Genomic DNA, 286335 nt, shown 5'->3' with positions numbered 1-286335 from the left:
GATGGGTTTGGCTTGCATAGTATGATATGTATTCTTATATAGAAATTAGGCCAAATCCATCTTCAAGTCCTATTATTTCATCGTTTTGTTTATTTGGTCTTTTTTCAAAGTTTTGTATATATAAGGTCATTATACCTCACGAATTTGGTTTAATAGGTCCTTTTGTGGACGAAATTTGTACGCGTGTTTTTAGTTGTTGTTACCATTATCACGTGGAGAACATTAAAGTGGTTTTGAGTTAATATGTTAAGTTTTTTTTATTCAACAAGTACATACATGTATTTTTTTTAATATGGTCCCTCGTCAAGTTCAGTCTCATGCGTGTTTTATGATGAGTATAGTGCACGCTCCTTTTCCATCCAAAAAGTAAAATTTAGAAATAAATAATTATAAAGACTTAATAAAGACATAACTTTACAAAAGGACCAGATAAATAAAATAGTGAAAAAACATGAGTTTCAAAATGGGTTTGGCCTAAAAATTATTGCATGCTATATATATATAGCCAAGAACACCATAAAAGATAATGTTGCTTATATAAATAAGGCTAATCATCCAAAAATATTTTATCTTTTCGATTTTTTTCATTTATGTCTTGAATTTTGCAAAATTGTTACTTTTATCTCATTTTTTAATTTGTAAGTTTCAAAATTGAAGCCTTTTTACTCTGAAAAAGGTTCAAAGTTTTTCTACATATTTGGCATATTTAAATAAGATCTTAATATTTTAAAAAGTAGTAAAATTTGAGAGTGTATGGCAAATATGAGGACAACATTTGAATTCATGTGGAGAAATTCCAATTTAAAAAAAATGAGTAACACTGAAACTAATAGTTAAAAAATGGACTGATAATTGTATAATTTTAAGATATAAATTAAAACAAAAATCAAAAAAGCGATTAGATGGTTAGGCCTATAAATAAAGCTATATGTATATATTAGATACAAATAAAAATGAAAATGTTAGGCTTAATTAATTGATGCATATGTAATGTTTGGCATGGAGAAACAAAAACATAACATAAAATAGTAACATATATCAACAACTCGCTCTTTCTTTTTAGTGAAAGACTCTTAAGGCAATAATAGCAAAAAGGAGTGTTTAGGCACCACAAAACTTGCAAGATTTTAATGTTAGAACTTTTAATGATTTGGTTGGTCATGTATCAAATTATATAAATTTTGAAAATCATATAGAATTTTTAAAAATTTAAAAATATGACCCGCTAGATATTGTGTATTTTGTTTTTGCATCGCCTTTTTTTTTCTTTTAAAAAAGGAGTTTTGTCTGTTGAATTAAATGACATAACTATAGTACATTTGGATTCAACAAAAACCTAACATTGAAATCTTGTAAGTTTTGTGGTTTAGGCAGACTACACTATTTCTAAAAATCTAACTAAATTTCATATAATTAATATCTCTAAAATTAATCTATGATGCATTCATGTTTTTAACATGACCAAAAAAACCTAATTTCACAATTTTATAAGTTGATCAAGAACACAAGCCTTGATCTCATTTGATGCAAGAAATTAATGTATGTGGAGCAAAAGGCTACATCAATATAATGCAACCATTTTGCAAATAATAATCCTAAACACGTCTTTATAACCTTGAGATTCTTCTATAAAAGGAAAGAATTGAGTTCTTGAAATTAATAAAATTATAGAAATTTCATATCTTAACAATGCCTGATACCAGTTTTTTTAAAAGCAAGGCGAAACCGATTTACTGTTCAACTGGTTCAATTACTGAATTTAAATTTTTACGGGTCATTGCAATTTTATTTATTTTTTATAATAATAGCGTAATTTCAACATTTCGTTATAATTTTAACCAATTCTTTCAATCAATTTTTTTTTAATTTTCACCGATACAATACCTATTAGTTTTATTTAACTTTTCCAATTATTTTTATCTTCAAATTCGTTGTTTGTTGCTTCAATCATCGAAAAAGTTAGACAATTTATAATTAGATTTTAACGTGATTTTTGATCTTTTTAATAATAGAAACTAAATTTTAAAATTCTGAAAAATGGATTTTGCTAATTACGGAGTTAATTTATGAAAATCAACCAAAAATTGGAACAATTAAATTGATTGGAAAAAAATTGGCTAAAACTACAACGAAATGTTGAAATTAGGCTATTATTATAAAAAAATTAATTTTTTTGGATAAAATTACAACCACCCGTAAAATTTTAGATTGATTTTGCTATAGCCTAAAAACGGGTAATTTTCACTAAATGTCCTTGAACTTTCGTCTCTCTCTCCCAACCGTTCATAAACTTTAATTTGTACCCCAACCGTCCCTAAACTTTAATTTTATATCCCAAAGGTCTCTAACATCATTTTTATGGTAATTTCGTCCAATTTGTTGACTTGATAACGTGACTAGGCGCCTAGTTGGTGCAAATTAAAAGTAATGAGATGATGTTTATGTGGAGAAATAAAAAAAATAAACTGGGCGGAGTTACTATAAAAATAATGTTAAGGACTTTTGGGATATGAAATTAAAGTTCAGGGACGATTGATGTACAAATTAAAGTTCAAAGACGGCTGGGGGAGAGAGACTAAAATTCAGGGACTGTTGGTGCAAATTACCCCCTAAAAACAATAAGAAAAATATAAAATTAGATTTTATATATGTGCAATTCTAGCTTTGGAAAAGGAAATTAATGAATTATATAATTCAATTGTGCAAAAAAGGGTTGTTTTTAAGTACGGTTTCCCGATCCAAAGCCGTTGAACCAAAAATTTAGTTGTGGGGAAAGAATCGAACCAGACAAACCTCCGATTGGCAGTATAACCGGCAATCTGGTTCGACTCTTAAAACCTTACATGATACAATAACTCACAGCTATTCATCTGCCAATTTTCGATTAATTAAGCCAATCTCCTTCCACCTAATAATTAATGGCCTAACTCTTATTTTCCAAACTATAAATTGAAGTTATTAAATGGGTTTAATCAAGTTCTTCATCTCTAGCTGGTCCCTTTGTGAAGAGTTCAGATTAGCTTCTTGTGAAGTCCTCACTAATTAAAATTAGATGGGTCTCTTGACACATAATCAGCTTGCATTCATTTTTGGTCTCTTAGGTAAAATTACATGTACACATCAATTACATTACTTTTTTTTTTATCATCCAAGGAGGAGGATCTTTTGCGCTTGTAAAATGTCATTTGAGCTATAATTCATTGGTATTATTACATTTTTGTATTAGAAGAATAACGTTTAAAATCGAACTTGATATCCGGAGTAACAACAGTCTAATCTATATTTATATATATTATAAGATACATTATTTAATTTATATTTGTTTCTCATTATGCAAAAATTGCATTTTCGTATATGTCAATTCTAATAATAGTTAAATTCTTTTGTGTGTAGGCAACATTATATCGTTTATGGTATTTTTGGCGCCGGTGTAAGTGTTTTTGCAATTTAAACTTATTGTTTGTTTTTTGAAGATTGACAATATTTTGTGATTTTCCATTGCATTTGTTGATAAATAAATTTGGTTATTAGGCCAACATTTTATACAATTTACAAGAAGAAAACATCAGAGGGTTTCCATTCAATACCATACATAGTTGCACTAATGAGTGCAATGTTGCTTTTATATTATGGTCTTCTCAAGCCAAATGGAATCTTGATTGTTAGCATCAACGCCATTGGATGTTTCATTGAACTTTCTTACATTTTCTTCTACCTATTTTATGCACCTCACAAAGAGAAGGTAACACTTAATTAATTCCTCGCACTATGTAGATGATTTTTCTTTCGAATCTCGGATCTCAACTCGCAACAAATCTATATTTTTTTAGGCTTAATTATTCATAAATTTCTCTCTTTTTCGATTTTTTTAATTATATTCCAAACTTTTAAAATCGTCAGTTTACCCCAGTTTTCAACTTTTAATTTTAATTACACTCATTTTTTGAATTGGATTGTTGTTTCGCTCGTAAAAGATTCAAATATGTTCATTATTTGGCATGTACACTGAAATAAGCTCTTAATGTTTTAAAAAGTTACGGAAAATTATAATAATTTTAAGTCTTATTATTCAAATTTATTTCAAATTCACAAATTTTCAATCTCTTTTCGAATAAAAATATTGAAAATTTGAAATATAGTATTTTAATTTTAAATAATAATTCATTTAAATTTTATATTTAAATTTAAATTTTATTAATGTTTAAAAAAATGAAATAAATGAATATAACATAGTAAATATTTTTTTTATCTTTTTCAAACTCGAATGACAATATTAAAGTTATTTTTTTAGTAGGGGTCTATTTAGACTATATGGAAATATGAATGACATATTTGAAACTTTTTTTAATTTAAAAATTACAATTTGAAAAAATTGGATGTAACTGAAAATAAAAATTGAAAATTGTGATAAAATTGACGATTTTAAAAATTTAGGATATAATCGAAAAAAGTCAAAAACAATTGAGGTATATTGTGAGGGTTAGACTTTTTTTAATAAAAGCGATAAGATTTTCTTCGAAGAAATGAAAAAAAAAACAAAAGTGATTTATTGTGCGCGTGCAGATACTCACGATCAAGATACTTGTGTTGAACATTGCAATCTACGGGTTGATGATGTTAATCACAATGTTTGTAGTAAAGGGTGACAGTCGAATCACTACCGTTGGATGGATATGTGCTGCTTTCAGTGTTGCTGTATTCGCTGCACCATTAAGCATTATGGTATGTAACTCTAGTATTATTCTAAAAATTACTACTATCATTCATTTGTTAAAATTGAATATTCTAATCGGTTATAAAAGAAATTGATAATTTTTAAAAAATTAAGCTTACAAATATGAATTTTGCAGAGAAGGGTGATAAAGACTAGAAGTGTAGAATATATGCCATTCACATTATCATTTTTCCTCACACTATGTGCTACCATGTGGTTCTTTTATGGACTCCTAGTAGAAGATATGTTCATCGCAGTAAGTATTACAGTACAATTATTTTGTTTTGTTGACTTCTCTTTAATTTATTAAAAGGTAAAATTAATTCATATATCATATATAATTATGACGAAATTGAAAAATATATCATGAATAAAAAAAATTAACAGTTTGGTCGAGGGATTTTATGTTTTGAGTCAATTATATCCAAAATGAAAATAAAAAAGATGTAGAGTTAATTAATAAAAATAAAATTAAATTCAATATCTTAAGTTATTTTATGATAAATTAGTGTTTAGTCAGAGGAAAAATAAAATATTTTTGATGATAACGGACAAATTCATAAAAAAATTGCTAACAATATAAAAAAAATGCCAGATAGTTTCTCAAATTTTTATGGATTTATTTATCATAAAAATAAGTTAAAGGACTAAAAGCTATTTTATTTTATCAATTGGATCATTAATGTTGTTATTTGCTATAATTGACATAAATAACAAAATTGTTGGAGTAGACTGATAAAATAATTATGATATTCTTGAGAATTTCATTATAATGTTGGATATCTTATAATTCATTTCGCCTTTTTTCTAAATTATTAAAATAATTTATTTCAAGTAATACTAATTCATTTTTTCCTTTTCTGGATAACTGATTAATCAGCTACCAAATGTATTGGGATTTCTATTTGGAATTGTTCAAATGGTGCTATATAATCTATACAAGAATGCAAAGAAAGATAATGGTAATGAATTTAAGCCACAGAAAGATGAAGGAACTATAGAAGTGAAACTCATAAAGATGGGTACTGATCATGAAAATGATAAGTATAATAAAGAGATAAAGAAGGCTGCTGTATATGATATTAAGCCTTCCGATCATTCAAATGAAAAAAATGTTTGAGATGTCAAGATTTTCTACATGAAGAAGATGAAGGATATAATGCTTTCTATTGAAGATCAAGAAATCAAAAGTGGTTCAAGTATATTGATTATGTTTAGTTGCTTTTTTTTATCTATTTTCTATTTGAGTTTGGGAACAACTTATTACTTACTTATGCAATGGAATGGAATAAATAACTAAATTAAAGCCAATATATGAAAAACTTTAGTACTTGTGTTACTTGTTACTTGTCACTTGTCAGTAATATTGAATTTTGTCCTATGGAAGTTGAGATTAATTTTGTCAATAGGTTTATTTTTCCTTAATTTTTGATTAAATTATCTTCATTTAATCCAAACTAAATCAAGTCTGGTTTTCACATCGTTCCAAATTCAAAACAGTGATAGCATTGGGGGAAAAAATCATGGTATTGTCAACTTTTAAAAATCGTGATGGATTTATAGTTCAGTATAATGTTGAAACTTCACTTACAAATATCCAGGCCATTACTAAAGGGTCATTCTGATTTGTGGAATTCCATAACCCAGCAATTAAAAACACAGCATATGACTGCAGAAGATGAAAAGCCAGATTTGATTGCTAAGGCCTCATATTCTTGTTGGCTTCTTTCTTTACCTCCAGGGAGTTGAGTTAACATAAACACATCTTGCTCAAACACAGTGTGTGAAGACACTACATTTTCTGGCACCACGGGAAGAATAGACTCCACAATGATCACCTTACCTCCAGTGCTAGGGAGTGCTTCCCAGCAGTTCTTGAGAAGTTTCAAGCAATGCTCGTCACTCCAACCGCGGAGTATCCACTGCAAAGTGGGGTCAAAAAGTCTGATTAGGGGTGATCCTAATTAGTCCTTTTCTTTATTCGATATATTGCTAGAGCTAGAACTCGAACGTAAGATATAGGGAAACTTAACAAGTATGGCGTTTCTAAATATCGTTTCCGTTTTTAGAAACGGATGTGATACTCTGAAACTTTATATTTATAACATATTCATATAAAAAATCATTTTACTGTTTTCTATTTCAGCATCTCTCTTTTTAGCATTTTCCATTTCAGTATCACTCTCCTACTTAGATTAAAGCCTAATGAACATACCTAGGTTGGTATTTAGAAGTTCAAATTTGAAAATGAAACCTTCTGAACTGAATCCTTCAATGCAAATAATTTACAAGGTAGAAATGGATCTCACCTTCATGAAAATTGCATCTCCCTTTGGAACACTCACAAACATGTCTCCCACCACATGCGCAACTCCTATGAATGATACAACAAGCAATTAGGAGGATGTTTTTAAGAGATAAGGTAAAGACACAAAAAATTCTTATATAAACCAAGTTCGCTAAGTGTGATTATAAATCCTTGGGCGTATCAAATATCATGAACCCGGTTCACCATGCCACACAGGATGAACCCAGTTCAACTCAGAAAAACACTGAATATCATGCATATATGATATACCGGAGGATTCATAATTCACAATTTCTTGGGAAACACACACATGAATGCAATAATAGGTAATTACCTGAATAAGAAGGTGCATTAGCTAACACATGAGGCAAATCAAAATTTATGCCCTTCATGTGAGGATACTTTGAAGTGATAAGGTTGAGAGTTACTCCAACACCACCACCCACATCAACTAACACTTTGAGACCATCAAATCCTTTGTAAACATCAAGTATTTTTTTGGTGATTAAAGTAGTGTGGTTTAACATAGCTTCACTAAACACTCCATAAAATCTTTGATTAGTCTTTGGGTAATCAAAAGCTGTCATTCCATAGGCTCTGGTAAATGAATTTCCACCTTCAAGAATTGTATCATTAAGATGGTACCTATTGAATTCAACTCTAATCATATCTCCTAATAAAAAAGAAGAAAATTTTACAAAACTAAATAACTTCAAAGAAAAGTTACCAGCTTTTCATGAAAACCTCATCATGATGCAGCAAGAAGAGAGGAGCAACAGAACCTTGTTGATCTTGCGTTCTTGTAAGAAATTTGCAAATGGGCTTTGCACTGTACAATCGCTCAGCACCACCATTCTCTTTAGTGACCAAAGAACACTCTAATATATCATAGCTAGCTAAAAGGCGTAACATTCGGTCCAGAAGTACCGGTGCATCTGGATTCTTTGATGGAATTTTTGCAGCAATCTCGGAGGGTGAAAGAGACGCGCCGCTTTTTGTGGCGGTGAAAATTATGTCAATGATGCTAAGCTCTAAAGCTGATTTTAGTACCATTGGAACTACGACTGCATTTGCTAAGCGGATAGCTAGCTTTCCTGTTTCTTGTTCATGTTCATGTTCATGTTCATGTTCTTGGTTTGAATTTGCAGACATGACTGAGATTGAAAATGATTCCACCTTTTTGGCTAAATTTATGACTCGGGATGGCTTGTTTTGTTGCACCGTCCTACTGCACACAAGTAATGTTACAAGATATCCTAAACTTATTACACTAACAGTTGTTTGTGGGGTAAGGAGGTGATGGGTTCAGCAGGAAATTTATCATTCTCTTATCTTTCTGTTTCTTTTTATGTTTATTATATTTTTTTTTTTTTCAATAAGTTGTGGAGATTTATTGATGTTGAGGACATATATATATACTAGTTTCGCATTACGTGCTATGCACGTGGCTCGTAACGTAACTCCTCAATGAACATATTAGTAAATTTATTATAATTATATCAATTTTTTATTTATAATTAATATTAAATTAGTTAAGAATTTTTGTAAAAGTAAATATAATATATTCAGTTATTAAATTTTTTCCATACTGAATTTACTCTTCTTTTGATTTTATAATAACCATAATTAAATAATTAATTTAATTTTATTAATAATATTTTTAAAAATAATAAGATAGAAATTTGAATAATAATATATTGACCAAATACAGTATTTTAATTTTGTAGTTCAATCAAACTAAAAGATAGGTATTTCTACTAATTTGGAGACAATTTAGTTAATTTTTACATACTAAAAGCTAAATTGGAGATAATTTAGTTACCTATTCTAATTAGGACTTTAATTACAATAGTGATTAATTAAATAACTAATTAGTTAATGACGATAAAACCTTTATTTAGTAGTAAACTGAAAAGGATTATTCAGTAAATTTGTCTGTCCCCCCCCCCATCCGTGCTTTTATATATAGTACTAGTTTTTCGCCACGTGCTACGCACGTGAGCGATATTTATATGACCCGTTATATATATAAAATTATTAAATATAGTAAAAAATAATAATTACTTTTTAAATATCAATTTTGATTTAAGGAGATTAAAGCACGTAAGTGATAATTCAATGACCCGTTATTTGATTTAAATATTAATTAAATTATTTAATATATTATTTTAGCTATACAGTCGACCCTCTGATAATTAATACATATGGTGGATCAAAAATTTATTAATTATTAGAATTATTAATTTATTGAATTTATATAAAAAAAATTATAAAAGATATTTTAAAGCATCTACATTAATAGACTTAATATTAATATTATATTATAAAAAAAAACTAACTAAATACACTTTACAATCACTCAAAAGAATAAAAAAATTATAATTTGATGGTATTTTAACTTCCACTTTATAAATTAAGGTTAGTATTGCCTCAAATAAATCATCAATTGTTATATATATCTTTAAAAAAATATCTCTAATAATTAATATTCATGTAGAATATATTTTAAATTTTATTAATTATTAAATAATAGAATTATTAATTATCCGACGTGGAACGAAGTTGGTTCTCTCAATTTTATATTAATTATTAGAATTATTAAGTTATAGAATATTAACTATTAGAGGATCGACTGTAAATACATTAATAAAAATATTTTTATTTAAATTAAAATTGTAGAACGCAAGTGATATTTATATGGCCTATTACATATATACATATACTATAATCATTTTTAAAATATATATTAACCACTTTATTTTTTTATTTTATATATGAAACTATATCTAACAGAGATTTAATTTATGCATAGAATAAATTAATAATTTCCATTGTATAAGTGTAATAATAATTTTAATAAGAAAATGATTATTTTGCTTCTACCGGGATAATTTACTGCATTAGTTATTTTTTACTCAAATCAAACTTCTTTAACCAAATCAAAGGAAAAAACTATAATTGTTATATTCAAGTTCATACGGTTTCAATACAAATCAAGTACATTTATCATTATGTCTATTCTAAAACTAAATAGTGAGTAATATTAATATCACAAACTGAGACAACCGACATGCAAATAAAACCTACCATTTCAAAGAAGCTCTAAAGAAGCAACATCTTCCTTCTAAAGTTTATCCATCAACACCATTGCGGCAGGGATCCTAAAGACAACTCATATATTGGACTGCAATACTCAACATGCACAAGAAAATTACTAATGAATAATATTTTACCTGTTAGATTTGCAACACCAACGAAGATATTTGCCAGGTCTACTCCAGCACTTTTGCACACAGTTGAAGAGAAATAAAAAAACAGATAGATGTTGTAAAGCAAATAGCCCAATAAAAATAACTGCAAAAGTGAATAACAAAGCTTACATAAAATAATGCAAGAAGAGAGAAAAGATGCAGAAAAAGAGGACGTGATGGCATCAGAAGCTAAATCAGATGCACAACAAGAAGACAACATACCCACAATGCCATAGGGAAAAATAAAAAATCTTTCACTCTACTGCAAATCTAACATTACTCATACACAACTAAAAATAATAATAATTGTTTTTCAATGAGTTGATATGGTAGTTTTATAGATAAATTATTAGTAGTAGACGAATTTGAATGCAATATTAAACTTTTATTAAAACTCTACTACTTCAATATTAGGATAATATTGAAATTTTATTATGTTGTAAAACAGATTTAAATGTAATATTAAACTTTTGCAAAAACATTACTACTTTAATATTTGGATAATATTTTATTTTGTTATGCTGTAGTTATTTTTAATATATTAAACTAAGTAGTTTACTTGAATTTGAGGTCTTATAGTTTTGAATATAAACTGATTACCGGAATAGTTGTTGATTTCTGTAGCTTTTGGAATTTGCTCCTAATCTCATGGTGGTTAATTGTTATCTCATGCGATAATAAATGTTTATTAATAAGTACTAATTACTGTTTAAGCTTAAAATCAAATTCTTATACATGTATTTTTAACTTTTACGGAAAAAGAAAAAGCAATCCTAACATTTAATTATTTTTAATTTTACAGGAAAAAAAATCAATTTCAACTCAATTAAAATTCCATTAGGAACAAATTTCTATTTCTATATTAGATTTTAATTGTTCCCAGCAAAGAATTCAAACCCAAATACAATTCCATCAAGCAAACAATTGTAATTCAATTCTTACTATTAACATATGATCTACGGCATTTAATGTCTAATTTTTATAATAATTATTAATTATTACCCTTAATGAAACCTATTATCGTAATTTTGCCTGTCCCCCCCCGATAGATAGATAGATAGATATAGATATATATATATATATATATATATATATATATATATGAGCAAATTATTATGAGACTCCTCATATTTAGTATAATTAACACTTTAGTTCCTCCTAATTAAAAACTAAACCATATAGCCCCTCACTTTTGTTTCAGTCAACAGTTTAGTCCCTCTGTCTACTTTTAGTGTTAGTCAGCGAAGTTAAACGATTTAGGGGTAAATTAATTTTCAAAGTTGAGGGACGGAATCGTTGACAAAAACAAAAATGAGGGATGAAATCGTTGAAAAAAACAAAGTGGGAGACCATATAGTTTCGTTAATTTCGTTGACTAACATTCAAAATGGACAAAATGACTAAATCGTTGACAAAAATAAAAGTGAGGGGCTAGATCGTTCAATTTTCAAACAAAAGAGATTAAATTGTAAATTACGTCAAATGTGAGGGGTGTCATAGTAATTTTTTCTATATATTATTGATGTTTAAAATCTACATATATTATTAATATTGACGAATGTATTATCAATGGTTAAGACGTTATATCTATCAATATATATTTATGTATTGCTATTGTTATATAATGCAATTTAGGTGCTATTTTTAATTAATAGTCTATAAAAAATTTATATATGTGAACATAAATTTATATTTTCAATTTAAAATGATTACCTAAATATCAATTAGCTATATTTATTATTTTTATTTGTTAATTTTATAGTATATTTCCATTATAGAAAAATATTTTATTTTTTTTAATAATTAATTTTGCTAGAAAGAAGTTTTAATTGTTAAAAGTTGTTCTTAAATTTATAATAAACAAAAAAAAAAGTTATTTTTGTTAGTAGAGCGTTTAACTTTTCTTTACCGTAAACATTCCTTTATAATTCTCATCACAAACAAAAGAAAGGTAAATACATATACCTTTTCCTTCCTTTTCTACATTTACCCTTCCTTATACAATCAACCCTCTAATAATTAATACACATGGTGGATTAAAAATTTATTAATTATTAGAATTATTGATTTATTGAATATTTTGTAAGATATAATATTGAAATTGGTTTCTTGAAATTTGATTAATTATTAGAATTATTAATTTATTGAGTATTAATTATTAGAGGGTCGACTGTACAGTCATCTCTCCAATAATTAATATACATGGTAATTATTAGAATTATTAATTTGTTGAATTTATATAAAAAATTATAAAAAGTATAAAATATATTTTAAAACATCTATATTCATAGACCTAGTATTTATATTATATTATAAAACAATCAACTAAATACACTTCACAATCACTCAATTTAAAAGAAATAACTTAATATTAAGTTCAAAAAATATTAATTTGATACTGAACTAAAAAGTAATTATCAAAAAGCTGTATTCATAAAATAAAACAATTTTTAATATTTTTGTGTGCTAGAGATGATTTACTTTCTTTTATTTGTTTATATAAATACTTCCCATAAAATTTTCTCAAACAAAAAAGAATGGTATTTCAGCTTATACCTTATGTATCAAGGTTAGTGTTGTTCTAAATAAATCATCAATTGTTATATAATTCATTAGAAAAATCACTCTAATAAATAATATTTCTATAGTATATATTTTAAATTTTATTAATTATTAAATAATAGAATTATTAATTATCCGACATGGAACGAAGTTGATTCCCTCAATTTCTATTAATTATTAAAATTATTAATTTATTAATTTATTAAATATTAACTAGAGGGTCTGATGTACTTTCATTACTTACACTTCACCTCATCCTATCCAAACAAAGTGTAGTAATTAATTTTATGTTTAAATTGTTGGAGAGTTTATCCTTATTTGATCAAGACTATTTAGAGTTTGTTCGTACTTTAAATTCAAAAAAAATTATGAATTAAAGTTGTAGTCGGTCCATTGAAATATATTGAAACCGAGCACAGTGATAATAATAGTTTTAAGGATGAAAATAGCACTCGAAAATTCTCACTACTTGAATTCATTAGAATATCGGCGCTTCAAAATTTCATTGTTAGGTTTTTATTAGGTCGATTGTAAGGTTTAATTTGAGCAAATAGTTATAATTTCTTCTCAAAGTAATATGGTTATTCTTTTTTAATTCTAATATTTATTCTTTCCATAATAAAATATTAAATGTTAAAAAAATATTAAAAAATGTTAAAAAAATATTAAAAAATATTAAAAAATCATTTAAAATCTTTAATTAATATAGTTGTTATTTAAAATTTACTTTTTTTATTTAAATTAGATAAAATTGTAATTTTATTTATTTATTTTATTACTACTCTGTATGATTCAACACTATATTATTTTAGACAAATATAAGTATTAATAGATTTAGTTTATTTAGATAATATAAATTAATTTATCTTAAAATATATTTATTTCAGTAGTAATTTTGTGTACCTGGTAGTTATTATTTTTGAATTTCAATGCGTTCTATAGTAATTACTGATGGTATATATGATATTTAATCATCTAACTAATAATTGAGTGCGCATAATTTGAGGCGAAAAATTTAAAGTAGTGCATATTAATTTGATACGGAAAGAGTATATGATAAAAAAAGTTAAATTTTGAATTTAAAAGTTAAGCAAGTAATCCTTGTTCATTATCTTATATTTAAATTATTTTATTTACTTTTTTTTTATAATTGGGGAGGGGGGAGCGCTTGTGGGAGGAATTGAACCCAAGATGCTAGCGCTTATATCATTTATAAAGTTATTTTAAGATGTTAATCTATTGAACTAGTAAGTAAATTAATGACTTTTCTCAAATTTCTTTTTTTATATATCGAATGTGCTTAGTGTATTTATATATTTCTATTTTTTAGTATATTAATAACTAAAAATTAATCTTACTGTTGTAAATTAATATATCTCATTACATGTTATTAATTGTATTGTCATAAAAATAATTATTGTATCATACTATCATAAATTAAAATTTATAAAAAAAGATAATAATAATCTAGAACATATAACAATATGTACAAAGATAATAATTTATTAAGTAAAAACTATAATAATTTAACATTATAAATAATTTTATAATTATGTTTATTTTATTTTTAAATTTCTAAACATAATAAATAATATTTTTAATTTTCATTAAACTGGTTTTTAGAAATCAAGTTTTAGAAATTAATTTTTTTTCAATAAATTTGATTTTTTTTTTATTTTATGAAAATTATGGACCAAGTTGTTAAAATAATTTAATTTTAATTAATTTGACCCTTTATTATAATTTTAGGGAGCAAATGTAATTTTTTTCTGATATAAAAGTTGAGTGGGTATCATCTTTGAAAGGGTTTGATTTACTAACCCGTAAATATTGGGGTTATTTTCGTAATTTCCCAAAAAAATGTGCCTTAAGGAAGAATTTAATTATTTTTTGGACTGACGGGTCTAATCCAATTGATAAGGCTCTCACCTTCATGTTCATGAATTATTTAAATAAAGTCCAGTTTTCAATTTCCTTGCCCAAATCTGTTCTTTCTGATAATATTTACAGCAGCCAAAATCTAACATTATATTACATATGAACATTGAACTATATGTCTAAATCCAACTTGAATGTATGTTTCAAGAGCTCTCAGCCTTGTCAGCAACGGCAAAACGACTTCCATTAGTATTTAAGCCTGATGAATGAAGCTGCTTTCGTCTCTTAACAAGATGCAATGCAGAACGTCTGTCATCTTGAGCCTCCTTCGCATCAGGCTGATTACGGAAGACTAAATTCAGCACATAATACCAATACACAACACTTAACAGCCCAAGTATAGAAATACAAAACGAGATCATCCAAAACTTAAAAGTTTAAAAGATTCTCTGGTTGTCTTTGTTTAGAGGTCAGGCGATAAGCGACCAATTTAGGAATTATGTCTGAGAAGTTAGAAGATATATATACCTTTAAAGCTAATGCTCTGTCAAAGCTTTCAATAGCACCATCAGGCTCCCCAAAGTTCAACTGTGTTCTACCAAGAGTGATCCATGCCTGTGCAAAAAGAACAAGACTTTTTACATTCATTAGGATTACTGTAAAAGCTGAACAAAGTAAATCTATGAGATGAATATTTGGATTTTCAGCGGCTGAGATTACCAATTATATGGAAACCAGTTGGGATTCCAGGTCAACTTAATATGCAATGAAGAAAATGGTGGAATCATTTAGCAATGGACGTCCATCAACCACCACATTGGAGAACAAAAGACAGCGAAAAGCCCACAAAACAATTTATGAATGGTTCTTGACTTCAATAGCTAGTGTACGGACTACGGAGGGTTTAATCAGTCAGAATTAGCAAAGGAGAATAGTAGCAGTTTAAAACAAAGGAGGTGGAGTGTAGAATTTGATATGCATGTGGATGTAAAGCAACCAAAATTAAAAAAAACATATAGGTAGCGTCTATACCTCAGCCCAAGAGGGTTGCAGCTCAGTGGCACCTACCAACATAATAAGTACATCAAAGAAGAGCAATCTATTTATAAGAAAAGCATTGGTGGAATGAAGAATTAGACATACGAGTTGCAGACTTGAGTGCACTCCATGGATCCCCAATTTCAAGTAAGACTTGAGCCTTTTGTTCATGTAAAACAGCATTTGCAGGCACTAAATTAAGAGCAGCCTCCCACTTTCCAAGTGCTTCACGGTATTTTCCATCCTTCAATATATTAGATTATAGAATATAATAAGTAGAAGAAACCCAATTGAATTGAATAGAAAAGAGAAATACCTGGGCTAGGTTGTTCCCTTGAGACAGAAAGGAGTCGGCAAGTTGCTTATTATCGTTATCATTCTTAGTGGTGTCAAAACATACAGCTTCTTCTTCTTCATCAAACGGAAGATTTGGGAATTTCGTAATCAGAGGCCGTTTCTTGGTGTTGCTGTCCTTCTTCTTCCACGTCAATTTCATCTTTCTTCTTCGCTGAAGACACCAACATTCACGCCCACTTTATTTCTTCTAAACTTCCTTGCGTTTTGGCCCCATTAGAGGTCCACTCATTTAACAATCTTAATGGGCTTTACTATGCCCCATTCATTTGTCTTTGAATAATACCAAATCAATTTATCTCTCCTTATTGTTTCCATTGAGTATCTGTCCCATTTAAGAAGGTACAATATTCTTTTTGCACATAAATTAAAAATAATTTTTTATTATTTTATTCTTGTTATAAGAAATAGTTATTATGTGAAGGAAGACCAAATTTCGGAATCTTAATACTTGTTTTCCGATAAATTGAAATCGTAATCATCCATTACAATTTTGGGATTGAAATAAGGTTGAGAGGAGAAAAATGATTATGTTTTAATTAAATGACATGTATCTAATAAATAGGGACGGTATGACATGTATTCTCTCTAGATTTTTTAACAATTAAATAATCTTTTATATTTTTAGAAATAATAAAAAATTACATCAATTTGTTAATCAAACAAACTATTAATATTAACTACTAATATCGTATTATAAATAGAGAGTTCACATTTTTACATGGTTGATATAAGAATTGCGAGGCGATCTAATTTTGTTGCTTTGTTTTGGGATATTAGTTTTTTAATTTCAATGTCGACTTCGCCTCTAACCACATACCAAAGTGGAGCTAAGCCTAGTCAACATAAATTTAATCTATAGTTAATTAACCTAAAAATATTCCTAATGATTTAGTTTTCTAGATTCTTTGACCACCAATCTGGTGCACAACTGGCTTCCAATACTATCACTTGCCAGCAACAGGAAAATGACCCATTGTATTTGTTGTTTGTCACAAATCAAAATGCAGTAGTAGATAATTAATCAAGCATCTCATTTCTAGCTGGTTGACCACCCATGAAAGTTTAATAGTTACTCTCCGTTCATTTTTAATAGTCGCTTTAAATAAATATATTTGTCCATCAATAACTATCATTTTAAAATTTCTATGCAATTTTTATAATAGTATACCAAATTTGACCTTTTTATTAAATTATTTTATTAAATAGTAGTTCAAATTTCAAAATTAAATCATCCAATAGTGGATTAATGACTCTATTTTCAAAATTAAATTTTTTAATAGTGGATTTTATAAATAGAGTTATATTAGTATTTATGTTTATAATTTAAGACAAAAAAAATATTTTCTTAATCTTAGCAATATAGCCTAAAGCAACAACTAAAAATAGACGGAGGGAGTAGTCAAAAGGTTATATAATAATTAATTGAAAATCAAATTTAGCTCCATAAGGTAAGATCAAGTAAACTTGTTAATTTATAAATTAATGTACCTTAAGTTTATATTTTAATTATAAAAAAAGGAGTATAAAGTTCAAATTCAAATTTTGTAAATTTTAATAATATATTCCTATTCCTAAATTATTAATTAATTTTTATTTTTTTATTTATTTTAAATAATCATTATATTAATAAAGATTTATAATTATAATTTATAGTAACCGATAAATATCATACTATAAATATGAGTGCCTGTATTGACCTTCATTGATCGTGTTGATGCAACATATTAGCTGCAATTAGCATATTCATTAGAAAATCATTCATCGGTTAATAGTTAAAGTTATATATATATATATATATATATATATATATATATATATATATATATATATTATTGTCATTTAACGGATCTCTAAATCAGCTCGATTTTCTATATATTGAAATCAATATTAACTTTGTGAAGGAAGATCACTTTTATAAAGAAAAATAACTAACCTTTTTTTTATCAAAAATGTATAAAAAATATATAATATTTATAAATTAAATATATCTCTTTTATTTTTATTGTTGAAGCATCTAGATATATTTTTTAGAATTTAAACTCTTATAACTATGTATGATGAATATTCAAAATTTAATTATATTATGATTAAATAAAAAAAATTATAAGAATTAAAATTAAGATAGAAATTGGCTACAATTAATGGTAAGGAAATTAATAATATAATTTTTAGTTTTACTAGCTAAAAATATAATATTAAAGAAAAAATATAGTTGTAATTTCCGCTGTTCCATTAATGGCGATGAACATAAAACAAAACCTAAAGAACCTTCTATTAGATTATTTCTCTTTTTGGAGATTAAAAAAAGGACAAACACAATTCTTTTAGCTATCTACAGAAATTCCAAAGAAGCATCTAAATATGGCTTAATAGAAAATTCTTAAAGCACCAAAAAGTTTTGTGGGTATATTATCTAATCAGGGTGATTAATTAATTAATTAATCAAGGAAGATTGTCAAATTAAGTGGAGTTGTCAACCATTCTAACCTAAGAAAAGAATTGATAATCATTCGTAATATGTCTGTCTCTATAATGGCCATCAGCTAAAGACTTTGGTCATACTATGATTTTAATCTTTTATTATAAAATGAATATATCTTCTTTAAAGAAAAATGAAAAATTCGAACTTACGACCTTTATGTTGAAATAAAGAGAAATTTGCAGAAAATACTCCGTTTTTCAAAATATTTGTAAAAATACTCCGTTTTTTGAAAAATTATTTGTCTACCTTTTTTTTCGAAAAATTTATTTTTTTACTCCGAAATTTATTTTTTTACTCTGAAAAAATTTGTAAAAATACTCCGTTTTTTTTAAACTGTTTGAAACTGTATTATAAACGGTTTCAAAGATGTCAAAGTTTTTTAAAAATACTCTGTTATAAACCATTTGAAATTCTATTAGAAACTGTATTTGAAACCGTTTGAAACTCTATTTTTATGAAACCGTTATAAACTGTTTGAAACTCTATTAGAAACTCTATTTGAAACCGTTTGAAACTCTATTAGAAACTCTATTTGAAACGTTTTTATAAAACAGTTTCAAATTGTGTTTTTTGAAACTGTATTTGAAACCGTTTGAAACTCTATTTTTATGAAACCGTTATAAACCGTTTGAAACTCTATTATAAACTGTATTTGAAACCGTTTGAAACTGCGGAGTAAAAAAATAAATTGCGGAGTAAAAAAATAAATATTTTTTTTTAGGTACGCTTATAAACTTTCAGTTTTTGAGGTAAATTTACAAATATTTTAGTTTTTTAGGTATTCTCCTAATTAGCCCTGAAATAAATTATATTATCCGTATCCTAAGCCTATGGAACCTTTGAATTTCCTCCATTATAGCTCTCACCTTTATGTAAGTTTTTAATTAGTTACTAATATGATATGAAGAGATTGTTTTTAGTTAATTTACTAGCTTTAGGTTAGACTTGAATTTTGAAAATAGTTTTAGAGATAGTTTTGTCATCAATTAAACTACAACTAATTAATCAATTAAAGCAAATAATTTAATTAATAATCACTTATTTCAATTTATTTGACTAATTCTTAAAAATGTTACTACGATTGATAATTTTTATTTATAAACAGTTTACAATACATATATATTAAAAAAATTAGTTTATCTAAATAAAATGAATTAATTTATTTTATCTAATATGAGGTATATACAAATAATTTTTTTTGTTTATTGATAATTTTTGAAATATATAAAAAAAATCATCTTTTTGATTACAGAAAAAGAATAGTAACACTGCATTTGATGATCATTTGCAGTTATTGATTGACGACTGTTTAGTCGAGAGTGAGGGAATGAAGGTTCGATTTCAGTTTGTTAAACGTGATTGTAACCATGTGGCTCATAATTTAGCCAAATGGGGTATTTTTTTGGTAGAGATTGTGTTTCTGACGGAAATATTCTTTTTCCGGTTAATGAGCTTGTAACTCCTTTAGTACATTAATAAAGTGCAATTTTGATCCTTAAAAAGAAATATTGAAATTTGTAATACATAAATTATTACATACATGCAGCTAGTATAAGATTTAATTAGAAATGATGATCTGGTAATTTTTCTTTACCAACCCCATGTCCTTATTTGTGTATTTAATAGTACTAGTTTATATTCTTTTGACCAGATAGATATACTGATGAAAATCACATATATTCAAACTAGCATTTTCTACTTTGTCTTTCTTGTAACTTTTTGTTCAATCAATCACATATAAATTTATGTAAAACAAAACAAATAAATCATAAATGAAAAGAAAAAAAGAAATTTCTCACCTATATTAAAAAAAATGAAGAATTATTTCTTTATAATATTGAAAGCCGCAATATATAATTTTATGCTGAAATAAACTGCGTCAAGAGGAGGTTGAACAATATAATATTATTACAAAAAAAATGATTATGATCTGTGTAATAGAGACAGCCGTAATAGCTTATAATCCAAAGTAGTAATAAGTAAATAATCAATAACCTAAGATCATCAGTTCAATTTGGAAAAACAAAGTAATTATAATTTTGTTTCAATGTGCTTTAAGTTATATTATTTTACTGTAATAATAACATTAGCTTATCACTAGATTAGTTAATATATGCTATTTATGATTATATTTATAATAATTTATATGTGTGATATGATAAAATATAATCATTTTCTAAAAACAAACAAACTTATATCCAGATTAATAGTAAGAATGGCCACAATTCATGAAGAAAATAGTGTGTGTTTTCATCATTCAGAGAAAAATAAGAAGGCAATCGGCTTATTCAAAAATTACTTTACACGACTTCGAGTCGATAAAAGCAGCTACAAAAGATATGTAACATATGTTTGTCAGCCCTATAAGTCACCGAGACGACGGAAGGAGAGTTCTTTAGAATCCGACATCATGATAAAATACTACTTTCATGATTAGACCATATTTTTGGAATTTAATAAACTAACGGTTTTGATTTATTAACCCGCGTTCATGATGAATGGAACCGATATGTTCCGGTTAACAAATTCATTTTAGTTAGTTCAAAATATTAAAATAATTAAACTTAAAATTCTTAAAATCAAATCAAATAAAAAAGGGGTAATGTCATAAAAATTCACGAACTTTACACGTTTTCTCATTTTAATCATGCACTTTAAATTTTTTCATTTTCATGCACGAACTATCACTTTTTCTCAAATTCATGCACGGTGCTGAGGTGTCACGTCTCCATTGGTGTAATTTGCTGAGGTGGAGGTCATTTTACACCAATGAATGAGTGCCAACTCAGCACAGTGTATGAATTTGGGAAAAAGTGATAGTTCGTGTATGAAAATGAGAAAATTTAAACTTCGTGATTAAAATGAGAAAACGTGTAAAGTTCGTGATTTTTTTTTGACATTAACTCAATAAAAAAAGCTACACTACTCTTACTTTTGTAATTTTAATTTAAAAAAAAAAACAATAAAAAGAAAGAATTAAACTTAACTCTTTTTGATAAAATTAAATTGTCTACGTATTTTATTGAAGTTTTTTTAAAAATCAAATTATATATGGTTCTCAAACAGTAGATATATTATTATTTTCAGTTTGAACTAGGAACGATGGTGACAAATCAAAAAAAATTTGTTGAATAATAAGTATATTAGTCACAAGAAATATCAAGAAAACTCAAAGTAAAACTTTCGCATAAAAAGAGACTCACTCTTGGTGACACATTAAACGTTACGACTTTAAAAAGGAATTAAAAGGTCACAAACCATTGTACAATATATAGTTGGAATTTCTAAAAGAATCCGATCATGAATAAGAAAAGCTACTATGGCAACACTTGTAGAAAAAAAACTGCTTGTGGGAAACAGTTAAAAATCAGATTCTTCTTACTTGAACTTTATCTTGAAAAACACTGTCGTTTCTACATTTTCAAATCTCTCACATAATCAGAAACTAAAAAATCTGTCAGAGTTTCAAATGATGTCCTCTCAGAATAATCTCTTGTGACTAGGGGTGTAAATGAACCGAGCCGTTTGCGAGCAGCTCGGTGTTCGGCTCGACAAGAGCTCGGTTCATGTTCGTTCGTATTCTAAACGAACCGAACTCGAACTTGATTTTATGTTCGATAATATAAACGAGCCGAACATGAACATAGTGGTGTTCGGCTCGTTTATGTTCGCGAACAGCTCGAATAAGAGTTCATGAACAAGCTCGTGAACGAGCTCGACTAAGAGTTCGTAAACAAGTTCGTGAACGAGCTCGTATATAGTTCACGAACAAGCTCGTTTAGAAACTCGATTAGGTGTTCGTGAACTAATTCAAATCTAGATTAATTTGTATAATTATGTTTCTAATTTATTCAGCTCATATTCGTGAACGAGTTCGATTAGATTGTTTTTAATTTATTCAGCTCATATTCGTGTTTGTTCGTTTAAAAGTTCGTGTTCGTTTGTTTATCCACTAAACGAGCGGGCTCACGAACGAGCTCGTTTAGTACTTATCGAGTTCGTTCGCTAGCTTGTTCGTGAACGAGCTCGTTTAGTACTTATCGAGCTCGTTCGTGAGCTCGTTCGTGAACTTGTTCGTTTAGCGGCTAAACGAACGAACACGAGCTGAATATGAACCGAACATGAACACTATAAAATTTAAACGAACCGAACATGAACACTCTGTTCAAAGCTCGACTGAACATGAACCGAACATGAACACCTTGTTCGCTAAACGAGCCGAACATGAACACTCCAAAGCTCGGCTCAGCTCATTTACACCCCTACTTGTGACTGAACAAAGAAATCAACAAAAGTGCTCGGCAAAATCCAAGTTACATCCAACTTTTGAACGGATTTAAACTTTATTTATGTGATTTTAATATTTATAATCCAATTAGTTTGTATATATATATAAAAGTACCGGCGCCAATAATATTTTAATTGTATTTATAGATTTTTATCAGATATTTTTATCCATTTTTCTCTGATTAGTCCATATAATTTTACAATTAGAAAATGAATTTCCCAGCAAGAGATCTCAATTTTCCTTACATTTTCTTGCTTTGATCGCTATTTAACTTGCTTTATGGTTTCGACAAGCGACAAATATCGTCATTAATAAGCCGCGTATAAAATATACTTCCCTGATTGATCCACGTGTCAAAACATTGTAAAGCATTTCCAATTTTCCATTGACTTTCCAGTTTCTTGTCTTTTTGTTTTTATTTTTATTTCCCTTTATAAAAAAAGGAAAAATGAGGTAGATAAACACTACAATTAAAATAAAATTAATTACATATAAAATCACCACTTTTACACGGATTTTCAAAAATAACATAACCTTTAAAACGTATCAATGTAGGGCATTGCCTTTTATTTCTTTTCAAAAACAACATAAACACATTTTTAAATAAATTTTTGCTGACTTGGACACCCAATGGCAGTGCCACGTGTCATGTCACGTCACCAAAAATGCCACTAAAAATGTGCCCATATTATTTTAAAAAGAAACGAAAAATGGTACCCTGAATTGACACATTTAAAAATCGTGTTATTTTTACAATTTCATGTAAAGGCGATGATTTTATATATAATTAATCCATTAAAATATAAAATATTAGATAAAAGCATATATTTATATTTTTACTATTATGAAAATACAGAACCTTCATATGCACAAATTCAAGTTAATAAAGTTTTTTTTTTGTTAATTTTATGAGAACTGAGTTTCAATTATAAAATGACATTTTTTAATTTTTCACATTCAAACTAATCTCCATTAGAGCTGGGTAGTTTTTTTACAGGAGGATAAATTCCGACTCTAAATTTTAAACGGCTCGAATCCACGTCACTACTAAGTCATGATATATGCACAAATTCAAGTTAACAAAGTTAATAAAGTTGGTTGTCACGTTATTGATGAGTCAGGTGTTGTACCTGTAATTTTTGATGGCAGAAATGAGATTGCAGGTGATAAAAATGTTTGATCAAAGAATGCATTAATAAAATAGTTTGATATTTAACGCGAAATAGTCTTTCCATATCTGGTCATTACATTTATATTTTGATTTTTTTTGAATTTTTTATAAATATAATTATTTTAAATTCAGTTTAATAAAATTTGATAAATTTAGAAAAAATTAATAAAAATAAGGATTACTATCATATAAATTATAAATTTTTGCATATATACAATAATAATATGAAGTCCAAATCTTAGCAACATTAGATGTGGACAATTAATAACGAACTTGATAATTACGAACAAAATCTTGATCAATTTTAATATTAATTAATAAAAGTGTAATTAAGGGGGCAAATTTGATATTTAATTTAGGGGTGAAGTGCAGAATTTTTTCACCTTCTTTCGAGTATATAATAACTTGGTGGTAGCTTGCAAAAACCCACCAAATTTTACATTCTCAAACATCAAATCTACACAAGAAAGAAGCACAGATTCTTGTATGTTTGAAGAAGTAAAAACAGAGCAAAAGTAATAAAGAAACAGAAGAAATGGATAAGGATCAGACACAGCAATGCTTTAAAACAAAACCAGGAAGTTTATTCCCAAAAGAAAGGAGGTTAGTTAAGAGCTTGATTCTTGATTATGTCGTCTCCGTCTTTCGCTCTTCTTCTTCTTCTTGCTCTAAAGATTCCCAAGAAAACAAGATCGATACTACTAACTGTATGTTCAAGAATCCAAAAACTGTATAACACCAGTTAAATCTTTTTCTTTCTTGTCTTCATTACTTATATGTATTTAATGTTGTAATACTGTTTTAGATAGGGTTAATTACATATAAAATTATCACCTTTACACGAATAATAATATGAAAAATGGAATAGTACAGATTTGGTTTAGTGGTCTAAGACTCAACCATTTGGGCGTCAAGATCGCGGGTTTAAACCCGGCTACGGCCTTTCTAAAAATTAAACGGTTGATTTTGGACTACTGGACATTACATTTTAGATTTACTAGATATTTGGACGTGCATGCAATCCACATTTCGAAAATTGGCAATAATTTTAAACTTCAGCTCACGAGAGTGAGTCCTCATTACAAAAAAAAATGGTGAAATCAATCGGCAATTTAAAATTAGATGGAAGTGGAAAAATAAAGTGATTAATGTTTAGGTTTTAAATCAAATGATTCTATACCATTCATTTTATAATGAATGGTGTGGATCATGAATATGATCCCTCAACTTCATTTGAATTTGAGAGAATCTCAACCTTTTTTATTTAGTTTCTTTTAAATTAAAGATTTGAGCGGAGAAATCAAGATATTTCACCGTCAAATATTATTAAGAGGAAAAATAAAAAAATTGAGTACAAAATTGAAACAATTGGTATTTACTGTTTTAATTAAAAACTTAATTGTCACAATGTGTGTACATTTGATTTATTAGTTTTAATCGGTATAAGTGATCTGATTTTGTCCTTCCACAAAAGTCGGCTTGGTGCCCCTCTTCTTCCTGTTTAACCTTTTTAACTTATTGTAACTATGTAATTTTTGGGTACCCATTTTCGCACTCCTTGATGTTTGCCCTCCATAACTTCTTAAAATGGACCATAAAAACCATTAATTTCCTTTTTTCTTTCTTAATGTACCCTACCTATTTAATTAGAATAAATTAGCACAATATATATTGTACCTCTTGTACTATAATTACTCTTAATTATAAAACCTGTTTTTTAAGTTTTCTTTGCTACACTATTATTTTAGAAAAAGTAAATCTTTCCACAAGAAAGATATCAATTAGGTTGAACAATATATAAAATGAATCATTTTAATTTTAATCTATATGTATTTAAATCCTTAAATTTATTTTTTAATCAATGAGATTTCATCTCAAAGAAATTTAAATATCCCACCTAAAATTATAAAAAAAGGTTAAAATTTTAGAATTAGCATAATATTTCGCAATCATAATTTTCGACACAAACTCTAAAAAAAATTAAATACTTATTCCGCTCCTAACTTAGGTGTTTACAAAGTCTCACATAAATATTAAAGTTTGTGATGTAAAAATTTCCTCATTATAAATCAGACTGTCAAGTGTATATGAGACTGAAAAATACTAAAGATTGTAGCACAGTAAATTAATGAGAAATATAATTGGGTGATGCATGAAATATTTCGTTGGAAGGAGTCTTTAAAAAAATATTTCCCTTTTAGATTTCTCAACAAGTCAGATTGTTAGACAAAAAAAAACATTAGGAAATTTTAACAATTACTCATTTTTGCACAATTAGGTGTTTACAATTACTCATTTTTGCACAATTTTCTTGTACATTTATGCCCACGGTCAACTTAAAATACAATCTGATTCTTGTTTTCATTCATAAAAATGCCACTACCATTAAAGTTTATGTAAATGTTCTATGAATGTGCAATTTAACTATTTTTGAGCCTAATTCCATTATAATTTTTAAGTCCAGTTATCCTTATATGCAAGGACAAAGTTAGGATTTATTTTTAGAGGGGTAAGAAAAAAAAAGCTTAAATAGTTGAAGGGGTATAAAAGTTTAAAAAAAAATTAAAACTTTAAAAAAGCTATAAAAAAATTCAAAAGTAAGGGAAGGGGGGGGGGGGGGGGGCAATGCCACCGCTAACCCCCCCCCCCCCCCGTCCATGCTTACATGCTTGAAGAGGAGACCAAAAAATTATCAAATAGTCTAACATTATGATTCTTTGACTTGAGTTTTGATTTTTTTTTTCCAAGTCGAGATTCAGTTCTTCAATCGCCTAAAGGAGTAAATCATCAAAATTAGAATAACTTTCACTGCCATTAAGATAAATTGAAAAGTAGTATTTAGTATCATAAAAAGTACCCATATTAAATAAATTACGATGCTTTCAAATTTTAATATTGTGAATTTGTAAAGTTCTATCCAAAAAAATTGAATAATAACTGTCAAAAATCCTGATAATTTAAACACGGGATGATATTTATTTAAACTTTCATTTAACCCTTTTATATTTTTTGGATACAATTAAGATCTTCATGTTTCAACTGAAGTGCAAAGATGACATTAATATCTCAAAAACTAAAATTTAGACTATTCTCTTAGACGGGGTTATGTTTCATTGTTAAACGGAAGGTCATTTTTTTTACCTTTCAAAGTGTTAGGGTCATTTTTGCACCTTTCAAAGTGTTAGGGTTATTTTTGCACCTTTCAAATTATTAGGGTCATTTTACGCCTTGCTGCCGACATTATGGTCATTTATGTATATTAAAAATAGAAAATAATAATACTATAAAAGTTAATTTCATGTAGGATTGAGTAAGGTTCTGTTCGGTTCATTTGTAAATAACAAAAACTGAACCAACCACCCTTATAAAAATCAAAATCAAACTTTACTAATTTCGTTTAAAGTATATTCTGTTCGGTGAACCGATATTTTTTTTCTGTTTATATATATATATATAAAGTTAGTTAAAAGGCTTAAAAGTGTAGTCTATAGGAGCTAAGGGTTGATCAATTGGATCGTTTCTTTGTAGACTCCGATACGAAACTTTTGTACACGTGTTACCGGATATTCCTTTATCATTACTAAGTTAGTTTATGGACGGATAAAGATATCACCATTCCGTGATGGATACTCTAGACAAATTTAAAAAATATATAAATATATTTTTGCACTCTCCTTAATGATGGCTTTGGCTTGTTATTTGCTCTCCCCTCTCTCTCGTGAAATCTAGCCGTGCTTTCCTTAGAGAAGTTCCTTTGACCATTATTCGGCCAAAATCACCTTCCTAAATTCTAAACTTTTCCAATTTTTATATTTTTTAACATCTAGTGGTGCCTCTTACACAAATTAAAAAATTTGCTAGTTTTTTTTAGTTGTTGTTTCTATATTTTATACCCTAAAATCGTTACCCTTTATGGGTCCTATTTTCTTCTTTCTTCGATTATTCAGGTGTCTCTGGCCTTTTCCGACGTTTTTCTCAGCGTCTTCGGCAACCTCTCATGTATCCTCCTCGACATTTTCGGTATATTTTTGGTGTGTTAGAAAATTACTTTTATAAATTTAAATGCTTGCAATTTATTATAGGTTTTAAATTATTATAGATCTATATCTTTTAAGTTATAATTTAGATTTGTAATTTTTATATTATGAATGTTTTCCTTATTCCCAATGATTTGTGGCGAGTTAGATAGAATGATAAATTCTTTCTGGTGGGGGAAAAATTATGAGGAGATGTATTTGTTTTGCCAGTTGGGATAGACTATGTAAGTCGAAGAAGCTCAGAAGTATGGATTTTTAAAAAAAAATCATGACTTCAATTTAGTGATGTTGGCACTACTGGAAAACAAGTGATTAGTGACGGAAATTTTCAATTAATTGACAAATTACGATTAATTTCTATGTCTTTTTATGTTTCTGTATTTTTATGTTTCTTTATTATTAATTTCATAGCCTCTGGATCTTTCATTTCTTATTATCACTATAAAGATCCTTCCTTTTTTAATTTCTTGATATAGTATGACGCTTGATGGCAAATGCATTTAGTTTCTTTAGTGCTTCATCCTTATAATGTCTCTGTCATTTGTATATTTCTAGATGTTCGTCGTTCGTCTCCAGTGAACCGTCTTTGATCTCTAGAAAATCCTTCTCTCGTTGTGTTAGAGACGGCAATAAGGACACGTTGGGTGGACGGTGGAGCAACGGTTGGGGTTGTGTGGGCGGCGACTGCAACTATTACTTAAATTAGCAGTAATTAGATTTAATTTAGGTTTAATTATAATTAGAAAGAAACTAGAGTTAATTAAAACTAATTATGTTTTATTAAAAATTCCACTTTTTTTTTTCGTCAGGGATGTTTATGATACAAAAATGTCAACTTCTGATTTGAAATGATCAATTTTATTCAAAAATAATTTTTTTAATATTTTGTACAAAATTAAGAAGGTGAATTGATCGTTTGTTCATTTTAAAAAGTGCCCGAATATACTCTTAATACTTCACAAAAACACATTTTGTTATTTAATAGTTGAATCAAATATAAATATGGGGTCCCAGATAAAAGAATTCCAATAAAGAGGAATCTTGGTTTTGGCTGTATAAATCTTCACTTAACAAACCAAAACACCTACTACTGCTTTATCCTGGAGACCAAAATGAAGAAACCAGATGGCAGAATCAAGAATCGGAGTGTGTTTCCGAAGAAGCGAAAATCAGTAAAGCGAATCATATTTGATTCTTCTCTTCAATTTCTTGCTTCTTTCCTCGGTACTGCAAATTACCAACAGAACGAGAACAACAACCACCACGGCCTCCGCTACGTTAAAAGGCTCATCTTCTCTTCCGCTAAAGTATCAAATGCCGACTTCAACTGAAATTTTCTTGTTTTCTTGTATTTCCTCATTACTTTCATTTTTCTTTGGACGTTTTTCTCTATCTTTTTTTTTCATTTCTTGATGGTTTCAGTTTTCTTGTATGTTGATGTGATTTCTATGTAACTTCCACATTATTTGTCTTTTTCTTTTTCTTTTGTCAATGATGATGTGAGTCTCTTTTTGCTTCTCCGGCGAGAAATCGCCGGCGGTGACTGGATTTCTCCATCAGTTATGTGCACGTCCTAGTGTAAAACAGAGAACTAAAAGAAAACAGAGTTCAACCTTCTTCCCTGTATGTTGTTAATTTTTTCTATTTCTATATAGACAGATGTCTGGTTGTTCTTTCGATTGAGTTTGGGCTGGAGCGAAAAAAAATGGCAAAAATAGTACTCCCTCCATTTTTTTTAGTTGTCCATTTAGAAAAAATTACACATACCTAGACAATGCTCATTTTGTCTTAAATTACAAAGAAAAATACTACTACTAACTCCACTAATTAATAAATGCTTTCTAAAATAAAATATAGAGTCGTTTATTAGGCATGGTTAAATTTAAAAGATAAAAATTAAAATTATCTTAAATCTCTAAATGTACAACTATTGATGGAAAAATACATTTTCTTAAAGTGATAACTAAAAAAAATAGAGGGAGTAATAATTGCTGATATTTAATTAATGCAAGATTGGGAAATTAAAAATATAGTCAATTGATTATTGATCATCTACATATATTGACGATAATCCATAACTTGGGTAGAAAGTAGAAACAATCAAATAATGGATTGTATCAGTGACATACTTTATTTATTGAGAGATTTAGGAATTTACCTAAAATATAAAAATAATAGGACTTTATACCTCAATAAGAAAAAGTTAATAAAAATACATCATAATTTTTGCTCTCTTAAAATTATACTCTCAGTGTCTTAATATTTATGATTTTACTCTGACAAATAACATGTGCTCACTCTCTCTTATTTTCTCTCTCCCCGATAAATTGCACATGGTATATCTCTCTTTTGTGCAGACAACATTTCCTTTCTTCCTTTTTTATTAATCTTTTGTTTTTTTGAAAATCACCTGTTGACATTTTTTTTATTCTTTTCTAAACTATCGTTGGAATTTATTTGTTCTTTTTGATTTATCTATTAATATTTTTTTATTTGTTCAAATATCTTTTGTTTTTTAAATTAATTCTAAATAATTTTTTTTTATTAAAATATCAAATTTCTATTAATTTTAAATTATGTGCTACTATTCAAAAATTAAAATAAAATTCTTTTGTGATTCTTTTTCTTGTAAGAGGGGAAATTGGGCAACGCCCGATAGTGAGACGACGCCGTTTTAGTGTTGTTGATATTATTCATCGAGCAAATAGCCATTGTAGTCCCTTAACTTATATATTGACTAAATTAGATCATAAATATTATCATATATAAACTTATCATACATATTATCACATTATCGTAATATTATCATTACGTTATCATGTCATTATCAGTATCTTATGTAACATATTATTATATGATAATGTGATGATAATGCTGGATAATATTAGACAAAATCACCGTATTATCTTATCATATGATTATATCACCTTATCATATGATTATCACAGTTTCACCTTAACATGTAATTATCAGTGTATCATATTGCATGCTATCTTATTATCATGCCACTATCATTATCGTAGGCAAATTATTATCATCTCGTTATCATAATTTTTTTGTAAATTTTTTTCCATGCCATATTATCATTTTATTATCGATAAGAACATTATCATACAATTTTCTTCACATTATCATCCCGTTATCATAATCTTTATGTAATTTTTTTCCATATAGGTATCATATTATTTAGCATACTGTTATCATAATTTTATTATTTAATTATCATCAGGTTATCACCAGTATCATGAATCTTTTTGTTAAAATATTTTCACATACATTATCATCCAATTATCATAACCTCATTATACTTCATATCATCTAGTTATCATACTGCAGTGTTATGATAACGATATAATAATATAGTGATACTTACATGATAATCAGACACTGCATAACATTATCATTCTGTTATCATAGTGATACTAACATGACAAATCAGAAACTGCATAACATTATCATTCTGTTATCATAGTGATACTAACATGACAAATCAAAAACTGCATAACATTATCATTCTGTTATCATGAAATCCTTCTATAATTTTTTTTTTATGTATGTTATCATAATCTTATCATACTTTATTGTCATATAGTTATCATAACATTATCACACTAGAGTGTTATGATAACGACATGATAACACAGTGATACTGACATGATAATCAAAAATTGTTTTATCATAATATTATCATAGATATTATCATGTCGTTGTCATAACATTATCATTTAGGTACAATAATATATTATTATTTCGGTATTATATGATTATACTATGATAACGAGATGATTATAACTCTGTGCAAATTCAGCTAATATACGCATTTACACTAATATAAAAAATGAACAAAGAAGAGATAAAAAATAAACAAATGATCAAACAAATAGTTTTACAGGGTAGCATAAAGTATTAGCATGTGTTTGTTCAATAATCTCAATAATAAGCATTAGATTAAAGAACCTTCTCTGGTTCTTATTTTCCTCCATTTTCAATCATATGAAATGCGTAGCTAGCATTAAATCAAAAATTCAGTAAAATCTTAAAGAAACATATTCATGTACAGTGTAGACAGTAGCAATATTAATTAGCATTTAGCCATCTTAGCCCACTATAATGAAATTCATAGAACAAAGTGCATAGTTATACCCAAAATGTATGCACATATTTACCCTCTGATTTGCAATGTTTACACACAAATCATTATTCTCAGGCAAAATAAAAAACTAGGAAAACTTTCACTTGTTTAATATTAAGAATTTCTCATCAAACCCAGAAAAAGAAAATGTTCTGCTAGGTAAATCACAAATGCAGCCGCATCTTCATTGCACTGCTTGTCACTTGAGGAATAAGTTTAAAATTACAATTGGTATCATGAAATTATTACTATTTTCTAAATAATACTTATGAAATTAACTATGACATCTCCATATATGAAATTAACCAATTCAATTCACTCTAAACAATATGAAATCAAAAAGAAACCCTAAAAATCGATTAAAAAATTGCTTCTTGATCGTTGTTGACACCGACTAGGAAAACCATCTCTGCAACCGTCAAAGCACAAGTTTGGCAAATAAAAACCAAAAGCGACGCTGTTAGTGTAAGCTCAACTACAAAAAGCAATAATGAGCAGCGGTAGTAGATAACGGTAAAAAAAAGGCACAAATTGGGTTTCTCCGGCAAAGGACTGGAGAAGCAAGCAGCAAATGTGGAGTCTGCTTATGTGGATCTAAAACGGGTCACAAAGTCGAGCGGGTAAGGGTTGTAGAACGGATGATGGCGATGGTGTTCTGTGAAATAACCATGAGAAGATGGGAAAAGGGAGAAATAGGAAGAAGAGTAAAAAATAAAGACAAAATAATTATAGAGTATTATAAGACAAAATTCAGAGTAAATAATTAAATTATAATCTCATTAGAGTAAAAATATAAAGATGAAAAAACGGAGAGTAATTCTACTAACTTTTTAGAGGTGAGGTATATTTTACAGATATGTTGAAATTTGGAGTAGTTTTCCTAAATTTCTCTTATTTATTAACAGAATTTTTTTTATAGTTTTATATGTAAAAGAAAAACATACATCTAACAACAAATTTACAATATATTTTACATTCATTTTTCATATATATTTTTAGTATTTATTGCTTAGAATCAGTTTATGAAAAATTTATTATAATATCAAACTAAATATTACGAAAATCTTACACTAACTTTTTAGATAAAATTATAATATTTTAATCGGTTGGTTTCATAAATGTTTATCAATCCGAGTTAAATTACAAAAAATTAATTATATATACCGGTCTAAATATTAAGATTTAATAAGAATATGTCAAATTCAGTCGGATCTCGTATTTCCTTCTCCTCTCTTTACTTATTTTTATTATTCAATCACTAAATTTTTAATCTATTTCCATAAAATTCATTGGATGTGCGCCGTGTTTCAAAGCGAAATGATTTTTTTGCATATATTAGTTAGAGTCCGGTATTAGATAAATAAACCCGTTCAATCCGTATCAGGAAAATATATTCAACTTACTACATAACTAATTTTATTTATACTTAATTGACAAAACTCTTATAATTGTCTGAGGTTGGGGGTTTAACCTAACAATTAACTCCCGTTAATTCTTACTAATAATTAAAGTAGGTTTATTTTTGATTAAAAAAATTATTTTCATATTTTTCGAGTCAGCATGATGAAATAGACGAAATCAAACATTGCATCAGCACCTAGGCAACAACCAATATCCACATGCATACCTAGCGCGTGGAGAGATTATATTGTCTTTTTGTTTTATAAAGATTAAACTTCATTTAATAAAATATAAAAAGTAAAGGATGTAATGATTCGTTAACAATAGTGAATGAGTCATTATTAGAATAAACAAAACCTGCAAACACTTATCCATAGGGACATTTTTCTGCTAAATGGATCATCTCATTATATCTACAAAATTTAATAATTAGACAAGAAATATCTATTAAAAATAAAAAATACTAGTAGTAGATTAAATCATTTTATGTAAGAACTTGATAATCTTTTTCAAATTCAGACAGTAATTGTTTGTAATCGACTTTATTTTATTGTTGTTATAAGTTTAAAAATTAACGGCAAAAAAATTATAACTTTCATTTTATTTTACAGTTATCACACAAATTTGATATAATCAGTTATCAATTTTTATTTTTTGACAAATTAAATGTCGTGCAAATTATGTTAAAACATATTTATGTAGCTACCGAAATAATATATATTTTGAATCAACAATGATGTTCTTTAATATAATAACTCGGTGTTCGGAATTGTCAGAATATAAAAACTAATAATCGATTTTATCAAATTTTAAATATGATTTACAAATCACGCTAAAATTTATAATTTAATTTATATATTTACTCTAATTTAAATGCATCTATCACTTTTAGTTTCACTTTACAAAAAACATGTGAGATCTTAGCCAAAACAATAAGTGAATTCACCAACTATTGCAATATATTTTTCCTTTTATTAATAATGAATTTTTTTTTTTTGCCAAAATGAAAAATATTGATATCTATATTTTTTATTTACTTATTAAAAAAAAAACATGTTAAGAGGGGTGAGCTCCTAGTTTAAGAAACTGAAAATAAAACAATTATAATTAGATAGCTTAAATTAAAAAAAGAAGTTGATATTTTATCTGAAAATTTGTAATAAATTACTCCCTCTGTTTCAATCTGTTTCAAATTGATAGACACTATTTCAATTTTTTTTTCTAAATTATAGGCACTATATATTTATCTTACTAATTAATTGTCAAATATACCCTCATTAATTATAAGAAATATCTTGAAAAGACAATAAAATTACTAAAAGATAAAAATTACCAATATATTAATTATTAAATGAGAGCAAATATAATATATTTTTTTATATATTACTCCCTCCGTCTATAAAAGATAGGGTTGTTTCATTAACACACAAAAAATTTAGTTTATTTAGTTAGAATAATACTAACTTCGTATAATAACCTTATTAGATAGTTAATACATTTTTCTTTTCGATGCATTTTTATTGATTAACAATTCAAAATCACTCATAAAATATATATAAAATTATTTTTAATATTGAAATTATCAAAAAGCATTAGTTATTATTATTATTATTAAAGTCATTATCATTTTAATTTAGTTGACTAAAACTAATTTACTTAAGGGCATATTTTAGACATTTATCTATTTAACTACTTTATAAAAATAGAAATCAAGCCTATAATTTGAAACGCCTAAAATAGAAATAAGTCTATTTTTTTTAGACGGAAAAAGTAACTCATTTTATTTAGTTACAAAAAACTTACTATTATTATTATTATGTAGTATTTTGTAAAACAACATAGAAGAAAGTTTATATATATACACTCATGTTTTCTTCATTTTTTTCATTCCTTTCCACAACAATGATATATTTTAAATATTTTGAAAAACATTTCTCAACATCTTCTATAACTTTTCAAACGAAGGGTTAATGACAATGTCCTGATACAAGTAAAACATTCGCATGTCTAGAAGCCCATGTGTGATGCAGGAGGATAATTACATTTATAAATTGTCAATTAACAAAAATGGTTTCCCTGTGAAAAGAAAAAGAAGTTAAAGTGTTTGGTTTTCCCCTTTTTTAGTAGCTGGTGTTGGATGTCTTTAAAACAAATGATGGTGTTTAATGATAAAGGCTAAACACAAAGTAGGGGTAGAAACAGACCGAACCGAGTCTAAGTTAGGCCAAATTTAAGCTCGAATTTGAGTGTGTTATAAATTCAAACTTGAGCTCAACTTCAGATGGACCTAAATTTTAAAGCTCGAGTTTGAGTGTGTTATAAATTCGAACTTGAACTCGACTTTAGATGGACCTAAATTTTAAAGTTCAAGCTCAAATTTGACCAATAGCCGAGCTATTCGAACTCAAACTCGAATCAAATTCAATAAAAATACAATTAATAATTATATATAATTTATAACATTTGGTGTATTTTAATTCTTTTTTACTATAAAATATGATACTCCATCCGTCTCATTTTATTTGTTATATTTTCTATTTTTTCATGTTCCAAAATGATTGTCATAATTTGATTATAGACGCTTATTTTTCTCTTTTAACCTTAATATAAATGGATAGAGTTTATCAATTAATGCATATAATAATAAATGTGTTTGATTATTTTATAGTTTCAATGCAAGAATTAGATTACTACTATTTCATGGAGTATAAAAATGATCTTTCGAAGCAATTAATGTTATTTTTAGTATATAGAGTGCACTTGTCTTTTTTAATAATATAATTATAAATTATAATTTAATAACCAAAAAACATAATGAAAGGTATAAAAGAAAAAATGTGTTAATATTTTTTTTTTTTTAATATGTTTGACAATAGGAATTTGAAAAACAAAATGGAATGGAGGAAGTATTTAATCAATTAAGAGAATATAAACTTAAATTTAAAGTTATAAGAAACCATTATAATTACAAAATTATTTTTATTATATTGTATGTATATGAGGCTCGTTTAGGTTCATTTAGACTCGCGCGCCTCACATGCCCTCTTATTTGATACTCAAAATCGGCTCGAGATGAAGTTCGAGTAGCTCGAGCCGGAGCTCATCTTGAATTTAATCTCGAATAATTCAAGATAGCCCAACTCACTTACATCCCTAATACAAAGTGATCGACCATCAATACACCAATATTAAGAAATGGGTTGTTTATAAAAACACCTAGAAATATAAATTGGAGCAAGTTACTATAAGACCTTTCACATTGTCAGAAATGTACTTTTAATTATGCGCTTTGATTTGTCTTTTTAACTCAAATTCCTTTTCATCATATTTTTTATAAAACGGTTTCAAACATTCTTTTAAAATATAATGTGCAATCATTGCTGAAAAAAGTTTTTAACAATACAATTCGTAACCATTTCTAAAAGAATTTTAAATGATTTTTAAATCAAAATCTGCAACTGTTTCTACAATCAGTTTAAATAAACAGTTTTTAAAATAATTTCAAACCACAATTTACACCAATGTTTGTAAAACACAATTTGCAATTGTTTTTAGAACATAATCTCTAAATTAATTTTTGAAATAGTTTAAAATAGTTCATAAACATATAATTTGCAAGTGTTTCTAAATCTAATTGAAAGGGTTTCTAAAAATAAAGTTAAAACAATTTTTTTTTAATTCTTTTAAACATCAGAGGGAGTCGAATATAAACACTGGAGAGTATAAATAAGATTTGGAAATCGAAATAATTTTATAAAAAAATTAAAAAAACAGTATATTTTTACGAGATCTCTTAAGAAATTGCAGCAAAAATTCATCTCTTATTATTAATAAGGATATTTACTTTATTCGTAGTAGTCCATTCCTAAAAAAAATTAACGTTATGAAGTAAAGCATATATATTAAGAATATAATTAATAAATAATATTTCTAAACTATTTTTAATAATGAGCTTAATTAAATTTTTATAAAACCATTTTATCTTTACTACACATAAAGATAAAGCTCATGTGTTTCACTGCAATTCAATTTTCTTTCTCACGCCATTTTAGTATGTTTTTGCACCAAATTGTTTTAGATCATCTAAACAATGTTTACACCTTCTTTATCTACATATTTTAAGTCATAAAACAAATAGTGCAATAGAAAAAATAAATTATTAGATACCTCTTAAAGAAATTAATTTGAATTTTGGGATTTGACTTTATAGTTGTATCGAGTAACAAGATGTTAATTTCAAATAAAATTGTCGAGATTATTTATCCGACTTTAATTTACTTCTTCCAAATCATCTTTTATTTGATTTTAATTATCACTACAAAAATGTTGGCTTTTAGCGACGGATTTTTCCATCACTAAAAGCATGAAATCCGTCGGGAAAACGTTTCCCGACGGATTTGCCAACGGATTCAATCCGTCGGCAAAATTCTCGTCGCTAATTTTTTGGCGACGGACCAAAAAATTTGGCGACGGATTTTTCAAAAAGTAGGGACGGATTTTAGCGACGGATTTAAATCCGTCGCTAATTGAAAAAAATAAAAAAATTTAATTCACAAAAATAAATTATTATTATTTAATCGGTCACACACCCGTCACCCTCCGTCACCCACCCGTCGCCCGACGTCCTCTGTTACCCATCCGTTGCCTCCATCACCCACTCACAATTTTTACAAACTTTCTAGTAGGTCACCCATCTTTCCCATTGCTCCCACTCATTACTCTTTAACTTTGAAGTTCTCCCGCGCAAAGTTGCACCTGAACCAGCTCAACTTCTTGTTATATATATGTATATTTATATTTAAATGTAACTAAAAAATAACAAATACTTCCTCCCACATTTTAAGATAATTATTTTTTATAATTAATAGTTATTTTAAATAATTATCAATGAATAAATAAATAACAATGCTTTTAATATATTTTATAAATAATTATGTTATATTTAAATAATATTATATTTAATTAAAAATAATAATTATTATTTTTTCTTTAATAATTATTTTCCTAAATAATTTTTTGATAATTTTTTTTACGATTTATTTTTTTTATAAAATCCGTCGGTAATTAGCGACGGATTTAAATCCGTCGCTAAAATCCGTCGGTAATTAGCGACGGATTTAAATCCGTCGCTAAAATCCGTCGGTAATTAGCGACGGATTTAAATCCGTCGCTAAAACGGATTCAAATCCGTCGCTAAAACGGATTCAAATCCGTCGCTAAAACGGATTCAAATCCGTCGCTAAAACGGATTCAAATCCGTCGCTAAAACGGATTTAGCGACAGATATGAAATCCGTCGCTAAATCCATCAAAAATAATTGGCGGGAGTGTTTCCGCCAATTTAAATGACAACTTAGCGACGGATTTCATATCCGTCGCTAAATCCGTCTGTAAAAAAAATTAGAATTCGTCGCTAAAATCCGTCTGTAAAAAAAAATTAGAATCCGTCGGTAAAAAAACAGTTTTTTAGTAGTTATGACCTGTATGATGCATGTTCTTATCTTCGTCAACGGCTAAATTCTTTTTCCATTTTCAATTTAATTTGCAAAGTCTCCACCAAATTATTGTTATGTAGAGGTATTGTGAATGTTCGCCAAATTATGCATTTTGTGGTGTAATATAAGTTTCTTGATCAATTGGATTTCAAACTCTTAAAAACATGATCTTTTAAAAGGAGAAAATATTGTTTTAAATTTATTTATATTTGCATTATATTTTAATAAAATAAATTTTAATTACAAAATTATTGATACTATATTTCAAAATTTTAAATTAATTTTTATTAATTTTCAATTTATATATAATGTGCTCCATGTTATCAATCATTCCATCTAATTAATTATACATATTCAATTGCTCCATATTCAATTGTCCAATATTAGAACTAAGATTTTTCCTTTAATTATTTATTTTATAATTTACTAAAAAAAAAAGAGCATGTGACTGTATAAATCTTCTTTTATTGCTTTTTATGTGGATCGGACAACATCTCCCAATTTACATACAAACACATAGTATAATCTAAGTGATCTCTCAATATCTACGTACTGTATATATTAATATCTTTTATATCACTTAATATCTACAGAATGTGCGTTAACCTGTTTTTATATGCAGCACACTCGTATTTTGTTAGCGGCGATTTAGTGTGTTTGTTGCCTTTTTTTTTTATAGACCGATCGAGTAACATCTCTTAATTTACCTACAAACATATATACTAAGGAGTCAGATTTTTATTTTTTAGATCACAGACTATCCGTTATCATTTTATCTCATCTCTGCTAATTTAGTATTTTATTGATTTTATTACAAAGTCCCTATCAAACACACTTGTTATAGTAAAATAATGGAGGAGGAGAAAGAGAGGAGATCGAGCCGTCTATTACTAGTAAAAAACCTCACCAACTTCAGTTTTTGAGTAGGACCCTCAAAAGAAATTTCCACATGTGAACATGGAATTTGCAGCTTCTATTACTAATTTCGGTTTGCATATGGCTTTTACATTTTAAAGAAATTAAGAACCCCTTATCAATTACCTCATCCTGATGTAACGAAATTCTATTGTCATTTACAAGTAAATGACATGTAATAATGTAAAGAATGTTTGTGCCACAGGTTATCATCTCCCTCTATATATATAAGATAACACACACAAAGTGAAGAGCAGAATAAGCAAAAGAGTGAGGGAGAGAAAAAAATGGATAAGAAGAAGGCAAGTGATGATGCAACAGAGTCATGCAACTTCAGACAAAAAAATGGAAGTGTGTTTCCACCAAAGAAGAAACTGGTGAAGAAGATGGTTTTTGATTACTTTGCTCGGTCCGCCGGACCAAAGGATGGTAATGGTTGCTCCGGCAGTACCACCAGCAAGACTAACTAGATAATCTTCATATTCTATCTGAAAATTACGCTTTATATTGTCCAAAGGTATATGTATTGTCGCTATTATTGTATATTTTGAAAAAAAAAGTCAGAGGAATCAGATTGTCGTCATGAAGTTGTACTGTTGTAGATCGATCTTGATTCTCGCTGGTTATGATGATGATTCATGGCTAGGGTTTCACCTATTATATGATCTTTTATGTAAAATGTTGTTGATTGGAAAAATTATTCTCGTATATTTGTTATTTGTAGTAGAAAGAATGATGGTTATTAATTTATTTATAAACTACTGCTACAAAGTTTACTAATTCTTTTGAGAAAGATGCAGCAAACAGGTAGTTTTAGTTGTTTCGCATGCATTTGCAATTGCAGGTTAACATTGCAAAGAGAGAACATATTTAGGAGATAGAAAGCAAATGTAGAAAAATTAATTTGTTTACGAGAGAGTATTTTCAGGGCGACGTTATTGTTAGAACAACAATTGATAATGATAAAACTATTTTGAAAAACTATTTCTACTATTGAAATGGCATATCCAGGGGGAGCAGGTTTTATTAACAAAATTAAGAGACAACGGATCGGATGAACTTTCAAAATGAATGCATAAACTTAATCTCATTAGTATACGTACAAAGTGTATCGTCCAAAAATTTACATATTGAATTAGATTAAAGGGAATGATAAAACAAGTTCTAATGTTTCATATTTTTAGCGATTTTAGACAAACGTTTAAAAAATAATAAAACAAATCCCAATCTTTTCACATTTTGTATTTTGTAGTTTTATTTCGAATTCCGGTCATTTTCTCATCTTTCTAAAAATGCGAAAGGTTAGAATTTTATTTGCAAAATTTTAAAACGTTGGAATTTAATATACCAATAGTATGACTGTCATGCAAATTATTGCTGGAAAATGTTTTGAGCTATACAATGTAAAAATTGGAAAAAATAGAATTTGTTTCGCAATATTTTAAACGATCGCTAAAAAAATGAAACGTTAAAATTTGTTTTGTCAATATCTTTTAAATTAATTAGCTGAAATTATAATTTAGTGTTAAATTTAAATTTTAAAATCTTTTTTTACAGTGATGTATGCAATAAACGCCAGAATAAGAAGTTTCTGATTCTTTGATAATTTTTTTTGAGATTGTTTGACCAAATCTGGTTAAAGGCATTCATTCAACTCAAGAATTCAATAAGGTCACTGTCAAAAGATTTGTCACTTGCTACCAGTTGGCATCACCTAACAAATTTATTACTAATAGTGTGGTGAAATCGGTTTAGTCCAAGAAAATACATCAAAAAACATGAATTTGGATATAATTATATTTATTTTCTAGATGGAATTTACAATTTTCTTTATTGACGGGTTTAATTGAATTTATTTAGAATTATATCTAAAATTAAGTTTTCTCTTATTAAAATCCGCAATGCCCAACCAAATTCGGTAAAAATCACAATATTTCGCGGAAATAAGTGAAATATCAACACACACCCAAATATCAAACCTCATTAAAAAGGTGTGAAATTATCTTGTGCAGAATAACGTCGATTTTCTTGTGTTCTTATAGCAGACAAGATTTTCTTCATTGGGAGAAATTGAAATGGTTGAGAAAATTAATGAGATAATAGCAGCATGGAATTGAAAATTTTCAACGTTATGTGAGCACTTTTCTTAACTTAAAGATATTGTTGAGGATATGTTCCCTCAACATATATATTGAACAGTAGTATATTTGAAAGTTGAAAACTTCAACTAAGTTGCACGGACACGGAAACAGAAACTGAAACGAAAACGGCGAAACGAACTTTCAGAATATAGAAAACAGATTCGTATGTGGGGGAAAACGTGTAAATAATAAGAATATATAGGTATATTTATAAATATATAAAGTTGTAATATCTATATATCTATATATATATGTTTTATTTATAAAAAATTATTTTCATATAAATAAAATAACAATTAATAAGATAAATTATTTAAATATATAACAAATATAACATATCAATTAATTCCAAAACTATAAAATCTGTGAATTAATAATTGATTTGGTCCTTTTATTTATAGTAATCATTTTAATGATTGTTTAACTATTTAAAAAAAATTATATAGAAAATGAGTTTCCAACTTTTAATATTTACAGAAACGGGCCCGAAACGTTTGTGAAGCGTTTCTGAGAATTTTCGAAACAGAATCGTTTCTGAAACAGAAAAACTCTCCCAACATAAGATTTCCGGGCATCCTAGACCTTCAAATTAAATTCTTTTTAATTTACAATCAAATTTCTTTTTATTCAATTTTTGTTAAAGTTTACGACTATTTTGTTTCAGTTTTTTTTTTTTTTAAGTTATGTTTTCATATCATACTTGCAGTTTTTCTAGATATTGAGGTTTATTATTTTAATTTTGTTGATGGAAACACCTGTATTGTCTGGTCTTTTTCTCTTGTTCCAGTGTGCAATTGTAAAAGCTGTACATAGTGATGGATTCATCTAGCTACACGTATTTTTAGATTATTAATCAGATAATGTAGTAGGGGCGATATAATCTCCAGAAATACATAAATAACTAATTAAAGCAAAATAAAAACAATTGTATCATCAACAGAGGTTGGTCTAAGTGACAAACCACTTAATATCGCTTAAATCAGATTTTGAATTTGAATTTTGTAAATATAAAAAATTTCCGCTGGCAGATTCATCCACTATATTAGGTGTACGCGTCGGATCTAAATTAGTCAGGGCAAAATTCTAAAAACTGAATGGCAACAAAAAAAAACCAGTCCCATAAGTTCACAAATCATCCAATCCCAGAAATATGAAATATAATTTTTTTAAAGAGATGATAAAAAACCAAATAATGCAGCAAATATTAATATTAATATTTCCTACAAAAAAGACGCACTGTAAATTAAGAGACAAAAGTAAAGGTCCGGCCCAACAGAGTGTCGGTATGTTAAAGTGATGTATGATAGGCATGCGAGTGGAGATTGCAAATACAGCCTTATCCTTTTCTCTTACGTCACTAGAGTGAGTGACGTCACACTGTTTTTCAAGAGAGAGCAGGCTCACACACTTTTATTTGAAATCCTTACCCAATACCACCTGATACCATCAAATCATTGAACATCATAATGTTTATACAGTACCATCACTCTACACGTGTACGTGAGAAACACTCAATCCTAGCCCTTTCTTCCATTAATTTTAGCTACATTATTGACCCATACCCTTTAAAACTACCACTACCCGCTTAGTTGTCTTTTATTTGCTGCTGAGTGAGATATTTGTCTGAGTTTTTACGAAAATGAGCAGTCAAGCAAACACCGGCGCTAGCTACGGCGGCGCAACTGGAACAGCTAATAATGGAAATACTGGTGGGAGCGGATCTGGTCGTCAGGGCGGTCGTCCTGGGATAGAGACGCCATTTGAACCACCCAAGCGAGGACGAGTGGGTAAGCAGATATTCACCGACGTTGCTACCGGTTGTGCTAAACTTTTTTCTTCCGGATAATTTTCCTTTTCTTCAATAACCGCTCACCATTTGTTTTCTTTGGTTCTGTACTGCCTGCATATAATTGGGTACCTACCCTCGCTTGTTTTAGAAATGCATACTATTCGGAAAATTAATTGTTGAGGAGGTTAGCGTGAATGGAATGGATATTTTATTTGTTTAGTTTACTTGATAACTTTCCGAACAATTATATTCCGATTTTAGTTAATTAAAACTTAAAGACAATATTATTCTTAATAATTAACAAGACTAATTAAATATAAAAAGATAATTGTAGTTTTCATCAAATTAACTAGGAAAATTCTATTTATCTATATTTAATTAGAAAAGTCACTTTCCTAATTAAAATAGAAGTTAAAATGCTAATTTTTTGGAAAATAAAATCCATAAGTTGAACTGAATAAGAATTTCTTATTATTTTTTGAAAAGGAAATCTTTGTTTGGTACTCTTCAACTTTTTCTGCCCATTATAGTAAATATATATAAATAAAATAGATCAGCCACCAGTACATATTATGACAATGGCAACACTACGAGTGTTATTTTTTTGAATTTTCACCAGATGAATACAGTTCTACGATCTTGTATGATACATTACAGAGAATGGCTACTCTTTTTTGTTTCCTTTAATGACTATGTATTGTATTGGCTTCTAAGATAATTTATGTTAGTTAATAATTTTCTTGTTATTTTAAATCTTAAATTTTGATTTGACTAAATTAATTAAAGCAACAAAGATTAATCAAATTAAAATAATATAATTACGGATTAAACTCCTCTCAAATTGATACACTTATAGATGACGTATTTAATGCAAATAATTCTTGCTTGAAATTAGCATGACATATACCCAATTCTTTCTTGACTAAAATATAAAATGATATTATATGATAGTAGATGATTATTACATATCCGTGGACTAAAGCTATCACAAAATGACATGTCATTAAAACAATGACAATTTTATAAATTTGTTTATTACTTATTTATATATTTAAATAGTAATATTACAAGATTACCATCATTTGAAAATTTGTCATATCGAAATAGTTGCATCCTTCTAATGGCGGAAAAATATTGTTCAATCATGGCGAACAACTGTTGAACATTGCTACAAACTGATTTTTTTTTTTTATAAAAATTGTAAATTAGTTCTTTAATTCTTACTAAAATGAATATTTAATTTTTTCAAAAGGTAATTAGAACTGTTAATTTTTTAAAACATAACACTTGAACACTTGGCTAGTGGTCAAACTCTTGTTGTTGTGTATGGGGATGGGGTTCGACCCCAACTCTTTCGGACTGTAATTATCTGTTTTAAAAAATATTTAATACTGACAATTAACTCTCGCTAACCCCACTAACAACTAGAATAGGTATATTTCCATTAAAAAAAGCTTAAAGCATACGAAAATAAACCATAAAATTTATTGACCAACGAGTCCAAAAATATGATTAACTTAATAAAAGAGAACAAAAAAAAATCACTGTACATTTAAAAGTATTTGATTGATATATTATTGATATAAAATTTATATATATAATAGATACATAGTTTATAATACATAATAAATGATAGACATGTTTTTAATATATAATGCTTATAATTTTAAAGAATGTGCTATGTAAATTTTAATTTGAAATATTTGATACCAGTGGCGGATTCAGGAATTCTATATGGTGGGGTCCATATATATAAAAATTGCTTTTTAGCGAAGTAAAAAATGGTCGCTAAAACCGGTCGCAATTAATCAATATGAAAGGGAAATTTCCATCGTCAGCGGTCGCAATTGGCTCCGCCATAAAAGACTTTTAGGACCGGAAAAAAATATAAATTTTAAACTAAAAAAAATATAACATTTAAATTAAATAACATCCAAATAATTATGTCTTTAATATTATTCTCAATGACTTTTCATATTTTAATTTAAATCATTATTCATCTATCAAATACATCTTTTTAATTTTATGCTACTAAATAATTATTCAACCACATATTATTAATTATATATTTTTTAATAGTTTATTAACATGATTTATTAAAAAATATTTATAAATAGATTAAATTTAAATAATTAATTGAAGAAATTTTTTTAATTTAATATTTATTAATAAAAAATACATACCTCAATAATTGTTTTAATTAGTTCTTTTTTTGAATTAATTAGATTGTTTCGAATTTTAATTTTAAAGTTTAATAGCGGTCAATTCATACCACAATAGTCTATTGTCCATAATCCATTCATTTTTATTATCACATTTAATTTTTAGGCTATAAAGTGATAGCATGTTAGGATTAGAGTAAAAAATGCTTTTCACCTAATTATCTCCGTAAGTCTAGGTAATTTTTTTCCCCAAAAAAAGGATGGGTCCATGGACCCCACCCTAATATACATGGATCCGCCCCTGTTTGATACATGCTCTTTAATGCGACATGTATATAAAAAAAATATATAAATAATACTCTCTCCGTCCTAATAGAGTTGTTCACTTTGAGAAATTTTTTTGTCCCAAAACTCTTGTCCATTTTTAAAAAATAACCAACTTTTACATTCAATTTTCTCATATTACCCCTATTTAAAATCCACTAATAAATAAAGTAAAAATAAATTGCTAGTGGTCTCTATATTAAATAGAGGTATGATAAAAAAAGTAAAGAAAAATTTACAAAACCTATAAACAATAATTGCTTTTTTAAACTATATGATAAAGGTAAAATGGACAATTCTATCCGGACCCAGGGAGCACATAAAATATATTGGCGGAACTAACGCCTGCTGACCTAGGTCTGATGTGAGCGTCAGCACACTTTTTTTAGGTCTGACATGTTTTTATGACAAAGGTGATATGTCAATTGTTTAACTCGTAGTGTATAAAATGTTTTTTTCTTTTCTATATTTTGGTAAGAGTGTAATAAATGAGCCTATTTAATATTTTTATAAACTTCTTTGATTTTTAGGGCAATTTTGCGAGAAGCCCTAAAATTATTGTCGAGCTAGGCCTTGGAGGCTTGGACTGTCTCTGGTTCACTTCCATATTAGGCAGTGGGCTTTGGTTCACCCATTTCACAAGGCTTAATTTTGTAAGGTCAAATATAAAATTATCTAAAAATATTACTTAATTTTTTTAAAAATATTCTAAATTATTTTTAAAAAATGTTTAAATTCCAAATTTTTTACTTTCATATAACAAAATTAAAATTCTTTTACATTTTATCCTTATTTTATCTATAAAAAATACATCATCGATATATATTTGATACTTCAAAAAACATTAACGATACATGCATATTCAATATCTTTGATACGTGATGGATAAAGAAAAAGATTTATATATTGAGTGAAATTGTTTTAGGTGTTGAATAAATCTTTTTTAAGAAAATGTATTTTCAAAAATTTAAGTTGTTTTAGGTGTTATTTTTTGTTATTGTCCCAAAATTTTTACACTTACTTTGTCTTATTTGTTTTGATAATATTAATTAGTAGCATTTTATCCGTACAATTGTATGTTTCTGTTTATTTTTTTTTAAATTTTGTATTTTATAATTTTTTTATTAAATCATTTTTAAATTTCTACTAAAAAGATAATGTTATTAAAAATTAAAAAAAATTAAAAAAATTAAAAAAAAATTTATAATTCTTTAATTCTATAAATCTTTCAATTTTTTATGCTTTAAATACTTATGTTAAGTTTTAGACTATGTCTATATACTTAATTTAAATTCCTTTATATGAAAATTTAATTCTATAGATAATTAAAAGGGTTAATATCACCATATATCACACCTTTCGAGTTTTTTCATTTTGAACATTAACTCCAATTTGTCTCATCTTTTAGCATAACCATTTCATTCTTTATCTCGGTTAGAATTTTATGCTTTATTTTTTTATAAAAATAATGTCGATTTTTTGCCGTGTGGATGACTAAAATAACGTCATTGTAGTTTGTACTTAAGTAGAAAAACACGAAAAGTTGTGCTATAATTAAAACAATCTTTGATTTTTTTAGCCCATTATTGATTATCCTTAATATTTTATTGTTTTTTCATCGCAGGAATATAAGTGGAGAAAAGGTCCTACAATTGGTGGCGGCAGGCTTACCCATTTTATTATAAGCATTATCATTACCTTCCTTTCAACCGTTACACAACGGATCATTCAATATTACTTTACCCGGCAAATCAAATTCAAAATACCTGCAAAAGAAGCACAGAAAGAAAAGGCCAAAGCAAAATCTTTACTTTTCCCTCAAATTTTCAAGATTCAATTACCTACACTTATATAAAAATCCCATTCCATTTTCTTTAAAACCATTTCAAAATCTTTTCAAGAAATGGGTTGCTGCATTAGCAAATGCAAACCCAAGAAACACTACAATCTTCCACACTATTCCAATCATAATAATATTCTTGAAGACAAGCTTGTAATCTCTCAACAATCTTTAAAAACTCCTAAAATTATCTCAATTATTAATCCCGAATCTTGTTCGTCTAATAAAATTTCCCCTTCCCCTTCTTCTCCTTCACCTACTACTAGTACTAGTACTAGCACAATTAGTTCATGTTCGTTGCTATCTACGGGATCATCGTCGATCTTGATCCCGAAAGACCGGTCATTCTCCAACGAGTTTTTATGGTCTTGTGTTAAAGAAAATCCACACATAGTTCGTATCAATTCAATCAAAGAATATTCTCAACTTGTTCCACCAAATGCTGTACATGTCCGAAAATCGGACTATGAAGCTGTGGCACACGGGACACACTCAATCCCGCAAAAGAAACTTCAAAAACGAGTTCGCTCTAACTCACCTACTCCAATTATAAATCGACAGAAAAGCTTTCGAAGAGAATCGGAAAGGGTAGTTTATCCTCCATATCATTCTCCGCAGTATAGATCATTGAGGTCACCACCTCTCAGTAGACGGTTTAGCACCGGAGAAAATTGTTCCAAACGAATGGTTAACAATTTGAAGGTAAATGCAACAAACAATTACAATTCTTTCTCTTCGTCTTACAGAAAGGAGAATTATTCGATGATCAAGCCGGTTAGCCCATGCTTCAATTCGAGTCATCGTAGACAGGTTCAGTCTTGTCTGAAGATTAACAGAGAGACTTGTGTTCATCGTATAAGATCGAAAATTGATGAAGTTGCAGTGGAAGAAGCAGTAGGTCAATATGATAGTGAAGTAACTCCTATGGAAGAAGATATTGATAATCCCCTTATTTCTTTGGATTGTTTTATATTTGTGTGAGATACTTTATGGTGTGTGCATGCATATTCAAATAATGTCGTTTTGTGCATGATTACAATTTTGTTTTTGTTTCTGATGGTTTTTCATATATTTGTTTTGTTGGTTTGACAATAAAGTTTCTTGAAAATATTTCAACTATGAAACGGCAGTTTTCATCCTTCTACGGGCAGGCTGATCCCCACTCAAGCCGGATAGATTCCTTACGGAAAGTAAAGCTCTAACCTCAAATTTTAAACGGCTACATACATGAGCATAGTAAACCTATGACCTCATTCAAGTCAGGAGAACACTCTACCAACACCTGCGTCTTGGGGTTTTCTCATATAGTGATTATTCATTGATTAATTATTATACATAATTATTGTGCCACCTCTCTGTGCAACAAATTAATGGTGCGTTAGTCATGTGGAAAAATTAATGATAAAAAAGTTAAATAACAATTAAAAGATTCTCTGTTGCAGATGCTCATACGCTTGTAGAGGATTCATAAATTAGAATATTGTTATCATAAATAAACATAAAAATAAATTAAAAACCGTTGACTATCAAATAATTTCGGCAATTAAATTATAAATTCTATTGATTAAAAGTAGAATACTAGAATATAAGCATTAAAAATATCAATAATTATATACTGATATTTGCGGAAAATAGTAAAATTGTTTCATAAACATAAAAAACGGTCATCCTGCAACTCATCAAATTGTTTAAATATTAAAATAAAACAAAAATCCTAAATCGGTATAAAAAGAAATTAAACAAAAAGTCTAAGGTTTAATTACTTAAAAACCACTCAACTTGAACTTTTTTTTCGTTTATACCACGACCTAGGAAAAAATTCATTTATACCCTGATGTATGTATTTATTTTTCACCTCTACCCGAAGGCACTAAATTAACCTCTTTTCATTAAGAAAAAAGTTTAAAACAGTTTTTCATTTTTAACCTAAACTAATTAGAGATTAATTAGAAATGAATTTTTCTCTAAATAAAGGACTATTTTAAACTTTTTTTAAATGAAAAGAGGTTAATTTAGTGCCTCGGGGTAGAGGTGAAACATAAACACATACGCCAGGGTATAGATGAACTTTTTCCTAAGTCAGGGTATAAACGAAAAAAAAGTTCAAGATGGGTGGTTTTTAAATAATTAAGCCAAAGTCTAAAAATATGTTGAAATTACAAAAACGCCATTTTAAAAACTCTGAATGAAGGAATTTGACCCAAAAGCTATGTAGGTCAATGATCAAAACTGATGTGTATCAATCGTTGTCCCTTCCAATAAATTTAGGCTTTGCAACCGCTCAAATCGCACACCTCCAACTTTGGCAGAATTACAAAACTGCATTTTGGGCTCTTTTTTTTCATAAACTTAAACTCCGTCTCCGTAACCGCATCATTTCCGTTAGGGTAGAAAAAATTCAACCTCAAATTAGCAGCAACCTCACCATAAAAAGAATCACCATGAAAAAAAAACAAATGCTTGATGTTAATTATAGGTGGATATAACACTCATTCATTGGTGTAAAGTGACATACACCTCGGAAAATTACACAAATGAATGGGAGCCACATCAGTATCGTGTATGGATCTGGAAAAAAAAACGGAAGTTGATGTTTTTTCATGATAAGTTTAAAAAAGCGTGATTAAATTGAAAAAATATGTAAAGTTGATGAACTCTTATGATATTAATCCTTTTAAAATTTATTGATATTTATAGTTATATTCATTCATTATTGAGTCAATCAAGGACAAACATATATAAAAAAAATATCATCTTAATATTGTAAAATAATATAATTTATGGACCGATTGTTCTTTTTCTAAAACGATAAATATTGTAAATCGAATAAAATATATGGAATCAGCGGAAGAGATGTACAGTGCAAAGAACTTAAAATGAGTTTTGTGAATGAAAATGTTCTGTCCGAGAAATTTGTAAGTATTAGTCTATCACGTCATCCGTAGATTAAACCAATCACATTGTAACACATTATTAAAATCATTATTATAACTAATGTATAATAACTGTGTAAAGATTTTAATAATAATATTACATTATTATTTTAAGGGTTAACGTCAAAAGAAATCACGAACTTTACACGTTTTCTCATTTTAATGACGCAATTTAAATTTTCTCATTTTCATGCACAAACTACCACTTTTTCTCAAATTCATGCACGGTGCTGAGATAACACTCATTCATTGATATAAAATAACATCCGCCTTAGCGAATTACGCCAATGCAGCCGTGATACCTCAGCATCGTGTATGAATTTGAGAAAAAGTGATAGTTCGTGCATGAAAATTAGAAAATTTAAACTGTGTGATTAAAATGAAAAAACATATCAAGTTAGTGAATTTTTATGACATTAACTCTTATTTTAATAATGTATAATAATATAATTGGTCATCTGACGAATAACGTGATCTATCAAAAAAATTATATGTTACTTATTAGTAATTTAGGATCCATAATTTTATTTAAAGGATACGGTGAATATTTTCGTATCTGTTGGTATCAATTGGAATGACACATATGGTTCCCCAACTGGATTCATATCGATTCCCATACCACATGTGCTTCCCCCCAATAGTTTTAAAATTGAAAACATGTATGCTTTAGTGTGATGATGAAAGATACCATTAATATAATCACAATCATTCAAAATAATACTTAATTTTTTAATTTTTTCATTTATCTCTCAACTTTTTAAAGATTCCAAATTTAATTTGAGTATAATTTAATTATAGCTAACAACTATTGTTTTGACCATTAGCCTTAAATATTTAAATTCGTTATGAGTCGAACAACTTTTGTTCAAATTCAAACCATGGCCAAACACCCGCTTAACTAGTCCCCAATTCCAACAAAATTATCAATGCAACATCCAAAATACATCTGAAGCGGGTCTAAAACATTAAAAATATTCAACTCAATATTTTAGGTTATTGATTTAGAAATATATAGAAAAAATGATATGCAAAAAACATTATTCGCATATAGCGTGGCCCTTGGAATAAAAAGAAAACTATAAGTTTTCACACTCTTATCATCAATTTTGACATGGCAGATAATCACAAACATTTGTTTTTAATTTTCTTATCACAACAACTATTTTTAACAATACAATCCTTCTAAATCACCTCAGATAGTAAGAAATCTTAATAAGTCATATTAACTTTCAGAATAATGCTATATATATCACATCTTTTATAATCCATTTTTTATACCGTCTGACATGACAATCATAGAATGCATGTATTATTTTTTAGTTTTTGAGATGTACACTTTTGGATGGTAATTGGATGAATGCAATTTTAACATGTACGGAAAGTTATAAAATTAAATAGGTAAGTTATAAATTATTACTCTAACTTTCATTCAGAAGATAAAGAAAATTATAAAATGAATTTAAATTGATTTACAATTATATATAGAAAATTTGTTCTTATCTTATATGTTATTAAAAGAGCTAATTATTAATTAATGGAGGTTGATCCAAATGGTAAGCGGCTTGATATCGGTTAAGTAAGGTATCAGGTTCGAGTTTTTGTGAATGCAGAAAATTCCCACTGGCAGACTCACCCACCATGTCAAGTGCACGACGCGGGTCGGATCCGAATTAGTCAGGACGAAACCTTAAAAAACGGGTGGACTTACCAAAAAAGAAGAGCTAATTATTATAACATCTGTCACATATGACATAATTTACAATTTTATATTTCATAATTATTATAACATCTCTATTTTTTTAATAATTATCCCTACCAGTTGATATGAACATGTGTTCTACTTGACGGCATGTTTGATTTTGAAAACTCTAACCTATACCATATAAGGTAACTTTACAATTTAAAAGTAGTAAACTCTTATAAAAGATGTTTTATAAAGACCCGGACGATGAGAGATTTTTATATATATCAAGTTTATCACATTATCTATAAATTAAATTAATTAAATTATAATAATTTACTCTCTCCGTATTGTTTAAAATGGCCGAGTTTTGCATTAAGTTTAATAAAATAAAACAATATTTTATCATGTATATCCCTATTAATTAGTACAACCTCAATTACTAATAGAATATATGTCTTGTTAATTGAATGATGTTTGATGTATTTTAAAATAACTAAAAAGATAAAAACGAAAATTTACTATAAATTGACAGAGAAAACCAGTAGCGGAACCAGGACTCCAACTTAGAAGGATCGAAATTTTACATCCGTCTATTTAGAAAAATAGAACGGCAGTAAATACATGCAAATCTATTAATTTATAGTTCTAGGGGCGGTTTTAACCGCTCTTGCAAGCTAAAACCGCCCCTAACACATGTAGGGCAGTTTCTAGGGGCGGTTATAACCGCCCCTACAAGAAAAAAACCGATTTTTTTTTATTTTTTTTTTAATTTTTTTCCCGGCGAGGTGGGTCAGCCGACCCTCTTCGACCCTCCCTAATTCCGCCCCTGGAGAAAACATAATATAGCCTTTTTAGATGAGACATATAAAAATGGGATATGTTTTTTTTAAATGGGACAGAAGAAGTATTAAAATGATGGTAAAATTATAATATAGTTATTAAAATCTAAAAATATTTATTATATATTTATTATAATTTTACACATCGTCAATAGAAATAAGAATATTTTGTAAAATGTGAAATCTAGTGATATTAGGGTAATTATTTTAAAATTTTATTTTTGCGTATTTTATTAATTCTGATTGATCTTTTAATATTTTTAATTTTATTTTATTTTGAAAATTTTATTGTAATTGTATATAAAATTTAGAGTTTTATTTTTCTTAAAATCTAAACTTTTACATTCTTTATCTATTGGGGCTGAATTTTGAAAATGTTTTACATCCTTCAATTTTGATTTTTTAAAGTTTTATGAAATAAAAATAAATTTAAGAGTTAAAATATTTTAAAAAGGATTACTATAAAAATTTGGTCACAATTAATAAAAAACACAAAATATTTAATATAAGCAATAAAATTCAAAATTTTGGACATAAATAAAAAGGTCTTTCAAATTTGGACATTATTATAAAAATTAAAATGTTTGATCTTATTTGAAAAGAATATAATTATTTGAATTTGAAAATAATTTGGTTTATACCATAAGATAGACTTTTTATGTCCCTGTCTTATATTTTTTTCTTTTTTTTAATAAATTAAATCACTCCTTCCGTTTTTTTGACATTACAAAGATTTAATGTACAAATAAATAATTGAGTGAAGTTAATGAACAATAACTAATAAGGATAGTTTAACAATTTTAGTATATATTAATCACTAAATAATATCCTTTTAAGTATAAAATTAATTTAATATCTATAATTTTTTTAGACAATTTCTTACTATAACTTTTTATGAAATTATTAATCAAAATTTCTTATGTCACATTAATATACTTAAAAGTTAATTATTATTTTATTTGATTTTTTCTAAAACTGTATTACATTACATCTATATATTTTGTAACCAAAAACTGGATTGATATTTGATTTTTGTGATTAATCAATTTTAATTTTATTTAAATTAGCAATAAAATCAATTTACAATCTAGCAACCAAATTTTGTACTTAAATTATTATAATGATACTAATTATTCAAACTAAATCTTTATTGAAACAAAAATCTCGACAATTATAATTTATTTTTGCTGTTTAATAAGATTTTGAATAAGGTTTAATCATATCAGATTTTTTTTATGAAATGTTATATAAGGTGTATTGTATTTATTCATAAAAAAAAAGGTGTATTGTATTTTGAATATTTTTTATGAAAAAATTTAAATTAATAAATTTATATAATGATATAAAAAAAAATTTAAAAACAATAATATAAAACAAATTTAAATAACTAATAAGGTGTAAAAATTAATTCGTATTTGTCAAGCAGCAATAAAAAGCAAGGGTCCATTTTTAGAAAAACATAACAGTACGAATATTTTGCATAGATTATCTAGAGTTTTATATTTATTTAGATTATTAGATGAAGGTTATATTAGTCTAATCACATGAATTATGGAGTTTTTTAAATGTGATAATATCCTAGAATATATGTTTCAGTAACTTAATTATTTATACTTTTACATATCAATTTTTAACTTTTCTTCTGATTTTTTTTATTTATAATTTTTTTTATTTTTTAAATTTCACAAATACTTTTTTCAGTTTTAGATTTTTCACCCAATTTTAATTTTTGATTTTTAGGTTCGGTCGACCGAACCGACCAATTGCACAGCCTTTCAGTTTTTAATAATTTATTCTCTTTTTCTTATAGATTTTTTTCTGAATTTTTTTTTATTGTTTTATCTTGTTTTTATAGTTTAACAATAGTGTTATAGTATTTTATGGTATTTTTATAGTGTAAGAATAATGTATATAAAGTATATATAGTATATTTATGGCTTTTTTGTGGTCTGTATCATAAAATCCTGCAAATATACAATAAAAACTGCAAATGCACCATAAATATACTAAAAAACGGCAGAAATACACCAAAAATATAGATATCCCGAAAAACACCTGGAGTACACTATAAATATACAAAAAAAATACACTATAACGTAAATATATTATAAAATCACTACAAATACACAATAAATCAATTTGTTTTTTATAAAATCAGTAGCAATAAACAAATTTATGAATAAGAGAAAGACAAAATAATTATATGAATAATAGAACAATTTTATAAACAAAAAAATTATAGATCTATAATAATTTAGATCCAAAATGCTTAAATCATCACAAAAAACATAAAAAAATTACACAAATCTATAAACGATGTTGAGAAATCCATAGCGCGAACAGAAGAGACGGACATACTAGCGCGAATGGAAGAGACGAACGGAAAAACGACCGGAAACGACGAGAAATCCATCGAAAATAGACGAACGGAAGCGCGAACGGAAAAGCGACCGGAAGAGACAAATTCAAAAAAAAAAGAAAAAAAAAGAAGAGAGAACTTTGAGAGAGAAGAGAGATAAAAGAGTGGTTATATAAAAATTTAATCTAAAATGAGATAAGGCTACTATATAGGGGTATTTTTATAAATAAGTTACAAAAATGGATAGCGTAGAAAATAAGGGAAATATGGCTAAAAATGGTGTAAATACTTTGAAAAAATAGGTATTTAATTTCGCAAGTAATTCCTTTTTAAGTTGTGTGTTTTATTCAAAAACAACGAAAAAATTCTTAGATATACTCAGTCCAGCACGTCATCTGTGCACTAAACCAATCATATCATAACACCTCATTAAAATAAGAGTATTCTTTTAATATCATTATTCAAAATTGTATGCAAATAATAAACAAAATTACAAAAATATCCTTATTTTAATGAGGTCTTATGATATGATTGGCTTACTGACGTGGTAGATCACATAAGAATTTCTCCAAAAACAACATATAATTAAAAATAAAAAAAGTTATTAAATAAAAGTACGTTTTATAGGTCCACTCAGTATCTGATAAGATATTGTAATTACATTCTATATTTGGATGATGAGAGCAGACAAGGCACCACCAACCCCCAAAAATGAGCTATAAAAATGTCAATTCCAAGTCCAACCAAATTTCATTTCTGTATCTTCTTCAATGGATCCAATTCTTGTTTTATCTTCTGCACTTGATTCTCAAAGGCAGAACGACACTTCGTTCCTGCAAAACAAAACAATACCCAAAGAATTTCAGTGGCCAAAAGATGAGTTAGTGAGAGCCCAAAAAGAGCTGATGGTGCCCATAGTGGATCTCCAAGGTTTTCTGAAAGGTGATGAAATGGAGACGCTGAAGGCTGTGAATATGATCAAACCGGCTTGCCTGGAGCACGGGTTTTTCCAGGTGATCAATCACGGGGTTGATTCGAATGTCATCAAAATGGCGAATGATCATATGGATCATTTCTTTAAGCTTCCGGATTCTGAAAAGCTGAAGGCCAGGAAGATGCCGGGCAGAACGTGGGGATATTCGAGTGCCCATTCTGATCGGTTTTCCACCAAATTGCCATGGAAAGAGATGTTATCCTTCGGGTATCATCAAAATAGTTCGGATCCTGTTGTGTTCGATTTCTTCAAATCTACCTTGGGCAAGGATTTTGAAGAGACTGGGTAAGAATTATAAGACATGTATATATATGAGTTAAACGAAAATAAAATTATGAATTTTAACGTGTTTCGTATTTGTTGTCATATACGAACTATCATTTTTTTTAGATTCAAAAATCAATCAATTTTAGATTAAAAAATGCTGAGGTGGACACACAGAAATATATACATTTAGGCATTTATATCATTGTTTCCTATCTGAAAATTGTTTGGGTTCCGTATTATAAAAACTTAATAGTTCATGTCTAGAATTATAAAAAATTAAATGATTTTTAGCAGATTTGAGTTTTACTATTTAGATTGGACAATTTTGAGTCATTAAAAACTTTAAAAAATGAATTTTTATATTTAATTTGGTTTTTAGTTTGATTTTACAAGAAAATTTATGATTATGTTCAGTTTTGAAAATAATAATAATTAAGTTCTAATATAAACAAAAAAATGATATAATTAAAAATCCAAACGAATCAAACCAACATGAAATTTTTTGGTTTGGTTCAATTCAATTAAAAAAAAATAAAAAATCGGGTTTTAAGTTTGGTTTGGGTTGTTTCACTTTTGTTCGGTTTTGAAGAAAATATAAATTTTTGTTTAGTTCGGTTCGGTTTGGTTCAATTTGAAATTATTAAAAATAATTTATTTTGTGTGGTTTTGCTTAAAATTAAAAAGATTTGGTTTAGTTCGGTTCAAATTATAAAAAATTATTTTTTCTGTGTGGTTCTGTTTACAAATAAAAAGCTTTAATTGGTTTAGTTCTATTCAATTTGAAATTATAATAAATTAATTTTTTTGGTTCAGTTCAGTTTTAAGAAAAAATAAAAATTTAGTTCGGATCGGTTCAATTAAAAATATATAAAAAAATTATTTTTCAGTTCGGTTTGTTTGGTAAAAAAAATATAAAATTTTGTTTGATTTGGTTGGGTGCGGTTGATTTTGAAATTATATAGTATATTAGTTTTTCGGTTTGGTTTGGTTCAATTATAACAAATTGATTTTTACGGACTATTAGGCCTTAAATGATAGAAAAGTTGTATTTCTAACGTTTTGAATACATCACAATAATGACAGCCTCCTTGTTTAGTAATGTTAACTTAAAATTGAAAAATGGATGATTTTGCAGAATGGTGTATCAGAAATATTGTGAAGCTATGAACGAGTTATCTCTGTCCCTGTTGGAGCTATTGGCAATAAGTTTGGGAGTTGATAGATTCCAGTATAGGAATTTCTATGAAGATAATTGTTCCTTAATGAGGTGCAATTTTTACCCCATTTGCCAAGAACCAAATCTTGCTCTCGGCACCGGTCCGCACTGTGATCCCACAACGTTAACCATTCTTCATCAAGATCAGGTGGGAGGACTTGAGGTTTTCACTAACAATCAGTGGCATACCGTTCCCCCTCGTCCTGGTGCCTTGGTTATCAATATTGGTGACACCTTTACGGTACATGTTTTTTTTTTTTTTTTCAATTCCTTGGCTTAAAATATTTTTATTTATCATTGATTTATTGCGGACCACTCTATTTGCTATCTGAAAAATAGTAAAATTATTATGGGAGGAATACATAAAGGATTCGATTAAGTAAGTGATTTCTGTCGTGGCTATATTATGATGGTTGCATGACTAAATTGTACAAGAAATCTTGCTGAAAGGTGCATGCATATATAAGATCTGCATACAAAGAAATATATTTCTCGAATTGACACATCAATGCGCAAATTAGCTTTCTGTAACCCCAAATTTGTCTACTAGTACGGGAAAACATATCATTCTTGGGAAGAATATTAACATATTGAGTGCGTTCAATCTTGAATATATCCTAAGTTTTAATTTCTTTATAAGCTGCTACTGTTTCATTGCATGCCACGTAACTCCCTTATTGTTTTATATTTAGAGAATAAAAATTTAATACACATTTTTCCGTATTAACTCTCTCATACTTATCAATGTTATCATTAATTTAATAATGGAAGAAGCATTTTAACATTAGAGGGTCAAATCACAATATATATTATACAGAGGAGTCAAGTTTTACAAATAGGAACAGCTAAATCTTAAAATATTAAAAAAATTCTGAATATATTATATCCAAAATGAGTAGTATTTTCCTCATTACGTGTAAGTTAGCAACTTCATGCATGCATATATCAATAGATTGAAAGTAATTGATTGGTTTGAAAATTGTTGGATATGAAGGCATTATCAAATGGGATATACAAGAGTTGTCTGCATAGGGCAGTGGTGAACCAGCACGAGAATCGGAAATCTATGGCGTTCTTTCTTTGTCCTAAAGAAGACAAGGTGGTGACACCTCCGGCGAATCTTATTACCGGAACCGGAGAAGGGAAGAGGAAGTATCCTGATTTTACTTGGTCTCAATTGCTTCACTTCACTCAGAAGCACTATAGAGCCGACTCAGACACCCTTCAAAATTTCAGCAGTTGGCTCATCTCTTCTGAATCTTCTAATGTTTAGATCATTTTCATGAATTTCGCTTAATCGCAGTTGAATAATTTAAACACAGGTAATTCATAAAGCGAGAAAAATGAAAATATTATCTTGGTTGCGATCATCATGCTGTCTTTTCATTAATTATATAATGTTTTTTTTATGAATTAATTATATAATGTTACTAATTGCCCTTTTATTACTATTATTTAGTTTATTTTCTGTTTAATTTGACATAAATAAAATCATATGACCAGACGTGATGTTATAATTAATCTAAGAAATATGAAGGCTTAATACATAGTTTGACTCCTGAACTTGTACCCATTAACCTATCTAACCTCTAAACTTAACGTCTCACCTATCGAACCTCTGAACTTATTAAATAACCCGATTTAACCCCTAAACTTGATAAATATGTAAATATTGAACCCCTCCGTGCCACCTGTCACTTGAAACATTCTAGAAGAAATTGTGTACGGAGGGGTTCAATGTTTATGTTTTTATCAAGTTCAGGGGTCAAATAGGATTATTTGACAAATTCAGAGGTTCGATAGGGGAGACGTTATGTTTAGGGGTTAGATGGGTAAAAGGGTACAAGTTCAGGGGTCAAACTATGTATTCAGCCAAATATGAATTTATATATTCTTGCTGAATATATTCTTAATAAAAAAAATTGACAGTATGGTATAATAATTTTATCAATTATATTTATACAACAAATTAAAAAGATAAAAAAACAAATTGATAAAAATAATATATAACTTAGTTTTTTAATTTATTTTTATGATAAATTACTTCATAATTATAGAAAAACTCATATAATTCTAAAAGTTATCTACTTTATTTTAAAAATATAATTTTTTTTTCTAAAGATAGATAAAATTAGAGAAGTTAAAAGAATACAAGCCTAAAGATTTAAGGAACAAAGAAACATAGCGTTTGCATATTAAAGCCTCACTTGGTTTAAAAGAGTATAATTCGCATAATATACTTAAAAATGCTAAAATGAAGGAGAGATTTGAGCCACCAACTGTCTAGACAAATACCCCAGCAAACAGCCTTTTGGCAAAAATTAGAGTTGATTGACTGGGATATTTGGATGGCATCTCCTCTAAAAATTACTCCTGTTCAATTCATTTGCAATTCCATTTGATAATTTATGCAAAGCCAAAAAAACTCCAAAATACCTAATAATTTATTTGTCCTTATGAGTTCCCGCATCATATCATATTTGATAAAAATTGAATTTTCACTCGGAGAATTAAAACTTGAAAATCACAATTTTATCATAAAAATTTATGGATCATATGTTCTTTTTATTTATTTCTTGGTGTCATTACACAATCATTAGATGAAACAGAAATTTTATTTAGGATATATATGTTTGTTTTGTCATAATTTGGAAAATATTAATTTATTTAACTTTTTAATATACAAATTGGAAACTTTAAATCACTTGAAAAAATAAATTTTATATCTAAATTTGCAGTGCACTTATCACATAAAAGAATTTGGTTTAATCTAGTAATTTTATTATTGATACAATTATACTCACACACCAAATAGAAATCAAAAAATCTGATTCATAAAAATAACTTATTATTTTATTTCTGAACATGTTTTTATGACATTTTAGTCTATAATTAAGAAAAATCCACAAAAATTTAAGGAATTATCTATCCAATGTTATCAAAAGATTACCTTTTGTTATTGAAAAGTTTTTGTTATTTTAAAAAATTGTATAATTATTTCTTCAAATATGGACTATGATAAAAACAATTTTAAAAATTAATTAAATATCTAATGGTTTTATTTATTAATTCAATCCTTGATTTTTTATTTTTTTTATTCATGATATATTTGTCAACTTCATCTTAGTTGTTGATGTATTAATTATTTTTGCCTAAATTCAAACAGTTTACAAGACAAACGTAACCTTCAAGAGTTTACAGATTTTATGTAGGGGGGATTAGTAAGAATATCAAAATGTAATGTTTAATAAACAAACAAATTTAAATTTAAATTTACTTAATTATCATTTATAGTTGATCTTAACCTTAAATACATTAAAGTGGAACTAGTTGGAAATAGATCTTAAAATAAATTAAAACTCGCATCCATTGCCTTTAGAGAGCAAATAGGGGGAAACCGAGAAATAAAAAATTGAAACTTGATAAGAAAGTAAAAAGTAATGCTATCAATAAGCCACTGATAAATTTTATCTTCAAGTTATAGAAGATATATTACATGAATAATCCTATGAAAGTTAAATTTTACAAAATATGTAACGCAGTTATATAATCATCTCCACTGCCATTTGTTGATCCAATTGGTGATAAATCATCTTTACAACATTATCCGCAGAGAGAAAATTTACAAGAAACTGTATGCTTCCCTCTTTTTAATAAGCATATACAAAAAAACTCATTTACAAAATTTCAAGATTCCATATATTTATATATATATGTTCTATATAGTTAGAGAGATGAAGAATAAGAAGAAGAGTAGTCAGCTTTTCTTGAAAAAAATAAAATGCAAATCACACTAACTAGACCTAATTTCCGACCGGTGAAGAATGAGTTGTATCAGCTTCGACGTTCATCGTAGAAGATGACGATATATTAACAGAATTAGTACCTTTAGAAGGAGCAGATGAAGGAGTAGGTAATTTCTTGGGTAACATTTGATCCCAATTATACGCCATAGGCAATCTTGAAGCTTCCGATGAAGAAGATAAAGAAGAAAGAATAATAATCAAAGAAAGAATTGTAAGGACCAAAGAGTAGTTTTGCCTCCAAGAAACTGGCATGATGATGATGATGATGATGGAGAGAAATTCAAGAAATGAATGGGTTGAACTGAGTCATAGCTATAAATTGTATGTGCTTTATTAAGATTGAACAGAAATGGCAGCTTTAGGGCAGCAGACATGTTGAGTAATGTATGGAGAGTGCCAACTTGTTTGTTTGAGAAAAGATGCGGTAATGGCAGACAATGCTTGTTTTTATAATTACTAAACTCTTAAGCAACTCATGTGGCTGCTCTCATTGTCTAATTTTAGAATTTGATATATGAGAAAAGAGAGGAATTTCAGGGAATTTAATTATACTATATGGGACCACTGATTACAATTTTAATATGTTAGTTAGTCTTTCTGATATTTAAGAAATCTTTGTCGGAGTTGTTCAAGTGAAATCATTAGGAATCCATTTAGATATTATATATTTTAATCACTTTATCAAAATTTGCACGAGAAGATAATATTTATGCTATGATTTGATATGAATATGTATGGTGTAGTTGTTTCTTCTTAATGGCAAGTGAGAGCCTAGCCTAAGACTCGGCCTCTCCAAATGCGGATTCCGACTTCTACAACCGATGATTTCAGCTTATTTAAAATATAAAATGAAAAAGAGTTATTTATATATGATTCTTTTCAATTTCTCTAATATAATACATGTTCACCAAAATTTAAAATTTATTTAACGACTTAAAATGAGGTATTTATTTTAAGGACTTGAAATCGTTCATATATATAATTAATTTAGATATTTGATTATTCTTCATGTGAAATCAGATTTTGAGAGAGAAAAGAAGAATTTTATTTATTGATCTTAAAGAAAATGAAGAACAATACAAGCTACTGTTATATACAGTGTTACCAGAATAACCGCTACTCACACACATAAAGTGTGTTAACTAACTACCACTAATAAGCTGCCACATCAGCTATCCAAACTTACTAACAAGCTACCACTAACAAGCTGCCACATCAGCTGAAACTAAATATATCAGTTAACATCCCCTCCTCAAGTTGAATCTTGGTGAGCTACAAGATTTAACTTGGATAGTAAAAACTGATGAACTGATGTACCAAGAGACTTAGTCAAGATGTCTGCAAGTTGGTACTTCGAAGGAGTAAAAGTTGGAAGAATGAAACCAGCCTTATAATGCTCACGAACCAGGTGACAATCAATGTCAAGATGCTTAGTTCGCTCATGAAAAACAGGGTTAGCAGCAATATGTAAGGCTGCTTTGTTATCACAATGAAGCATAATAGGAGCAGAAACAGCAACATCCAGATCATGTAATAAATAACTGAGCCAAAGCAATTCACATGTAGTAGCTGCCATAGAACGATACTCTGCCTCTGCTGAAGAACGAGGTACAGTAATCTGTTTCTTGCTTTTCCAAGAAAGAAGAGATTCTCCAAGAAAGATGCGGAAACCTGTGACAGATCTTCTGGAATCAACACATGAAGCCCAATCTGAATCACTATATGCTCTGATACCATGTGAAATCAGATTTTGAGAGAGAAAAGAAGAATTTTATTTATTGATCTTAAAGAAAATGAAGAACAATACAAGCTACTGTTATATACAGTGTTACCAGAATAACCGCTACTCACACACATAAAGTTTGTTAACTAACTACCACTAACAAGCTGCCACATCAGCTATCCAAACTTACTAACAAGCTACCACTAACAAGCTGCCACATCAGCTGAAACTAAATATATCAGTTAACACTTCAACTAAATTTCTTTATGAGAATAGGCGTTGGTCCATATATACATGTGACATTAAATTCTTTCATATATTGCATGAACGCCGATCCATATTTTTTTTAGATTAACTACGAAGTATTCAGGACGAATTGCAACTATAAAACGACACATTTAGACTTGCTACACTCATACTAGATTCATATTTTAATCACCCGCAAATTTCAAATTATAATATTTGATAAAGGATGAATAGTTAATTATTGTCAATACGTTTTGGCTAATGCCTAGCCCTAAGTCCTAAGTTTGGAAGAAGCCACCTAAACACATATAGATTGTGTTAAATTCAATGATGCAAAGATGGGGATAGTGCCTCTTCAAATTATTAGTAGCCAAAGAAGCCTAACTATAAGTAAAGTAAAACATTTAAAGGAGTCCAAGAGAAGCATCTTTCTCCCCTTTGTTTACTTTTTTATTATTTGACGCTTTTGCGTACTTTCCCAACAAAGCTAAAATCAACAAATTCTTTAAGATGAAGAATATGCATTATGCAAAAAGCCCACATCGTTTTTATTTTTTGATATTGAGTTTATGAATAAAATATAAATTATACTTGGACAACAAAAAGTCAAATTTAATTCAGTGTAAGTTTCGTATTAAGTTATATGTTTGTAATTTATGTAAAGGAAATGTATTTAGTCAAACCAATATATTCATAGGATTTTTAAAAAAAAAAAAGATTTGACCAATGGAGATTGGTCCAAATGATAAACGGCTTGATATCAGTTAAGTAAGGTCTCGGGTTCGAGTCTTGTGAATACAAAAAATCTCCACTGACAGATTCACCCACCATGCCAGATTAGTTAGGGAGAAGTCCTGGAAACCGAATGGATTACAAAAAAAAAAGTTTGATTTTAAAAAGTTATTTTACCATATAAACTATTTTTTTGAGTTCTGAAATATATTATTAGACCTTTTTTTGGCTTGCCAAAACCCAAACTTTTTAGTTTTTTTTTTTTATAAATTCATAGAAAGCTTTTAATGTAAATATATTCTAAGTTAATAATTTTCAGTTTGCAATTTTCTTTTATTCTTTTCAATCAATTTGATTATTTAAATTAGTAACTGAATTTTTATACTGACTCTTTAATTAGTTAGCAAAGTTCATCTTTTTTTTAACAAAGATGAATCAAAAATGGAACCATATTTACGAACGGAACCCTATTTTGGAAAATTGCAAAAATAATTCCAGCATTTACGAACGGAACCCTATTAATTTTTTTGTAATCAAATGAATCCTAACATTTGAATATGTATCAAAAATGGCAATCGGTCAGCCCTTATGCCATATAAGGTCCAGAAAAAGTTACATTGGAGTTATTTTTATATTTCATCTAATTCAGAAACAACAACAAAATTTATTTTTAAATTCTTTATATTTCAGTGATTGATGTAAAAAAAAACAAATTTGAGATTCAAAATGAACAAAAAAGATAAATAGATATTTTACTGAGTTAAAAATTAACACAATTAAATGATTGAAAATAATTGAATAAGATTGCAAAAAAATTATTAAATTGAAATAGATTTATAAATTTTAAAAGTTTTTGATAAATTTATTAAATGTCAATAAATTTTAATTTTTTTAATACCAATAGACTAAGTTGTATTTTTCCAAAAAATATAATGTCTCCAGATATTTTAAGACTTGAAAATACCACCAGTGAACTATAGTTCAACTAGTATTCTGCATAAAATCATGAGATTAAATCCTTACATAAGTGATAAGTCCCAAAAAATTCCCCACTCCAAATGATTTAAAAAATATTTGAAAATGCCATACCAATAGAACACATAGTGTCACTAGACTACCATAAAACTAATTTAAAGTTATAACTTATAAGTGTCAAAACCCCTAAGTAATTAAATATTAAAAAACATAGCATTATAAAAAGTATAGTTTGGGCTATACATTGCTTTTATGAATGAATAGATAATGTACCTAATTAACATTCTTGGTTGGGAATAAATAATGGTAGCAAGCGGAAAGAATGTCGGGCAAAAGATAGCTTATGTTTAATGCAGGTCCTATATATGTGTGACAATAAGAGTTGGAACCAGTTGGAATTAAAAAAAAAAGTTATATTTTTGAAAAATTATACCAAAATAATTTTAGTCAAAATTTAGAAATGTCAGATTAAATAATTTTTTAATTTTAAATCAAAACAGAACCGAGTTTACAAAACTTTAAATATTTCAAACTAAATTTTAGTTGTAGTTTAATTTTCGAACAATTTGCCCTCACAACTTGTAAATAAATGACAATCAGCATATAAATTAATTTTATGGGCAAATCAGTTTTAAAATTGGTCGTTATGGTCAATTAACTCTATTTTTGCATTTCGTCCTCTTAACTTGTAATATAATTGCCTATCAATTAGTAATTTACCCCCTCTACTTGTGAGGTAATTTGTAAAATAAAATTAATTGACCATAACATAACTACCAATTTAAAAATTGATTTATCCACAAAGTCAATTTATATGCTGATTGTCTATTACTTATAAGTTGAAGGGATAAATTGCTCCTCTCTTCGTGCAACATAAGTCCAAAAGCTCGTAATTCAGCAGATTCTGTGAGAGCCCGTTGATCCCACAAATTTATCATAGTATCGTAAAATGTCTGAATATTCATATTTTTTTAACTGTAGAGCACGAACTTCAGACTCCAACTGGTATTGTTTTGCAAAATTAAAATATATATATATAGTCTAATTAGATGATCCCAAACCTTCTTAACTGTCTCATATTTTGCTAATTTATACGTATCGAGTGCTTAATAAAATTATTGATCCACAGTAATGAACTTGAAATTATTCACTTCCCATTTATCTAACAAAGTTATATAATAAGCAACTGTACTATCCTCAGACTTAACAGTGTAAAAGAGTGATATACATACTAGACTAAATAAAAAAACTATTACATTACGCTTAGACTAAATAAGAAAAATATTACACTACACATACATAATAATAAGCATAATAATCTATTTACTAGTGAACAGAGATAACAATGGCTTTACCTTGTGAATTTAGCTGGTTCATCAAAAATGTTGGTACTTCGTTTCAGCCGGTGATGTAATGTAAAAGGCTCCGCCGTGAAAATATATTACAACGGGAAGTTTTTGATTGTTGGTAGTGGAATCATCATGAGGACGATAAATTCTTGCAGAGGGAGAAATGATAGAGATATGTTTGGATAAAATTCAAGTTTGAGAATCGAAACCTGCTGGTGTAACTTTCCGTTCCGGCACCTCTCGACTCTCTTTGCAAATACGAAGATAGGGAAAAATATCTTGGGACACTTTAAACCATTTGTAATATTAAGATTGAATGATCGAGAGAAGATGAGGATTGTCATAGGGAAATGGTATTGAGTAATGCAAACTAAATGACAATCATGGAGAGGGCGGATTGGGACAGTAAAATACAGAGTTAATTCTAGTTATGGCTCATAAATCTATATTTGGAAGGTATTAGGTGTGTAGTATCAAGTATGTAAAATTAGCAAATGACTTAAAAATATTTAAAAATCCTTTCAAGATAATAGCAAATAAATAACTTGAGAAGATAAGAAAAATCCTGTTAACTAATAACTCTATGTTTGGTTCATGGAATAGGTGCGGAATGGAATAGCTATTCCGTATAGAATGACAATTCTTTACTTTGGTTCATGGAATAGGTATTCCAAAGAATTGCTATTCCATGATTTTGTGGAATAAGAACTCCTCTCAAAAACTAAAGAATGACTATTCCAGTTCTTATGAAATAGCTATTCTATTCCATACTATTCCATTCCATGAACCAAACATGGCCTTAACTTGAAAAGTTAATCAAAATCCGGATATTATCAAGGGATTAAGATAAAGTTTATCATCAAAATTTGTTTTGTTTATGGCTTTATCCACTAAGGCCATGTTTGGTTCATGAAATGGAATGATATGGAATAGAATAGCTATTCCATAAGGAATGGAATAACCATTCTTTAGTTTTTGAGAGGAATACTTATTCCACAAAATCACGGATTAGCAATTCCATGTAATACTTATTCCATGAACCAAAGCAAAAAATTGTTATTCTATATGGAATAGCTATTCCATTCCGCACCTTTTCCATGAACCAAACATGACCTAAGAGATTTTGGGCGAAGAACCAATGTGGGGTGGAATTTGTAGGTAAAATTATAACGCATTATAAAATGTGTAAAACATTAATTAACTAAAAAAAACTACACCGCCAACTTTTAGAGGGTCTTCAAGTAAAAGATGACACAATAAACTAATGGTAAGAAATGTGATTATTTATGCATATCATATTTCCAAACGATTTTATGCAAATAATAATCACATTTCTTATATCATAATGCATCAACTTTCAGAAGTTTCGAATGAATTAACTATATCTCAATTGACATTAGCAGTCTGGAACATACAGCAGTAAAGAAAACAATTTCTTTTAGAGAGACACCAGCTATTCATACCAAGCCTCAAATTGAATGCCTAAAAGGTATATATATTAATGATATAAAGCTATTTAAGGTCTTTCGAAAGGAAAAAAGCTATTATAGGAAGCAGTATGCTAACCTTTAGCTAAAAAGACTAAATGGAGCATTATTTCTACATAATGGCTGATTTTATCGTTTCTGTTTCGGTAGGACGCCACATTGTCTTGCGAACGCAAAGCATTCCTTCATTGTCTTTCGAGTAAATCATTCGGATCTCCCATTTCAGAGACTTGGCCATGCTCTCAATCTCACCTATGATATCAACAGTGTCACGCACAATCAGCTTTCCTTCTGGCCTCAAGATTCTATCGACTTCTGCCACCACTGCTGCTAAGTTTTTGCACCTGTAGCCAAGAAATCATCACCACGACAAGTAAGAATTTATTCGGGAACTTTTGTTGACAATTGAAACACGAAAGAGAATACAAGATAAGCAAACCTGCTGTTTTTGAGACTAGAGAATAGATGATCAGCATGGAGAAGATCGTATGTTCTAGGATAAGTGTTGAATGATTCACACCAATCATGATACATTCCGAATAAACCACGCTCGTAGATAATTGGAAGTGTGTCTGGAGAGTCGATTGGGACAATGTTCATAACCCAAACTTTCATGTCTTTTAGCGCTGCCGCGAATCTAAAAATTGAAAAAAGAAAAGCATTATTAAACGTGAAGGAATTAGGCTTATGTACTTCTTAAATGATTAGAAGATTAAACCACAATTGAAATGGCATCAGAAGATATAAGTACTTACCCTCCATATACCGCTCTCATGTCCATAACATTTCTCACTGTAGACCAGTCAATGCCCATGCCATTCAAATATGACTGAGAAACGACATGTTTCCAGTGGTTGTAGTCTGCAGTAAAATCCTCTGGCGCCTCTTTACCATAAACTCCAACCTGAGACTTCAGCCAGTAAGGTGGTGTCTCCGATCTTTGTGGCCATTGCTCAGGCCATTGAGCCCCACGTTCCGATGCATCTTCAGGCACTTTATGCATGCATGCCTCGAGTGGTACATTCCTGAAGAAAAAATTACACACAAACAATCATTGACAATTCATAACAAAACTTCTGCATTTTTGCATTGTGAAGTAGCCTTTATACAGCCAGTGTGAGACTGGTTCAATAATTTGCCTGCATGAAGATAACATAGAGAAAAGGAAATTTACTTCCGCAATTTAGGCCATATATTGAGCAATTTCACTGCTATGTAATGCTTTCTCCCCAATACCTAAACAAGTATCAATGCTTATATCTGCCCCTAATAATGTTTCAACTCAAAAAGCAAAATCCCATGAAAGCCAAATCAGGTTCTAGTATTTTGAAACTGTCCTTAAAGTCTTGGCAACTCATTTTGGAAAATTATTGAGTTGCATAAGTTGTATCAGTCATTATTCATTAGAGTAAGTACAGCACAGCAAAACACATATACCTTTATATTGGTCATGAAATATAAAGAGCCAAAGAAAGTAACAAAACTTAGAGTAAAGACAAAATAGAAGTTCTCTATGGAAAACCACAACTAGTAATCTAGAAAATCTCATTGTTAATTATCATCAGTGCCTTGCCTACTAGAGTTATCTTAATAAAAGATTTGAAGATGTGATCTTCATGCATCATATGGTTTTTTTCATTAACAAGAAGATACGACAATAAAAATTTCAAAAAGTTGTGATAGACTAGTACATGCATGATGCATCACACTTTGGGATTCTGTCGGTTCTTGTGATATGGATCCTAACCGCTAGCTACTGCATCGACAAAATCAAAATCTGGTTGTTCTTTTATTTATTTATTGAAGTTAACGATTGTTTTGACCAGGCTCATGGAAAGAGAAAAGCTATTTTCTATGACCAAGAAATGGAGAAGAAAATACCAGGCTGCATTTCGGTCATCGGATTCTTTGCACAGTGGGGGATCATTTTTGGATCTCTTGTTATAGCACTCATTTGAAATTGGCTTTCTAAATATTGCTGCACCAATACCATTTAGTGTATCCTTTTTAATCACTATGAGATCCCAGCACATTGACTTCGTAAGCTCAGTCATAGCTGCCATAAATTGCCACAAAAAGGGAAGAAACACGCATTAAAAAACAGCCCAGATATTCATCCTTCTTGAGAAAACCGCAAAGATAGAAATAAAAATACTACCTTCCCAAATACCAACATCTTCTGGAAGCGTTTGATAAACTGGAGTGGCTGACCAGACAAAGTAACCACCAGGTCGCAACAGACGATTGAGCTCTAAAAGAAGTTTACCACCTGGATGATGACTCAAATGAATCAGTGAACCTCAAATGAGAAACAATTAAGTCACTCATTTAATCAGAATACATAGAGACATCACCTTCAATATGCCAAGGGACCCTACAACGTGCACAGTGGACGATGTCAAAAACAGAACCGGGAAAGGGTAGTCTCTTGGTGCCCATAACAGCCAAAATGGCAGGAATGCCCCGCTCAAGTGCAAATTGCACTTGGGCCTCATGCTCATCCTTGGGTGCTAATGACATTGCAAGAACATCTTTTTCAAAAAGATAACCTCCAAAGCTAGCCACACCACAACCTACGTCCAATATCACACGACTTCTCTTTCCCCAAGCAATATCAGGAAGAGACTGCGTGTTGAGGAAAAAAAATCATTTGTTAATTATTTTTCATTTACCATAGTTGTTAACAGCTCCAATCAAGCACTTGAGATTAATTTCTGAAGTGTATAGAGAATTATAAGAACTTACATTCTCAATGAAGTCAATGTAATGAAGAGCACCATGCTTAAATTGTGTTCCACCACCGGGGAAAGTAAGATATTCACCAGTAAGTTTAACCCAGTTCTGGTGCCCCTTCACCTCTGCGAGCTTGGTGTGAGGAACATTATAGTACCAAATCTGCGCCATAAAATGAACCACAATATAGTCAAACAAAAGTCAGTACAACAAACAGTATTGACCAAGTTGTTTTATGTTTACCTTATCCCTGCTTTTGGGCCACTTAATTGAACGTCTGTATCCTTCAGGTAAAGAGACCAGACAAGTTGGAGCTTCTTCAGGGCAATGTCTCTCTCTGTGTTCATAATGCTTTGTGCTTGTGAGCTTTCTGATAGCTTGCCAATTGTCCAGGCAAGGAATGTAATCTGGACCAGCCGTAACATTACAGGTTTTCCAGCCATGAGAATGTTGGTCCTTAGAGATAGAAGATTGTTGTGAATCCTTCTCATTCTGAGACTCCACAACCTGAGTTGACCAAGCACCGTTTTGAGAATCAGTTTCATTTAAAAGTTCCAACTGGGAACCAGCAGGGAAAATCTCAACCGAAGCCTGATTATTCTCGGTAGAACTTTGCTCCCCCTGATTAGCATCCTTGTCTTCCTGACTATTTGAATTTGTACTCTCTCCTGCATCTGAATTACTGGCCCCGTCATCAGACTCAGATTTGTTTTCACCAGAGGACTCCTCTGATTCTGTTTGCTCACTTTTATTCGTTTCACCGCCGGTAGCTTCTCCATCACCGTCATTTTCAGCCTCTTTCTTTTGCTCTTCCTGAGAATCAGTCTTCTCATCCTGGTTTTCAGTCTCAGCTTTCTCTTCCTTGTTATCCTCAGCTGTAGACCCTCTCTCAGTGAGCTTCTCATTTTGATCATCCTGACCAGATTGGTTTTCACTATCTTCTTTTGTCGCATCTTCAGGTAAATCGCCTGAACTGTCTTCAAATTGCTTAGAGTTATTTTCACTGCCCGATTGTTTCACTTCATTTGCAATATTGTCAGTGGATGGCTTTGAATTGTCATCAGGAGGAACAGTTGATGACATTAACATCCAAACTCCGGCTAAACAGAGCGCAACAAAAATAACCACAGCAACTGTAGACCAGTAGCTCGATGACTTCCTCCCGTCAACGCGGGAGTACTTCCCCATAGCCAGGCTTTTTTTTAACTAGACCTGAAAGAGAACCAATAAAATCAGAGAAGTATGTACAACATTCTGTTTGATGAGATTGACAAGAATAACATCAACAAGAACATATGTTTATTTTGCAACTTATATGAACACAAGCAAATAAAAGATTACAAGCAGATCTTCCAAATAAAAAGGTAGTGGATCAAACATGTAGGGTCTCTGGTAAGATAAACAAAAATCTTCCAGCAAGCACAGCCATAACTTCCAAACAGAATTAAATGGAACCAGATCCATTAACACACTAACATACAGTTGTATTACAAAAAACATTGCCTTTTTTAACTCAAGAAAATCTCAAGCACATCAACACTATTTCAAGAAAAAGTAAAAGATAATTGAAGAAAGCAACATTTACAGAGCCAAATCAAGAATCTTGGAAAGTCCTTATTCAATAAATGATATTACTAAGTAAGTAAAGGTTGCTAAACAGAGAAAAAAATGGAAATTATAACGTACCCAGTAATAGTGAAAGATTCACGCCAAATTTGGATATGATAACCCAAAGAAACCAAAAGGGTACTTAAATTTCCTCCTCTTTATACCTCGCTGAGAGATGAGGAATAAAGAAAGGAGAGAGATTTGCTATGGTAGACTCAAGTATGGAGCTTTTATGGTTAAAGTTCACTCTTTTTTTTTTGTAATTCTTAATTTAAAGAAAATTGAGACAGTGGATTAACAGCTAATAAGGGGACACATTAGTCAAAAGGAATTCATCAGATTCATATGCATAGATCCATACCACCAGTTGGATTGATATTTTGACAGTTATAGTGATTCAACTTGGTTGCAGATGGACTCTGTTAAAAAATTAAAAACAAGAGTCGGTGCAATAATTGAAACGGTATGATTTTTACTTCTCACGCAAATCACCCTATATTTTGTAATATTAATTTAACATTTTTGGTGGAAAATTAACCAGATTAAAACAAAACAATAACCACCGGTTCAATATTTTTAAAAAAAAAAACTAAGATACCCAGTAGTTATTATTTTTAAAATCTTGAGATATGGAAGTGTTCAAATTCAATGTCTAAGTATTAAAAATTTCAATAAAATATTAATTTATTAAAATTGATGATGTCTATCATAAAGTGATTTGAGAATGAGAGGCAACCAAATGGAGGAACGATGGTAAAGGAATGGACTATTGATTGGAATGGGCCCGTGAAGGTGATGTTAATGTTAGGCCAATTTCATCTTTAGATTCCTCTATTTTCAGAAATTTGTTTATTTAATTTATTTCAAACTTTTATCTTTATCTAGTGCATCTATTTAATTTATTTTGAACTTCTAGATCCTTTTATGGATAAAAAAGGAGCGTGCATTAACTCACCTTAAAACACGATTGAGATTGAATTTAAATATCCGCATACTTGATATATTAGCAAATTAAATCACGTCATCAAATTTGAAGAAATACCAGATAAATAAAAATTTGTAAGCATAAAGGTCTATTGAATAAAAATAATTTAAAGAATGACCAAATGAATAAAAATTTGAAAGTGTAAAAACATTTTGTCATGATGTGAAAGTTATTAATCATTTAATGACGACTGAGCTACACACTTAGAATTTCATTTTACGAAAGACTCATTAAATAGAAAACTAATAATACATGGATCTAATGCATCACAAACTTTGAAAAAGGATTAGACAAAAAAAAATTAAAGTACAATAGCCTTTTAATGAACTAAGCCTTAATGTTAGCATAAGGTTATTATATTATGCACCGACACTCCCACTTCTTCCCGTCTGAATACGCGGAATGAAAAGAGAAGAACATGGGATAATGTGATGAAATGGGCCAATCTACCTCTATGCATCACCATCTTCAATTCTTACTATGTACCCGCACGCTTTCACTTTTATTTCAAAATATTTCGTTAACATCAATAACCTTTTAATTTATTTTAAAAAGTTTTAGTAAAAATGATTATAAAATGAAGATAAGATTGTTTGCACAAAAATATATAAAAAGAATCGTAATTGAAGGCCGATTGATTAGCTACATGAATTTTGATGTTTAGAAGAACATCTCATTTGAACGGAAAATTATACAAACCACCGTTGCGCCATGTGGAAAATTGAACGATAAAAAAATAAATAATAATTAAAAAATTCTCTACCGCAAATACTCATTAATTTATTGTAAAAATGACATGGCGAAGCCGTTGTATGAGATAAACACTCCATTTCTATATACAGACAAACTACGATATTCTTATATTGTGTTAAAGTATGAGTTGTCATATAATATTTTTTTTGGTTTACATATATAAAGTTTTACATATTGCTCTTTATTGATTAAAATTAAAACAGCATTGCCCCATCAAATTAATATTATAAAAAAGGCCAAATTCATATAGAGATCTCTGTATTTTACACTTTTTTTCTGCAGGTGTTTTATACTTCATTTTTGTATTATCTGGTCCCTCTACTTACCTATTTTTAATTTTCAGGTCTTTTATGAGTTTTTTCCAGTCCCTCTACTTACAATTTTTGTTTCATCCATTCCCTCTACTTACAATTTTTGTTTCCTCCAGCCACACAAAAGAACCAGAAAAAACTCATAAAGAATCTGAAAATCAAAAATAGGTAAATAGAGGGACCAAATAATATAAAAATAAAGTATAAGGATCTCGGAAAAAATGTGTAAAATACAGGAACCTCTATATGGGTTAAACCTATAAAAAAGAATCACGAGAAGGGATGCAATTTAAGTTCCGCAATTTGAACTAATCAATTAGTCAAGTAATGATCACATTCACATTAACATATGACATTTCTAAAATGGATATATTAATTTACTACAAGATAAAACTGAAATACAAATCTTTTAAAAGTGAAGTATCAAATTGTTTAATAAAATTAAAAGTGAGGGATTAAATAGTTCACAAAATTAAAAATGGGATGATAAATTATTTAAAAATAAGTGTCAAAATTAATGGAGGAGTCTAGTAGTTAACGGAGTTAACAAAAATCATTAAATAAATTTTTAAAATAAGAAATATTAAACTATTAATTATGATATATTTCAAGAACTTCAGAATAATTTGCTTTAATTTAAATTGCAGTGTTTACTCCATACTTTATCTTTTTATTTTATAGTTTCATTTTTTATCATTTTAAATTTTCGCTCTCTCACTTGATTCATTTATTTACTTTATGGTCAATATTGTGTTAAATTTTATATTTTCTCTCTCTCGCTCTCTTGGTTTTTTTTAACCACGATTTTCTCCGCCATAAATGAGGGTTTTAATAAATACTCCTTCCGTCCAACAAATATAGATAAAATGGCTATTTTGAACGTCCCAAAATATAAAGAAAATTACTATATGAATTTAAAAAATATTTATATTAACCTACCACTTTTGTTATATTCTATAAATCATAATTAATTACCACTATATATAATATAAAAATTACTAACAAATTTATCTTTTTAAAATTTAACTACAACTCCAATACAATAATTATCTTTGCCATAATATAAAATAATAATATTTAAAATATTTAAATAATTAAATTAAGGTTATTATTAGAAGTTAGTAAAATATAACTACTTTAACATCATTTTTAAATTCATGTGCACATCCTACTTTGTCTATTTTTATGGGACGGAAGAAGCATCATGGTTCCCTAAAAAAAATGGCAAGACTACTAATATGTGCATTTTTCTATTTCGGATTAATTTGATTTTAAATATAATAAATTGTTTTTTTTTTGTTTTTTTTTTGTTTGATTTAGTTTATTTCAGTTTTAAACAATAGAAAATTTGGCTCAATTTGATCTTTAAAAATGGAAAATTTAGTTAGGTCCAATTTAATATTAAAATAAATGGTTTGTTCGATTCGATTTGATTCATTTTGATTTTGAAGAAACATTTTTTTTATTTTGTCCATTTTAAAAAAACAAAAATTATTTTGTTCGATTTAGATTTATAAAAAATAATTATTAAAAATTCGTAAAAATATTTAATTTAAACATGCAACATGCGGGCATCAATTTAGTATAGTTATAAAGTAAAACTTAGAATTCATAATGTGAGAGCAACAAAAGTTGAGGGATCGCCAAGAAAAATTAGTCCAATAACAAAGCCAATTGCATAAGCTTCATAAGAAATGAATTAAAAAGGGAGAGAGTTTCAGGTATACTCAGTTCAACATGCCATTTGTAGACTGAACTAATCACGTCGAAGCAATCACCAACATTAAAACTAAAGGCTCTAATTCAATTACTCAAATACTTGGTGCATAAAATTATTAGCTGATCTACTCAATCACTCAAATCGTCAGCTTCTTTAATTCCATTACAAACAGAAAGCAACCCTTTATCTGTGCATGATTCCATAGCCCCAACCATCATATCTTCCAAACTGTACTTGAACTCAAACCCCATGTCCGTCAGCTTTTTCGATGAGAAACTCGATTTCATTATATCCTCCTCCGCATCAATAAGCCTATAGTCAATATTATTACTTATTAATTTAATTAATTAGATCATTAATCTAAAACAGAATACGGCTTACATTGTGGGGATATGAAGCTGAGGATATTTTCTCCGAAACAAATCTGCAACCTCGTGGATGGTGGCGTCATGCGAAGAGCAGACATAACGGCCTTCGGCTGTTGGATGCTCAAACAGAAATATGTGAGCCATGCAGAGATCATCCAAGTGCACGTAATGGCCTTGCTTTATGATTGAGTAATGAGCTTCATTGCCTGTTCCATGGTCATCTTATACATTATGAGACTTGTTCATTGAAGCAATATAGAGTTTAATGTGTTTAATTGTACCGGTGATTGGTGAAAGTGCAGTGATAAGACTAGGAGGAAATGATGCGCCTAGAAATGGACCAACTACTAGAGTTGGAATTATACTAATAAAATCAATTTTCTCTTCTTCTGCAAATTTCCATGCACCCTTCTCTGCCACAGTCTTGGACACAAAATACATCTGCAAAATCAAGTAATTAATGGCCGGATTCTACTTTAACATTCATTTTAATTGCAAATGAATTCATTTTAATTGCAAATGAATTCATTTAATATTAATTAAATGCATTAGAAAACTTGCAATATAAAGTAGAAATTGTGATGAAGCATGAATACAAACCCATCCGGTCATTTTTTTGGTGAAAATGAAATCAAGATCACTCCAGCACTTCTCATCATATATTTGTTTTTGATGTTCCACAACATCAACAGTTCCTGCAGAAGATGTAAATACTATTCTTCTTACAGTTTTTGCCTTAACGCATGCCTTCATTATGTCTATTACACCATTCACCGTCGGTTTTATAACTTCATTCTGCCACATGATTAAGCAAACGATTCATCACTAAACACAAACCTTTTACCAACTTTTTAAAGCATAATCAATCCAATAAAGTAGTAATAAAGAAATATAATATTTATGACATTTAATACTTCATTTTATTCAAGGAAGGAGAATCAAATATTTTAAAAGCTCCACGTCAAGTAAAATTGGAAAGTATATAAGTTCATTTCATCCCTCAAATTTAACACAGAAAATTAAATGGCTAATCATAAGAAAAAGTCCAAATCTTTGTATGTATTTGCAGTTTAAACAAATTTTTTTAATTTTTATAATACTATCCCAATTTTATTTTTCCGATGCAATTCTATCCATTTTTTATTAATTAATTGTCCCAATTTCCAGCTAAATTTATATACCAACTCCGTAATTAGCAAAATCTATTTTTTAAAATTTCAAACTTTAACTTTTAATCTAAAAAATATCAACAATTAATAACATTAAAATATAATTTTAAATTTTCTAACTTTTGTTTTTTTTTATCGAATCTAACTTTCGTTGGTTGAAGCAAAGAAAGCAAATTTGAAACTAAAAATGACCATGCAAGTCAAATAAAGTAAATAAATATTATAATTAGGTGAAAGATTGAAAAAATGAAATTAACTAAAAAGAAATGAATAAAATTATAACGAAATTTTCAATTGAGATAGTATTATAAAAGTTAAAAGATTTAATTTAAATTACAAACACATGCAACAGTTTGAACTTTTTTTACAGTTAGGCCAAAATTTAAATGTGTCCAACTGAGTCATTTTACCTTATTTGTAAACTCAAGCATACTATATTTAACAATAGAAGGTAAATGGATTCAGTTTTACCAAGTTGTGAGTTTATTTGTCCAAAACCATCAATTTGAGGGGGTGAAATGAAAGAGTGACTACTGTGAGGTAATTGATTCTGAAGGTCATTGAACTTTCGAATTTTTTCATTTCAGTCACTAAACTATTTTTTTTTAATCACTGAACTTTCAATTTTTTCATTTTAGTGACTGAAATGGAAAAATTGAAAAGTTCGGTGATGGTCAGAATTAATTAACCGACTATTATGTGTACCTCAGGATCATTAGACTCAAAATCCATGGGAGTAGCAACATGAAAAACACCATTGCACCCTTCAATTGCTTCGTCAAAACTTCCTTCTTCAGAAAGATCAGCTTTCCATAAGCTCATATGAGTCTTAGCATTTGGCAATTCTAACAAATGCTGTATTTTTTTTATATTACCTATCAAACACAAATCAGAAGAAAATAAAACTAGTCATAGAATAGAAAATGAGAGATTTTAATAAAAAAATAAAATAAAATTGGTGGTCAAGTTTATATTACTAGGGTCACGCACGGTGGCTTGAACAGTATAGCCACGCTCAAGAAGCCTCATGGTTAGCCATGATCCGATGAAACCAGAAGCGCCCGTGACGCAAACGGTTTTTAGTTCTGATCCCATGATTAATTTGTATATAATTTCAAATGGTGAAACAAGGCCAACTGTTGTAAATTTGAGTTGTGCAAAGATCTGTATTAGTTATATATGATACATTTATACAAGAAAAATTGTGTTTTGGTTGAATTTGGTGGGAACGTGAAGAGCTAACTAGCAGCTTGCATTGCTAAAAGGAACGGTAGACTGGTAGCTGAAAATTTTCATGGCTCGCTAGCGATCACATTCACAGCCATGCCGACCGTCTTCGGCTCAGCTATATTGTACCGAAACAAAAATGTTAAAACTGGAAATTGGTGAAGGCAAAAACAACATATTTAATAATTTCAATAAGTTTTTTATAGAGTATAACATAACGGCACGGTAGTGAACTGAAAAGGTAGCAGATTATACAAACATTTTCGGTCAAATGTCGTAAAAGTGCCAAACCTTTCACAAAATTTTTACAAAAGTCCCGACCTTTCAATTTTGTCGATTTTGACCAAAAATAGATTATTTGGTTTCACAAAAATCCTGACTTTCAATATATGTGCATGCCACGTAGGCGCCACATAGGCAAATTGAAATCAAATTGAGAGTTGGCCACAATTAAAACCAAATAATCTATTTTTGGCCAAAATCGACAAAATTGAAAGGTCAGGACTTTTGTGAAACTTTTATAAAAGGTTTGGCCTTTTTACAACATTTGGCCAATATTTTTTTTTTCAAATTTAGAGTTTTTGATAATTTTAGGAACTCATTAAAAGGTGAAACCTACATCTTTAAAACAGTTATCAAATCCTTGAATGCAATATTATCCAAATAATAAAATCATAAAGTTTTACTACAGCATTTACAAATAACGTTATACAAGCAATTAATGTAATATGTAACTCCTGATAATTTCATGTGGTCAGAGACTCAAAGTTCAAAAATATTTAAATTTTTATGTTCATTGCTGTCTCATATAAACCCCTATGATCATAAAAAAATGGTACAAAAAAGCACTGACCATTAAAATCGTTAAAAAAATATGTCTATTTTGAAAAAATATACATATACCTTTGTGGTCAAATATTAGGACATTTAACCCCTCATAGTTTGAAACAATAAAATTCAGTGCATGTTTTAAAAGACAGTTTCAAATAGTTTTTAAAATACAGTTTGCAACCATTTTTAGAATAATTTTTATTTCAAATGATTTTAAACAGTTCTAAACAGTGTTGACACAATTAACAGCCATTCCTAAATTAACACATAAAATTAGATTAAATTACAGTTATTATTATATTAATATTAATGTTTACAGCTACTCTAATTATTATATTATATGACATAATTATAAAATTTAACTATCTATAATTGTCCAAAAAAAACTATCTATAATTGATCTAGAATATTAACGGTGTTAAACACTTACCATATTATAATTATGGATTTAGCCATCTATTAAAAAAATTAATTAATTTAGAATACTAATACAAGTAGAATTCTCACCTATCTAGAATTGAAAATTTAATTATTACTTTCAATTTTATCCAAACATCAATTCATAATAATATTTTATATAGAGTATTTTTGTTGTATGTCATAAATTGTTCTAATTAACCATGACAATTTCTATATTTCTGAGCTACAGGGTTCCGTACTTGAGGGCTTGGCTCTCATTTATACATGGAAGTACCCTGATTGACTGTTGTTTCGCCTGATTTAAAAATAGTTTAGAAAATAAATATCAATTTCCGCTAACTCTGCTGACATTAATTTAAAGTAGTTTTATTTTTAATAAATAAAAAACAGCTTTGGGATTCCAAATTTTGATCCATTTGAAATTAATTTGACGGGTCATAGTGAAATACGTAAAGCGGTACTAGTAAATATAAAAAATATTGACTAAAATATTAAAATAAAAAGGTAAAAAATAAAGTTTTAAAGTCAGAATTTGTTTTTAATATATCTCCGTTAAAAAAAAAAAAAAAAGTCAGAATTTGTTTTTACCAATGAAGTTAGAAATAGCAAATTCTCAAGAAAAAAGCCTCTATTCTCCACGGGCTAACCTAGAGGCTCATAAGAATGGAAGAATTACAAAGAGGCCCAAATGAAGCCACAGCATCCTTATCCATATAAAACTTATCAAAAATTCAATCGTTCGGAAGATGACGTGTCATAACATCCCATCACCAATCATTTATCATTTTCATTTTAGAAAAAGAATAAAAGTTTTTACCATAAGAATTTAAATATAACGAAAATTAAAAAATATACGTCTTCTATTAATTATTTCCTTTGTCCAGAAACATATGTCAGTTTCAGATAAATTAAAAAACAATTATAACTAGTAGTATAAATTTTTTTATTTTATCTTTATTAATAGTGATCTTGTAAACTGTATTAATTTTAATATAATATGAACTTATTAGATGAAATATATAAAAATGAGATATATATTTTATATACGGGACGGGTATATTAATATATAATAATACAAAATATCAAAAATATATATGAATATAAGGTCAGACTTAAAAAAAAATCAGTTTTAGAAAGGAAAAAAAAGCCATTGAGCAATTGAAACATATGTGTGGACTGAATGAATTTTAGAACTAGTGGAGTGGGGTACATGAAGTTTGAAAAGCTAATGAACCTCAATATTCCACATAATCAATCACTCTGTTTCAGGATTTGGAGAAAAAAAGAGAGAAACAATGGAAAATAAACTCTGAAAGATGAAAGGAAAAGAAAAAAACAACTTGGTATGCATGTTCCATGGCCTGTCATTCTGCTTCTTCTTCACTTTCATCCTCCATTAACAACTGCAACACCAAGTTCTTCAGAAAATCAAGACCTGCTGTTGTTATATGCTCCATTTCTAACAGAGCAGCTCCTTTTAACACCCTTATTTCTGAGGTATTTTCTTTTTAGTTGTGATTGTAGTTATGAAGATTAGTGACATTGTTGAATAGTGATGTGTTTTGGGACCAGTTTAGACTAAAAAGATTGTTTGGAGGGTTAGGGTTTGTGGGCTATGAATGGATGTTTGCTAGGTAGCTGTAGTTTAATGCAGTTTGTTTGTTTGTTTTAGCAGTAATTTCTTGTTATGCAAGTATTCAATTTCAAACAGTTGTTTCAAAAGCAAAGGCTAATCCTATTTAAAACAAGTTATAATTGCATATTTTAACTAATTGTTATGATTGATCTCTACTTGTTTGTCTGCGTGGCGTATTAGGCAGTTAAACATTTAGTTCCTGCAGCAAGATTTGAAGCTTCAAAGCTAGAAGTTGTTATAATGGAAGATGAGATTAATGAATATTCAAGAATCATCCCCAGAACTTATATCTTATCTCATTGTGACTTCACTGCAAACCTAACATTAACCATCTCAAATGTCATCAATCTTGATCAGGTATTTATTATTGGATTTTGAAACAATTACTAGTTCTGTTTTTGTTAATGGCTGTTCGAAAATCATATACATATTGGATTTGATGTTGGTAGTTGAGAGGGTGGTATTTCAAGGATGATGTAGTTGCTGAATGGAAGAAACTTGAGGGACAATTAGCTCTGCATATCCATTGCTATGTCAGTGGTCCAAATCTCATGCTAGATCTTGCTGCTGAATTGAGATACCATATTTTCTCCAAGGAAATGCCTTTGGTAAGTTCATACTAAGACTTGTCTGAATGATTACAGCATGTCTTGTTTAGCAATTTTCAACATTACCGATTCTCCACGTCAGCATTTCTATGCTGCACGGAAACGGAAATGCTGAAATAGAAAACTGCAAAACGAATATGTTATAATATAAAGTATCAGAAGCGTTTCCAGAACCGGAAACAAAACACTGAAACACTGAATTGTATGATTCAACAAGTTTCCGTGAAACATTACTGGCAACTCAATAGCTGAACTTTGATTTGATGCCAAGTAGGTCCTTGAAGCTGTGTTACATGGAGATTCAGTACTTTTTGCTGAACATCCCGAGTTATTGGAATCTTTAGTTTGGGTATATTTCCATTCTTGCTCTCCAAATTACAATCGAATGGAATGTTGGGGGCCACTCAAGGATGCTGCTAAGGTAAAATATCAATCTTCTTATAATCTTTTCCATTTAGCTATACATATGCTGCTACATATGAGCTCTTATAATGATCGCTAAAGATATGAGATCGCGAGTTTGAACTCCAACTTAAGCCAATATAGTGTCAACAATCATATATAGAGGTAATAAATTGTTCGAATTCTGAGTTGTATGTGAATTGCTACGATATTAGGGGAGACGAGGAGATCATGTTCAAGCTTATTCAACAGCGAGCAAGACTGGATCCGATCCTTCCAGAAAGTGGCTAGGACCCAAATCCATATTCCAAGCTCTTTTTGCCTTGCTTCTTTGAAGTGCTTGCATGAACAGCATAATTCCAGGGGCTAATGTCATGGCTTAAACCTTAAAGTTGAAGAAAGTTCTGAGTTTATTTAACAGAACCAAAACAAACTGACAAGACAGAGTGGTGAAGGTTCAAGGTTCATGGAAATTAACAAAGATCGATTTCAGAAGCTCAACTGATTCTTTTGCAAATAGCACATTTCTTTCTTGGAATTTTTTGAAACATTGATTCACAATTCTTGTGCAACTCAACAAATTTGTTCATCAATGACTCAAATCTTTGTTGCTTTGTAATTGAACATACTTTCCTTAGTTGAAATCTTGTAATTACAATATTATGCCTCTTTCCTCTTTGTCTCTAGTGATCCCGTAAATTCAGTTACTACACTTTCATTACTAATGGTGGTGAAACTAAATTCAAATTTACTGGTTTACTTGCATAAGCAGAATCTAGAAACTGGTTTCATCGGTATTAAACAAAGATTACGAAACAAAAAGTAACCCTTCTTCACAGCCTAATCCTTATATTTTCACAACTAAAAGAATGCTCACTGTCAAATCATCCTTTAGTGCAAAAATAGACCTGATAATTTCCTTATCCTAAGTTCTAAGTGGCCATCTATATTTAGATATGAAAATTAACAAAAGATTACCAAAGAAGCTAAAAGGCATCTGCCACTATATATGAAATTTCATAGATCAATGTGCATGGATATGATAATTTAGTGAATAGTTATGTACTTGGAAGTTGCAGGAAGGTTCCTTATCCAGCAATATTAGTCTTGTTACATGCATATATATATGTGTGTAATCTTGATTTTGAAGTAGAGAAGAAATGGAAGAAAAGATTATGATGGAAGTAATGGCATTGGAATCATTGACTCGAAGAGCAATTGCTGTTTGCAACAATGACAGGAGAATGATCCTCGTGCCGCCGGTTAGAGGAAGCATCAAGCGGAGAATGTTTGTGCTTCTCTATCACAAGCTCAAGCTTATCGGCCGGCTTGCTGCTCATTTCATTGCTACCCCTAGCTCAAGCAGTGGGCGGCATTAGCTATATAGCTATATATATGTGCATCTTAAATTCATTCCCCAATGCATATGCAAATCTCGCTATAATTGAGCGGAGTATAACTTAATTTTCCAAGAAATAAAATGTCATTGTGAGTATTTTGTTCTTCATCAAATGTAACATTCAACTTGATGTGTACTATATCATAATTAAAACGACTGTGTACCACTATACCACAATTAAAACAAATGTGTACTATATCATAATTAAAACGAGTATATGTTCTATGTATATCCTTATGATTGCAGTTACATGGCGTTTATGTTCGGTTCATTTAAAATTTATAATGTTTCTTGTCTGATTCGTGTTCAGCTCGTTTTCGTTCGTTTAGATGTTAAACGGGTTGAACTCATGTTAATTTGTTTGTTGTCGAATAAGCTTGAATTCCATGGGAGAGACATGAAAGACAAAGAAATGCGAGACTGCTTATCGGACGGTGGTGTCTGATGAGCACTCTGATTATAACAGTCTTGAAACTAGACTTGATAATTTAAGAGCTTTTATTGATATATTGAATGTTTGAATTGAATGAATATGCATACCTCTTGGTCGATCTTTACATAGAGGTAATACCTAAAAAGAGTTGTACTATACCTCTTAGGACATGACTTTCTATCTGTCTTATCTAGGTATGCTTATTTATCGAAGTGTTTGTAGTACGGAAACCTCACTTGTTATTCAGTTGATTGAGTTCTAGTGATCTCACGTTTCACCAGGCATTATCTTAGGCTGAACCATGAAGGTTTGGCATCCTTTATTTACTGGACCTTGAAGGTTCAACATCCTTCATTAGACAAACTTTGAAGGTTATATATAAATTTTCATTGGGTGGACCTTGAAGGTTCGACATCCTTCAATGGATGGACTTTGAAGGTTCGACGATCTTAATTGGGTGGACCTTAAGGTTTGTCATCCTTCATTGGGTGAAAGTTCGACAACCTTCATTGAGTGTACCTTGAAGGTTAATTTGGCATACTTCAGTCGAATGTTCGACAACTTTCATTGGACGGATTTTGAAGGTTCGACATTCTTTATTGGATGAACCATGAAGTTCATCAACCTTCATTGGATGGACCTCAAAAATTTGAAATCCTTTGTTGGATGATCCTAGAATGTTCGTCAATCTCCATTGGATTCGTTAACCTTCATTAGATAGACTTTAAAAGTTCGACATTCTTCAAATGGATCTTGAAGGTTCGACATTCTTCATGAAATGGATTGACCAGGTTTTCAAGGTCCGATATCCATCAATTACATTATCAAATCAAAGTTATTAAGTGTTATAAAACTTTAGTTTTATTCATAAAAAGGAAAAAAAGGGCTCCTTAGCTTTCATAACTCTAAAATTCCAAAAAGATCATAATTTCAAGGTGTTATATATTATAGAATCTCTAATGCAATGTCAATTTATGTGCTAAATTAAACATTAAAAAGTAGTAAAATGTTATTGCTAGTATAAATTTGATTTTATTTTTTGTGTAAAAGACTAAAAAAAGTATTATGATTAACTATTATTATAACTATCTTATTAATTTCCATATTTTTTTTATCATTCAACATGTTCTTATACCTCATATTTTAGAGTTCTTCAAGCATATTTTGTTCTTCTATGATATAATAATAAATACTTATTAAATAAATTATTAGGGTTATTCTTTATCTCTAATAATTAAGATAATAGAAACACTTTTGTGTGCATTCTAGATAAACAAGTAAATAAAAACGGAAGAATCAAACATTTACTATAGTAAAAGTTTTTGTTTTTATAGCACAATTTTTAAATGATTTTAATTTTGGCATAATTTCGATAAATACATTGTCATTGAAGCTAACTACTCAATTTCTTTTTCAAACTGGCCCTTAATTTATAAAAAAATAAATTATACGTATGAATTAGATAAATAATTAGACTTTGTAAAAGACTAGTTAAATAAAAGTAGAATAGTACACAGCCGGCAAAATGATTTTCTTATCCACAACTTTGATTGTTTCGGTAGATATATCTATAATGTGTTCGCTGCCAACAGTTGATTTATTTAGTCCAGTTAGAAAAAATAAATTTTATAATTCTGATTAAATTGAAGTTTAGATATAACTATTTTAACTTGTCAGGTCGACGGGCCAAATTATTCAAATTTTTTTCAAATATAACCATTAAAAGGGTTAAAGTTGTAGATAAATAAAATCATTTTACCTAAGTGGCATGGTTAAGCCCAATTAATACAACATTACTATTATTTTTTATATTTAGACTAAAATTAAATTATAAATTTTGTGTAACTATTGGCACAAAAGAAACATAGAGAAATAAGAAAAATGGAGAATAAAAGCACAATGTGGATAACTCAAGACGTTGTTGTATATGTTGGGATTTAGCATATATGCTAATATATGAATTACGAATTGTTGCATGAAGGAAGCCGGAAGTTTCCTACTTAGCATGTAATTAGCATTATCCCATGCAGAACAGATCTCTTTGTTTCTTGTTGCTTTGTATTCAAGTTAAATGACTTAAATGGAGAATAAGCAGGTTTAATATAAGAGTATGAGTGTGGGATTAAACGCAACATTTTTGGCAGCATCAGCTCATGCAGTCACTGTTAAAAATCTTTTGTTTTTTCAGATTAATCTTCTGAGCAATATTATTGAAGGAAATTGCATTCTTGTACACAATCTTTAAACGTTTGTCTTGCTGTTGGCTTGTGCGCCGTAGTGTGTTTGTGATCAAAAAGAAAATGCCGCAAAATTCCAAGACAAGGAGCCTTTTGAGCCAGGTGAAGTACGGCTAACATAAGGCTAACAAGCAAAAGTACTGATGGGTGCATTTACCAAATTATTGTGTTTTTACAAGTTATCAATTTTTAGACTTACTTTTAGCAGACAAACTTGGGTTTTACTAGCAACACAAGGTCACTATACGAATTCAGATGGAAAATTACTTATGTAACTGGCAGAATAGTGTGTGCCTTCTTAATTTTTCCATATCATTAGAAGTCAATATCACGGAAACCAATAAGAAGATTTTACGTATTGTTTTAGATAATATGAATATGATATTGATTTATTCTTTTGAGTAACTTTTTAGGGTTACTTACATGCCAGTGTTGGTAGTATTGAAATTTAATTATAAAAAATATAAGAACTTAAAGTCGATTACTACGCTGTTAAAAAATAATTTGATAACTGCAAATATTTTTAAGCACTTCAATATAATTAAAGACGATTCTAGGGGTAATATCTTTTACTTTTTAATGATCAAAAAGATAAAGGGGTAATATATTCTTTCTTGTCTTGGGAGAATGAAGTTGTAAGATTATAATGCTCAATCGAACCTCAACTGACCAAGTCAATGCAAAGAATCAGAAAACATTTAACACAGAAGAATAAAGGAAGAGAACACGAAATACAAGGACAGGTGCTCATCTTAGCAGAAATAAAAAATAAAATCAAATTTCCTTTTGTTCAAAAGAAGAAAAAAGACTGAAAGAGCAATATGATACAAGCTCATTCTAAGATTTATGTACCAAATTTAATTCATAAAGCAGTTCATCTCAACATAAACCCATAACCCAAAAGTTCAAACCCGACATTTATTTTACTGCTAAACAAATCTCATCGTCCGAAGCGGAACCTCATCATCTAATAAGTATTCAAAACCTGTACCAATATAGACGACCTTTACTGATGATCAAAACGATCTATTATTGGGTTTGGATGTTGAAGACGACGACTTGGCTTTAGCAAAATCAACCAGATCCTGGAAAAGAGCATCTTCAGGTTTTGTTTGTTTGGTTGGTGTAGACGAATTAAGCGAAAGATTCTGGGTTTGACCGACCAAGCTATCATAAGAGGAACCCGATCCACTACTTGAATGAGAGGCCCCACCCACAGAACCATGTTGGTCGAAGTATTGCTGTCTCTGATTGAATCTGGAAGGAGGAGGTGGAAGAGAACCAGGAGGAGAATCCCAAGGAGCTGTAGGCAACCCCTCCGGAGATTTGCTTAATGGAGGTGGTTCATCGTATACAGGATGCCCGGTGAGTGATGAGTTCGCCGCATGAGAAGGAGGAGACGATGAAGGTAAAGGTGGAGAATATGGAGGTGAGGAGTTTGTGGTGGAATGAATTGGAGCTGTAAAGGGTGCGGGCTCCAACTTCTGAGAAGAACCTTGAGACTTGTAGGCTTCACCGCTGAGGTAATCAATCATGCCAGACTCGGAACTGACTGGCTTCTTTGATGCAGGAGGAGGAGGAAGCAGCGGGCTAATAGTTCTAACGCTGACCGGTTTCTTGCCCTGTCCTTGTGAACTTTCTCTTGATGACCTGCAGTTACATGATTATACCAACTTGTTAAGTTGTATTTTTTAAAGGACTCGATAATACGCTAGTTAAGATCTCCCAAGTCCCAACAAAACAGTCAATTAAGCTAGAACTAGAAGCATTTAGCAGGAAATCTGAGTCGTGCAACATGGAAATAAGCAACTACAATTACCTGTGAGCCAGCTGGGAAAAGTCATCTTCGGAGTCGTCATCCTCATGGTTGATACTAACAAGAGGCACAACCGGAGTGTCTACTGGCCTTTCAGCCGCAGGAGAAGCTCCTTTGGCAATATCATCATGCCGGCTAAGCGCGCGCTGTAAGTTGTCATTCAATGCCAATCCCTGACACAAGAGCTCCTCATCACTGAAAGAAAAACATCATTTAATCAATAATCACCGTAACTACTGAAACAATATGGGAAGAAATTATATCAGTCAAATTCTTACACCGTACTGTTCACAAGAAACATGACGCGCTTTTGGTACGAACGACACTGATCAACAAGGTCAACAATTACTTCTTCTTTGACAGCCTACCATCAAGCATATAAAGATTAAATTGATATACAGTTAACGTATTGCATAAAATCAATCATGTTCAACGTTACTAGATAAGAAGCTTTAATATCTGCAGATTATCAAGTTGGAACTGCTACATAATTGATAGATACCAATGGGGTCTATTATCAAAAACTAAACGAGATTTTCATTCATCAAGAATAACAAATACTATCATAGATTTTTAAAACCTCAAATATGAGGATTTACCGATAATATTAAAAGCAAACAAAAACTAATGCACTTGCTCTTATAGCAACTTACGTTCCAAGGCTTTAACGAATTGTATTGATATATACTTTTTTTCCTCAACAATATGGCAATGTACATAAAGTCGTAGTTCAAGCAATAACAAAGTATGATGGTTCTTAAAAAAACAACAGAAACAAAAAAAAAGTTGGGTTTGTTAATGCTGATGATATCTAAATGGCCCTCGTAAACAGAAATTAGCAATATTAATATTTTTCAGCACCTAATAAAATCCTCAAGATTGCATGCTGAAATTTTATTTTCTCAGAATGTACACATGCCTGAGAAGTGAGGACATTAATCTCACTTAACAAATTAATTCCCACCACTATCACTACTGATAGTCAACTTCCAAAATCACCATTAGTGCTATACTTCCAGTGAGCCCAATGCTTTTTGCCAACACAATCAGTCGTCAATTTCATCGCCATCATCATATACCATTCTTCCACCAATACCATCATCATAACTCTTTCGGCCAATCAGTTTGTGATTATGTTTTAAACTGAATTACAGGAATATTAGCTTTGCAATTATTCTATTGAATAAATATTAATTTTGAGGTTAACTTGTGAAATTTTAACTCACCCAAATTTCCAACAATGATCTTAATAATTTTGAGATATAAAAGGCAGATAGGACTTTGTATCATCCACGTCCACCAATAACTAAAATGGTGATCAGAAAACACATGATAAATGTCCAACTCTGTACTAAGAAACTATATCTTTCTACTGAACAAAAACATCTACATCATAACCTTTTGCTGAAGTTAAAAAATTTGATAAATGCTTAAACATAAATGAACAATAAAAGAAATACAAAAGGATACATGTCATCAAGAAACAGAATGCTTCAAAATAACAATAATTTAGATACATATACATATCAGTACTACCTGAGGGTTCCTAGGATCCAAGGCAGCAAGCATTTCCATTAACACATCTGATAGTCCCTGGGCAGTTTGCATCTCCGGCAAGCTGGAATTAAACAAATATTTCATCAAAATGATCTACTAGCAGCAACCAACTTAGCATTTATACTGTCATTGCATGCACAGAGTTCCATGTGTAATTTTCTGACATGAAAACTACCCTAGTATCCAAAACATTTCCAGTTAAAAAATATGCCCTATCATAGCTGCTATCAAAAGATACAAGTTTCCATTATTTTTTATTAATAACGGCTAACTTCCTACATAATATAGCTAGAGAGAATTAAAAGATCAAACAATTCCAACATCTATCCTCACAGGAATCAACCACAATGAAAGTAGCCTTAACAAAACTCGTTACACAATTTACACTTAAGCTGGAATAGAAACTGAAGAAATAGACGCAGCAAATTCAAAAAGTACCTTAGACCAGAAGCATCTTCAGACTGAAGAGAGGCCTGTATAGCAGCTTCTTCATATGACGAAGGAGCATGTACTATTGGCTGTGTTTGGGGAGGAGTAAAGAGTGGTACACTGTTTTCTGCTCGGGGAGGGAACTCTACTCCAGCAGCCTGTTAGTTGTCAAACAAAATTTAGATCCACAATATAGGGCTTGATAAATGCAAAGAGAAAAACTCAAAGGTTGAAGAAAACTTATTCTAAATATCTAAAATAAAATAGGCCCCTGAGTCTGATAGAAATTATAGTTTGCTAAAATGTCGTTATTCACTAATGTACAGTTGGATACATGTTACAACTCATATAATAGAGCATTTAAACATAACAAAGAACTAGTTGTTAAATAAAAAATTGCTATGAACCATCAAAGCATTACATCCATACTGCTAAGGTTACTAAAATGCACAAATAGGAACCAAATCAAAACGTAATGGGCATGCAGCTATGAAAATAACTATTACTTTCTAGCAATTAGAATTATATACAAAAAAAAAATTGAATAAAGGTTAAAGATACCCTTAGTTCATTGTATGCAGCATAGTATTGGGGATACCTTCCCCTTGCACCCCCAAAAGCTTCTTGCCATGCGTCTATCAAAATCAGTATCTTTTCCCTCACATTCAAATCTGGCTGCAGTAATATATCAGAAAAACATGTATTATAAAACAAACATTGAATGATAAGAAAGATTGGATGTGCTGTCAAGGTGCGAAACAGAGACCTTCTTCTTCACTATTTTCACCATATCATGTAGGATATCACGCTCAATGATCAGCTGAAATATATTCTCACCACAGTTTTTGCTGACAGTCTCCAGTGCCTACATAAAAATATTTCCCAGAGTGTGAGTGATAAGACAATGGCTTTGTGTTATCGTGTGATATGCAGCACAAGGCTTACAGAGACATGTATTTTGTTATTTTTTTTTAACATCATAAATTATTAAAATGCCAAATTTGTGTCATAAACGACAGCATGTATAGATAGCTCCAATCATAGAAGCCATCCAGCTGAAAGGGAAACTCCATATATTCTACAACTTTAATAATAGCAATACCAGTTTAATTTAAAGAAAAAGATTTTCAGAAGTAATACTAAGTCAAATTGCTATTTTACACAGTTCATCAAGTTTAACTGCCATAGCAAGGAGAAACAGAAGGTCTACAACAAGAAAAGATATACTTACAAAAAGTGCCAAAAGTTGTATCTTAGGATTTTTGCTTCCTAGTCGCTTCTTGAGTACTTTCAGGGCCTCCTTTGCTTGCCTGCAATGACAATCAATCCATAAATGGTATCAAAATCACCAAAAAAGAGCCTGGCTGCGCAAATTTCAACAGGAACAACTAAATAGCATATATCATCAATACTTCTTATAAAACACCATTGAAGAATCCAGCTCTTTAACTTATTACTTGCATCCATCATGTTCTATTATATATCATATCACATGACCAAACCTCAAAAACAAACATTTAAAGCAGAATATACAAGATTACACACAGAAATTCTACCAAAGCATAGAAATCATACCCGGGATCCATATTGATATAATCACAAAGCTCGATATTAATAGCCCAGTCGGGGCCGATCAACATGTCACTTGTAGCCCTCTCGGCACAAGCTGCCGCATTGTTCGCCATAGTTATTATAGTTGGTTCCTTTTATTCAAGCAAGCTATTTCTTATTGAGCTGCAAAACAAGAAAACTAAAAGCATGAGAAATTGCAAAATTGAGCATAACTTCATGATCAAAATGAATCAATCATGGCAGAAAAGTAATGATCAAAATGTTAGCTTAAATTGATAAATAATCTAAAGAGACCAATCCCACTGACTAATTCAACTTAATTCAACAAAATTAACAAAACCCAATTTTGACTATTATGAATGATACCCTAAAATTCCACCAAAAGGCACAACCTAAACAAGAAAACATTGCTAAAAATATTAAAAAAAAAACACAAAATGTTAAAAAAAAACTAAAACCCAGTTAACAAGATCTACAAGATTGGAAGGCTTACCAGTGTCAAGAGAGAGAGAGAGAGAATGGAAATCAAAGTATGATTTGATAGTTTTTGAATAATTTTGATTACAATTCTTGCAAGCGTAAGAGAAGTAAAATTGTATATTTCGTCCCCAATTTTTGTCTGTTCAAATTTAAAGAATTGGACTTGCTGTGTCTTTTCCTTTCCTTAATTTCTTTATTATTCTAGAAGGTAACACTAATTTTTTTATAATCTACTTTTTGTACTCATTTATTGGATAATTCTTTACATCTAATCTATTACTACTATTTTACACATTAGGATATCATTTTAGATTAGATTAGTATAAGCATCTGACGTAGATATAAAAAATCTTTATGTGTTTAACTAATTTGATTAAAAATAATATCCTTGATTAAAAACAATATCCTTGATTAAAAAAAATTAACTAATTTGATAACTAGCTGTTCACCAAAAACCAATTAATAATTAACCCATCCACCTGAAAAAAGAAAAACAAAAAAAGAACAAATATAGGGTTTTTACAAAATAGAAAACCGAGTAAGATGGTTTGATGTAACAAAATTTATATGCTGTCCTGATATAAAAATCGATTAGTATAAATATATCAAAATAGCATTAATTTTTTGTTTTATTTTTCATTAATATCATAATTTTCTTCTACATCTATTATACATAAAAATGTATAAATGAATATAAATTTAAAATTTTAAGGTGTGTAAAATTAAAGATAATTGTAACATAAATTATAAATTTTAGCGTATTTTCTAATTTTAACACAATTTTTTAATTTTGATAATTTGAAATACAACTTATTTATTTTAGCAATTTCATTCGCCAATTAATTTTTTCGATGAAAAGATATTGAAGCGGATAGTAAGATATATTAATCTCTTTTTATTTTAAACGAAGATAAATAAAGTATTTATTATTGTAGTTTTTTTATTTTACCTTTATTAATGATGGTGGATATAATTTCTTTAAAGGTGATTTAAAGAAGGGTAGAAACAGAAATTCAAGATCATTTAAAAATAAAAATAATTTTTTTCAAAGTTGGACATTCCGAAAATATGGGACGGAAAGACTACCATTATGCCCAATGCAACGAATTAACGTACAATTTGTTATCGGTCTTTAATTGAACTTTTTTATTAGCGTACTTAAATTCAATTCGATCAATAAATTATTTTAACTCAAATATGGTTAAAAATATAAAAATTGAATATTTAATAAATTTTCTTCTACATCAATTTGTTATCGGATTCCAAACTCCTTGTAGAGACGATTAATAAAAAAACAAAAAAGGAACGGAGTATAATTTTCCGACGTTTTAAGGGATGCAAAAGCGCGTTACTGCGGCAGTGAAGAGTTTTTGGGTCCCACTTTCAATGTTTAAGGAATCGCCATTTGGCATTGGTTGGCTGAAATTTAAACTGATCAAAAAAAGTCAAAGAATTAGTTTAGCTGACCTCTAAAGTTGACCAAGTCTTCCCACGGTTTCACATGACTCGCTTTGCAAGTTTGCATATTATTCCACAGAAAAAAAATTAGATAGATTCAATCCATCACATCATTTATGAACTAAACTTATCACATTATGACACGTCATTCAAATAATGATAATATTAAAAATGTAAAAAAATATAATAAATAATGTCATTATTTTAATTACGTATCATAATATAATAGGATAGTCCACAAATGACGTAATAGACTAAATCTACTTAAAAATCTCTCTATTCCACGGCCATATTTTTATTTTTGGATAAAAACGATTTCATAGCAACTTAGTTGTCTTACTTAGAAAAGAAACAAAATAATTGAATATTTTTATTTCAATGACAAAAATCATTTGTTAATTATAGTAATATTATTCTAGCTTTGATATCAAGTTATACCTTTCTTTGAAACAACAAAAACAAAACACTCAACAATTAAGAGCGGGGCAATTACTAATTAATTGCCGACTCAACTCTACTATACAATAAATTATCAAAAAAAACTCTACTATAAAATACTTGTACTATCTAATATAACTATAAATTTGTTTTACCTAAAAATGATCAAAGATATATATTAAAGTTGTAATAAAAGTAACTGTATGATGTGATATTATAATTCATTATTTATAGTTTAAGATAAAAATATAATGCTATTTTCAGAGCCATAGTTGATAGATTTGGAGCATTATTTTTTATTTTGATAAAATTATTTTCTTTTAAGTTAAATATATTTCTATATTACACGGATGGGGGGGAGAGACAGGCAAATTTACTGAATAATCCTTTCAGTTTACTACTAAATAAAGGTTTTATAGTCATTAACTAATTAGTTATTTAATTAATCACTATTGTAAATAAAGTCCTAAATAGAATAGGTAGCTAAATTATCTCCAATGTAGTTTTTAGTATGTAAAAAAAAACTAAATTGTCTCCAAATTAGTAGGAATACCTATATTTTAGTTTGATTGAACCACAAAATTAAAATACTGTATTTGGTCAATATAATATTATTTAAATTTCCATCTTATTATTTTTAAAGATATTATTAATAAAATTAAGTTAATTATTTAATTATGGTTATTATAAAACCAAAAGAAGAATAAATTCAGTATGGAAAAAAATTTAATAACCGAATATATTATATTTACTTTTACAAAAATTCTTAACTAATTTAATATTAATTATAAATAAAAAAATTGATATAATTATAATAAATTTACTAATATGTTCATTGACGAGTTACGTTACGAGCCACGTGCATAGCACGTAATGCGAAACTAGTCAATAAAAAAAGGTGATTTATCAAAATGAAATATTTTACTTTATCAGTATCAAATAAAAAAAGCAAAAAGTACAAAAAAACTCTCGTAGTTTTTACAAAAATACAAATCAGTTTTGAAGTATAATTAACCTCTCTTTATTTTTAAATAGAACAAATAACCCCTTTCGTCCAGTATCATTAGAAATACTCGTTAATAGCTGACATGTCTCTCATAATCATATAGGAAAAAAGTTCAAAAATAATTTTAATGTTTAAAATATTTATCGAAATTTTGAGGGGTAAGTGTTCTAAAAGTAAACTAAAAGGGTTTATTTATTCGATTTTAAAACAACAAGAGTTTAATTATTCAATTTTAAAAACACAGCTTAATTTTGCCCCAAAAGTAAAAGGGTTGATATGTACTTTTAAAAAAAATTAAGAGTTTTTTTGTATCTTCTACCAGTAAAAAATTATGTTTTACATAACAGTTCCCCCCACATCATATTTGGCAAAGGAATAATGAAACAAAAGTTTTATATTCGATTTTGAATTAAACATATTAACATTAATAATGATTCAACTGTGTGCTTTCCAAAAGTAGATCTGTTCATGAGCCGGACTCGGACAGAACCTGTCAGTTTTTTTAATTTTTTTTACAAACTCAGCTCGGATATTGTATTTCATATCTAAACCCGGCCCTAACATTATATTTATACGAGCCCGGGCTTTATTTAGACAGACTTACATCAAAATCTATAAAAATGAAAGCCTGAATTCCCCCATAAAATAGCGGGGTTTTCTCGAACTCGACCTACGGCCGGGTTTGAAACGGAAAATCATTGCCCAAATCCGGCTCTAGAGACCGGGCTTGGACGTGTCTGGGCGTGTATCCAAGTCCATAAATAGGTCTATTTAAATGGAGAGAATATTTTAATCCCAAGGTATAGATGAGTTGGTAATGCACTCTTCTAACTTAAATAAAATTATAAAGATTAGTCTGAATGTGGAATGTTTAAAGATATCGTTTTATAGTTGAGATCCATTCCCACCTCATGGTATTAAAAAAGAGAGAATATTTTTGTTCCTTTAGATAATTTTGTAAATGTTCCATGTTCAATTGCTTCTCTTGTGGGCTGGGCTATTTTTTGAACTAGTTAATCATGAGTTTTTTTTTATATAAAAATACCTTTTTTATATGATTGTTTATGAATCTATGCCATGCCTTTCTTTTAATCTATTAATATAAATAATTTTATATCTTCTTGTAAAAATATGCTTTTAATTAACTGTACAGGAGCCGTTAGAGTAATTTTGTAGTTTTTAATAGATTTTTGATAAGTTATTAAAAACATATATTTTTTTTAGAAGAAAAGGCATGATTTTATATAAAAAAATCAATGAAAAGAGTAAGGAGTGTAATTTCTTCATCAATCATTTATGAGCATTCGAACCAAATTGTTAAAAGGGAAAAAATGGACCCTTCAACTCCAAATCTATGGCTGAACACTTCAACGCCAAATATTTGTTCTGAGACTAACTTTTTAAGTAAGTATTAAATCTATTGAAATGGTAAATCTATATTCTGAATTCTAACAATAAAATAGTTAATGATTTCTTATTTTTAATCATAAAATGATAAATCTGTATTTATTTTATGTCAACTTCTAGATCATAAATCGTAAAGCAAGCTTTCTATTAGATTTTAAGTTTATTTCACTTTGTCAAAGGCACAATCGGATTTTGATTTGTTTTCAATCCTTAAAAGGCTGGCATGATGCCACTTCACATAACTACCTAACTAAAACTAAAAATAAAGGTTCATTTCAGACCGCGGTATTTGAATTTACAAAATACATTTAATTAATTTGCATTTAATTATTTTTATCAATTAATTCGCATTTAATTATTTTTATCAATTTAATTCTAATAACATTTAATTATCAAATTGAAAATTAATTAATTAAAATTATTAAATGTGAACTAATCGATTCCGACAAACAAATTCAGAAATGCAATTACCCTTTGCTCAATAAATAATACTTCTGCCTTTGTGTTTCATTTCTACCAATTTATTTGTCATTATCAGTTTGTTTCTATATCAATTTATTTATTAAAAATGGGATTAAAATATTCAAAAGTCAATTCCAACAATTTTAACATGACTTAGAAAAGCTTCAAATTGGGCTACAACGATCATAGTTTGCTGTAAATTCAATAAACAACTAATTTCTAGCTAAAAACGAATAATTTTCAACTTAGAAAAAGTTTTGATTGTCATATATATGCTATAGTGGACAAATGGAATGATTACATCCTTTTCTTTATTGAGCAGCTAACTAAAGAAGGAATTTCTTAAATTCATACAAGTAACCAAATTGTCCAATAGAAGCAAAGGATAATAAGAAAATAAATTTCCAGAGGCCATTCCATTGTTGAAGTTTATTAAGCTAATTTTCATTTGAGTTCCTCACCTTTCCTCTCTCGCACCATAATTCCTAAAATTTAGTTTGTAACTATATTTTTCTTAAATTTCCATTTTGTATCCGTATTATCTCTAACATATTTCAGCTCTATTTTAATTAAAAATTAATAATGTGGCAGTCATCTGAACTCTTATTTTATACGCTCATTCATAATTTTTTTTGTTGTGGTATACTTTTCTAGTCCAAATAGAATTTTAACTTATCACCACATCACAAAACTTTGATGGAAATGGAGCTAGAATGACACTAAGGATGAAAAGGATACAAAATAGAAGTTCATAAGAACATAATTATAAATTAAAGTTTAGGGACAATGATGGAAGAGAGACAAAAATTGAGGGTGAAAATTATCCTATTTATTAGAATGATGGCAAGTCCAATTAGTTTGGTAGAATTACATTAATATTTTCGAAGACTATTCAGATTCATTTTATACAAAATTTTGGAAACATGGATTTTTAACAAAGAAAAAATAATTATAACCCAGCACCAAAGGGCATATACATATGTAGAAATATATTTAAGTATGCATGATCTGAAAGAATAAAACAAGAAATAATGTAAACTCACAATCATTACAATTAAAGCAAGAATATACATAATTCTACAACTGTAAATCTTTTGATTTCACCAACCCAAAAATATTGCAATTTTGTGAATTGAGTAGCAAGATCCTTTATTCTGCCTTCTGCTCTCTCTTCATCATAAAGAAAGACCAGCAACCACCTCTTCCTTGCCTGCATTACAATTTACAATCTTTGTCACAACCCACTCAATCATAACATATACTCCTTCCGCTCAAATTAATAACCACTATTTGAAATTTTTTCGTCGACATTTTATTAAAAATACAAATTTACTACTTAATAAATTGCGGTATTGTTTTAAAAACTAACTCGCTTTATTTAAACGAATTAAATTAGTTTTCTATTTGTGTTTGTTCTAAAATGTGTAAAGTATCCTTTTGAATTGTTTTTGGTAATTGATGGAAATTCAGTCAAGAAAAGCAAAAGGGAAATACTGTAGTGGATGCTTTAAGGAAACTTTTAATGAAGTTTATGTGCACTTTTTTCTTTAATATTGATATGCAGAATGTAATATTCACCAATTTGTGATGATTATGAAAAGAAAAAGAAAAAAAATTCTTGGCATATTCTAAAAGTCACAAAAATACCCCTGCATTATTTTGAACTTTCAAGAATCCCCTGTTTCTTCTTTGTTTTTCACAAGAACAATTAAGGCTAAATTCTTGATTTTGGCTAAAGTGCAAGTATTCTTGAATCTTGATATGCAATTATGTGGATATCTAAATCTACCATGCTTGTATCATATCAATTTAAATCTTTAATCAAAGTGGGTTCGATTCGATTCAAGAAAAAACCATAGTTTTCAGACATTTTTAAAATCATAAATAAATACCTGCCACTGCTGTTTCTGCTGCTACTTCTACTGCTGTTACAGCCACTGCTTTTAGAACTTCTGCTATTAATACTACTAAACCCACCACTCTGATCATCACTCTCTTCTTTCTCCACAATTCTCTTCTTCCACCACTCAGATTCTTCACCTTTTTCACCAGATCCATCGATTAACAAAGGCCTTGGAGACACCCTCTCACTATTATTATCACCATTCATTGCAAAACTCTCACTTTTCTTGATTTTCTTGATATTATTGCTCTTCTTTTTCTTGTTTCTTGAATTCCAAGAAACTGGAAACACCATTTTTAAAAGAAACCCTCCGTTATTCTCTACACTCCCACTTCTATTCATTTTCATTTTCCTTTCATTACTCAGTTTTTTCTTTATTTTTATAATCTGATCCTCACTGCTAACGTTACTACTCCTCTCTTTACTAAAACTTTCTTCTTTAACACCCTCATGATTAAAATTATTTACCTGACTGTGCTCCACTATATCTTTTAAAGATAATTCATAACATCCCTCAGGCATTTTACTCACCATTTCCATGAGCTCTTTTTGGCCTCTAGCAATAGCTTGAGTTCTTGAAGATGGAGAGAGATTTCTGTATTGATTTTGTGGTGGACTTGTTCTCCATAAAGGTGGTGAACAAACACCCGAGTCATCATTCTCGTCTTGAATAAGCCTTTTTTCTGCTCCAAAATCAGCTATGGGGCTCCAAGATTGGTAAGTTGCATAATTTTGGGCTGTTCTTTGAGCTCTAGCTTTGTAATTTATTGCACCATAACTGTCATAACTGTCACTTATGACATGATTTGAGAAATGTTGATGGTTTTTTTGTTGAGAAATATTTGGGTTTTGATCTAACATGGTGTTGTTTATGAAACTTTGGTGTGTTTTGGGGTTTGGAAAATTGAATGGAGAATAGATGAAGCAAAGGGTTTGTTGTTTTTATTTGTTTGTTTGTTGGTGAATAGAGGGATTGTAATGTAATACTAACTAATAAGGGAAATAAAAATAACAATAATAAAAAGGGTTTAATGTCATCATCTTTGCAATTAAGATACTAAATGGTGAGTCATGTGTTGTGGGATGGTATTTCTTTAATTTCATAAAAGTCAAGGTGTTCTAGATGATGGGGGTGCTATGTAGGGTCCACTGCCAATTTCTTCCTCTCCTTTATTTCTTTTTACAATTTATTATTTCTGAAATATACAATCTTAGAATAATACTCTTTCCGTCCTATAAAAATAAAAAAATAATAATTTTATAAGATTTAAAAATTCATTAATTATAATTGATATATTCAAATATTTCTTCAATATTTTTTTATTTTTTAAGAGTAAAACATTACGAAACTACTGCATTTAATGCTCATGCAATAAAATTATGAGAATAGTTTGATAATTTTACAAATTATCAATAAATGTGGTTACTTTTTATTTATTTTTATATGACAAAAAAAGTGTCTACTATTTTTATATTTATGGGACGAAGAGAATATAAATTACTCGTCTTAATTACTAAAATATAATGACATCAAAATAATAAATTTCACTAGGGGAGAGCGGAAAAATAACTCCATAAATATGGAGACGAAGAAAGTTCAATCTCCATCCACAAAGATGAAGAGAAGACGGGAAGTGTAAAACTCCGATATATTTATATATAATTTTTATTTTTATTTAATTTAATATTTTTAGCACAAATTTAATTATAAAAATAAAACATCGTACATTATTATATAGTGACCACAAGATAGTATATTATAATATACATATTAATTTAGTGTTTAATTGAAGGTTTTTTTTAAAAATTAGTATTTTTATAATTAAAATTATGGGTTTTTATAATTAAAATTAGTATTTTTATAATTAAAATTAGTTAAAAGGTCGGGGGATATTGCGGCATTAGGCCTAAATTCATTAATAAAAAAATTAATTTATGTTGAAGTCATCATCTATATAATTTTTTTTATATTAGAGGTTAATAGACCTATAATTTACAAAATAAAGAATAATTTATTTCCAATCATTAAAATAATATTTATTATTTAAATACGATTTCTGTATTTGTATAGGAATTTAAATATGAATTATCGTTTATTTTCATCCAAATAGAATATCATAAAAAATATAATTGTTTGTAATATTAAAACATTACTTGCTTGAATATTTTTCTTTTAATAAACTATTTTCTTTTTAATTTATTATACACCACATCATGTCTCCACACATGTTATTTTTGACTTTTTTTGGTGTGCCTGTCTCATAAATCAAAAATAATTTCCATGTTAACAATTGGAAAACTAAAGAAAGAAAGTTAGTGGTGGAGAATTATTATAATGTTTTTGTAGATTTTGAGATATTAAATTTTTGTAGTTGATTGATCCGTATTTTTTTCTTAGAGTAAGCAAAAACAAAACCAAAAAGGCTAATTAGGCTCCATTATGCAATTATAATGCTCCATTATTTGTCGACCGTGTGCAACTTCTTTAGTAGTCTTTTTGGAGCCATATGCCCACCAATTTTATTTATTTTAATTGGTCCTTATCTTTTGTCCCTTTTAGGCATTTCTTTACTATTATTAGTAATACTTTTTTTTTTGTAAAGTTTTGAATTGACCCTTTTTTATTTATATTACCTTGAGTATTTTTAATTTTGTTCATTTCATAATTTTTTAATCTATTCTGTATTATACATTAATTTATCAGAATTATTTAAATATTTATCAATTTCTATTCCATCCTTAATTATAATATCAAACAAAAAATAAATATTTTAAAAGAGACATTAATATTAATTAAAGACGACAAAACAATACAAATAAATTATATTTGACAGTAATATTTTTAAGAAGTAATATGAATTAGTTATAACCATTTTAGGACAAATTGGATATTAATTAAAATCTTTAGACTTTTTTTTATAAGTCAATTGACAATTTGCCAAAAATAATTAATTAAGGTAGATGACAAATAGCCGTGGGTTGCACATCTAGAAATGCATGAGAATGATCCCATTGTCACTACAAAAATATTATAATTTGATTAAAAATGAGTTGAAATACAACCAAATATATCAAAATAATTTTAAAAAATACAAATAAAATATAATGCTTGATATACTTGAAAGAAACATCATAGAAATTTGAAAATGAAATTTTAACGACACGAAATAATTTAAACACTTTCCTGTAAATTTTTTGTTGTAATTTTAAAATTTTTATTTTTGAGGAAACTCGATTTCTAAAATGAGCTTCAACGAAATTTCAAAATCCTTAATTTATTAAGGATTTTTAATAACAAGAATAAACTCTAACAAATTTTAATCGGTAATTTATACATGCAAATGCAAAAAGTCTCAAAAAATCACAGACTAAAATAGAAAAATCTTCATTACATAGCAATTTTATTGATAAAAATAATAATTATATTCATATAAATTTAGATATAAGGAGAGGAGAAGCGAATACACATTTGTTTGCAGCCAAAGTGGTCTGAATTCGTCATTCATGATGCTAATACTAATGGTCCTTCACAAATAGGCTTAATATATAGTTTGACTTTTAAACTTATATCCTTTTACCTATCTAATTCATAAATTTAACGTCTCACTTATCGAACCTCTAAATTTATTAAATAATCTGATTTGACTCCAGCACTTGATAAATGCGTAAATATTAAACGTCTCCGTGTCCACCTGACACTTAAAATATTTTTAAAAAATTTATATACAGAGAGTTCAATGTTTACGTATTTATCAAGTTTAGGGATCAAATCAAATTATTTAGCAAGTTCAGAAGTTCGGTAAGTAAGACGTTAAATTTAAAAATTAGATGGGTAAAAAATTAAAAATTTAGAGATTAGACTATGTATAACCTTCACAAATATGTGAAGTGGAAGATGTACATATGTTAGGTGTATCTTTGTTTGCCTTTCGGAGTCATATGGACTTATGGAGAGATTTGGCATCATAATTTTGTTTCTTTTTCTTGCTTGCTATCCGTCTATCCTTGTCACTCATTCTAGTGTTATTAATTTGTGATGTAAGCATGAATTATTGGGTATCCACCATTAAAATCAGTACCCTTAGTTAGCCTCTAATTAATATATACTACAATTTTTCTAAAATATAAAAACTTGTATTAAGTGATATCAGAAACAACTATTAAAAATTAAAAATTCATTTATGTTGTTATGATGTAAAACAAAATAATTGAATAAAAATACATTTGCATAACATTACTCGTAAACCATCAATTAAATTTAAAAATTAAAAGCAGAACACATCTCCAAATTTCTATACCTTTCATCTTTCATTTATTTTGTCCTTGTCCTATTTTATATTTTTAATTGGTCCATATATTTTAAGAAATAGTTGTAGTATGTCCTTCGATTGATGGAACTCTGTGTTTGGACTCCAATCGCCACTATTTAACAAGATTTATCTAAAAAGTTAAAGAAAAATCTTAAGTAATAGTCACGTGGATTAAAATAACTCGATGAGGTGTTTGCTGCCGTGGCTTCTTCAATGTAAAATGATATTTGAAGTGATGAATATTTATTTTGTGCGAGAAGAGTAAAAAAAATGGTTCATTGTATTTCACCAGTCGCTATATATCACTCTTCGGAAAGAAAAAAAAACTATAACAATAATGTCTTTGACTACCAATAATCCCATAAGAAGACTCTTCCAATGTTGCCAAACAACTTTTTTTTGGTGTTTTGACGTGATTTTATTGTTGGGGTTTCATAATTTTGTGATTTTTTTAGGGTTTGTGATTGATACGCTTAATTAACATAATGTATTTCTAAGTAAAATGTGTGCAATATGTATTATTTTGAGGAGATTATACTTGAAAATGTGTTTGATTTATAGGTTATTGCGACACAGAGTAAAACAGAGTGTTTAAGGACCGATTCGTGAAGAATTTGAAATTTTGGAGATTTGTAGAAGATCTTGCCGAGTAACCAACCCTCCGGGACGGCATAATGATCACACCAGCAGGAATCATCTCTGTTAAGAGACTCTTCTGAGTAGTTGGATGCTTATGTGAGTAGATTTTGTTTTAATTCCTATTTTCGATAGAAATTCTATCTAAACCTAGACTCCAATTGTAATAAACTATTGGGGTGTAATCGGTTAGTTAGTTTTAGTTTACTTTGTTTGAGTTTTACCAGCAATTATTTTTACGTTAATTTTATTTTAGTCCTTAATTTATGCTTTTTGTGGATTAAAGCTTCAAAGTGTAGAACTCAAAAAATTATGGTCCATAATATTTTCAGATTTTAATTCAAAGTTGTTTATTTCTTTTTATTATTATTTATTTATTGATTGATTTAATTATGTTTAGTTAAATCACTTGATTTAGAATATTGTTAGTAATATGAGTTTAAATCAGTTTTGAATATTTTTCATGATTTTAAAAACATAGCAATATTTTTCTTTTTATTTCTATTTTTGTTTTTTTATATTTTGACTTTCAGACACTGCTATCTTTAAATTTAAAGAGCCCAATAAATATAAAATTTTGTTAAAATACTTTTTATTTATTTAAAAATACTCGTTTAAATAAAGAGTATTATAGGAGATATCCTCGGTGAATTTTATTTAATTCTTGAATGTCAAAAATTCAATAGACATCCCTTTATTACTAACAATCATGCTAACTATAGTCTAAATCATTATCTACTTTAATTAAATGCAACTTTTCAAATGCAAGTAAAACCACCAAAGATCAAATAAATATAAAAGAGTATAGAGAAATAGTGAAATTACATTTAGAAGTGATAATTTAAAATATCAAGCAGTCTTACATATTTAAAAAAAAAAAAATATGACCCTAAAAAATATATTTTGGAAACAGAAGCACCCAAATAGAAAATGTATATAAAATTCAAAATTATGAAAGAGCGGATTAAAAGAGTCTATACATTGAGAAAATTTAGGTAGACCGGCCCTATCATGTTATCCGTAAATTAAACCAATTATATTATAGTATCTCATTAAAATGACAGCGAAATTGTAATATCATTATTAAAATCTAAACATATTTAATACATATTTATTACAATTTTACCATCATTTTAATGAATTGTTATTATATATTTTCTCCGATCTATAATATTTGTTATATTTGACCATTTCATATAGATTAAGAAACTAATAAATATGTCTCGATTTGTATATATTTTTACTAAATTGTCCATATTAATTACCACTACTTTTATATTTGACTAGTCCTTTTAACCTTAATGAGTTATTTATTGCTAGGGATAAATTTGATAAATACATATAATGCTTTCTTGAAACTCTAAAGTGAAAAATATTATGGGCAAAAAAATAAATTCAAACGCGATAAATATTATGAAGCGGAGGGAATAATTGGTTTACTCTATGAATGACATGGTAGACTCGTTTTATTTAAAAAAAATTCACATATCTATATCTATACTATATATAAAAGCACCGATGGGGGGGGGACAGGCAAATTTACCGAATAATCCTTTTCAGTTTAGTATTAAATAAAGGTTTTATAGTCATTACCTAATTATTAATTATTTAATTAATCACTATTGTAATTAAAGTCCTAATTAGAATAGGTAGCTAACTTATCTCCAATTTAGTTTTAATATGTAAAAAATAACTAAATTGTCTCCAAAATTAGTAGGAATACCTATCTTTTAGTTTGATTGAACTACAAAATTAAAATACTGTATTTGGTCAATATATTAATATTTAAATTTCTATCTTATTATTATTTTTAAAGATATTATTAATAAAATTAAATTAATTATTTAATTATGGTTATTATAAAATCAAAAGAAGAATAAATTCAGTATGGAACAAATTTAATAACCGAATATATTATATTTACTTTTACAAAAATTCTTAATTAATTTAATATTAATTATAAATAAAAAAATTGATATAACTATAATAAATTTACTAATATATTCATTGACGTGTTACGTTACGAGCCACGTGCATAGCACGTAATGCGAAACTAGTATATATATATATATATACAACAAAGATGCAAATAAATACTGCGACTCTTCTCTCTATCAAATAGAAAACTCTATCTGTTAAGAGTTTTTTTTTTATTTTTGCTTCGGCTACTATCAATGGTTAATTTTTGCCATTGGCGATAGCCATTCCTTTTTTATTGTTTTAAAATAAAATAAATAGCATCATCTTTTTTATTGTTAAATCTATCGATGAGACGCATTCATTTCAATATATATATATAAATAAAAAATCAGAAATAATCAATACATTTTAAGATGAAATCGGTTATTGGTTATATTAGTTTTTTTGATATCTTTATTACAGCTGTCTTACTTTACAAAAATTTTATTGTTCTTTTCTTATTAAAAGTTTGTTTGTTTTTTGTTTTTTTATAAAGAATTGGTGAGTTTTCTCTTAAACAGAGAAGAATTGGATTGTATTGTTATAGAGCAGTTATATAATTTTTATTTTTATTTTATAAGGCGATCTGCAAATTAAGATTTTACATCTTGTTTTATGTCAGGTCATGAAAAACAGTTATATTTTTTAAATTTTTTTACATTTGTAACTGCTTAATAGTAGTGGAACATAATTTGATGGGTTATTGATTCTGAGAGTCATTGTACTTTCTAAAAGTTGCAAAATGGTCACCGAACAATTTTTTGTTCTAAAATGGTCACTGTTCTTTGTGATTAGTAACTTCCGGCGATCACCATTCATTCGGTGACTTTTGTCCTACGTGGCTTGCCGGAAGCTTACTCACACCTTTCTCTTTACCATGTCATTGTCGATATCACTCTTATTTTTCTACATCATCATCTTCTCCCTTAATTTTTTAAATAATTTCCGGAAAAATGAAAGGTGTGAGTCAGCTTCCGGCAAACGACATAGGACAAAAGTCATCGGATTTCATTTAGTGATCGCCGGAAGTTACTAATCACAAAGTACAGTGACCATTTTGGAACAAAAAATTATTTGGTGACCATTTTTCAACTTTAGGAAAGTACAGTGACTTCCAGAATCAATAACCCTAATTTGATGGTTCAAAAAATTCGAATAAATAAGTAAAGAATCTTAAAAGGGGTTTTCACGTTGTAAATAAGATTAGTTTATAAAGGGAAAAAATCTTTCAAGATCAATAAACAAGATATTAATTAAAAAATAAAATCTTCTAGAATAATGCTTAGGACATAAATCTTGAATGGCAGATTAAATCTATAAATACTATTCCAAAATGCATAAAGTTCTCAAAGAATAAGCGTGTAATTTAGGTTGTCCATATGTAAGTTCATTTTTTTATTTTTATTTTCAAGTTTTTTATAAAACCTGGGAATATATATTATTATCACATGTAAATAATAAAGTCGTTGGGGTTGAAGATGATTTGGCATAGCATGACAAAGTGAGAAAACCTGATAATAGTTTTAAAATATTTTTATATTATTGCTTTAAATTCAAGTTACATGAGCATACACTTATATTTTTGCTATATTAATTGGTAATGACTTTTTCGAATTCGAATTTCTTTCATTTTTTTTAATTTCATTTAAATAAAAGACACATAAATAAATAAAATAAAAAATTATTATATTAAATATCATTTTACTTATGTACCATTCATCTAAGTGGACTTGAGGGAAATAAAAAAAATTATGGACTTGAGCCTTGAGGAAATCCACTCCCATATTAATTAGGCTATTATATTCTAATTTTTTATACTTTATAATTCTTTTTATTTTTATTGTTTTTTTATTTGTATTTTACTATTATTTGTATTTTGTTTTAAGAACTTTTTCTTACTTACTTTTTCTCTTTACTATTTTTTTATTTGGTCCTTAAATATGCGAACATTAGAAGGTGTTGTTCACTCTTCGTAGGACTAAGTAAAGAAAAATGATAAAATAGAAAAACTAAATAAGAAAAAATTTATTTTAAAAATGAAATAAAAAATGGTAAAATATAAAAATTAAGTAAAAAGAATGTCTTAGAGATGAAGTGAAAAAAAAAAGTACAGGAAATTTTAAATTTGTTATGCATATTAATTATTGTTAGCGGAGACAAGTAACAACTTTTCACCTGAATGTACCAGTATATATAATTTTAAAAACTAATAATATCAAATAAATAAGATAAAAGTTCAACAAATGTTTTATGGGAGACAGGGCAGAAAACGGGGAAAATATGGAAACTTGTTAATCAATGTGATGAACAAAGGATCAATTCACCCCCTCAACTTGGTACGAAATATTTAATAAATTATTTTTAGAAGGTTATAAATCAAACAGACCCGTAATTTTGCAAAATCGAACAAATTTCATCCTCCCTCAGAGAGTATAACACACTCTCTGATTTTAAAGGACAAAAAATTCAAAATAGTACTCAATATTATTGTTAGTTTCTAGTTAAATGTTTAGTAATTTTTAGATTTTAATTTTACCCCTTATATTTAAAACTTTAAAAATAAATTTATTTTTTAAACTAAAATTGAGGGACTTTTTTATTCATTTTTTTCACCCTACTCCTCGCCGGAAAACTGAGGCGCAGCAACTCCTCGTTTTTCCGGCGAGGAGCAACAACTCCTCCAGAGAAAAAACGAGGAGCTATTGCTCCTCATTTTTAGAGGAGCAGATCTCCTCCTCATGAACAGATCTGCAGTTCCTCACTGCTCCTCCCGTTTGGATGAGCATATCTGCAGCCCCTCGTTTTAGAGGAGCAGCAGCCCCTCGTTTTAGAGGAACAGGTTTGCTCCGGAGCAGATCCGACAATGGTGTTTTGGGCGGTCGGTGGCGGCGGCGGTGGAAGGGAAGAAGAAGAAAAGGGTTTAATTTTTTTAATTAGTGTTTAATTAATTAGTGTTAATTAAGATGCGTTAGTGTTAATTTTTTTAAATTAGAAATTCCACTCTTTTTTTTGTGTCAGAAGGATGAAATGGATCGGTTTTGCTAAATTATAGGTTGAAATGATCCGATTTTGTAAAGTTGGGGGCTAAATTGTATTAAAACCGTACAAAATGAATCATTTGATATTTCGTGCCAAGTTAAGGGGGTGAATTGATCCTTTGTTCTCAATGTGATTACTTTTTTCAGCAAAACTGTTCAAATTATAATGTATTCTGGCCAACTTTTTGACTTAGAGAAAATTTCAAAAATAACATTCTTTTCTCTATTGCTTTAAATTTTATGGAGATGATGAATGAAGCCCTATTGATGAAATTAGGGCTGTATATTGATCGTTTCGGTTACTAAGCTGTTCATAAAATCAATCAGCTTTTTGGACTTTCGAAAACCGAATCAAAATTGAAGCAAAATAATTTGGTTGAGTTATATATACAAAATAATAAAGAGTATGAGTCATCTGGCTTTTATCTAGTGAGAAAAAGCATGTTCTCCTATGAGCAGTTCATAGGAGTGATCCTCAATGTTCTCTAAATCTGTGTTTTTCTTCTTTTTTATATCTCGAAAGTTTTGTTGATTGTACTCGAAACAAATACTTTATTCATCAAACATGACAATAGACCATCACACCACTTTAGAATTTAATAATATATTTAGCAATAAATTATAATTTTATATGTAGTTATAATAAATCGCTAAATTTGATTTAATTTTTATGATTTTTTAAAATTTCATGGAAAAAAATAAGACCAGACAATTTGATTATTTGACCAAGTCAAACTGAATTTGAGCAAATGATAGGTTATAGTTTTAGAACATAAGAGGAAACTTAATTAATCAGACCTTCAGATTTGTTTTAGTAATTATCCCTAAAAACAAGGATCTTGTTGTTAATTTTGTCAAAGATTTGTCTCATTTTACAACTTTGAGGTTTCAAATTATGATCATGGAGCCTTTACCAAATATAAACAAGGTATTTGCTTAGGCCAACCATCATGAAACTTGTTCAGGAATCCTTAGTTCATTGGCATGAATGAACAAGGCAATAAGAATGTTCAAAGTGTTGGTTCATTTGCCAACAATCACTAGAAATGCAAAATTACATAACCGCTCTATTATTACGAGAAAAATGAGTACCCTCTTTTGGTTACCAGCCTAAAAACATATTTATCGCTAGTTTTTCGAATTAGGTTGACAACAATGTGTTGTCTGATAAAAATGAGAATATATATATAAGATGCATCCTTTGCCTTAAGTTGTTATAGACCTTAATAGAATAATAGGTCCAATTCTACTTCAGTGACCAACCCCCATGCACTTAACCCATGAGCTGATGAGCAGTATATGCAACTCATAAACTTGCTTAAACAAGTTTATGACTTCCAAATACCAAAATCATTTAATTTTATTGCATTAACTTGACTGAAATATAAAAGCATTTATAATGATATTTTTTTTAATAAAGAACATCTTGTTCTAAATAAAAAAATATTTTAAATATTTTTTTAGTTTTAGTTCAATAGATTCTCTAGTTTATAAATTTTTATAGTTTACTTTTTTCATAAATATTGATTACTATAATTACTTTTTTATTTAGTTTATTTTTTAAATTAGAAAAGAAAAATATTTTTTTCTTTAAAGTTTAAATATAAAATAGGGAATAATTTTATACACGTAAAGAGACAAATTCACCTTTTATTTTAAAAATATAATATATTTTTTTTGTTAAATTTTATAAATTAGCGAGTTTGACTCATTTACATACTCAATAGATACTCTAAAGTTGGGTTCTATAAGTATTTTATGTAGAGTATCCTAAATATGTTCAACAACTTATAAATCATTTTGTCAGTGTTGGGCCTGACTCTAGTTGATTAAGGCGTCTCCAAATGCATCGTGATTTCACATCACCTCGAAATTGTGGGTTCAAACCCTACCTCCGTAACTAACTTCCATCTATGTTAGAAAAAAAACCCTTATAAATCATTTCATCTTTTTTAAAATGTAGTTAATGTCCCGCCAAATTTGTTTCTGTACCACCAAAAAACTTGCACCGAATTAAGTGCCTGCAATTGGCTCACAAAGCCAAAGCCAAATTTTAGTTATGGACGTGGAACTTCAATCTGTAGCTCGCTCACTCCAATCCCTTAATGCCCAGAGTTCAATTTACCAAGGCAAACAGATCCACCTTCTTTTTCTCAAAAAGGGTCTCATAAATTCAACGCTTTCACTTGCAAATCGCCTTCTGCAGATGTACACTAGGTGTGGCGGGACTATGGCCGATGCACATAAACTGTTCGATGAAATGCCCGACAGAAACTGCTTTTCTTGGAACACTGTAATAGAGGGCTACATGAAGTTTGGAGATAAAGACAGAGCGTTAAAGTTGTTTGATTTGATGCCTTGCAAGAATGAGTTTTCGTGGAATGTGGTGATTGCCGGATTTGTGAAAGCGTGTGAGTTGGGTGTTGCTAGGAGGTTGTTTAATGAGATGCCTAGGAGAAATGGCATTGCTTGGAATTCAATGATTCATGGATATGCTCGAAACGGGCTTGCTAGAGAAGCTCTTAAGTTGTTTAAGGAATTAAATTTGAATCCTTTAGACGAATCATGTGGGGATACTTTTGTTTTGGCTAGTGTTATTGGTGCTTGTGCTGATTTGGGAGCTGTTGAGTGTGGTAAGCAAATTCATGCTCGGATTGTAATTAATGATCTGGAGTGTGACTCTGTGTTATTTAGTTCATTGATTAATTTATATGCAAAATGTGCTGATTTAGACAGTGCAAACTATGCTTTGAATATGATGGATGAGGTTGATGACTTTTCTCTGTCAGCACTTATCGTGGGCTATGCAAATTGTGGTAGAATGAATGATGCTATAAGAATATTTCACAGAACAAGCAATACATGTTTTGTGGTATGGAATTCTCTAATCTCCGGTTATGTCAACAATAATGAGGAAATGAAGGCATTTGCACTATTTGGTGAGATGCAGAAAAATGGAATTCAGGTAGACTCTTCCACAATAACAATTGTTTTGAGTGCCTGTAGCAACATTGGAAATGCTCAGTATGGTAAACAAATGCATGGCTATGTTTGTAAAGTTGGGTTAGTTGACGACGTCATTGTTGCTTCTGCTTTTATTGATGCATATTCCAAGTGTGGAAATCCTGAAAGTGCATGCAAATTGTTCAGTGAGATCAAGTCCTATGACACAGTCTTGCTCAACACTATGATCACAGCGTATTGTAATTTGGGTAGAATTGAAGATGCAAAAAAAATATTTGAGACAATGCCGAGTAAAAGCTTGATTTCATGGAATTCAATGGTAGTGGGTTTCTCTCAAAATGGTTGTCCAGCTGAAGCATTGAATGTTTTTAGCAAAATGAATAAACTAGATTTGAATATGGATAGATTTAGCCTTGCTAGTGTGATCAGTGCTTGTGCTGGCATCTCCTCTGTTGAACTTGGTGAGCAGGTTTTCGCAAGAGCAATTATCATCGGGTTTGATTCTGATGAGGTTGTTGCTACTTCCCTAGTTGATTTTTATTGCAAGTGCGGTTTTGTTGAGATTGGTAGAAGATTATTCCATACAATAACAAAATCAGACGAAGTGTCTTGGAATTCATTACTGATGGGGTATGCCACAAATGGCCATGGCTTGGAAACATTAGCACTCTTTAATGAAATGAAGCAAGCTGGTGTCAGGCCAAATAATATTACATTTACCGCAGTTTTATCCGCGTGTGATCATTGTGGCCTGGTCGAGGAGGGATGGAAATTGTTTAACGTAATGAAACACGACTATCACATTGATCCAGGAATCGAGCATTATTCTTGCATGGTTGATCTTCTGTCTCGTGCTGGTTGCTTAAAGGAAGCAATTGATCTTATTGAGCATATGCCTTACGAAGTGGATGCCAGCATGTGGTCATCCGTGTTAAGAGGTTGTGTCGCTCACGGAGAGAAGGGTCTTGGAGAAAAGGTGGCACAGAGGATCATTCAGCTAGATCCTGAGAGCTCCAGTGCATATGTGCAACTATCTGGCATTTTTGCTACCACTGGAGACTGGGGGAGCTCAGAGTTGGTTAGAAAGATAATGAGACAGCACCAAGTGAAAAAGCATTCTGGTGTCAGTTGGGCTAGTTAATACAGAGTTTTTGAAATGACAGTAATCAGGAGATTTTTCATCTTCACAAGGAGAGAGATCATGCTATGTTTTACAATTTTTGCAGTCTACTTTTTGGTTCCACCACTCAATTACTGATTAAATTTTAAGAAATCATAGCATCTTGGCTTAGTTCAGCTGGCATAAATGTGCTTATATAATTATATATTATGTCACAAAGAAAGCAAGTTTAGTATGTGATAACGTAGTAGTAACACGTCATAGGGGCGGACGGAGCTCGGTTCCAGTTGGTGGTTTATTAGTATAGTATTTTTTTGGTACAAACGAAGTTTAATTATATTAATTGAACTCGAAGAAGCTTATAACGCACAGTTCATTTGATGTCCCAATTCATATTACTCTACGTCTTGCTTGTACCATTTTTCCATTTCTCAAACGCTTTTTTGCATGTACCATTTACTGAAGCAAACTGATAGAGTATCCTATTGTTCTCGAATCATAGACCATTGTTTATCACTAAAGTCGGTAACTTTAGCTAAAACTGTCCATGCCCAGTTGATAAAAGTTGGATTGAATAGTCATACTTTTCTGGGTAATCGTTATCTTGACCTGTACTCCAAGCTTTTTGACTCTGTTGATAATGTCTTGAAAGTGTTTGATGATATATCTTGTAAAAATACTATATCTTGGAACATTTGCTTGAAGGGTATGATAAATATTGGCCGGTTGGAGAGTGCACGGTTGCTGTTTGATGAAATGCCTGAGAGAGATGTGGTTAGTTGGAATTCCATGATTTCTGGGTTTGCTTCACTTGGCTACGTAAATTCTGCATTGGGAACTTTTGGGAAGATGCAAAATATGGGGGTTAGACCAAGTGAGTTTACTTACTCAATTATGGTGTCTTTAGTGTCTGATGCTCTTCTTGGTAAGGAACTTCATGCTAGCATGATTCGGAGTGGACTGAGCATGTTGAATGTTGTGCTTGGAAATTCATTAATTGACATGTATGGGAGGCTTGGCCATATTGATTATGCTTTTGGAGTGTTTTTGACAATGGTAGAGGTGGATGTTATTACATGGAATTCATTGATTACAGGGTGTTGTAAATCAGGATATGGAGACTTAGCATTAAGTCAATTTTGTTTAATGAGGTCCTTGGGTTTTTCATCTGATGAGTTTACATGTTCCGCGGTAATCACTTCGTGCTGTAATTTGCGAAATTTGGACAAGGGTAAGCAGATTTTTGCTTTCTGTCTCAAGGTGGGATTTCTTTGTAATACCATTGTATCAAGTGCTGCTATTGACCTGTTTTCCAAATGCAACAGATTGGAGGATTCAGTGCAGCTTTTTGAGGAACTAGATCAAAGGGACTCCGCACTTTGCAATTCTATGATATCAAGTTATGTTGGGCATGGTTTTGAGGAGAAGGCTCTCCAAATTTTTGTGGATTCCTTGAGGGCGGATATCAGGCCTACCGAGTTCACAATCAGCAGTGTTTTAAGCTCGATCTCCAGTTTTCCAGCAGATCAAGGTACGCAGATCCATTCCTTGGCGGTCAAATTGGGTTTGGAGTCGGATGCTATTGTTGCTAGCTCACTTGTAGAGATGTATGCTAAATTTGGATTGATTGATTACGCAATTGATATCTTTAAGAACATGATGATAAGAGATTTGATATCGTGGAATACAATGATAATGGGTTTGACTCATAATGGCAGAGTACCCGAGGCCCTCGGAACTTTTAATGAATTACTAAGTACTGGCCCACCACCAGATCGAATGACAGTAGCGGGAATCTTATTAGCTTGCAGCTATGGGGGTTTTCTTGATGAGGGAGTGAGTATATTTTCGTTGATGCACGAGAGCCATGGAATTACTCCTGGCAATGAGCATTACTCTTGCATTGTGGACTTATTGTGTCAAACTGGTAGGGTTGATGATGCGATGAGTATAGTAGAAGCAATGCCTTATGAACCCGATTCGTTGATTTGGAGATTGATACTCAACGCTTGTGCAATTCATGGAGACCTGAGACTGATGGAGATAGTAGCGGAGAGGTTACTGGAGGTGGAACCACTATTATCTCTTCCTTATCTGGTACTGGCTCGAATATACGAGAAGAGGGGTCAATGGGAAGCCATGGTTCGAGTTAAACGAATCATGGAAATGAAAAAGGTGAAGACGGTTATTGGATGCAGTTGGATTGGATTGAAAAACAATGTATATGTATTCAGTGCAGATCAATTGCAGCATCATGGAGGCAAAAACATATATTCCTTGTTAAGATTGATCGACTGGGAGGTAGAAAATGAAGGTTACTTTTGTCTGCTGAAGACCAAATGATTTTGCAGAACATATAAAAATATTGCAGCAGAAAACATAACATCAGATTTGTCTGATAAGTTAATAACTCATTTTGCTGAATATACTGCAAAGTGGCAGTCACAATCAATATGTTTATGCATTTACTAATTTAGGATATTCATGAATCAAAACCTAAATGAGAATTTCCGTGGAGGATAATACTTGTGGTTCACCATCAATTGGAATTTGATGCGGTAGCTATCCTTCAATAAATAAGATTTTAGGCAAATCTTAAATGGGAATTTTATTTTTAAACTAAACTTTGTAAGCGGTCATTTCGGAAATTGAGGGTGTAAGTGACCAGAATATTAAAGTTTAAAGGACATAAATATGTATTTGCATCTTGAAATACAAAATTAATTAATTAATAGTATTTGTAAGAATTTAAAAGACTAAAATTTATATATCATAATTTAACTTTCTTCTTTTCATACGCGGTATCTAAATTTAAGCTGGTAATAAAAAAAAAAAAAAAAATTATACCATCGTTATCTATACTTTTGTAAATCTACTATTTTATAGTATTTGAATTTTTATTTTTTCAAATTAATATCTTAATTTTTTTTAAATGTATATCAAATAAATACTTCTATCTATTTTTCGATCATTGTAATATTAACAACGCCAAAATACATTTTGACATTATCGTTAAGAGTTTGTCATTTTGGTTCCAAATGGACATAGGCAAGCATATTAGTCGCATATACTGCCTTTTTTTTATTAGTATGGCAGAAAAATTAAGCAAATGTGGGATTTATTTAATTTTTAAATACGTTGATTTTCAGAAAACGGCTAAAAATAATTGTTTGATATATTTTTAAAAAATTAAAACACAAATTTCAAAAAATATAAATTTCAAACACTAAAAATATTTACGCCTTTCTCAACAATAAATTAATTATGCTATGTAGGTATTTATATAATTTTCACATTAACTCATTTAACAGAAATGTAGATTTATTAACAAAAGAAACTTCAATACTATATTTAGAATATAGTTGAGTTACTAAAGTTTACTACTACATATATTTCAGTTACAAATCAAAATTTAAATATTGCATTAAAAGAAAAAAACAATTAATGAGTATCAGCAGAGGAACGTTAAAGTTAATGACATTTCTAATTTAAAATTGTCTCAAAAAAGAAATTTAAACAATCTATATAAATATGTTCATTTAATACCTCTAGCAGAGATAAAATCATGTAATTGTAAACATTATATTTTATTCAAATTATTAAAGAATACGATATATTATAATTTAGTTTAAATTTAATTTATAAATTAATATTGATTAATTTTATTTTTTAATAACTATTCTTTTATTTCGGTTAAACAAAAACTATATTTATGAAAATTATAATTAAAAATAATTTAAAAAATAATTTTATTGATTTAATTTTATATCAAATAAAGTATTAATAAGATGAACAAAAAACTATAATTGAAAACCCTCTAGGTATGGATGAGAACAAATTGATGTGTCACATCCAACAAAGCCAATGCATGCATATTTATCACTATCATTCATCCCCATCCTATTATGTTAGTAGTTCACACTTCTCTTCTTTTAATTAATTCTTCTGCTCCATATTTTTAATTTCCTGACAAATTGAAAAAACCAGAATGACAATTAGGTTAGCAAAATCAAGAGCTGCTACATATTATTTGAAGAAAAATATGAATTTGATGGCGATTCTCAATCAAACTACTCCTGCTTCGTCATCATCCGCTGTCAGCAACAGTACTTACGCAACCATTACTGCACCTCTAAAATTTGCTGATATCTCGCAGAGATTCAAGTCTACCAAATCTGCCGGGCAGCTTGATTATTTGTACTCTAGCGACGACGACAATAACAATCAGGTGCGTTACAAATACATACTATTCAATTTTCCATTATTGCTCTTCACTTCTGCTTCTTTTTTCTATCCCGATCGGAACCACCGGCCAATATTTTACCGGCGGTGTAACTGTATATGAAATAAACCGGGAGTATTATTAGTTCAGGGTTTTGATCCCGTTTACGTGTCTTTTTAAGGACCTTATGCCTATTTCTAGCAACTTAAAAGAATAAAAGATTCTTAAAACCTGAATATATTAGATATGCCAACAATACATAGGTAAAAGGTCTAGTAATTTTTATTTTTTTTTACTTCAGATTTGTTTAATTTATAGTGGAATAAATGTTAGTTTTAGACTCTAATTTTACTTATATTATCTGAACAAATGTAATGTAATCTATGTAGATGTATTTTCTATTAGAATGGGAAACTTGAGACACCAATATTGAACTAGAATGTATATTTATCACTAGACCATAGAGTGCAGGATTAATCAATATAAGATAAAAAAAATTAAAATATATGTCAAATTAAACAATTTAAAACATTGAGTTAAAAATTTAAACAATTAATTAAATTGAGTTAAAAAATTAATAACATTAGTGAAAATTATTATTAATTTTAAAATCAGGAAAAAATTATGAAATAGAAGGTTCTCACATTTGTAAAAAGATGGAAAAAATGAATTTTTATAAATCATTAAGCTTTATAGTAAGTTATTTTTTGAATGCATAAATTTACATGAAGTAAATCTTTAGATTTTTTTAAAAAAAGTTGAAGTACTAGTTTCATATATCAAACTTAAATCTTGTTATAGAAACAACAAAAAGTGGCAGAGCCTTTGTTTTGTTTTGTTTTTTTTTCTATTATTTTTTCTGAGGAAAATTTTATTTTATTTTTGGACATTCTCATCTTTTATATATTATTAATTAAGAGGTGACATTAATCTTCATCAGATGTTCGGCTAGTATGGGATTTCAGTCCTTATCTTTACAGGTTCTCGAATTATTGCTTTACCGTGAAGAAGAAAAGATAGATTTGAACTCTTACTTCGGTAGTGAGCAAAAACCGAATCAAACCAAAAATTTAATAAAATTGAACCGAAAATTATTATTTGATTTGTTATTCGGTGAAAATAGTTTGGTCCGATTTCTATTTAGATAAATTTTAACGGTTCGGTTCGGACATTTTTAAAACCGAGAAAATTGAAAAACCGATTACACCAAACTAAAACATAAAAAATTATATATTTTTTTAAATAATATAAATATATGTATTTTTATACTTTTTGTTTTATGTCTTAATTATTTTAGTTATATAAGCTAATAAATATAAATTTGTTAGACACTAATTATTTAATTTTTGAATTAATTTTTATATAAAAAAATGGTTTTGTTCAATACGTACCAAGCAAAATTTTTTGATTCACTATTTTGTACTCCAAACTAAATTTCGGTTCGGTTTATAAATTTTCCAAACCTCAATTGGTTATTCGGTTTATTATCGAACCGAACTGACCGATACTCACACTATGTTCGGGGGGGGGGGGGGGGGTGGTATTACTAATATTTCAGCCCCTTTTATCCCATCAAAGTTCGGACCAACTCCAAATTTGATGTGTCATTTTAAGAGTAGTCCTTTATGATTATTAAAAATATTTAAAAAATGAAGTGAATCAAAAAATTCAAAATAAATATTTAAAGAATGATTAACAGAATATTAATTAATTTTAAAAATGCTCAATGAGTTTTATAAGGGTAATACTTTGAGTTGATAAGAAAATAAAGATAAGATCAATTTAAAGGAAATGGATACAAATAAGGTTATTTCACTAAAAAAGGATTGATTTTGATAGTTCCATATGGGGAGGAAGATAATTTGCATGTCATTTGTCATTTTTAAGAAGTGATTTTCCCTCTCAAAAAAGAAGAAGTGATTTTCTTCCATTCAGTTATATTCGTGAAAGAGATTTTCTTTATTGGAAGCATGTCATGTGAAATTGACACGTGTAGAACAAATTTCTATTTCTTTTTTTTATCAACCTATATTATTTCCATTTCTTAGAGAAATTAATTGCCTTTCAAATTGAATATTTCTTATTTTCAGTTGTTAAAAAAAACATGTTACTTTGTTTTTGTTATAACTGTTTAAATTCAAATTAGTAAATGGAATTAAAATTTCATTTTATAAGAATTAGAGGCAAAATTCAAATAATTTGATTCTAAATCAATGTAAAGGGACTATTAAAATAGTTCCCAATACAAAAATATACCATATATTAGTGGGAAAGTAAGATGGTACTTAATTTGTATAAGTATATTCAGTCCATCACGTCATAAGTAACCAATTACACGTCATTAAAATAATGGTACTATTATAATATGCTATTCAAAAGTGTAAATAAGTAATAAACAAAACTATAACAGCGCCATTATTTTAATGACATGTCATAATATGATAGGCTAATTCACGGATGACGTGATAGACTAAGTCTACCTAAAAATCTCGTTAAGCAAGATAAACATGCCAATGTAAACATTGGAAAATGATTAGCATGGGAGATAATTTTACTGTCCTTACGTAGAAAGAATTAGCCAATCATCTAACTTTAACAATTAAAATATACTTTTTTTTAAATTAAAGAAGAGAAAGTGCTTAAGCGAAAAACTAAATTCACATCCTAATAATTTACTGCTCGGTGTTTATATAATTTTAATTATAATTATAGATATTAAATATAGTTTTTTCTAAAGATAGAATGTACCAATTGGACTCATTGGTGTCCAAAATGATGTCACGTAGACATGTCTATGGGTCTGTATATCTGCCCATTTCTCTCAGCCCACATATTTTGGGACGGACTTGGATGATTATTTTTTGAGGAAATTACAGCATTTACCAAAAAAAAAATGAAAATAATTACAAAAATATATGTTGACTTTTTTCATTTACAAAAATATTAATAATATTTACAAAAGTACAAAAAAATAAAAAATAATATCAAACATACGGTGTATACTGTGGGTATAATGTTAGTATACTAATAAACTAACATTATATCAACATTGTACCAAAATTATACCAACATTATACATACTGAGATTTTATTAATATTAAATAAAAATTTACCAAAATTACATCAAATCGTATACTGAAAATTAAATTAATAATATATCAAAATTATACCATCAGTATACCAAGAGTATACAAATTTTCTAGTTCATTACCAATTATAGTGAAAAATACACATAAAAAAAAATACATGTTATCAACTAGAAAATATATATAAAAATTTATAATCAATATACCAAAAATATACTGAAATTATACCAATAATAAACCAAATATTATTTTTAAATTATCTGATTTATAGTTTTAATATTCCAAAATTATACCATAATTATACCGACATTATACAAATCGTACTTTTGTAATTAATTTTCATTTTTTTGATACTTTTGTAATTAATTTTAAATCAGTCGTATTTTTGTAAATAAAAAAAGTTTACAGGTACTTTTGTAAATATTTTTAAAATTTTAGGTATTTTTGTCATCGTCCCTTATTTTTTGTCTCAAATTGGTTCGAGTCCGAGCAAAAAAATCTGCTATTTTTTACTTTATAGATAGTTTTGGACTTCTATTTTGGTTTAATAACTCAAAACCTCCTTACCTTTAACTCATTTTGTAATTATACCTTGATATAATTTTTTTTCAATTTTATTTTAATTTAAGTTTTTATATTTCAATTGTACCCTAAAACATTAAATTGACCTCTTTTCACTTAAAAAAATTTAAAATAATCTTTCATTTTTTATATTATTAATAATATTAGAGTTTAATTGAAATATAGGCTAAAAATGAAGAATTATTTTAAACTTTTTTCTAAGTGAAAAGAGTTCAATTTAATATTTTATGATACAACTGAAACACAAAAAGGCAAATTAGGATAAAATTGAAAAATTCCTATGTCAGGATATAATTGCAAAATAGGTTAAAGGTGGGAATTTTTTTAGTGATTAAGCCTTTATTTTATAAATTCTTCACATAAATAAACTTGCATAAATATAGTGTACAGGTCAGAATTGGATAATGAATATAAAATTCAAACTGGATATTGAGCTTACATAAAAAAACTTAATAAGCCCGGCCCGAAAATAAATCTAATGTTACGAAATGGCTTTTTCTATTTTATTAAAAGATATAAATTATTAAGAAAAACATTGAAATACATCGTAAATCAATATATAAAATATAAAAATGCTATTAAATCAAATAATTGATCTATTAAAAGAAACGAATTAACAACGAAAATTCAAAGATGAAATGAAAAAATTGAAGATGAAAATTTACAAAAATTTAAAAATAATTATTTTTAACAATAACAATAAATAGGATAAGTGCGAGTGGTGAAAATTCATCAATATTATTTGCACTTTTAAGATTTTTATTTTAGCTTGTTCCGCTAATATATTTTAACAATGAAATTAGAATCTTGACTCATTGGAAATTTACATTTAACATTTGAACAAGTAAAAAATCTTTTAACCTTTTACAAAAAAAAAAAACAAGTAAAAAATCTTGATTTAGCTAAGAATTAATACAACAAGCCTGAATTCAGAATATACAATTGCAAGACCACGATCATGTCCAGCTAGAAACCTGAGTCATCCCCTTCCCGCCCTAAAAACCTCTAACTGTAGCTTTTAAATTTGTGTTTAGAGAGAGAAAACAATAATACAAGGAATTTTGTATTTGTCAACAAATTTTTTAGCAGTTAATTTTTTTTGCTGCTAAAAAATATTTTGCAGCATTAATTTTGAAAGTTGCTGCCATTAGTTAAATTATAGCAGTATTTTACAGAAAATTTTATTACCAATTATTTAAGTCAACGTTTTATTAGCAGCAATATGACATAATATTTTTTTTTTGTTGCTAAATGTTTGCTGCTAATTATAGTATTTCTTGTTATTAGAAAACCGCAACAATTTTCTCCTAATATGATATGTTGAGGTGTCAGGTGTTGGATTTTCCTGGAGGAAAGGTGACATTTATTTCTGAAATGAAATTCATTTCCGGATCGGATGAGAAGCGAGTTCCATGTTATCGAATTCTTGATGACACCGGAGCCCTGATAGACAACCCTGATTTTGATCAGGTACCCCTCTCCATCTCTATGACAAACTATGCAATATTGTAATTTTAATTAAAAAAGACTAATTGCAAAAGAATTTTATAAATTTATCAGGTTAGCGAGGAAGTGGCAGTAAAAATGTACAGAGAAATGGCGACCCTTCAAATAATGGATACAATATTCTATGAAGCACAAAGACAAGGCAGAATTTCCTTTTACCTTACATCCAACGGCGAAGAAGCTATTAACATAGCATCAGCAGCCGCACTTTCTCCACATGACGTTGTCTTGCCTCAGGTACCCTATTTTCATTTATTTGTCATCATCATATAAGTTATAAGTTGTTAATTGATCACTTCGATTAATGTCCCAGTATCGAGAACCTGGAGTGCTATTGTGGCGTGGATTCACTCTTCAAGAATTCGCAAACCAGTGCTTCGGAAACAAGGATGATTATGGAAGAGGCAGGCAGATGCCCATTCATTACGGCTCTAACAAGCACAATTACTTCACTATTTCCTCGCCCATAGCGTACTATTTTTAACTTTTACGTTACGGGTTCAGTCTGAGACTAAACTGTCTTGATCAACTACTATTGTTTCATGTTACCAAGACTCTGATAATTTTCTTGTATTCTGTTTCTGCTTGTCGTGATCAGTACTCAACTTCCTCAAGCAGTAGGTGTTGCTTATTCTCTTAAAATGGATAAAAAAGATGCCTGTGTAGTTACTTATATTGGCGATGGTGGTACCAGTGAGGTGCGTAATCCTCTCTTTTGTAGGTCGTACTGCTTCAGCTTTCTTTTACTTTGGAATTAATTTCTGAACGCCCTAGGAACGTTTCAGGGAGATTTTCATGCTGCTCTCAACTTTGCAGCAGTCACAGAATCACCGGTCATTTTTATCTGTCGAAACAATGGCTGGGCCATTAGCACCCACATATCGGAGCAATTTCGAAGTACTAATTCCAACTTTGTCGATCTTTTCATTCTCTGAATTGGATCATAAGCTTACGAATCTATTTTAACCTTGATTTTATTATTGCCTATGTTGCACGGAATTAAAAATGTTGAAGTCAGAAATGCTGAAATGCAAAAACAGCAAAACAATATTTTTTATGAAAATGGATTATAAGTATAAAATTTGGGAGTTTCAGAGGAGTTTCTAATAAGTGAAAATGAATGTCAATACATAAGACTTGATATGTTTCCGTGCAGCATTAATTACTGATATGTGTGAGAAAAGTCTATGCTGGCTTATAGGATGTATGGTTTTGTAGGTGATGGCATTGTTGTTAAGGGTAGAGCTTACGGCATTCAAAGTATCCGGGTAGATGGAAATGACGCCCTCGCCGTTTATACAACAATTCAAGCAGCTCGTAAGATTGCTGTAACTGAACAAAGACCTGTCTTAATTGAGGTATTCGAAGTGTCCTATACTTTCTTGTCAATGTCTATAATTTCCTCGGTTCGGTTTTTCCATTTTCATTTCTGTGCTACATATGCCATAAACTTTGCAACTTTCAGGCCCTTACATATAGAGTTGGACACCATTCCACATCTGATGATTCCACCAAGTATCGACCAACAGATGAGATCGAATTTTGGAAAATGGAAAGAAGCCCTGTAAATAGATTTCGGAATTGGGTCGAAAGAAATGGGTGGTGGAGCGACAAACAAGAATCTGAATTCAGAAATAGTATCAGGAAGCAGGTGAAAGAAACTTATCAGAATTTATAGTTCCACATGCATGTTTTACTCACTATGATTAGAACTTTGAATCAAATAAAGTTATTCTTGCAGCTATTGCAAGCGATTCAGGTGGCCGAGAAGACAGAGAAACCTCCACTTGGCGACATGTTTGCCGATGTTTATGATATTCCGTCGTCGAATCTTCGACAGCAAGAGAAAGAGCTAAGAGAAACTATCAATAGGCATCCACGAGACTATCCATCTGATGTTCCTTTGTAAAATAAATTAGCCATATAATACTCAAGAAGGTATACATGCATAGTAAGTGAATAGCTGTAATCCAATTATTAAACATGATCAGTTAAAAGAAAAGAATGCATATCAATGAACTATAAGAACTGTAATATAAATAAGATCTTCATTTTCACTAAATATTTTTTAAATTTTCTTGTATTATGCCATATTTGAGCACTATCTAATATCTATGGCAAACTTGGGATTCAATGTTTAGGAATTAGGTTACAAGCCTACTTTCAAATCAAACAACCCTCAATGCTCTTATAAAAGTTCTCTAATCTAGTGGTACAGTAAACTCGGTACATAAAACATGCATATTTATTCTCGCTCCTGATTTTACTCTTAATGATGTTTAATTTTTGCCAGATTTTAAGTACAATCTGCTATGAGAGATTGGTTCAAACCAGTCCTCCCAACGAAACATTTTTCTCTAAATGTTGCCTCATACACGACCTAAAGACTAATGTCATTTTGTCTCAGGGTCAACAGATTGCTGGACTCTACAAACGAGATTTCAGTAGTTTATTTCTTTAAAAATTTCCACATAATAGTGATTATGTTTCTCAGTTCAATCTGAATGAAAAGAACATCAATGAGCCACTTTTTTGTTATTTTGTGAATGTTGTACATCATATAATTAATTGTTCTACTTAGCATGCTAGACTAGGTCATGCTAGCACGTCTACTATGATTCATATGCATTCATCCCATTCTTCTTCTTGTGAAATATGTCCAACAAGCTAAACAACACAAATTATCATTTCGTGTTTCTGAAATTAAAATTTCCAGATCCTTTAATCTACTACACATAGACATGTGGGGTCCATACAAAATACCATCTAATCAAGCTTCACATTACTTTCTTACTATATTATTAGCTCAGAAAGTACTTAACATTGATAATCTTCTTAAAAATTCACTCAATATAATACTCAAGTAGAAACTGATAATGGTCTTAAGTTTCTAAACCAAACGGTTTCAACATTTTTAGAAGGAAATGGTATTATTCATCAACACACCTGCTCTTACACACCACAACAAATGGTGTTGTTGAGAGAAAGTAGGCTTGAAGTTTCCAGAGCCTAAGATTTCAAGCTCACCTTCCTAAACAATTTTGGAGAGAATGTCTTCTGTATCTAATCAATATAATGCCAATAGATGGCATAATGCAAACCAAAATTCACAATTGAAGTCAGTTGCGCCTTCTTTGTGACTAATATGATACCACAATCAATACTATATGTTGCATTAGAGGCCAGTATCCAGAACCGGACTGAACCGACCAGTTCAATCGGTTGGACTACGATTCAAAAATCAGTCTGATTTGATTCTTTTAGAAAAATAAGAAATTTAGTTTAATTAATTTAAATATGAATATTATAAATGGTTAAACCATAAAAACCTGTCCATTTTCATCTCTTTTCTTTTTATATAATAAAATTCTATATATAAGAAGTAATTGTATTTTTTTTAACTGTTTTTCTTTTAATATATAATTTAGGGAGGGGGAGCACTAGTGGGAGGAATCGAACCCACGACCTACCAGTTTGCTGCTTAGCGCTTATACCATTTGTTATATATATGATTTTTTGAGTAGATATTTTACACACTATAAGATTATAAATATATTTGGTTTTATTTAAACGATTTCAATTGGTTTTTAAATCGGTTGAACTTTAAAGGGAAAATTCCACCCTGCATTTTTTTTTCCTTTAATTTTTTGCAACAATATGTTTATGTAAAAGTACTCTGTTTTAGTTTCTTTTTTAAAAATACCTCATTTCCCAATAAGCTACCAACAATCTACCAAAAACCTACTAAAAAGCTTATTTTTGTAAAACAGAAATATAAACATTTAGCTAAAAATAAGTATTTTTATATAAAAAAAAAAACCCAACTTTTAATTGGAGATTATACCGGATAGACGACCTGTTAGATTTTCAAAACGCAGAATAGGGCCATACAAAGAGATAAACAACATTAAAGTTGGACTATGCAACAGTTACTCCACGAGGTAAGTGTTTGAATAATTGTGAAGGGGATCATTAGGGTATTGAAGCATCCATCTCTATAGCCATTTAAAGTGACCGCTTACTTTTCCTTAACACCACAAGTTCTATAAGATGGCAAAGTTTATTTATTTATCAACATTTTTAGACTGTTCATTAAATATTTAATAATTTTAAAATTTTACTATACATCAATCATTTTTTTTAATATATATTAAATATATCTACAATTGAGGTTGTTTATATGTCGTGTAGGATATATAATCTCTCCATATCAGCTTTAAATGTGTTGTAGGTATATTTAGTAAATTTGAAAAAAGAAATATGACAAAATCAAAAACATTATGATAAATATGACAAATCTGGTCAAATAGTGGATGGATCTATACATTATTTTACCTTATGAGATTGACCGCTAATGCCAGTGAGGCCTAACCCAAATGGTTAAGGCGCTCCAGTGCATTTTTGAGATCGCGGTTTCGAGTCTCAGTAGGGCCAGTGTTTAAGGCCGAATTAGAAATGGAAGTTTACCTACTAACCACTAACTACTAACGTAATTAGATTCTACCACAGTCAAAAAAAAAAAAAAAGAGCTAATAAGATGGGGTTCTTACAAACAGATAACATTGAATTGAACACGATTATCTCACTGTTGCTATATGATGCTAGATATTGTTCATTATTGCTTCTATTTTTTTTCAAAAAAATCCACACAGGCCATTATGATTATGTTTATGTGTATTTGCAATTCGTATAATCATGCGGCAAGAGGGATAAGAGTGCCAAATCCTCCAACTTCATTGGACTGGCCAACCATTGTTTGTTTTGTCCAGTGATCATAGAAGGGTGAGACTTCATTCGCTGTAAAATCATTCAAAACATCAAATAGAATAGATAATTTATATTCAAAAGGTTCATATAGTTTAATTTATAATTTATCGAAGTCGGTTGGAAAAAACTATTTAATTTAGAGAAAATGAATTTATATATCTACAATTATAACTAAGCTGATATAAATATATCTAAAAAATAATTTCATAATTTTAATCATATTTTATAAGTCGCCACAATTATATTTAAGCAGAAAATAAAAAAAATAGACTATGAATAATAAAAATAAGATATAATTAAGCGTTTTAAGTTATTTTTATGATAAATTAATTGATATCTGAAAAACTTTGCATAATAATAAAATATTTTAATGTTACATTTAAAACAAAAAACTCTTCTTCCCAGAAAATTTAAAACCCAATAATAATTTTTTATTTAATATAAATAAATATTATTATGTTATAAATATAAATTTTTTTTGTTACAATTATAACATTGAGCACTATTTAGAATATATGTAAAAATATGAAGTATTGAAAAGAAGTCAATTTGATGCTTGATGGTACAATTGAAACTAAAAAGTGTGAATTTTGATGTTTGATGCTGCAATTGAAAACGAAAGGTGTGTATTTGGGTGAAATCGGCGATTTTAAAAACGTCATGCTGCAAACGAAAATGAGTTAAAAGGTGGAGGTTTTTTCATATCATTAGCCTTACATTTATATAATAATTGATCAATTAATTAGCTTATGATTAATTAATTTTTACTGTGAAAAAAGAATCAATTAATTTTTTAAGTGAGGTCGCATGTTCTAACCGTATTCATATATGCAGCCATTTAAAATTTAGGGTCAGAGATTTGTCTTTCGCAAGAGACCTATCCGACTCGGGTGGTGATTAGTCAGAATATTGAAGATTTAGTTCGAACCCGTCCAGGACACCTCACAGTCATAAAAAAAAAATACAAAACTAATTAAAAAATGGAATAAATATATAACACAAAAACATCTGAAAGAGAATGATGAAGTAGATTGATATAAACTGTGAAGAAAAGGATGGGTATAAAATTATAGAAATGGAAGCTGACGGGAAAGCATGAAGTAGTTGCGAAGGGTCCATAAAAAAAAAACTAGTGATGGTCGACTGAGATCCACCCATAACATTAAATATACAGCAGAATCTCTTCCAATTTGTAGCTCTTTGGCATCCACTTTGCATATTGCATCTTCTCCAATTCCCCACTTGTCACTAATATTTTATCTTCTTTTTCGTTGTTTAATCTCTTCCAACAAAGTTGTTTAATACAAACATATAATGTCATGTCTTATTCATTTCCTTTTATATTTGTTCAAAATTAATTATTCCTTTTGGATTGCAAGTTTTTTAAATTTTAAACTTGGAAATTAATTACTTTTTAAAAAATAATCATTAATTGGATTGGATACGTTTATTAAATTTATAAAAATGATTATTAAGATAATAAAATATTATAATATCTGTAAGAATAATGAATTTAGACATTTGCATCCAAGAAGAGAGATTTTAAATGAAAAATTATGGAGAATGGTGGATTTTTAAGTCTTATAACGTTATAAACTTTTTCATCTTATCAATAATTAATAATTAAATTTATTTAGATTCTTTAAATTATATTGATCTAAAATGTTTCGATTCAAACGTATATCAATGGCCTAACCTCCTCTTTAGTAGGATTATGCATTTGGTTTTGCTGTCCGGTGGGAAAGTGCAAATGTCCAAACCGTTCGGTTAGTTTAATATGTACTTAAAAACTTCACTAAATTTCGAGATAAAATTCTGTTTGGTTCCATTTTATTTTTGGTTTAACCGAAATAAAAAAATAATTGTCATTTTTTAGAATTTAAAAAATTAAAATTAAAATTAAATAAAAAGGTTAATAATATTAAATTCAAAAATAAAATCAAAATCAAATTGTAAAATGTAATGCATTTTAACATTTAAATTTTATAAGATATTTTTATGGTGTATTTTTGTGGGATTTTAGTGTAAGTACGCCAATATTTGGTGTATTTATGGTATATTTTTTCTCAAAAAATCATAAAACAATTCGTCGTGCACAAAATCAATAACATCAAAACAAATTGGAATATAAGATAGTATTTTTTTCTTTTAATGATAAATTAATAATATAAACAATATAATAATTAAGCATATCAGCATGAGACCTAAAATAATATGTATACAAAATATCTAAACAATCACAAAAAATGAGGTAGTAAAAGAAGGAGGCTCGTAATAAGACCGCCAGAAAAAAGACGATGATGATAAAAAAAAAATTGAACACAGCCCACCAGAAGAAAAACGACGACGACAAATTTTATTTTCATTTTTTGATGCAATTGATGTCCGTTTTTTGTGCTTTTAGACGCCATGGATTAAAAATGGAGATTTGAGAGGAAGAGAGAAATAAAAAAAAGATTTGAGAGGAATGAGAGGCGGTGAATGTATTTGTGTGGATAAAACCTTAATTGAAGAAAATATTATTTCTGAAATTACTTTTCAAAATGAGTTAACAAGTGTAATTAGCAAAATATGGGACAAAATTTTGTAATTACTTTTCAAAAGTAAGATAGTTTTGAAATAATCCCTACAACAAAATAAAATAAAACATTAAATTAAAAATGTTTTTATTTTAAAGAATAAATAGCATTACTCTTAAAAACTTACATACGGGTCCTAATTCAAATGAAATTATTGATTCTTTTATACATTTTGGTGCATTGATTCACTTATCTAAAATGATAAATCACCTTACCCTAAACAAATATTCGATTGAGATTATGTTATTTGATAAATCTTGTCTCATTTCTCTCAGGTAATATTTCATATTCCAATAACAATCCGTACTTACCATTTTTATGCAAAAAGCTTCAGTGCAAATTAAAGAATAGCCTCAATAAAAAAAAAAGAGAATAATTCAACGGCCATTATTTAGCCACGTTATATGAAAATGGGGATGGGTAATCTAGTAATTTAAAAGATCATGTAGGGGCATTTGGTCATTCCGGTACACACTTGTACCTTGTTGCAATCTCCCTAGCAACACGAGACGGACAAGTGGAAACAGCGCATATAGGCAGACTTTCACTCGCGCAATGAGAAAATGTTTCTCACTCTCTTTATATTTATGCTGTTCTATAGTGCAAGCACGAGGGCGTTGCTCAACTTCTTCTGTAGATTTACTGTTTTATATTCATCGGACATTTTCTTATTTATAATTATTTACAGCACTAATCTATTAAATTAATAATATTCATAATGACTAAATTTAAATTTGATATAGTGTGATTATATTTTAAAATTTATAATATTCTTCTTATTAATATGAAAAGTCTATAATTTTTTGTGAGACTTGTTGATGTTTAAGTTTTGTATATTTATAAAATTATACTCCATCACTTTAAATAAAAATTTATCATTTTTATGGTTAATATAAAAAATATAGATATTTTATAGTTTAGGGGCCTTATTGATCCATTAAAAAATCAATTTAATTCATTTAATTGAAATTTTAAATTTTCTATGCGTAAAAAATTAAGATGAAACTTTGTGTTAATGGCTTTATTAGTTCTAACCGAAGCTTACATGCCAATTCATCATAAATACTCATATATAATTTGAATTTTAAATTTACTACTATGATTAAAATTAAATTAATATTTTATAAAATTATGAAATAACTTTTATTTTCTCTTATCTAATATTTTATATTTAATTTTTAATATTTTAGATGTAAGTTTTAATATTTTTTTAACTTGAACTTCTTTCCTCTATCCTTTTTATTATAATATTTGAATATAATTTATTAAATAAATAATTATTAAAGTCAATGAAATGTATCCAAATGGCTAGACTTTTCAAGTACACTTTTGAAATTTTAGTTTCGAGTTTTAGCGTAACCGGTTTAGGCTTTGGTTTGATATAACACATCTCTTACGCTAATAACAAACCTACTTACTATCTTAGGACAATATATTATTAAAGGGAGTTTTAAAATAATAATATAAAACAAAATAAAAATATTTAAATTTGTATGTAAATTAAATAGAATAAAATGTTTTAAATGGGAGCAAACTGCAAAGTAATAGCAATGCCGCCTCCAAGAGGTCTGAATTGCACGTGTAGGAAAGTGAAGATAACGCGATTAATTGAGAGTGAAAATAAGAGGGAGATACTTTTGTTCTTACAACAAATGGTGAGATGAGAGTGTTTAGTCGCCGCGTCATTTGTTAATAAAATAATCCAAATTTTGTCAAAGGCCACAACACAACACAAGTAGCCAACTTCATCCCTCCTCACTCCTCAGTAGAGCAAAACAGAGCATGTTGATTTATATTTTCACAAACATAAACAAAATTATGCTTTTCTCTGTTTTTTTCATTCAAAATTTTCTAATTTCTTATATTGTTTTGGGTTCTTAATTATGATTATCGACTCTTATTCCTCGCTGCAATTTTGGAGCTAATTCTCTCAACAAAAGGTGACTCCAAATTTCCTTCTCCCTTTTCTTGCTCTGTTTCTTCAATTTCTTGAAAGAATTCCATGGTTTTCTTACTATTTTTTAGATTTTTAACTGTTCTGGATTCAAAGATTTCCATGCCGCTCTTTTAAATTACTATATATACATAGCTTGAATCTGGTTGTATTACTCATTCTTGTTTTTTTTTTATTCAAAAGCTATCATTTCTTGAATTTGTATTGTTAACAGCTTAAATTTACATGAAAATTGGCAGGTTTTCTTCAAGAACCTGCTTGTCTTGGTAAGCTAAAATTTTGTCCAAACAGTTTAACATATCATAATCATGTTTTTCTTTTTGGTTTGCTTATAGAATAAGTCCAAACTGAACATTTTTTGTGGTTAATTTAGTGTGGTCAAGAATTTAAAACAAAGTTTTGTTGGGTTATAAAGGGACTGTAGGGATATTTAATTAGTTGGTATAATAATGAAAGTGATGGGTGAAGTAAAGCTCAGAATCTTTTTTTCTTCTTTATATTTTGAATTTTGATGTCCACCTCAGAAAATGATTCTAGCTGGGTCTTCTCTAATCTTATAAATTGCCACTTGCCATGTCAAATTGCCGAGTGCCAACAAAACTTTGTGTTTGTATCTAACCTACCCTAATTAACCCTTTCTTTATCTCGTTTTGGACCAGTATTGTTGCGGTCCACTTCATTTATAGGAGTTCTAGTCAGATTTTTAGTTCCGATCAGTAAACCAGTAATCAAAATAACTTATAATTTAAAATGTAATCAAATTCGAGCCAACTCACAAACTATTCAAAATTGTTCTGATATCTATTTGATATTAACCGACTCGAGTTCGAACTACTCGAATCAAATTGACTAGCTCACGAGCCAAATCGAGTTTGGTTAGTCTTTTATGTACTGTTTATGTTATACATATTTATAACCGAGTTGAGTCGAGTCAAGCCGAGTCGAATCCAATTTACAATTATTTTATAGAATTCGAGTTTAAATTTTTAAAAATAAAACTGTATGTCTTTTGTTTGATGTAATATTGTTGCCATGACATGAACGTCACTCAGTTGCGTTCTTCTAATTAATTAGAGATTTTGTCTCTTCATTGTATGTATTTTTGTTTTTTTGTGCTAAATTAAAAGATTTTATGATTGAAGTGTGGTCCATCAAAAGTTGAACAGATTACAACTCACATATTTAGTTCCTTCTGGGACAGTCCCAGCAATCTGAAAGAAGACAGCATATCAAAGGGCTTTTAATTACTGCAACAACTCAATAGTTCGATACATATAGCTGCACTGCATATAAGTTCTATACACTTTCTACGTATATAAACTTTGCTGAACGTTAATCATGGCTAGAATCATGATACAGAACACTACTGATTAGCAACTTCAATGGCTAGAGTTTGTTGGCCGTACTTTGATCCCGAGTATGAGAATCTGAGCACTAGAATCAATCCTCCAAGGTAATTTACAGTATGATTTGCATAAACTGAGTGATCCAATGTTTTGTTTGGTTCTTTAAGATGCTTAATTACTTCTCCTTTTTGATTGCAGAGTATCAGTTGATAATACTAGCTGCACTGTCTCAACTCTAATAAAGGTAGCATTAGTCATTATACAATGCTTCCTATACTTTTCTCATCAGCTGTGATCTATGTTGAACCGAAACTTCTCAACTTTTATATTCCGGTGTTTTGTCTCAGTTTCTGGAACCATTTCCGGAAACGCTTTTCAAATTCTAAAACTCTATATTTGTTACCTATTCTTGTAAAAAATATCGTTTTCCGTTTTTGGTCTAGGCTTTTTCCATCTGAATGTTTCGTCTCAGCTATGAACTAATGAAATTGTGGAATGTAATATCTACAGGTTGATAGTATGAACAAACCAGGAATTCTGCTGGAAGTGGTGCAAATTCTGACTGATCTTGACCTCATCATCACCAAAGCTTACATCTCCTCAGATGGAGGATGGTTCATGGACAGTACGTCTCTTCTTTTTTTGTTCTCAGATTCCTTCTTCATTGATCTCTTTCTAAACTAGATTTTTCTTTTTACTTTTGGTTATAACAGTATTTCATGTCACTGACCAACAAGGCAAGAAAATTACTGACAGTAAAACCATTGACTACATTGAGAAGGTAATTGCTTATTGCTCTTCCTCTAATCTGCTTAAATGCAAAGCTTTATGCAAAATATTAAGGTTTTCTTAAAATAGGCTCTAGGACCAAAAGAGTACAACAAAGCTGAATTGAAGACTTGGCCCGGAAAACGAGTCGGAGTTCACTCTGTTGGTGATTACACAGCCATTGAACTCATCGGAAGTGACCGTCCGGGTCTTTTATCGGAGATCACTGCTGTCCTTGCCAACCTTCACTTCAATGTGGCTGCTGCAGAAGTTTGGACGCATAATCGGAGAATAGCATGTGTTGTTTATGTCAATGATGACATAACTTGCCGCCCTGTGGAGGATCCCACCAGATTGTCTGTTATGGAGGAGCAGCTGAAGAACATCTTACGCGGCTGCGAGGATGATGAGAAAGCTGCTCGTACCAGTTTCTCCATGGGATTCACCCACATTGACCGCAGGCTCCATCAAATGTTTTTTGCAGATAGAGATTATGAAGGTGGGCCAGGAGGTGTGTCCAACGAAGTTGATTCCTTCAATCCGAAGATAACAGTTGAGCGTTGCGGTGAGAAAGGGTACTCGGTAGTTAGTGTTCAATGCAAAGATCGAGCGAAACTGCTATTCGACATTGTCTGCACTCTCACAGACATGCAATATGTTGTGTTTCATGCCACAATTTCATCTGATGGCCCCAATGCATCTCAGGTATATATAATTAAATCTATAAAATTAGGTTATAAAAATACAGTTTCATCATTTCGAAATCATTTTCGGAAACAAAAACGAAACACCGAAACATACAACTCCACAAATCACATGATTTGTAAATTTCTGTGTGTTTGACTCGTGTTATATTTGATTCCAATATTGAATTTCAAGAAAATATGCTTCACTTTTTAGTTAAATATTTCAAGAACTGTGTTGATCGGACATACACTTGAATGCTTCTACCATATTTTAGGAGTACTACATCCGTCACATGGATGGTTGCACACTTGATACTGAAGGCGAAAAGGAACGAGTTATCAAATGTCTAGAAGCTGCAATCAAAAGAAGAATATGTGAGGTGAGTGAACTAATTTTTTGTACTCCAAATTAATTCATATCTCAAACACTGCATTATATTTATATTTAAAGCAATAATAGTTTCGGTTCAAATTCGATACTCGATAACATAGTAGAAGAGTGTAGCATAAATGTAATAACTTTTGTTGCTTCAGGGTCTGAGCTTAGAACTGTGCGCGAAGGATAGAGTAGGATTGCTGTCGGAAGTAACGAGAGTCCTGAGAGAGAACGGATTATCGGTATCACGAGCGGGCGTGACGACAGTCGGAGAGCAAGCAATGAATGTTTTCTATGTGAGAGATGCTTCAGGAAACCCTGTGGATATGAAAACTATTGAAGCTCTTCGTAAAGAAATCGGACACACAATGCTGCTTAATGTCAAGAAAACTCCTGCTAGACCAACTCAGCCTGAAGCCAAAGGATGGGCTAAAACCAGCTTCTTCTTTGGTAACTTATTTGAAAGGTTCAAGGCTTGACAAAAACTTGTCCGTATGAAATTGTATAATAACAGAAACTTTATGAACTGTATAGACAATAAAATTATGGGCAAAATGGCTTGTCAATGTATTATACTTTTGTGTAATTTAAAGCATATGAAAATGCTTTCATGTTAATGAAGTTTCGGCTTATTAAGAGTTGACCGGATTGTCCGATGATCACCCATTGCGGCTTCAGTAATTGTTTCGGTTGATTGGCTAGCTGAGATTGCTCTAGGAGCTTAGATACCTTAACCGAGGGATCTGATTAACATTTTCAATTTATGAGAATTTGTGGAATTTTCTAACCTCCCTATAATGTTACACGCTATGTAGATGCACGTGTGTTGCATGGGTAAAATTTAATTATTTTTTTATTTTTTTATTTAAGATTAATATTTAAATTAAATTTATAAATTTAGTGTAATTAGATTTATATATTTTGTCAAATTTTTAATTTAAATTAAATTAAATTTAACTTTGAAATATAAATTATCTTTTTATAACTTTTTAATATAATATAGTTAAATCTAAGTGATTAATTCTTTTTAAAATATATATTTAATTACTTATAAATATTATTTATATGCAACTCTTCAAATTTTAGAGTCATACATTTTTAAAATTATATTAATTAAAATTTAATCAACTAAATTTAGAATTAATTTTTTTTCAAACGTATATTATTTCACAACCTGTAAATACTAATAATAATCCAAAACTCTTAAGATTTTATAAATTATAAGCATAATTAAACTCGTCAAATTTTATAACCAACCAATATATAAAATATCATTGATTAGTTTCTTTTTAAAAAAACTCTTTATATTTAGTTACTTATAAATATTAATCATAAATTATAACTTTACAAATTTTATGGTCATTGAACTTTTAAAAATCTATAATTTTCAATTTTTTATAGTTCATAACTTATAAACATTAATATTAATTAATAAAATAATAAACCAATTTAAAATAAAAATATTACCACTTGAAAATTTATGGTATATCCACTTATCAAAATTTGAACGATCGTCAAAAAAATTAAACTCTATAAGTTTAAATATTAATTAGTTAAGTTAGATTTTTTTTTCATATTCCATAACATAATAATTATTGAATAAAATTTATAAAACCTTTACTATAAAATAACCTATAAAGATTATAGTATATTAATTTAAAATTCATAATTTTTTTAAAATATTATATCAATTAAATTTTTAAAAAACTTTTTATATTAAATTACTTATAAACATTAATTGTACATTAAATTTTTTCACCTCATAACCTTTAGACTTTTAAAATTCTGCAAGTTTTAACTTTATATATTTCATTACTTATTAATATTAGTGTTAATTGATAAGAAAAAAAATTCATAAAATGATAAATCAATTTAAAATAAAATAGTTGTCACTTGCCAATTTATGATCAATTCTAAGGCCCTAATGTTTTATATAAAATTAAAATTATATTTAATCTTTTAAATCTATAAAAAATAGTTTATATTTAAAAATCATCAAATTCCAATGTGAGAAATTAAATAAGTATTAAAGACCATTTTATTTGTTGTGATTTTTGGAGAGTGTGTTTCACTCCTAGGAGTGAAATTGGGAAAATGTGCTTTTAAAAAGGTTTGTCTAATGTTTAGGTTTTTTTCCGGTTTTTCTAGAAATATTTTTTTCGATACTTCGTGCTCATAAGGGAGTGATTTGATCCTTAGATCTCATGTTACACAATGTCTAAAGTTCACAGCACACAAACATGTATTTGGCCCAAATAAAAATGCTAGAACCCGAGTCCACGTGGACTGTGTATAATTTTTTTATAAAATGTGCAAGTCTGTAATGAAAATTTATAAAATGGAAAAAATCGATAATAAATAAATTTTAAAGTGAGTATATTTATTTAAAAAGTGAATAATTATCCACCATATATTCTTCTTATGCTTCGGTCCTGCATGTTGCCAATTGAGAAGTGTAGTGCATATAAAAAAGACAAGTTAAAGATGGCTGAAACTTTGCCAATTTTGAAACTTTGCCAATTTAAGTTGACATTAAGTGGATAGTTCAATGTGATCCCAACTTATATATATTTTCATTGCACACACGCAAAAGAAACCATTTAATGAGCTAACTATTTTTTTCCCACCATTGATGACTGTATAGTTTAAGTTTTATGACTATTGTAATTTCATTCTTTTGTTGTAATAAAAATCACTTAATTTAATTTAGGTTGGTAATATATATATATATATTAATAATTGAGCAAAAGGGCATTTGTGTGGACTGAATCCACGACCTAGCAATTTATTATCCAGAACGTATATCATTGGAGATATAGTGCATTGATGTCCAAGTATATATATATTTTGTTGACCAGGAAAACATCATTTTTTTTATACATACATGAGATTTTCTGAACGGGTCTCAATTATGAAACGGCACCTTTAAGCCTTTCACATTTAGACTTATCATCATCCGAGTAGTGTAGGTTTCTTGCGGGAGGCAGACTCTTACTCTAAGTGTTAAACGGCTGCATACATGAGTACGGTTCGAATCTGCAATCTCATTTAAATCAGGATAGCGCCTTACTAACTCACATGCGCCTTGGAATTAGGAAAACATCATTTTCAGTTGCCCATCATTTAGATCGAGTTAAAAATAAAAATGATTGTTGATTTGGTACGATGATTTACAACTTTTTTTATTCTTGACAATTTTTTTGAATCCAACTAAATTATTCATTACCCTCTTTATTCTAAAACGATAAATAAAACAGCAAATATTATAGATCAGAAGAATTAATATGGAATCAATTTCTTTAATATCTTTTAGGGTAAATTGCAGAGCCATTTAGTGTTAAATTACGTTGAATAGTAAGTAATTTGGAAGAATCACTATTATTTGCGAATTTAGGTCGAACGAAGGATCATTTTACCCCCTCAACTTGGCACAAATTATCAAAAAAATCCAAATCAGCAAAACATGATCATTTTTATCCTGAATTTGTCAAATTTGGTACAAAAACACCCCTCCCACTCTCACCTAAGAGAGTGAGATACACTCTCCGGGTTTGATAGTGGTTTTGTATTCCAAGGTGGTTTTTTGATGTTAAAGAATTTAAAATGGTTCTAATTTTTATTTAATATTTTAAATTAATACCTAATAATTTAAAAAACACAGTTTAATCCTCTTAATTTTAAAATTTTATATATTAAATTAACCCCATATAATCTATTTTTAACTTTTTTTTAAAAAACTCTTGTTCTTAGGCGAGGAGGACCTCCTCGCCTGAGAGCGAGGAGCTGCTGCCTGCTCCTCCAAGAACAGTTGATCTGTTCTTGTCAAGAACAGATCGACTGTTCTTGACAAGAGCAGATCGCGATTTGGATGTGTTCTTGATTCAAGAACAGATTCGGGTTTGTTCTTGATTCAAGAACAGGCCGGTCCGGCCAGGTGGAGGGCCTCCTCGCCGGAAATCAAAAAAGAAAAGTGTTTTTGAAAAAGTTCAAAAAAGCCCTTGTATTAATTAGTGTTTACTTATGATTAATTAAAGTTTAATATGAGTAAATTATGATATTTATAGAATTCACTCTCTAATTAAGATGCCACGTCAGTATAGGGAGGTTTTTGAACCAGTTTTGACAAGTTCGGGGTAAAAGTGATCCAATTTTGCTAATTTGGACGTTTTTGATACTTTGTGCCAAATTGAGGGGTAAAGTGATCCTTCGTTCTAATTTAGTCTCTCAACTAAATGAAGTACTAAACAGATTTATTGATTTTTTTTACTTTTTATATTAATTGTATACTTAATAATATCAATATTAATTATTATAGAGATATTAGACTAATTTTTATAATTTTATTTATTAAAATTATTAAAAAAATATTGTTATTGAATAGTATATTTTTTTTTAATTTTAGATTAATTTATACTGATAATAGATTGAGAATTAGATCAAAATTTATTTTTAACAATTAAATCCTTCGATGAAATCATCATTTGACGGATGAGAAAAAGAGTGAAATAACTTAAAAATCATAAAATAAATATATATTTTAGAAAAGTTTATGAATTATTATTATACCTAACTTTAGAGAGGTATGTAATAGTAATTATCTCCTTTAATTTTAAAATGTGTAATTTCTTAAAATATAAAATCTTTGCTTTTTAGGTCAGTAATTTTTAAATTATTTTATTTAACCTGTTTTGAAAATTTATGAGTCAATTATAGTCGATCGAATTTGTTTTATCAAATTTAGGTCCTTTAATTGGCTGCCGTATTAACGAAGAATCTGATTATTTTTGAAAATTAGTTATAATTACACAAACCACCAGACTAAATATAGTGATTTTAAAAAATTTGATTAGAATTCACATTAATTAAATAGTGGACATATGAAAGTTTTTCCACTAGAGAAATAGATGGACAATAATATATTATAGTTCAAGACATAAAATAAAAAGAAGTAACATGCGATGTTTAAAGAAGACTTTGACTTTCAACGGAGATTCAAATGGTAAGCGATTTGGTAGCGTTTAAATAAAGTCTCAGGTTCGAATTTTGTGAATGTAGAAAATTTTTGCTGGCAAATTTACCACCATGCCAGGTGAGCAACACGGGTCGGATCCGAATTAATGAAGGCGAAATCCTGAAAACTGGATAGGCAATCAAAAAAAAGAAGACTTTGATTTAAAAATTAAGATTCATATACTTCCTCGGTTTCAAAATAATAGTCCACTTGCCTCTTTCTTTTGTCCAAATAATTGTCCACATTTCTTATAAATCACAACTTAAAGTTTTGAATTTTCCATTTTACTCTTATTTAATGTTTATCATTTATTGCCATTAGCCTATAAAATAAATTAGATATTATAACATTTAATAAGGGTATATTAGGAAAAGTAAAGATAAAGTTGTGAAAAGATAGAGCATTAATTGTGTTTATTAAACTGTGCAAAAAAAAAAAATGGACTATTGTGACGGACAGAGTATAAAAGAGCACATTATTGTGAGACCCTCCACCTTTGAGTAAGTGTGAGAGGAAGGCCTAAAGTTAGGAAGACCCTGTATTATTATCAGGTTTGTGAATCCAAGTTCACAATTTAATACGTTTTCTCTTAAAACCAGACGATTAGGTACTTCACTATTAATTTTGCAAACAATTACGACCTTTTGTAAATATGGATCGTTAAAAGAATTAAAAGTTAGGTACCAAATCGTTTAAAAATGAGGTATCAAATCGCTAATATGATTAAAAATGAGGTATCAAATCGCTAATATAATTAAAAATGAGGTATCAAATCGTTAACATGATTGAAAGTGAGGTATCAAACCCTTTGATAGTGAATACTAAATTATTGACGGAACTAATATAAACTCCTAATTGTTAACTGAATTGAAAGTGATGTATCAAATTGTTTGAATTTTAAACAAGAAGTATTAAACTGTAAATTGTGATATATATGGAGGGGTTTAGAGTAATTTGTTCTATATGAAATCTTTTTTGTTTGCGGGATATTTGAAATATTTGCATGTGCATGTTCCGTCCAAAATATGAAATATTACCAAAATACAATGTTATTTTATATGCCGAAAGTTACTCCAGAAGAAAGAAAGCATCATATTTGCCTAAAAACATAGGGAAAAAGAGCACTATATTGTTAGAGACTCAAAGGTGAGCAGTTGGTTTGATTAGAACTGACTGATTTAATCAAAACAGTTATTAGATTATTTTATTTTATTTCCACTGATCCTATCAAAGTAATCAAAGTCGAACAAACTGAAATTTTAAATATACATTCAAATTGATTGGTTAACTCGTTTAAACCAATAAAAATAAAAACAAATATGGATTAACTATTCATCAAAAGAAAAAATATGGATTAACCAAATTTTTAAAATTATTATTCATAATCGAATAATTTTTGTATTGACTGGGCGAAATTGATCAAACTAATAGATTTAATTAATCAAAACTTCTAATTATATTGAAATCGAAATAGATTACTTAATTCGGTGTAACCGATTTTTCGGGTCACCCTACTTATAATAAAACTTCTTCTCTCCTTTAAAGAGAGAAAACGTTTAATGCTTGGTTTGCTTTAAAAATGTTTGGGCAACATAGCTGCAAGATTAATGTCAATAAGCTATATAAAGCTCCTTTCCAATTTTCAAGCAACAGATGATAAGTTTTTATAATTTAAAATTGCCCCGGTCCTTAATTTATTCCCAAGCGAAATTGGCATAAAGAAAACTGCAGTTTTGTGAGTATTGTATACGTTTATTGTTCTTTTATTTATATGCATAATCAAAAAGAAAGTATCGTCATGTTTGTTATTTTTTGGCTAAAAATAAAATATTAGAAAAAATAAACACAAGCTCTATAATAAAGATAATATAATTGTAATGAACATTTAGTGATATGAGCTAAATAATAAACTTCTCTATTGTCGATTGTCTTAATATGTTGGTAAGAGCAATTTTTGGAAGTTTAATCAGTTAGTCGATCGGACAATGACATTGGAAAAAAAATTCAAATTGGATACAATTATAAAAAAATTAAAAGAGTTGGTCGTAATTAATAATAGATACAATTTTTTTGATTTGCAATAGTTCCGCCTTCGAGGCAGATTTAAGGTATGGTTTGTCTTCTTGTTATTATAGTAACATTAAGCTAAAGAAATTAAATTGTTAAAGAGTTAATCATCAGAATCATGATATCCCTTCAATAGAATGGTTGTGTTACCAAAAGATTGATCGTTAGGTAACATTTTCGGCATTTTGATAGGTAATATGGATATATATTTGTTGGAGTCTATTAAGTATTAATGGGTTGATTTTGATAGCTATTCGAGAAAACGTATTCATCAACCAAATCTATAATAAGTATGGAAAATTCCATCTTATATTTTCTGTTGATAAATTTTGATAGGTACTATGGATCTTATAATGTTTCTTTATATCATATAAAATATAGAGATTTTTAGGTAGACTAAGTCCACCACGTCATCCGTGGACTAGCCTATTATACAATGACACGTCATTAAAATGATGGCAATCCTGTAAATTTGTTTATTACTTATTTACACTTTTGAATAGTAATATTACAAGATTGCCATCATTTTAATGATGTGTCATTATATGATAGGTTTAGTCCACGGATGACGTGGTGGACTTAGTCTACCTAAGAATTTCTCATAAAATATATATAAAATTTATGAAAACAACTGAAGCTATAAAAATATTGAAACACAATTTTTTAAAAATAATATAAAACTATAGTTCGGTTTCATAATTAAATTTTAGGGTTAATTCTATAAAAAATCATGATCTTTACACGAAATTTCATTTTAATCACGACTTTTAAAAATTATATAAAATCATGAACTTTCATTTTTTTTCAAATGTATCACCAAATTAATTTTCAGTGTATTTTTGCTGACATGACAACCGGAATCAGGCTGATTTGAAAAAAAAAGAAAGGTAAAAATACACCGGAAAATAATCGGTGATAGATTTGACACAAAAAAATCATGGTTTTATATGGAAACTTTTAAAAGTCGTGATTAAAATAAATTTCGTGTAAAGTTCGTGATTTTTTATAGAATTGACACTAAAATTTATCGAGATTAAGTAGTACGTAGTATATTTGAATTTAAAAAACAATAGTAGTATAACTTTCTTTTAGAAGGGCGGGATAATTGCATATAAATTTTTATATTCTCATGACCGATTTAAGTATTTATTTAAAAAAATTCAGAATGTTATATTTCTGCAATACTACCCAGTACCAATGAGTAAGACAATATATTTAATTTTGAGTATGGAAAAGAGGGACTCACGAGTTGTGATATTTTGCGCCTCATCAACATATATATATATATATATATATATATATATATATATATATATATATATATATATACACACCAAAGATAACAATTTATAAATATATAAGAAGAATGTTAATCTCCTAAAGATAATGAACCATTCTTAAACAAAAAAAATAAAAGTGAACTTCGCGGCTACTAATTGACACATCCAAATACACATTTGTTTAATAAATTTGAACAGCATAAAAAGAACAATTTTGTTAAACGAACGGTAGCAAGTATATATAATTTTAAATATGAATTAGAAAAGCACGTATCTGTAGCATTATTGCCAACTTTATGACATTTCTCTTTCAATTTGCCCCATAAGTTTCGAGTAGCCGGTAAAAATTTATACTAATAATTGTCAAATTTAACAAATAGAATAGGTCAAATGTCGTAAAAAACCAAACCTTTCACAAAAGTTTCACAAAAGTCATGACCTTTCAATTTTGTCGATTTTGGCCAAAAACTGATTATTTGGTTTCACAAAAGTCCTGACCTTTCAATTTTGTTGATTTTGGCCAAAAATGGATTATTTGGTTTCACAAAAGTCCTGACCTTTCAATATATGTGCATCCCACGTAGGCGCCACATAGGCAAATTGAAATCAAATTGAGAGTTGGCCACAATTGAAACCAAATAATCTGTTTTTGACCAAAATCGACAAAATTGAAAGATCAGGACTTTTATGAAACTTTTATGAAAGGTTTGGCCTTATTATAATATTTGGCCAATAGAATATGAGGTGCTACATTTCAGACATATTTGAATCAATGTATATATAAAAGTTGGAGTTAATATGAAATAATTTTTAATAATATAAATAGAGAAATTTTTAAAAATGAAAAATAATGGTACTATGTTAAAATTTCATTTACGTATATTTAGTAATTGATATTGTTATTTTAATAATAAATATTTATTCCTAAATCTGGATGATATATTTTGAATTTTTCTCTACTTTTTCCTTTTAGAAAGATTGAATAATTGGTTAGGTCCTAAGAAGAATTATTTTTTGGGCTGTGCGGTTTCGATTTTACGCATTAGAGCTTTTTGCACACATTCTCCACTCTCTTTCCCGAAAAGAGAGAAGAAAAATAAATGCTCCCTTCTGTACCACTTTTTTTTTCTAGCAAATTAATACTTTTTATTTAAAAATTAAATAATTTAATTTTTAATTTTATAAATAACTACAACCTTCTAACAAATCTGGATATCAAATTGTTAACAAAATTAACAGAATCTTCTAATTATTAACGGAACTAAATAAGATATTAAATTGTTTGATTTTCAAATAAAAGCTACCAAACTCTGAATTATAGTATATGCGGAGGCTTCAGAGTAATTTGCTCTGCTTTTTATCTCCATTTTAATATATATATATATATATATTTAATTAACCAATTTTAGTTATAAAAATTAAAATTAGCATAAGAAATTTATGCAATTTTTTCATTGGGCATTATCAATACTTTTTTTTAATCAATCAATAGTTTCAATTGAACTTATAAAAAGCATTCAAAATCTTGATCAATCAGTTTAATATTTTTAATAATTTTTTATTTAATGACTATATTTAGTGTATAGTGGTCTTTAATTATGTTCCATTTTATTCTATTTTATATATAATTTAAAGAAATATAGAATTTTATGTAGACTTAGCCTCACTTGGTTGGGGCTGAATTTAAGTATAACTGTTTTTTAACAGTTATTTGGTTTATTTTTGTCATTTTACTTTTTAGAAAATTGACGGGTTGATTTCTCTTTAACTACAAAAATGATTTTTTTAGATAAATTTTACTTCCCTGATTAAATTATAACTATATCTTTATATTTAACTAACCAAATATTCTTATATTTAACTAACCAAATTATAACTGTATTTTTACATTTTTAATCAGACATCAGTCTTTTTTTAATCAGACATCAGTCTAATGACCGGAACTTGGAAGGAAAAAAATATAAGTATTTATTATTAATTTTTAAAATTATTTTAATCTATACTATATATAAAAGTACGGATGGGAGGGGACAAGCAAATTTACCGAATAATCCTTTTCAGTTTACTATTAAATAAAGGTTTTATAGTCATTAACTAATTAGTTATTCAATTAATCACTATTGTAATTAAAGTTCTAATTAGAATAAATAGCTAAATTATCTTCAATTTAATTTTTAGTATGTAAAAAATAACTAAATTGTCTTCAAATTAGTAGGAATATCTATCTTTTACTTTGATTGAACTACAAAATTAAAATACTGTATTTTGGTCAATATATTATTATTTAATAAAATTAATTATTTAATTATGGTTATTATAAAAGCAAAAGAAGAATAAATTCAGTATGAAAAAAAATTAATATCTGAATATATTATATTTACTTTTATAAAAATTCTTAATTAATTTAATATTAATTATAAATAAAAAATTAATATAATTATAATAAATTTTATTAATATATTTATTGACGAGTTACGTTGCGAGCCACGTGCATAGTACGTAATGCGAAACTAGTACAAATAAATATCATGGTAATTCTATAACATTGTAGAAGCAAATAAGCTCTGATGGGTTGAGATAAATAAAATAAAAGTGGGTCCCATCCCATGAATAGCCAAATAATGAGAAAAGCGATTAAATATAAAAAAACGTGGCACCACACGCGTCTACGTTTCTTCTTCTGTTCGTCGTTTTGATCTCAATTTCTGTCTGTCTGTCTGTCATCTTCTTCTTCTTTATATTTTCAGCTTCTCATCATCACTCTCTTTCAGACACAAGGTCTTCATACCCTCCTTTTCATCTCTCTTTTTCTGTTTCTTGATTCATCAATTCTCTTATTTTAGCTATTTTTTTTCAATTTATTTTACTAACCAAAAAGTTTTATTCTTTATGTGTCTCTGTTTCTCTGATTAATCTGTTAATACGTACCTAATTGTTTTAATAACTCAAACTGAACTAAACCAGTTTGGTTTGGTTCGGTTTTTGTGATGTTAACTTGGCTTTCGACACATGGGCATTGGGATTTGGGTCTTTTATTTACTTGTCTTTTTATGGATGATCAGTTTAACTCTCTTTCTTTATTGGTGACAGAAACAAAGAAATCAAAGAAATCATGTTTTGTTATTTCCAATAAATAGCGGTGGTACTAGAATCAAAAAGAGAAGAAGAATGGTGGGTGGTGGTGAAAGGAAATTGAAGAGTGAGGAGCTGAACAAGTGCTTTGAGAAGCTGATGATGGCTGGAAATGGGAAGAGTGAAGGTGGAGCAGTGATCACTGAATGGAAAGATATTCCTATGGAGTTATTGCTTAGGATTGTTTCTCTTGTTGATGATCGTACCATCATCATGGCTTCTGGTGTTTGCAGCGGCTGGAGGGATGCTATTTGCTTAGGTCTTTCCCATCTTTGTCTCTCTTGGTATGTTTTTTATTTTTCTGTTTCTCATGTTTTCTTATGTTATCAATGAATTTGATTGTTGTGATGGTGAATTTGGGCTTTCTTTTAGGTTTTGCTAGTGTGTGATTGTGCCTTTTACATGTTTAAATGCTGTTTCTTTTTTGTTTATGTTCATTAATTATTTGATGCTCTGCACTTTTTTTATGTCAATTCTTAGATACCTAGAATTTATTCAGTGATTGGTGTTGGCTGAATTTTATTATTATTCGTGATAATAAATTTCTTGAAGTGATCTTAGTTAAGGGTGCTTCTCTTTTTTGCAGGTGCAAAATCCATATGAATGATTTGGTTCTGTCACTGGCTCCCAAATTCACAAAACTGGAAACTCTAGTCCTTCGCCAAGATAAACCGCAGCTTGAGGACAATGCGGTTGAGGCTATTGCACGTTTTTGTCATGATCTGCAGGATCTTGACCTGAGCAAAAGCTTTAAGCTTAGTGATCGTTCCCTGTATGCGCTAGCTCATGGTTGCCCTAACCTTACCAAACTTAACATAAGCGGGTGTACATCGTTTAGTGATGCTGGTCTCGAATATCTTACTGGGTTTTGCCGAAAACTAAAAATTTTGAATCTTTGCGGATGTGTTCAGGCAGCATCTGACCACGCTTTACAGGTTTAAATGAGTTACGAACTTGTTATTTCACATGCTTCTTGACAAAGAAAGTGATTGCTAAGCTTGTATGAATCATCTGCAGGCCATTGGACAGAACTGCAGTCAGATGCAATCGCTGAATCTGGGATGGTGCGAGAAAGTTGGTGATGTTGGAGTAATGAGTTTAGCATATGGATGCCCGGATCTTAGAACTCTTGATTTGTGTGGCTGTGTCTGTATAACAGGTAATGCATGTTTGATCATGCTATTTGACCATTAGCATTTAACATCTTCATTTTCAATTGGTTCGTGGATGACGTCTACGATTTTGTAGTCAGAATTTTCTATGCTACATATTTCTTACGTAGATATATCTACATATTACTTTTGTTCTCTTTGTATGATTTCTACGTTTATGAACGACTAATGATAGTCGCCAGTTGTGACTGCCGAACCTCTTCCCTTAGTCGTAGGCCCCTGGAATAGAATGTTATTGGATTATCAAATCTCACCAGTGCTTTGATCAACTCATTTTAATGCTATCTCATCTGATTTCTTTATGAGTAGAGTATGTATTTAGGTCACGTACGATGGAAATGGATTTGGTTTTTAGACACTTCGGAAGTGTTAATGTTGTTAGTCAGAATATTTTGTTTGGCATTTTCACTTATGATGACATTTTTTTTGTTTCAGATGATAGTGTGATTGCTTTGGCATACAGATGCCTCCATCTGAGATCCCTCGGCCTTTACTACTGTCGAAACATAACCGATAGGGCAATGTATTCTCTGGTCCATAGCCGAGTGAAGAACAAATCTGCAACATGGGATTCAATGAAGGGCAGGCGTGACGAGGAAGGGTTAAGGAGTCTGAATATCAGTCAGTGCACTGCACTAACTCCTCCTGCTGTGCAGGCACTATGCGACTCATTTCCCGCACTTCACACCTGCTCAGGGAGGCATTCGCTTGTTATGAGTGGCTGCTGGAACCTGACATCTGTGCATTGTGTCTGCGCAGTTCAAGCACACCGCACTTTCAATTTCATTCCCAATTCAGCTCATTGAGCTGCGTGCCAAGTTCGTAATTGCAAGTGCGTATTAGATACGCTCGGAACGTACAAAAACAAAACCCCTGTAAATACATGTTTCTGTTAAGAAATGGACTGTCTCTGTCTGCAGCCTCTTTGTTGTTATGCAGCATTTTTGGCGTATTCAAAAGCCAAGTTTGTTGTTCAACCCTATGTGTTGTACTATGTATGGTAATGGCGTTATGCCAAGGAGAAGTATAGCAAAATAATGTTATTAGTTGCAATTTAATCGAAATTTATTGTTTTACTTAACAATATTTCCGAATCTGCTGTAAATGAAGCCTCTGTTTCCGGCTAGAAAAATTGTAAAAAACAAAAAACAAAAAACCTTAATTCAATATCATGGCGTGGTTATTTCTGTTCATTTACTTTTGTACACAATCTCGTCATCATCCACATCAAATGCCGGATTACAGAGGCATCTGAACAGTCTTCCAATACCCTGCCAGTTAAAAAGAAAAAGTTTCTGATATTAGCATTTTATCATATTGAGCATTGTTGGATTGCAGGGTGAAACACCAAAAGAATGCTACATGCCTGAGTAAGTAGAGGAGTTCTGTAAGATACTGCTCGTGGTGGTGAGTCGTCCTCGCTACTGCTATCAGAGCTGCTGTCATCGTCGTCATCTTCAAATTCTGCAGCACTTTTTCCCTTTGATGTTGCACCATTTTGTGCTTGGTTCTCCTGCTGAACAAAAGTTGAGAAATGATACTGAGCAGTAATCTTTGACGGATCATAATTTTTGATTGGATTGAAATTATGGAACTCGTAATGTTTACGATTTATCTCATTAATTTATAATTTTTTTTATTTGTTTCATAATCATTTTGTTTTTGCCTATTATCGTTAGTGTTACTATTTAGCTCCTTATAGAGTAATCTACTGAAATTATAATAAATATGCACCTGAAAGATCTTGCCGAGAATTTTCAAAGCCAGGGCACGAGCTTTAAGTTCTTCTTTCCTCACATTGTTTTCTTTCAGAACCTGTATACAATTTGATTATCAAGAACTGGATAGACTAAATGAATGGTCTATATAAATGGAAAGAATCAAAGAGACTCACCATTTGGCACACATGAACAAGAGTAACTTCAATATCAACTACATTCAATTTCCACAATGAGTTCATCAATATATCTTTATTTGATCGAAGATGTGATTCCACATCATTTTCCGAGCCACTGCCATCATTTCTAAATTGCTTTCGCATATCGTCCTGAAGTTGCAGCAACTGAAATGCACCTGAATTTGTTTTTTCAGATGTTAAAGTAACATAAAGTAATACTGCTGTCTATTTTTCGACACTTATATAGAAACAAAATACTAAAACAGAAACAGAAAACGCGAATAGGAGGCAGGGAAATATTTTTTTCTATAAAAATAGATTATACATATAGAGTTTCGGAGTTTAATAAACATATTCGGAAATGAAAATAAAACGTCAAGATATAGGATTCAGTAAGTTTCCGTGCAGGTATGATTGTACCTTTTGCTGCTGTAATCTGTGATTTCCAGAAATGGCCCTTGTTGCGAACCCATTCTGTCAAAAATGGGACACCAAGATAAATTGCCTTCTTTCCAAGCTCTTGTGCCGCTTGTCTTGAATATACATAGCCAATTGTTTGCAATAAATCATTTCCAAAAGCTGCATATTAAAATCAGAAATTGAATTGTTATTAGCAGAACAACTAATAATATCATATCAAGCAACAGCATTCAAAATGTGTATGTTACTAATGTAGATCATGACCTGCATCCGCAAGGCGTTTGGCCTCGGATTTGACACGCCTTACAAACCCGATCTTGTCACCTCGAACATATTCGCTAAGAAAATCTTTAAGAAATTTTGCTAGCTTCTCTTCTCTTTCTCTTTGAACAGCCTGAATTCAACATTAATGATAGATAAAATTAACACTATTTGATGAACTTAAGATTATGTTAAAATTACTCAGGACCGTGATCTTCAATAGTTAATTCAGGGAGAAAACAATAATTTTGACCCTGTCAGTATTTTTTTCTAAATTTAATTCAGCAACTGCTTGTACCTTCAATTTCTCATTTAATTTCTCTGGACTGTGATCTTCAATAGATAATTCTGATGAAGCCATTGATGCCACAGATAGATGTCCTATGTAATCCTCGAATAATTCGCTTCCGAATAACAGAGCAAAGACTGCTGTAGGATCAAGCATTGTTTCCCTGAGAAATGTGATCAAATTACGAATTCAAGCTTCAAGTAATTACCAAATATTCAATATCCTGACAAGCAAATTCCTGAAATCTTGCATATGAAGTGTAAGAAAAACTTGCCTTGATATGCTGTATTTTCCATTTCTGTCATAAGCATCTCTTTGTACAGGATCACTCAGAACTTGATAAGCTTCACCTAAAACCTACGAAAATTCATACCGTGTCCGATCAACTCCTTGTTATTTCAAGAACTATATATAAATATAAGGATCAGCGAACTTGCCTGAAATCTCTCAGCAGCCTGAGGATCATTTGGATTTTTATCAGGATGAACCTGTCTGGCCTGTCAAATACAAGATTTAAAACATTTTACATATGATTATACACCATTGTATATAAATTTAAGAAAAAAATGGAAGTGATAAAACCTTAAGATAGTAAGCTTTACGAATGTCATCGTCAGAAGCAGAAGGACTGACACCAAGAACATCATAAAACTCAGTCTCCTTAACCATATTCTTCAACTATTAAACAGTTTCAGAAAGGATCAAATTAACTTAAAAATGGATGAAGAGCTAGAAAATGAAATGAACAAAGAAAAAGAAGAGATAAAGGAAAAGTGAGTTCTTATTTTTGAAGAAGACCCACTACTACTACCACTACCACTAGTAGAGTTGCCTTTCCAGTTCTTCATAGCAATAAACAAATAGCTGAATCTTTTTAGCGGGAGCATAACAGTAATTTTTAACTGTCACCGAGGTGGGGTTTATAATGCTATCTTCTGACTTGCTTTTCAAGTTATCAGATACCTGTCTGTGGGACTTTTTTTGGTTCATTCATACTCGATAGTGGTCCTTCGTGGGCTGGGTTTCTGCTTCTATTGGCCTTTTCAACACTAGCTCTATGTAAAAATTACAAAAATAGTCTAAAACCAATCAAAAATTTCAAAAAAATGCATTAAAAAAAATTAATTTTATGCGCTCCATATTTTTGCTTTATACTTTAAAAAAAAATCATTATATAAGTTTGGTATCGTAGATAAATCAACGATATATTTTTGAGGCATCTGATGTGAATCTATGATGTATCTATTGTACGTAAAAAAAACATATATTTTTCAAGTTTTTCTTAAGTAATCTTAAGATTTTATCTACTAAGATGCAATGAAGAAAAGGTAGGAAGCTTTTGGAGAGTAGTGATGATTAAAATGCATGTGGCATATGTCTTTAACAAATGGCTCCACAAATGAAAAATAATAAGAAAAGAAGTGAAATGTATTGCAAAACGAGGAAACTCTAATATAATGATTGTGGACCATTTTAAAGGTGATTTTAGGAAAAGATATAAAGCATGAGCTGAGTCGATTATTTAATAAAAAAGGTCCTACCGGGAGTCGAACCCAGGTCGCTGGATTCAAAGTCCAGAGTGCTAACCACTACACCATAGAACCGATTGTTGAGCATTAAATGAAAAGTAATTATTAAACCCAAATAAACAAATAATTAAATTACACAATTTTTTGATGACATTTCATATGATATTATAATTTTAAAATTTTAAAAGAACTAATGTATCAAACAAAACCTAAATAGAAGTCCTGTTGCCAACCACTCTATCATTTGTAAACTTGTTAATTGTTTGCCAAATTAGGTGATTGCAGGTTTCATAGCATGTAATAGTATTCCTGGTATATAGAATGAAAATCTATTTTTTATTTTTTTTAGAAAGAGTATTTTCTCCACATAGTTATGGAATAACAATTCCAATAGAGTTATTATTCCCTCTATTTTGGACCTATTCTATACGAACCAAACATAGTCTATAATGTAATTGTGTTCCTCCTAATCAATAAAGAAGACAACAGTGGTGTTTGATTATTGACTAATCACTCAAAAATCCCTCACCTTTAAACTTTTTTTCAATTTCACCCCGATCTTGAAAATTTGTCAATTTTACCCACTTTTAAATTTTCCGTTTTCAATTGTACCCCAATATTTTAATTTTTGTTAATTTTTTTTACTTAAATGATGAAACCATTCAATTAATTAAGTCTAAACATGAAATTAAATTCTTTTTTATTCAAAAAAGTACAAATAAGTCCTTTATTTTTAAAAACTAACTAAAAACCATAATCAAATTAACACTAATTTAAATTATTAATTAATTTAACTAAATTTAAATAAATTTTAAAAATATATAATCAATATATGCGAGACATGGAGAATGTTTTAAACAAATTTTCAAACGCAAAAGACGTTAATTTAATTTTTCAGGGTACAATTGAAACACAAAAATGCAAAATAGAGTAAAATTGACAAATTTTCAACGTCAGGGTATGATTGAAAAGGGGTTAAAAGGTCGGGGTTTTTTAAGACATTAGACCTTGATTATTTTATTTAGAAAAAGCTAACAACTTTTATTTATATCATTTTGAAGAACATCAACAAGAATAGTGTGGGCTATCCCATTCCCTACACACACGTAGAAGTGATTGCTTTTGCCAAATAACAGTCAGCCGAATTTGTCGAGCGTTTTACAGAAGCAAAGGATATAAAATTCATAGAGTTTAATAAAGAAATATGATCTGTAACAGTATCTGAAAAATAAAAAAGATCTTGCCTCATATGTTTATGATTAATTCTTGACAGTCAGATTCCATACAAACATGGGAAAGACCTTTGTTTCATGAATGTGCGCAATCTTTGTTCAATGGTTTGATACACTAATGAATTTTGCTGTGATGTTCACTGCTATCTAAGTGGCACGAAAACAGAAAATATAAATGATAAAGAACTATGACCAGAAAATGATATTTTTTTATGGATAATGTGAGCAATAAATTTTTATGGATAACTTTAGATTTTTTTTTATGTATGAGCGTATTTTTTGGTTTTTCTTATAGAAAACGGTTGTCTTATTTTTATTAGAGATAATTACTATTACTTCTATGAATTTACATCTAAACTATTGTTTCCCCTCTCAAGTTTAAAAATTTAATATTTCCTCCTTGACCCTATGTTTTATATAACTGAAATCCTGTTATATAAGGGGTGTTAGTTAAAGAAAACTAAAATGTAAAAAATATATAGTTATATTTTAAATCTTATGAAGGAAACAGTAAATCCATTGTATACTCATGGAGATAATTCCTTTTTATTATTTACTTGCATATGAATTTTCAAAATTTTCAAATATCAAAATGTTCTGAAAATAGAAAAATATTTTTTTAAGGTTTCCGCGCTTCATAGTTGCTAATTTAAGAATATAAAGGAAAAAAGGACTGGTATGTTAAACATAAGAAGCCTAGCTTAAGATTATTGTGCAGGACAAATAGGTTTCCTTACTACTAAATATGGATAATGTGAGTATGTTTCTTTTCAAGCAATTGTAAGTGGGAAAAACATGCAGAAACTGCAAAGCATGCAAATCTAAAAGCAGAAATTACAGTCTCAAAATAAACATTTATTTGATCCAGAGTGAATTCTACTCAACCATGTAAATATTCTCAGCTAAAATCTGCTGCATTAAACAATTTGTATACTCTATTACAGCTTTGAATTTACCTTTATTTTGGTGGTCAAAATACTCGACGTAACCATGAACTCTCAGCGCCACTACAAAGGTGTAATCTTTTCGAACTAATTTGAGAAACACGCTATTTATATGGTGGACCAGACGGTGATTGCAAACACCAGAACACAACAACAATTTTCCACCTCCGTGTTAAAGATGATAACAAGAAGGAAACACAGTAGATGGTCAAGACCAACAACTTGAAAATTCAGCCGTTAGCCTCCAGCACTGATCCCCATTAACAGTCTATCCGGCAGGCTGGCTAAAATACTAATGAAAACTTCTTCAATTTCTGACTAGGATGCTACTTAATGGTTCTTAAAATCTGCAGAAGTAAATATAACAAATATCAATTACACAAACATTTCATCTTAAATTTAAATATGAAATAAGCATGAATGCTAGGATAAAATCATAACCTTGATATATTTCAATCATGAATTGTCAAAACGAACTACGACACAAGTAATGTTATCCGAGCTTCCACGTGCATAAGCTTCTTGTATTAGTTTTCTTGATGCTGCTTCAGCATCTGTTACGTCCTGCACTAGAGTAACGGCCTCCTGGAAACAGCAGAACTAGCTCATCAACATTCAACATCCATTTCGCATAGAATTTGCAAACATCAGATCAAATAATTTCAAACTGAAAAACAGTACAGCTTCAATGCTAAATATACATCCTACGGCCTGAAGTCTTCAATTGCATAAACTCTAATTAATCTCAGAAACTCATGCCTTTGAAGATCAGGCTAATTTTTTGCAGTTTGAAATTAAAAAAAAAATCCAAACATATATAGGAGCTCAATTAATTTGGGATTAAAGCTTAGTCGAGTTGAGCTGAGTTGAATTTGACAACCAGTTGTTTGAAGTAGAAAACGAAAAATGAAACAAGGTATATGCATGTGACTAGCACAATACAAAACCTGATTTAATCAAGAAAAGCAATACTATGTTTCAACTTATACAATATGTAATCTAACTGGTACGGGAAAGAAATTTCTTCTTTTTACTAAATCCTGATATTTCACAGCAGTAGAAACACTGACCTGATTCGAAAAGACATTCCAAAGCCCATCGCTTGCAATGACCATAAAATCCACACCTTCAATTTCTTCTTCCTAACCATTGGGAAGAGTAACATGATAATTAGCACAAATATGCAGACAGATACAATATGTAATTAAGTGATGTTCAGCAACATATCTCCAGACTTCAGTAGGGCAAAAAAATAACAATGGCATTGGGTTGTTAGTAAATTAAGCAATATAGCGAAAGTAAAATATTGTTTCTACTTTGTGATGGGTTCAAGCCAAAGCATGAAATATCAGGCATACTACTGCATTTACCTAGAACTATAAGATTGCAACATAAAGTATCTGAACCAAAATATTATTCCTAACTTTCATATATGCAGAGCATTTCAATATTTACCCACAGGAAGATATCAGCATCCAGTGTAATTATGATATCATAGACATCAATATTTGACATATCTACACTTTTAGCAAATCCCATCATAAGTAAATGAACTTCATCATCACATGAGAGGTTGCACAAGAACTTATCCACAGACTTATATATGGAACTTAGATTATTTTACTAGTGGAGATGCAGTTGCCAGTATATCAAAAACTGGCAATCAGATACCAAATGAGTTCCATACATTACCTGGATTTCCGGTTCAGCAACAACATATGGTTTTAGCATTTTGTCTCCAAATGCACGAGAGACAGCAAGAACACCGCCAACCCGCCACGTTCCTAGAAGTTTAGCAGCATGTTAAATACATATATTCTGAAATCTGTTGTACAAACATGTAAATAAAACAAAAGTTATTGCATGTGCTAGCATGATTGAAACCAGCATCTCATCAAACAAAAAAGAATCAACTAAGATGTCTCCATCCCTTTGTTGTCTATCCATTTAGGATAAAACAATGAAAAGTCTGCAGAATTTCTCCCACGTGCCCATTGGTATAAATGAAAAAAAAAAATCATAGGAAACAGTTATTTAGGAACAAACATTTAGAAAACCAACAGCATGTTTTCTTGAATGCAGACACCCACAACTAGATTTTCTTGATATTTCATTTGTTTATATATAGACTCCCTCTCGGACAAAAACTTTTCTAGAGAGGGAGACACCTTGCCTTACAAACACGAAATGGGACTAAATAGTGAAATGTAAGTCCAAGAACATCAATTTCACCTGCCCATATGATGAAACCTCCAAGCTCTTCAATTCTTTGGCGCTCATCAGATCTATCGGGCTTGTGATCAATAGACAACGGGATAGCTGCAAATAAAACATAAGAATAACCATAATACACAAAATTAGCAAGTGTTTCTCTCTGATTAAAAAGAGGCTGGAGATTCAGCAGGATTTAAAGTTAGCTTCTCCGGAGCAGAAACAATGAGGATTTTCATCAGGTCTATAGTTTAAATCTTGCTAATTTGGGTGCAAGGTATTTGGGAAGAGGAGAACTATCACATTGTGCAACTCATCTAAACTATTTCAATTTAACATAAAATAAGTAAGTTTTAGTATCCCTCAAAATCAGTTCAAAGTGAACCTTCAAATAATATTTCCTAAAAAGGGATCATAAAAGCATCAAGAGTATTATAAACTATGTTCACCTGCATATATAAATCACTGGGTTTGAGTGATTCCCATCTTATGGTATTCTTTGGGTCCTTTTTTGTTTAGAATTTATAAGCAACATTATGTAAATTTGATTGGCATTCTAGTTTCTGAGTCATATACTTGAAAGAAGATTGGAGAAAAAAGAAACGCAAACCTGAACCAGCTCTACTAGCAACAACTCTAGAATCACCAACATTTGCAACAAGAAGACGATCCCCCAGGAGAACGGCAGTAGACGCAGTTGATCCTGCATCTTTTTGATTGGCTTTTTCTTCATTGAGGTAATCTTCATCCGTCTGTCTGAACGCTTCAACTGCAATCAAATAGTTAACAGAAATGGAAATTAAAGGAAAATTCATGATAGACACAAACAAAAAGGGAGAAATATTCATGTACCAATGGCTGTCTTAGTGTCTTTGATAAAATCTGGATGGCTACTTAAATTTCTGAAAAGGTTGTTTTTTAGATATTCAGCAGTTCTGGCACCTCCATGACCTAAACAAGAGACAAACCCATCAAAGGACACAAAATTTACATTGAAAGCTCAAATAATGCTCTATCTTTAGACCAAATTTATTTAATATATTATAAAAAAAATGAAACAAATAATGCAAAGATAACACTATACCATCAAAAACAGCAAAGAAGGCAACCATTTGACCATCAACTTCAGATATTGTGGTCTCATAGAAATCTTCCATAGATGACCTTTTCCCCTTAAAACTTGAATATCCATAGCTCAATTTTGCAGTTCGGCTTCCAGATAGAAAGCTAAATGGTAATACTCAGAAAATGATTAGGAACATGAAATTGAAATGAAAACAGAAATAATTTTCTAGAAAATAAATGAAGACTGTTATAATTTTCTTTATAAGAAAAAAATTGAGAGAAATTAATGGCGCAAATATGAACCTGATGCCGCCGCCGCTAAAAAGAACATCGGGATTTTTATTGGATATCATAATTTCGGGTAGAGGGGGAAATGATGATGATGATGATGATGAGTCCTCCGCCGGCGGTGATGATGATGGCGGTGTAGCGTCCTCAGCATCGGCATCCCCGGCGGCTGCGGAGACGGATGCGAGGGAGGGGAGAGAAGCGGATTCCGTCAGGTTGACTGATTCGATTTAATCGGATAAATGACTAATTTTCTTTAGATAAAATCTGAAAAATGATGCTGTAAAGTAATGTAATGTAGATGATGAAAGTGAATCTGCGACTTTATTTTATTGATTATTGATTAATTATTGCGTTTACTGCAGTGGCACATTTATTTTAGGCAAAAGGTATAAAACGATCCTCATAGTTTTTTCAAAAGTCCAGATCTCTCTTTAAACATTTTATGGATACAAATAAATCTTCGTGGTTTCTAAATTGAACAAATAAACCCTCTAAAAGTTTAGAACCGGAAAAATAAATAAGGCAGTTAACAGAGTCAAATATATTAGAAAAAAAGGTTCAGAAATAACTTAATATTTTCAGTATTTTTCAAATTAATCCTTTAAAGAGTTTTTATTGAACAAAACTTTAAATCAAGAATTCAATTGATAGTTTTTCTTTTTAATTAATTTAAAGAAAAAACGACAACCATCCCAATCTGGAACAGCCACCGGGAACACCGACCTTCGTTTGAGACGAAGTTCATCGTTTGAGAATCACCTCAGACAAAGCTCATCGTCTGAGAATCATCTCAAACGTAGAGCTTCGTCTCCGATGGCGGTTCCGAAAAGGAGCAGCAACAACTCAAGGCGAAGGCAAGGGTTATGGAGATGGGTGAAGGTAGTGGCTAAAGACGCGACTATGGAGGTGGGTGGAAGAAGGAGAGAAGTCGAAGAAAAAGTTTCCCGTTCACCAGGAAAATAAAAAGATGGATAAATACCAATAATTAGCTAGGTTAAGTGGCACATAATAAGTGATGAAAAAATTCCGCTTGCCGAAAGTCTTTTTTTTCTTTTAAAATATTCTAATTTTAAATATTATTTAAAGGAAAGAAAGAGTTAAAAAAGTGTTAAAAACAAACGGATATAGCATTAGTAGCCATCTTTTTAAAAAAAATATCAAGCATGTTTTTGAAATTAAATTATCAAAAAGGACCCACTTGTTCCTCAAACAAAATATTAGGTACATATTTGCATATTTTTCCATTATTATATAACAAAGTCTCTACTCCAAATCGTTCCTTTAGTACTTGTATAATCTGAGATTAAACGTATAATCCAAATATGCATAATACATTTCTAAAAATCTATTCTTACTATAGACTAGGGCAAAATGATTAACACAGTGATAAACTTATTACCCCAATGCATGTCATAAGCATAAAATTAGAAACTCATGAGCCATTCCATAACAAGTATGCATTAATCAGGCCAGATAATTAGGCTTAATACATAGTTTGACCTCTGAACTTGTACCCTTTTACCCATCTAACTCCTAAACTTAACGTCTCACCTATCGAACCTATGAACTTGTTAAATAATCCGATTTGACCCCTAAATTTGATAAATATGCAAATATTGAACCCTTCGTGTCCACCTGTCACTTGAAACGTTCTAGAAGAAATTGTGTACGGAGGGGTTTAATGTTTACGTATTTATCAAGTTCGGGGGTCAAATCGGGTTATTTAACAAGTTCAGGAGTTCAATAGGTGAGACGTTAAGTTTGGAGGTTAGATGGGTAAATGGGTACAAGTTCAGGGGTCAAACTATGTACTAAGCCCAGATAATTATAATGAAAAGTAGCATAAATCACATCAAATAATATCATTTCATTCATAAGTTAACAGTTTTCTGTCCAAGGATGAGCATCTCGAGTCGAGAAAAGGTTGATAGAAACGGAACAGCGAGCTAAATGAATAAAAAAAGGCACAAGAATAATAGCATACTAATCACCATGAGCAACAACTACTAGTTTGAACATCCTGTTGAGGCTTCTGTTTGAAGATGTTCTTTTTCATGCCACTTGAACCTTCAGCCAAAAGGCTTGGTGTTTCTAAAATCTGCATATCATATAAAGTCATCATATATAGAATGCCACACAGTCAGTCTTCCAAGTTATTAATGCACAACATGACTCCATTTTGCAGTTTTTGTGATTTCTGTTGTTATAAAGGTAGTAACAATTCTTTTGTGATTCCAGAAAAAGCCGTGTATTGATCCTCGACAGGATTGAATACTCAACTACGACGGTCACCAAACCGACCATGCCCACCAGAACTGATCAATTCTAAAGGCCAAAGAAGACCGAGCCGAATTCAGAGGGAAAATTAGGTTCATTTCGGCCGGTTACCGATATATAGTATGCATGGTGAAATATGACAAAACATAGTTGGCGATATGGTGGAAGACGTGCAGTGTTTATATTCATGTCATGGAAGGATATCATAATTTTTTTTCAATTCTTTAAAGAAAAAATAGACAAAAACATTAAAGCTGAGATGCCAAATAGCTAATTTACTTACCATGTAGACAGCTCAAGAATGATTTTTACAAAATTTTAATATATACTATATATTCCTTTTTTTGGGATTTTTGAAAAGAACCACCGAACCGAACATAAATACCAACTCAATACAATCTAGTCCAATTTGGTTTTTGCACACCCCTATATGCAAGTATGCTGCCCATATGAAGCAAGCAGAAAGAGAGTTAAAAGACCTTATTTTGCAGAACCTAACAGAGTAATAAACTACTTGCTCAACGAGAGATGGGATAATCAGAGTCGAGAGTTTTAGAAAGATAAGAAAAAGAAGAAAACAACATAGCTAGTAAGTTTTTAGAGTCCTTCATGACAAACAACAATCATGATTCTCTATAACAAACAATGAACAAAAAGTACGAAAAACTGAACAAGCAAACCATTAGCACATGAATATGGGATACGCAAAGGACACATATATTCATGATTTATTGTCTATCAACTAAAACAGAATACTCAAATAAGTATGAGGGGATGTGAGGAAAGCGCATATATTCATTTACCTTTAAAACGAGCTCCTCAAAGCATTGTTCCACATTCACTCGTGTTTTTGCACTACATTCAAGAAAAAGACATCCATACTGCCTCGCAAAGTCAATTCCCTCTTTTTTGGTGACGACCCTTTCACTTTCCTGCAAAACATATGCTTAAATGTCATTCACCTATAAAAAGTACTTTCACACAGTTCATTGCCACACGGGAAACAAACTATTAAAACATATACAGAACTAGAGAACAAAAACAGCAATGAAGCTCCTTAAATCCTCATAACAACTATATAAACTTGATTTATATGAAACGTTGAACTTTGTTCAGACATGTACCTTATCAACTTTGTTGCCCACAAGCATCTTGATGCAATCCTGGTTTGTGGAATACAGATCAATTTCTTTAGCCCATATATCAGATAGATTAGTAAATGTGTCTCGTCTTGTAACATCATACACTGTTGCAATACCCAAAATTAAGTCTTGAAGTCAGAAACCACGAGATGAGCACAATAGCAATCACTAGATAGATACTTCCAAAACTTTGTGATACTTTCACAACTAGAATCAAATCAATAAAAACAGATCTCCTAATACTTTAATCACATTAGTCATGATATGCCAAAGTGAATTTACTCTAAATGCTATAGTACTTAGCACAAGAAACATGCCGATGATGCAAAACAAAAATAAGAACTTATGCAGCACGTCCACGTGTTGAGAAGCAACAAAATATCTTAAGAGCTGACATTTAAAATGCATTTGGGTAACATAATCAGTTCTTCAATTGAAATAAAGCTAAACAAGTAAAGCCACCAAGTGCTAGAATTAAAGACAGGGAAGAACAGTATTAGACAAAACTTTGTACCCATTATTATCCCTTGAGCTCCTCTGTAATAAGAACTGGTCAGCGTTCTAAATCTCTCCTGCCCAGCTGCAAATGAAGCAGAATGCGTAAATAATTATGTAATTATACAAATAAACAATATATACACACAAAAACAAGAATAAGATATAAAAAGAAAAATTGCTTCACGAAATACATATTATATCTATTGAAAAAGAAGAAGGAATTACCCGTATCCCAGATGGCAAGTTTCAACTTTTTCCCACCTATAGTAACATGCTTTACCTTAAAATCCACACCTACAAAATCAAGCTAAGATTAAGAACAGATGCTTTGGTATAAAGCAAACCCACAAATGATTTATTGGTGCACTAAGTACCATAATAATATCTAAAAAGAAATGTTCCCAATACATGAATAAGAAAACTAACCTAAAACCTACTCAAAGTTGCAAAAACAGTAAATTTCACTGTGTCGATCACAAACAAAGTTACATATGCAATAATGGGTATCACCAAAAACATACACATAATGGTATCACAAAATTTGTTACATTGAATATTTGAAATGTAGCATAAATAAAGTTGTAATGCAGTGTACAGAATAATTTGAGAAGTTACCAATTGTAGGGGAGAGATCATCGAAAGTATTGGAAGTGAAGCTGAGAAGAAGACTACTTTTACCAACACCAGAATCCCCAATAAGCAGCAATTTGAAGAGGTAGTCAAATTCAGGCTGACTTGAAGAAGCTTCCATTGAATTAACCAACCCAATACACAAAATCCCCTGTAAAGATCATCATCAATACACAGCCTCAGAAAAACAAACTAAAGATCTAAAATAATAAAGGATGGAGTAAATTGATGATACCTGAGATTTGGTGTGTGCAATTCGAAAGAAAGAAAAGGGAAAGTGGGAGAGATTGCAGAGAGACGAAGAAAAGAAAGTTCTCAGGTCGTCTTCTTTCTTTATATTTCTCTCTTTTTATTTAAGTTGTTCTGTTCGCTTTTGCTTATTGCTTAGGCTACCAGGAATTTTTGGTCGCGGTTTTATTATAATGGGCTTATAATCAATGACCGTCCCTGACTTTAGAGCCTCCGATCACGAAAGTCCCTAAGTTCAATTTTCGATCACAAAACCCCTAAACTTCGATTTCACAATCACGAATGTCCTTTCATCCGAAATATGACTAAAATACCCCTAAACACGAGTAAAACCAAAAAACAAATCCAAATTCGGTCCAACCAAATAAAACCAAATCTAAAACCCACCAAACTAAACCTTAAATCATCCAATCAAATCTAAAATTGACACCCACTCACTACCGCCACACGCCCGCCGGAAACCACCTAGAACATCACCCACCGCTCAAAAAAAATTTTGACCGCCCGTTTCACCATCGTTCAACAAATCTGTTGAACACAGATCAACAGATATGTGTCAACAAGTCTGTTTGACGAACCTCAGACAAACCTCGCCGTCTGTGGTTCGTCTGAAAAGACGAAGACAAGGTCGTCTTCTCAGACGAGGAGAGGAACCTGACGGGTCCGTTTCCTCTCGTCTGAGAAGACGACCTTGTCAGGTCTGTTTCCCCTTGTCTGAGAAGACGAAGACAAGGTCGTCTTCTCAGACGAGGAGACAAACCCGACGAGTTCGTTTCCTCGTCTGAGAAGAAGAAGATAGGGTCGTCTTCTCAAACGAGGAGACGAACCCGACGGGTTCGTTTCCTCGTCTAAGAAGACGAAGACAAGGTGGGGAGCATCTGCTCCGTACTCTGCTTCTCAGGGAAGGAGCACATCTCAGGCGAGGAACATATGCTCCTCAGGCTAGGGCAGATCTGCTCCTCAACTGAGCAATAAGGCGGGGAGGAGATCTGCTTTGAGGTGCTCTTCCTTCGTCTGAAAAAAATTGATCCGATTTTTTTTTTGCGGCGGATATCGATTTTAGATATGGTTAGATGATTTTAGATTTGATTAGGTAGTTTTTGGTTTGATTATGTGGTTTTATTGAGTTAGATCTGGTTAGAATTTTTTATGGGTATTTTAGTCATATTTTGGATAAAAGGACATTCGTGAATGTGAAATCAAAGTTTAGGGGGTTTTGTGATCGAAAATTGAACTTAGGGACTTTCGTGATCGGAGGCCCTAAAGTGTAAGATTAGTGTATATATATTGTTAATTTTTATTTTTATAGATTTTTTCCTGGAATTTTTTTTTATAGTGTAACGGTAGTCTATATATAGTGTTTTTATGGTGTTTATATAGTGTAAAATTAGTGTGTCTATATAGTGTATATATAGTGTATAAGTAGTGTATACATAGTGTATTTTTAGTGTATTTTTGGCATTACTTATACACTATATATACACTAATCTTACACTATATAAACACTATAAAAACACTATATATAGACTACTGTTACACTATAAAAAAAATTCAGGAAAAAAATCTATAAAATATAAAAATTAACACTATATATACACTATATATACACTAATCTTACACTATATAAAAAAAATTGTCGGTCGGTTCGGTTGACCGAACCGAAAAACCAAAAACCGAATTGGAAATCAAAAAAAAGGTATTTTTGAAATAAAAAAAAAACAAAAAGATATTTTTCGTAAATAAAAAAAGGTAAAAAAAATCAAAACTTAGCTGGTAAAGGTGTAAATAAGTTACCAAAACATATATTTCAGAAAATTACCACATAAAAAAATATGGAACAAATAAAAATACAAATAAATAATAATAATCGAAAAAAGAAAAATTAAGCCAAAATCCCGTTAATTTTGCTATTTTGGCATCCAACACGAAACTAAATTCCGGTGCGAGTGTCTTAATTTGAAATTTAATCGATTATACCAAGAAATCGTTTGAATCTTTAAGGTATTAATCTTTGCAACTATGTTTTTTAAGAATATCTAAAAGATAAAGATTTACCAATATAAAAATAAACAACAAACAATATAATATTGTAGAAAAACTCCAATACTTAAGGGAAAAGGGTCATTTATGCCCTTAAGGTTTGACATTAGGATCAAATAAGCCCTCAACGTACAATAAGGTTCAAATATGCCCCTAACGTCTTAGAAAATGAACAATCAGGCCCCCGATTTGGACAACTAGGCCCCTAACGTTTCATTTATGCGTCAAAATTAGGGGCCTGGTTGTCAATATTTTAAGACATTGAGGGCATATTTGAACCTTTCCGAACGTTGAGGGCTTAATTGATCCTGGAGATAAACCATAGGGGCATAAATGACCCTTTTCCCAATACTTAAAGGTTAATGGATTTTAAGAAAAATAAATATTTTTGATATGTAAGCTAAAAAGACTTCAAAAAATTATGTTTGGACCATAGAACCTTAACATGCAACTCAAAAAAATAAAAAAATCAAACATGTTTTTAAGTGTTTTTAAAATTGAACACACAAAAGAACACAACTTACACCAATTATGGAGTAATTATTGAAACAAACTAAAATAAAATAAAATAAAAAGAAAAGGTGGTGGAGGAGAGGTGGTTTTTCGGCCAAACTGACCGAAAAACCACCTCCTCAAACTAAAAGATTTGAAAAGTATTTAGAGAGAAGGGAAAGAGTGTTATTTCTTAGAGGGAGAAAGAGAAAGTTCCATTTAACAATTTAATGTTATTATTACTTATCGCAACTTAATTGACAATCTTGTGTCGACAAACCACATTTAAAATAATTTACTAAATAAAATGTAATTTCATTTTATCATTTTTATTTCATTTCATTTTAAATATATTATATTTTAATTAAAAAATTAAAAAAATATTAAAAATAGCATATTATGTAAATAAAGATTATCAATTACAATGAAATATTTAAAAATTATCGGAATAAATTACAATGGAAAAAAGTTGGTTTAGTTCTTTAACCCAAAATCTAAAACTAATGTAAAATTCAAGCTATTTTAAGTTTTTTATAATATTTTATTCCAACTCATTATCCTATATTTCACACTAAAATAATACTCTTTTTTAAATTTAATATTATTATATTTTAAACATTTATCATTTTACACCAATTTTTATATTTTTAAAAACACACACATTCTCATTTATTAATATATTTGATTATGCTCAAATAATATTAAATTAATATACTTAATTTTTAATTATCTAATATTATTTAATATATAATTATAAAATAAAAATTAAAGTGATTAATGATTAAAATTATAATGATTAATGATATATAGATTCCGAATTCTATCATTAGTGATATGAAGCCGAGTCGCAGGAGATCCATCCCCAGTTGATATAGGACTTTCGGCCAAAAGCCTAAGTCAGATGAAATTAACAACTGAATCCATGAAATTTGCCTTTAACTGGAATAATATTTCAATCTATAAAGATAAGGGTGAATCCCCTGAAGACTCGTATGAAGCACTTCGACCTAGGGATTCGGTCAATCGACCAGATCTATGAAAATCTTTTCTATTTACAAACTCTAATTTAGAAAGATGAGACTATTTAAAAAGATATTCATGAATAAGACTCTCGTTTGAATATGTAATCACATTCCTAATTAGGGTCAAACCCTACAAATAGGATTCACTTTTCTATTTCAAGTCTATAAGGTATACATTCAACCACTATATAAAAAGCTGGAGGTATGTCTAAACAAACAATTGCATTCATAAACTCAAAACGCTGCTCAAAGCTCAATACCGACTTTAGCATCGGAGAGTTAATCGGACAACCACCGTCCTGTTAGCTTCTACTCTATTTTGCATGTTAATCCACCGGATCAGAAGACAGACTCCATCAATTAAAATTAAAATTAAAATAATAGATTACAAAAAATATGACATATGTAATGTAATTTTATGTTTAAATAAAATATTATATTATTTAAATTTTTATTAAAATATATTATATTTATTTATTATATCTTTACTAATAAAAATGTTTTGAACTAAATTTTTAAATTTTTAATTAGTATTGAAAGAAAATTTTGACTAAAATGAATATTAGAAAGTTAACTATATAAATTATAATTGGAAATTAAAAAATTAATTAATCAAAATATAAAATGGATTTACTATTTATGAATCTTATGATTGGTTAAGTATTGAGTATCGGTTGAAGTGAAAAAATAAATTTTAAAATTTAAAATTTATATTGATATGGGTTAGATAGAGATGGTCTTAAATTAAATATGAGTGGGTGGGGGATGGTCTTTGATTGTTTGTTTGAGATCCATATATTGATGGCTTTCTATTTCCATGTCCAAATAAAAAATATTGTTAAAAAATTATGAAATAATCAAATTTCACCACCGCAAGGCATGAGCATCTACTTAATTGTTTTATATTCGCTTTAATGTTTAAAAATAAGGCTTAATTCCATAAAAAAAAACCACCTAACATTTCTTTTCGTTTATACCCTGACCTTGTAAAAACACCATTTATACCCAATTTTGAATTTTTATGTTTCATCTCTATCCAAAAGTATTAAATTGTACTCTTTTCATTTGAAAAAGAGTTTAAAACAATCTTTCATTTTTAACTTATATACTAATTAGATATTAATGTTATTAATACAAAAATATCATCTTCTTCAAAAAATTAAAAATAATAATATATATTTTTAATTTTTTTAAAAGTATTTCCGATTTTTTTTTTATTTTTTTAATTTTTTTCAAAAGTATTTCCGAATTTTTTTAATTTTTTTAAGAATATTTTCGACAAAAAAATTAAAAATAATAATAATTTTTTTTATTTTTTTTATTTTATAAAATTAAAAAAATTAATTAATTAATTAATTATTTGAATGTATTTGATTATTTTTTAAGTTTAAGGATTTATTTATATTTTTTAAAATAAAAAAAGTATGTTTAAAATCTTTTCCAAATAAAAAGAGTACAATTTAATACTTTTGGGTAGTGATGAAACATAAAAACCCAAAATTGGGTATAAATGGTGTTTTTACAAGGTCATAGTATAAACGAAGAAAAAATGTAAGGTGAGGGTTTTTTAAGGAATTAAGCCTAAAAATAATCATCATTTTTCGGTTAAAATTACAAAAATTGATTAATACCAAAAAAATCGTTAATTTTTTTGTAATAGTGTTTTTTAATCCTTTATTTGATAATGAGTATATTGTATTTTTTTGTTTTTGGTGACGAAGAGTGTCTTTTTTGGTGCAGGGTGTTGCAACGGCAAATATCCGTAAAAAGACGCTCTTCGTCTCCAAAAATAAAGTATCAAAACTTAATGAATCTTAAGTATCCGTAAAAAGACACTCTTCGTCACCAAAAATAAAGTATCACCAAAAAAAGTAAGCAGTTGCAACGGCAAGTATCCGTAAGAAATCATAAACTTAATGAATCTTAAATTACTAAGAATAAAGTAAGTAGTTAATTTTAGAATAATTCTCAAATAAAAATAACCTTTTCCTTATTTCAACTGTATCATATTTAATTACTAATTATCAAACGTTGTATGAGAGAACATTAACTTTTGTTGCTGTTCTTTTGGTTTTTCTTCTTGCTTTGTATTTTGTTTTTATCTATCTCTGTTAAAGAAAAATATATGACATGTTGGCCTAATTAGTAATTAAATTCTGAAATTTTATAAACAATGCAATAGTAGTTCCACATTAATATTGACTATCAGCATAATTTATACATTAAATAGTACTTAATTTATAATTATAATTATTTGTTTAGTTTATTATATAGAGTTCATACTTATAATTATATTCCACCTTTTGATAATCAAATGAATAGTATAAATTTGTAATTAATTAGTAAATAAATATATAACTTTAAATTAGGTGATCAAATTAGATATAACCCATTATTATTTTTGTATATAGATAAAGACATAGGTTGGTTTTAGCAAACTAAATTTGATTTGCAGTTCTCTCATTAACAATATACAAATTTGATTTGCAGCAGCTTTCTCTCATTCACAATATACAAATTTGGGATATAAGCTGAAGTTGCCGATCTATTGTTGTGCAGGCACTGTTTTGAAGCTGTTCATTGAAAAATGTAGTTGTATAGTTGTTCATGATATAGATATGAGCTGATTCATTGAATGAGTTTTTTTCTTTGCAGAAGCTTTCATTCCCTTGCAGGACTGCATGTGCATGTGCAGTTTCTCTGGTTTGAACCGCTTGCCGCATTGCCTGCATAATTTCCATATCAACCGGACAAACTATTTAATAATTCATCTTACTATATATTCCAACTCTTAGGCAATAGACTACATAATGATGTTGAATGCTAAAGAAAAATGCACTTACGAGCATGTGGGATTATTAAGTTTGGTGTTGCGTTGATCAAAACGCGGCCTGCTAATATATTTATAGTTTAAGCATCAGAAATATATAATTTAGTTACATGAACATACATATATATGTATAGTTATTTAGAGATCAATGATGTTACCGAGCATTGTGTTGAGTCGTAGATTTGTTAAACGCAAGCAAAGCATTATCATTAGTATCGACAGCCCCACAAGTAACGAGGTTTCGCACCATCTTTGAGTAGCTTTTGCTCTTCTTCTTGTCATCTCCTTCTGAACTAAATAGAGGTGACATTTTTGTGCTAGCTTTTGGGGATGTTTGGCTTGAACTTTTCACTTGATTCTCTTCCCCAACCTTAACATTTTCTGTGATTTCCCCATAAGAAGAAATTTGTGATCCTTTGAGGACATATTCATTATCAGAAATTGGGGTAATGAGATCATCATCCATCAAATCTTGCCACACATAACCACTCTTGTATCTCCTGCATGAATCCCAAAAACTAAGAACTAAATAGACTTATTATTATTATTATTATAACATACTACAAATTACAAACTAGAATAACCTCTTGTAAGACCAAGCAAATGATGCAGGCATTTGTTTTCCTCGCAACTCGGCCATCCATCTTTTCATATCTGTTTGATCCAACAATTAGCATTCATCTATCAACATTTTACTATGAAAAATTTATACCTCTCAGATAGACTCCGGTGCGATTGAGATGATGAACCCGAATGAGATGCGGTTGCTCCATGTGACCCATAATGCTGAGGAAGTATATGATATGAACCCGCCTAACTTCTCCTGTTGTTGATCCTTCCATTTTTATATTTGTTCTCTATCAACAACAGCAACAAACAAACCCACAATTTATTACTTAATAGTTAGAGACAAGACTCATCGTTTGTCACTGTGTTGCCGGCCTGCTTCACTAAATGTCCAAAAACAAGACATTCAAATATTCCTTGTTATGTTTCCTTTTGTACTTGAATTGCTATAATCGCATTTCAAAATTGCAGTCCTACATATATGCAACCATTCAGATATCATATGTTTTTCCTACATACAGAAGAGACTTGGAGATAATATGGAACCCAAACTTAAGAACCTGTTTATAGCTATTTAAACGGAGGAAAAAACTACAAATATGATTACTAAGTCAGATTTCCCGCAACAAATACATTTCCCCAACTAACTTTTGATTAAAATCTTAATTCAACATAATTAATTTGTAGAGTTGGTGTTTTCTTTTGCAGTTTGTGATATAATTAAAATTGAATTTGTTGGTCCATTCACAATAGCTCAATCTTGTATTCCAATTTTAGATTTGAGGTGGAATGAATTAAATTCTTATTCCATTGGTCTTCATTAGTTTTAAGTTATGCATTACAGTGCTGGAAAAACAAGTTGCGCCAATAGCTATCATGTACTGAAAAAATAACACCAGAAAAAAGGAACCATGTCCTGAAATTAATGGTCTTTCACAGGTAACGTTTAGAACAGTAAGGAATATGGGAAATTCATGGCCATGGCATAAAAAAAATACATAATTTGGCCAAGGGAGACGACAAAATGACATCAAACGGTTATCGATTTGTAATTAATTTACAGTATAATGGAAAGAATAGTCGAAGACCGGAAGGCTATGTCAGTGAAGAGAGCTGTAAAAGAATGAAGTTACAGCATCGTCATTAGCAGCAACTGCTAGTTGCAACATCCTGTGGAGGCTTCTGTTTGAAGATGTTCTTTTTCACACCATTTGCGCCTTCGCATACAAGACTCGGTGATTCTAAAATCTGCATATTAATACATAATCATTGTCACCAGTCTCGTTATATTTATGAATTTTAAAATAGGAACAAAGTCTGCAAAAGATGAATCTGGTATTTCATACAATAAATGGCAAGTGATGTTGCGTCACGTGATCTTGATACATGACATACTTTACGAGGATAAAAAATATAGTTCTTTTTAGTCTATATAGGCGTCTAGTTCATTGTCACATCGTCTAAAAATGACAGAAATGGAGATAAATTACTTAAAGTTAACGCATTTCATCGTTACATAGTAAATAAAAAACACTATGATGGAGAGAGAAGAAAGTTGAGACTGTCAGTGCAAACTACTCATAATTGCCATGATTTGTTTCCTGCGAGTTATAACTTCAAAAGCAAAAAATTTAAACAGAAAAGAAAGTTTACTGATACTATGAAAATGCTAAATTTCGAATACCTTTAAAACAAGCTCCTCAAAGCATTGCTCCACATTGGCTCGAGTTTTTGCACTACATTCAATAAAAAGGCATCCATATTGTCTTGCAAAGTCAATTCCCTCTTTTTTAGTGACAACCATTTCACTTTCCTGCAAAACATATGTTTGGATATGTTAAATCCACTAACAAGATTGTGAGACACAAAACAGCAAAGAACGCAATAGAAACTAAAGATAAATGCTGAAAGGCATTGATGTACCTATTTAGGCAAAAAAATGGCATTAAAAATAGTAGTATATTCTCATTGCATCCTAAACAAGAGAGAAGAAGTTTATGTGAATTTCTTTGCTTTTGCAGCAACGTACCTTGTCAACTTTGTTTCCAACAAGCATTTTAATGCAATCTTGATTCGTGGAATACAGATCAATTTCTTTTGCCCATATATCAGATAGATTAGTAAACGTATCTCGTCTTGTTACATCATACACTGTGCCAAAAACAACAACCTTGAAGTCGGTCAAACATGAGATACACATAATAACAACCTACCAATTACTGCCAAAACTTTGTAATATTATTTTAAAGCTATAACATCAAAGCACAAGCACAGTGCCATAAATCACTTAGCCTACAAAAAGATGCACTATACTTGAGAGGAAGAAAAACACTGGGGTGTAAGAGATTCAGCTTATGCAATAAACGTTGTCTCCACATCCAAGTGCAGATAAGCTTTAAAAAAAATTAATGCAGATTTTGCCACTTCAACATGGATCATGACATATTGCATCGTTATTTCTTCAATAATACAATAGCATCATACATAAGTAAGTGTTGAACAATGACAAGGTACCAATATGAAGAAGAAGAAGAAATATATGCGAAACTAAGTACATACCCATTATAATCCCTTGAGCTCCTCTATAATAAGAACTAGTAAGTGTCCTAAATCTCTCCTGTCCAGCTTCCAAATTAAAAAAGAATTACAGTTAATAACCACGCGTACAATCAACGATAACGAAATATTTCAAAACAGACATCATATTATGAAAAGAAAAAAAAATTAAACCACCTGTGTCCCAGATAGCAAGCTTCAATTTTTTCCCACCTATAGTAGCATACTGTACCTTAAAATCCACACCTAAAAAATTGAAGTGCTTTATAAAAAACCAATCCCACAAACAATAAGAAAAAGATTCTACTCCTGGGTAGCACGGACACTTCACTTAGTCAACGTTCCCGATTCAGAAACATTTGGGATATGAAACTTCAATTTTAACATAGAAAACCTTAAAATAAGGTTGTTTCATCGTGTCGGTGCCCGTGCTACCTAGCTCTCCTCCACAAATCAATAGCATTACAAAATCAACAAATGGATTGACAAAATCCTAATTCGCATAAGTGAAGATTCACAAAAACAAATTGTGTTAATCTAATTAAATAAAAGGACAAAAAACCAAGAATTAGTTAGTTACCAATGGTCGGAGAGAGATCATCAAAAGTGTCGGAAGTGAAACTCAAAAGCAAACTACTTTTGCCTACGCCTGAATCCCCAATGAGTAATAACTTGAACAAATATTCAAATTCGCCTGTTTCCATTCTCTAATTCAATACCCACAAACAAAAAACACCGTCAAATCATTAATACCCATCTAGAAACGATAACTTAATACTACGCAAAACACAGAGACAAACACATAAAAGAGCAAAAGATGATACCTGGGAATTGTTAGTGATAAATTAGATCCAAAGTTTATTTTTGCAACTATTTAAGATTTGGAGGGCATTTTTGTTCTGTATTTATATATTACTATTACGACCGGGCGTTAGATTTCCGTTGTTCGAGTATAACAACAAGCGAACCTAATGGGTTCAGTCCGAAAAGCAAAAGCCCAAGGCCTTTTGAAGGGTGTATATATAATCTAATTTAGAGCAAATTACTCTGAAGCCCCTCATATTTGTTATAATTCACACTTTGGTCACTCTTATTTGAAAATTAAACGATTTGTTCCCTCACTTTTGTTTCCGTCAACGATTTAGTCCTTCCGTCTATTTTCGGTGTTAGTCAACCGAGTCAAATAACTAAATGAAAAAATATTAATTTTAAAGAAACGATATAATCCTCCACTTTTGTTTTTTTCTACGATTTGGTCCCTCAAGTTTGAAATTAATTTACTCTAAGTCCTTTGACTTGGTCGACTAGCACCAAAAATAGACAAAGGGACTAAATTATTGACAGAATAAAAATTGAGGGACCAAATCGTTTGATTTACAAACAAGAGGGTCCAAAATATGAATTATAAAAAAGAGAAAATTACGCTAAGATTCCAGAAGTATACCATAATTAACAGTTTGGTACCCTTGTTTCAAAAGTCTATTTAATGGTCCCTCAGTTTTAATTTTGTTAACTATTAGGTCCTTCCGTTAATTTCAACACTTATTTTCAAACAATTTGGTACTCCACCTTTAATTTTGTGAATGATTTGGTCCCTCACTTTTAAATGATTTAGTACCCGAGTTTTAATCTGTTAAACGATTTGATCCCTCAAATTAACAGAAGGATCTCTCAGTTAATGGAATTAAAACTGAGGGACCATTAAGTAAACTTTTAAAATAAGAAGTATCAAACTGTTAATTTTGATATACCTCAAATGTCTTTAAGTAATTTGCTCTATAAAAATGTAAGGAGTTTTAAAGTACTTTGCTCTATAATTAATAATCAATTTAGGACAAGGATAAAAAAATAACCAACGAATCATACCTCAAATAGTATAAATATTGAATTACAAATTGTTAAGTGGTAGGTTATAAATTTTTCACAAGCATACCTTTTATTATAAAAAGAGGGACAGAGAGTATGTAATTTGAACATTTAATTAGACAATAAATTCTTAAATATGTAGACAGGACAGATTTGAATTTAATATTGATATCAAGTAGTCCTTGTAAGTACATATCTGGATATAATTAAATTAACTATTGGATTTTTTTACAAAAGTATTTCTTAATTAAATGTTTGTAAAAATATATTTTATTTTATTTTATAAAAATGATAGATTATCGGTAGATCATTAATAGATTATAATTAAATGGCATATTTTTATTAAAAAAATTTAAAAAAATATATATTTTTACAACAACAAAAAATTAAAATGTATTGTTACAAATTTTTTAAAAAGGTAACGCGGCGTAATTTTCTCATAATTTTTATAATATCAATTAAGTTTATATACAGAAAGGGAGAAAGTTAGTACTGAAATACGTACATTATATAAATTTAAGTAATGTAATTTTTATTAGAAGTCCTAAATATATAGTAATTATTTGTATTTAGAGTTTAAACTTTGCCTATTATGGACGCCCCCGTTATGTACATTTTCCTGTTGGCACTCTAGAAAAGAAAAACGTAAAACATTATCCTAAACTACAGTTTATTGATTTTTTTCGTCACATAATCCCCCTTCTTTCTCCCAATCTCTAATATTGCATTTAGAAGTATAATTAAAAATAGTCTTAATGTCACATATTATAACTGTATTAGTTGTTTTATTTATTGTTCTCGTAGCATAACCAGAAAATAAAGAGAGATAAATAATAGACAAGAAAAATGACTATTGATGGTATAAAAGAATATTGGAAATGATAAAATAAATAACCGGGGATAACCGGTAACTAGCAGCAGAGTAACTGCCAGCTCATCCGGATTCTGTATTTTTAGGATTATTTGCATATTAAATTCTAATCTTTCCCATTTATACTATTTAAGCACTACGTTTAAAATATCGCGTCACCCATAATATTCTTTCAATTTTTGGCATTTGGATTGTCCATAGCCGTTTTCACAAAATATAAAATTATGAAATATGTACTAAAACGACATCAAAAAACTAAAAATTAGAATTTAATTCCAATAACCCTAAAATTTATGATTTAATTTGAATCTCTTGAATTGCTACAAACCGGAAAGATTAGATTTTAATTTGTCAATAACCCTTAAATTTACCCTATTTAGGTCAAAATAGGAATATTTACAAAGAAGAAAAAATTATTATTTAGTCTACAATAATATAGAAGATATCAATGGAAATGAAACCCATTTTTAGCTATTTTTCCCCTTTTTTATTGATACAATTCTTGAAAAAAATGAGACTTAAAATATCTGAACGGAAAATGCTATTTAAATTTTAACCCACCATTTTATACCACCTCCATTGTCCATCCTTACGTGACATCATTTAATTCGTCTAATTTCTCTCTAAAAGTGTATATCTCAAAAAACAACTTTTAATACATTCACTAATTTATTGACACGTTAAATGGGTTAAAGAATGTGGGTTAAAAAGGGGGATTATATAGCATTAGTCTATCTGAACCATCAATTTGATAATTGCATAGTAAGATTTGAGCTAAATTAGGTAAAGTAGATATTGAGGATCTACACAAAAGAACTATAAAAGGAAAACAATATATTTCTAAAAATCTAAACCAATGACAAAAGCTGCTTTTGATTACACAATTTTGATACATTGAATATTTACAATTATTCACTTATAATGAATAAAATACATTTTAAGAAATGAAGTAACATGGAAAAGAAAATACGAAAATGCTACATTTGTCAGTATATATAATTGTAATGCATATACGCAGCAAACATGAAGTCTAAACAAATCTAATACATTGATTTTTCTATTAAATTTCTCTTGAATTCAATTCAATTTTTGAGTGTGTGTTCATCAATTTTCTTGACACTAATGGAAAAAACCAATAATACTACTAATACTACTGTAGTTATAGTTGGTGCAGGCCCTGCTGGTCTAGCCACATCAGCATGTCTCAATCGCCTATCGATCTCTAACATTGTGCTCGAAAGAGAGGATTGTTATGCTTCGTTATGGAAAAAAAGGGCGTATGATCGGCTCAAATTACACCTCGGTAAGCAATTTTGCGAGCTTCCTCACATGGAATACCCTCCAGACACGCCTACATTCGTACCGAGGGCGACTTTTGTTAGTTATTTGGATAACTATGTGACTCAATTTAAAATTGATCCGAGGTATAATCGATCTGTTCAGCGTGCGTTTTATGATGACGAGAGTGAAAATTGGCGGGTTGAAGTGAAAGAAAATTGTTTCGATTTGTGTGAGATTTATCTTGCTAAGCATCTTGTGGTTGCTAGTGGTGAAAATAGTGAAGGGTTCATTCCTAAAGTTGTTGGATTAGATATTTTTGATGGTGAGTTCATTCATTCAAGTAAGTATGTTAATGGAAAACAGTTTTGTGGCAAAGATGTTTTGGTTGTTGGTTGTGGAAATTCCGGAATGGAAATCGCTTATGATTTGTCGAACTCCGGCGCTCGTACTTCCATCATCGCTCGCAGTCCGGTATTTAATTTTTTTTCTTCGTAATTTTATATAAATAGACTAAAATTTATACTTTTTCTATTCTTGTTCCAAGAAGATTTTGATTTTAATTTCATATCATAGTGAAAGTGAAATATGATTTATTCAATAAGTTTAATCAATAAATTGGTCTAATAGTTCCAAACAAAACAAATCTTTTTATCTTGTTACAAAATCTAAGCAAAACTTTTTATTTTAGCAATTTTATCCAAATTTAAAAGGTTGATAGTAATTTTAGCTCAATTTCAGTGATTTTTCAATTTGAAAATTAAAAGTTTTTGTTAAATTTGTGAAAAATAAAAAAAATGATTTTTTTGTATGAAGTACGCTTAATTAATTAGAGTTTTTCCTTTATGCAGGTTCATGTTGTTACCAAGGAGATGGTGTTTTTAGGCATGAATTTGTTAAAATTCTTTCCTTGCAACTTAGTTGATCCATTGATGGTGATGTTATGCAAATTAAAATATGGGGAATTGTCTAAATATGGACTCAAAAGACCGACTGAGGGACCATTTTATCTTAAAGCCATAACTGGTAGATCTCCTACTATTGATGTTGGTGCTATTGAGAAGATCAAAAGAGGAGAAATTAAGGTACTAGATTTTATTTTCAACATCAAATTTCTCATTAGTTATTCAAGTGTCATTTTTTCGATTGTTATAAGTAAATTTTAAAATCCAAATTAACAAGTTTATCGATATTGTCAGGTATTTCCTTCAATAACAAACATTAAAGGAAATCAAATCGAGTTTGCAAATGAGAGAATCAATAAATTCGACGCTATAATCTTTGCCACAGGATACAAAAGTACCGTGAAAGACTGGCTTGAGGTACATTAATTATTGACTAATCACAAATGTTCTCTAAATTCTTAGTATTTTAGCATTTAAATATCAGACTAATTTGATATTTTCTTAATTAACTCTTTTAGGACGAAAATGACCTATTCAACAAGAATGGAATGCCTAAAAGAAATTTTCCCAACCACTGGAAAGGAAAAAATGGCTTATATTGTGCTGGGTTTGCCATGAGAGGATTGCTCGGAATATCTACTGATGCACAGAACATTGCCAAAGACATCAGTCTGTCACTGAATCTGCAGAACTATATAAACTGATAAAATTTTGTAGACCATATATATATATAAGTAGCGGGTTTAATTAGGAGAAATAAATATAAAATTAGCTATTTTTAGAAGTGAATTATATACAGGTGTGATAGTTTATATTTCATGCTTAAATTGTCCTCAAACTATCCTACTTTTAGAAAGTAATTACAAAAATTTGGGTCATAAATTGCTAATTATATTCAGTATTCACTTTATAAAATATTTATAAAAATATTTTTAACCGACATTTATTTACCATAAACACACCATAAATACACTATAAATACACCAACAAAAATAATTAAAAAAAGCAACAGAAATAGTATTTTTGAAATGAAAAGGACAATTTAAAAAATAAAAAAAAATATGAGATGCAATTATTTATAAAGAGTGGGCCGCTGAAATTATTTTCTAAAAATAAGATATTTTTGAGAATTATATCTAAATTAAAACTTTATTATTAATTATTTTCCATTTATGTTGATATGCTCTCTCCAGGGTTGGCCATATATAGGTTAAGCGGTCTATGAGGCATGAGCATTATTTATAAACCGGATCATACTATTGTGGTTTTTAAAATTTTGAGTCTAAATTTAAAATTTAAACCTCTTAACCATTTAAAATAGTCAAAATTTTCCATTTTACGGGTTCTATCTGTATAATCATAAGAAGATAAAAATTAAAAATCATTCATAAAATCAAATTTTAAGTGTATTCTAATACGAAACTAAAATTACATTTCAATTTTTAATGAATGAGAACATGAAAGAGGAACTTTTTCTAAAGTACCTCCTTTTGAAATATAATTACCTCATCATTTTTTTTAACTTATTTATATGTCATGCCTTTTTTTTACTAGAGTGATTTGTTTAGAGTTTTAATTCAAGAATACCTTTTTTTATTTTTTTAAATTTTACGTCTTTCTTTTATAGATTTTTTTATTTTTTTTATTTTCTGGCGGTATTTTTATAGTGTTTTTCCTATGGTATTTTTATAATGTATTAATTATGGTGTATTTTTATGTTCTTTTTAGTGTAAAAACACCATAAAAATATAAACCAATTATTTGTGTACGAAATTAACAGTAAAAACACTATAAACACACTACAAAAATATAAATTAATTCATCGTGTACCACTACTTGGAGTGTGAAAATCCTAACCTTTAAAAAGTCACTCTAGTTATAGATGAACAAATACCCAGTAATAAGATAAATAATTTGAGAATTTCAGATATTTTATTATTATTTTCTTTTTAATTTAGAAAATTATAGCAAGAATGGCACCTTTGTTGTAAACCTAAAATGCACTTACCATAGACTATACAACAAATTAAGAAATAAGTTGCATATTAGAGTATATTACCAAATTAGTTAATAAGAAGTTATGAGAGTTAATAAGAGAGTAACATATGTCATCTTACCACAATAATTTTGAACTCCATTAGCGAACTTATAAAGTAAGTTACGTATATATGAATCTTAAAGTGGTAAGAAAAATTATTACTATATAAAGAAAGTGTTAATTACATGCAAAGTTCAACAAAAACTTGTTACTAGTTAGTGGATGATAGTGAAATCCATATCTTAAACATTTTCACTATAAAGCATACGAAATTAACAAAACCCTAACTCATAAAACTTCTTAGTTCTCTTTCTATTTTATAAACCCTAATTTTGCAAATTCTGCTACAAGAAATTATGGAAGAAGCCATGGTAGTTATTGTAGGAGCTGGCCCATCAGGTTTAGCAATCTCTGCATGTCTAAATCGACTTAATATCGAAAACATCGTGTTAGAACGAGAAGATTGCTACGCTTCTTTATGGAAAAAAAGAACGTACGATCGTGTAAAATTGCATATTGCAAAACAATTTTGTGAGCTTCCTTACATGTCTTACTCATCTAATGCACCCACATTTGTTCCTAAAAAAGGTTTCATTTCTTATATTGATGATTATGTTTCATATTTTGGGATTAAACCTAGATATCATAGCTCAGTTGAATCAGTAAGTTATGACGGTGAGTGTAAAAAATGGCGGATCGATGTGAAAAATACATTTTCAAATGTAAATGAAGTGTATTATGCTAGATTTTTTATTGTTGCGACCGGTGAAAATAGTGAAGGAGTAATTCCATCTGTGGCTGGATTAGATGGGTTTAGAGGAGAATACATGCATGCAAATCAATACGTAAATGCGAGAAAATTTACCGGGAAAGATGTTTTGGTGGTTGGCTGTGGAAATTCTGGCATGGAGATTGCGTATGATTTGTCTGAGTTCAATGCTCGAACTTCCATCGTTGCTCGTAGCCCGGTATTTATTTAATAATTTATTTATTATTATTCAAGTAACTACAAAAAACAAGGTAAAATTATAATGGAGTATTTGTTTGTGATCGAATAATAAAGGATATTTAGGACTGATTTTTGGAAACTCATGACAAAATTATAAAAAAAAGTTTCGTCAAAAATTTTATGACAGCAATTTCCATCTCAAATCTGTCACAAAACTTTGCGGCGACAATTTTGACCATCACGGACTGACAATTTTTTATAGTAGTTAGATGTTTTAAAATTAATTTTACAAATATTTGAATAAATCTAAGGAGTTTTATTATGGTTGACGTTTTTGTGAAGGTACATGTTGTGAGTAAGGAAATAGTGTATATAGGGATGCAATTGATAAAGTTCCTGTCTGTGAAAGTAGTAGACAAAATTTTGATGAAGCTTTGTAAATTGAAAGATGGAGACATAAGCAAATATGGACTTCAAAGGCCAAAAGAGGGTCCATTTCATCTTAAATGTACAACTGGTCGATCCCCTACTATTGATGTTGGCTGTCTTAAAAAGATTAAGCAAGGAAAAGTCAAGGTATAATTTCTAATTCTAATCACTTATATGTGTATGCATAATTTTGAGTTTATGAGTTTTTCTCCTTCAAATTATGGACTAATTTATCATGAAAATAAGTTAAATGATTCAATATATATTTTATTTTTCTTATCAATTAGACTTTTTTTTTTATGATGGGACATAAATAATACCAGATTTATACGTTATTTATGTGGTATGTATATATAAGTGAATAATAAAAATTGAATTGTTTTTAGGTTTTTCCATCAATTTCAAGCATAAGTGGGAATTCGGTTGGATTTACAAATGGGGATGTAACTAAGTTCGATGCCATTATTTTTGCCACTGGTTACAAGAGTACTGTGAAATACTGGCTTAAGGTAATTAATTAAACTTCATGGGCTTCTTTCCAAAATCTTTTTTACTTTAAAAAATTATAATATATTAATTTTGAAATTACCATTCAATTAACAGGATGGTGAATCTCTATTTGGTGATGATGGAATGCCAAAACGAAATTTGGAGAATAAGTGGAAAGGAGAAAATGGTCTTTATGCTATTGGATTTGGGAGAAATGGACTATTAGCTATTTCCAGAGATGCCAAAAATATAGCAAAGGATATTAAATTGATTTTGAGTCACCAAAACTGATTACTTTGATGATAATTATTCGAATTAATTCTAGGGTATTTTACACAAATCCCTCAATTATGGTCTTATCTAATGTTTTTACCTCTGTTTTTTTATTTTTGCAAAAATCTCTCAATAAAATAGAAAAGTTTTCACAATTCCCTTCTAACCCAAAATTAGCAGGTTTTAATATAAAATAGACACTTATACCCCTGCTTCATAAGAGACCATACCTCCGTCGTTTTTATCCTTGCCGCAATCATTGACGTTGCCGACCCATTGACATTGCCGGCCCATTGAAAGCTGAACCAAAAAGAAAAGCAGCACCTCCATCCAACACACTAGCTTTCACCTCCATCCAACACACTAGCTTTCATATCTGCTCAAAGCCTTCTAACTGTGTGATGTCTTTGTCTTGAAATTAATTCGATCTAGAAAACAGGAATGGAATGGATGAATATGCCAATGAAATACGATGACGAAGCCGAGGGCAATTGTTGTTTATCAACTCCAGCTTCAATTAATGAAAAACGATGAGCAAGGAACTGATAGAGGTATTAATATTGTTTATCACTTTCTCCTTATCTAAATGATTTAGCTATAGGAGAATTGATTTTTATCATCACGTCAGTGTCCAGAGCTGTCAATTGTATTTCTATGACTCTTATAATAATTGGTGTCTTATGGTGTTACTCAAACTAAAGAAGTCAATGGCTCAAATTATGTTGGCTCATCTATTGAATTCATGCAATGTGTATATGTTACAGCAAATGTAATCGCAACCCATGTCATGGATAATTCTATCTCAATTATTAAGGAAATGTCTTATTTGTTCCCATTTTTCTTTATGTATTTGATTTTGAACCATTCAATCTACTGGGATAAATTCATACTGAATGAGTTAACACCTTTGATTTCTAAGCTAGGTAGCTTCATAACTAAATGAATTATTACAGGTCTAACATGATGGAGTTCATATACAGATAGAGGACAATATAGCTAATATTTATTTTAAGCAATACGTTCAATTGCATGACTAAATGAATTTTTAAAATCCAAAGTCTTTCTATTTTATCATTTGGATATGATAAATGAATCACAATCAACACTCAGAATCAACTAAATGAATTTCTGTTTTATCATTTGGTATGCCAACTTTTATTAAAAATTAAATTAAACTACATAAGTTAATATAAGTTCACATCCGGTTCACATCAAGTTGATTTTAAGTTTTATAAACTGTAATTACATTTCACTAAAAAACAATTATTTAATTTTTATAGTAGACTATATCTCAAAATTCTCTATATAAAATATCAGATAAGATTGTAAAAAGCAGTAAGACAAATTTTATAAAAAAATGAATTAAAATAGTTCAGTTGATATAGGTTCATATCAGGTTCACATCAGGTTTATTTGTATATTACACTGCATCTCAAAAATTTATCTTTGATGGTGTAAATTATTAATAAATTATTTTTCACTTGTTAGCTTATTTTTGATGGAGTAAATTATTAATAAATTAATTTAAAATTATTTTATTACAAGTTTACTTTAACTTTATGCATTTTAAATTTATATTAAATTTACATTATGTTTAGTTTAAATTTAGATTTGGATTAATTTCTATAAAATATTAAATAATTTTATTTTTAATTTATTATCAGTTTATTTGTCACTTACTATGTTTATTTTAATAGTAAAAAATATAAATAAATTAATATAATTAAAATAAGGTAACTTTAAAAATATATTCAACCTACTAAAAAATTACTTTAAATAGTTTACTTTTAATTCACATTAAGTTGACATTAAATTTACTTTGAGTTTATATTTAATTTATATTAAATTGACATTGAGTTCATATTAAGTTCACATCGAGTTTATATTAAGTTCACATTGACTTTATATCAGTTTATTTTTAATTTATTTACTTTCAGTTCAAATCCAATAAAACCTTAGATAGTTATTTTCATATTATAATTACTTTATTTGGCACTATTTAAATTGTTTTTAATATTATACATAATTAATAAATTAATTTAAATTAAGTTGACATTAAATTTACATTGAATTTCTGCTAAATTTACTTAAAATTTACATTTAATTTATATTTAGTTCACATACAGTTCATATTCAGTTCACATCGAGTTCACATTAAGTTTACATTCAGTTCACTTTTAAATTTAATATTTTATAGTCTAAATTATCAATAAATTAATTTAATTAGAATAAATAAATTTTAAATTTATAAACAATTTAAATACTGAATACTAATTTAAGTTAAGAAAAATTAGGAAATTCAAATAACAATTTTTAAAAAGTTCAAATACTATCGATGTAATTTAAAATTTATAATAGTTTACAAAAAAAAGTTTGCTTTGAATTGACATTAAATTTAAATTAAGTTGACATTATATTTATATTAATTTTATCCTAAATTTACTTAGAGTTTACATTTTTTTCATACTCATTTAATATTTGGTTCACATTCAGTTCATATTTAGTTCACATTGAGTTCACATTAAATTTAGATTTAGTTCACTTTATGAATTTAATTTTTATAGTCTAAATTATCAATAAATTAATTTAATTAGAATACATAAATTTTAAATGTATAATCAATTTAAACACTCAATACTAGTTTTATTACAACCACGTATCCGACCACGACTACCTCGGGTCCGACCATCGAACTACTATGTTTTTCAATTTTAACAAGTGAAATAGTTTATTAGTCTTACTCATGTATTAATAAAGAGTGAAAAATATAGATATATGTATAGTTTTTTTTTTAATTTTACAAATTAATATATTTAATAATTTTCAATTTTCAATATCCTTATATTTTTAAAATCTAAAATTATAATTCATCATTAAGACCCTTAATTAAATTTAAGTGTGATGTGATGATAAAATTAGAAATTTAAGAATCAAATTAATTTTAAAACAACACTTGAGAACCTATTTACACTTTATGCCATTTTGGTATATCTTGTTCCTTTGTACAGGTGTACAAGTGTAAAAATGAATAACAACACCAGTGGAGAAGAAACTGAGCAATCCCGTTGAAAGCCACAATCAAATTAAACAACTCAAATGTTTACTCCATGGGAATCTCCAATGACGGTATGAATAAGAGCAGTTGTAACAAGTATCGATGCAACAAGTTGCACCGGCAGTCCGATGTTCCGGCTATCGGCCACTATAGATCTGATGTTCCGGCAGCCAACCACTAGAGGTCCGACCACCAGTAGTTAACCCGCGATGGTCCGACCACCGGACAGATCAGACCCGATCTATACCAAATCACTATACAGAAAATGGAGGAAATCATTATGAAAAAATTGAAGTTAATGGAGGAAGAACATTACAGAGAAGAAGGAAAAATAATTCAGTATAATAAATGAAGAAAAATTATGAGGTGTAATAAGAAACACAGTAGGTAATATACACATAGGGACAAAGTAGGAAGGGTAATTATAAAGGGGTAGGCATAGAAACTTGTTTTAAAAAAAGGGGGATTTTTGATTAATTTATTTTTTTGAGTCACTAATGTAAAGTTTTGAGTTTTTGGGTTATATGGTGACATTAACTCTTAATTCTACCAATTTGCTGATATGGGCTACCAAAGAAAGGGGATGGGCTATTAAAGGGTCCATCTTCCTCTCTTTTGTGTAGAAATGTATTCTTAATTTATTTATTCTTTTGTGTAATCGATAGAAATGTCACTAGTTACTTTACTAATGGTCTATTACAATGTCTTTTTATAACGAATATTTTTATATCGTTTTTAAATCTACCTAATAAAATCGTTACTAGAAATTATATTTTTAATAATAATTTATTTTATATTGTTTTTAAATATAATTATATATAACAACTAATTATATCATTATAAATTATATATTTTACCCATGACTTGTCATTATTCTATTTTTTGAACTCTCAAAAAAGTTCCACATGATAAAAAAATTAGCCGGATGTCACATTTGTAGTAGGTGGGTCCAACACATGAGGCACTTGAATAAATATACACTCTAGATCTCCTCCCTTAAATTTTAGGCTTAATGGAAAACAATCCAAACCTTTACAACTTTTTGCAATTATATATAAACTTTTTAATTTTTACAATAATATCCAAATTGTATTATTTTATTGTAATAATATTCAAATTGCACTTTTTATGTGATTTTTTTTTTGAGTTTTTTTGCCATTTTTTAGGACTTTTACTATATTATTATACATCAAAACATAATAATAGCCTAATATCTTAATTGAAAACAATAAATTTAGCCATCAATTTAACTATTATTGATAAAAAAAAATGCAATTTGGATATTATTGCAATAAAAAAATACAATTTGAATATTATTGCAAAAATTAAAAGATTTGAATATAATTGTAACAAGTCATAAAGGTTTGGGTTTTTTTTACCATTAGGCCAAAATTTTATAATTAGACTTATACTTAATGTTTTTAAAATCAGACTAAAATTTATAAAGATTAAACTTTTATTTTATCATTAGGCCTTGTATCAACATTGAGAGTGCTATTACAACAACAATAAGATGGTTCATCCCTTAACCACTACTACATTCCTCAACCATCTGTGTCATCCATAAAAAATAATCCTGTTTTAAAATTGTGGAATAGTTCAAAGATAGAAACTTGATTTAGAAATTTTTGAAAAACAAAATTAAGAACATTCATATCTAGATATAAAACTAGAAGAAATATTAAAGAGAAAAAAATAAAAATATTTAGGAATTAAATATGATTGTGTGCAAGTAAATGAAAAATATAAAAACAAAAGTGAAGAAGACGAGAATGGAGGTTGGGTGCTGCAGGAGTGACAAGGGAGTGGATTTGTTTTCAAGTGAAGCGGGTAGGTTAGGTTTTATTTATTTTTATTTTAAAAACTTTACTTTACTATTTAATTTTCACAAAACAGTATGTTAGCATTTTTCTTCTAACGAAAAAAATTAAAAAACTTAAAATCAAACGCAAAAGAGTTGGTAAGGCGCTCGCCTGATTTAAGTGAGGTCGCGGGTACGAATGTATTCATATATGCAGCTGTTTAAAATTTATAGTTAGAATTTTGTCTTCCGCAAAAGATATGTCCTGCTCGAGTGATGATTAGTCTTAATGTAAAAAATTTAAGCGTGTTATTTTATAGTTGGAATCCGTTAAGAACACCTGATGGTCAGACAAAAAAATTTTGAGAAGCTTACTTTGTTGAGTATGTTCATATTTGTCTCATTAAAAATGATAATATAGTTATATGATTTTTTTTAAAAAAAAAGTATTTCGTTTTTAGTCTATTTGTTAATTTCCCAACAGATGAAAGTGATAATAATTTATTTAATAGTGAAAAGTAAATATAGTTTAAATAAACAAAATAATTGTAGCCAACCCGTGGTTATTATAAAAAAGATTTTAAAAATGCAATAAGGGATTCAAATGATCCATAAATGATAAGCTTTGAGTTTGTTTTGTCAAAAAAGTTATAAGTTCGACTTTCTGGATCTCACTATGACAAATAGAAGGGCTGAAATGATTTTTCTTCCAAAAAATCTAATACTATTGTTCAAGAAAATACCTATAGAAATCCCCTGAATCCTACCGGAAAATTTATTCTCTGAATCTAACTGAACCAACTTTAAGTACAAATAATGAAAACTTCATTTTAAAAATTTCTAATATTTAATTCGATTTCAGAGATTTCAGAAACCCAGTCAGGCGTTAGCTATAGCTCCCATCGTTGACATTAATCCTCATGTCTCATGACTGAACAAACAAATTGGCATCGCCAATTTATCAAAAACATAAAATTTATAAGTTGAGAAAAATAATTTCCAACCATGGGATTTATTTAAATCTTCAAAAAAGTTTAATTACATACACATGATCAATCTAAGACGATCAATCAAATCAATTACAATCTTCAATGTTTATATAACTCGCTCAAACTTCAAATTGCTCCAGCTGAACATCCTTAGCCTTTAAGGGTACATATTCACCCAATAAATATACTTCAAGATGATCCGACAGAGCCGACTTATCTATATTTTCATGATGATACGATTTACAGACAAAGTAAATCACTGTCTGAATTACCAGTCCACTCAAAAAGAATACGAACAGCAACCAAAAACAAATTATTCCATACACTACTCTATTAATCATCAACGATCTTCCATGAACAACGTAAATCTCAAAAATAAACTGTATTATAAAATAACACAGATTCAACGTGAAAAATATAATACCGGTCAGCCACATCTTCCCTTTAATCAAAGCTCTGCTCTTCACCATAGCTTTAACTCCACAAGCCTCTTCTAAAACAGACACAACGCTCGCCAACTGCCAAATTATGCTCAAATACACAATACCCACAAAATATAAACCCAAGAAAATAAAAAACGACACAACTCCGGTGGCGTCGTCGGAGATGAGAACTGCTAACATTATAAAGAGGATAATAGCAACGACGTGATAAGCAAAAACAGCACTAAATATGCATAAAAAAGTGACCATAAGTCTCTTCCAAACCTTAGGGACTACGCTCATAACTTTCTTGAAGCTCACGTCTCTCCCGGTGTAAATACAAGCGATGGTGTAAACAACTGCGGCTGTTGATAAAAGCGAGAATATAAGAAAGAAAGTGAAGTATGCGAATTTGAAGAGCATTAGATAAGTCCAGTCGGAAGAGATGAGATCGTTGAGTTTGTTGTATCGTGGAGAATTAATAACGGTTCGATCTAACTGGCGTTCGTCGTGCATGATGTCGGCGAAGATTAGATCGGAGATTTGGATATGAGCTAGGAAGATGAATGTTAATGGAAGGATTAGAGAGAGAGTTATTTGGGTGAAGATTTTGCGCCATGTGAAGATGATTTTGTATGATTCTTTGAAGATATCAAGAATTCCAAGAAACTGCATCTCTTCTTGTTCTGTATCCATTTCTTGAACTTTTCTTGATGATTATCAGTTTCTTGAATGTTGGAGAATTAGAAAGGTAGATAATTTGGCGATGGATTATAGCCAGGCAACAAGATGGAACTACAATTAATTTCTTGGTGAGAAATTTCTTGACTTTGGAATTATTAATATGATCAAGTTGAAAAGTCAATGCATATATATAATTATTAAAAAACAAGAAAATGTTTATATTATTGAAGCAAGTTATCGATCCTCACGAAAATCTGTCATTGTGATCTCAGTCCCACCATATGCATATATTTTTAGACGTATACCAGATTAATGAAAATAAAAATAGACGATATGTATATATTAAGACTGAAATGTATAAATATTTAACAATATATTATGTATGATGAAATTAATAAGATTTTATTGTCAATTTACCTCTTTACTTGCAAGCCATAACCAAATAGTATAAATATTTATTTTCTGGCTAATTTAATGTGTAGTCCTGATTTTGACGCATGTGTCTCACCTCCTATATAACTATTATGCTAAAATGGAAAAAAAAAAGACCAAATAAATTAAATTTATGATTAAATTAATCATAAAATTAAAATATATACTAAATGATATTATTTTTAAATTGAAGGGACAAATTGTCACTTAAATTTATTTTAATAGTAGTATAAAACAATTATTGGGAGGAATGATTTAATAATTTATTATAACAAATTTTCAAGTTTTCAATATTTATTTGTTGAACTAATTTAATAAGATTGCTTAAAAATATAAATGTGTAAATAAGAAACCGGAGCTTTGTTTTTGGTCCTAAATGGACGGCGAAGACTGAAAATTTGTACAGGGTAATTCATCCAGAAGGACATTTTCATGCTCTAGACCGAGTCAACGCCCTTTTTCCTCTTTGAATATTTCCAGGAACTTCCCAAAATTTATTGTTTAGTCCAAGTCTTTGGAGACTCAAACTCATACAAAATTATTACAATTAAATAAAAATCATCTTCACATTATTTCGTCATTATTAATTTTTTCTTAATTTTAAAGAGTTGGCTGTTTTTTCTTGACATATTCCCTACTACCCCTATATCTATTTTATTCCTATATTGTAAAAGAGATGAAAAAAAGGCAAAAGGCTCACTTTAGTCTTTAAAATCGGACAAAAAAATTAATAAATTTTTAAGTTCGAGGTTGGCTCACTTTCACACTCTTTAACTGTCCAAAACGAATCACATCATACTAAAAATTTGACTCTATTAGTTTTTTCTGTCAAATAGTTATTAAACATTTAAAGTTTAAAATAATTAGCAAATTTATACATACAATTTTTTCACCCTCTTTTTCATTTAAATATCAATAATTAAAAAATATTTATAATTCAAATATTTATAAAACAATCGAAACACTATTAAACATTTCGAAACAAAACTAAAGGCTTCGAAATCCTATTAAACACTTTAAAATCCAAATAAGTAAATCTAATTCACCCACCCACCTCCAAACACCCACCGAAAACCACATTTATAATAAATATTTTAACTTTAAGTATTTTTTTTAATTATTGATATATAAATGAAGAAAAGGGTAAAAATAGTTAAAAAAATTATAAATATAAAATTGGTAAGTGTTTTAAATATTAAGAATGTTTTTAAATTTTTTTTTTACATATCACGTCATCATTTAATTGAAGAAATTAACGGCGGTGTAATATGAGCCGTTTTGGACAACTATAAAATGTAAAGTGAGCCAATCTCGACTTTAAAATTTTTTTTTTTTTTTTTGTCCGATCTGAAAGAGTAAAGTGAGCCTTTTACCTGAAAAAAAACACTGCAGAGTCCCAAAATCCCCTAAATGTCCAAGTTTATACTTCGTGGGGTCTCTTCGTGGGGTCTCTATTTGGGCTTTAAAATTGTGATCTTATGCTGCTGTCATGGGCCTTGCCAGCCCTAGCTTGCATAACAGACTCTATGAAAAACCTACTTTAATTAAAATTACTTTGAGTGAAGGAAAAAAAAAGGGCTTTTTATATAAAATACAGAATTTGGGCTAGACTTTACTTTTATACGGCCCAATCCATATCTTTACTTTTCACATCATCAATTTTATGAAACCTAACCTTTTTTGTTTGATTTTTTTCTTTTTTACCGTCTTCTTATTTTCCTTCTCAATTTGCGGTTTCTTCATTTTTCTCCGCCATTTTCGCTTCTCTTCTCCACGATTTTGCTGTATGTTATCTCCATTACTGCACGACTCCTCTTACTTCACTCATTTTCATCTCTATTTCATCATTATCTCAACCGTTCTTACTTATATAACAGTAAATTCTTTTGAGTTGTGAAAAAAAAAATTCACGATTTCTACTCCTTCGCTTCCGCCGTTTCGCCTCCGCTGTTGCGCCTCCGCCGTTTCGCCTCCATCGTTCCGCCTTTATCTCGCCGCGCCATCTTTCTTTTATCTTTATAATTTTAGATCTGAAATTTTTTGTTCTTTTTTTTTATTTTCAGATCTGTAATTTGTTTATCTTTTACTGTTGATTCACCATTAAACATGTATAAAGAGTATCTTTAAAGAATTTAATACTTATTTCATGTTATATAGAATAATTTTGTGATTTTATATAATAAAATTCTGTTATTTCTGCATTTTTTTGTGTTTTGTTGTATTTCTGCGTTTTTTTTATTCTGCAGAACGATTTATTGATGATGATTGATTGCTGAATTATTATAATGTTACAGTGTTGTTGATTTTATGTTGACTTTATGTTGATATTATGTTGATATCTACTGATTCTTTTTATTTTAACATTGACAAATAAGATAATATTGTCTGTGAAATAAACTTTCGTTAGATGAAATGAAACTGTATCATAACCGTCTTTGTCGAAATTTAGTTAGGTATGAGAGGTGGAACGCAAAACAATTATACAAGTGATTTTGAAGAAACTGTGCAGCTGCAAAGAGAATTGAGGAAAAAAAATATTTTCAAATAGATTTCTTTAATTTGCGAACTGTTGTGTTGGTGTATATTTAATATATTTTTATTTTTATATGTAAAAATAATTTTATTTTTTCATTTGAATTATTGTCGTTGTTATCAACATAATGTCAACATGATATCAACAATTAATGCTAATTTAGTCAAGATGTTTGTAAAATGAGAACATCGATTAATTTAAGTCAAAAACAATCAACATATTATCAAAAACATGTCAACAGCTCATCAATACAGCAATTTAAGCAATTTACTTTTCTTTTAATGATTGAAAAATCAATATGTTATCAACAATATATCAACAACATGTCAACATAAAATTGAAAATAAAAAAAAGTTAAAATACTTATCAACATAATGTCAACAATAAATCAACAATGAATCAACAATTAATGCTAATTTAGTCAAAATGTTTGTAAAATGAGAACATTGATTGATTTAAGTCAGAAACAATCAACATATTATCAAAAACATATCAATAATTCATTAATACATCAATTTAAGACTAACTTTATTTTTCTTTCTATGGTTGAAAAATCAACATGTTATCAACAGTATATCAACAACATGTCAACATAAAATTGAAAATCAAAAAATGTTGAAATACATATCAAAATAATGTCAACAATAAATCAACAACGAATCAACATAAGGAATAAAATAGAACATAATTTTTTGAAAAATTGTGACAAACGATAAAATATCAACAAGAAATCAACAATATGTCAACATAATAATGCAAACATATAATTATTTAGTCTCGGTTAAATTTTATTTTATTTAGTTTATTTCGCTGACAAAGTTATTTAATTTGCCAATTTTAAAAAAAGAACAAATTTTTCCAATGTTAAAATCAAGGAAATACCAACTGATTATCAACACAAAATCAACAACAAATCAACAACACTGTAACATTATAATAATTCAACAATCAACCATAGTCAAAACATCGAGCTACAGAATAAATAAACACAAAAATACAACCAAACACAAAAATAAAATGCAGAAATAACAAAAAATTATTCCATATAACCATAATTTTATATTACATAACATGAAATTAACATTATATTCTTGAAATATAATCTATATACATGTTTAATGGTGAAAAAACAGTAAAACAATTGTAGATCTGAAAATAAAAGAGAAGAAAAAGAAGAAGAATGAATAAATTGTAGATCTGAAATCAAATAGATGACACGACGAGCAGAGGAGATGATGGCGTTGGCGAAGATGACAACGGAGACGGAGGAGCGGAGGAATAGAGGACGGCGAAGCGGAAGACGACGGAGAGGAAGAGAGAAGAAGATGAGCTGAGAGGAAGGGAGAGAAATATGAGTTGGGAGGAAGAGAGAATTGAATGATGAGGAGAGAGAAAATAAATGAAATTATGATGATTGTGCTATTAGGGTTGAATATATAAGATCCGTATAAAAGTTATAATCAGCTCCGTGTATGCTAGTTTAGTAAGTGAAAAATATGACATGTATAAAAGTAAACAATTAGCCAATATAGGTTGTTTGTGTAAAAAGCCCAAAAAAAAACCTGAATTTAGCACGAAATATCAAATACACTCAAATTCGCAAAATCATATTAAATCACTTTACAATTTGGCAAAAACCGGATTAAAAACATCCCTCGACCACTCTTATCCACTTTCAACCCTCGTTTGAAATACATTTTCAATGATAAAAAGTCTAAAATAATTTTTATTTTTTTTTAATTATTTAAATTTATACTTTAAATTTTATATTTTTTTTAATTTTGAAATATTAAATAATTAATCACCCACTGAATACCACCGATCACCGCAGCTGTATTTTTTTTCCAGCAAAATCTTATTTATGTTCATCAACAAAGGAACATATCCCATGAAGATCTGTTCAACGAAGAAACAAATCCCAAGGGGCTCTGTATTTTGTTTTGTACGAAGAACAAATCCCAAGTGAGATCTGTTCAAAACAATGAATAGATCCCACTTGGGATCTGTTCTTTAATGGCGGTGGTCGCCGATTTTTTTTCCGGCGACAGGTCAGCTTTATTTTTGGTATTAAAAAAAAATCGGTATTGGTAGCAGAGTCGACGGGGATTTTTGGTGGAAATGAGGGAGTAAATTGATCTGGTTTTGCAAAGATTAGGGGGGAAGGAGGGTGGTATTCTCATTCTCCTAAGGAGGCTTATGATATAATTTGTCAAGTTGCGGGTTTGTTTAATTCACTTTTACAAATTTAGGTTTATTTGATATTTCAGTTAAGATTTTTTTTATCCTTTACTCAAATTACTTTAGTATTATACCTTTTGTTATATTATTCATATGTTTAACGTTTTAAGGGTTAATATCATATAAAATCACAATCTTTACATGTTTTTGATTTTAATTACGTCCTTTTAAAAGTGTCAAATAAAATCATTATCTTTCATTTTTTTGCAAATCTATCACCGATGAGAAAATATAAAATAGAATAAAATTGACCAATTTTCAACGTCGGGATAAGTTGAAAAGAGGTTAAAAGGTCGGGATTTTTTAAGGTATTAGGTCTATAATTTATGAAGGTAGCCCAGCCAAAAATGCGTGACCTTGGGGGACCAAATCCAACAATTATAACACATTAAACAAATCCATATTACTTATTTAATAGTAGCTATAAACAACATATATGAAAGAAACATACTTATTCTAGCAAGTACACCCAACTCTTACTGCTACATACATAATTTAAACAAAACCACACATAATTAAGGAACACAACACAATCCTAAATTAAGGTATACAAACAGTTGACTAATGAAGTTCAAGTAGCAGTAATAGCAATTTTCATGCCAGACTGACAGTGGCCAACAATACTGCAAATGAAGAAGTTTTGTCCCTTCACCAGCTTTATCTGATCTTGACCTGATTTGTACATTTTGGCACCTGCTGGTGCACTGCAGCTTGTATAACCACCTCTGTTCACTGCTACCACATTGTGTACTGTTGAATCATAGTTGAATACTGCAGTTTTTTAAACACGTTTTAATTAGTAGTTGTACAACCCACCCTTAAATATAGCTTATAAAACATTATTATATGTATCATTAGTTTGCTAGTTAAGAAGTTTGAGTGTTAATCAAATGGAACTCGAATTTAAACTACTCAATGCAATTATCAAATTGAGTTCGAGCAATAAATACTCGACTCTATAGGTTCAAGGCCGGCTAAGGCCTATGCCTAAAGTCTCCAAAATTTAAAGGAGGGGCGTTAAAAGAGGTACAAAATGTTGGCTAAATAGTATTTTTCTTTGAAATAACCCTCTAAAAACAACACACAACAAAATTTACTTTTTAAATATTTATGTAGATCACCACATCTAAGTAAAGTAGAGTCCAATTCTCAATTTTTTATGATATTTTAATTTTTGTAATTTAGAGTCAAATCAAGTTTGAATTTCACTCTATTTTAACTTGATCCCACTTGACTATAGTAGGAATTAAAAAGTTGCGCTTTGTGTTTTAAAAATAGAACCGAATCGTCTGATTCAACTGGATCAACCGTTAATCGGCGGTCAGTTTGGTGAATTCTTCTTCAAAACCCAAAAATATGATCAACGTCTTTGAACTGAAGAAGAAGATGAAGGTGAAAAAAAAAGCATACCAAGTGAATCACCAGCTCTAAAACGTTTGCCTTTAGGCCAGGTATCTAAATTGAAAGTCCAACCAGCAGAGCCACCGACAGTGTAAGTTGCACCATAAACTTGATCAGCCATCATCAAACCCAGTAGTGCAACCATTATCACCACGGCTACACTTGCACTGCCTCTCCCCTGCCCCATTAATTAGCTATTAAAAACCAAAGAAAACTAAACTTTTGATTTTTGAGTGAGTGAGGTTATGTGAGGATACAAAGTAGGAATGGTACCCTTTTATAGAAGAATGAAAAGCTTTTATTTTTGAAGAGGGGCCATTCTGTTTGATGAAAAGAGACGAGCATGGGAAAAAAAGGTGAGTGTTGTAAGCTCTATACTGATTAAAAGTGAACCCAACAACTCCACTATACTTCATTTTTCTATTATTTTTACTGTTGATAGAGAGCAAAGGTTCAATCCGATCTCTTAACTTGTAACTCCTGTTCAGATAACTCGTGTTCAGATAATTCACTTTCAGCTAGTTTGATCAATTAAAGACAATAATTTTAATTTTTAGATAATTAAAAATAATATTTTATATTTTTAAGTTAATGAAAGATAAAATTAGATTAGCCCGGTCCTGAACTTGTTCATATAATATAAATTTATTTTTAATTGACCAAAAGATGAAGAGCATTATATTTAATTGATCAAAATGATCGTAAGTAAATTATTTAATTCTAAATTACAAGTTCAGGGACTGATGTTTTTTAACAAATTGTTGTTCACTGTTCAGGTTATAGGACAAGTATTGATTTATACAATTGTTATTTTCGTCATATTAAGTTCATTTGTGATCCGCATTACATTACAGATATATAATGTAGCTTTTATCTTTGTCGGAAAATTTTCATTAACAGTATGTGAGTTTTATATTCTCTCAAAACAGATGTATTATTAGAAGTCAAAAGGATGCCAACCCAATTGATATGTTCGGATGCGATTTCTAATTTCTTGAGTATAATTTCAGATGAAAATAAATATATTTTAATTGTAGTTTTATATTACTAGCATACCTTTCAATAATAAACTTCATTTTTATAGAAAAAATAAAAATTAATGTGGCAGCAGCCATGCCCGGCCTTAGGCATAGGCCATATGCCTAAGGCCACAAATTTTAGAGGGCCCCATAATTATATGGGGTCCATAGGAAAAATAAATATTATATAAAAAATTTATTAATTTTTTTTATGATAGATGAAATTTTTATTTTTAAAATTTGATTAGGTCTTTTAGTAATTAAAAAATCAATTTTAAAAGGCCTCTTTTATGGTAGTAAATGTTGTAATTTATATTTAAAAATATATTAGGCTCTTTTAATAATAACTATATAGCAATATAAATAAGAGTAAATTACATTATATATATTCTTTTTATATAAAAAATATTTTTTTAAAAGAAATGTTATAAAAATTTACTAAAGATCTATCGATATTTACCAAAAATCTATTAAATATTTATCAATAATCTACCGAAAGAGTACCTTTATAAAGTGAAAAATAACATATTTTTATGAGAAAAATAAAACGAATTTATTTTTACGAACAATTTAACATAAATAGATTTTATTTATAAAGAATACTAAAATCTCGCCTAGGGCCTCGGTTCATCTAAGGCCGGCCCTGGCAGTAGCGACGGAGCCATAAATTTTATATCAAGTGAGTCAAATCGCAAAATATTTTATATGTGGAGAAATAACTTTTAAAAACCGAAAAGATGAGATTCCAAAATTCATTATTTCCTACACTAAGTTAGATATTTTTTAAAAGTTGGGGGGGCTAAGGCCCTTCCCAGCCCCCTCTCCCTCCTTAATTGGAAGGCCACACATAATGTTACTTCCACATTACCTTTTTTTATAAAGACATTTTATGTAATAATATTGAAACTTAAAATATTTTTAAGATATGGTTTAAAATAAATATAGCCGGACTCCGCTCCTAAGGGGTGGTCAGGCTCCGCCGGGATTTCCTACAGTTTGGACACATCAGATAAAAATTGGAGAAAACAAAGGTTGGAACATAAAAGAACACTAAATAATGTGCACATCAAATCTTAGGCCACCCGTGAATCATGGACCGATCATATTGGTAAAGTCACGAAGATATATCATATATTAATATTATTATAATTGTTGAGAAATAATTAAAGGTTGAAACTTTTAACTTATCGGTATTGAGCTTGCGTTAGGCTGAAGCATACATGATGATAGCTATAAATTCCAAATGAAAAGCATAAGAAATTGGCTTAAGAAACCAATACAGTAGTAATTCATTTTTATTTGTCATTAGCAGAGCCTCAATTGCATTAAATTAAGGTATACTTTCAGATGATGTTCTAAATAAATAAGTTCATTTTCTGAATATGGACAAGGCTACTAATTTAGGACATGATAAATTTAAGTCTAGAAGCTGACGTATTTAGCTTCGCAATTTTTTTAATAAATATCTTATATCGTGTTTCAGAATTTACTATTTATAATTATTACTTTTAAAAATTTAAACTTCTTCTAAAAATTATTAAGGGAACAGAAAAATAATTTAGAAAAGTGTTATTTATATAAAAAAAATCCAGAGCTTTCTCATTTTTTATGATTTAAGTATATTATTCAAAACCTGACACCCCACATTAGAATATTTTTAAACTTTTTATCCTATAATCAAGTGCCACTTAGGTCTTTTTTTTTGCAAAAGCGATACTGTTTTGGCCGTTTTAAATGACTAAGATGACATCGGTAAATCATTTGATCTATAAAATGCCAAAAATAAAATGTCGGGCTTATTATTATTTTTTTATTCCAATTTTTTAATAATGTGCTTAAATTGCAAAATCACTAAAACTTTTTTTTTGATGAAAGTATAATTTTATAAAAAGCTACAAGAAGTAGCAAAGCTAAACAGCACTAAGTTTTCGCACAAGAAGTGGCCTAAAAAGCACACTATAGATATTCTGACAAGCATTAATCGAATTAAACGGTAAATTTTGAACTGAATTAATAAAAATACAGGAATAATTGAACCCCTTTAATAAAAAAATCACTAAAACTTATATACAAAACCCTTTAAATTGAACCGAATTAATCGAATTAAACGGTAAATTTTAAACTGAATTAATCAAAATACAGGAATAATTATTTCTTATTTGAAATAAAACAATACTGTATGCTCATAACTATCACCAAGTAAATTTTATAGATTCTGACAAACATGTCTAAACAGTAAATAAAAAAGTTGAAGGATCTAGTTGATAAAATAAAATATTTTTTTAATCTCTTATCATATTTTAAAAGTAATTCGTAATTAGAGAGAAAAATTACAAACTTTAAATAAACTATCTATCTTATTTTCCAAAAGTTATTCTATTATTATTAAAACATTTGATTAATATAATTTTTTTAAAACATATCTCCAAGTATGAAATAATTTACTTAAGATGCTAGTTATATTTTGTTTTTATTAATTCAACTCTTTTAACTTTTACTATAATGGAAGCGAGTTTCTGTGTCGAGCAGTAGTTTTAAATCCAAGAAAACACGGACATAACAGAAGAAACATTGCAAAAGGTATATGTTAGTCCAAAGAGAGAGCTCACTATACTACCACCAGGTTGCCACATTTGCTTATGGGAGAATATATTATGGACCCTGGTTAAGAGTGAGGCATCAAGTCTAAGGGGGCGTGGGTTCGAATCCCCTCATGGACAAAGAAGATGAAGATATTGAAAATATTTGGAGGAAGGTTCGAAGCGTCAGAAGCGTCAGAAGCAAGCGGCTGCGGCATCGTCCGCCATGTTTGGCGAGTTCGGGATAGCGATGTATTCAACGTAAACGATGTGGATGGCGTGGATGACGTTTAAATTTGTAAATAGTAGTGTATATCTATAGTTTGTTTGTAATAGTGTAGTTCTATCTTTGTTAAAAAAAATATATATATATATTATGGACCCACAATAGAAACCACATAATCGTGGGCCGGGTAACTTATCAAATTCAAAACCTTAAAATAATAGATTTGTTAGTCTATTTCACTTATATGTTCTAAATTCTACTCATATCTAACATAAAATTTCCATTACATTCAGTATTCAACAATTTCTCCCTTAAATATGGTATCCTTTCACATTAAATCGCTCAATTTTACTCAAAACTAGACTCCAACACGTTAGTCATGTACAACCTGAGTCACCAGATTCCATCCAACCGAATCGGACTCTCATATCAATTGTTAGTTTAAAAGAAGCACAATGTTAAGTCCAGAATAGTAACCACATAATCGAACATATTGGCCATCAACATTATTTAAAAATTCAGTTTCAACCTTATTTGAGTAAAAAATACTGATTTGTCCTTTCGATAAAAGTTAGAAAAAATTACTCTTATAATTTTTAAACGAATATAGATTAGTTTTTTTAAATAAAACAACTATTTAAATTGAATATAGTATTTTGGCTCTTATCATTTTTCCAGTTTGATAAATTGATAACTGGCTTGTATTTTATTTTTTATAAATGTCTTAATAATTAATAAAATTGCTTATTTAATATTATAAATAGAATGATAATTTTTATAATACTTTAATCATTTGAACTATTTTAAATTTATTGTATCAATAAAAATTATATTTAATGTAATTAAATAAAAAATTATACCAAGCAATGATACATAATTTTTCAGCGATCGAATTACCGACAATAAACTTTTGGCAAATTAGCGACTGAAACTGCAATTTTGAACGTTCTTTGCAGAAGGATTTGCCGTCGTAAAATACGTCGTAATTTTCATCAAAAAATTGTTTAAAAAAGTTGATAATTTTACCGATGGGATTTGAAGCATCAAAGTTTTTTGTGAGGAACTTTCCATCGGTAATCTGCTAGTGAATGCTTTTATTAACGGATTTTATTATCTAAACATAGAAATTTTCGCTAATCTGTTGTTTTATTAGCAGTCTTCACCTCTTGATTAAATTTTCTGAAACGCCACTATTCTACTTCTCCAAAGTAATAACTGTGACAAGAATATGAATGCATTTTGTTTTCAGATTTTGGCTTGTACTAATTTTTTCATGTAACACCAACGATACTAATAATCTGACTTTAGGTGAATAAATGCCCTTCCATGCAATTATGCAAAGAGAAATCTCTCAACACATCAATTAAAAAGATTTTAAAGTGTTTGGCTTTTTTATTAGTATTAATTTTGATACTTAGAAACCCTTGATGTCACGTTCTTAGAAATTTAGAAAACAAAAATAAGAATAATGCTTTCGACTGCATTGTTTTGTTTAGGCCTAATGGTAGAAAAAACTCAAACCTTTGCAACTTGTTACAATTATATCCAAACCTTTTAATTTTTGCAATAATATCCAAATTGCATTTTTTTGTTGTAATAATATCCAAATTGCATTATTTGTAGCAATAATAGTCAAATTGATGGCTAAACTTGTTGTTTTCAATTAAGATATTAGGCTATTTTTTTTGGTGTATAATAATATAGTAAAAGTCTCCAAAAATGGCAAAAAACTCAAAAAAAATCACATAAAAAGTGCAATTTGGATATTATTACAACAAAATAATACAATTTGGATATTATTGCAAAAATTAAAAGGTTTGGATATAATTGCAACAAGTCGTAAAGGTTTGGGTTTTTTTTGCCATTAAGCCTTTTGTTTAAGTCATTGAATTTTATTCGTTAAAACTTGTAGATGCAGATTACTTATGTTGATGGCTTTCAATTTTTTATTTAACTTTTATATAGGAATGTCACATGTTAAGGTTTTCACTAAAAATCACTAAGCTCAATTGAATGGTTTAATCATATTAAGCTATACTTGTTAGCTGAACTGAAAGCTAGCGACTGGTAATAAATAGACTATACAATAATCACGGATTTAGCAATAGGATCAAATGTCTTTTTCTTAACTGCTCCCTTTTAATCAGAAAAAAAAATTGTTTAGTTAAATTTTTCTACCTTAATTCCTATAAAAACATCTTATTAAACTTTTGAAGCAACTACATTTTTATCTAATTACATTTTACTAATTACTAAATTTTAATTTATATTTTGTCTCACTAAATTTAATTTTTAACTTATAATATGACGCATCATTTAAAGTTCACTACCCAATTTTATATCAAATGATGATAAATTTGAGTAGCTAGTCACCTGAAACTTCAAGTTCTTTTAACTCACAATATGACGCATCATTTAAAATTCATTATCCATTTTCGAATTTATACTTAAATTTATCATTATATGACATAAAAAAAACTTAATAAACCTCTAATTATGCAACTTTGAACAAATATTTTGAATCAAGTAATTGACAGTCATGCATTTAAAAGTAATTTATTACCAATGTTATTTATTGTACGATGTTTTATAATTTTCATTAAATTTTTATTTACTAATATTATTTTATACTTTACTCAGTTACTAAAAAATATTATTGAAATTTTTTAGAGTAAATTTATATACTTTTACAAAATGCCACAAACTATACATTTTATTTCAAGTATCTATATATTATATAATTGAGAGGACCAACGGAGCCCTCACATTGATTCTCACCAAATAGAGCATTTTTATAGTTTCCACCTTTTCAAAAACACTTATTTTACTTTTAATATTTTTAACGATTTGATAAATTATTTACCTTTAATATTTATATTTGATTTTAATATTTACATTTGTTCTCTCTCTTTTTTGAAGATTACTACGTTATAGTATTTAGATTTATCCCAAACATCTACTCCTATTACACTACAAACTCTCTTTTGATTTCTATTTAATTCTTCTCAATTTGATGATTACTATTTCACCAAAGCAAATAAATAGCTTGGAATGTGGCTTATACGTCACTGCCACAATCATATATGAAATATGTAATTCAATTTTAGTGTATATATATATTGTATTATAGATTGATTAACATGGGGAATTTGGTGATTTATTTTTCGCAGCATAGAGGAATAGTTTATTTTAAGAGTCCGACCTGCTATTATGAAGCACGTAGATCGTTTATTCTGTATTTTATTAATAATGTATTGATATTTGTATACATGCTATGTCTATTTTATTTCTCAAATCTATAGAGGGTATTGTCTTCTTCATTTTTGTGCTTCTGCAGACTGTAATATAGGACAATGGGATTAACAACCAGCTTTTGGTATTTATGTCTATAATCTTTTTATTTAATTTTTTAAAGTTTAAGAATTTTTATCATTATTTATGTGATTGAATGACAACTATTATGCTATTAGTTGATTTGTTGTTGTTTGTGACTATTTTTAGTTGTCTGGTAATTATGAATTTAGTTATACTTGAATTTGCTTATTTAAATCTCGCAAACCCAAAAATTTAAACATGCAATTTTATTATTATCATAATTTTTATTTGTTTTAATATATTATATAAATTTTGAGACACAATTAACAATGAGATAATATTTTGAATTGTCCTTTTAATAGGTAAGTTGCAAATTACATTAAAACAATGGAAAATCCTATAATATTTTTAGAATAAGTTTAACAAATTACTTATAATTAGAAAATGGTCAAAAAATTATATTTTTTAATGTGTCATAATTCGAATATATACAATCAAAATTCAAAACCAAATTTTTTATAATGAAAAAAAAATTGTTATTAATCGTAGAAAAGACAAACATATTTAAAATAGTAGTGAGAAATTCATCAAATAAAAATAGTGAGAATTTTATTTACATTTTCTTTAACATATTCATTCGAACTCTATGTTACAATTCAAATTCAAAAGTTTGCTTTTTATAATGAGAGACTAATTTTATTTTCAATTATAGAGAATATAATAGGATATGATCCACCCTTAATAAAAAACAAGATAAAAAAAATATTGAGCAGTACAAGAAGCTATTTCATAAAGATAAATCCAAACGTCCAACAAATATTTTTTTAGTGAAGTGAAAATTAAAACAAACTGTAATATAGATATATAATATTTTTTAAAAAATCAATTATTAGAGTTAGTATAAGTCAAAGTAAAATAAAATACACTAAATTTAAGAGATTTAATAATGTATTTTTATTAGTTTTATAGATTATATGAAATATTTTTTATTTTATTTTTGTATCAAATTTATCTATAATTTTACTATATTTTTAATTTTTATTTAAACAAAATAAAAATAATATAAATTTAAAATAATTATTAAGATCATCCCGTGCAATTGCGCGGGTATTCGACTAGTTGACTCATATTTGACTATCTCGCTGAATTTCCGTGGTAAAAGATTGAAGTTTCAGGCTGCCACATCAATAAAATTGGTCGAAATTTTCATTCTCAAAAAATGAAAAATGAATTTTAGTCATAATTTTTTTAAAATTTTAAGATTAAATTATAATTAGCTAAAAGTTTTAATGAACAAAGAGCCAGTCCGACACTCGGTCTTGCATCTCGGGATCCAATAAATAAGAGTGAGCAATCAGTCAATTCGGTCGAAACCGCGAACTCACAACTCCTTAACTGAATTAACCGTTCGACCGAATATTCAAAACCGAATCTACTGGATAAAAATATACAAATGAAAGCTGAACCGACCGGATAAGAAGAAAAAAGTTTTCAAAACCGAACCAACCAAATAGGTCGGTTAATTTGGTCGGTTCGGTTAAAACCGACAAAAATATGAGAATTTAAAAAAATATCAAATTTTCGATTCACTCGGTCAGCTCAGTTAATTTAGATATTTAAAACTTAAACCGAACCGATAATTGAAAAGTAGATTTTTTTATATTATAACCAAATCGACCGAACCTAAAATTTAACCGAATCAAACCTACCTATAGTCATTGGTTCGGTCTGTTAATTCAGCCAGCAGGTGTTTATGCTCACCCCTACCAAAAAGTCACTTTTAATTATTTTTTTTTAGTTAATTAGATCTTAAAATTTGTATTTCGAAGTCAAATAGATCACTTTAGTCAATTAGATCCCTAAATTTATATTTCAGAGTCTAATAAGTCATGCATTTGAAGTATAAAGATCATAGGTTACTTGATCTAAATTAACAGAGTTTGGGATCTAAAAATGATTTATCTGCTCCAAAACACAAATTTGGACAAATTGACTAAAAAGAATTAAAAATCACTTATCTAACCATAAAACACAAAATTTAAGGTCCCGATTAATCCTTCGTTAAAAGTTTAATGAACTCAAGAACTTACTATCCCTATACATGTTAAGGAGGTTCAAGAAGAAGCAACCAATCAGAGACTCAAGGTTTAAACTGAACCAAAGTTCAACCAAATAAATTTGAATATTCCCTACAGGTTTAGCATCCAAACTTAGACAATTTAGCATCATTGCTGTCATGCATGTTTACACAAAATGACACTAATTAATTAATTAACATAACATTCTGTTTCAGATCTGATGTTACTTCTAACTAGAAATTAAAAATAATTGTATATTAGATTAGATTTGAGGTGCATTAATTGAAATAGGACAAACAGAAGAGCTATACCTAAATCATTAAATGATGTACAAAGACAAAAATATTGCATAATATATAAGTTGAGATCAAAAACACCTAGAGAATGTTAAGTGTATGTCTCTTAAAACTCACATGTATGTCAAAATCATATGCTTATTATAAAGAATATGCATTATATATATCAGAAGGAATTATTATCGTAAAGTCTGATTAATATGACAGCTGAACTACTGCTACTTCATTTGCATGCAATCAACATTTTTCACAAGAGTGAAGCTAAATTAAACTACCATAATATTACTATATATTAATATAAATATATATATAAAAAAAGATGATCAAGAAGATATACCGACACCAAGAAAATCAATGAATGGAACCTCCTTTTGTCTGATAGATTCTTGATGATGATGATGATGATCTTGATCTTTCTTCATAATTCCATAGTTTTCATAGTCATGATCTCCAATTTTAACACACCCATAAGAATTTGGAATAACCCTATTATAATTTGGCAGTCCAAATACTGAATTCTTGTAACTTAGGGAGCATCTATAAATAGATTGATCTGAATCTTTAGGGCTTGAATCTGTCATAGTGTAAAAACTAGAATTGCTGAAATAATTATCTCTTTTCCCTTCTTTTCTTGTTAAATGATCAACTAAAGATGAATTAGAGGTAGAGGCTATTGAGAATAACCTATCTGATGAACTCGGGGTTTGAAATTCCAAGAATCTAGTAGTACTACTACTAATACTGTTTTCGAACCCGATTAAAAAATCTTGAGATCTTGTTTCTCTTGGATTAAACTCATTAGTGATACCTTGTTGATGATTTCTTTTGCAACATATCTTGGATTGTTCCCTTTGTTTTCTTGCCATGATTACATGCCAATGATTTTTCACTGCATTATCAGTTCTACCTGGAAATAATCTTGCTATTAGAGCCCATTTATTTCCATGAATACGATGAGCTGCAAGTAATCTCTCTTCTTCTTCTTCCGTAAATGGTCTTCTGTTGATTCTTGGATCTAGTTGATTAAACCACCTCAATCGGCAACTCTTCCCTGCAAAAATTCAGCAACAAAGAGTATGATCTCCCAATTTCGGACTATATTTTTTTGGTTATGAAACTTTTAAACTTTTTACAGAATAGTTGCCGACACTCAGTTTAACCTCCTATAGGCTTTTTACACTGAATTCCAACAGAAACCTCCTATTTTTATAAAAATGAAAGATCAAGAACCGAAGAAAGAGAATTTCAAGAACCTATAGCAACCTTCTCTGTCAATATCAGAAAAGAATTTTGGAAAAATCAGATACCCAAATCAAGAAAGAGAATTTTTAACTATAAAGATTCAAGTTTTGTTACTTCACCAATAAGTATCAATACAAACCTGATCTTCCTTGGAGTTTTTCTGCAATAGAATTCCAGTTTTGTGCACCATATTTTTCAACAAGTTGCTTGAGTTTCTCATCTTCAGCTGGTCGCCAATGACCTCTAGGACATGCAGTACCAGGTGCAGCTAGTTGTTCTTCCTCCATTGATGATTGAGTTTGAATATTTGATTTACCATGAAATGAAAAATACAGCTGAGATTAGTCCATAGAAAGATATATAAATGGATGAGCATTAGTAGTGGGGTTGGTTTAGTTGTTGATGGGAAGTCACTTTTGTTAAATTCACACGACACATTTAACCCTTCCATTTCATCTCTGTTTATATATATTTGTATATAACCACTGTACAAACACTGACTCTTTCTTTTTCTTGTTTTATGCTCTTATTAGCTATTTTCTTTACTTTTTCTTTTTTCTCTTCTTCATTTCAAGCCCTACATTTAATCAAACTAATATTTTACCATTTTAATTAGGGTTATATATTAGCCTTCCACCCGCCTATAATATAATCCTTTATACTTTAGTTGTTAAATATTTTTATAGTTATAATGCAATTATTATACTTTTACAAAATAGGTTATTGGCATTCAATTTATTATATTTTAATAATTTAACATTCATTTTTAAAATAACGAAAAGTACTTATGCGATTAATTCAAATCACATATTGCTAATATGGAAATCCGTTAGCCAAGTGACACTGTGGCCGTCCGTCAGCCACATACCCAAAATATGATATGAATCGATCACCTAACCTTCCGTTTTTTTAATAAATAAATATAAAGTTGTCAAAATATAAGAAATTGAGTGTCGATAACCGCTCTACAAAAATAATATGATTGAGTAAGCAAAATTGTTTAACCCAACTTTGGTCTTATGAAAGGGTTAATTGATTCTACAAATATCCAAATTTTTAAATTATTATAATCTGGTGGGTAAATATTTTTTTTTTGGTGACTAAACTTTAATTTTATTAAATTAAAAAGGATTTTGAGTTATTTATTTTTTTTGGCGACAAAATCTTTTTAATTAGTAGAGTAAAATTAAAGTTTAGTCATTAAAAATAAATAAAATAAAGTTTTGAAATCAAATTAAAATAATAAAAAAAGTGTAGGAATCAATTACCATTTACCACTGATGAAAGATCAGTTACACTATTTAGATTTTAAACTCGAGATTCCATCGATATTTTGTCGCGAAAAAGTGATGTTGAGTTCATGTTATATTCCCAACGGATTCTGTCTATATTCGAGATTCTGTCCATCACTAATTATAAATCGACAAGATTCTGTCAATATTTGGTCGCTAAGAAGTGATGTTATTTAAGTATACTCCTGCCAAATTAATCATATCCGTCTTTAAACCCGTTGGGATAATAAACAACGACACAGTAAATTAGACTGTTATTCGTAGGCTAAATTAGTGGGTGAACAGCTATCTAAAAATTGTTTCCAATATGAAGCATATTATAATGCGTTCCTTATAAAATAGGGTTAACTACAAAATTATCCCAAAAAAATTAAACTTTTAAAAATTTACTCCAAGTCTAAAAAAACTAATTTTATTTAAAAAATAAAAGAAAATTCACATTTTACATACTTATTTTTTACTATAAACATATATTTTTCATACATATTTGATACAACAAAAATACATCATTACCGATATGATATATCATACATAAAGCGAAATTTTTTAAGTGCCGAATGAAAAAATTTCAGGTACTAAATCAATTTTTTTCTAAAAGAGTGCATCTTTGAAAATGTTTGCAGTTTTTTGGTATTTTCTGTAATTTTTCCTTTAAAATAAAACAATATACTGCAACGATATTAAAATGCAATAAATCAGAACCAATATATTTCAAACAATTTAATGGTTATTATTTCTTCACTTTTGACAGTATTTATCTAACTAATCACCAATAATATTAACGGTTTGCACTAGGTTTTTTCTAGTTAAAAGAAATTATGTAATTCCTCAATCTTAAACAAATTGATCAAACTGTAAAGACCAACTACAAAAACTTAAGTTATATTGTGTTGATAAAATATGCTAGCATTGATATTGATCTTGAGGGTAGGCAGATGTGAGCATAAATTGGTCGTGGCTGACCAAACAAGCAATATTATTTGCATGCATTTAGTAAAAAAGAAATGTCAGCATCAATGTTAATTAATATTGCATTAATTGAAATTACTCTATTCAGCATTTTATTTTTCTTGTTTAGAGGTGGATCTGGATGTAATAGATAAGGCATGTATAAATTGGTGCTGAAGCAAATTCAGTTGCCTATGTCAAAGTTGTCATATTTTCCCTATCTGGGCAACAATATTTTGTGCTAATTAAGAAGCTATCACATGCGGATTCTACTGCAGCTAATTAAATAGTGATTAGAGAGTAATTCTTTTTTTAGAACTGGTTTACTCGAAGAATTTATGACGTATATATATATCTCTCTCAAAAAGAAAATGTTTAAATGTAGGAATGTTCCTGCTTTTCGACCAATTGTATGACATCCGATATGATTTTTAAATTGCAGGGTTTTAATTTTTTATTAATCAGATGGACCTATTGTGTATTACTATTAATCATTCATGAGAATATATGGTGTACCTAAGTACATTGATATAAATATTTCTGTGTATACTATTTTTATTTTTTTAAAGGCCTAATGTCTCAAAAAAACATTCCCCTTTTAATCCATTTTCAATTACATTAAACATTATAAAATCGTCAGTTATATACAAATATACACATTTGAATTTCAACTGTACTCATTATTTTTAATTTTGGACAGTTTGTTTGCTAAAAGGATGAAATTCTTCATAATAACTAAATCTAAGAGTATCATTATATTTTTTTTCATTCGAAAAAATTATAGATTTGGATTCTATTAGTTATCATTTGCGAGATTTGGAAAAACATATACAAATGGATTCAGTATAAAAGTTCAGAGATTGGGGACATTAGTAATGGCTGATTCATGAAAGCAATGTTTTATTTTAAATGTAGCAATTTTTTTTTTATTTATTCGGATTTAAATTTTTCAAAAAATTTAGTATTATTCGATCCGGTTGATATTGTATCTGTACTCATTTTTTAAAATCGTAGTCTTATGTGTGTAAATTCTATGAGCGGTGGATTTTACCACTTATTATATCAGTTGCATTTATGGATGTCTACATAATTTGCTAAGAACTTGTCCTGCATGATATGATAGTTGAGCTTAAATTTAAAATATTAGGGTTTTTTCCTTTTAATTAATGAATATGTTAATAAGAAGAAAATAAGAGCTCTAACTAATTTATTCAACTTTGTCTTTAGGGTTTAACGATCAAAATGCCGTGTAAGTACAGCATCAAGAAAAGTATGTCTAAACTGTCTATCTTTTCTAATATACTTTTGATTTCCATGCAGATGGCAAGTCAAATTAATACAAAGGTTTGAAGATAAAGATTATGAGCTCTAAATCAAAACATAAGACAAAGAAAAGAATAAAAATACCGAGTCAAAAAAATGTTAGAAACTTCTCTCTGTCAAGATCCTGAAAGTTCTGCCAATGTCGATCCCAACGGATCAACCAAAAAGGTTAAGATCCGTTCCGATGACGACAACTCTATCATGATTGAAGAGTCTGCCATGGAAGTGGAAGATAGCCCAAGCAACCCCTCAGATCTCAGTCCTAGCACTAAGGTTTCTTTCAAAGACAACCTGATTAACTCGGACAGAACCTCTTTACATGAACAATGTGAAGAAGGAACTGACTTCAGTTTGTCTGATGAAGACGTCGAATTTGGAGACGATAAAGGCATCCCGATGATCAACTTTTCCGACAAGGTTCATAACTTCATTGCCCAAAATATGAAATTCTGTGTGATTATTCGTCTTCTAGGAAAAAACATAGGGTATCGTACGCTCTATGGCCGTCTCATGAAACTATGGAAACCTAAAAGCCATCCTAGCCTCGTTGATTTGGACAACAATTTTTTCTTGGTTCGTTTCTACTCCATGGATGATTACATCAGTGCGGTATCTGGTGGCCCCTGGGTTATATTTGGACATTACTTAACCGTCCAGCCGTGGAGTCCGTCCTTCTCCCCAGATAACACCACTGCTGCTTCAGTCATGGCTTGGATTAGGTTTCCTGGATTACCTATTCATTACTATCACAACCACATTCTTAAAGCTATAGCTAAAACCATTGGCAATGTGATACGTATTGATTATAATACTGAAGCTCAGGAGCGTGGTAAATTCGCCCGCCTAGCCATAAATCTCGACCTTACGAAACCTCTGATATCCACGATTATTATTGACGGACGTACTCAGAGAGTCGAATACGAAGGCCTCCCAATTATTTGTTTCGATTGTGGAAGATATGGTCACAGAGAGAACTACTGTCCTTACAAAACCCCTGTTGAAAGCAACACCAACCATGAGATGGCTGTTCCGGCTAGCAGTGGTCAGAATCTGACGACTAGGGAGGAAGATGCCCGTTTTGGACCCTGGATGCAAGTCAACAGTCGAAGAAGGAAGGTTGACAATAATGGCAATAATCAAGCTCTTAACAGCAAGATATCCTCTGGCTCAAGGTTTGATTCTATCGCTGATTTAGAGGAGAGAGTTCAGGATCTCTCTTTTAAAAATGGCAAGAAGGATATTCCTGTTTCCATACCTCCAACAGTCAACAATTTTAGCCCTAAAAAAAATACTACCAAAACTCAAGAAAGACCTTTTAATGACAAGGCTAAAAATAAATCGCCTATTACCAATGTAACCACAAATAATCTTATGCTCGACCTGCCCATGCATTCTCATGCAGAAGATGTCGTACCTGCTGATGCTTCTCAAAATGTCACCAAAGCTTCTACTAGCTCTTCCTCTCCTCTCCTCCCCTGCAGCACCTCTTTGGACCCAAGCAAACATTCCGCTGTCTCTCTTTCCGTTCCTCCAGAGACCGGTGCCGTTCAATCTCTCTCGTTATCCAAGACTTTGAGAGACAAATTCAATGCCAGAAATATTGAAAAACCTCCTAATCATTGGAAAGTCAAAATTAACAAAAACTCCAAAGGTAGCGTCAAAGTGAAAAAGAGGAAGGAAACTAATCTCCCTCCTAATTCATCCTTCAATGACCTGATATTGGAGATGAGTAATTCAGCCCCAAACAACATTTCAGAACTCATTGGTACTGCTCCTGTCAGCAACGCTGTCAACGATTCTCACGTTATGACCGACCACATCTCCATTTAATGGTGGTTTGCTTCTTTTCCTTCCTTTTTCTTTTGTTATTTATGAATTTTAACATCTTCATATGGAACTGCCAAGGGGCAGCTAAAAATAATTTTTTACGCACGTTTAAATCTTTCCGTGACTGTTATAACCCTTCACTTGCTGTTTTAGTTGAGCCTAGAATTTCAGGTTTGAAAGCGGACAAGATCATCAAACGCTCTGGTTTCGATTTCTCCCATCGTGTAGAAGCTAGAGGTTTCTCCGGCGGAATTTGGCTCCTTTGGAAAAATGATATCCATGTTTCTGTCATTGTCAACCACCAGCAATTCATTCACACTAAAATTACTTATGGTGCTAGCAGCGAGCAGTTCCTCTTTACTGCTGTTTATGGTTGCCCCCAACCCCCTGGCCGCCGTGCTCTCTGGAACAACCTCTCTGCTCTCAGCATTAATAATAATGCTCCTTGGCTTCTTGCCGGCGACTTTAATGCCATTTTGAATTCTAATGACAGAAAGGGAGGTGGTCATCTCAGAAGTCTAGGTTGCCCTCATTTCAATGATTTTGTGGATTTTACATCCCTTACTCAACTTGACTTTGTCGGCCCTGCTTTCACTTGGAGAAGGGGGAGCCTTTTCCAAAGACTTGATAGAGCCTTATGTAATGAAAATTGGTTCAAGAGTTTTCCTAATGCTATCACCCATCATCTTCCGAGAATCAATTCCGACCACAGACCCATTCTCTTGAAGCTTAATATTCTGAAGCATTTTGATCAGAGCAGCAAGCCTTTTCGTTTCCTCGCCCCTTGGATCACTCATCAAGATTTTAAACAAGTTGTTACTAATGTTTGGAATAGTAATAACTCTTTCCATGATAATGTGCTCCATTTTACTGACAGCATCCGCAATTGGAACACTAATGTTTACAGAAGCGTTTTCAAGCAAAAGAAGCACCTTATGGCTAGAATCTCTGGGATCGAAAAATATTTGGAGTCTCGTCCTTCTCAGTTTCTCTCAAATCTGGAATCTCAACTCCAAAATGATCTCGCGGATGTCCTTTTAAGAGAAGAAGCTCTCTGGCTTCAGAAATCCAGGTGCGACTGGATTATGTTCGGGGATAGAAACACCTCTTACTTCCATGCCAAATCTATTACGAGGAGGAAGAAAAATTTTGTTTCTATGCTCAAGGACTCTGATGGAATCTGGCGTAATGATGAGACCTTTCTTCGCAACCTTGCTGTTTCGTTCTATATTAAGTTATACACTGAAGATGTTACTATCAGACCTACCTATGCGCACCGAGGGTTCTTTCCTCTCATTAACGAAGATTTGTTCAGTGATCTCAAGAAAGATATCTCTAAAGAGGACATTCATCGTGCTCTTTTCCAAATGATGCCCTGGAAGTCGCCGGGTGTTGATGGCATTCCTGCTGGTTTCTACCAAAACCAATGGCCTGTGGTGGGTTCAAGTGTTTGCAATTTAATTCAGGGAATTTTCCAAAGCGGAGAGATGGACATCGAGCTGAACAAAACCCTTATATCTCTGATTCCCAAAGCTACCAAGCCGGAAAGCATCAAGGATTTTAGGCCTATAAGCTTGTGTACAGTTATGTACAAACTGGTTACTAAAATCATAACCAACAAGTTAAAGCCAGTTATGCCGCACATCATTAATCCTATGCAAGTCAGTTTTATTGAGGGTCGCAACATCACTGATAATATCATTATAGCTCAGGAAGTTATTCACTCCATGAGAATCAAGAAAGGAAAAAAAGGGTGGTTTGCAATTAAAGTTGACCTCGAGAAAGCCTTCGACAGGTTGAATTGGAATTTCATTGAAGACACCCTTATTGATGCCCGGATTCCTATCAATCTTATTAAGCTAATCATGCACTGTGTCTCCACTTCCCACATGAATCTTTTGTGGAACGGTTCTGTTTCTGAGGAGTTCAAACCCACAAGAGGCATCCGTCAGGGGGATCCTCTCTCTCCCTACATTTTTGTTTTATGCATGGAACGCCTTTCTCATCGAATCTGTTCTGCAGTTCATAACGGAGATTGGTCGCCCATTAAATTAAGTAGAAACGGCCCTGACTTATCCCATCTTTTTTTTGCAGATGATTTGATCCTCTTTGGCCAAGCGACGGAAGCGCAAGCTCAAACTGTCAACGCTGTTCTGGATGAATTTTCGCTTAGCTCCGGCCTTCGTGTTAGCCTGAACAAAACCCAGATTTTTTTCTCCACAAACGTGGAACCTCAAAAAGCTGATCACATCAGCAACCTTCTTGGCTTTCAAAAAGCGAACAATTTAGGGAAGTACTTGGGTGTTCCCTTGCTTCACTCCCGAGTTAGCAAAGAGACTTACGCTTTTATTATCGACAAAATCAAGCATAAGCTTTCTGGCTGGAACGCAAGTCTTTTATCTTTGGCGGGCAGGTTAACGTTAGCAAAATCTGTCTTGACAGCCATTCCGGGCTATACTATGCAAACCACTGCTCTTCCTAAGGGTCTCTGCGACCAAATTGACCGCTTGGTCCGTAATTTTATTTGGGGTAATCAAAATGGAAGCCACAAACCAAGTCCTGTTAATTGGCAAGTGATGTGTTCTCCTTGCAACAATGGCGGAGGTGGCATTCTGTCACGACCCATTTTCATGAATCGTGACCGGCGCTAGGGTATGGGTATGGTTGTACCAAAACCCGTAGCTAGCCTCGCGGATAACCAACTTATATCATTTAAAACAATGTACCTGCAGCAAAACCACATGCTCGGGGGCAACCGAGACTTCAGCCTAGTCTAGCAGTACAATAAGCAACATATATTTAAAGTATACTTATCTGAAATTATAACTCCAACAGTATGGCAATATAATATAAATACCATAAATACTGTAATCATGCCAAAAGCGATAAAGTAATCACCAACAATCAACAGTCTAAAAATATAATAAAAGACTAATCATAAATAATCTAATACTACTACTACTGCGGTCTAAGAGTTTAAAACAATTCGACTCTTTTATTCTGAAAATAAAATAAGGAACCTCCGAGAATGAAGAAACGGAGATCAACCAACGCTCAAATCATAAACCTAGAAAATTTGGGAAAACAACGGGGTCAGATTTACTGAGTAGAGTTTATATAACCATTTACATTTATTAAGTTAAAAACCTTTAAAACGTTTAATAAAACATTTTCATTATGGATTATCAATGAAACCCTAAACCACAATTCTAAATCCATTGTCGTGTCGGTGAGACGTATCTCAATAACCGATCCCCGACTAACACTTAATAAATAGTGAGCCCAGGAGACGTATCTTCCACCGGTGCCCTCACTAAGGTGAGACGTATCTCAAACCTACCTCAATACCATAATCATTACCGGTGCGCACGCAGTCCCGATGATGCCCATCGAGTAGCACGTTCCAAATCAAATCCACAATGCCGAAAACAGTTCAAAAGCTGCTTATACATATATATATATATATATATATATATACAAAATAATACATTTGCTTAATAAAGAGGTAAATAGAGATATAAACTCACTGCTTGCTATTCCACGTGAAACTTGACAAGCAATCTAACTCTGGTTCGCCTTTGAGGTACGAACAGTCGACGGGTCTAAATAAAATATTAAAATCATAATTAAAATCAGACCCTAACTCTAGAGAGTACTAGACACCACATAGGACTAGCACAACACAATACCAGGCCACATTTAATAAACACTTGTATTAAATGCATTCCAAATATAACTAAAGTTATAGAGTACAAATCATATAAACATATTAAAATGATTCGAGTAATTTATTAAACAACTTAATTTAACCCAAGTTAAAATTCATATCAGTGAGTCAGCCGAGTTATTTAAAACTACCAAGCTTCTTCCCACTTGTCGGGCGACCACAGTCTAACCCAAAATAAAACTTATTAAATTTATAAACCCGAGTTTATAGATTTAAAATAATTTAATAAAATAATTATCCATCTTAAAGTAGAATTCAATATCTTGCAATTTAAGTAACCTAAGTTACAAACCAAAACTTACTTAAATAAATTTTAAAAATGTTCAAGGGCTAAATTGTAATTTAGCCAATTTGGCACACGGAGCCAAAAAAATTAATAAATCATAATTACCCAAGTAATTATACAAAAATAGGTTAAAATATAATTATCGTTTTCCGATTAAAATAATCAAAACCAATTTTAAATTATAATTGAATTATCAACATTTTTTTTTATTTATAAAATAATGTTAACAAATAGCAATTTAGAAATCAAAACGATAATGTAAGGTTCGGTTTTAAAACCGGTGATTAAACAATATAATACCCTTTAAATATCCAATAGCATTTAAGAAATTAAAAATCCAAAATGAACCAAAAGCCATAATAACATTTAATAATCAATTGACCATGATAACAATGAAACGTAACAATCACTCAAAAGAGAAAGATGGCCACAAACTTTAACCCTATAACATTTTGAGTTCAGAAGAATGCCACTGCCGCCATTAATCTTCTTAACCAAAAGCAACAAACCAAAGCAATAAGAAAATCAATAATTCATAACCAGGGTATCTAATAACATTCTCATCCTTTACCAAAATTCATGAACAGAAACCAAATAAAATTCTTAAGCAAAGAAACAAAACAGGTATGAACAAATATATAGCAAAACACAAACTGCCATGGCCTAAACAATGAGCAGAAGTTTCACGCGATAAACCATGGCCAAAGAAACAAATTCTGAACTCAAGTAAACAAGCAACTCAAATAACTAACATTCAAACTCAAGAGAATGAATCAAGGATTCACAAAAAAACAGCCCTAGCAATTACAAACCATCGGCAAAAAGAGCAAGAAATAGTAGCCACATAAACATTCAAAAACGATAAAACGACGGCGTGTATAACGGAGAGAATAACATACCGAAATACGATCTCAACGTTTAGAATCGTAGAGAGTACTGCGAGCTTCAGTTGAGACGAGAAAGATCTCAAAACGATGTGAGAATGACTTGGAACGATGATTTTCAGAGAATTTTGATGAAGGGAGTGACGGCTAGGGTTGATGTGAATGAGAGGAAGAAAATTAGGTTAAAAATGTTTAGAACGAGCTTAAATAGGCAAGGAATACGCAGCTTGCAGAAAATAAATAAGGTCTCAAAATGGGATAAAATAATAGCCAAGAATATGGACTAAGAGGCAAGCTGGTCTCGTTTAGACCTGTTGCCAAAATAGCATGGTCTCGCTAACCAAATTTTGGTTGAACCAAAAATTTGGTTGGTCTAAAACAAACCCAACGCGAATCGAATCACTACTCGAATCACGAATCCGCAAACGACTTTAAAATTAGACCGGAAGCTCATCGAAAAAAAAGCCAAAAATATTTGGGATATTACATTCTCACCAACTTATAAAAAAAATTCGTCCTCGAATTGAAAAACAAATCAAAATTAAATAAAATCAGAAACATGGCGCACCAAAAACCACTCCTAACACATAAAATACGGATCAACGCATCCCCAAACAGAACGGAAGGAAACAACAACGCATAACAATTTTTTTTTTTAAAAAACCGCTCAACGGCCGAGTGACAACTCAATGGAAAAACAAAACACCGCATAAGTCAACCTATGCAAAACACAACCGCAATCTCAACAGATTAAACAAATCTCACTAAAAGAAAAAAAAAATCCTACCACAACAAAATTCGAGGAAAGTCAAAATGAATCAAAAACGTAAATCAGCCGAAAACATGTCGAAAATAATCTGATCAAAAACCTGAATGATCACCACACGTATAGGCGAAAAATTCTGAATCTAACAGTTCGGTACCTCAACAACTCCTTGAGAACAACACGTGTGAACGAAATAAGAAAAAACTTTCCAACCAAGAATCACCTACACGATTAACAAGGAAGACACCCAGAATCATCCAGGTCGAGTATTAATGACCACTAGGGCAACACTAAAAATGTAAGAATGATCCCAAAACTTAACATGCAATCTTACAAAACCAACTTCATAGTTACAACTGGAACACTTAGAAGTTCAACAAAACGGACAACCAAACTGATTATTTATCCTGGTAAAATCTACCCTCAAAACACATGAGCTATAAACTAAAAACGTGTTAAAACTCATCTGGAAGAAAACCCCTTTCGTTAGAAAAAAGGAATTAAGTTTAAAAAAACTTACTATCAAAAAAAAAAAAAGGGAGGGTTGGGATCTCCACATTGATTCTTTCGTTTTTCGCGATTTTTTTTTTTTTTGAACCGTATGCATCAAAAGGTGCGCGTATGGTTCCTGGAGAATAGTATTTTATCTTAATCAACCGACTTTATCGAGAAAGATTACTTTTTTTTTAGGACAAGATGTTGATAGTGAGATCTCGAATCAACTTATTGGTCTTATGGTATATCTTAGTATAGAGAGCGAGACAAAAGATTTGTATTTGTTTATAAACTCTCCTGGCGGATGGGTAATACCCAATCAACTAAAACCAACTTGATAATATTATCAACTCTGCGAACAAAGACGCAAGAAAAACACATATCGCAATTCCAAGGAGTACATAACTTAAACTTTTGATAACAATCCTCTAAATTGATAAACGCATTGCTTCCAAGTTAACTAGCAAATCCCAAAAAAAAAAAAAAAATCTATCAATGCCTCTATAACCTCGTATTCAACGAGAGATCATTTAGATCGAAACACACTTAATCAGTTCATTATCTATGCTCAAACAAAAAATTTATGGGAAATAATTTTCCGCAAACATAACAATTTTCCGCAAACGTAAAATATCATTTAACAAAATTATGCATATTTAATTAAAATAATTAACCTTTCAAGTTCTATTTCATTTTCAAACCGAAAAAAATGAAATTTGTTGGAAAACCCTTTAGTTTGTAAATGCACCAACGTAGTTAAACACTCTCATTTTAAATTTACTTCTGAACATTACTCTGAAATTAAATACCTCGACTTATAAAATCGTTCAATTAGAAAAAAAAAATCTTAATATCCACTTTTAAATCAAAACTGACAAAATTTCATCACTTCCTCAAAAAGGTAAAATTTTGTAAATAAAAATCCCTTTGCTTATGAAATAATTTTATAAAGGTATATCAACACACATTTCTTTTTGAACAGAAATGAAATCTGTAAAAATAAAATTTTTTTAAATTTTTTTTTTTAAACTAAACACACTCGTAGAGCATAACCAAGTTTCTTAAACCAATAATCCTCAATTCATAAACCGTAAGCTCACACAATCTTTCCAATCCGAATTAAAATATATTACCAAACTTAACACAATTATACCTCGAGTGAAACCTTATAAATATAGGTATCCTTTACGAAACGCGGATACTCCAATAAAAAGACCCTTACAATGCAATCGTCCTTAAATCACCACCGTCATCACAGAGTATTTGTCTAAACACTATCCGGATAAAAATTTCAAAACCGTTTGAAATTTACCAACTCTTTAAACAAAATTTTTTCACAATATAACTCGCGAGTTTTTTTTTTTTTTTTTTTTTTTTTAACAAAATATTTTTCTCAAAAACCTTACTGATGAATTTTTTTTTTACATAATTATGCACCAGGGTGATGACAGCTCTCATCCCCAAAGAGTTGCATTCAACCCTAAACATTTAATGTCTGTGATGCATGTACTAAATGCATGTATCAATTTCTTTCTCTTTAATTAGTGAACATACTTAATGGTCAATGCAGTTTCCTATTCGTGACATTCAAAATGCATGATCATGACATGTCTGGGCACAATTACGTGATAAATACATTTCAATCACTATAACAAGTTAACATTTGAAATCAATTTTCCTTCAAATTATTTACTAGACATCACACTCTGTGAGACGTGCGCTCATCCATCTAGTAGCCCACCGATTTGAATCGTCATTAACGAAATAACCCAATTCAACAACGTAACTAAAATTTTCCTAATAAAAGAATTTCGCCTCAAATCAAAATTAAACCCAAAGGAAAATCATACAACACGACCGCCTTTACAACTACACCATCAGTTTCGTTATTTCACCGATCTACCTGATGTAAACACCAGTGTACTACTACACTAATCAACCTCGAGTCACCATTTCCACATTCTTTTCCAGAATGCCCAAAAGTCAAAAATTTCGATACTCCAAATTACATACAACAAATCCGATCTAAAAATACATAACGCTCGAAGCTCAACGCACGAGGCAACACCCACGAGTAGAATTATTCCACCAGTGTTGAGTAATATTAACTCACAACACCATCCTCAGACTTCGGTAGATTCTCATACAGAATCCACTAACAGCTTAAAGAGTCGTTCCTCAAATTCCTCTAATACTAATCCCAACATCTCAATTTCCGAAGTTCAAAAGTTAGTTCCGGCATATCCAATTATAACATCTAAAATAATTGCAGGGTCTAAACAAAGGTTCGAATCGCACATCGGCACCAACGCCAAGGTTATGCCAAAAACAAATAATGAGAAATGTCGTCACGTGATACTAACACGAAGAGGCAAAACGAAAACAATAATTACATGGCATAACTTAAACAAATGTGCGAAGTGCACTAAGAACAACAACCCAACAGTTTAAGATTATTACAAAACCGAGAACCACTCAATCATGTCTTAACCCGCATTTAACCCAAACATATTGCCATGAAACAAATCATTATAATGATAGGTAAACAACTTAACACGAAATAATTGAGCATGTAAGATCTTATCTGATAAGCAATTTTTACCGACATGGCAACAACTCAAACAACCTAAAAATGATTAAAATATTACATCCTGAATTAACATGTTCAAAACAAAACAAAACAAAATCAGATCAAAACATATCCTGGTATAGATAAAAAGTACACGTTAAAATTCATTTCAAATATATAATCAACAAAATAGATTTTGAGTTCATGTCGAGTTCCACAGTTTAAAAATCATTTTTCAGAAACCTCTTTTATAAAAAAGTTGATTAAATTTCACAAACGCCTCAATTTATAAACCATAGGGTTAGCCGAATAATTACTACTTCCAAGATCAACTCAAAATTTAGGTGAGTCAAGTCAGACCCACAACCACAATTTTCAAAATGTACTCAAAGTATTTTCAAATCTGGAAAAAAACAATTTAAAACAAATCTCAATCTTTTAAAATAGGAATCTCGACGACACCAACTTAACAACGTCAAAGTCATCACCCAAGTGAGAAATCAATAAAGTTTAAATAACATTTCCAAAACACATACTTCGGCCAAAATAGTAAACCAAGCATATACGACCAATAACACTGAAGTGTCGATAAACCACCAAACGGTAAAATTTTAAAACTAACTTTAAATCGTTAAAACAGTACACCTTTCAAAATAAATAAAATTATCTTGAAAATAATCGTTTCGAAACACCAAGCCAAACATAAAATCTACATTTTTAAATATAAGAAATTTATTTTACTTCGAAAGAACAACCCTTTTGTAATCATCTGTCAGTGTAAAATTTTGAAATACAAGAAATTCATTTTACTAGCGAAGTAATGAAAATCATATATTTAGGGTATCGTGTCCAGGCTACCTATCCGACTTTTATGTTAGAACACCAGTCAGACAAAAAAATAATTTTTTTTTTTGCAATATAAAACCAATACGTGGCCAACAAAGTAAAACAACAAAACATGATAAAAGATTTAATGACCATTTACACAAAAAACAAGGCCAAAGCCTAACAAAATATTATTTTTAATAATCCATGTTCTCGGCTAAAGCCGAAACTACTCACCAAATAACCCAACGCTATTAAAATCATTAAAGGCATAAAAGTCAAAGATTTTCATCCAATGAAACAAAACATCAACATGATAAGGCAAACAACATCATACCCAAGTATGAATTTATGAAAATTTCCAACATAAGATTTTCCGAGAAATCATAAGCAATTAAAAATCACCCAAGTCAAATAACATTTACCACATAAAATTTAGCATCAGATCAAATATCACACGACTGACTCGACACAATCTTATAGGTGTAGGCAGAATGTTTTAAAAACAAAAGATGACGTTTCAAAAGACAAAACTTGAATCCTAATTCCGCAGTAGATCCTATGACACAACAGTAACACTTCACATGCCTTAAAGCGATAAACACGTAACATGCAAAAAAAAAAAATTGGCCTTAGTTCGAAACTAAAGCTCTGATACCAACTTTGTCACGACCCATTTTCATGAATCGTGACCGGCGCTAGGGTATGGGTATGGTTGTACCAAAACCCGTAGCTAGCCTCGCGGATAACCAACTTATATCATTTAAAACAATGTACCTGCAGCAAAACCACATGCTCGGGGGCAACCGAGACTTCAGCCTAGTCTAGCAGTACAATAAGCAACATATATTTAAAGTATACTTATCTGAAATTATAACTCCAACAGTATGGCAATATAATATAAATACCATAAATACTGTAATCATGCCAAAAGCGATAAAGTAATCACCAACAATCAACAGTCTAAAAATATAATAAAAGACTAATCATAAATAATCTAATACTACTACTACTGCGGTCTAAGAGTTTAAAACAATTCGACTCTTTTATTCTGAAAATAAAATAAGGAACCTCCGAGAATGAAGAAACGGAGATCAACCAACGCTCAAATCATAAACCTAGAAAATTTGGGAAAACAACGGGGTCAGATTTACTGAGTAGAGTTTATATAACCATTTACATTTATTAAGTTAAAAACCTTTAAAACGTTTAATAAAACATTTTCATTATGGATTATCAATGAAACCCTAAACCACAATTCTAAATCCATTGTCGTGTCGGTGAGACGTATCTCAATAACCGATCCCCGACTAACACTTAATAAATAGTGAGCCCAGGAGACGTATCTTCCACCGGTGCCCTCACTAAGGTGAGACGTATCTCAAACCTACCTCAATACCATAATCATTACCGGTGCGCACGCAGTCCCGATGATGCCCATCGAGTAGCACGTTCCAAATCAAATCCACAATGCCGAAAACAGTTCAAAAGCTGCTTATACATATATATATATATATATATATATATATATATATATATATATATACAAAATAATACATTTGCTTAATAAAGAGGTAAATAGAGATATAAACTCACTGCTTGCTATTCCACGTGAAACTTGACAAGCAATCTAACTCTGGTTCGCCTTTGAGGTACGAACAGTCGACGGGTCTAAATAAAATATTAAAATCATAATTAAAATCAGACCCTAACTCTAGAGAGTACTAGACACCACATAGGACTAGCACAACACAATACCAGGCCACATTTAATAAACACTTGTATTAAATGCATTCCAAATATAACTAAAGTTATAGAGTACAAATCATATAAACATATTAAAATGATTCGAGTAATTTATTAAACAACTTAATTTAACCCAAGTTAAAATTCATATCAGTGAGTCAGCCGAGTTATTTAAAACTACCAAGCTTCTTCCCACTTGTCGGGCGACCACAGTCTAACCCAAAATAAAACTTATTAAATTTATAAACCCGAGTTTATAGATTTAAAATAATTTAATAAAATAATTATCCATCTTAAAGTAGAATTCAATATCTTGCAATTTAAGTAACCTAAGTTACAAACCAAAACTTACTTAAATAAATTTTAAAAATGTTCAAGGGCTAAATTGTAATTTAGCCAATTTGGCACACGGAGCCAAAAAAATTAATAAATCATAATTACCCAAGTAATTATACAAAAATAGGTTAAAATATAATTATCGTTTTCCGATTAAAATAATCAAAACCAATTTTAAATTATAATTGAATTATCAACATTTTTTTTTATTTATAAAATAATGTTAACAAATAGCAATTTAGAAATCAAAACGATAATGTAAGGTTCGGTTTTAAAACCGGTGATTAAACAATATAATACCCTTTAAATATCCAATAGCATTTAAGAAATTAAAAATCCAAAATGAACCAAAAGCCATAATAACATTTAATAATCAATTGACCATGATAACAATGAAACGTAACAATCACTCAAAAGAGAAAGATGGCCACAAACTTTAACCCTATAACATTTTGAGTTCAGAAGAATGCCACTGCCGCCATTAATCTTCTTAACCAAAAGCAACAAACCAAAGCAATAAGAAAATCAATAATTCATAACCAGGGTATCTAATAACATTCTCATCCTTTACCAAAATTCATGAACAGAAACCAAATAAAATTCTTAAGCAAAGAAACAAAACAGGTATGAACAAATATATAGCAAAACACAAACTGCCATGGCCTAAACAATGAGCAGAAGTTTCACGCGATAAACCATGGCCAAAGAAACAAATTCTGAACTCAAGTAAACAAGCAACTCAAATAACTAACATTCAAACTCAAGAGAATGAATCAAGGATTCACAAAAAAACAGCCCTAGCAATTACAAACCATCGGCAAAAAGAGCAAGAAATAGTAGCCACATAAACATTCAAAAACGATAAAACGACGGCGTGTATAACGGAGAGAATAACATACCGAAATACGATCTCAACGTTTAGAATCGTAGAGAGTACTGCGAGCTTCAGTTGAGACGAGAAAGATCTCAAAACGATGTGAGAATGACTTGGAACGATGATTTTCAGAGAATTTTGATGAAGGGAGTGACGGCTAGGGTTGATGTGAATGAGAGGAAGAAAATTAGGTTAAAAATGTTTAGAACGAGCTTAAATAGGCAAGGAATACGCAGCTCGCAGAAAATAAATAAGGTCTCAAAATGGGATAAAATAATAGCCAAGAATATGGACTAAGAGGCAAGCTGGTCTCGTTTAGACCTGTTGCCAAAATAGCATGGTCTCGCTAACCAAATTTTGGTTGAACCAAAAATTTGGTTGGTCTAAAACAAACCCAACGCGAATCGAATCACTACTCGAATCACGAATCCGCAAACGACTTTAAAATTAGACCGGAAGCTCATCGAAAAAAAAACCAAAAATATTTGGGATATTACACATTCAGAATATTAAAAATCAAAATAATGCCTTTTTGATGAAGCTCGGATTTCATGTCATCACCAAACCGGATCTCCTTTGGGTTCAAGTGGTTAGAAATAAATATGGGTGGTTGAATAACAGCAAGCCAAGCAAAATAACGGGCTCCTGCTCCGTTTTGTGGAGGAACCTGCACCACCTTTGGCAAAATATTGCGCTTGGCACTCATTGTGCTCTTGGAGATGGCTGTACTATTAATTTCTGGACTGACAACTGGCTTGCTGATCTGGGTCCATTAAAATTATTTGCTCTTTCCCCGTTGCAGGATAACATTCTTATTATGAAGGTGGCGGATCTCACTATTAATGGTGCTTGGAACTGGAATCTTCTTGCCAACATCCTCCCTTCTTCGGTCCTTCTCTATATTGCTGCTGCCCGCCCTCCTACTGCTTCTGCAGGCCCAGATCAGATCTATTGGGGTCTTTCAAGAAACGGAGAATTCAGCGTTAATTCTGCGTACAAAATGCAAGAGACCAACTTTTGTGAAGGTGATCAAGTTAAATGGAGGAACATATGGCAATGGCCTGGTACCCCCAGAGTTAGAACCTTGCTTTGGTTAGCTGCCAAACACAAGTTGATGACTAACTCAGAACGTTGTCGAAGACATATGTCCGTCGATGCTACATGTAACCTCTGTGGATTCCACTCTGAAGACACCGACCATGTTTTAAGACATTGCGTCTTTGCTAGGGAAGTTTGGCGTAAACTTCATCTCATTAATGAGTTTAACCTTAATAATGACTTTTTCACTTCTGCTTTTGATGATTGGCTTTTCAAAAACTTGCAGGTTCAATACCGTGGAAGCTCAAGAAATGGCCCTTGGTCTGTTATGTTTGGTCTATCCTGTTGGAGTCTGTGGCTTCACCGTAACAACCTCGTGTTTAAAGACGAGAGATGCAGCTCGGATTCGGTGGTTCAGGAGATTATTCGCTTAGCCAATTATACCATCCAAGCTCAACGTTTTTCCGTCCTCGCCAACCCAGGCTTGGGTCATAAAAAGGAACTTCTGATTGGATGGAACCAGCCCCCTCCTCAAGTCTTTAAAATTAATACTGACGGGGCTGTTCGTTTGCCGAATAACATGGCCGCTTCTGGAGGTGTAGCTCGTGATAACGCAGGCTGCTGGAAGTTCGGATTTAGCAGATACATCGGGTGCTGTTCTGTTCTTCAGGCAGAGCTATGGGGCGCGCTAGATGGGCTTGACATCGCTTGGAACAAAGGCTATAGGAACGTAATTCTTGAAATGGACAGCAAGCTTGCTGTCGACGCTCTCACCAAGGACAGATCTCCAACAAATGCTAACTCAAACCTTCTGAATGCTATCCGAAATATCTTGGCTCAAGACTGGATAGTGCACATCTGTCACATTCATCGGGAAGGAAATCGTACTGCGGATTGCATGGCTAGCATTGGCTTCCGACATGGAGTTGGTCTAGTTACCCACAACACTATGCCCCAGGAAGTTATTCATTGCTTTATAGATGATTTAGCGGGTGTCTCTGTGCCCCGTATGTGTAGATCGCTCTAGCTTTCTTATGGCCTTGGCCTGTCTCCTCTTTCAAAAAAAAAAAAAAGATTATGAGCTCTAATCATTATTTAATTACAATTTATGTTCTTAATCTTAACTGATTAAGATTTTATACCCCACGAAATCAAACACTTGAAAGCCCATCTAAATATAACCAATCTTTTCACATCATAAAGCATATATCAAGTAAACTATACATGAAGAATTGTGGGTATTAAATCAGTATCTAATTACAATTGGTGATCTGCCAATTCATAAGGTCCATCTTACAACTTTCTATAATTTTTCCATTTTTCTTTTTCTCTTTCTCTTTCATTAGAAAGGAGAAAAATATAAAGTCTTAAATTCTACATAATTATGATATTGTGCCACTAAACTATTTATATGAATTATATTTCGAGATAATTACTATTACTCCCGAGTAGGGGCGGACCTAAAAAGAGCATAGGGTGAGCAATTGACCGCCTTATTATTTATAATCTTCAGAAAAATATGAATATATAAATTAATACTATAGTTTTTTTGTCTTAAAATTTAAAGCATTGCCCACCTTAAATTTTATATTTTGTCAATTTTATTCATCTTATAAACATTTGTCACAATTTTGCCCACCTTATAAAATATTTCTGGATCCGCCACTGCTCCCGAGTTTATATCATAATTAGTAGTGCATAATTTTTTATTTTCTTTTAAAAAATTATGTCTTGATGTTTAAGTTAATTTAACTAATTTTTTTCATTCGTTAAATAATGATGCCATCAAATGACTTAATTATTACAATTAAAGTTTATTTTAGTCCCTCAAACTATTTTTAGTTAAAATTAGTTTGAAATTAAAAATAATTGTTTTATACAACTTAGCCCCTCAATTTATTTTTAATATAGATTATCTAAAATTATTTTTAAATTATCGAATTATTGTTATTGTGTATTTTTAATTTTTATGATAAATAAAAATTGTTTATTTATGTTTTTTTATAAATTATATACTTAATAATATATACTCTCTCCGTTCCGGAAAAAATAAAAAAAATTAGCTATTTTTTAATCCCACAAAGAAATATAGACTAAATATAAAATTATAAAAATAGTCCTAAAAATTGAGAATAACAAACATAAATTTGGAGTGTTTTGGTTTAAAATCAAATACTACATTTCTTATTCAATTAAAAATTGAGGTTCTCAAAGTCCACTCTGACCCACATGTGTCACAATGATGTTTATCAAAAATACACTAAACTATAAATTTTTACAAAATCTAACTCCAAATTTACATTAAATTAGAGAAATATAACTATGACATATATAACAATTGCTTTTTGTTTTTGAAGAAATATATCACTGTTGTCTAATAATAATGAATTGTAAATTAAAATCTTAATTATGTAAAATAAACTAATAATTTATATGTAATAAGATAAAATACAATTTTACATTAAATAGAGAAACGTACTGTGCCTATCTTTTTTTGGTAGACAATAAAAATTAATATTATAAGATAAAATAATTTTTCATATCCACAATTTTGGCCATTTTATTAAATATATTCCTAAAATGTAATATAGACATTATTATCCATCAATTTTGCAAATTAAGACAAATATACCCAAACCTCATCATACCTTTTTTTAGAATTTATTTTAATAAGTTTTTATTCTATTAATGATTATTTCACATAATTTTTTTCTTTAATTTCAGTTTATGAATGGTTTTATGAGTTTAAAATGAGAATTGTGTGTCTAAAAATTAATAGATTTAAATTGGAGATTGTATATATTTGTCCAAAATTATAAAATTGACATATCAGAATGTTCAAATTACAATTTGAAAATATATTTGAAAAAATGACCAAAAATTATGGATATAAAATCATTTTGCCATATTATAAATTGTTCTCTCTTTATAGCTTAGATTAATTTATTATAAATTTGTAATATTTAATTTTTCTTTTCTTTTTTCAATCCGAGTTGCCATATTTGAAGTAGGTGACATGAACTATGAATTTTTTAATTTTTTGTATATGTGATATAGAAATTATTTATATTTTGTAAAATACAATATAAAATAAAATAAAGCAACTTTTATAATTCACATACTATACTATACTATAGAATTTTGAGAAATTTAGGAAAAATACTCCAAATTTAAACATATTTGTAGAATATACCTCACCTCTCAAAAGTTATAGAAATTACTCTCTATTTTTTTATCTTTTTATTTCTACTCCAATATATTTAAAGTTTAATTATTTACTCTGTATTCTACTTTTTAATACTCCATATAATTTTATAAGTTTTTGTTTTTACTCTTCTTCCACTTTCACCAATTTCTCATCTTCTCTGGATTATTTCACACAGCTCCACCACCGTCGTCCGTTTCTGCAACCTTTACCCGCTCGACAATAACCAGACTCCGCATCCGCCGCTTTCTCCTCCAGTTCTTCGCATGAGCAACCTAATCTGTCATCCCCTCTATGCATAACCACTACCGTCGCTCATTAATGGCTTTCTGTAGCTGCTTTTGTATAAACGCCACCATTGCTTCCTCTTCTCTGGCTTTTGCTTGCCAAACTTATGCTTCGACAATTGCAATGAATTTTCCTGGTCGGCACGTCGGCAACAATCATGTCGTAAGTTTTTAATTGATTTTTAGGGTTTTTTAAAAAATAATTCATTGTGCTTGAATTGAATTGAATTTGTTAATATCGTGTCTATAGATATCATAATTAATTTCATGAGTTTTATTTTGAAAATAGTACTAATTTAAAAATAATTTGAATGAATTTGATAAATATAAACAATCATTTGAACATAAGAGGTGTGAATTGCTGCGATAGATGCTTCTTAGTTTTAAAGCTCCAATTGCTTAATTGCCATGTCATATCTAATTGTATATCTTGATTAGGCATTCTAACTTAGAGTAAGACAATTTTATAATATAAAAGTTAAGGAACCATTAAGCAATTTGTGTTTTTGGCCTTGAGTTCTCTGTATTATTACATGATTATCACTATTTTCATTCTCTTTTTAGAAATCATTAAGCAATTTGTAGAAATTCCTGGTCAATTATAAACACTATGTCTGTCAAATCATTCTATGGAGCACATTTGGCTACTTTGTTTGTGATTTGTTCTTTGACGTTGATCAGATTGTGCTTCGGCGACAGTAGTGGAAGCGATCTTCGACGGTGAAGTGGAGGCGATCTTCAGCCGCAAGTGAAACGATAAGTGGTGAATCATATTTTCTTATTCTCTGGATGGTTACGGGAGTTTTAAAGTCTAGGATTTCTTAAAGCAATCATTCCTCAACTATTGAAGAGAAATGAGCAGATATGTAAAAAAATAATGTGACTGAAGTATGGTTTATCGGCTTTAAAGAGTTGATAATTATTAATAGCTACCAACGCAAGAGGAGATTATTGTATTTATTGATTCATTGTATTTTATGATTAAGGAGAGGCTTATATATGTTGCATCTTTGTTTGACATTTAATGAAATAATAAAATTGAATTGAATAAATAAGTTACCGATTATACAAAATATTAAAAATTATGAAAATATTATCATAACTTTATATTTCAGGTTTGAAGCTTGTCTATTTCTGCTTTAGGCAGAAAAGAGTAAAGCCGAGTAAATGAATCAAGAAATATTGTTTTACTTGCTGCAGAAATAGTTGAGAGCATGCTGGGAAGAATTTAATGTGCATCAAGTGGTTATTAATTATCTTGAAAGTTCATAGCTCTAGTTTTGATTTAATGGACGATTGTTTGTATGTAAATTCTATTTGTGTATATGCCATAAAATTGGAGTACATATATGTTAGCTAGAGTTGTCCATTTTTTTAGGCTTTAGAGATTTGTTTGAGCTTTTGTTACTGATGTTATTATTTTGAATCTTTCTCATTAATGTTATGTCTCATTTGAATCACAAACAACTAAATATGGTTGTGTAAATTGTTACCTGCTAATTGAGCCATTCTTTTGTTACTAATGTTATTGTTTCAAATCTTTTTTATTCTGATAATTTTATGATAAATTTATGATAAAATTATGATAAGGTTATGATAAAGTACGTAAAATCAATATTTATAAAAAGATTATGATAATATTATGATTATACTATGATAATATTATGATTTATTAATATAATGTTATGATAATATTTTATGATAATAGTCTAATAATGAAATGATAATGTGATGATAAGATTATGATAATATTGATAATATTATGATAATGATATGATAATATTAGGATAAAATATATAAAATAAGTATTTATATTAATATTATGATAATATCAATATAAGGTTATGATAATAGCCCAATAATAAAATGATAATGTGATGATAAGGTTATGATTATATTGATTATATTATGATAAAGATATGATAATATTAGGATAAAATACGTAAAATAAATATTTATAATAATATTATGATTATATTATGATAATATTATGATAATATCAATACAAGGTTATGATAATATTTTATGATAATAGTCTAATAATAAAATGATAATATGATGATAAGGTTATGATAATATTGATAATATTATGATAAGAATATGATAATATTAGGATAAAATAGGTAAAATAAATATTTCAAATAATATATTATGATAATATCAATATAAGGTTATGATAATATTTTATGATAATAGCCTAATAATAAAATGATAATGTGATGACGAGGTTATGATAATATTGATAATACTATGATAAGAATATGATAATATTAGGATAAAATACGTAAAATAAATATTTATAATGATATTATGATTATATTATGATAATATTATGATAATATCAATATAAGGTTAAGATAATATTTTATGATAATAGTCTAATAATAAAATGATAATGTGATGATAAGGTTATGATAATATTGATAATGATATGATAATATTATGATAAATTTAGACATGGATCCCGTATCTTAACACAACGAAGATTTTTTTTAATCAAATTTTAATTATTTTATTTAATTTATATAAATTTTAAAACCTCTATCCATATAATAAAATATAATATAAATAGTAGTACATAATTTAAGATTAATAGAAATGTTTGATATTTTAATTAAAAATATTATATAGAATTAATTAAAAGAATGAAAAAATAAAAATAAATAAAAAATAAAAAAAGAATTGGCCACAGGTAACAAAGAAAATGTTTGAAAAAGTAAAAACAAAATGTGAACCGGTTAGAAAAAGAGAAAGAGAGAGAGAGAGAGAGTCAACTTGTGGCAGGAGAGAGAGAGAGGGAGGGAGGGAGGGCGAGAAAGTCAGATCATGCGTGTCTTATTTATGGCAGTCAGAGTAAAGTTGCAATTAATTCAAGAAGCAGAGTAAAAGTATGAAAAAGTTAAAATCGTGATGTATTTTTTTATAACTTTTCCGCCTTGAGGTAAATTTTATAAATATTATCTTATTTTAGGTAAATATGTAATCTTCTCTAGAATTTTCTCCCCTTATTAACCTCAAAAACACATCACTATCGTAATTTATAATAATTCGACTTCATTGTCCGTATATTAACTTTAAGATAATATTTTTAGATAAAGTGTAGGAGCTTAAAAACCGTAGATTAGAAGAAGAAAAAAGATAGATACCAAAATTTGGTATTTTGACATTTATATTCAAATTTTATACAGTGAATCGATATATACAGAATATGTTTGAAGAATTGAGAAAAAAATTTAGTAACTTTTTTTTAAAAAAAAAAATTGAATAAAATATACACGGCTAGCATTATAAAATATATCCGAAACACGTAAAGCAATGTTAGCTATTTTTTTTAAAAAAAAAAAACAATAGTAGATGTGACAGTGGCCTTATGGTGGCGATATGATATCTCAAATCTAAGAATGACGACCCCGACACAACCATTAAGCTCATGCTTTTTTGTAAATCAAATTGACGAAAATATGTATCCAACAACTACCAAGAACAATATATGTAGTCCACTTAATGACCACACAGACAAAAGCAATAATCAAAAGCAACTTAAAATTAAGTGATACAGTTGGCTTAAATTTCCAAAAATGAAGCCAATTTGAATATATTAGAAAATAAATACCTAAATATAATTTCCCATTTATAGTTTTTCTTCATTGCAGCTGCTCTTAAGGCATGAAGCCCAAATTGGTATATTATAATCAATTTGTGCTGTTTTTGAAATTAGGGTTCATGCCAATTTCCATTCCAAACCCACTTCATATCTTGCATAGAATAGACCGTTAAATCCTAGCTTTCTACTTATTATTATTATTATTATTATTATTATTATTATTATTATTATTATTTTGTGTGTGTGTAAGAGAGAAACATAAATAGTAGGGTTTTACATAGCTTTCAAACAGTAAATGCAAAGTATTTCAGTTACTTGAACAGCCAAACATCTATTTTACGTCAAATGTCTTTGTATGAAAACCATAATACACCTTTTCTTTTTTAAATTTATCCTCTCTCACCTTTCTATATAAACCCACATCAGCAACCACCTCTCCACGCACCTTATTAATTTTTAAATTAAGAAAAAATAAATCTTATTTAGATCCAATATATTCACATATTAGTATTATAATTTTTCATCCATAGTTGATATATATTATAGGTTAAATATAATTGCGATTCTCCGCTATGTTACTTTTATAGAGGGTTAATGGCATTCAATTTATTTATTTTTTGATAATCAGATGTTTATTTTTCAAATAACGGGAGATTATTTGTTAAATCAAGCTATAACCGAAGAATTATCATTGAGTCACTTGGCCGGCAGATTACGGATTACCGCATATGAAAAATTTGACATGAATTAATTGTATAAAATTTTGTTGTTTAAAAATGAAGGCAAAATGTTTACTACCAAAAACTTTGACGTTTTTGCCAAATATACTATGCCACTTGATCCAAATGAGTCGTGGGTATATTTGACAAATATTAAAAAGATGATTGATCAAACTGACAAACTTTAAAAATCATATGTATATTTGTCGAAATCACTAAAATTATGGGTAGATAAGTTTATTTTTTCAAAAATGAGTGATGAATTAATAAAATATAAAATTGAATATCATGAGTAACCATTCTATAAAAGTAATATGATTGGGTAACAATAAATATTTTTTATCTGTCTAATATTATAGTATAATTGGATTACTAGTCATTTAAATACACTTATTTCTACTTAAAAGATTAGTTAATTTCCATTTATATGACCTTTTACTGATATGAATTTTACATCACACATTATACTGTCGATAAAAGAAAAGTTTGTAGTTCTATATGATCGATTAACTGAATTCACCGAACAATAATTTAAATGAACATAGCTATGTATGAAAATCCCCATTTGACAACCCTAATACATCAAATATATTCTGCTTGTAAGTTGTAACCCTATTTCTTGCACCTATGAAATCTCTCTTGCATTCCAATAATAATACTACTCTTTTTGTTACTCCCATTAAATGCATTTTGTTGCATGGTAGTTGATAATGATGTTAGCTTCATTTATTAACAGATGCACACAATAACTTGTCGAACCTTCATATGTTATTATTCATTAATGGAAAAAGGGTCATTTATATCCTTAAAGTTTGACTCTATGATCAAGTAAACTCTCAACATCTGGAAAGATTCAGTCATACCCTTATAACATCTTAAAAATGAATAATCAGGCCACTATTTTGACGCACAAATGAGACGTTAGGGGATTAGTTATCAAAATCGAGAAACATGGTTGTTCTACTTTTAAAACTTTAAGGGCATATTTGAGGACTTAAATGATCATGGAGTCAATTTAGGGATATAAATGACCATTGTTTAATTATTTTGGAGCCGTATAAATTATTTAAACATATTATATTTGTATTTCATGATATTTTCTAAAGCAAAATAGATCAACATATATATCCAAAACTATAATGAAATGAATAAATAATCCTGTCAAATATGTCCAATATTTTTGTGTCAATTATATTTATTTATTTTTGAAAAAATCTCAATTATATTCAAATAATAAATAAAAAGGATAAATAGTTTAATTGATAGAATTACGATGCATTTCTTATCTTAATCTATTTTTGTAATGGATTTTTTAATTGATTACAACATGAGATTTCATAGAAATTTTGACTGTAAAATAAAATTTAATAGTATTGAATAGATAATCATTTGAAAAATATTTTTTTCAATTATAAATTAATTTATCATAAAATTAATTTAGAAACATAAATTTATATTTTACTAATTATTCCCACTCATTTTTTTTCATTTGCTATTTGAATATGATTGACACAAAATTATATTAATAGACAAAACGGACAACATTTTATTTAATTTTAAATATGTTAATTAATTTTATGTATTTTTAAGTATTTTTTATTTAGTAATTATTGTCTACGAATAATTATGTGAACAAACAAACAATATTCAAATGATCACTGTAGCATTGATTTTGCTCTAGCTGTAAGAATATTATCCTAAAACAATTAATCCCTAACACAATTTAAAAAGAAAAGCTACATAGAAAAAGTTGACGCTAGTAGATGACAAACTTAATGTATTATCTAGCAGTCATAAAATAGCGGGACAATTTTGATAAATTACGAATATAAATAATGTAAAACATGGGGATAATAATGTATAGTGTATAATATATATATATATATATATATATATATATATATATATATATATATAAGAATATTATGACGTGTTATCCAACAGAAAGAAAGTGAAGTTGAAGTGACCCTTAAGAATTTGTGTGTTAGACTTTGTTGTTGTTTCATGCTTATAATTGTTAAAAGTTAAAACTAACTCCATTTTATCCATATTTAAATTTTGTTCACTCTACTATCAAAATATTTTTTAATAGATTTCATCTGACACGTTATCGTTAATTATAATCGGTTGAATTACACTATATCTTTAAATAATACTACTATTTCCTACTCATAAAAAAATACTATTTTCAAATCAAATTAATATACAATAATAAATAAAATTTAAAAATGAATAAAATTTTCCTACAATTTTAGTTGTAGGAAACTCCTACAACCATTGACATGGCACTATTTGATTGGTCTTTTTCAACACATTTAATATATCTACAAAGTTATAACTTTAGTTCCTATATTTTATTAAGTTATATTTTTATTATTTAGAGTAATTTTTTTTCCAAATAATACTCCAAAACTATAATTCTTATTAACATTTTATCATGAATGAAAAATTAAATTAATAAACATTAGCTCATATATTAATAATAATATAGTCTAAATTTTAATTTACTATTATAACAATTATCTAAACTCATTTACAGTGTAATTTATCATAATTTTAAAAAATAAAAATGGATAAAATATATGTTTATCGTAGCTGAACTTATAAAAAAATATTTTTAGTTAACTAATTAAATATAGGAACTAAAATTATAATTTTGTAGATATATTGAATGTGTTAAAAAAGGCCAATCAAATAATGTCATGTCAATGGTTGTAGGAGTTTCCTACAACCAAGTTTGTAGGAAATTTTTATTTTTTAAAAATTACATTATAGATAGTCATTTATTATTAGGGTACCAATCATCAAATTCATATATACCTACATCGATTATAGAATATGTATTATTAAAAATTAAAAATTATTACTATATTAAATAAGAAAAGTATAATTTATTTTATTTTAAAAAAATATTTTTTTTGTTTAAAATTGCATGTCAAATTTAAAAGGATAGAATAATTTTTTTTTATACCATCAGATATTTTAAAAATTAATTGGATTTGTCCATTAATTGCATAAGAGAATTTTCAATGCAATATTAACTTTTATGCTTTTATAATAAAAAACACTTTCATGCTAAATTTAACATTTAAACGTAACAAAACTCTACTTTATAAAAATTTAATTTCATCTCTATTGCAAATGCTCAACTAATAATCTTATAATTAATTATTATGACAATTATCTTATTGATTCATCTATTTTTTCTATCATTTGATAACTTTTTTCTATCTTATATTTTAAAATCCTCCAAACTTAATTGAGAAAATAACAAAAAACCCACATTAATGACTCACTATTTCACATAATGCAATATTAATTAATTTGTTTACTTTAGTACAATTTTCCTTTCACAAAATACCAACTTTTATTGTACTTTTCAACCAACACCACCTTTCTCCCAAATAAACACGTGTCCACTACATATGTCCTATATAATAAAGAGAAATCATAAAAAAGAATCAAAAAGATCCCTGCATACAAAAAGACCACTGCATAAAAAAGGACTAAAGAAACCCTCCATTACACATGTCCACTACCTTGCAAATTTAAAGTGTATCATCTGCTATAATGAATGACCTGCGCATCACGCGCGGGTCATTCTTAACAAAATTCAGATGCACCTTTTGGTGTACCTGACACATTTTTTTTTATTTTTTTTATTTTTTTAATATAAATTAAATATTTATATATTCATTTAAATTGTATAACAAAGTTATTTATTATATTTGAATTTTAAAAATATTAATTTAATTTAAATTTTATAAATATAAATATATTATTCTTTTTTTTATATCTCTGATATATTTTTGATATGTCTCTCATATACTGTATATTTTATTTTTCCGATATATATATTCTTGATAAATATTCGATTGTTTGAACTTTTTTTATACATTTTATTACACATATTTTTTTAATACTTATTTGATACATTTTTGACATGTGTCGAATTTTTTTATATATATATTACATGTATATCTTTTATACATATTTAATAAATCTCCGATACATGATTGATACATTTTTAAAATTCATTTAATAGATACATCTCTGATACATTTAATTGTAATTCGAATATATTTTCAATACATCTCTGATACATAATTTATACATGAGAGATACATATTTGATACATTAATTGAATTAACTGACTAATTCGATTGGTTCGTTTTTATATTTAGAAAAGTTTATAAACATATATGCAATAATACTAATTAAAATGAACCAAATATTTATTGTTTTATATATATTTGACTGGTTTATTTTTATGATTTGACCGGAAGCCCTAGGTGGAAGGAAGGGAAAAGACGAGTAGAAGTGCAAAATATTCGATAAGTATTTGATACATCTCCAATATATATATATTTGATGCATTCAGATACATATGTGATATATTTTTGATACATAATTTATACGTGATATTTATCAAAAAAAAATATTAAACATGATAGATATATTTTTTAAATGTACTTAATAGATACATCGCTGATACATAATTTATACATGATAGATACATTTTTTAAATGTATTTAATGGATACATCGCTGATACATAATTTATACATGATAGATACATTTTTTAAATGTACTTAATAGATACATCGCTGATACATAATTTATACATGATAGATATATTTTTAAATGTATTTAAATTGATACATGATAGATACATTTTTTAAATGTACTTAATAGATACATCGTTGATACATAATTTATACATGATATATACATTTTTTAAATATACTTAATAGATACATCGCTGATACATAATTTATACACGATAGATATATTTTTAAATGTATTTAAATAGATACATGATAGATACATTTTTACTAAATACATACATGGTATATATTTTTTAAAAATTTATTTAATAGATACATCGCTGATACATATTTTATACATAAAGATATCTTTTTAAAATATATTAAATAGATAAATTGTTAATATAAATTTTTAATTATTTTATTTTGTATTTTTAAAATTTAGTTAATTGTTTTAAATATATTTATATTTATATTTCTAAGATTTAATTATTATTATTAAATATATTTAAATTAAAATTAAAATTGAAATTTATATATAATAAATAAATTTTTAACATAATTTAATATAAAATATTTATATTTAAATAAAATATTTATTAAAATAGAAAGAGTATTTCTTTTAAAGCAAAGACTCATGCATCAGTTAATAAACTGATGCATGAGTAAGCAGGGCTGACCCGCGTCAGCCCTGCATGGCCTGACGCGCGTCAGGTCAACACATCAGACCTGACGCGCGTCATGTTATAATAGTATTTTTTTTAAATAAAAATTTATATATTTTAAAAAAATTAAATATCCATGTGTCAATAGTGGATAGGTGTTATTTATTATTGTAAAGAAAAAAGGGGGAATCTTCAATGATACACATGTCACTATTCTAGTGGAATGGTGCTAATGAAAACTTTTTGTGTTTTATGGTAAGAATGATAAATAGGTGATATAAGTGGTAATGTGTGTAAATACATGTTATTTTTGTGGTATTTTTGTGATTTACTCAACTTAATTTTCTTTATTTGATAATAATTATTTTTGATGAATTTGTTTTTTGAAACTATTTTTTTTATGAATTTATTTGATAATGATGATGAATACTGAATACTCTATCAAATTATTTTTTTAAAGGAGAAATCAACTATAACTTTTTAGATGGAAATATGATTTTTTTTTATTTTTTTTATTATATTGGTGTGTGTTCTATCCTTGAAAAAATAACTGAAGGAGATAATAAAAATAGAAAGCAAAAAGAAATGTGTTAAATAATTATAGAAAAATTAATAATATTAAAATTATAGTTAAATAATTAGTAGTAATTGAATAATAAAATTTGGCTTATTCTTTTTTTTATTTTTTGACACTTGGCTTATTCTATTGATAGCATATTCAAATGGAATATAACACTAATTATAGCTTTATTTTGAAATTAAGTTCTAAAATTTAGTACTAAATTATAAACACTTTTTAGCATTATATTAAAAATGCTTTAATAGATAAAATTTATTTAAGAATTTCTCTGATATAAACTTAATTTAGTTTTTATCAAACAATGACAGGTCGATTTTCCACTTTAAAAGTTATATAATAAATAAATGAGATATAATTAACATAAATATATATAATTAGCAAACTGATTATGACAGATTAGCTGACTATGTGGTTCCCTCTAAACAGGGTCGTGATCGGTTTTAGTGATTTGCCTAATTTATATATGCGCCTTATCTTTAATATAATCTTTGATTGATTATTAATTTAAGGTTAAATGTACAGTTTTAGCCAACTTTCTTGAAACTGCATGTCTTTACTTGGTTAGTTATAGATGGGGCTAGACAACTTCCTTTAGGGCTGCTAATGTTAATTATCAATGTTGGAGTTAAAATTAAAAAATCTTAGCTAGCTAGCTATTATATTTAGATGAAATAATTTAAAAAACACTTATCTTTTAGTCATTTTTAATTATATTTTAACTTTTTAAACTCATCAATTTTATCCAAATCTGAAACTTTTTACTTTCAGCTGTATCCAATTTTATAAATTGAACTCTTTTTACTTGAAAAAATTCAAAAAAAAACTCTTATAAATAACTTATTTGTAATGTTTTTCATTAAAAATGTTCAAAATAAATGGATTTAAATAGCAATTGCCCCCCCCCCCCCCCCCCCCCTCGCGATTTGTAAACAATTAGCAATTAATACATAAATTAATTTTATGGGCAATCATTCTTACTTTATAAATAGAATATGATACAAGTAGGAATCATAATAGATAAATTATCAATTAAGTTCTTCTAAATGGAGCATGGATACTTTTTTTTTTGTCCAAACAAACCAACCATAAATGATTCTAATTGATATACAGTCGCGATTATAGTCAATTAACCTCATTTTGGTAAATTAGTTTATAAGTTGAGGGGATAAAATGCTATTTAAATCAAAATAAATGACTTACTTAAACTTTTTTAAAATGAGAGGCCCAATTTAATATTTATGGTTACAATTGAAAAAAACAAGTATGGATTTCAACAAAGTTAACGGTTTTAAAACATCAGAATATAATTAAAAAGGGGTTAAAAGATGGGTGTTTTTTTAAGACATTTTACCTTATATTTATATAATAAAATATAAAATAAAATTTAATTGATAGCCCTAACTATGTTTAAGCATCAATTAATTTTTTAAGGGACCATGAGCAGAATCAAGGAGCAGTATGAGCAGTCTACTGATCTTTACACAACAGTCACTTATTTTTTTTTGTCTTTTCATTTTTCAGCATCATTTAATTTTTGAAAAATGAACATTATATCTAAAATTATAGTGAATTTTTTTAAAATGTCTTTAATAAAAAAATTGAAAGTTTGATCCAATAATTTTATAATTTGTGTCAATTTTATGCTAACAGTAAATAAAAATGAAGACTTCGGTTGATAAAAATAAAATATATAAAATGTCTTTATTTATTTTTATACTATAGTAGTTCATAACTGAAAAGAAAAATATTAAATCATAAAAAGTGTCAATCATATTGTTAAAGAAATTGTGTGCTGTGATTAAAATATTTTTGTTATTAAAAAAGTTCATAAAAAATTTATGCAAATATAAATTAATATAAAAGTACAAACTTTATTTTATTTTTTTGATAGATTTTTTTTGTTTTTTTGTTTTTTGCATGTTTTTTTAGATGTAATTGACTAAAAATGAAAAATTATTAAATAGGTGACAGGTGTAGTATTAGCGACCATTTACAGTTGAACAATGGTTATGCTAAAGACTTTAAAATTGTTTCAGTCTCTGTCTCAGTTGCTTGATAGATCAAAAACATTGTGGTTTTAGATTTTCACTCACTTTTCTTATTTATTTTGGTCTGAGGAAGTTAGAAATTAAACGGTTATCATACACTTCAAGTCATGACCTTTTACCTACCGATTCCATTAGCCCAATATTTTAGACCAATTAATTAAGGTTTTATTTTTGAATTGTACATTAAATTCAGATCATATAATTAATCACTCTATTTAAATTGATTAATTAATTAATTGTTTAGCGTTTATAAAATTTACTCCCTCCGTTCTTTTTTAATTGTCCATTTAGCCAAAATTGCACATATTAAGATAGTGAGGTTTTTATCTTAAATAATAAAAATAAATACTAATATAACCTTATTATATAATGTAAATGTTTTGTAAATGTTTTGTAAATTGAGTTATATAGTCATTTATTAGGGAGGGTTAAATTTGAAATATAATAGTTAATGTTATTTTGAAAGTCTAAATGAACAACTAAATATAAACAAATGCATTTGACTAAATGGACAACTAAAAAAGAACAGATAGAGTAGTAAATTATAACTCGTTAATATAAAAGAAAATAAAAGTCAAAACTAATTAAGTTATGAACCTATGGTAATATATTTATAGGATTTAAGTATCAGTAATTTCTTCTCTCAATTTGGAAGCCTTGTGAAATTACTGCCAACTTGTTTTATTACCAATCCTTTGAATTTATTATTTTTTATCAATTAGACCAAATAACCTTAAGATTTTTTCTTTGAGAATAATAAACTTAAGATATTAATTATTAATAAACTATATGAATTAATGAATAAAAATATTAATTTAATATTAGTTATTCACCGTGTACAAATTTATAGATAAATTGATGTTTTAGTTTTTAGAGTAATGCCAAATAAAATAGTTGATTACATAATTTGACTACTGAATTTATTCCCTTTTATCCATCTAACCCCTAAATTTAATATCTTACCTATCGAATCTCTAAACTTGTTAAATAATCTGATTTGACCCCTAAACTTGATAAATGCATATACATTGAATCCCTCCATATACAATTTATTCTAAAATATTTCAAGTGCCATGTGTACACAGAGGGGTTCAATATTTACATATTTATCAATGTCAGGGGTCAGATCGGATTATTTAACAAATTCAAAGATTCGATAAGTGAAACGTTAAATTTAGGGGTTAACTGGATAAAAAAATACAAGTTCAGGAGTCAGACTATATATTAAGCTCAGATAAATCATTAAGATTATATTTGGAATTTTTTTAGCCTCTCTTCATCGTCCAATAGAGCATGGGCTTGTTTTCTTTTCACATTATAAGCTTCGGTGGGTTGGGTCTTTTATTGTAGCCCATGATTTGCTCTATTGAAAAAATTTTCTTCCAATTTAAAACATATTATTTCGGGCTGTTTACGTTTTACCTCAAAAACTAAAAATAATTAATTTTTTTATCTCAAAACGAAAAATTTTAAAAAAATACTCTAATTTTTTTTAAAATTTATATTTTTACTCTCAGTTTTTAAAATAATTGTGATTTTACTCCGTTATTATATAGTTATCATCATATTATTATCTCGTTATCATAATTTTTTTGTAATTTGTTTCATGCAGGTATCATATTATCATACCATTATTATTTTATTTTTATAAAATTTTATCATATTATTATTTTCACATTATCATGTCGTTATCATAATTTTTCTGTAATTTTTTTTCCATATAGGTATAATATTGTCATACTATTATCACAACCTTATTATTTTATTATCAATAAGAATCTTATCATACTATTATCATAGCATTATCTATCTATTATCATAACATTATCGTATCATTCTATTATCACAACTTTATGATAATCGTATAATATTATGATACTGATATGTTAATACAGTGATACTCATATAATAATCAGACACTATTTTTTTATAATTTTTTTGTCTCTGCGGTGTTATGATAAGGATATGATAATGCAGTGATCCTCATATGATAATCAGATGCTGTTTTTTTATAGAAAATCATTTTCGTGCAGAAAATCATTTTTTTCATCATAAAATCATTTATATGCGTATTTTTAGATCTAAAACTGAAAAAAAAATCAAGAGTTTAGATCTGAATGTTAAAATAAATCGTAATAATCACTATAAATTAAGGAAAAGATCGCTAAAATAAAATATAAAAAAACGGCAAAGCAACAACAGAGCGATGAAAGAACGGCATCAGAGCGATAAGGAACGACTAAAAAGAAAAGGAAAAAAATAGAGAATAAAAGAAAAAGAAAATGACGAAGAAAATAAGAAACAGAGAATAAAAAGAGAAAGAGAGGGGGAAAAAAGAGAAAAGGGAAAAAGTGACATTTGTCGCATAGATTAAAAAATAATAAAAAAATAGGTATAATTATAATATAAGCATGTCTTAAAGTAAAAAAAAATAAAAAAATAAAAAATACGAGTTATTTTTTCTGTCTTTTCCTTATTAAGATAGCAAAACAAATCTTAATGTATTACTTTTATAGCAAGTTAATCCTAACGTTTTAAAACGTTACGAAATAAATCTCAACCTTTCTTATTTTTGCAATTTATAGCTTCAACCGTTTTTCCGATGGCGGCCACGTTAGATACATGTATTGGCATATTAAATTCTAACGTTTCAAAAAAAAATTCAAATAAAATCTTACTCTTTCGTATTTTTACACGTTATAGCCTAAAAAGAAACAAAATCGGCGGAAAACTGATTGAGGCTACAAATTACAAAATAAGAAAGGTTCGGATTTGTTTCGTAACGTTTTAAACGTTAGGATTAAATCGCTATAAAAGTAAAATGTTGAAATTTGTTTCGCCAATACCCCTATATTTTATGATAGTATTAAAACTTATTTATTTATAGTTAATGAATCAATTTGTTGTTATTTATAATTTAGAATGAATAGTTTTTTTAATATTCTATACAAGTGAATAAACAAATAATATTTAATTAATTAAATGAAATAATAATTGATTAACCGATCCACGTAATTTTTAAACTTAAAATGATCAAAAAATAATTTTTATATTGTTACATAGTCGATTTAAATATAAATTTTATAGTCATTTTACTTACAAAAATTAAAAATAATCAAACTATATGTCGTTTGTTAAAAAATCAAATAATATTCGTTTGGTTCAAAAAAAATTGCCTCCCCTAAAAATTATTTTCTAGCTCCGACGCTGATTTTGATGTGAAATAAATATCCAAACACCGTCCCATAAATATTATCTAAATATAAATATTATTATTTGATCTAAAAATTGCACATTCAATTTGTTTTTTTCATTATAATAATGAAAAATTAAATCCATTATAATAAAGAAATCTAAATAGCAGTTAAACCACCAAATTTTCTACACTTTTGAGAAGAGTGCAAATACTCATTGTTTCATTGTTTGGGATAAGATTAAATCAAAGGTAATGATGACAAGGATTGAAATTAACAACTTTGGCTCTATTCTTCAAACCAAATTTTATTTTTGGCTTTGCACATCAATTCTTAGATCTTCCCAAATATTTATATTTCAATGCTTGATTAATTCATTAATCTTGCCGAATATTTATATTTCGCTGCTTAATTAATTCGCTAATTATAGTATCTTCCCAGGATTTTGATGGCATATTCGATTCATTTCACACCTGTTTTAATGATTTCGAAGGGTAAAATTGTCATTCCAATGACCCACTTAATTCATTGGTTCTAGGGTTTTCTCCACTTTTTTGACTAGTGTTTATTTAGGGCTTTCTTAGTTTTTCAGGCATAGCGGCATTGAAAATTAGGTTACACGGCATTTAGAATAATAAATAAATGATAAATAAATAAATGAAAAGGAGTATTTTCGATGTATTTCTAACTTTCCCTTCATAATTAGGAAATGAAATTGTGTTTTTTGATTTGATGGATTTTGAAGTCCAAATTTCATAAATTTTACATAATTTGTATATTTAAAAAAAAATTAAGAAAAACTCTAGCCATCTTTTTATCTTTTTCTTCTGAAAATCCCTTTTTTAATTTCTCTCTAACTGCCGTCAATTGTTTGGTTTTACTGTTAACAGTAGCTATTTCTTCTTTTGTTCTATTTTAATTTTATAAAATATCATAAGTAATCAATTTTTTTTATTTTTTTTAATAGATTGACGTTTATTGTTGAATCGCAAAACCAATTCAATTTTTTCGAATAAAAAATCGAAGATAGATTTGAATTTTTTCAACAATAAACATGAAATCGTTTATGGTTATTATAATTTTTTTTATGTATTTCATTATTTGTCTTTTTTGATATTTGTTTTATCATTTCTATGTGAAAAGTTTGTTGTCCTTTCTATATGAAAAGTTTATTATCTTTTTTTTATAAAGGACTTTTTTAGGTGGTGGTTGTATCCTGTATCATGACTGTAGTTTCTGATTTCAGAATCCAGTTTGCGGTCGGAAAAGAAGTTTGATCGAAGGCTGCACTTTATTGGCGAAACAGTTAGATAATTTATTTTTTTATTTTCGTAAGTAAATCTGCAAATTAGACAGCATGTTGTCTTTCCCAGTCAGGTCATCAGATTTAGTTTTCGAATTTCCTCAAATTATTACAGAATGTAATTGTTTCATGTTCGATTTATTGAAATTTGGTGAATTAAAAAAATAGTTATGTTAAATAAAAAGTTGTGAGAATCCATAAACTTTTAAAATCCACCATACTCCAAAATTCACCATTTGATTTCCCACCTTCCAGGTGGGAAAATTGAAACTCGCCATTTTTTGATTTAGCTGTTTCTTGTAACTGGTAACTGTTAGTTGTTGGTTGGTAGCTGATAGCTCATAGACCATACGTGTTTGGTGGGATTTGATTACTTGTTATTTATATGTTGAACGCATATTGCATTTGTATTTTGAGCGCTACAATTTTTTCGGGATACTCGAAAGTTGTAAAAGATATAGATACAGAATAATGCGTTGTTTATTATGTTCAACAATTACATTGATATTTATATAAGTATAGAATCTCTAGGAAGGAAATCCTATTCCAAAAATTAATAAAACACAATTGAAAGCAAATTACGCTGAGATCTCTGAAATATATCATAATTAATAATTTAGTATCCCTTGTTTTAAACGTCTACTTGATAGTCTCTCAATTTTAATTTCGTTAACTATTAGGCCTTCTGTTAATTTCGATACGGTGATGATGATTCATCAATATGAATAAAATGTATCATCAATAAAATTTCATTATTTTAAAAATTAGTAGATATACATAGATATACCAAATTATTGCACAGTGATGATGATTCATCATATGATGTATCACAGCAAGGATAATATTAATATCATACTCTCAGTTTTGATGAATTTATTGTTTTAATTAATGTTTTTACCAATTAATTAACATTTGGAATTGAGTTTTAGATGGAAAAAAGTGTTTTAAACATCTTTTATTGTATTAATTATTAAATATTCTAATAATTTTTATTAAATCATAGTTTCAAATTAAAATGTTTTAGAAAAGTTTTTTTACTAAATAAAAACAGCCAAGAGCTAGATTATATATCGCAAAAAACCGTAGTTGGTAGGTATAAACATGCAGACCAAACCCAATAAAAGAAATGTAAATATTTTGTCAGTTCTTTTTTTCTTGGCATATTAAATTAATTAAAGGTTCTTGGAATTTTCCTGTGTCAAGATATTTTGAACTTTATAGGTACATTATATTTGTAACCAAATAGTTAAATTTTGTTATTTTAATTGAGAGCTTTCTAGATATTATAAAGAGCAACTTGTTTTACTTTTGGGTTATGTTTTACTGTTGGTTCATAGTCAAAGGCTTCAAATCTTAAGCTTTCTTTTTCTTCAAAGCTAATCTTTGGGGTTTATGTCTATCTTCTAAATCACTTGAATTTCAGATTTAGCTGTTTTAAATATTTCATCTCAGGTTCTTGCTGAGGTTTTTCTCATTTAACAGGTGCTTATCTTTCCTTTTTTCCCTTTTTTTTGTTGCTCATGAGCTGAATTGGCTTTGGTCTGGATCGTTTTTCTTTGATTGTTTTGATGTGGGTTTTTATTGATCTCTCTTTTCTTTAAAAAAAAATCTAGATTTCAATCTAAAGATGGTTCATTTTTGAGATTTCAACAGTGTTTTTTTGCTTCATAGTGTTAATTTAGTGATCTAAATAGTGTTTCTTCAATTGAATTGTGCTCTTTAATTATACAATTCTCGAGCTTTATATATTAGTATAATCATGAGAATTAATTTGTGTGCTTGTTACCTCAATTTGTTATATGTTTTTTCTTCTTCCGAGTATATAGTTACACGTTATGGTTTGTTCATTGATATGCTAGGTTTCACTTCTGTCTTTTAGAGTTACAGAGTTTATATCTACTTGGCAGAACAAAATAGAAATTTCATTGTAGGTGGTCATCTTCATAAGCTCTTTTAATCTCGATTAATGAATTAAGGAATTTATTATCAATTATTTTAATCAATCTAACTAATTAAGGGCATGTTCACAATTATAAATCTTGATCATTATCCTGAAAAGTTCAGTTATCCAGTAACCTGACTGGAGGACTGAAAATTGAACTTTTTTCATTACAACGGTTGTTGAATTGTAAGATCAACTTTTAGCTTAGCAAAGCTCCCTTTTGAACCCTTTTTCAAGTTAGTACATGATTCTTGCATTTAAAATGATATAAATTTTCATTGATTTAAGTTTCTGCAAAGCACATTCTAGGTTGTGTCTATAACGCACATGATCTCGCTCTTATAAATGTACAGCAGTACAGATAGATGCATATGAACTGTGGATATAAAGCTTGGATCATGATATTGTATTGCTTTTGCTAATTATTTTTCTCTTTTCCTTTTATTGTCGGTGAATGCATAGCAGTATCCTAGTCGAAGTGCAGAGGGAACTGAATTCCAATTAGCCAAGTCCAGGTCCGTTTTGTTTTGAAATTTCATTAAACTTAGAAAAGCATCTGTTGTTTGGTAAACGATTTTTATGTTTGACATGTAAATATGTTTCCTGTCGAACATTATGCGAATGATGCAGGTTTACGGTACTTGATACATTCATCAATCTTGAAGGCTGATTTAAATTGAAGAAACTATGTCATTAGTTAGACCAGCAGAGCTTTCTGCCGCACCATACCGAAACCATAAGCTCTACTCACTGAATGGAAGTAATGACAATTCTGGCTTGTCTGCGCAAATCGATAAGCGGAAGGCCATGTATATGACTGAATCTCCCTCTACTGAGAGTTATGAGAAGTACTTCATGGATTCTCCAATTGAAGAATTCATACAGCCGTCCAGCTCAAGCATTTCTGGGAACTCATTTCACCTACAAGACGCTTCCTCTTGCCAACTGAGAACTGAATCAGATTACTTGGAATTCCAAAGCCCTGATCTAATGGACTCTGACACAGAAGAGATGAGGTTAAAGCTTCAGGAACTTGAGAGAGCACTGCTTGACGATAATGAAGATGATGAAGAGGATGACATGTTTGGAAATAGTCCGAGCATGGAAATTGATGGCGAGTGGTCTGAACCAATCCAAAATGTGATGCTCCATGACTCGCCAAAGGAGTCATCATCATCAGATTCTATATTAAGCAGCATGAGCTGTAGTAAAGAAGTATCGCAATTATCACCCCGAACTCCAAAGAGATTACTTTTGGAATGTGCCAACGCGCTCGCGGAAAATAATTTTGAAATAGCTGATGCTTTAATAAATGAATTACGTCAGATGGTTTCTATTCAAGGCGAGCCTTCTTCAAGGATTGCAGCCTACATGGTGGAAGGTCTTGCAGCTCGCATTGCTTCCTCCGGCAAATATCTATATAAAGCTTTGAAATGCAAAGAGCCTCCTTCTTCTGATAGGCTTGCAGCTATGCAGATTCTCTTTGAGATTTGCCCTTGTTTCAAATTCGGATTTATGGCAGCAAATGGAGCAATGATAGAGGCATTTAAAGGCGAAAAGCGAATTCATATAATCGATTTTGACATTAACCAAGGGAATCAATACATAACACTGATACAAACACTTGCCAATCAGCCAGGTAAGCCACCACATTTGAAGTTAACCGGGGTTGATGATCCCGAGTCAGTTCAACGTCACACTGGTGGCCTGAAGATCATCGGGCAAAGGCTTGAAAAGCTAGCAGAAGCATTTAAGGTGCCATTCGAATTTCATGCAGTGCCCTCAAAGACTTCACTCGTCAGTCCTTCAGTACTAAACTGCAAACCTGGGGAAGCACTAATAGTGAATTTTGCTTTCCAACTCCACCATATGCCTGATGAGAGTGTATCAACAGTAAACGAGCGCGACCAACTTCTTCGAATGGTTCGAAGCTTAAATCCAAAACTCGTAACTGTTGTTGAACAAGATGTGAACACAAATACAGCTCCGTTTCTCCGAAGATTCGTTGAAGCTTACAATTACTACTCTGCTGTGTTCGAGTCACTTGACGCAACTCTCCCAAGAGAAAGTCAGGATAGGATAAATGTCGAAAAACAGTGCCTGGCACGGGACATAGTGAACATAGTAGCGTGTGAAGGCGATGAAAGGATCGAGCGGTATGAAGTTGCTGGTAAATGGAGAGTGAGAATGACTATGGCTGGCTTCACTTCATGTTCAGTGAGTCCTGATGTGGTGAATACAATTCAAAAACTCATAAAGCAGCAGTATTGCGATAGATATAAGATGGAGGAGGATAAGGGCGCGTTGCTTTTCGGTTGGGAAGACAAAAGCTTGATTGTTGCTTCCGCATGGAGATGAACGTTACAGCAGCAGCAGCAGCATTTGGGCCTCGTCTTCGACTGTTTCAGTCATTGTAATGATATTTTTGTGTGGGATGAAGATGCAGATTGCAGGCTAATGTATGTGTTTAATAGCAAAAATAAGGACTTGATAAAATTATGCATAGTAAAAACTTGGGTAGAGTGATGTAGGATGGATTGCTATTTATCTAACAATTATCAATATCTTTGTTTTTTCTTTGCTGCTCTGCACCTCACTTTATTTCATCATTTTTTGTATACTTGCAAGTTTTGAAGGCTAAAACTCAAGGATGGCAATGGGTATAGTTTAGTCAAATGTATAAAATATATTTTTACATATATAAAAATTAAAGAAAATATATTTAAACTTTAAATGCATTAATAATTTTTTATTATCTAAAAAAAATATAAACTCATTTTATTTTTATTTAAATATATAATTAATTAAATTTAAAAATGCTCAAATTGTAACTTCAATCATACAATTTTTAAAATTATATCAGATAATGAATTAATCTACAGTTTAAAGTGTTTGGTAAAATTCCTGAAATATCTCTTATAGTAATATCAGATAAAACAGAGAAATTCTTGTGTGAACCTAGTTCGCCATGTAGGATTATGAATTATCCATTAAATACATAACACGTGACGTTATTAAATATTGTATCCAATCAATAAAGTGCATTTAATTCTAATTAAAAATATCATTAATTAATGTGATATTTATTGATTGGATACAATATTTAATAACGCCACGTGTTATGTATTTAATGAATAGTTCATAATCCTACGTGGCGAACTAGGTTCACACAAGAATTTCTCGATAAAACTGGCAAATGATATCTACAGATATGAAATTTAGACTATAGACTATAGTATATCATAATTCTAATTGAGGAAAATAATCGATTTATTTTGTGAGACACTGTTTTAAAAGATTGTCAAATATAGTCGACTATTGAGAGATTCTTAGGTAGATTCAGTCCACCACGTCATCCGTAAACTGAGCCAATAACATTATAACACCTTTATTAAAATGAGGTATTCTTGTAATTTTTTTTTTACACTTTTGAATAATGATATTACGAGGATATCTTCATTTTAATGAGGTATTATAATGTTATTAACTCAATCCACAAATGACGTGGTGGACTGGGTGTACCTAAGAATTTCTCGTCGATTATTTTATGGGATATTGATGAATAGGTACATTTTTCTTGGTCTCCTTTGAAATTAAAGACTGCCACCGCAAACTTGCCTTCTACTTCTGGATAGGGGTGAGCATCGGTCAGTTTGATTCAGTTCGGTTGGAATTCTTTCGGTTTTTACGTTTTTTAGTTTGGAAAATTTTCAAACCAAACCGAATCTTTAGTATGGAGGTAAAAAACCGAACCGTACCAAACCAAAAATTTCGGTTCGGTACGGTTCGGTTAAAACCGAATTTGACTATTTTTATTTTTTTTTTAATTTTTTATATTAAAATTAATTCAAATATTAAATAATTAGAGTCTAATAAACTTTCATATATATTTAAATAATGATTATTAACTCATTAACAATAATTAAGATATAAAGATAAAAAAACATATAAATATAAGCATATATATATATATTATTTTTAAAATATATATATTTTATATTAAACTTCGGTTAATTAGGTTGTTCGATCGGTTCGGTTTCCAAAATATCCAAACTAAACCGAACACCGAACACCAAATTTTATCTAAAATAGAAACCGAACCAAACCGTTTTCACCGAAAAAGCAAATCAAACAATGAAGTTCAGTTTGGTTCGGTTTTTCAGTTCTTGCTCACCCCTACTTTTGGATGTTTAATGACATACTGAAAGTTTTTTGACTATAAAATATCATTACATGTCAAATTAACTTGGAAAAATTACTATTAATTTTCTTCCTAAATTTTAAAAATTTATTAATATTTCTGCCCATATATTAGTTCCGTTTAGGAATGTGATTTTATGAAAACAGATCGGTTTTCAAAGGAAATAAAAATCTAACCAAATTGGATAGGTAAGATATAATTTATTTATGTGTTGTTTGAATTTTGTTTTTACAAAAATATATTAACAATCACTTTTTTATTTAAAAAAAAAACACAAACAAAGGGACTTGTCAAATTAAAGTCAAAATCATATTTTATCTTACATTATAATTATCCGAATGCATGAGAATCCGATGCTATCTAGTTTATCATACATTACATATACAGAGAGATTTTTTAGGTAGACTCGGTCTACCACGTCATCCGTGAACTAGCCTATCATATTATGGCACGTCATTAAAATAGTGGCACTATTGTAATTTTACTTATTATTTTGAATAAGTAATTTTACGATAGTACCATTATTTTAACGACGTGTCATAATGTGATAAGTTTAGTCTATAGATAACGTGGTGGACTGAGTCTACCTAAAAATTTCTCTACATATACAATCCATTTTTTTTAAAATAATCTCTTTCAAAACAAAAACCAAATCAAACAAAAAATTTTCAAAAACGGAGTATAAAATAAACTGAACCAATCATCTCAGCTTGATTCAGTTTGCGACATAACCTATAATTTTGACTTAATTAGCAATTTATCCCCTCAACTTGTAAGTAATGAACAATTAACATATAAATTAATTTTGTAGACAAATCAGTCATGAATTTGATAATTATGGGCAGCTAATTTTATTTTGACAAATTAGCTTACATTTTAAGAGACAAATTGCCAAAATGAGGCTAATTGTCCTCAAGACTAATTTGCACATAAAGTTAATTTATGTATTTACTACCCGCTTATAAATTGAAGGGACAAATTACTATTTAAGTCCTATAATTTTGATACTTTTCTTTAGGCATGTCATTCAAACGCTGTCATAAATTTAGCCACTTTTCTTGAGAGCATCAGCCACCCACAGAACAGAAACAGACCATTGAACTAACAAATAGGATACAAGTCCAGAAAAGTGCATAAAAAATTTCTACTATCATAAACACATGTTTACATCATGAATTTACAATATTTCCTCATCAATCAACCAATGACTTTTTTAACGCCAAAATTGGGAAATATCGGTACCGAAATCAGCCTACGACATCAGCAGAAAGAATAATGAACATCGCATCTTCAGTTCTTTACAGCTACAAAACATAAAGCTACTTCAGCTTGGGCTTGAAGCTCCTCCAAGACCTTTACAATCCGCTCACGGTTGTCCGGATTTTCTGTTAGCATCTTCCTCAATCTTCATCCATGTTCAAAGAAATGGAGAAATAACAGAATCATGAAGTGAGAATTCATATAACCTGAAAAACCCGACAACTACAATCGAATGTTGTGTAATATATGCCTATTCATAATCATGAAAGAATAAAAATGCATCACCGTATGCTATCATGTAGTAGGCATTCAATCATGTTCAAATATAAAAGAGTAAATTGCAGGTTTTTCAGGACTGAAACATATGCTTATTAATAAAAACAAACAATATGAACTAGAATAACTAGAAAGAAACAAAAAATCTTCCGAACATCATCTAATGCACTTCAATAGCTTAAAAAGGAAAATGTCTCAAATTCTAAAAGATAATATTCGAAGATAAACACCCCTATATGCATTAATCAAAACATCGAGTTGAGGGCAAAACCACTATCCGACATTCTAAGCGCTTGTCTAAATTTTAGTTGCATGCTTTCAGAGTACACAATTACAGCACAGCAAATAGTAAGAAACATTAAAGACGAGAAGCACAACAGAAAATGTTAGCCACCTAATAGATACAAACCTTCTAACAATAGCTGTATCCCCATGTCCAGTGCAAATTATGAACATTGTATTAGTTGGCAAAGCAGAATATAGGCTACGGACCCTTGCATCTATCCTCATAAGAATTTCCTTTAGTTCAGATGTCATATTGCATCTGACGCCTTTTCTGTTTGCGGGCTTCTTTTGACATGTAAGCAATGCTGACATCTCTGCAAGTTTAGCCTTCAATTTCTCTTCATCATCTGCCTGCTTCTTTAAATAAGAATTCAACTCAGAAAGCTGGGACCAGACAAAGTGTACTCGATCATTCTTTACCTACAATCACAATATAAATTACTACACACGTAGCAACCAACAAAAGATGAAGCGAATGACATATATATACACATAATTTACAGTCAATTATGCACCTCTTTAATGGCCTTTGAGAGTGCTTCATCATCAGAAGACACAGGAAATGCATGGGATGACTCAGAAGCGTACCGTTTCACTATTGAAATATCATCAACGACAGATGAAGTTTTACCGGACTCACTTAAAACGGTGAGTAGCTTTCTCCGTGTAAATGATGGAGGAGAACCAAAGTCAGGTCCTATAAGAACAGCCAAAGGCATAGATAAGGATCATGGATATGTAAAACACCAAGAATAAAGCAGAGAAGCACCAAAAAAAATAAAAATAATGGCGTATGCTATTTTGGGAAAGATTCACTAGCCATATTTAATCTTTAAAAATGCTAGTTCCATAGCTGCTTTTGCATCTTCAATACTGTCATGTCCATTCCCTGACTGCTGTATCTCTTTAGAGAGAAATTTTCTGGCAAGAACTCGGAGAGCAGTTTTATAAGATCCACCTCGGGGATGTTTGTACAACACTGCAGTATCAATTACCAACTCGTGAGAGATCTTTAAGGCTAACAAATCATTCTCCAAGGAGTGGCCAATCAGCATAGTCTCTTTGTGAACCAGCTTTAAGAAATCTTCCTGAATAAAAGAACGACTTCATGAATCATACAGAGAGCCTTACCAAACAGCCCAATAGCTAAAGCAACAGTTACCAAAATTAGTTACTACTTCATAAAAAAATAATTCTTGTTTTAGATAAAGGATATAATTTAATGGAGAAAGGGACTTTTCTCAAACCTGAACATCTTTAAGGCTTGTAGTTACCTCGCTCAGCATCTCACTTGTAATTCCACTGAACCTGTATGGTCAATTCAGGATAATAAATAAATATAGGAACTGAAATGTCCTTGCCATTTTGAAGTGGATTAGGGAAACCCAAAATTCTTGTATTACCTAGTATTATAGTCAATAATAGGGTTTGACGGTTTAACCAATTTATCCAATACAACCTGAAAAAGGTCAACAGATGTTACACATTTTGTAGAACAAGATACAATATAATTACCTCAGGAGTCCAAAAGCAACCAGAAACTTGAAAAAGCTACAACTCTTTTGGATAACTTGGATGTGAATTAAACAATTTCTTGATAATTTATTCGTCTGCAATGACATGCTAGGAATACAAATCTAATGAACCAACCACAAGATGCAGCAAGAGAATTGCAGATCATCAAGACACGATGATAATCAAGGAGCTTCTTATTTAAAAATTAATACCATGACAGCATCAGCTCTTGCTTTCTTTAAGTAATGCAAACCTTAGTATTCAAAACAATTCGTGGTAAATCATTGATGGCAAATGGATGCCATTTTGGGGGGAAATAGTATTCCAGTATTAATTGATCACCTTATTGCAACAAATGCAAGAGATCAAGTAAGAATATTTTCACCTCACACACAAGCTTTATTGAAATCGGCACACAATTAGGGCTACATTACAGGTAGTTTTTGCCAGAGGCCTTCCACAACCAAGCTGAAAATACAAAACAATTCATTTTCTAACATAGAAAGATAAACATCATTGAGCATACCTTTCCTTTAGTATCCACCATGGTAACTCTTGTCAACTCAAAGCCCTCCTTTGTGATACACTATTGAATACAAAAACAAAAAAGAAAAACCAAGTCAATAAGATTATACCCTATCAACCATCTGCTATATACAAAACTTATAAACTTAATGATCCGCAAAAAGAGATCACTCAAGCAAAGCACTTAGAAAGCTTTCATGCATTGACTCAACAAGCATTTAGTATTCACATCATTATTTAATAAAGAAGATGGGAAAAATGCATTCCAAGATGCTCCTCAAGGAGAAATGCACATGCATTAAAAGAAACAACTCTAATCATAAAAACAAACTTGATTTGAAAGTCAAATTGCAAGGAATAAAATAACTCTGCGTTCTGTTCAATACATATATTCAACATTTTGAGCTTACTAGTAAAATATGAACCGTTCCATTATGAGACTTAAAGTATCACAGGGGTGGAATAACATTGGCTGAATTAACATATCTTATTACACCCAGCAAAATAGAGAGGGTTATAATAGAACTATCTCAAACAATGCTCTCTCTGCTCAAACAGCCATACTGTGCAATTTTCTTTCTAAATTTTAAAAGAAGCATACACCTTGTCATATAGCCAGTTAATGGACAAATTAAAATTTTACAAACCACAATCAAAATGGTAAACTAATTATATCTTTTTTATGGCTATACTCTTCTGAATCACAACAATCATACAAGTTTACACCAAACGCAAATAGCCAATGCCTATCTGATGCTTCAGAGCATTATGTTATAAGTAACACAATACCATTTCACAATCAAGTGCCAGCATATTACAAGCAGGAGATCCTGAAGGTGCAGGAAGGGTAGAAATGAAACCTACATGAAATTATTAACCAAGTTATGCATGGGAAGAAAGGTAAATACAGTATAAATTTAGACAAAATATCAGTGATCCACATTACCTGGTTGACCGATTATATATCCATTTTCTTCAAGTTGTTTAGCAGTAAGTGTGTAATATGTTAATGGGAAAGGTAGATCTTTCAAGAGTTCAATTGATGATAAATCTCCTGTCCATAGATGAAATTTTTTATTACCTTGACATGTGCATTATAAACCTAAAAAATGAGATTGTTTATGCTTCAATGGTCCAAACCGCATCAAGCAAGGATTTTCATTTCAAAACTTAACCTCATAATATAACACTGTACTTCAAATAAATGAAATAGGAGTAACATTAAGCATCAAGAGAAAATTATCAATACCAAAAAGAGATGAAGTGTAAGGAAAAAACATATCGAAATAATACTAGAGGACTCTTATGACCACATAAGAGTTCAGTCACGTTATGAGCTATCCAATCTCACAAAACTCAAAATGTGAATATGGTCCTTCTAGAGGAGGTTCCACTAATGTTTTTCCCTTTCAAGTGAGGAAAAGTTGGTTTGTTAAATACTTCCAATGATTTTCAATCTTGCATTTCACAATCAAATGTCTGGAATGCAACAAGATGCAAGTAATTCAATATACATTTTCACGCACACAAAGGGTGTCCTTCTACTAAAATAGGGATTGCTAGCCACACCAGGATGAGTAGAATGCAATGTAACAAAACACTGCAAATATGCATACCAACAACTTGTGTACCTTGTTTTTGTCCCATGCAAATAACGGAAACACCCATAAAAGTAAAAGTGTCCATCTTTGGGTGCATCTGGCTTGCTTTACTACTCATACTAGTTAGACTAGCACTCCCCTAGTAAGAAATCATTGAAGCCTGTAGCATGCTTAATGCCACCATGAATTGAGAAACTCAATTAGCTCATAATAAGTTAATTTATTGAAGTCAGTTTTGAAAACAAATGGAAAACCTAGTTCGCATGTCTGCATAGATAATTCGGCTCTGTTTCTCTTTCTCTTCATTTTGCATGTTAGAAGAGCGTCGACTGTTTGCATCTCATCTGCTACACAGCTAGCGAAGGACAAAACTGACAGCTATTAAGTAGAGGACGGTGGTTCAACTATTGCAAAAATGGAAAAGAAGCAGAAGCATTACTGACCTAAGAGCTAAAAGTGCCCTTGGATTGCTGCAGTATCCTTTTAAAGTAGAAAGTAACTTAGAGTGCGATAAATATAATGATGCATCCAGGCCAGGAATGAAAAGCATAGCCACCTTTGGAATCAGAGGTTTGTTCTGAAAACAAAAAAAACAAATAAAAAAACTCTATTATTCATTTAGACTAAAACATTCACCGCAAAGAACACAACACCACTGTATCAGGCTCTTATATATTGCTTGATGCAGATTTAAGCTGACTTATGTATTGATGCGAGAACATATATCTGAAAGGTAATGTTATCAAAACACGCCAAAAAGTAAGGCCAAAGATAAGGACAAGTTCAGAAGTTGTATTTCAAACTTCTCTCAATTTCAGTCTCCTGGGCCTCGAGTATTATTAACACATTGCTGAGAATCCCGTATCGGTAGAAGTACATTAAAAGAGCTCGAACCTCTTTTCTTGTAGAGACTGAAATTACCAATGGTGGATACCTAACTTCCTTAAAAAACCATGATTAACCTATACTGTGCATCTAAAGCATAAGTAAAATATACAAACGTGATCATGTGAATTCAAAAGCAAAAAAAAAAACATAAAAGGGGAGAAAAATGATGAACCTTTATGAATACCCATGATGGCATGAAGCCTTCAGCAAGCACCCAGGTTACAAGCCCTTGAACATCCTGTTTCAAGAAGAAAAAAAACAGCCACCCATAAAGTTTCAAATTTTTCTTTTTCAAGGTTCAATTATGAAAGAAGTAGAGTAAACATAGAACTTACTTCCATATTCAGAGTTTGGTTAGCTTCTGGCGTTTTAAAAACAATTTCAGCTTTTGCCTGCAGAAAACATTTGTATATGATACCATAAACATCAAGCTCTGAGAAAAATACAACTGGGTAACTCAAAGAAACCAACATCATTGACTATCAGCTAATTTATTTAAACGGGGGTTTAGCACAACATTACACAGTAAGTTAATTCCAAAAAGCAAAGTTCCATAGACAATGTTATTTGGTTAATCAAGCAATTAAAACGAACACATGAACACCAATTAGAAGCAATATAAAATTGAATGATGAATAAACAAGGAAGAACAGTACTTGAGGTCCATAGATATCGAAGAAATCATTAGCGGTGGTGGTGTTGTCAGAATTATTGTCTTCCTTTGAAGCTCCGCTCTCATGCTCGGGGGATGCCATGCTTCTCTCTACTAAAACAATAGAACACAATAAATAGTACCCACCACGCTAAACTGAAGCTTCGAGTTTGTTGCACTTCCAACCGCTGTTTTAGAAACCAAACCTCTGATCCAATCAATTTAGCCGCCGATTCGATCAACTACATCAACTCATCAATATTTCTGTTAAAAAAAAGACTTAATTACTTAAAAACCACCCACCTTGAACTTTTTTTCGTTTATACCCTGACTTAGGAAAAAATTCATTTATACCCTGACGTATGTGTTTATGTTTCACCTCTACCCAAAGCACTAAATTAACCTCTTTTCATTTACAAAAAAAGTTTAAAATAATCCTTCATTTAGAGAAAAAATCATTTCTAATTAAACTCTAATTAGCTGAGGTTAAAAATGAAGAACTATTTTAAACTTTTTTCTTAATGAAAAGAGGTTAATTTAGTGCCTCGGGTAGAGGTGAAACATAAATACATATGTCAGGGTATAAATAAATTTTTTCCTAGGTCAGGATATAAACGAAAAAAAAGTTTAAGGTGGGTGGTTTTTAAGTAATTAAGCCTTTAAACATTAGATAGAAACTTAAATAATTTTAATAGGCTAATCAGTTTAATAATATTTAGTTTAACTATATTTTATATTTTTAAAAGAAATTAAACTGGACTAAACTTTCGTTCTCATTTTGAACCGATGAATCTGGGCTTTATGGTCTTAGAAGCATATAAAGTTGGGCCTCTCGTGGCCCAGTAAATAGAAAGCGCGGAAAAGAAAGGCTCAATAAAGAGAAGTTTCGAGTGTCGAAGAGAATAAAGATCGGAGAATTCAGAAACCGGCGGAGATTGACGGCGGAGAATGTCGAAATCAATTATGCAGCCAATTGGCCAAAAAAGGCTAACAAACGTTGCAGTAGTTCGATTAAAGAAACACGGCGTTCGCTTCGAAATTGCTTGTTATAAGAACAAAGTTCTTTCTTGGCGCTCTGGGGTGTAAGTCTTTTTTAGAACTACCAACTGGGTTCTGTTTAAATGTTCTGAGTAGTTTTGTTTCAGAGAATAATAGATGAATTATACTCACATATCGTTTGTTCTAATGTTTTAGAAGGTTTTTTTCTTAATTTTTTTAAGAATTAACCACTTGGATTGGATGTGTTTTAATTTGGTGATGAAGTTAATATTGTTTCAGTGAGAAAGATATAGATGAAGTGTTACAGTCACATACTGTTTATTCTAATGTCTCTAAAGGAGTTCTGGCCAAGTCTAAAGATTTAGACAGAGCTTTTGGTACTGATGATCATTCCCGAATTTGTGTTGAGGTATCAATTAATAATCGTAATGTTTTGTCAAGTTTTGTTTTCAGTTTGTTTATTGTTTTAAGTGATTCTTATGTAACTGTGGTGATGCTGATGGGTTTAGATATTGGAGAAAGGAGAACTTCAAGTCGCCGGTAAAGAACGGGAGTCTCAGTTAACGAGTCAGTTTAGAGATATAGCAACTACTGTAATGCAGAAAACTGTCAATTCCGAAACTCAACGCCCTTACACTATTAGTATGATTGAGAGGCTTATGCATGAAATTCACTTTGCTGTTGATCCACATAGCAGTTCCAAGAAGCAGGTTTGAAAGTGCTATCAATGTTATCCCATTGATGGCTTAGACTTTTAGTTCATTTAGATTACTTTTCCGTTTTCAGTTTTTTTTTTATATGTTCTTTTCTCTGTACAAATTGCTCACCCTGTTTCTTCTCCTATTATTTGAAACATATTTAAAGTTTTGCCAACTGCTTTTTTTTGTGTGTGCAGGCTTTAGATGTAATTCGCGAGCTTCAAAAGCAATTTCCGATTAAGCGGTCACCAATGAGACTAGGGCTTACTATTGCTGAATCTAATGTTTCTAGTCTTCTTGAAAAGTTAGATGCATGGAATGCTAATGTTGTTTCAAAGGATGAATCTGGAAATCAGCTCTCTGTTGTAAGCCTAAGTTTTTTATGTTAATCTGTTATATTTATTTGTTTTTCACCTTTCAATTTTTTTAGTTTTTTAATGCTGTATTGCTTCTGCCTAGATAGAGTTTAGCCCTAATTTACATGTTCAGATAATGAAATGTGTTCACAACAAACTTATTGGCAATTTAGGATTAGTCTGAATAACATTTTCAGTCTTTTTTTTATGCTAACTAGTTGACTACCAGACAGAACTTTTTGATATGAGTTAGAACTTCTGATGAAGGTAGCTTTTGCGAGAGTTTGCTATTTCTACGCCTTTTCTGATGGCGGTAGACTACTGCAAACAAAATGATGAAAGTTAGAGATTACCTATCAATTTTTTAGGATGCTCGAGATTTCTTTTGTCCCTGGATAATTATTGAGTTAAAGCCCATATTATTAAGGAGAAAGAACTATAATTTGCATTAAGTTTTCTTTTTCTTTGTTTTGTGAATATGCATACATGTAGCTATTGAGTTCCATGACTTCATTTTAGTTCTGCTTAACTCGGAAAGGGGTTTGAGAACTAACAAACACATGTAAAACTTGTTTGAAGTGCCAAGACCTGCCATTTATAATTTCTGTGGCTACTGTTTAAAATCAAAAAAATCAAATTTTCTGGTCCAATTATCAATTATGGCTAATTTTATTTAAGGGCAACAGCTGCCCATACTACTTCAATATCGGTGTAAAGTGTAAACAATAGCCACTTAGAAGTGTGTATCAAAGCAACTCTTGTCTGGTATGAAGTATATTTTATGCGTAGACAATGAAGAAGTGTTGGTAGCATGTGCTGTAGTGAGCCTTTCTGTGACTGACTCAACTTTTTTAATTGTTATGAATGTTACCTTTTCTGACAATTTGTTGCTTGATGAATGACCTAACTAAATTTGAGCTGCATTCGTCTTTGTTGCATTGCATTAATTTCCTCCTTTTGCTCTCAAAAGGTTATCGCCTTTTCCTTTTATTGTACTAGTTTATCTACTTGTTAGGTGCATTTTTTTCCTTCTTCTAGAGCTTGCTTATATTTGATTATTTGCAGATTTGTGAATTAGACCCAGCTTTCTTTCGAGAATGTGATGGCTTGGTAAGGAATTTGCAAGGCAGGTTGGAAATTCTTGCAGTGTCTGTACATTTTGAAGGGGAAACTCATGTAGATGATTTTGATGATTTTGACGATGCACCATCAAGCAAACCCAAGGAACGCACCGAGTCTACTGTTGTGGCTCAACTGAGTGAGAAAATGCAAAAGCAGACCATCACTTCAGAAAAGAACGATGAGGGGGAGGTAAAGCAACAAAGGTGTAACACATGTGATGCTTTTGTTGGTGATGCCAAGCAGTATAGGATTCACTTTAAGAGCGAGTGGCACAAACATAACATGAGACGCAAGACCCGGAATCTCCCGCCTCTTACAGCTGCGGAGTGCTTAGCTGATGTGGATTTGGATGATTTCAAATCAGATTTGAAAGATTACTCATTTTGAGATGATCGGGAGCTCTTTTTCATCACTGAATGTAGATTCACATTGTTTTGCACAATTTTAAGCTGAGCTACATGGTTGTACTGAAATTGGCTTGTAGACGATATACCTATAAATATCTTGTGATATAGTTTAACTAAGGCGGCTTTAATTTCTGTATTTACAGTCTAGTCCTCCTTTCTGTTGGCTTTGCCGTCCACCAAAACAAGAGATCAAACGATTGCAACAGTTTAGCTACTTCTCTCTGAGCATTTTGTGCTAGTTTATTGGTGATTATTCTGTAGTATCTCACGCTTACAACTGTTGTAAATTTCTGAAGGATTTACACAGATGGAAAATTCACATGGTAACAGGACATGAGATGCTGGTGGTGATTGTTGTCGGGGAGTTATGTTCTATGGAGATTTGTGCATATTTTACGTTATGGTGTTTCATTTATATTTCTGGAAATGCTTCTAAAATTCTGATTTATATATATGTATATAAAAAATATGTTTTTATAAAAACATCGATTAGTCTTATTTAATCATTTCTTTTTTAAAATTTATGTTCCTGTGCAACATACGCGGCACTCCTAGATCCTCAACGCTACTGTAAATGCTGCCTTTTTAACGTTCTCATGGATTTGACTAATTGTTTTCGACTAAAACTGCATTCACGGTACCATGCTTGCTGCCTAAAAATTTATTTAGCTTATGTTTGTGAGAAGGAGTAATAAATTGTATGCCTATTTTACCAATGTGTTGTATACAACCTTAAAACCCCAATAGTTTTTCCGATTGAGAGATCACATTCACAAATTATCCTACACACAATAAGTCCTAATCCAAACCAGCAAAAACAACGAGGACAAAGAATTATACAAGGCACCCAAGTCATGGGTGAGATATCTATAATTAACAGGGTTAAAAAAATTATAGTTACCATTATAAAACGGTTATCGATTTTATATTTTTTACATATTAGTAACTAGTTCTATTTTAATTTTATCAACATGGGATAACTAAATAAATTTAAAAGGAAAATTACGTGTATGATCGGCTCAAAAGTGTGTAACTTTGTACATTTTTCCATATCATTTAAAGACCATTATATTCATTTCAAAACAAAATATATAATTTAATAACCTTAAAGTAACCAAAATATGGTGAACATTATTATGATGTTCACTTAAACAAAATGTAAAAACTAATGGAAGTCTTGATCTAGTTTTAACATGAATTTTAGATGAATTTTATTTTGAGTGCTTAATGAAATCTGAACCACATAAATTATAAGGCCACTATGGCCTCACAAAAAGAAATATCGTAAGAATATCCGCAAGGAAATAACAGAGATAGAAATGTTAGAGATCAGAAATATAAAAGAATAAACTGTTCTTATCCATAATTTACTAAAACCACATTTTTTTTATTCAAAAATTGTTGGTACTGCAAAAGAAAGAGTAATTTGACAGAAAAATGGCAATGAAGAACTGTTTTCAAGTAAGTACAGTGAGTAGCAGTGCAAGAGCTGGTTTTGTGCAATCTTTTCATTCAGAGAAATTTCATTTGCCTAAAGGATTGAATTTACCCAATGCCAATCTATCATTATCTTCTTCATCTTCTTCATTATTTCCTCATTTGAGAAGCAGAACCCGAAAGTCTGCCATTGTTTCCAAAGCAGCTGTGGATGAAGGTACTTCTTGCTACCATTATTTCTATTTGCATTTTACGATGATAGCCAAAATAATTGTGTTCCTTCAACCAGAAATGAGCTCTCATGCATATTACCAGTTTTTGTTTTGATTGGATTTTAATGAAATTAAAAGAGCTTAAATATTTAGGATATTTTTGAGAATCAGGCCATTTCTTTTTAAACATATAGAGTTCCGACTACTAGAGTCTCGGGTATTTAGATGTTAGTAGTAGTTAGTAAAACATTAGTGGCGGAGTTTGAACTCACGATTTCTTGATGCACTTGGAGATGCCTTTGTTATCCGGGGTAGGCCACTTTAATATATTTATATAAAACTATTATTATCCAAAATTATGAAAATACTGATTTATATATCCTAAATTAAAAATTCATATCAGTTTGGTCAAGTCATTTTGTCATTTGTATCGATATACAAGCAGTAAATATAAAAGATGAGGTTCGACTTTAGGAGGCCTATTGATAAAAATAAAATTTATTTCAATTCATAAACTTATTTTGTATGCCACTCCTGTTGTTCGTTACCATTAAGTGTAGCATGCATATTATTTCCGGGTTCGTGAATTTGCTATATTTGAACTGAAATATATGTCTTGAAATACATGCATTTGCAGTTGAAGCAGTGACGGATGCAACCTGGGAAACTCTTGTGGTCGCCAGTGACGTCCCTGTTCTGGTGGAGTTTTGGGCACCGTGGTGCGGACCGTGTCGGATGATAGCACCGATAATCAACGAATTGGCGAAAGAATATGCCGGAAAATTCTCATGCCTCAAGGTAAACACAGATGATTGTCCAAATATTGCTAATAAGTTTGGAATAAGGAGCATTCCGACAGTGTTGTTTTTCAAGAATGGGGAGAAGAAAGAAAGTGTGATTGGAGCTGTACCAAAGGCTACTTTGTCTAGCACCATTGAGAAATATATTGATGCTTAAAATGCAACCATAACTTACATACCAATCCTCAAACTTCATTAATTTCTTGCATGTTATGTAAATGTAACTATGAATTATTATATTTACTTTTGCATTATTCTCTTATATATATAAATTACAACTACTTGTATGTTCACACATCGAGCATTCACGATATTCTACCTACATGTACAATTCATCATTGGGTCGAGTATCTTTCTGGTCCGTTAAGACATGGCCCATTTGGGCCGGACTTGAACATTTATTTTTCATCGAGTCCGGTCCAAGTACATGCATGTGTTAGACCCGTTTTTCTATGTTGAGTTTGAATTTTTATTTTTAGTTAAATATATGTCTAGGCTAAAAAAAACTCGTTTCAAACCGGTATAAATATATGGGAAGTTTAGCGAAATACCTAAAAAACTAAAAATATACTTAAAAGATGCTGCTTAATTACGAAGAATTTTTTTTGAAGAGAGTTCACTTTCGTTAAGCGCATCGGATAAAACAAAAATGATAAACTCGTTAATTCTTTTTTTTTGAATCAAATAAAAAAAAGAATTGATTATTTGCAAAATTTAACTCATAAACTGAAAGTTTACAAACATACCTAAAACATTTAAATATTTATTTTTTTACTCCGCAGTTTCAAACAGTTGCAAACAGTTTCAAAAAACACAATTTGAAACCGTTTTACAAAACTTTTCGCATATAGTTTCAAAAACAGTTTATAATAGAATTTCAAACGGTGTATAACGGTTTATTAAAAAATAATTTGAAACCGTTTTCAAAAATAATTTCAAATAGAGTTTCAAACGGTTTCTAAAAAACAATTTCAAACAGTTTACAGAGTATTTTTACAATTTTTCAGAGTAAAAAAATAAATTTTCGGAAAAAAAGATAAAAACATAAATTTTAAAAAATGGAGCATTTCATAAATATTTTTAAAAAACGGAGTATTTTCTGCAATTTCCCTAAATATAATGAATGAACTGAGTTATAAATATTAAACTCGAACTAGATTTGGATCAGACTTGGACTTACATTTAAATGAGCTTAGCTTGTTTGAACATGTCCAACAAGTCTGCTCATGTATAATTTGTTGAATGATTATAATTAATAAATTATTATAATTTAATTAATAATTATTCAATTACTTATTTAAATTATTCCCGTTTTTTCTAAGTTATGATCATTTAGAATATAGGGTTTATTGCAAATTAAATCACTAACTTTAGCGTGAATTGCAATTACAACACAAATTTAAACTTTCATTTTTTGGCAAATCAGAACACCGAGCTAAAAAAACACCGACGTGGATATTCCACGTGTAGTTATATGATTGGTCGGCGTTTCAATTTGGAAAAAAAAATGAAAGTTGGTTACTGACATGATCATGTTTCAGTGTTCATGTTGTAATTGTAAAATACGCTAAAGTTCGTGATTTTTTTTGCAAGTAATCTTTTAAAATATTTTCTATTTAAATCAAGATTTTACTTGTCATGCGTAATGTCTATAAACGACTAAGTCATATTATTGAATAATCAATAAGAAATAACATTTTTCTTTCAAATTTTCAACATAGTATCAATAGCTAAAAATTGTCCTAAGAGTCTATGAGGAATGGGAAAAAAGCACCTCTTTCGCATTCAACATTATCAACTTTTATGATGTCAATTATCAAGCATGAATTATCACAATCATTGTCAATTTTGAAGCATTGAATTATGGAAGGCAGTTAAAAAAAAGATCAATAAGTCACTTGAATATGTGTCTCGGGATCAAATTATAAATTATTTTTTAATTTCTTTAATCAATTAGATTTTAAAATTTATATTTTAGAATCAAATTAAACCAAATAGAAACCAAATTAAGAACACAATTGACACTTTTTTCTTATTAAATTTACTTTTAAAAAAATAAATATAACTGGGTTCATCGGAGAGCTGGGACGAACCCATATCTCAGCTTTATTTGAAAACTGGGTTCGCCCCAGTTCTCCTGCTGGTTCATCAGTTTTTTTATATTAAAAAAATGTATCCCTATTTTAAAGTTTTTTTAATAAAAGATACCTAAAGGATTAATTTTAAAATAATAAAAATGTTGAGGTCATTTTTTTACTTTTTTCTAATAGATCATCTACGTCTGTTAACTGTCATAATTAACGGAAGGATTTATTTATCCGATTTAAAAATTTAGAGGGTTTAATTGTTAAATTTTGAAACAACGAGAGTTTTATTGTGCCCAAAAAGAGTTTAAGGATTTATTTGTATTTTTGAGAAAACTACAAAGATTTTTTTTACCTTTTGCCAAAAAAATTATCAATTTTCTAAAAAGTTTAACAAAATTTTCTAATCCCATTCTCAAATATTCTAATCCATTTTTCAAAACTTTTAACTTAAATATCTCTAATTTCTTTAATCAAAAATTACTAATTCTAATAATCTTCTAATTTTTTTCTCTTTCAAAACCAATCCACCTTGAAATTTAAGAAAGTTTTTTCCCCTTTTAAATTTTATCGTACAAATTGATTTAGTTTATATATTTGTATTATAGTATGATAACGATATTAAAACGCCAAAGATCGTCAATTTTTGTTATAAAGAAGATAATTTCAACTTCAGAACATAAAAAGATGTGCTATATTGAGAGATAATTTTCTTATGAGAATTGATAACTAGTCTACTTTACAATGTGTTCAAACTATATAGACGTAAAGAATGCACATGTATCGTAGTAATTGAAACTAATGTAAAAGGTTATTGTAATATTTGCAATTATTCTTTATTAATATAAATCTTGTGCAAATGATATTTATATATTTATTAATAAGATATCGTTTAGTTTGGACTGGAAATTTTTTTGGTTCTGCCACTGATTGTCTCTTTTTATAAAATGGTTTGTCGAATAGTGGTTGCATCGGATATTATGGCTGTAGTTTTTGATATCAGAAATTAGTAAGCTGGTGTTGAATAAATTTGATTGAAGGCTACATTTAATTGGCGAAACAGTTGCTAATTTAATTTTTGTTTTCGTAAGTAGATTTACAAATCAGACAATGCATGCTAACATAATAGTTTGTTTCATGTCGGTCATCAGGTTTAATTTTTCAATTTTTTAATTTTTTTATAAATACAACTGTTTCATATTCAATTTAATAAAATTTGATGGCTCAAAAAAAAAATTAATGAACGATTTTGAACAACACATTAGGTCCAGCTGCTAGTGAGGCTGACTGGCTGAGCAAGATATGGTAGTTCAACTCAATGTATAAAATTGTAAACCCAATTAATTAGACCCAGTCCAACCAAATCCTCGTACTGAACATGTCAAATTATCATCCTTAACCCCATAAGATCACATTGCTGTCAAGTCTCAACTAGTATTGCACAAAAATCCAACCACAGCTCATTTAGTTTAAGGCCATGCTGTCCCCCATCTGCTCCTGCACCTGAATCCAACTGTCCCTAATCATGATTAAGGAACAGCTCATCATAATAAATACAACACTAATCATACATTAACTAAATTTTACAACTTGGCAACATACCTTCTCCTAGTTTCTCCCACGTCCAACCACATTCAAAATTCTCAAGTAAACAACACAGCCAACAAAAATATACTCGTAAGATTAATCATCTACTTAAATATCATTTCACCCCCTAGACTTACATACAATGGACAATTAACATCAAAATTAATTTTTTTATCAATTGATTTTTTAAACTTGTCAATTTAATTTGACCAAATGTATCCATTTTAAAATAACTACAGAATGAATTGACCATAAGCTGCTACAAAGAGCAAATTGATACTATTTTTTTTAGCTAAAATTAAGAATAGCTGCTGTTTAATGAGAGAATTCTACAAAACAAAGAACTGGGCATGAAGTTTGAGGAGAAAGGAAGAGAGAAACATAGACAGGTAAAGAGCAATGCGGAGAATGATTCGTAGACTGTTGAAAGTGGGAGAAGTTGTATTGAATCATAAATTAGGAAAAACAATTAGAAGAGACTCGACAAGGATTTAACATTTCATTGATAAAAGAAACACTATGCTATATTATGTTTTCACTTTTTCTCTGAAATTAGTACAAAGTGGGAGGGAGGGAGGGAGGGAGGTTAGCCCTGGCAGCTATTCCATTATCTTCACAGTTCTGTAGGGAATTCTGCCCACACTCGTGCTGCTCCAGCAACTACATTCAAGAGTGTCATTGACGAGACTTTTACGGGGATGGTTTCCAATCAAACGGTAGATTATTAAATCCGTTCACAGCTCCTAACCCACTAAGTAGATGGTTTCCCAAATCCTGCTGTTGGTGATTCATGCTTTGATTTCGAACCACCGGTGACATACTACGTCCATTCATCATCGAGTTATTACTCATTGCAGCTCTGATTCCATTGACCATGGAATTTTGCCCCAGTACACTTCCCATGGTGCCAAATCCACCACCTACAATTCCAGAATTATTGACTGTACCATTCCCGACCAGGCCGTTGCCTCCGTTGAGAACTGCACTGTTATTTGACGGCAAGATCCCGTTGATACTTTTCATTTCATTCTCTAAAGAACTGACCCCAGCCATACCACCCGTGCCATTTAGTTGGTTGGACATCATCATCTCATGTATGATCTTTTGCACAGAGCTTTGAGAATCACTGTGGTCAGCGTCACCGGAAAGAGCTGGCTGTTGTAATGGAATATTTGCTGGCGAATTTGTAGACCTAGAGTGATTGCCAGCATTTAAGGCACTGTGAGATGTTTGCGTCGGATTATTAGATAAGGAAGGCGTCGGCGATTGAAACGGAGAAGGACTAGGTTGTGCCTGCGGAATTGTGCTAGACGAACCAGGAGACGGAACCTGGATAGAATTTCCTCCATAGGGACTGCTTGCATTATTCATTGAACCTTGTTGTCTTGAGTTCATAGAATTCTGGTGGAGAAGCCCAACAATAGCACTGCCAGAGGTAGATGCAGACGCCCCACTGAGAGAGTTATTCACGCCAGACATGCCATTGCTACCAGCAATTTGCATACCACCAGCCTGCATCGAGCTTTGATCACTGTTCGAGTTCTGAGGCATTGTTTGCTGCTGCTGCTGCTGTAACTGTTCCTCCTGCTGTTGAGATTGACTATGAAACCCGGAAGAAGCACTTGTTCTTCGAGGGAACTTTGCCAAACTTTCTGAAAACAAATATCAGAGAGAATGTCAGTTGCATGCACTTTGAAAGCGATGGACATGAACAAAGAATCTGAGCACACAAAACATTGAACTGTAGAAAGGTGGAGAAGAAGGCAAACAACACGGCACGGTAGCTATAACACTAAAAATTAATAATGTCCTCAATCCACTGCCTTAAGGCTCCAGAACAATCCACATAACCAGATGCAGAACACAACTTATGCTTGACAGGCCAAGCCATGGTATAGCAAGTAATTAGAAGTCCAAAAATGAACAATAAGATCGGTAAGTTCTGAGTCATCTTTCTTGAATTAAAGCTTTACCCTCCAATCCTGCATGAAACTAGGATATAGAACTGCCTGAGGTCGATCATCTCCCCAGCGCCAAATTATTAATCGACCATGACCCGGCCAAATGCAGAGGTTTGAAGCCTATTAATTCCAGCCTAATATTTTCTAAGGCCTCTTCGTAATTGTTACAAATTAGGGCCAATACTCTAACAGTTCCTGAAACTAGATTTGCGGGGAACTTAAAATCTAAAAACTTTAAGAGTAATATCAGCATCAAGACTGACTACGCTTTTCAAAGCTATGCAAAAGAAAACCACACGAGCAGACAGTTCATTGTTCTGAAACAACTTAAGACCAACCAACCGAAATTATTTCTCTCAAAAGGTTGTTTCCATACATTAATTTGATTGTCAACAGGTATAGCAACTCTCTTGCGCAAACAAAATTAGACATTTTGATGAAAAGGCCATCAACATGAGAAGAAAAACATGTTCACCCCTAAATCACACTAATCGTTCAACTAAAAAACAGAAGGTACTACAAAAGAAACAATATGCAAAATTGATATGCCAAATTGTTCATTATACCAATGCCTGCATAGAGATAAATTAATTGTAGCCATCAAAAGTTAGACAACCATGACATCCAAGAATAGGACAACAGGTAGACACACAATCACTCAAACTGTGATTTGCCTAATGCAGAGATATAGATGTAACAGAATTTTTCCAGATTCACTGTTAATATTTTCTTATGGGAATGACAGATTTTAGCACACATACTAATTACAGTAAAATGTGACCAAACTTACCCATTGGTCCTGTCCCTGTTTCTCGACTGTAATCAATTAAGTCTTTCATGCTATTAACCACTTCAGATATCTGCAGCAATATAAAACATTTTGGATCAGAAGGGGAAAAGTGAGAAATGCAGCAATCTGCCAAGAGGAACTAACATAGCAGTATATCTTATGTGACAGAATCCCACCAAGTTACCAACAAAGTAAAACTGAGAGATTGAAACTGCTGATACACAATGACATGGCATGTAGAAAACTTAAAAACTGCATTAGATTACAAGCAAGTAGGAAAAAATAGCAACAAAAAAACAAAATCACAACAAATATCTCCATATAATATGAAATATAACATTAAAGCTTTCTTCAAGAAAGTAGAAAGAAAAAAATGGAAGTTGATTGCATAATCCATCATATATAAATAATATGCAACAGTATCTTTAAGCAAGGGTTATCTTTACTAACCAAAATTTTAATAAATTTGAGTACGCATCTACCTTTCATTGAAGTACACGCAGAAAATTCCCACTAAGTCACTATGATGAACCTAAAATTCATAAATGGACAATGAGCATAAAGGTTTCATGAAGTCACCTGCAGACATCTAATATATCTTTTTGTATATCCTAAATCATTCACCAATGGTACTTCCAAAGCTTTTGCCAGTTGCCGAGCTGATGCAACAAATCTACAAAAGAAAAACACATCACTAACCCACACAAGAAGCCGGAGACTATAACATAATTGTTCAAAATCAAATTGCACACTGCACTTGTGTTTAAAACAGTTTATAAATAAATATACAGAATACAAGATCATGCAATATTTGCAGATGCATCACAATAAATTAAAACAGAAAGATAATTAAATATTCTGAAGAGATTAACAATTCAGAACATTATGAACCGAGAAGCTTCCAGTCATCAGTTTAAGAGGAAAACCATACAAGAAAAATTCAGCCATGGCACACGTATTTGAGTAGAGATTGATAAATAACTTACAGATTACAATTGTTTTGCAGCTCTGGAACAGATACATTAGATGACGCATTTTGACTGGCAGCCTGATATTTTTGAGCTGCTGCACCAAGCTGACTGACCTGCAAAACCATCCAATAAACTGAAATATAACAATATTCACACACAATCTTCGCTAGAAGGAAACATGTTCTCCAATGCAACACAACATAGCACAACTTGTCATTATGAAATGTTAATTGATGATGGACACTGAAGGATAGTTTGCATGTTTTGTTAAAGAACAACAGAACCATCTAGACTTCATGTATATTAATTAAACTCCATTAGTAATGAAATGTGTATTGCTTGAATTAATAATAGTTCTAGAACTAGATATAAAAAAAGGGCAGCCCTCCATTTATAGATAAGAAAAGTAGAACAATGTCAAATAAACCAGAAGAGCAAAATACAATTAACTTCTTAGTTGACACATCAACTTATTAGGCACTTCTCTCGCTTAGTTTTTCACGACATGAGTAAAATGCAAGATCCCCTGAAATTTAGGAACACAATCGTACAAATAGTAATAGCAACGATGGTCCAGTTTATTTATATGATCAAAATTTAGTCGCATGAGTCATGACCCATTTTTTCTTTACAATTTATGGCCAATTGCAGCCATTATTAGATGCAACGTACATACGTAAAAAGCTGCTATATCACATATGCTATGCATTTTAGGAGAGCATATGAGAAAATCAACATAAGAACCACCTTTGGCATCAACTATCTAAAAACAGAAGAAGCCCAAATCAGCGCGATTGGGAAGAAAATATTAAATAGCACGAATCTAATTACCAAAACCATGTCATGGCAAGTCATATCAAAATCTCATTAGCAAAATTTTATTAAAAAAATGTATGTCGCCATTTACAGATATTGGCATCTCAAAGGATAAAAACAAAGAACATGATCTATTTATAAGCATGTTTTCTTAAGAATTTACTACAGATGTCTCTGTGGTTGTGAGGCTATAAGTTTAAACTCCAACAAAATCCCAGTAAAAACCCCATCCACCACACAACCACCAAAAACATTAAAAAAAAAAAAACAACTAATCAACAACAGTTTGCTGCTGACCTGTGGTATTAACAATCGTCGAGGAATAAGTTCTTCATGCCGCCTAGCACAAAACTCCCAAGAGCATATCTGCCAAAACAACAGCAAAGAAGGAGTAAACAAATTTGGTTAAAGTTGCCTCAAACAATCCATATTTTAAATTTCAAGCAACATCTGCCTACTTATACCTTCAAGTCTGGAGAAAAGACTATTCGCAGCTGGCCATCACGGACAACACGAAGTTGCTCAAAAACACTTTCCTGTATTGCTTTTGCATAATCTAAGACGATTTGACCAGATGAGTTCTGATATTCGCGTGGCATATCAACATAGAGAAGCTCTTCCAATGTGCCACTTTCATATTTGATTTTGAAAAGCCTGGGAAGAACCTCAACAGTTGCCTCTGAACAAAAGGTACATCAGAAGGTGATATCAGTATAAGAGATGGATATAGCATGACAAACAAGCATCAAATCCCATCCTTGAACTACCACGAGAAGCAGGAAAAGATAAAACAACATACCAAAGCCGCGGCCAGGCTTGCGATTGCAAATTTCACAGTGCCATACATCCTGCAAATATTGCAAGGTATTTGTTACAGCTTGCATCAGTGGCACCAGAAAAACACAAGGAAAGTGGCTAACAAAAACACATGTCTTATCTACTTGAGACTGTTTTTTGTTTCTTTAGAACTTGCACAGAGTTTGCATACATAGATTACTAAGGTAGTGTAAACATGCAAACAACCTTGATATTCATTCAACCAATCTTATTTGCTACTTATACCTAACATAGCTACTTAGAAAGAGCTTAATTTGATTTAGAGGTGTAGACAATTATTTAGTGTTGCAAAGTTTTCCCGAGCAGCAGACCTGAGGAAAAACACCAGTTGTTTGTCGGCCACTTCCATACATTGAAACACACCACTTCTTTTTTGCATGAGGAGCAAAGTACTCGGCAACAAATTTTCTCCAGAACTCAATATTATTGTCCTACATGACAATGAGGCGTGATTATAAACCAGAAAAAGAACAAATCATACACTTTGAATAGACTAGGAAGTCTTACCTCGGGTCTGTGCTGTTGTTGATACATGTAATGTGTAAGACGACGAGCACACATCCCAGGTTCGTAAGCTGGTTTGACTGGAGATCTCAGAGGCAAATTCTGCTGTTGAAATTGCTGTGGCAATTGAGGACGTTGCTGTGGCATCGTTTTCATAAGTTGCTGTTGTTGTTGTTGTTGTTGTAACTGGTACATTCTTTGCTGCTGCAAGAGACTAATTTGAGCAGCAGTAGCTTGAGAAGACTGCCTTGACATGTGCAGGAACTGTTGTTGTTGTTGTTGTTGTTGCTGCTGCTGATGCTGTTGTTGCTGATGCAGATATAATGACTGATCTGAATGTTGAGGTTCTAATTTTACGGGTGGCAAACTTCTCATGGTCTGAATTTGTTGCGATTCCAATTTGACGGGTCCGAGATTTCTCAATGGCTGCAGCTGGTGCGTTTGCTGATGCTGTGCTCCATGCTGGTCTGTTGACGCTTGAGGTTCCAACTTGACAGGTCCAACACCACCTAATCCTCCTCGAATGGTCTGAAATTGGTGTTGCTGCTGAGTATTGTGAGGGGAAGAGAACTGTTGCATTGATTGCTGATGCTGTGCTCCATGCTGGAAACTTTGAGATTCAAGTTGTTGGGACTGCTGTTGATCTGGCAATAACTGGTTACCAGACTGGTTTGAAAATTGCTGTCCCTGAACTTGACCCGATGGACCAGGACTCACCATATTTGACTGCATATACGAAGATGAAGGAGCACCGAAACCCATTCCGCTACCAACACCAGAAAGTGGATCTGTTTCAGCCCCACCATCAATACCTCCTCGCTGGCTGCTTGCAGGACCAGAAAGCCCTGGATTGGGACCCCCATTTCCAAAAGACTGATTAAGGAAGGAGGACACATTGTGTACATTTCCGAGCATATTCATATTATTAAACTGAGTACGCGGGGACACTAATGAAGGAAATGCAGATTGAGAAGAAAGAGGACCCCCTTGAGCTCCTAACATCCCTGAATTTGATCTCAACAACGAAGGAGGAACAGACTGGGTACTACCAAGCGGTGTAGGCTGCCCCGAGGGCACCATTGTATCAAGAATCACAATCTACCCTCTTCGAAGTATTACAACTAACTTAAAACACTACAAATTTGAATAAGCCTAAAACTACATAACCAATCAAAATCAAGCAAACTTGCAGCTGAACCTACTCAGCATTTCAACTCCACATATGTAGACTTCAAAGTCCTTATTATGCAACAATAAAAATGAGTAGGATTCGTGCCTGAGCAGACGTTGTAGGAGTTGCAGATGAAAGAAAAGAAAAGCAAAGGGACATTCTCTGAGTCTGTACATTCTACAGTCATGCTATCCTCGCAAGACCACCACCCACCACTCTTCTATTGCTCGCTGCAACAAGACCAAAAGCAATTTTAGATCCAGCTCAACAAGCAATACCCTTCAAATAAATTACAAAGTAAACTCCCACTACCAAATACAGCTGTTTATATAAAAAAAAAGGTCTTTAACTAAAAACCCACATGAAAATCACAATCAATTAGCTCAATCAGAAAGAAAAAAAAAACACATCACAAAAACTGAAAAGAGTTCAAATTCAAATACAAAAAAACACAAAAAGAGCTGCCAAAGATTAAAACTTTAAGCAATGAACCAACAGTTGGGAAGAAGAAATGAGCCAAAAAGCCAGCTCGATCAAGCCCTAACAAACAAAATCAAAGATCCGAAGCTCCCAATAAACTAACACAAAAGTGGGAAAAAAAAAAGATAACGCTATAAACTCCAAACTGTAGCAAGAAAAAGAAAAAAAACTTACCCGCAGTAGAAATTAAGTGTAGTGAGAGGGACAACAGTGAACAATAAAATGAATTTTTGTATAATCAGAATCCCAAAATTCCCTAATCATAAAATAAAAAAGAAAAAAGAAAAGAAAAGTCTATTTAAAAAGAAAAATAGAAGAAGAAGAAGAAGAAGTAGTTAATTAATAAAATGAAGTCGAAAAGGGTCTGTTTGTTGTCTCTCTCAAACAAAGTTTAGGGTTTTGGTTAGCTCTCTGTCGCAGTAATTTTAACAAAATCTAAAGTTATGGGTTCTTTGAATTTGGTGGGTTTTTAATAAATATTGAGCAAAGCTATATTATGAGTAGTAATGATATGTGGGAGAGTCACTCACTGTGTTTTTTTTGTTTCTGTGTTGTGTTGTGTTGTAGAGAGAGAAAGGGAGAGAATGTGTTAGAGAGGCGATGAGAGAGAAAGGAAGTGTTTGTGTCCTTGCGGACGTCAAAACTCTATTCCATTCTATCTAATTTTTCTCCATTCTTTCTCTTCTTTTTCTTTTCTTTTTATTCTATAAACAATATATCAAGTCAAATGCTCTTCTCTTGCCCTTTTTATGTCATCTCATCTATGTCTTACATACATCACATGTATCTACTCCATCCACATATACACTGTAGCATTGCATGGGCTATTTATTTAGGCAAAACCCATATAGAGGCCCTTCTACTTTACCATTTTTGTTCGAGAAACCCCTACTTCAAAGTTGTTCACGTTTGGATCCCTGTACTTGGCAAATTCCGATTATAACACCCTTACGTGGATGGAAAATGGTGTGTGTGCTACACTCTCCGTTAACTAAGAAACTACCGTTAACTTAATGAATACAATGCCACATCATAATGCCACATCATAAATTTCTTTTAAAAAATAAAAAAAAAAATGAAGGACTAAATATATTATTTTACCAACTTCTCCAAACAAATGTATTATATTCTCCATCTTCTTTAAAAATCAAAGAATTGTTTATTGATAATTAAATTCTTCAACAAACCACAAATAAAAATATGCCTTCATGTTTCATTCTTCTCTTCACTTAATTATTTAGTGAGGTCAGCTCCGCTCAGTAATTCGGCAGCTACTATCATTCGACCTTCGCTTTCTCGGTGACATCGTTGCATCCATGATACAAACAAACAAATCCAGTCTCCTCTTTTACAGATCTTCCTATTATATAGAAGGTGAGACACCCACAAGCAAAATCCAACCCCAATGCACAATAAACTCTCAAGTACAATACATTCATTTTTTTCATTTTGAGAAATTTTCATAAATGGAAGACAGAGGAACCGTGACAATCTACAATAACACCACCAATACAGATTTTAAACAGAACCCATTTTCAATCAAGCTCGGTTCAGCTCAAATGCTTTGCGGTGGATCAATTCTTGAAGTTACCAAATCACACCAAGCAAAGCTAGCTAAAGCGGTGCTTGTTCTGTACTGGCATCAGAGACACCACTCCGTCAAGGAATTCAAAGAATGCCCCTTTTAGCTTATCAAAGAGATGAAACGCGCAGTTTCTATTCCGTTGCTGTTAGAGCTCGTGTCGGCCATTTTGTCGAGGCCCATGTACTAGAAGTTGTTAATGTTGAGTATATAGACGAGAATGAGGTTCTTTCAATGGCAGATGAGGATAATTTTATTAACAAGCATAAAATTGGATTTGAAAACAGTGAGGACTATTACGATTGAAAGATCCAAATTGGATTTGAAAGATCCAAATTGGAAAAAGACAATCTGATTTTGGTAAAGTTTTGATTTTTTTTTCTTATTGAATTAAAAATTTAGTGTTGAGGTTTCATTTCCTAATTTTTGTTTATGGTCTATGGGTTGCTTTTATTTTTGCTTAAATTGAAGTCGTTTGTGGATGTAAATGTTCAGATTCATGTTTATTGTAGAAGAATCTAAATTTTGTATAATTCGGATTTGTTTTCATTTTTTTTTATGCAGTTGGAGATTATAGTGGTGGTGGTGGTGGTGTTTGAGAAAGTAAAGAAGGTGTACAGTCAGCATGAGTTTGCTTTAAAATTACCAGCTCACACTTACATGTCATCACTTTCCAACATGACTTTATTCTCTCCACTCTCGTTAACGGAGAGTGTAGCACACACGCCATTTTCCATCCACGTAAGGGTGTTATAATCAGAATTTGCCAAGTACAGGGATCCCAACGTGAACAACTTTGAAGTAGGGGCTTCTTGAACAAAAAGGTAAAGTAGAAGGGCCTTTGTATGGGTTTTGCCATTTATTTACTCATTTGCCCCTCTTGGAGTATGTGTTATTATATCATAGTGTTTATCCCATACACCCATGTGGGTCTGTTCTTCTTCGTACAAATCCCATGGGGATCTGGGATATGTTCTTCTTCAAATTTATGGCGGTGGGTCGTCCGAAATTTTTTTCACCAGCAGCGGTGGGCGTTTAATATTAGGGTTTATTAGTATTTTAGGGTTTAATAAGGGTTAATTTTGTTAAATTATAATTGATTATGAGAGTAATTAGACTTAACTAGGAAGAATGGTAGAAAAGTCCTCAATTTTATATTAGTAATTTTTTATATTAAATAGGATTAATTAGTTAGGGTTAATTTTTTAGGGTTTTGGTTAGCTCAGTCTAAGGGGCTAACAATTTGCACCATGCATGTAGTGCTGCCCGTGGTGCTTCTCTTCTTACAGCTTTGTGCCATGCTCGTGATGGTAGGCGAACGAAGCTTTTCTTTCCACCACGCTTTGCAGTACGGGCGTTGTAATTTTCATGGTAAAAATTCGACTAGTTCTTCAAATAGGCTTCATAAAATTACAATTAAAAACTTGAATCTTAAGGATTATTCAAACATTCGATAAATTAGTTTTTTTTTTGTTTGTTTTAATTTATTATAATAGTTATATATTTGTATCAATAATAAAATTAGGTATTTCAATTGATAATTTTATTTGAACTATTTTAAAATTGAACTTGAGTTAATTCATAGATATATCTTTTCAAAAAAATCATAGATATATAAAAATACACAATCATTATATATAATTTTCATCCTTTTGGAAAGACTACATAACGCAATGTAATAGTTTTTCCGTGTATATAAATGAAGTTGTTTTCAAGTAAGTAACATGATTTAAGACATTTACTTCTCTAATATAAGAAGTATATAGGGTCAATTGTGAGGGAAATTGTATAATAAAATAGTGGGAAAAACAGAACAGTTTATGTGCATTGCCTTGAATCAATGAAATAAAATAAGAACACTTTTTGTTCGTTAAAGGGTCTCAGTCGTGGGCGTTGAAATGTCTTAGACCCACTTTATTAAACATGTGTTTAGGCTATGCTTAAGAAAAAGATTCAATGTAGAGTTGTGCATAAGGTACTGTCATTGATTGGAAATTTTTTTCTTTGTTTTCTTCTTATTGTTTTTCATCCTTAACATGCCCATTCATTGCAATCGTGTCCATAACTTCATCTTCAAAAACAACATAATATCTACATAATCTCCAACCAACATGGGAATTTATTTAAATCTGTTGGAATAGAATAACAAGGCATTTTCATTTGGGCGATGCTTCGACAATATAACTAACATATTTTAATATGTTTTTTAGTTTTCATAGTCTAACTAGTTCAATATGTAAAATTTCATTTGGAAGTGATTAGAACATTATTTTTTTGACTTAATATATTTTTTAACTCTTAAACTTTACTGCTTTATTCCTGTGATCTATAAACTTTTTTTATTTCCAATTGAACTTCTTAACTTTCAATTTTGTTCTATTTAATCCCTCAACTTCAATTTTGCCGATCTTTCCTCTTTTTATCCAGCGTGGCAAAATACGTGTATTCAAACGCTTTAAAGCGCGTGAAGGATAATAAAAAATGCATAGTATAATTCTTAAAGTATACTATTTTGTTCTATTTAACCTCATGAACTATTTGTTTTTTCTATTGCACATTTAAACTTTTAATTTTTACCCATTTAATCTCCTCGAAAATAAAATTGTTTATTTTTCAACCATGTTAAGTCTAACACGAGTGCTTAGAAGCATGTAAATTAATTTATGTACGATGGCATATAATTTTTAAAAAATATATTTTAAATTTTAATAATACTTTTGTAAATTGTTGACGATGATAGATATTACAAAGAAAATTGTAAAAATAAATAAAAAATATTTAAAGTTAGTTAAATATTTACATGATATTACTTCTTGTACATGTAAATACTTTTTTACATTTCAACAATGATAAAAGGAGTTTGTCTCTTTTTTTAACGATGTACATAAATTTACTATACTTTTATAATATTAAATGAAGGCTTGATTTTTAATTTTTTTTATAAATTTCAGTGTGTTTTATAAATTTAACACGAACTTCCAATTTGAAAATTTTAAAATACCAACTTTTAAATTTTTTACAATTTCAAACCTTTCACATCAATTTTGAATCTTTCAAATTTGTGTTAAATTATAAAACACGATAAAGTTCATGATTTTTAAAGCAATTCAGCTTCAAAACAATCAAGCTTTAAATGCAATTTTAAATAATATATAAAAAAAATTGCTCTTTATTTTAAATATAATAATCATATTTTATTAAATTAATACATTATTTGAGAGATTAAATGGGTAATGAATAGTAGTTTAGATGTCTAATGAAAATAAAATTGAGTTAAGGGTGTTATAAATTAAAATAGTATATTTTAGGGGTCAACTAGAACAAATTCAAATTGTTTTTTGTCCACATCAGCGCGTGTCATTCAAGTACGATTGAGGGATTAAATAGAACAAAATTAAAAATTTAGAAGCTCAATAAAGAACAAAAAAAATCTATACGTCACAAAAAAAACAAGTGGTAATATTTAGAAGTTAAAAAATATATTAAGCATTATTATTTTTTTCTATAGAAATAAAGAACAAATACAAAGTGGTAAGGTTGCGAGTAACTCAGTAGTAAATAGATAGAAGAAAATCCCAGGAGATAGTAAATGACAGAAAGAAGGAAGTAAACGCCAAAGGAGAAAAGTGATATGCTAATCCCACCGCACCTTGAGCTATGCCCATATTACGCACATCACAGCACTTAAAATATTTTGCCCCTCTTCTAAAATTACTGATTTGTCCTCCATTCCCTTTCAAGTTTCAACACACAAAATAGTTTGTGGTTCTATCAAGGGTTAATCCATTTAAAAATCCTTGTACTTTACACTTTTTTTCTGTAGGTCCTTATACTTTATTTTTATATTATCTGATCCTTCTATTTACCTATTTCTAATTTTCCAGTCCTTTTTCAGTTTTTTCTAGTCCCTCTACTTACAATTGTTTTTTCCTTCAGTCCCTCTACTTATAATCTTTTTTTCCTCCAGTCACATAAAAGGACTGAAAAAAACTCAAAAAGGACCTGAAAATAAAAAATAGATAAATAGAGGGACCAGATAATACAAAAATAAAGTATAAAGACCTACGAAAAAAAAGTGTAAAATACAGGGGCGTCTAGATGGATTTGGCCTTCTATCAATTAAAATCATTTCCAATGATGGTGAATGTTGCCCACACCACACATTCCCATATCACAGCTCTTTCTTCCATTCACCAAATTGCTCTTGGTTTAATGCATCATTTTACCCTTAAATTTATACCTATTAATCCAACTGATTTTTCATCTTTCAATAATGATAAAAGGAGTTTAGATGGGCGAAACTGGAATTTTTTTTTTTTTTTTGAGAATTCGAAACTGGAAGATATCACATAAAAAGAGAGCAAATCCTATTAAAAACAAAGTCAACATTGTATTAAATAAAAGAAAGTGTGGTATGTTTTTAAAAAATTACTCATTTTATATATATTTATTAAATTTTTTAATATCTATTTTTATCCTAAATTGTCTATTAATTTGGGACCGAGGGGGTAGATGAGTAATTAAAAAATAGTTTCCATCTATGGTTTAATGTAAAAAGAAATATCGCAGAACATAATTTTCCTTCTCCTCCTTTTATTTTGTGAATTAAAGCGTTATTAATTATCTGACCCAAATTTGTGAAAGTGAGCCATCACAACTGCAAATGAAGAATGTTTCACTGAAATTCCCCAATTTGTCCCCACAATTTCTTTTTTTGTATAATATTCGAAGTTTGAATGAACCAAAACTAAGAAATTCTGAATTGATATCCAGACCCCTTTTAGGAATTCCATCACATAATATCTTTGTGTATACGGAATCAAATCAATCTAGCTCTACTGGTCTATTATTTATAATACCAGTTTTTTATCCAAAAAAATATATGAGATTTTTACACAAATACCGAAAAAAAAATATTTACAAAGATACTACATGTATTTTTTTAAATAGAAATATAAAAAATAATTACAAAAATACAAATTTTTAAAAATTATTTATAAAAATATGATTTTTATATAAAAGTTCAAATTTTTCAGTTTTTGAATTTGTTTGGTATATAATACACATATAATCTGTATATTATCCGTATATAATTTTTTAATTTGTATATAATCCGTCTATAACCCGTATATAATACAAATTGTATATAATTAAAAAAAATCAGATCTGAAAATATCAGATCTGATATTCTCAGATCTGATTTCATATTTAATCGGACAAGAAGGCGAGGATAGTTGCGGTGTGAGCGAGCAGAGAAGGAGGGAGCGGAAGCGGCGAGTAAAACAGTGGAACAGAGCGGCGGGCGAGTAGAAAGCGGCAGCGAAGGCGAGTAGAATAGAGCGGCGGCTTGTGACGGCGGTTGCCGGCGGCAGTGAGCTGATGTCGATGGTGTGATTTTTAAGGAGAAGGTTGATGGTGGTAGTGGATGTTAGTGGAGGAAGAGAGAAAATAAAATTAGGGTTTGGGTGGAGAAGATGAAGAAAAAGAGAAAAATTGTATTTTTGTTAATAAAAAAAATAAGGTAACATTTTTAGAAATATGAAAAATATTTTTGTTAAGAGAAAGATAAGTTAATGATGGAGTCTGCCTTCTGAACCAGTGATTTAACCTGCAAATTAGGGTAGAAGCTAACCGGACGGTTGTGGTCCAATTAACTCTCCGATGCTAATTGGCTCAAGCAGCGTTTTTGTTTATATGAATGTAATTGTCTGTTTAGGCATACCTCAAACTCTTTATGAATAAGAAAGTGATTTTTATTAAGCTGGGTTTGACATTAAATAGGAAAGAGTTTCTTTATTCAAGTAGAAGTCTTATTCCGGAATATCTTCCCGAATAAGCTTATCTTCTTAAGTTGGAGTTTGTGTCCAGATAGGAGAGATATTTCGTAAATCTGATTGTTGGGCAAATTCCTTGGTCGACGCGTTTTATCTGAGTCTTCGGGGGATTCTCCCTTATCTTCATGATTCGGATTTCCTCTTTTGGTCAAGACGAATCTCATGGATTCGGTTACCGATTTCATCTGGCTATTAGCTCTTTGGGTGAGAGCTCGATATCGTCTTGAAGAATGAATCTCGTGCGACTTGGCTTCATTGTACTTATGATTGGATTCAATACTCATCGGTTAGTATATTTGTAAATATTTTACTTTATTGTGGTATGAAGTATAAATCTCCACAAATAAATACTAATTATTTTATAAGGCTCTATCGATTTTATCACTCAGTTACATTCAAAAAACAAATTGTCAAAATCTACTCAAGACAAAATTTATCAATATCAAATAGTAAATTATTGTTCACTCTGTTATAAAGTAATATTTAACTTAAGATAAAAGTAAATATCAATAAATTCAATTTACCTGCATAAAATAAATAAATCTATAAAAAGTTATCATACAGTATGCACCCGTTAAAATTTGGGGGTCAAAATTTGACTTCCATAAAATATCTATACGGTTCGAGGATTAGTCTGAATATGAAAAATTTTAAGATGTCGTTTCATAGTTGGGACCCGTTTAAAAAATCTCATGGACCATGTACAAAAGATAATAATAATTTTTCCGAACGCAAATCAACAGCTAATTTTGGGAATTAATTACGGGCAACACTTAAACGTATTAATCACTGAAATTTTTAAGTGTTGAATATCGCAATCCGTTTAATAACTATATCACTAAAAATATTAAATGTTCTCATAAAATGCATTTTAATTTTTCTAATCTTATAATATATTCATTAAAATAAATGTAAATTATATAGTATAATATTATGAATATCACATGTAATGTCTATATACATGTATAAGTGTAAGGGTATAATGATAAATAATGTTATTAAAGGATAAAAATATAGAAAAAATAGTTTATTGATTAGTATAATAAATTACACGTCTAAAATTCATTTGCTTAAAAATAATTCAGTATAAATTTTAATTTAAAAAATTAGACTTATTATTTTAAATGAATTTTGACTTAATTGATTAAGAAGGTTGAAATTAGTTTGTATTATCGAACATTACTTATAGAAGGGCCAAATAAATAAAAATTTATAGTACAAAGAATTATTAAATAAAAATATATTAAAAGTATAAATATTTTTTATTATTCTTAGCATAGCAATTGTAAATCACTTAAGGACTAAAGATATATATTAAATAAAAAACGAATAATACATGGACATATTAGATAAGAAATTTTAAAAAGAGACTACAAAAAAGTTTGAAAGTATAAGACTCAACGTGGGTTGGCCTAAAAAGATCAACTTAATGTTATTTGACTCCTAAATTTATATTTTTTTATTCATTTGATCTCTAAATTTAATCAAATCTCTAAACTTGTTAAATAATTCTATTTGATCTTTTAATTTGATAAATAAGTAAATATTGAACTTCTGACACTTGAAACAGAGAAAGTCAATATTTACTTATTTATCAAATTTAACGGTCAAATAAATTTATTTTAACAAGATTAAACGTTAAATTCAGGAGTTAGATGGATAAAAAGATATAAGTTCAGAAGTCAAACTACTACATTAAGCGTAAAAAATTCCCATACTAATCCATGTATGTATGCCTATGTATGTATCATGGCATGTCCTAACCACATATCATTTGGATGGGAGTGATGATCTTGTGGGTCAGGAGTTACGTGGACTTTAACGGAAAGAGCACTGTTAATCCGTTATTTATAAAGAGAGTTCAAAGAAAAATGAAAGACATGAGCAAGTAGTGCCTTCAATCCATGTGATTATTTTTTAAAATTTTAAATTTATCACTTTTAAAATACAAATTTAATATTAAAAGATTTTAATGTCTCTACAAGTTTATTTGATTTCAAATTTTGAAAACTTTGACATTTTTTTAATTAGTCAATTGAAATTTAAAGTATTTTTTATATTAGGGTTTGCCTAAAAAAACAGAAGCAAAGATTTAACAGCCGTTTAAAGGCAAATAAGAAACTAATATAATGAAGGAAATATGACAGTTGGACCTGACCTTCAAGCGGTTCTAAAGCAGAAGAATCTCTCTCTTCTTATTTACAATTTTAGAATATTGTTTTTGAGGTCCGATTCAGTATATCCCTATCTACCATCTTAATATTGCATTGTTCATATTCCTCTAAACTGTACTTGTAAATTAAGGTTTTTATTATTATGGTTGCTTCATTAATGATAAATTTATAGTAAGCATTATTATTTTAGGGGAAACACAGGTATGCCGTCTATATTTACATGTAAAATTCGACGGTTATTTTATTTTTCGTTTACTTTCCCCGTTTTACTATTTGATAGAAGAGATTATTATTATTATCAAATGATGATAAATAAATAAAATAATTTTATTTTGTAAAAATAATATTAGGCAAAATAGTAAGCATATAAAAATAATAATTAATTGATATAAGAAATAGTAAATAAATATATTAATTTTAATTAAAAAATAAAAAATACAAACTGAATTCAATCGAGTAACGTGACACATTTCTTTAAATAAACTTGCTCCATCATATATGAATTGCAATTGTCTCTCATAATAAAATGAAGCACAACAATACTCTAGCGTTGCTCTAAACGAACTAAAATTATTATTCTGACTCTATCACTAAGAGAAATAATTTTG

At 29.7% G+C, this 286335-nt stretch overlaps 29 protein-coding genes, 1 long non-coding RNA gene and 1 other non-coding gene across 37 annotated transcripts; 15 read left to right on the top strand and 16 right to left on the bottom strand.

Annotated features, from left to right (window-relative positions):
* Positions 1 to 2988: 2988 nt before the first annotated feature.
* Positions 2989 to 6053, top strand: LOC126665007 (bidirectional sugar transporter SWEET9-like). Its single transcript, XM_050357657.2, has 6 exons — positions 2989 to 3101; positions 3394 to 3430; positions 3532 to 3742; positions 4564 to 4722; positions 4851 to 4970; positions 5595 to 6053. Exons 1-6 carry the CDS (start codon positions 3053 to 3055, stop codon positions 5832 to 5834), a joined length of 816 nt encoding a protein of 271 aa, XP_050213614.1. The 5' UTR covers positions 2989 to 3052; the 3' UTR covers positions 5835 to 6053.
* Positions 6054 to 6227: 174 nt separating this feature from the next.
* Positions 6228 to 8373, bottom strand: LOC126664634 (caffeic acid 3-O-methyltransferase-like). The gene is made up of 4 exons (XM_050357132.2): positions 7750 to 8373; positions 7357 to 7667; positions 7024 to 7088; positions 6228 to 6636 (listed from the first exon to the last, which is right to left on the bottom strand). Exons 1-4 carry the CDS (start codon positions 8172 to 8174, stop codon positions 6331 to 6333), a joined length of 1107 nt encoding a protein of 368 aa, XP_050213089.1. The 5' UTR covers positions 8175 to 8373; the 3' UTR covers positions 6228 to 6330.
* Positions 8374 to 14740: 6367 nt separating this feature from the next.
* LOC126677270 (uncharacterized) lies at positions 14741 to 16299 on the bottom strand. The gene is made up of 5 exons (XM_050371820.2): positions 16068 to 16299; positions 15857 to 15995; positions 15746 to 15777; positions 15242 to 15328; positions 14741 to 15051 (listed from the first exon to the last, which is right to left on the bottom strand). Exons 1-5 carry the CDS (start codon positions 16245 to 16247, stop codon positions 14917 to 14919), a joined length of 573 nt encoding a protein of 190 aa, XP_050227777.1. The 5' UTR covers positions 16248 to 16299; the 3' UTR covers positions 14741 to 14916.
* Positions 16300 to 48242: 31943 nt separating this feature from the next.
* LOC126664641 (uncharacterized) lies at positions 48243 to 49408 on the top strand. Its single transcript, XM_050357140.2, has one exon. It carries the CDS (start codon positions 48348 to 48350, stop codon positions 49263 to 49265), a length of 918 nt encoding a protein of 305 aa, XP_050213097.1. The 5' UTR covers positions 48243 to 48347; the 3' UTR covers positions 49266 to 49408.
* Positions 49409 to 56869: 7461 nt separating this feature from the next.
* LOC126675677 (gibberellin 20 oxidase 2-like) lies at positions 56870 to 59943 on the top strand. Its single transcript, XM_050370229.1, has 3 exons — positions 56870 to 57378; positions 58496 to 58817; positions 59571 to 59943. The coding sequence occupies exons 1-3, from the start codon at positions 56870 to 56872 to the stop codon at positions 59847 to 59849; spliced, it is 1110 nt and encodes a 369-aa protein (XP_050226186.1). The 3' UTR covers positions 59850 to 59943.
* An 8835-nt stretch (positions 59944 to 68778) lies between these two features.
* Positions 68779 to 73056, bottom strand: LOC126675661 (probable methyltransferase PMT24). Its single transcript, XM_050370227.1, has 9 exons — positions 73006 to 73056; positions 71871 to 72833; positions 71640 to 71789; positions 71249 to 71519; positions 71053 to 71163; positions 70776 to 70950; positions 69650 to 69919; positions 69334 to 69531; positions 68779 to 69238 (listed from the first exon to the last, which is right to left on the bottom strand). The coding sequence occupies exons 1-9, from the start codon at positions 73054 to 73056 to the stop codon at positions 69007 to 69009; spliced, it is 2421 nt and encodes an 806-aa protein (XP_050226184.1). The 3' UTR covers positions 68779 to 69006.
* Positions 73057 to 77016: 3960 nt separating this feature from the next.
* Positions 77017 to 79874, bottom strand: LOC126677385 (dihydroflavonol 4-reductase). The gene is made up of 6 exons (XM_050371966.2): positions 79519 to 79874; positions 79247 to 79416; positions 77973 to 78167; positions 77654 to 77813; positions 77386 to 77578; positions 77017 to 77316 (listed from the first exon to the last, which is right to left on the bottom strand). Exons 1-6 carry the CDS (start codon positions 79634 to 79636, stop codon positions 77133 to 77135), a joined length of 1020 nt encoding a protein of 339 aa, XP_050227923.1. The 5' UTR covers positions 79637 to 79874; the 3' UTR covers positions 77017 to 77132.
* A 2360-nt stretch (positions 79875 to 82234) lies between these two features.
* On the top strand, positions 82235 to 84343 carry LOC126678177 (magnesium dechelatase SGRL, chloroplastic). The gene is made up of 5 exons (XM_050373105.2): positions 82235 to 82516; positions 82836 to 83012; positions 83105 to 83263; positions 83538 to 83684; positions 83881 to 84343. The coding sequence occupies exons 1-5, from the start codon at positions 82376 to 82378 to the stop codon at positions 83998 to 84000; spliced, it is 744 nt and encodes a 247-aa protein (XP_050229062.1). The 5' UTR covers positions 82235 to 82375; the 3' UTR covers positions 84001 to 84343.
* A 4123-nt stretch (positions 84344 to 88466) lies between these two features.
* LOC126664320 (TOM1-like protein 3) lies at positions 88467 to 93783 on the bottom strand. Its single transcript, XM_050356666.2, has 10 exons — positions 93602 to 93783; positions 93112 to 93270; positions 92768 to 92846; positions 92303 to 92401; positions 92098 to 92211; positions 91546 to 91694; positions 91087 to 91168; positions 89829 to 89914; positions 89554 to 89745; positions 88467 to 89384 (listed from the first exon to the last, which is right to left on the bottom strand). The coding sequence occupies exons 2-10, from the start codon at positions 93219 to 93221 to the stop codon at positions 88751 to 88753; spliced, it is 1545 nt and encodes a 514-aa protein (XP_050212623.1). The 5' UTR covers positions 93222 to 93270; positions 93602 to 93783; the 3' UTR covers positions 88467 to 88750.
* Positions 93784 to 99388: 5605 nt separating this feature from the next.
* LOC126666357 (uncharacterized) lies at positions 99389 to 101253 on the bottom strand. The gene is made up of 2 exons (XM_050359389.1): positions 100252 to 101253; positions 99389 to 99569 (listed from the first exon to the last, which is right to left on the bottom strand). Exons 1-2 carry the CDS (start codon positions 101121 to 101123, stop codon positions 99509 to 99511), a joined length of 933 nt encoding a protein of 310 aa, XP_050215346.1. The 5' UTR covers positions 101124 to 101253; the 3' UTR covers positions 99389 to 99508.
* Positions 101254 to 111952: 10699 nt separating this feature from the next.
* On the top strand, positions 111953 to 114460 carry LOC126664841 (putative pentatricopeptide repeat-containing protein At1g77010, mitochondrial). The gene has a single exon (XM_050357419.2). It carries the CDS (start codon positions 112265 to 112267, stop codon positions 114308 to 114310), a length of 2046 nt encoding a protein of 681 aa, XP_050213376.1. The 5' UTR covers positions 111953 to 112264; the 3' UTR covers positions 114311 to 114460.
* A 116-nt stretch (positions 114461 to 114576) lies between these two features.
* Positions 114577 to 116832, top strand: LOC126664842 (pentatricopeptide repeat-containing protein At1g43980, mitochondrial). The gene has a single exon (XM_050357420.2). The coding sequence runs from the start codon at positions 114737 to 114739 to the stop codon at positions 116630 to 116632; it is 1896 nt and encodes a 631-aa protein (XP_050213377.1). The 5' UTR covers positions 114577 to 114736; the 3' UTR covers positions 116633 to 116832.
* A 1363-nt stretch (positions 116833 to 118195) lies between these two features.
* On the top strand, positions 118196 to 125747 carry LOC126668676 (2-oxoisovalerate dehydrogenase subunit alpha 1, mitochondrial-like). The gene is made up of 9 exons (XM_050361863.1): positions 118196 to 118517; positions 123512 to 123649; positions 123740 to 123922; positions 123999 to 124156; positions 124284 to 124383; positions 124471 to 124582; positions 124904 to 125043; positions 125151 to 125336; positions 125427 to 125747. Exons 1-9 carry the CDS (start codon positions 118278 to 118280, stop codon positions 125592 to 125594), a joined length of 1425 nt encoding a protein of 474 aa, XP_050217820.1. The 5' UTR covers positions 118196 to 118277; the 3' UTR covers positions 125595 to 125747.
* A 7043-nt stretch (positions 125748 to 132790) lies between these two features.
* Positions 132791 to 136804, top strand: LOC126664642 (ACT domain-containing protein ACR3). 3 transcript variants are annotated; one of them, XM_056104376.1, is made up of 9 exons: positions 132791 to 132971; positions 133225 to 133251; positions 134345 to 134438; positions 134530 to 134575; positions 134842 to 134956; positions 135045 to 135112; positions 135190 to 135804; positions 136061 to 136165; positions 136320 to 136804. In XM_056104376.1, exons 3-9 carry the CDS (start codon positions 134368 to 134370, stop codon positions 136638 to 136640), a joined length of 1341 nt encoding a protein of 446 aa, XP_055960351.1. In that variant the 5' UTR covers positions 132791 to 132971; positions 133225 to 133251; positions 134345 to 134367; the 3' UTR covers positions 136641 to 136804. The 3 variants fall into 3 exon arrangements, with proteins under 3 accessions (XP_055960351.1, XP_050213099.1, XP_050213098.1); XM_050357142.2 differs by lacking the exon at positions 133225 to 133251; XM_050357141.2 differs by lacking the exons at positions 132791 to 132971; positions 133225 to 133251 and adding an exon at positions 133295 to 133860.
* A 10415-nt stretch (positions 136805 to 147219) lies between these two features.
* LOC126664534 (F-box protein SKP2A) lies at positions 147220 to 149876 on the top strand. The gene is made up of 5 exons (XM_056104375.1): positions 147220 to 147297; positions 147610 to 147935; positions 148238 to 148586; positions 148669 to 148810; positions 149259 to 149876. Exons 2-5 carry the CDS (start codon positions 147688 to 147690, stop codon positions 149627 to 149629), a joined length of 1110 nt encoding a protein of 369 aa, XP_055960350.1. The 5' UTR covers positions 147220 to 147297; positions 147610 to 147687; the 3' UTR covers positions 149630 to 149876.
* LOC126664533 (chaperone protein dnaJ 10) lies at positions 149849 to 152553 on the bottom strand. 2 transcript variants are annotated; one of them, XM_050356964.2, is made up of 10 exons: positions 152273 to 152553; positions 152128 to 152187; positions 151965 to 152047; positions 151700 to 151853; positions 151405 to 151534; positions 151141 to 151299; positions 150718 to 150896; positions 150558 to 150638; positions 150190 to 150336; positions 149849 to 150094 (listed from the first exon to the last, which is right to left on the bottom strand). In XM_050356964.2, the coding sequence occupies exons 1-10, from the start codon at positions 152357 to 152359 to the stop codon at positions 150014 to 150016; spliced, it is 1161 nt and encodes a 386-aa protein (XP_050212921.1). In that variant the 5' UTR covers positions 152360 to 152553; the 3' UTR covers positions 149849 to 150013. The 2 variants fall into 2 exon arrangements, with proteins under 2 accessions (XP_050212921.1, XP_050212920.1); XM_050356963.2 differs by having other exon boundaries at positions 150190 to 150339; positions 152273 to 152552.
* Positions 152554 to 153222: 669 nt separating this feature from the next.
* On the bottom strand, positions 153223 to 153294 carry TRNAQ-UUG (transfer RNA glutamine (anticodon UUG)). Its single transcript has one exon. It is a non-coding gene; the product is annotated as a tRNA-Gln (tRNA).
* A 1991-nt stretch (positions 153295 to 155285) lies between these two features.
* On the bottom strand, positions 155286 to 163892 carry LOC126675645 (probable protein phosphatase 2C 11). The gene is given in 16 exon segments (XM_050370226.2): positions 155286 to 155742; positions 155837 to 155980; positions 156466 to 156537; positions 157088 to 157179; positions 157628 to 157714; positions 158217 to 158375; positions 158459 to 158557; positions 158691 to 158833; positions 158975 to 159205; positions 160954 to 161060; positions 162043 to 162171; positions 162364 to 162485; positions 162896 to 162961; positions 163105 to 163173; positions 163495 to 163660; positions 163745 to 163892. Coding segments are annotated over 14 exon segments (1641 nt in total). The 5' UTR covers positions 163631 to 163660; positions 163745 to 163892; the 3' UTR covers positions 155286 to 155742; positions 155837 to 155851.
* A 5848-nt stretch (positions 163893 to 169740) lies between these two features.
* On the bottom strand, positions 169741 to 171358 carry LOC126679052 (protein SOSEKI 1). 3 transcript variants are annotated; one of them, XM_050373991.2, is made up of 5 exons: positions 170855 to 171358; positions 170727 to 170796; positions 170301 to 170642; positions 170156 to 170206; positions 169741 to 170038 (listed from the first exon to the last, which is right to left on the bottom strand). In XM_050373991.2, the coding sequence occupies exons 1-5, from the start codon at positions 170982 to 170984 to the stop codon at positions 169918 to 169920; spliced, it is 714 nt and encodes a 237-aa protein (XP_050229948.1). In that variant the 5' UTR covers positions 170985 to 171358; the 3' UTR covers positions 169741 to 169917. The 3 variants fall into 3 exon arrangements, with proteins under 3 accessions (XP_050229948.1, XP_050229955.1, XP_050229962.1); XM_050373998.2 differs by having other exon boundaries at positions 170156 to 170203; positions 170855 to 171345; XM_050374005.2 differs by lacking the exon at positions 170156 to 170206 and having other exon boundaries at positions 170855 to 171356.
* A 253-nt stretch (positions 171359 to 171611) lies between these two features.
* Positions 171612 to 174199, bottom strand: LOC126679074 (ras-related protein RABC1). The gene is made up of 7 exons (XM_050374013.1): positions 174090 to 174199; positions 173846 to 173972; positions 173443 to 173511; positions 173269 to 173334; positions 172739 to 172860; positions 172394 to 172522; positions 171612 to 171957 (listed from the first exon to the last, which is right to left on the bottom strand). The coding sequence occupies exons 2-7, from the start codon at positions 173967 to 173969 to the stop codon at positions 171853 to 171855; spliced, it is 615 nt and encodes a 204-aa protein (XP_050229970.1). The 5' UTR covers positions 173970 to 173972; positions 174090 to 174199; the 3' UTR covers positions 171612 to 171852.
* Positions 174200 to 177124: 2925 nt separating this feature from the next.
* LOC126678244 (probable indole-3-pyruvate monooxygenase YUCCA11) lies at positions 177125 to 178907 on the top strand. The gene is made up of 4 exons (XM_050373149.1): positions 177125 to 177754; positions 178132 to 178365; positions 178480 to 178602; positions 178704 to 178907. Exons 1-4 carry the CDS (start codon positions 177125 to 177127, stop codon positions 178887 to 178889), a joined length of 1173 nt encoding a protein of 390 aa, XP_050229106.1. The 3' UTR covers positions 178890 to 178907.
* Positions 178908 to 180577: 1670 nt separating this feature from the next.
* Positions 180578 to 182381, top strand: LOC126675629 (probable indole-3-pyruvate monooxygenase YUCCA11). Its single transcript, XM_050370225.1, has 4 exons — positions 180578 to 181191; positions 181515 to 181748; positions 181988 to 182110; positions 182205 to 182381. Exons 1-4 carry the CDS (start codon positions 180580 to 180582, stop codon positions 182379 to 182381), a joined length of 1146 nt encoding a protein of 381 aa, XP_050226182.1. The 5' UTR covers positions 180578 to 180579.
* A 5946-nt stretch (positions 182382 to 188327) lies between these two features.
* LOC126675613 (uncharacterized) lies at positions 188328 to 189326 on the bottom strand. Its single transcript, XM_050370224.1, has one exon. The coding sequence runs from the start codon at positions 189324 to 189326 to the stop codon at positions 188328 to 188330; it is 999 nt and encodes a 332-aa protein (XP_050226181.1).
* Positions 189327 to 194905: 5579 nt separating this feature from the next.
* LOC126672549 (basic blue protein-like) lies at positions 194906 to 196193 on the bottom strand. The gene is made up of 2 exons (XM_050366507.2): positions 195928 to 196193; positions 194906 to 195288 (listed from the first exon to the last, which is right to left on the bottom strand). The coding sequence occupies exons 1-2, from the start codon at positions 196103 to 196105 to the stop codon at positions 195089 to 195091; spliced, it is 378 nt and encodes a 125-aa protein (XP_050222464.1). The 5' UTR covers positions 196106 to 196193; the 3' UTR covers positions 194906 to 195088.
* Positions 196194 to 205551: 9358 nt separating this feature from the next.
* Positions 205552 to 207146, bottom strand: LOC126680745 (transcription factor MYB56-like). The gene is made up of 2 exons (XM_050375933.2): positions 206813 to 207146; positions 205552 to 206482 (listed from the first exon to the last, which is right to left on the bottom strand). Exons 1-2 carry the CDS (start codon positions 206958 to 206960, stop codon positions 205755 to 205757), a joined length of 876 nt encoding a protein of 291 aa, XP_050231890.1. The 5' UTR covers positions 206961 to 207146; the 3' UTR covers positions 205552 to 205754.
* A 21661-nt stretch (positions 207147 to 228807) lies between these two features.
* Positions 228808 to 230156, top strand: LOC130015322 (uncharacterized). Its single transcript, XR_008790352.1, has 2 exons — positions 228808 to 229264; positions 229783 to 230156. It is a non-coding gene; the product is annotated as an uncharacterized LOC130015322 (long non-coding RNA).
* Positions 230157 to 247033: 16877 nt separating this feature from the next.
* Positions 247034 to 250279, top strand: LOC126662111 (scarecrow-like protein 1). The gene is made up of 3 exons (XM_050355999.2): positions 247034 to 247242; positions 248168 to 248217; positions 248333 to 250279. The coding sequence occupies exon 3, from the start codon at positions 248390 to 248392 to the stop codon at positions 250058 to 250060; it is 1671 nt and encodes a 556-aa protein (XP_050211956.1). The 5' UTR covers positions 247034 to 247242; positions 248168 to 248217; positions 248333 to 248389; the 3' UTR covers positions 250061 to 250279.
* A 2754-nt stretch (positions 250280 to 253033) lies between these two features.
* LOC126688172 (small RNA degrading nuclease 5) lies at positions 253034 to 259159 on the bottom strand. The gene is made up of 14 exons (XM_050382782.2): positions 258910 to 259159; positions 258589 to 258645; positions 258426 to 258491; positions 257809 to 257942; positions 257620 to 257720; positions 256711 to 256818; positions 256554 to 256624; positions 255766 to 255825; positions 255128 to 255183; positions 254972 to 255032; positions 254545 to 254812; positions 254240 to 254421; positions 253849 to 254144; positions 253034 to 253308 (listed from the first exon to the last, which is right to left on the bottom strand). The coding sequence occupies exons 1-14, from the start codon at positions 259006 to 259008 to the stop codon at positions 253194 to 253196; spliced, it is 1674 nt and encodes a 557-aa protein (XP_050238739.1). The 5' UTR covers positions 259009 to 259159; the 3' UTR covers positions 253034 to 253193.
* Positions 259160 to 259794: 635 nt separating this feature from the next.
* LOC126688181 (uncharacterized) lies at positions 259795 to 262701 on the top strand. Its single transcript, XM_050382793.2, has 5 exons — positions 259795 to 259987; positions 260184 to 260313; positions 260414 to 260614; positions 260800 to 260967; positions 262024 to 262701. Exons 1-5 carry the CDS (start codon positions 259854 to 259856, stop codon positions 262465 to 262467), a joined length of 1077 nt encoding a protein of 358 aa, XP_050238750.1. The 5' UTR covers positions 259795 to 259853; the 3' UTR covers positions 262468 to 262701.
* Positions 262702 to 263830: 1129 nt separating this feature from the next.
* LOC126666158 (thioredoxin M-type, chloroplastic-like) lies at positions 263831 to 265229 on the top strand. Its single transcript, XM_050359148.2, has 2 exons — positions 263831 to 264141; positions 264774 to 265229. Exons 1-2 carry the CDS (start codon positions 263925 to 263927, stop codon positions 265091 to 265093), a joined length of 537 nt encoding a protein of 178 aa, XP_050215105.1. The 5' UTR covers positions 263831 to 263924; the 3' UTR covers positions 265094 to 265229.
* A 3799-nt stretch (positions 265230 to 269028) lies between these two features.
* Positions 269029 to 276821, bottom strand: LOC126682048 (transcriptional corepressor SEUSS). Of its 2 annotated transcripts, none has more exons than XM_050377607.2 (10): positions 276312 to 276821; positions 274490 to 275887; positions 274294 to 274413; positions 273945 to 273993; positions 273610 to 273824; positions 273443 to 273511; positions 272345 to 272442; positions 271938 to 272031; positions 271359 to 271428; positions 269029 to 270259 (listed from the first exon to the last, which is right to left on the bottom strand). In XM_050377607.2, exons 2-10 carry the CDS (start codon positions 275564 to 275566, stop codon positions 269298 to 269300), a joined length of 2754 nt encoding a protein of 917 aa, XP_050233564.1. In that variant the 5' UTR covers positions 275567 to 275887; positions 276312 to 276821; the 3' UTR covers positions 269029 to 269297. The 2 variants fall into 2 exon arrangements, with proteins under 2 accessions (XP_050233564.1, XP_050233566.1); XM_050377609.2 differs by having other exon boundaries at positions 276668 to 276821.
* Positions 276822 to 286335: the final 9514 nt, after the last annotated feature.

This window comes from Mercurialis annua, linkage group LG1-X, assembly GCF_937616625.2.
Source record: "Mercurialis annua linkage group LG1-X, ddMerAnnu1.2, whole genome shotgun sequence".
NCBI lineage: Eukaryota > Viridiplantae > Streptophyta > Magnoliopsida > Malpighiales > Euphorbiaceae > Mercurialis > Mercurialis annua.
Note: the sequence above shows the minus strand (reverse complement) of the source record. Positions and strands in the feature narration are given on the sequence as shown.

Bases quoted from the DNA above. Each gene is read 5' to 3' on its own strand.
- LOC126665007 (XM_050357657.2), top strand. From the start codon at position 3,053: ATGGGTCTCTTGACACATAATCAGCTTGCATTCATTTTTGGTCTCTTA. The intron at 3,102-3,393 runs GTAAAATTACAT...TTTTGTGTGTAG, and splicing joins ATTCATTTTTGGTCTCTTAG to GCAACATTATATCGTTTATG. The intron at 4,723-4,850 runs GTATGTAACTCT...TGAATTTTGCAG, and splicing joins CTGCACCATTAAGCATTATG to AGAAGGGTGATAAAGACTAG.
- LOC126664634 (XM_050357132.2), bottom strand. From the start codon at position 8,174: ATGTCTGCAAATTCAAACCAAGAACATGAACATGAACATGAACATGAA. The intron at 7,089-7,356 runs GTAATTACCTAT...TATCATTCATAG, and splicing joins TAATGCACCTTCTTATTCAG to GAGTTGCGCATGTGGTGGGA. The intron at 6,637-7,023 runs GTGAGATCCATT...CCCACTTTGCAG, and splicing joins GAGATGCAATTTTCATGAAG to TGGATACTCCGCGGTTGGAG.
- LOC126677270 (XM_050371820.2), bottom strand. From the start codon at position 16,247: ATGAAATTGACGTGGAAGAAGAAGGACAGCAACACCAAGAAACGGCCT. The intron at 15,778-15,856 runs GTATGTCTAATT...TTATGTTGGTAG, and splicing joins TGCACTCAAGTCTGCAACTC to GTGCCACTGAGCTGCAACCC. The intron at 15,052-15,241 runs GTATATATATCT...TTCCGTAATCAG, and splicing joins ACAGAGCATTAGCTTTAAAG to CCTGATGCGAAGGAGGCTCA.
- LOC126664641 (XM_050357140.2), top strand. From the start codon at position 48,348: ATGGGTTGCTGCATTAGCAAATGCAAACCCAAGAAACACTACAATCTT.
- LOC126675677 (XM_050370229.1), top strand. From the start codon at position 56,870: ATGGATCCAATTCTTGTTTTATCTTCTGCACTTGATTCTCAAAGGCAG. The intron at 57,379-58,495 runs GTAAGAATTATA...ATGATTTTGCAG, and splicing joins AAGGATTTTGAAGAGACTGG to AATGGTGTATCAGAAATATT. The intron at 58,818-59,570 runs GTACATGTTTTT...TTGGATATGAAG, and splicing joins ATATTGGTGACACCTTTACG to GCATTATCAAATGGGATATA.
- LOC126675661 (XM_050370227.1), bottom strand. From the start codon at position 73,056: ATGGCTGTGCTTGCTGGAAGATTTTTGTTTATCTTACCAGAGACCCTA. The intron at 71,164-71,248 runs GTGATGTCTCTA...GTCATCATCCAG, and splicing joins GGTCCCTTGGCATATTGAAG to GTGGTAAACTTCTTTTAGAG. The intron at 69,920-70,775 runs GTATTTTCTTCT...TTTTTTCTTCAG, and splicing joins GATGACCGAAATGCAGCCTG to GAATGTACCACTCGAGGCAT.
- LOC126677385 (XM_050371966.2), bottom strand. From the start codon at position 79,636: ATGGGATCAGAACTAAAAACCGTTTGCGTCACGGGCGCTTCTGGTTTC. The intron at 79,417-79,518 runs GTAATATAAACT...TGTGTTTGATAG, and splicing joins AGCCACCGTGCGTGACCCTA to GTAATATAAAAAAAATACAG. The intron at 77,317-77,385 runs GTAAGCCGTATT...TATTGACTATAG, and splicing joins CAGCTTCATATCCCCACAAT to GCTTATTGATGCGGAGGAGG.
- LOC126678177 (XM_050373105.2), top strand. From the start codon at position 82,376: ATGGCCTGTCATTCTGCTTCTTCTTCACTTTCATCCTCCATTAACAAC. The intron at 83,013-83,104 runs GTATTTATTATT...TGATGTTGGTAG, and splicing joins ATGTCATCAATCTTGATCAG to TTGAGAGGGTGGTATTTCAA. The intron at 83,685-83,880 runs GTAAAATATCAA...CTACGATATTAG, and splicing joins CACTCAAGGATGCTGCTAAG to GGGAGACGAGGAGATCATGT.
- LOC126664320 (XM_050356666.2), bottom strand. From the start codon at position 93,221: ATGGCGAACAATGCGGCAGCTTGTGCCGAGAGGGCTACAAGTGACATG. The intron at 91,169-91,545 runs GTACTTTTTGAA...GTTTAATTCCAG, and splicing joins GAAGATGCTTCTGGTCTAAG to CTTGCCGGAGATGCAAACTG. The intron at 89,915-91,086 runs GTAGTACTGATA...GCTTGATGGTAG, and splicing joins TGGATCCTAGGAACCCTCAG to GCTGTCAAAGAAGAAGTAAT.
- LOC126666357 (XM_050359389.1), bottom strand. From the start codon at position 101,123: ATGTTAGATCAAAACCCAAATATTTCTCAACAAAAAAACCATCAACAT. The intron at 99,570-100,251 runs GTATTTATTTAT...ATTGTAATGCAG, and splicing joins AGCAGAAACAGCAGTGGCAG to GCAAGGAAGAGGTGGTTGCT.
- LOC126664841 (XM_050357419.2), top strand. From the start codon at position 112,265: ATGGACGTGGAACTTCAATCTGTAGCTCGCTCACTCCAATCCCTTAAT.
- LOC126664842 (XM_050357420.2), top strand. From the start codon at position 114,737: ATGTACCATTTACTGAAGCAAACTGATAGAGTATCCTATTGTTCTCGA.
- LOC126668676 (XM_050361863.1), top strand. From the start codon at position 118,278: ATGACAATTAGGTTAGCAAAATCAAGAGCTGCTACATATTATTTGAAG. The intron at 118,518-123,511 runs GTGCGTTACAAA...TTGAGGTGTCAG, and splicing joins ACGACGACAATAACAATCAG to GTGTTGGATTTTCCTGGAGG. The intron at 124,583-124,903 runs GTACTAATTCCA...ATGGTTTTGTAG, and splicing joins CATATCGGAGCAATTTCGAA to GTGATGGCATTGTTGTTAAG.
- LOC126664642 (XM_050357142.2), top strand. From the start codon at position 134,368: ATGGCTAGAGTTTGTTGGCCGTACTTTGATCCCGAGTATGAGAATCTG. The intron at 134,957-135,044 runs GTACGTCTCTTC...TGGTTATAACAG, and splicing joins TGGAGGATGGTTCATGGACA to TATTTCATGTCACTGACCAA. The intron at 136,166-136,319 runs GTGAGTGAACTA...TTGTTGCTTCAG, and splicing joins TCAAAAGAAGAATATGTGAG to GGTCTGAGCTTAGAACTGTG.
- LOC126664534 (XM_056104375.1), top strand. From the start codon at position 147,688: ATGGTGGGTGGTGGTGAAAGGAAATTGAAGAGTGAGGAGCTGAACAAG. The intron at 148,587-148,668 runs GTTTAAATGAGT...AATCATCTGCAG, and splicing joins CATCTGACCACGCTTTACAG to GCCATTGGACAGAACTGCAG. The intron at 148,811-149,258 runs GTAATGCATGTT...TTTTTGTTTCAG, and splicing joins TGGCTGTGTCTGTATAACAG to ATGATAGTGTGATTGCTTTG.
- LOC126664533 (XM_050356963.2), bottom strand. From the start codon at position 152,359: ATGGTTAAGGAGACTGAGTTTTATGATGTTCTTGGTGTCAGTCCTTCT. The intron at 151,854-151,964 runs GCAAGTTTTTCT...CACATTTCTCAG, and splicing joins GGAAAATACAGCATATCAAG to GGAAACAATGCTTGATCCTA. The intron at 150,897-151,140 runs GTACAATCATAC...AAACAAATTCAG, and splicing joins ACAGATTACAGCAGCAAAAG to GTGCATTTCAGTTGCTGCAA.
- LOC126679052 (XM_050373991.2), bottom strand. From the start codon at position 170,984: ATGGAAGGATCAACAACAGGAGAAGTTAGGCGGGTTCATATCATATAC. The intron at 170,797-170,854 runs GTATAAATTTTT...TGGATCAAACAG, and splicing joins CACCGGAGTCTATCTGAGAG to ATATGAAAAGATGGATGGCC. The intron at 170,207-170,300 runs GTAACATCATTG...TAAATATATTAG, and splicing joins ACGACTCAACACAATGCTCG to CAGGCCGCGTTTTGATCAAC.
- LOC126679074 (XM_050374013.1), bottom strand. From the start codon at position 173,969: ATGGAAACAGGCGAATTTGAATATTTGTTCAAGTTATTACTCATTGGG. The intron at 172,861-173,268 runs GTATGTACTTAG...TTTTTGGCACAG, and splicing joins AGCTCAAGGGATTATAATGG to TGTATGATGTAACAAGACGA. The intron at 171,958-172,393 runs GTATTCGAAATT...ATTAATATGCAG, and splicing joins TTGAGGAGCTTGTTTTAAAG to ATTTTAGAATCACCGAGTCT.
- LOC126678244 (XM_050373149.1), top strand. From the start codon at position 177,125: ATGGAAAAAACCAATAATACTACTAATACTACTGTAGTTATAGTTGGT. The intron at 177,755-178,131 runs GTATTTAATTTT...TCCTTTATGCAG, and splicing joins CCATCATCGCTCGCAGTCCG to GTTCATGTTGTTACCAAGGA. The intron at 178,366-178,479 runs GTACTAGATTTT...CGATATTGTCAG, and splicing joins TCAAAAGAGGAGAAATTAAG to GTATTTCCTTCAATAACAAA.
- LOC126675629 (XM_050370225.1), top strand. From the start codon at position 180,580: ATGGAAGAAGCCATGGTAGTTATTGTAGGAGCTGGCCCATCAGGTTTA. The intron at 181,749-181,987 runs GTATAATTTCTA...AATTGTTTTTAG, and splicing joins TTAAGCAAGGAAAAGTCAAG to GTTTTTCCATCAATTTCAAG. The intron at 182,111-182,204 runs GTAATTAATTAA...TTCAATTAACAG, and splicing joins CTGTGAAATACTGGCTTAAG to GATGGTGAATCTCTATTTGG.
- LOC126675613 (XM_050370224.1), bottom strand. From the start codon at position 189,326: ATGGATACAGAACAAGAAGAGATGCAGTTTCTTGGAATTCTTGATATC.
- LOC126672549 (XM_050366507.2), bottom strand. From the start codon at position 196,105: ATGGGGCAGGGGAGAGGCAGTGCAAGTGTAGCCGTGGTGATAATGGTT. The intron at 195,289-195,927 runs GTATGCTTTTTT...AAAAAACTGCAG, and splicing joins TAGAGCTGGTGATTCACTTG to TATTCAACTATGATTCAACA.
- LOC126680745 (XM_050375933.2), bottom strand. From the start codon at position 206,960: ATGGAGGAAGAACAACTAGCTGCACCTGGTACTGCATGTCCTAGAGGT. The intron at 206,483-206,812 runs GTTTGTATTGAT...GAATTTTTGCAG, and splicing joins AAAACTCCAAGGAAGATCAG to GGAAGAGTTGCCGATTGAGG.
- LOC126662111 (XM_050355999.2), top strand. From the start codon at position 248,390: ATGTCATTAGTTAGACCAGCAGAGCTTTCTGCCGCACCATACCGAAAC.
- LOC126688172 (XM_050382782.2), bottom strand. From the start codon at position 259,008: ATGGCATCCCCCGAGCATGAGAGCGGAGCTTCAAAGGAAGACAATAAT. The intron at 255,826-256,553 runs GTATTGTGTTAC...TGTATTCAATAG, and splicing joins TGGCACTTGATTGTGAAATG to TGTATCACAAAGGAGGGCTT. The intron at 255,033-255,127 runs GTAATACAAGAA...TTGACCATACAG, and splicing joins ATTATTGACTATAATACTAG to GTTCAGTGGAATTACAAGTG.
- LOC126688181 (XM_050382793.2), top strand. From the start codon at position 259,854: ATGTCGAAATCAATTATGCAGCCAATTGGCCAAAAAAGGCTAACAAAC. The intron at 260,314-260,413 runs GTATCAATTAAT...TGATGGGTTTAG, and splicing joins ATTCCCGAATTTGTGTTGAG to ATATTGGAGAAAGGAGAACT. The intron at 260,968-262,023 runs GTAAGCCTAAGT...GATTATTTGCAG, and splicing joins CTGGAAATCAGCTCTCTGTT to ATTTGTGAATTAGACCCAGC.
- LOC126666158 (XM_050359148.2), top strand. From the start codon at position 263,925: ATGGCAATGAAGAACTGTTTTCAAGTAAGTACAGTGAGTAGCAGTGCA. The intron at 264,142-264,773 runs GTACTTCTTGCT...ATGCATTTGCAG, and splicing joins CAAAGCAGCTGTGGATGAAG to TTGAAGCAGTGACGGATGCA.
- LOC126682048 (XM_050377607.2), bottom strand. From the start codon at position 275,566: ATGGTGCCCTCGGGGCAGCCTACACCGCTTGGTAGTACCCAGTCTGTT. The intron at 274,414-274,489 runs GTAAGACTTCCT...ATTGTCATGTAG, and splicing joins AACAACAGCACAGACCCGAG to GACAATAATATTGAGTTCTG. The intron at 272,032-272,344 runs GTAAGTTATTTA...TTTCTTTTGTAG, and splicing joins CTGCAAAACAATTGTAATCT to ATTTGTTGCATCAGCTCGGC.